This window comes from Pituophis catenifer, unplaced genomic scaffold (genome assembly GCF_029215685.1).
Source record: "Pituophis catenifer annectens isolate HBS135680 unplaced genomic scaffold, rPitCat1.0.hap2 SCAF_1, whole genome shotgun sequence".
NCBI classification, from domain to species: Eukaryota; Metazoa; Chordata; class Lepidosauria; order Squamata; family Colubridae; genus Pituophis; species Pituophis catenifer.
Genome location: NW_027256881.1, coordinates 238,637,281 through 238,925,638, shown reverse-complemented (window position 1 = coordinate 238,925,638; position 288,358 = coordinate 238,637,281). Strand labels below are relative to the sequence as shown.

The 288,358-nt window shown below is 39.3% G+C and overlaps 2 protein-coding genes across 2 annotated transcripts; one reads left to right on the top strand and one right to left on the bottom strand.

The window, feature by feature from the left end:
• The first annotated feature begins 157,179 nt into the window (after positions 1-157,179).
• On the top strand, positions 157,180-263,926 carry SYT7 (synaptotagmin 7). The gene is made up of 12 exons (XM_070934901.1): positions 157,180-157,350; positions 191,984-192,063; positions 196,431-196,562; positions 197,649-197,864; positions 206,038-206,406; positions 219,149-219,271; positions 227,257-227,392; positions 245,672-245,942; positions 249,024-249,193; positions 250,894-251,008; positions 253,140-253,339; positions 263,822-263,926. The coding sequence occupies exons 1-12, from the start codon at positions 157,180-157,182 to the stop codon at positions 263,924-263,926; spliced, it is 2,088 nt and encodes a 695-aa protein (XP_070791002.1).
• A 23,194-nt stretch (positions 263,927-287,120) lies between these two features.
• Positions 287,121-287,999, bottom strand: LRRC10B (leucine rich repeat containing 10B). The gene has a single exon (XM_070957321.1). It carries the CDS (start codon positions 287,997-287,999, stop codon positions 287,121-287,123), a length of 879 nt encoding a protein of 292 aa, XP_070813422.1.
• Between the last annotated feature and the right edge of the window lie 359 nt (positions 288,000-288,358).

Here is a 288,358-nt window from a genome sequence, read left to right as displayed (position 1 = left end):
TGAAGTCCCAGGGGCAGAATGCTTCCATGCCTGCTCTTCTTTTCTGGCCATGCAGGAATTGAAAACCTGAAAACAACCTTGCCCAGTGCAAAATATATGCAGAACTAAAGGTCAGAGATTAAGTTTAAGGATTCTTTTTTAGCAGCATCACTGCATTTGACTCAGCATCGATTCACACCAAAGTCTGCTCCTGGTCATTCAGGTTTTCCTTATTGCACCAGTTTATTTTAAGTGGGAAAATTAATCAGATGCCTTTCTCATTGTATTGTAGATCACGCGGAATTGTTTCAATAGAGACGCCCATGTTAGAATACACGCGCGTGTATCTAATTTATCATACAAGTTAAATAATTCTTCATTCTAGTTAGCCACTGACTGGTTCTACTTCAAGCCTGGTGTTTACCCAGAAAGAAAAACAAGATGCTTTGTCGTCAGGTGTGATAGGGCTCCATTTCTGCTGAAAGAGGAGCATAATCACAAATCAGGTTTACTGTATGCTCCTCTGCTGGATAAGGAGACTTCATAGCCATGACTAATAGAACAAATGTGATATTACATCTGTATGCAAAACTGTATTTCATTGACCTAAATGTAATTCCCTATGAAAATAGAAGGAGGCAGAAAAAGAAACAGATGCTTCCAAGCTTCAGCAAAATGTTGATAATGCTATTTGAACACCTCCCTGCTGCTAGCAGTACAAAATCCGGGATGGGGAGAGGAGGGGAAGTGTCATGAGTATAGACAAATGAAATCATGTCAAATTCTTTCCCAAACCAGGTGACTATCAAGGCAAATCTTGGAAACAGGCATTGAAATATTTATCACTTTCACTAATGATTTAATATTTTATCAGCATCTGTATTATTCTTGTAATCTGAATCTAAAATGTGTACTGACTGAAATTTCTGTTGGCTATTAATATGGCTTCTCTTACACCATTTAATCAACATTAACAACATTCCTATAATCAACATACAGAAGGCACAAGTATTATCTGAATCCTGTCTGCAAAAGTCTTAGTTACAACCCTAGCTTTCGGCAAGATATGCATCAAGACATATTCATCAAAAGTAAGCAGGATCTGGTTGGCATGGCTTGTGGTAGAAAGAAACAAGCCCATCAAAAAAACATAGTGGCTAAACAACATCAAAGCCATCACCAGTCAGAACATATAAATGTGGAGACAGCTGATCCCTAGAATCATCAAAAATCAGACATGACTGAACGGATATCATCATCGAGGGATAACTGCAGCCCCCTCTATTTATTACGCATGGGGAGTGGGAAACTTTCAGTTCTGATAATATGCTTTCATTTCTCCTTTATTTCTCTACCTCCTTCTGCTCCTTTGCTTGTTCATTTTTCTATTTCCTTCCACTCTCTGCTGCCTTCTTCTTCCCTCTTGCCTTTTATGATTTTAATTTTGGGTGCTATCCACTTTCCATTTAAAATTAATCGTGTACTTAGAAAGTTCTAAGCCCAAATACAGCAAATAGCTAAAACTGCAAGCATAAGTCACTGTGAATAATCCAATATCTAAGTCTCTCTCCTTTTCTTATGAATCCTAATCTTTATCTTATGTGAATCTAAGATTGGAAACAGCTGACAGTTTTTCTTTTGCCACATCACTTAGGACAGTTGATTGTTTGGAGCACCCTGCTGTCAATAAAGCTAAATATTGCAAGAGAGATGACTGTCGGTACTCTATCGTCTGCATGCAGAGTATAGGACTCCAGTATGAACACAGAATAAGCACTCTTCTTCCTCTTCTTCTACCTCTTCCTCCTTGCTGGCCTTTCTCTTACTCTTGGAGACTTAACCATTGAAGGTAATAGCACTTTCCATCTCAATATGTCTCTGGACAGTGGTTGAGTGATCTCGAGATAGGGGATATAGTCATCGAGCCCTTGTCATGGTCAGATCACTCGCTCCTTCGCCTTGACCTTCGAACCGCAGCACCCCGCCGCAGGGAGGCGGAACCGGTAAGATGGTACCGCCCCAGGCGCCTGATGGAACCTGATAGGTTCCAGATGGAGCTTGGGCCAATCCCGGAGGTTCTGGCTCACGCCTCATCTGGGGACCTAGTGGCCGCCTGGGATAGGGCGGCGGCTGGAGCCCTGGATCGAGTCGTGCCTTTGCGGCCTCTGACCCGGCGCCGATCTCACCTGGCTCCTTGGTTCACTGAGGAGCTGAGGGAGATGAAGCGCCGTAAAAGATGCCTAGAGAGCTGTTGGAGGGCTAGTCTTTCTGAATCTGACCGAACACTGGTAAGATCTCATATTAGGAGTTACCTAGTGGCGATAAAAGCAGCAAAGTGTACTCACTTTACTGCTCTTATTGCGTCATCAGATAATCGCCCGGCCACCCTGTTTAGGGTGACCCGCTCCCTGCTCCACCAGGAAGCGCGGGAGGACCCCTTGGAGGGAAGAGCCGAGGATTTTGTTCAGTATCTGTATGACAAAATCACTCAGATTCAGGCAGGTCTGGACTCCGACGGGATAGATCCAGCGAGGGTGACGGAGACAGGTCTTGAGACTGTTATCTGGGATGAGTTTGATCCTGTGACCCCAGATGACGTGGACAGGATTCTGGGTAGATTGAACGCGACCACATGTTTGTTGGACCCGTGTCCCTCCTGGTTAGTGCTGGCTTCCCGGGAGGTGACGCGAGGCTGGCTCCAGGGGATTATAAATGCTTCGTTGGGTGAGGGTGTCTTTCCCGCCGCCTTGAAAGAGGCGGTGGTAAGGCCTCTCCTCAAGAAGCCTTCCCTGGACCCGGCAGTATTGGCTAATTATCGTCCAGTCTCCAACCTTTGCTTCGTTGCGAAGGTTGTTGAGAGTGTGGTTGCGCGACAGCTACCCCAGTACCTGGATGAAGCGTCGTATCTAGATCCATTCCAGTCGGGCTTCAGGCCTGGGTACAGCACGGAAACGGCATTGGTCGCGTTGGTTGATGATCTCTGGAGGGCTCGGGACAGGGGTTGTTCCTCTGTCCTGGTCCTGTTAGACCTCTCAGCGGCTTTTGATACCATCGACCATGGTATCATGCTGCACCGGCTGGAAGGGTTGGGGGTGGGAGGCACCGTTTTACGGTGGTTCTCCTCCTTTCTTTCTGACCGGTCGCAGTCTGTGTTGACAGGGGGGCAGAGATCGACCCCGAGGCCCCTTATATGTGGGGTGCCGCAGGGATCGGTTCTCTCGCCCCTTCTGTTCAACATTTATGTAAAGCCGCTGGGCGAGATCATCCGTGGTTTCGGGGTGAAGTACCATCTGTACGCTGATGACACCCAGCTGTACATCTCCACCCCGGACCACCCCAACGATGCCCTTGAAGTGATGTCCCAGTGCCTGGAGGCCGTACGGATCTGGATGGGGAGAAACGGGCTCAGGCTCAACCCATCCAAGACCGAGTGGCTGTGGTTTCCGACGTCCCGATATAGTCAGCTGGTGCCATCGCTGGCTATTGGGGGCAAATCATTGGCCCCCACGGAAAGGGCTCGTAACTTGGGCGTCCTCCTGGACTCACGGCTGTCTTTAGAAGAGCACTTGACGGCCGTTACCAGAAGGATTTTTCATCAGGTTCGCCTGATTCTCCAGTTGCGTCCCTTTCTAGATCGGGACTCGTTACGCACAGTCACTCATGCCCTCGTCACCTCTCGTCTGGACTATTGTAATGCTCTCTACATGGGGCTCCCCTTGAGGTGCACCTGGAGGCTCCAACTGGCGCAGAGTGCGGCCGCGCGGGTGGTTATGGGAGCAACATGGAGCTCCCATGTAACACCTCTCCTGCGCGAGCTGCACTGGCTCCCGGTGGTCTTCCGGGTGCGCTTCAAGGTTCTGGTTACCACCTTTAAAGCGCTCCATGGCTTGGGACCTGGTTACTTACGGGACCGCCTACTACCATCATCAGCCTCCCACCGACCAGTACGCTCCCACAGAGAGGGGCTCCTCCAGGTGCCGTCGGCCAAACAATGTCGGCTGTCGGCCCCTAGGGGGAGAGCCTTCTCTGTGGGGGCACCGACAATCTGGAATGAGCTCCCCCCAGAGATACGGAGGATTCCGGATCTGCGCACCTTCCGCCGCGAGTTGAAGACGCTTTTATTTCATCAAGCTGGCCTCGCCTAAATCTTCTCCCTTTTAAGTGTAAATTCTAAATTTTAATGGATTTTAAAATATGGGTATTTTTAAATTATGGGTATTAATTCAGCCAAATTTATTTAATCCATTTTATTTGATTTTAAATTTTGTATATTTATGTGTTTTATTTCATGGCTGTGCACCGCCCTGAGTCCTTCGGGAGTAGGGCGGTATAGAAATTCAAGATAAATAAAATAAATAAATAAAATAAACAATATCACTGTTGAAATCTGAATGTCTCCATAAGCAATAGGTTGCCATTGCATTAATTCATGCTTGAAGAACACTTAACCAGAATGGTTAAGAAACCTGAAGAAACCTGATGACTTTTACAAGGCTGCCCTTGTCACACACACCCTTACTATTTCATTGAGGAAGAAGCCTATATAAACCATCTTCCCTGAAGAACTTCATAGGAAGATATTACAGAATTTGCAAATTGCAATACAATTGATGGCAAAACCTATTAACCTCTGCAGAAAAGAAGGGCATGTGAGAAGTAGGGAAAATCGGCCCACAGTGCTCTGTCTACACTTCTATTATACTGTAGTTTATAATATATGGTTTACTACCAGGCTTAGAACACGTGGTCCTCATTTAACAATCACTCATTTAGTGACCTCCCTGACCCACTGAGATACCTCATGCAATTGCTTCCCCGCCCCCCCCCCCACCCTATCCTGCTGTGCCAGGTCACTTACCTTGTGAAGATTTAGTGAGCAGTCTCCTCTCCAGCCTCTCTGCCATGCAAGATCATGGTGCCTGGAAGCTTCCAGTCTCTGGGCAAAATGTTGGCAAGCTGACGGGATGCTTTGAGGGAGTGAAATTGCACTGCAACAAAGCGTCCCATTGGCTTGCAAACATTTTGCATGGAGACTGGAAACTTCTGGGTGCCATGATCTTGTGGCACCCATCCGCTTTTGCAAAGAATGGCGGGTTGAAGTCACACGAGATCACGGCGCCCAGAACATTTCACTCTCAGTGTGCGAAAACCGTTTGCAAGCCAATTGGATGCTAGAAGCAAAATCGTCCCGCTCTCAAAGAAACTGTGGCAGAGAGAAGACAAGGTAAGTGAGTGCGGCGTGACAGGATAGGAGGGGGGGAAGCAATTGTGGGGAGGGAGGGAAGTAGGCAGGGTGAATGTTGCAGTGCCTCTGCGATCGTTCGTAAGAGTGAATGACTGCCTTGGTGCTGCAACATTTGTAATTTGGGGATTGTAAAGACTTGGGAGGATTATCACATAACTTGGAACGGTCACTAAGTGAACTGTTGTAACTCAAGGATTACCTGTATTCCTTTTTCCTGTGCAATGTGCATTGTTACCTTCGCACATGTAACCAGTTTATAGTGCACCCTCTCCCCTTAACACTGGACTATTCTTGGTCTTTGGTCAGAAATTTAACATGAAAGCATGCTACATATGGAGCCAATGTTATCATCATGAGGGGGTCATCTCAGATTGCAGGGACTGGGAGGTTAAAGTAATCTCCTCAATAAACCTCTTAAACATGCTGGCTCTTTCCTTCTGGCCCCTTCCCTGCTTGCCCCCAGGTCTTTTGGACAAGCCTAAAGAAAAGGGGCATGCATTGCCAAATTATCTCCCTTTTCTACACTACTACATTAATGGAGAGATTGAAATTATTTTAAGCTCTTTACTTATGATCCAGAATTGGGGAAAACTAGCTTGTGGAAGACCACTTATAAGAGAGGTCAAAGCAGGGGGGCGTGAAGTAGAAGAAAAAGTAGAACAATGAAAGGGCAAAGAAATCAAATGTGAAATTTCTTAACTTGGAACGGAGCACCCTGACATAAAAATTCATGGATCAACTGGCAGGGACCCTACATGATCCCTCTGGGATGTGGGCAAAGAGGTTGTGCAGAATCTTTGGGAAACTTTAGCTAGACAACTAGAGAAAATTGTGGAAGTACTTTTTTTTTTTTTTTACTGCTGAATGTTATAATGGCATCATGTAATAACTCCGAACAATGCCACTTTGTTCCAGTGTTTATCAATCTTAGCTATTTTAAGATATGGGGATTTCAACTCCCAGAATTCCCCCACACATCTTAAAATGGCTAAGGTTGAGAAACACCGTTCTTTATATTACTATTTACATTACGCCTTCTTGTTCACAGTCCATGAAATACGATACCAGTTATTAATCCATACTCAGAATTTTTTAGTTGCTGATACCCTGTTCTTCCTGCTGCTGCTTCATTGTCACTTGATTTGTAAGATATTGTTTTTAATTGTCATGTAGTTCTTCATTCTTGAGCAAATATTAAGTATGGTTTCTACATTAATGCCTTTTTTGCAGAACCAGTGTAGCCAAAATGAAGGAATAATAGCATACAGGCTTGCTTGAAGAAAATATCACACAGAGCCAGGATTCTAAAATAAAGGCAATGTTTTTGCCCTGAGTCTATAGGGGGTCTATAGGATAATGCCATAGTCTTTTGGGATAATGCCAAGTCTTTTGGGAGAAAAAGAGAGATAACCTGTGGCATGCTTTGCTCATCCGTTTTATAAATACTCCTATCTATTGAAATTGCCAAAAACAAAAAACAACAACAACTGCTATTGACGCAATTGCTTGAAGCATTATTGCAGCCATAACTTTTCCTTGAGCTACTTAAAGAATGAGTTTTCAAAATGAAAACACCAATTATTTTTTCTTTGAGAATAAGAACAGATCACGAACCTGGCATAGAAAAAGCTAGCCTGTTAACTTTTATGACTTTGCAAAAAGGCCCGAAACTGTTGGGGATGGGGAGACAGAAGCCCCAAAGCATCACAGGATCTGGGCTGCTGGAGGAAAAGGGAAAAATCCCAACATCTGGGAGATAAGGTGAAATGGGAATTATTTCCAGTGGGAAATCAAAAAATCCTTCAGGTCTAGAGAAAGTGCTAAGAAAAAAATATATCTTTCTCTGGGGCAGAAGCAGAGCTGATAAATTATAGAATTATGACCAGTTTAGCTTTCTAAGGCTTCCATAAGCTCCACCACTACACTGTAAAAAGGTGGCATTGATCTAAGCCTGGGACTTCCCTTATCCATGGAAGGGGCTTAAGTTTCATTGCAACCTCTAGAATTTACTGCAAGTCTCCAAACATGTTTTGATTAGTGTTATGTTACATTTTCTTCCCGTTTTAATTTGCTCCTTGTTTGTGATCTACAGTTTATTCTCAAACCAGAAGAAAGTTATGTTTTTGATATAAGAACTTTGAAGGAAACTTGGCCAGATAATGGATTTTTTTGAGTCATCTGATTGTGGCCCACACTCCCCTTGTTAATTATCACTCATTAAAAGTTGTCAGATGCTTCCTTCCTCTTTCTAGACTGTCCTTCTCTGCTTGCAGCCGTGTGTGTGTGTGTGTGTGTGTGTGTGTGTGTGTGTGTGTGAGAGAGAGAGAGAGAGAGAGAGAGAGAGAGAGAGGGAGAGGGAGAGGGAGAGAGAGAGAATTTTATGATATTGTTAAATACTGTAGGATTTAACAAACACATTTACCCGGAGTTTATTTACTTGGTACCTTGTATAAACTTGGAGGAGCACAAGGTATTAATGAAATAGTTTTGATCTTCCCTTTCAGAGTTCTGGAAGTTGTAGCCACGTATGTGGAGGGCCCCATGGAGAGGAAAGTAGATTACATCATATCAACTCACATGCTCCAATATGAAATGTTCTTAGCTACAAATCCTGCTTTATTATGCTTGTTCAGAAAACGCTTTCATTCTTAAATCTACAGGATCTCTCCTTTGACGTTGGCATGGTATAAACCACAAATGGAGATAGTGTGATTCAGGTTATGCTAGTCTCCTTTGAAGTCATGTGAACTGGGGCAATATAGTCACATCATTAGGAACTAAGGTAATCTAAGGTATATGGGTACTTTTGACACAGTTCACACAAGCAAGGCATGACCAGAAATCTTTTAGTGTAGAAGAGATACAACAAATTGCTTTATGCACAACTGTCCTTCCACTTGTAGATTCCCAATTTCACCACAGTACTTCAAACTGTTTTCGGGCATTTCATAATCAGATGGTGACAGTATCCAGATAGAAAGCAATAATGCTTTTATCCAAGTGGAGGCCAATATTCCTGAAGAAACTGTGGCACGTCATAGAATATGCTCTCATCATACTATCCTGAAGAATGATATCTGTCCCAGTGTTTAAGAAAAAAATGAGAATACAGGTAGCCACTCCACATTTTAAACAGAAACATGAATTTGAAAAATTATGATTTTCTTATACTCTAGTCCAGGAGTGTCAACTGCTGGATACATAATGCACTGGCCACGCCCACCCCGTTTTAGTGAAGGGGGAAAAAGTTGTGATATGTCACATGATGACATGTCATCATGAGTTTGACACCCCTGCTCTAGTCAATGAAACAACTCAAAGATTTTAAATCACAGTTGGGGCCTGCCTGGTTCCCATAACAACCTTAAATCAAATCACAGTTTCTTGAGTTTGGAAGTTAAATGGATCAATTTATTGATCTAACTATTGATCTTGCTATCAAAATCTCTCAGAAGCAAAACATTTGGATTGGTTCCTCTGGAGTACAGGTGAATTTAACTTTTTAAATGAAAAGTTAGCTCAAAAGCCCAAAGTACACCATGACTCATTCATGTCATTCATACACCAGCAACCTATGTTTCCAGTTGTATCTGAATTTTTAGTCTTAGATAGATTATGAAAGTGAATCCTATAACATGAATATAGCCTTCTGTTTTCAAGGTTGCTAAATACTCTAGACAGTGCTTAGAAAACAAAGCTCTTTGTGTTGCCTTAGAGAGAACTGAGACAACTGGGAAACAGACTCCCCTTTTCAATCTCCACCACCATTTCTGATGGACAAAAGAAAGATGTCAACCCTAACACATGCACAGACACACACAAATAGCTGATTGAAAACATTTTTAAAATTCAGTTTCATTTAAACTACATTTCATATTCAGTCCATGCACTCCAACACAGTATGAAAGTGAAAAGCCCTCTTATTTTTTTTTTTTTTTTGTGTGTGTGTATGCACTTATACACATATATGCATGTGTGTGTGTTTAAGAGACAGGAACAGCATACACTGAATGGCATTGGAGTGGCATTGTGTACAGGAACATCTATATAGAACATGGGCTACACCTTCCTAAGTCTAGATGAGAGATCCCACAGAAAGTTGTGGAAAATAAAAGAGCTAAGATCAGATGGGATTTCCAGATCCAGACAGACAGGCAGTCTAGCCAATCAACCAGACACTGTGGTAGTAGACAAAGACCAGAAGATAGTGGCAGTGATAAATGTAGCAGTGCCAAGTGTAACATCAGGAAGAAGGTGTATGAAAAACTGGAGAAGTACCAGGGCCTGAAGGAGGAATTGGAGAAGATGTGGAAAGTAAAGGCCAAAGTTGTCCCAGTAGTGGTAGGCACACTCAGGGCTGTGACTCCTAAGCTGGGAGAGTGGCTCCAACTGATCCCAGGAACAACATCAGAGCTCTCTGTCCAGAAGAGTGCATGCTGGGAACAGCTAAGATCCTACCAGAACCTTCAAACTCCCAGGCTTCTGGTAGAGGATCCGAGATTGAGGAAGACACAGACTGTCCATTAAGGTGAGAAGGGTGTGTGTGTGTGTGTGTGTGTGTGTGTGTGTGTGTGAGAGAGAGAGAGAGAGAGAGAGAGAGAGAGAGAGGGAGGGAGGGAGGGAGGGAGAGAGAGACAGAGAGAGAGAGAGAGAGAGAGACAGAGAGACAGAGAGACAGAGAGACGGAGAGAGAGACAGAGAGACAGAGAGACAGAGAGAGAGAGCACGCATTTCCTCCAATCCTGGTTGTCAACTTTAAAGCCCTTCATGACTTAGAACAAGGTTACTTGAGAAACCATCTTCTCCCAATTGTTTCTACCTGCCCAGTCCTGTCTGGCAGGATGGTCATGCTTTGGTTGCATCAGCCAAGAAATATAGGTTGGCAGGGTCCAGAAGGCATGGCATCTATGCCACAGTGTCTGCCCTCTGGAACATTTTCCCTCCAGAGATTAGGATGGCCCAATCCTATTGCCTTTTGGAAGGTCTTGAGGTCCTAGTTATATGCCCAGGCTTGGATCCCAAGTGTATGATGGGCCCCTTTTTCTGGTTATGTTTATCTTTACAGATTTTAATAATTCTTGACTATTATATGAATTACATTGTAATATGACTATCACTGTTTTTAATTTATGTTATGATTACTCACCACCCAGAGTCATTTGTTTGAGATGGACAGCCGTAGGTTGGTAGGTAGGTAGGTAGGTGGGAAGGAAGGAAGGAAGGAAGGAAGGAAGGAAGGAAGGAAGGAAGGAAGGAAGGAAGGAAGGAAGGAAGGAAGCTCTGTATGCTTTTCTGGACTGTGCCTACTGTGTGCCAAGACTTCCCACAGATCTTGGTGGAACTTATGCATATGTATTGTTTTGGAAATAGATATTCATAACTCAGTGAACGAAACTCTGACATAAAGGATCTCATCACAAATACAAAGATAGGAAATGCATAATTCAGGTAACACTAATTTTGACAAATGACAGTTTAATACAGTTTTGCACTTTGAAAGCTGACAACTGCACACATTCATTGAAATAAGTATTTCTACTCGGTGCTTGCCATTTGTATCACTGGTTATGCAAGTTAAATCTAATGAGGGACAGACAGTGGCTCTATGGTGAGAACATTCTTGGTACTGTATATGGCAAATTTTGGGTTCGGTCGCTAGCATAGGAATGAGAAATTTCTAGCTCTTTGGAGGCTAGAAAAGTACAGCGGTGCTTAAAAATTTGTGAACCCTTTTAAATTTTTCAATATTTCTGGATAAATGTGATTGGTTCCCAGACAAGTCCTAAAGATAAACAAAGAGAATGCAATTAAATGAACGAGTCAAAATCATCATACTTGTTTATTTATTTATTGAGGAAAATTATCCAAATACATATTTGTGTTTGGCAAAAGGATGTGAATCTTTGCTTTCAGTAAAGTGTGTCCTCTCTGGGCAGCAATAACTGCAACTAAATGTTGCCAATAACTTTTGACAAGCTCTTCTGTAAGAAGGAATGGGCTAGAATTCCTCCAAGCTAATATGCAGGATTGATTAGGACCCATTCTTGTGGACTTCCTTGTGTTCATATCAAACTCCATAGCCACCACCGTTCCTTCAAGGAACAATTCAAGGAGGATGACCTTGACAGAGTTTTGTTACAAAAGCAGCACAAGAAAAGCCATGTCTTGAGTCCAAAACAAACAGAAAATATGGATATGTGGCTCAAACCCCCTATTTAATTGACATAGATATAAGAAGGGGAAGAGTACAGCACAATCTGGTTTGCCAGATTCTATGATTATAGCCATTCCCAGTAAGTCATAGTTAGGAGTGGCTATAATTATCAACACCGACACCAAACAGCACCAGTTCGATGGGAACACAGAAATCATCTGTCACACGATCACCCGCCACACTCGTGAGTTCATCGAAGCCTGGCACTCCACAAGCAACTTCGTCATTAGATACATTGACCTACAATCAGCCTATGAACCCCTCAGAATCCAAATCAACCACACAGCCAACCAGAGACAGCACCGATCCTCAACCAACCCATGCAAGCCCTCCCAGCACTTCACCTCCCAATGACCCTCACCTGATGTAACCTCCCCATCGCAAGACCCATCACAAGACTCTCACTGGTGACTTACACCTGACCCATCACAAGACCCTGACCTGATGGGACCCTCACCTGAGGTGATCTCACCACCACAAGACCTACTGACTGCATGGAGCCCTTATAAACAGAAAAACACCGACACAGACATCCCCTAAATTTGCTGAAGATGTTACCTAGCCTAGTAATGAAACATTTGGAAACCAACCCACAAGCTCAGAGAATGAACCTTCACCCTCATCCTACACCCGAGCTACAGATATCTGCCACTATTGCAGTCACAGCTTTCTTGTGAAGTTGATTCCTACTCTGGTCTACTTGGTGAGGGCTGATAGTGCCATGATCCCCACATTCATCTTTCAGCAGGGACAGATTTTTTTTCATGTGGTTTGTCTTTTAGCTTAATTACTAAGAGCTATTTCACTTCTTTTAAATTTTATGATGCAGATGAGACACATTTACTTGGGAATAAGCTATAGCAGTGAGCTCTCTGTAACTATTTTAAGAAAAAACTAAAGCTCCTCTGTTTACTATGGAGTAACACTTAGGTTTCTCAATAGGTAGCATTAGCCAACACTGGGTCTCTGCATTTGTACTGTTTTATTTATTTATTTTTATTTTATATAAGCAAACCACATTCTTTGGTGAGGAATGAACCAAAACAGGTGTCAGGCAATGTCAACTTTCCAAGTAGACCAGACAGGAAGCAATGAAAAACTGAGTTAATTCTACTATACTGTAGAACTATATTAATAGAATCTTTATTTTTATTTACTAAAAATAAATTTAGATTTATTTATCTGTTAAATTTATATGCTGCCAGTGACATATGAATTTAATAAATAAAGAATCTTGCAAGTCTGAAAATACAAATCTCCCACCATCTCATTTTATAGTTTGATAAGATAGGATGGGTTCTTTCTAATTTTTTTTCTTTACAGATTGTTGAGTTGCAGTCCCCTCCCTTTTTTTATCTGATCATTCCATAGGCAGCATCTCTTCCCCTCATTTTTCAAGGTCATTCACACGTGCCATTACAGGCAGCTTCTTTCTTTCAGCATTAGGATAGAAAACCTAATAGATTGGCAGGTGCCCCTCACTGAAATGGAGTGGAAGAAAGTAGGTATTGGCAATTAGGCTTTAATCAAGTCTATCATTCTATTAAAGGAAAGGTGGGGGCAGGGGACAATGTTGTACTCCTCCAATCTTCCTCTAACTGTTGACTCCCCTAATGCTGGCTTTTAACACCCAGAATGCCATCATGAATAGCTGTGGCTGAAAATATTAGATAGGTGCAAATCGTTCAAAATGTGGTTGTGAGGATATTAATTGGGACTGAGCAGTCTGAACATGTATTACTCATGCCTTGCTACTTTCCACTGGTTCTGAGCTCAGATAAAAGTGCCAGTTTTGATCTTGAAAGCTCTTCACAGCTTTGGGAGAGGACACCAGAATTCTATTCCCAACTGATCTCTTTTCCAGATGCCTATTCATTTGCACTGAAGGTCATGGCCGACTGCAGGGAAAGAGACTCCCCATAAGTGGCCCCTTTCTATCTCCCCAAAATTTCATCTGACCTCTTATCTTCAGATCATTTCAGACCTAGGCAGTAAATCAATTTATTTTTCTTCCAGATCTTTTATTCATTGGTATATCACTTTCATGTTGACAGATGTCCTTTTGTTCTTCTATTCTGCTGGTAATTCTTTACCTTTTGGATTCTGCAGTATTTTTTAATATATATATATATATTATTCTTTTCAGGGCTTTCTGATGTTTTTATTCACTGCCCTGCATACCTGTTAAGGAACAAACTATAAATCAAATAAATCGGCTGTATGCTGTATGACCACTATGACGCTACACGCCCTTCATATAAGGAGAATATGGATGTATACACAATAGCAAAATGTGAAAGGATTGAAAAGTCTGCACTTCTCTAGGATTTTCACCCGCAGTTGGGTTAATTAAAGGTAATGTTCTGCTACCTGGTTGAAAGTGGTTAAGAGCTGCTGAGGAATTGTGAGATGATTGCCTGAAATGAAGAAACTACACTTTTTGGCATTTCTTTGCTGAGATTGCCTAAATTATTGCTTGCATTATGACAAGGCTTTTCCTATATTGCTATTGTGACAGCATTCTTAAGCAAGAAATGGTTTTTCTGCTGTGAGCTTCCCTGCCACCTTTCTGAATGTACTTATTTTGCAGAACAAGATCTAAATGGATCCTAGATGGAGCTCGTAGCAACTGTTTTCCACGAGAATTGGAAGAATTCCAAAGATTTTTTTTCTATCTATCTATCATCTATCTATCTATCTATCTATCTATCTATCTATCTATCTATCTATCTATCATCTATCTATCTATTTTTAAATACATGCATTTTTCCTTCCTATATGTTCTATTGGAAGTATTTTTCTGTGAACTAATACTATGTACTAATACTAATACTATTAAAATACTAATACATAGTGTTTTCTGTGAACAACACTATGTTGTGTGTCTGCATATCAGAGGATTTATCAGCAGAAAGCAGGCCTGGAAAATAGCTTCCATGCTTGGAGCACAATCCAGGAAATTTATAGAGAAATAAGGTTTATTATTTTTTGTTATTTTATGCAAAAAAATCTTAATTTTATTAGTTAATAACCCAAATGATTATACCATGTTTTGGGATAGAGGATAAGAGATATTATGACTGTGCAATGTTTCTGGTTCAGTTCTAAAAAAAGCTGCTTCAGATCCCATGAGGTCCCAAATATTAAAACTGAGCTCTTTTGTAAAACATTTATAAACTAGAATTAGCCATCAATGAATATATTGATTCAACATGATGGTGCAACTGTTTTGGTCCATGACATTTGATTATTGTGTGGTTTTATTGATCTAAGTGTTTAAAATTATGTTCACCATGGACATTTTAGTTATTTTCTATATATCTTATAAACCACCAAGCACTGTTTTTGACCATGTCAGAAAGCAAATATACAAGTATAGCACTACACAACTCTTCAGAACAGCTACATCTTTTCCCAGGATTGTGTAGCAGCTGCCCAAAGCTGGGAAAAGGAAAGTGGCTTTAAAGAGTTGTCAATAGGTACTACCTGTATGTTTCCCTCTTCAATGAAGCATCTTTTCTGAATTATTTCTCAAGCATTATGCAGTACTAAAAAGAACTGTTTATCCACTTCTATGTTCCAATTTCACAATATTAATAGTAGTGTGCAACATCTCTTCAGGAAAACATAAATCTAAAATGAATGCATACTTCTGAAATAGTAATAGGAAATGGAATCATTTGACAAAAGCTTTGGAGGTTGCCATGTATGAAGCCTTCTACATGGTATAAATATAAGAAAAGGTGGCAAAAATAAGCAGACAAATCAAAGCCACTTGATGAACCTGGAGAGAGAGAGGAGAAAGAGAACATAAATGAAATCATTATCATTTCTTTGGCATGAAGGGAGGATGTATATGGATAAAATAAATGTCATTGTTGAACCTGTAATTAGCATGGATTAGAGTCCAGCTGGTAGAGAAGAATGTAGAGATGCTGGGATAGCCATAGTAAGGACATCTCATAGTATTATCAGATGCTATATTCCATCCACAAAAGCCACCATATGATTTACATTGCTTTATCATTCCTATGTAACCTTTCTGGGTTTATATAACCCACAGCCTTCCTTAGTAATTCTTGTGGCCAGAGTCCAGTGATACTGTAGCTGAACATGATAATAAAAGATATTCTGTTGCATCTATCTCCAAATAGTTTGGTGGGCATTTTTCTCACAACAAAAAGACTGCATTTTAAGGCTATGTCTGAAATGTTCATTGAAAATTTCACATCAAAATACTTTGATATAAAACCTAGATTTAAAGGCAAGCCCCAAGAGCCTAAATTTATTTATAAGGTTCTATTTAAATGTTCTGCCCCTAATAGTCCTCAACTTACAATAGTTCATTTAGTGACCGAAGTTAAAATGGCACTTTAAAAAGTGATTTATGGCCATTTTTCACACTTACGAGCTTTGTAGCATCCCCATGATCATGTGATCAAAATTCAGACAGCAATAGCAATAGCACTTAGACTTATATACTGGTTCACAGTGCTTTTACAGCCCTCTCTAAGAGGTTTACAGAGTCAGCATATTGCCCCCAACAATCTGGGTCCTCATTTTACCCACTTCAGAAGGATGGAAGGCTTTAGCCATTGAGATTTGAACTGCCAAATTGCAGACAATTGGCAGTCAGCAGAAGTAGCCTGAAGTACTGCATTCTAACCACTGCGCCACCGCAGCTCAGATGCTTGGCAACTGGTCCATACTTATAACCATTGCTGTTTCCAAAGGTCATGTGACCACCTTTTGCAACCTTTTGATGAGCAAAATCAATGTGGAAGCCAGATTCACTTAACAACCATGTTACCAACTTACCAACTGCAGTGATTCATTTAACAACTGTGGCAAGAAAGGTCATAAAATGGGGCAAAATTCACTTAACAAATGTCTCAGTTAACATCAGAAATCTTGGGCTCAATTGTGATCGTAAGTCAAGGACTACCTATATAGAGCTCCTCTGCATGAATGGGTGGTATAATCAGCACCATGGAAAGCTCAGAGAATCCCAGTGGCTTCAACCAAATCTGAGACTGTACCAAACACTTTTCTAGCTTCCAGGACCACATCTTGAAGAATATAAGGTGCCTTAAAGATGGAGACCTCTTGCTTTGAGCTCTAATCTCCTCAATTCTGGTAAGAATAGAATGCAACCAGAATGTGCTTCTGGGTACCAAGCCCTCAGACAAGATGTGGGGAAGGTTCTGTGCAGAGTATGAACTCTGGATGCCTCACTGAAAACTATTCATTAGCTGGGCTGCAACGTAAGACTTGACTACGATTCTGAAGACTACGTTGTTCATGAGTGCCAGTATATTGATGAAATGGACTAGCCTTTTTAAAATTGCAGTCAGAAGCCAGGTCTCTGCTGAGAGAAAGGATCCTAATACCTGCCTCCAATGAAACTGAAGAAATGGCTTTGACTACCCCTTCTTATCAATGCTGGAGCCCAGTTTGTGAGACAAGACTCTGTATGAGGGCTTCTGCAGGTGGCTTTGAATAGAAGACTGCAATGCATGCTTCTTTGGCATTCTGTTTGAAGAAACCCAGGCTCGCATGTTGGAATTGTTGCGCAAAATTCACACTGGTGTCATAATTTAATAAATGCAGGGCAGCACACAATGTAATGCTTTATTTTCATACTTATAGTTGTCAGAAGAAGCAGCATAGTTGTATCTACTCTTTTCTGATTTTGTTTCTTTGCTCACTTTGCCATGTCACTCACAGAACTAGAAATGTCTTGGATGAGTGTTTCGGTATACTTATTCTTCAGTCTGTTCCCCCCCCCCACTTTTTTTTTTTTTTTGATACTACAAACTTCTCTTTGTTAAGTTTGATTCTAGCTTTCCCAATTTCTTTTGGCACCCTGTCTCTCCTGGAAGTAGGTAGTTTTCTAAAGGGGCTTTCTAAATCTAGACTTTAAGTGTATGGACCAACCTCCACAATTCCCCAGCATGTTGTATGGGGAATTCCGAGAACTGATGTCTACAGATCTTAAAAGTTGCCAAGGTTGAGAAACACTGATCTAAAAGATAAGAGACTTCTAGCTAGTTCCATTGCCACTTAATTTTTTCACATCAGACTGTCATCTTTGACTAGTTGTCTAGACTACCTCACCACACAAAAGATATTTGGATGATTGTTTCCTTCAGTACATTTGATCTGCTGGCTCTGGAATATCTACATGTGCCTCTGAGTCAGAGTGTGAAGTAAGCATTCAGCTGGGCTCTAACTTTGTTATAACTGCAACTACACAGTTGAGTGAAAGAAGCACTCAACTACATGAGTGCTTTTTCCAAAGAAAGCAGTACACTTCATTATTTGGCTATCACATGCAAGGTCTGAGTAGGACATATATGATCTGAAACCAAATCAATAGGCTTCCCAGGTAGAAGTCCAGCAGCCACCAGGTTGAGTGATTCCCACTCAGGTTAGGATTTATATCTACTGTATATACCACTTCTTGCTTTCACCCTCTTTTCATCTCTAAACATTTTCACCAGCCTGTACTGAGCAATGCTTTGATATCGGGATAATTGTTCAAAAGAAATCTGATCTATGTTGCATCTTATCTACAGGAGAGCTTGTCCCACTTGTGCAGGAGCTAATTATACAAAAGCAAGAAACATTTTGAATATGTAGAACTAAAGAAATGTCTTCTTTCCAGCCTTAATACAGTACATGGCAGGATTAACCTTGTTAACATTTCTTAGACCTAATGTACAGCAATTCATTTTTCTTAGCAGCTTCGCCCTATTAATTACTTCTGGTAACAGTGTGATCAATCAGAGCTACAGTTTCCTTCCTTTTCTGTTTCCAGCTGATAGGGGAAAATGTTTATCTGTCCCTAACCACATGACCTTTAACTTTCATTGTTCTGAATGGTCGCCTCTTTTTTTTATTATTCCAGTATTCATAAGGCTATCCTGTTTATACTGCGGAAGCTCCTATGGTTTTTAGCAGACTTTTCCCACCCTTAGGTCATCAAACATTAACCATCCTGAGATTGGATTAGGCAAGGAGCTTGTAAAAGGCTTCGGCCACCCGAACTGCAGTATTTTATCATCACACAGGGAGGTGACTGCAACATTATATATACAATGATCAGTGAGAAGCATGTGCTTCAGTCTGTGGTTGAAATTACATGTAGTGAGAAAGACTAGAACAATTAAGTTTTGGTCAATAGTTAAAATAATAATAATAATAATAATAATAATTTTATTTCTATACCGCCCTTCTCCCGAAGGACTCAGGGCGGTGTACAGCCTATTTAAAAACACAAACAAAACAATGATATAAAATTTAAAATAATTAAATAAATGGCTCAAATTTAAAACCCCAATAAATTTAAATACCCCAATTTAAAACTATTGTATTGATAGTCCGGCCTGGCGGAACAACAGGGTCTTCAATGCGCAGCGAAACACCCGGAGGTCAGATATCTTACGAATTTCCAGGGGCAGTTCATTCCACAGGGCTGGGGCTCCCACAGAGAAGGCCCTCCCCCTGGGCGTCGCCAGCCGACATAACTTGGCTGACGGCACCCTGAGGAGACCCTCTCTGTGGGAACGAACTGGTCGGTGGGAGGCTATTGGTGGCAGAAGACGGTCTCGGAGGTACCCGGGTCCTATGCCATGGAGCGCTTTAAAGGTGGTAACCAACACCTTGAATCGCACCCGGAAGACCACTGGGAGCCAGTGCAGCTCGCGCAGGAGGGGTGTCACATGGGCATAACGGGTTGCGCCCATAACCACCCGCGCGGCCGCATTCTGGACCAGCTGGAGCCTCCGAGTGCTCTTCAAGGGGAGCCCCATGTAGAGAGCATTACAATAGTCCAACCGGGAAGTAACAAGGGCATGAGTGACCGTGCGCAGGGCGTCCCGATCCAGAAAGGGCCGCAACTGGCGAATCAGGCGAACCTGATAAAAGGCCCCCCTGGCCACGGCCGTCATATGCTCTTCTAAAGACAGCCGTGCATCCAGGAGGACACCCAGATTGCGAGCCCTCTCCGTGGGGGGCAAAGATTCACCCCCAATAGTCAGCGATGGCACCTGCTGACTATATCGGGGCGCCGGGAGCCACAGCCACTCGGTCTTGGAGGGGTTGAGTCTGAGCCTGTTCCTCCCCATCCAGGCCCGCACGGCCTCCAGGCAGCGGGACATCACATCAAGGGCATCGTTGGGGTGGTCTGGGGTGGAGATGTACAGCTGGGTATCGTCAGCGTACAGATGACACTTCACTCCAAAACCACGGATGATCTCACCCAGCGGCTTCACATAAATGTTGAACAGGAGGGGCGAGAGGACCGACCCTTGCGGCACTCCCCATGCGAGACGCCTCGAGGTCGACCTCTGCCCCCCTGCCAACACGAACTGCGAGCGGTCGGAGAGGAAGGAGGAGAACCACCGCAGAACGGTGCCCCCTATTCCTAACCCCCTCAACCGCTGCAGCATGATACCATGGTCGATGGTATCAAAAGCCGCTGAGAGATCTAATAGGACTAGGACAGAGGAACAACCCCTGTCCCGAGCCCTCCAGAGATCATCCACCAACGCGACCAATGCCGTTTCTGTGCTGTACCCCTGCCTGAAGCCCGACTGGTACGGGTCTAGATAGATAGCTTCATCCAGGTGCCGGGGAAGTTGTCGTGCCACCACGCTCTCAACAACCTTCGCCACAAAACGAAGGTTGGAGACTGGACGATAGTTGGCTAATTCAGCCGGGTCCAGGGAAGGCTTCTTGAGGAGGGGCCTCACTACCGCCTCTTTCAAGGCAGCAGGAAAGGCACCCTCACCCAAAGAAGCACCTATAATCCCCTGGAGCCAGCCTCGTGTAACCTCCCGGAAGGCCAGTACCAACCAGGAGGGACACGGGTCCAATAAACACGTGGCGGCACTAATCTTACCCAGAACCCTGTCCACATCCTCGGGAGTCACAGGATCAAACTCCTCCCAGATAACATTCTCAAGGCCTGCCCCGGTCTCCTCCCGTGGACTCATCCAATCGGAGTCCAAGCCATCCCGAATCCGAGCGACTTTATCGTGCAGGAATTGCACAAAATCCTCAGCACGACCCTGCAAGGGATCTTCTCGCACTCCCCCCCGAAGAAGGGAGTGGGTCACCCTAAACAGGGCGGCTGGGCGGTTCTCTGCAGATGCGATAAGAGCGGAAAAATGGTTAGATTTTGCCGCTTTTATCGCCACTAGGTAGGTCTTGATATAGGACCTCACCTGTGTCCGGTCGGAATCGGATTGACTAGTCCTCCAAATGCTCTCTAGGCGTCTTTTCCGACGCTTCATCTCTCTCAGCTCCTCAGAGAACCAAGGAGCTAATTGAGATCGGCATCGGGTCAGAGGCCGCAAAGGCACGACGCGATCCAAAGCTCCGGCGGCCGCCCTTTCCCAGGCGGCCACCAGCTCTTCAGTCGAGTCGTGTGTTAGAGTCTCAGGAAACGGCCCAAGCTCCGTCAGGAACCTTTCGGGATCCATCAGGCGCCTGGGACGGAACCATCTGGTCGGTTCCGTCTCCCTGCGGTGGGGGCAGGCGGTAGGAAAGTCTAGTTGAAGGAGTGAATGATCTGTCCATGACAAGGGTTTAATATCTAGTTCCCCTCTACCAAGATCATTCAACCACTGACCAGAGATAAAAATCAGGTCCAGAGTGTGTCCCCCTATGTGAGTGGGGCCTTGAACTAACTGGGTCAGGTCCAAGGCCGTCATGGAAGCCATGAACTCCCGAGCCACCTCTGACGCCTCACCTGCGGATGGGAGGTTGAAATCCCCCATGACAATAAGTCTGGGGGTATCGACCGCCACCCCGGCAATGACATCGAGTAGCTCGGGCAGGGTCGCTGCCACGTGGCAGGGAGCCAGGTACGTAGTCAGCAAACCCATCTGCACCGCACGGCCCCACTTCACACAAAGGGACTCACATCCGGCTATCTGAGGAACAGTGGTCTCCCTCGGACAAAGACTCTCCCTAATGATCACCGCCACTCCCCCACCCCTCCCCTGGGCCCTTGGCTGATGAAATGCACGGAAACCTGGCGGGCACATCTCTACGAGGGGGACCCCCCCCTCTTGGCCCAACCAGGTCTCCGTAATACCTGCCAGGTCTGCACCCCCCTCCGAAATAAGATCACAGATGAGGGGAGAAAGGTTCCCACCAAAAACTTCCCTGTTTCCCTGCAGATAGCACCCTGTGCCAGGTGGGGAATATTTGTTATATTGAGGACAGGACAAGCTATTCATTTGCCTTCCTCATTTGAACAAAAGTGAATTCTCATAGCCTCAGGGGAAGCAAACAAAATCAATTGTTAGACAAACTACTCTTAAGTGCACTTGCTGGAAATATTTGTTCATTATTATTTTAAAAAAGTAGTGCATTTGCTGATAATCCAATGCAGTGTTTAACAATTTGTGTTACATTATAAAATGCCACATGTCTATGATTTGGGGGCACCTGCCATATGCAGCACAATGTAACCTGTTAATATTCCTTCATTCCTGTTACCTCTTGGTTGGCATATGGCAAACTTATTTGGGAGAGAAATACAAGCAGTTCATCTGGTTCCCAGTCAGTACAAAAATAAAATTTATTTGTAGAAAGGCAAACAAATGCTTATTCCAGATCAAACTGCAAACACAAGATGAAGAAATCAAAATCTTCTACTATTACACTTACTTCTTCAAAAAGAAGTAAATCGTATTCAAGTCATTTTTAAAAAGTGTATTTCAATTGATCTACTCAGTTTTCTCAAAGACCTTACCATATTGTAATTACAAATATTGTTATAATTACAATACATTATGAAATAATATATTGTATATTATTGTAATTATGTATAATATACTTTGGCATTTCCTTTTTACTTTATTTTTTCAAGCACCCCCCCCCCCAAAAAAAAAAATTGGGTTAATCAGGGAGATAGGAAATGCAACTTAGAAAGAAATAGCTTTGCCAAACTGTAGTAATGAAGACAAAGACTTGTAGCATCCCAGGACATTCTTTTTAAGAAAGCTATTCTAGCTATCAATTTCCAAAACAACTGGGTTTTTTAAATAATGGTCCTAGACTATCCAGACAAAGTGAATATCATCTGCGAAAAACAATATTATCTTTGTTTCCAAAGAGACAGATTTCTGTTACTGTTTCTGCAATAAGTTAAGAATTTAATGGTAATATCCAAAACACTAATTGCTACTTAATAATGATTTATGGCATAACTTCCATTGAGTAAAGTAGGATTTATTTGTTTGTTAATATGTACAGAATTGGATTGCAACACTATCCATAAAGTTGGGAGAAAATCCTAATGTAGTCAGGATTGAGCTATATAGGTACAACCTTATATTCAAGCTGTTTAGTTCACAACCTTATATTCAAGCTGCTTAGTTCAGTAGCATAACGTGCAGAGACTGCAGCCTAAAGGGACATCCAGTTATCATTCTGGTTGATCACATTTAATTTTAGTTATGTCCTTACTTACCTCCGGTACAATTTCATAGTGTCTCCTTCTCACTCTGATCTTTCCTACAAAGTAACTCATACAAACAGCCTCTGGGAAAGGGTATGGAGGTGAGGGGATTTTGAGATGGATACCGTGTTTCCCTGAAAATAAGACCTTGTCTTATATTTTTTGAACCTCAAAATAAGCACTTGGCCTTATTTTCAGGGAGGTCTTATTATTTTAGGGTGCATGGAGCAAGATGGGGCTCCTTTTGCCATCTTACCTGATTTCCAGCTCTGTGTTTAAATATTTTTGGGGAGGGCTTATTTTTTGGGGGAGGCTTATTTTAACGCATGCGCTCAAAAGCCCGATTGGGCTTATTATCAGGGGATGTCTTATTTTTGGGGAAACAGGGTAATGAAGCAGTTACTGTACATGGAAGAATTTAAAAAACAAAGAAACAGAAGGATATCTATGCTGAACCGGATCATAGAACTGTAGTGTGTGTGAATGACTTATTTTTCAAAAAAGATTCCAGCAGTGAAGAAAAATGTGTGCAAATCTGCAATTAAACACTTTAATATGATACAATCTTTCATATAAAAAACTATACACGTACAATATATAAAACTCTAGTGACAGCACACATGAAGTGACTAAGCAACAGCCCCTGGATGTCTCTATCAGCATTATTGATACTATTACGGTATGCACTTAATGTTTTTCAAAAGGGTATGTAGATTATGTCACTATTGTTCTCTTTTTAATAACCCTGTCAAGTGGACAGTGCAGATACTCCAGACTTTCATTTGGGAGGTAAGGAGGAGGAGGTTGATAGTTTTAAAAAAAATCACCCGATGTGTATTTTCACAAATAAACTCAAATTTGAATTTAATACAAGATATTTAAGGGAAGGTGAAATCTAAATCAAAGATTCTGAGGCTATAGAGTAAAATAAACTGCAGTTATAACTACATGAGCATGGAATTAAGGTCCAGCTAAATAAAGAATAATTCTTCCAAAATTCAGAATGAGTTTGAACTAAATTACTAAGGAAATACTAGAGTGGGGCCAGTTTTTAGGTGAGATTCCTCAGGCAAGAAATTTTATCCTTATCATGAAGTCTAGGGGATGATGCTTTTTCTTAATTTACTAAAGGCATAAAACAAAAGAAACCCTGAACTGGAGCATATTCTTGAACCTGCTGGTTATTTCCAGTGGATTCTGTCCACGCTGCGCAAAAGACCCGAATTAAAGCCATTAAAACCTCGAGAAGGATAGTAGATCATTCCGAGATCACTCGGGGCCTGAACGGAACAAGCAAAATGCTTGAGGGAGTCAGAACAGACTACAAACGTCCTCGTCGTAAAAAAAAAGAAAAGAAAAAGCAATGGGAACGAAAGAGCTACCTTTGCAGGTGCGAGGATGTAAAGTTCGTTAGGCACCTGCTCTTGAATTGGATGGTACTCGCTTTTGGGTCACCCCACCCAGTTTAGTAAGTTTTAGTACCACGCGGAGGATGAAAGAAAAAAAGGGGGGGCTTCCACCCATGCCAACTACTAGCTGGACAGATCCCTCTCCGAGCCGTCTTTTCTGTCTCGATGCTCTTTGCTTGGGGCTTTTTTAAAAGCACAGTACGCCTACAGGAGACCCTTTTTCAAGGCAGAGCCCCTTCTAAGGATGAAGTTCGCGATGCACTGGGCAACTCTTGGGATTTTTTTTTTTCAATTGCTGCTGTCGGCAGACTGGGGGCATTTAAACGCTCAGGTGCAAAGCCGCCAGGTTTAGCCGAAGAGTAAAACCGCCGCCCCCCGCCCCCCCGCCCCCTCGGGAGGACGAGCGAGCAATCCAAAGGAGCATCAAACTCTCGCGCTGCTCCGGGCCGCGTCTTTCCCTCGCTCTGCCTTGCAATTTCCTCTCCCACCAGCAGCGAGCAGCAACCGGACGCCTGCGAGAGGGAGGCTTGCGACGCGCGCGCGCGTGCTCTCTCACTCACTCACTCACACGCACACACACACACACACACACACACACACCCTCTCTCTCACATACACACACAGACATCGAGGGGAGGGGAAGGGAAGGGAAGGGCTCCGGAGGCTTGGTGTGTTCCTGGGTGGAGGAGGAGAATCAGTCAGCGAGCCCCAGCCTACAAGGCGCCTCCGTCTATCCATCCAGCCTCCTCATGCCGGTTCCCGCTCTTTCCCAGCCGTCCGCCGCCTGGGACGCCAACCTGTTTGTGGAGGTCACTCCGGGGCCGCTCGCAGCCTGTGGCTTCTCCCCTTCCTCGCTGCCGTGCAGCGCCTGGTGGGCTTGCCGCTGAGAAGACGGCTCGGAGCTTTACGCTAAGCGAGAAGCATCCCGCCTGGCCGCCACCTCGCACACCTACAGCGGAGGGATTTACTTCGTCTGGAGGAGCCCGAGGGGCTGGCCGCACGCCGGGGAAGAAAATGTTCCTCGACCCAGACGCAGCCAAAGGTAATAAGCGGCGCGCCTCGACCCCGCAGGACTAACTAGCCGCACGGCAGGGACCGCCCCCCCTCGCCTCCCGGGCACCGCCGAGCACTTGCCGCGGACGGTGCGGGCCGGGGGGAGCTGCCCCCTTTCTATGGGAAGGGAGAAGAGCGAGAGGGGAAGAGGGAGGCGGAGGTCGTGGTGCCGCTCCACGCACCTGAAGGAGGAGGAAGAGGATGACTCCCCGCGGCTGATTGGGCGGGGAGCCTGAGGAGGGGAGGGGAGGGCTCCGGCACTTCGCTAAGGAGGCGGCGAGAAGGGGTCGGCTCCGCGGCGTCTCGTAGCTGCGGCGGCGAGGCGAGGCGAGGCGGGGCGGGTGGTGGCGGGAAGCGAATTCGGCGGCGACCTGCTGGGAGGAGGTTGTGAGGGGTGCGCTGGGCGCAGGACTGGAGTCGACTGGCTCGGCGGGAACTTGGGGGTTGGGGAGAAGAGCAGGGCCGCCTAGGGAGGCGGAGCCCAGCCGGCTCCATAACTGCCTTGCCTTCCGGAGACTGGCAAGTGGAGCTGTTGCCGCCGCCGGAGTTTGGAACGGAGGGGGGGGAGAAAGAAAAAGAGGCCACCGAGCCCGCGCGTCGTTTCCCGATCTCCCTCTCCGTAGTTGGGCTCCCCGCCTATGCGGTCGGGCCCTGCTCCGGGTTGCCGTCCCGCCCGCCGCCCCCTTCCCTTGGCTTGCTTAGCTAGACTTTACGGAGTTTCTCCCGGCCCATAGCTTGGGGCAGAAGACTCTCTCCGGCCGCCGCCTCTTTTCTTAAGAATCCACCGCCCTTCGGAGCCGCGGCGGAGGAGGCGGCACTTGCTACTGTATTCCTGGGCTAAAGTATGACCCAGATCGTGGCCGCCTGCTTCCCAGCGCGAGTGCTTGACCCGAACAGCCTCGCCTCGCCTCGACTTTTCTCCTCCTGGTCCGAGACAGGCATCTGGTTAGCCGCAGCTCCTGTTTTTCCCCAGCGAACCTTTTTTTTTGTGTGTGTGTCCCTGAGATGCTCGAATGCTTGGTTTTCCAGGAATGTAGCGACCACCGCTGCCCTGCTGTGAGCAGGCAGTGCCGATGAGCTTAATTTGGTGGAATTGCAAACCGTACTTACATTTAATCCTACCTCACACACACACACACACGTGTTTTAATTTGGCAGTACTCCCTAATCATTATCTGCCTCTATATTCAAAGAGAAAGATTAAATCCCAATCAAAAGTGGCACCAAAAGTATGGAAAGTCCTGACTGTGTGCTGCTTCTGCTATCAATGTGTGTATAAAAATCCGCAACTAAAGGAGGTTTTGCCCATTAATAGGGTCATTAGTGGTTTCTTTATGGGGCCTTCAAAACAGAAAGGACTTGGGAAGGACTCCCCAGTGCTGAAATTTGGGATTTCTGACAACAGATCAGCCTGTGAAAAATCTAAGGGTATCTTGCAAGTTTATGTTTCTTCTGTAGGTGCAGACTACATATGATTTCACAGTGACTTACTGAACTGCCAAAAAAGTTTGTTTCTTTTCATGACATGGGTGCCCTTCCAGTGCCAGAGTGGTGTGATCAGTATATCAAATTGAAAAGAAGAGAGCTAGATCATGGGTCTGAATTATGAATTTCCTTGGGTTACAAGCATCTCAAAAGACACTGTTTATTAGAGGCTATCACTACACAGCCATCAATGAGAAGATACAAAGCCTGACCTCTTATTGTTACATTAGCACAAGAATGTCTGGGTGATGCTATGAATCCCTAGTGATGAAATCACTGGCCTGGTTTACATCAGTAGATTGTTGCAATGATAAGACAGGGGAAATACATACACTTATAGTGAGTTGATGGAATTACAAATGTATGGATAGATGAAACCTGTATATACCAAAGCTGTTTGAAAAAGCAACAACTTGATTAGGTGGACTGGATATTCTTGGCTTCCTGTCTGCTTCTATGTATTTGCCAGATGCATCAGATCTGGTCACTATTGGGAAACAATGAAGGTCTGATAGAACTTAAGTTTGTTCCAGCAAGGCTATTCTTATGCTGTCATTGAAAAAACTGTAATCCATAATCACCCTTGGCAATATCCTATGGCAACCATTAACACAAAATAATTATATTGTATATACTTCAATCTGAATGTTCCAGACTTGCTTTTACTTTTATTCAGGTGGAAGCAGAAAGAACACCCAGGAACCATCCTTTATAGTATTCATCATTAATAGCTAGTGTTATGTGTATAATTTTCTATTCAGAACAGCTGTTCTTTTCTTCCAAGTCTCAGCTCAGCCTTTGTAGGCCTCTAAATTCATTTTTTCCCTGTTCTTTTGGAAAATAGAGAAGTCAAAACTCTGTACTGAGCCAAGTCAGAAGGGAGTCTGCTGAAGAACAAAACATGGAGACGTATTTTCCATGTTCTTGCCAGTTTATTTTTCACAGTTGCACTACACAATTCAGAAAAGTAAGTTAAGTTAGTTTGCGTTGTCTCAAGTACTTTTTTGTCCGTGGTATCTTTCCATTTAAACAGGTTGTAGCACTTCAATAGCTAGGTTGGCAATTCATTTTCAAACCATTACAGTCATGAGGATCTCTTGTTCTGGGAAGAGAAGTGCAGAGAAAGTTTTAATGTTAAAGGTGTCATTTAGCATAATCCTGTTTCCCAGTTCCTTTAAAAAAAAAAAACCCTCATGTTGATGATCAGATTAAGTTGAATTGGCTCTTTGCACTCTGTTCCTCATATACATGGCCTGTAAGTATGTAAACCTTAACTCTCTCCTTCTTTTTATCAATGAAGGTCAGACTCTGTTCTCTAAAGTCTGCATACATCTTTCTCAGTAAAGATAATTATTCCAATATTAACTATAGCCAATAATTAGCATAGCGACTGTGGACAATCGCTATCTGTGCTCCACGGAATTCCATAGCATAGTGATGCTTGTTTATCTTGATGTATTCAAATCTTGTGGAAAACTGAAGTTGTCTCTACCACCTGTTTACCTGCAGATCCTCCCCACTTCTTAACTAATATCTTAATTAACCCATAGGTTTTTTTAAAGGTAATGTATGTGTATGCCATCTCTCTCAGAATTCAAAGTGTCCTCATACATACAGATTCTTTAAAAGTTGTAACATAAGAAAATCTTTGTTTTTTTAAATTGTAGTATTCCACAGAAATCGATGCACTCTATTAATCATATAGAAATCAATGCACTAGGAACATTGTGCCTTAATTAATGCCAACCACTTTTATTTTTAGTGTATTCTATTTTACTCTTTAATGTTATATAAACAATCTTAGGTTGAATGTTTTTAATGAGTCTAATTCTGGTTGATAGCTGAGTTCCAGAGCTCATTTTGTGTACAACAGTTCTAAGAATTTCTGCTCATAAATCTCATTGATTTCAGTGAAACTTTCTTCTAGAGAGACATACAAGTAAAGATGGAGTTTGTAATGCACTAGCACAGAAAGTGTATGGGAGGGAGAAAGGGGTTTGGTAGGGGAACAGAAAAAAACTTCATCCTTCTGTATGAATTATTTGCAATTTGGTACTCCAAATGTATTACACATTTCTGTTTGTGACCTTGGAAATCCATCAGGAATAGATAGGAATTAAGTTCAGACTATCTTCACAGCATATATCAATGATGATGAACCTATGGCACATGTGCCGGAAGTGGCACGCAGAGCCATATCTCCTTGCACATGAGCTGTTGCCTGTTGCTCTTCAGGGTTCTGGCGTGCCAGCCAGCTGGTCTTCACGCGTGTGGGAGCGCCGGAAACCGGTAGAGCAGCCGCCCAGCGCACATGCGCGCACCAGGAAAATGGTCTTCCAGCTTCCAGCATGCGCATGTGCACTGGCCAGCTGGTCTTCCTGGTGCACACATTCACACCAGGCGGCTGCTCTTCCGGTTTCCGGCACATGCGCGCACGCTTCCATTTTGGTACTTGATGCCGAAAAGATTCACCAACACTGTCATAGATGATCTAAAACAAAATAATGAATTTGAAAATCTTAACATTGTGATAGCTAAATTATACAATTAAGCCTGAAGAACTGGCATGGCCAACCATTCTAGCTTTAAGGACTGTGAGCTAGTGCATGAGTGTCAAACTCAAGTCATCAAGTCAAGTGATGTATCGTGACTTTTTTCCCCTTCACTAAACCGGGTGGGTGTGGTCAGTGCATGTCACATCCAGCCTGTGAGTTTGACACCCCTGAACTAGTGGGTTGGGGTAGAGGCTGAATGCATGTCTGTATCCAGTTGTAACTACTCTTTCTCCCCTTCTCTTTCTTTCTCCCACATAGATTGCTCCATTGTTATATAGAAATTACACACACTGTCATAAATGCATATAGTGCAACAGCTTCTCTCTTATAACAGACACACTCAGTTACTGGAAAGAAAGCAGAAAACAGGGCTGCCTCCTCCCACCTGTTTGCTGCTTATTGGTTTTGGGCTGTAGGTATAATCTGTTACACCAGGGATAAAATATAAGATAACTTGACCTATTCAGAAACAAATTCAGCAGGCATGTGGGAAAATAGAATGCAACTGCCACCATTAGGATATAGGTTGTAGGATGTCATACACAACTGCATTTTAGATTTGTAGACTAAAGAGTGATTAGTCTCTCCCGGTCTGATGACTCCAAATATGTTCAATTACAATTCTTATTCCAAAGCAAGAAATTGATCAGATTGATCAGTTAATGATTGATAACTGATTAAAAAAGTATCATTTTTCACCCTCCTTGTTATTTTGGATGGGAATAACTGATACTTTATTTCAACAATCACAGAATAAAATGTCAGGAGAGAGTCTTATTCAAAGATTGTGAATTTCTAGCTCAAAATAATTGTTTCTCCAAATTCGATTTGTCCTCATTTGATCTTCTTTGACACAGCAGATGGATGTCCTCTTGCTTGTGGTATGTGGCCATTGCATTGTCACACGTGAATACAGAACGCTAAATTCATTGGGGATAAAGACGTCTTATCTGGATTCTGTGGTAAAGGCTGAAATGACCACAACTGAGACTAGAAGTTTTGTTAAGCAGATTGGTTGTTCAGTTAATTGTGGCAATGTTATGACCTTGTTTGCCATGGTCAAGCAAATCACTGCAATTATTAGGTAAATCAAGTGGTCGTTAAATGAATCTGGTTTCCTGCTTAATGAAAGGTAGCTGGGAAGTTCGCAGATGGCATAATGTGACCCTTCAACAATTGTAAATACATGTTGGTTACCAAGCGCCTGAAGTTTGATCACATGACCATGCAGATGCTGTGAAGGTTGAAAGTACAAGGACCAGTTGTAGTTTTTTCAGTACTTTGTAACTTTGAACTTTGTAAATGAATGGTTTTAAGCCAAGGACTACCGGTATTATATTTGCATTTCTCAGAAAATGTTACACAAAAACGTCAGGTCTTTGTAGATGCCAAGGTTTTGTATTATTAATTTTAGCTTCACTTGTATGTCAATTGGAAATGTGGTTCAATTCACACTACTTCAGTATCTGCAAAAAATGTGGTGGCATGGAGTTTATTTGAAGCATTAGCAACAAGTATGGGAGAGCTCAGGTGCAGGCTACATGCAAATGAATTACAGAATTATCAGAAGGAGAGTTGTGGGAAGTGTGGGATTTAGGAAAGGAGGAGGAGACGACTGAGTTAGTAGTTTATATAAATATGTAAAGGGAGAGGGGAAGAAAGCAATAGGTGAAAAAAAACTGACCACAGAATTAACACATATGCAGAACATAAAAGTGGATAAGCAGGAGTAGAAGTGGGGAAGTAATTTACATGGAGAAAATGGAAGCTGGACATGGCCATCTCATTGAGTTTACATCCCCTTTTTTAGATTCTTGGCAGACTTGCTTTTGTGAAGAATAAATTGGAAGAACAGAAGATGCTAGGTGTGCTACTGAAACTTACTCATAAAGCTGCTTCAGATTTTCAACCTTTTGAAAAGTTTGAAGATGTATAATGGACAGTACCACAGTGGCACTGCTGTCACTGAGCTAGTAAAAGCAACAGACATTCCATAGAAAAGCCAACCAGTGACATAAAAGAATAAATAATCAAGATCTTAGATGTAATCATGCATAGCAAAAGGGAGATTGCATCTCACTTGCATTACTTAAGAAATTCATACCTGCAGTTTCTTCCCAAATCACCCTCTCTCTCTCTCTCTCCACCGCCCCCCCCCCAATTTTACTCTGAAGATTCTACCTGTTGCTCCTTGCAGCCTTAGCATTAGGGTGGCCACTTTTGGGTTACAGTTGTTCTACTCCCCCCCCCAATTCTCTCCAGAAATATAGCCATTGCTCCCTTCATTTGCATCATACATCTGAATACTTGGGGGGGAGCAGGGGCTAGTAGCCATTTAGCATATCTTCAATTTACATCCATGGTTGGATTCTGGTCACTAAGTGGTGTGACCAAGTGAATGTTGGTCACTGAGTGGTGCGGTTGTTAAGCAAATCATCACTGAACCTTATTTTATGATCATTTTTACAGCAGTTAAGCGAATAATGCACTCGTTAAGTGAATTACACAGTTGTTAGAAAAATCTGACTTCACCCATGATTTTGCTTGTTGGAAGTCAGCTGAGAAAGTCACAATCACACAACTGCAGGATGCTGCAACCATCGTAAATGTGAATTGACTACCAAGTGCCCAAATCCTGATAACATGATCATGGGGATGGTGTGATGGTTATAACTCTTGGGTCATAAGTCACTTTTTTCAGTGCCATCATAACTTCAAACTGTCATTAAGCACATAATTGGAAGTCGAATACCAGTATTGGTTTCAACCCCTTGCTAGCTATACTTTGTAAAAAGACTTTAGTCCTTATCTGGCCAGATGTTTACAAAATGAAAAGGCTGGATAGTTAGAAATTCACCTGATGTTTTCCCAGTCATACGGTAATGAACAAGAGGTGTTACTGGGAAAGATGTCATATGTGCATTAATATCTGTTGCCTATTGCCCCCATTTATAAGTCAAAAATAATTCCACCCCTCTTCCTGTGCATGATTGCCAAGAAATGTTCTCAATGGATGCATAAATTGTCATTAGGTCAACCATCAAATGTTGTCTGAAATGGCTTGAGCAAGGGCATGCCAAATTATGACAAAGTGGTCCAGAGACAAAAAGGTTTAAATTATCACTTTTGCCTTTACAGTAATGCTTTACACTAGGATCCAAAAAAACAGTTAGCTGTTGGCAAGATTGCTCCTTAGTATAGATTAATGAGTCCAGAATAAACATTCCTTTTAATTAAAATATTGCTTTTAAAAAAGCAGTCATATTGAGGAACCCAAATATCTGTTGGATGGTCACAAATAGTAAGTGTTGAAACAATCCTTGACCCCCTTGGGTGTGTTGCTACTTATTCATAGGCTGCCACCCATGTTGTCTTGTCTATTTTAGGAAAGACTGCCTGCTGCAAATTGTGTGACCAGTGCTGATTTGAATCGGTATGGGGGTATTTGCTCGGCTGACTCCAGAAGGAGACAAATTAGGGAGGGAGGGAAGGAGAGCAGTGTAACAACCCACTAGAGATTGCTGTGCGCAAAAGAGAGCGTGGGATTCCTGCCCCACCCCTGCCCGGCCCTCTCCCAAGATAAAGGCCACCTTATCAGAGTCGCTTTGCTATCCGTTTAGTTTCCTTTCATTTCATTAAGAGGGCACCTCATGTCCGACGATCCTCCCAGCCAAGACAAACGCACGCCTGCTCGCTCGCTCGCTTCAACCGAGGGCTGATCAACTCCGCCGGTATTGGACGGCGAGCCCCGCAGAGCGTGGCTGGTTCCCACTGTTTGCCCTTAAGGGCCCAAAGAGGCTTTCTGACCCGAGCTAATGTGGGGATATGGAATAACCAAGCGCCTCGAGGGTGCCCGAATCAACCCCCGCTCTTCCTTTTCCCGGAGGAGAAAGAGATCCGAGTCCTCTTGCAAAGCGTCGGAGGGAGAGTGGACAAGAAGGGGGCTTCGAGCCCGGCTGGTTCAAAATAGGCGGAAACACCGGGGTCTGGGGTGTGGGGAGGAAAATGTAGCTGACCGGCTTTGTATTGTAAGGAGCGGAGAGGGGTGTGTGGAAAGGTCGACGAGCAAGAGGAAGGGCTGGGCACGGCTCCCTACGGGCTTTCGGAAATGGTGCGCGGTTCCCGGGAGAGAAAAGGGTCTGCGTGCGCAGCGCATCTCCTCCTCGCTGCGGCTGGCTAGGCGCTTCTTCGAGCACGGCCAGACTTCTCCTGCGGGGCGGAGCCGGCACTGCAGCCGCGGTACCGTCTTTGCCTCGCTGAGTGGCACGCCCTCTGCCGCTCCCAGCCATAACTACCAAGGTGGCTCTTTTCACGCACATGGCTTCTCGGAATTGGCTCCTTTTTTGTTTCTATATGAAAATATTTGATATATATTTGATACACACACACACACATCCTTTTTAAAGCTAGTGGCACAGGATGCTTCTCCGAGATGCTTGTCTCAGGATCTTTATAGCGATCACACGGTGCTGAGCAAACACTCTCGGTTTTCTGTTATCCTTAAGCTGTGGGGCACGGACTATTCAGGGATAATCGCTAGAAGCTCGCATTCTTGGGACTCTAACAAGGGACGGAGGCCAAGAGTCCTTGGGGCGTAAGAAGAATGAAACTGTTGCTTTCACAGACCGCTCGCCTTTTCCTTCCAGTCTGTGGTCTAGATCCCGCCCCCTCGCTGTAAAATTCCTTTGATGCTGTCAGGTGTTAGCAGTCTCCCGGAATAGCTCTTGTCGTGCGTCCTGCCTGTGTCCTCCCCAGTCGAGCGGCAGGTGAGGCCAGGCAGCTAAAATTAAGCCCAGTTTGGGTTAGAAAATAGGAACACATTCTTGCTAAAGCGAATCTTCCATGGCGGAAAGATTTGGGGGTGCGGTGCAGACTTGAAATCAGAAGATGGTTTCTTCATCCGAAGGGGGTGGGAACGGGGGAAAAAAATACCCCTGGACTTACCTCTTAGCTCTTAACCTTCCAGAGAGAATCAGAGACTGACAGGGTGATAAAGATTGATGGAGATAATATAATTGCTGCCATCTTTCAAGTCCCCAAGGATCTGACTACTGTATCGGTGATGAATGTAACAGGAGCAGGGTTTAAAGGACAGGCAGTAAGGCTGCCATGGAGAAACTCTATTTAAAAAGGACAAGCAGAGTAAGAGGAAAAGTGCCTGTTTGAATGTAGAGAAAAGTGCCCCCCCCAGCTTCTCAATTAGTCCACAGATATTAAGGGAAACTTGTATAGAAAGAAGAAAGATGCTGGGCACTTTCCCCTGTTTTAATGAGAAGATAAAGGCTTGAGAGTGCAGGGGAAGTATTAATGATACTTGAAATTATTATTATTCCAAGACTATCTATCAAAATTGAACCACTCATGCTACCAATAGCTCTGTAAAAAGCATTATCAAAGGGAGAGGCAGAGAAAAGTAAACAGAATAAAATTAGGTTGCCTCTCTTTCAGCATTGACGAATGTGCATTTAAAATAACAGATTTCTGATTGGTTCCAAATTTACAACCACTTCTGTTTGAGTAGAATATCCATAAAGAATAGCCATTAGCTCACCATCAGGAAGAACTGTACTGTGTGGTCAGTAAATAGCATGCATAAGCAGAGCAAAATAATCAGCTGGTGAACAATTAGAGTGGGACATTAAAATCTTGCTTCTAGAATGCCCTTCCTATGATTGTGTTTGTGCAATGTTGTATATATGAAGAAAAGAAGGAACTTTGAATATATATCCTTTATCACAATCACTTTATCTCACTCAGATTCAGTCTTTCAAGGTTGTTTTGGCTAATAATGATGAAGCACAATTATATGTAGTTTGAACAAAATACAGTTCTGACCTTGAAGGTTTATTTATTTATTTACTCGTTCATTAGATTTTAATCCCTTTAAAAAAGTTCAGTTTCCTCTGCCATACCCAGAAATTGCTTTACAATGTCCATCAATTTCAAAAGCAGCTAATAAATCATAAGCGATTAAGAATATATAAACATAAAAGTTTTTTTTGTCTAATCCAGTTCTTCAGATTTCTGTAAGAGTGGGTAGGGTACCTTCTTCTGACATATAATATGTTCAATGATTATTGTGCATTTTTCCCCACATTGTATTTCTGGGAGAAACATGCAGCATTTGACCCTGCCACCCCAATTTATACCACTTCATACATTATAAGCCATGGTTCAGCTACATTTGTTGTATAGGTTACATTTTAACATGTATTCCACAATATGTAAAACATCACTGAAGAAGATGTGGACATTCAGAACAGCAAAACTTATAAGCTATTTGGTGTTATTTTCATTCTCCAAAGAACTCGTTTTCTGACAGTAGAAGTTTATGGTGCAAAAGCTAAAATGCAAGGCCAGTTCTGTTTTCATTGGGATTGTTCACGGCTGTTCTCTACTTTGGGAAGAAGTTGGTTTGCCAATCTGCTTTAAGATGGAATGCTTTAAATTATACCATTAGATATGATTTCCATCTCTTTTTTAGATGTGCAGAATAAGACACATTACTTCTTTCTATACATGATTTCTTGAAAGTAAGAGGTAGTGTACCCCAATATCCATTGAGTTGGAAAGATTTGGATCAAAGTGTCTTTTTAAAAATCCTTCCTTTAGCATAGTTTGCCACAATGACACTTGCACTTAGAAATTACGAATCTTAAAAGTGCAATAAAAAGGCGGGTGCTTCTGCTGCTCAATCTAAAATTGGATTATTATTAGTATTACGATTAGTATTACGATTCATCACATAGTCAGCCAGATGTTCAGACTGGATTTGGCATTTTTATCCACCTGTCGAGTCCTTCCCAAGGACCTGGGATAGGCAGATGTGGATGTTTTATGGTGTTACAAGTATCATCACAGGCTGTAAATTGTTCCTTCTGAGTAAAACTGGTTTTTTTTGCAATTGATTGATGGTGAATTTGTCAATGCCAGTGGTGTTCAAGTGGTGCTCCAGTTGTTTTAGGATTACACCCAAGGCACCTATTACTGTTGGTACTGTCTTTGCTTTTGCCACAGTCATTCCATTTCTGCTTGCAGTTCTCTGTATTTTGTTATCTTCTCCAGTTCTTTCTCTTCTTTTCTGCTCTCTCCTGGTACCGCCACATCCACCATCCAGACTTTTTTGTCTTTCTTATCAACAATTGTTATGTCTGGTGTCTTGTTATATGGCAGATGCTTGTCTGTTTGAATTGCAAAGTCTCAGAACACTTTAGCTTCTTCATTTTCTATGACTTTCTCTATTTTATGATCCCACCAGTTCTTGCTTTCAGGCAAATGGTATTTCTTTTAGATCAGAGGTGTCAAAACTTGATTTCATTGAGGGCCGCATCAGAATTGTATTTGACCTTGGGGTCCTGTGGTGGGTGTGGCCAGGGTAGGTATGGCCAGCTCAATGTCACCTGTAACGGGGGCACCTCTGGTGGCCCAAGCGCTCTGCCAGCGAAAACTGGTCCTGAGCTCCATTTTCAACTGTGACAGCTTCCTGCAACCCTCTGCCAGCTAAAATGGAGCTCGGGATGGCTGTCCGTGGCATCACTTCACAACATCACTTCACTGCACTGATTTGTGATGGAGATTCTGGCAACCTTGGTTTTCTTTGGTAAGCAAATCACCATGGGTTGTTAATTGAGGATTTCATGTGATCACCATTTGAGATATTCTCTGGCTTCCCCATTGACTTAGCTTGTATGAAGGCAACACAGAAAGTTGAAAGACTGTGAAGGTGCTGCTTTCAACATCAAATGTAACTACCACTTGCTCAGCACCATCATAAGTTTGAATAGTCACTGAAAGAGTGGTTGTTAAACGAAGGCCACCTGTACATAAAATGTTTCTCATATTCTAAATATGTTGTTAGTTTAAAGAAGGTGAAGAAGTTTCTGCATGGTGCAGTATCTCATAATCTTACACTCTCCAGACATTGTGGATTACAATTATTACAACTGTTGGCTGTCATAGACATTAATTTTGGATAAAGGAAATTATAGTTCAAAACATCTGAAAGGCTGAAGGTTGGTGAAGTTTGTCTTAGAGTTAACAGATTTGCCTTTCTGAGTCATCAGACTTTCTAGGAATTAAAGCAACTAAAAGAGGCTCCTGTCCGGACTGCTCATATCTATTTCATGATCTCCAACTTAAGTTATAGTGGTTCTTCATAAAATCAATCCCCACTTCACCAGTTCAAAGAGCAAAAGACAGTTCAAATACACATATATACACTACTATAAATTAAAAACAAATGCAGAGTTTTGATGGGCTAATTCAATTTAAAGTTTATTTGATCAAATCATCACATTGATGCAGATTTGTAAAATGAAGACGTGCAGTATTTTGTTTATCAAACTGAGACATCCATGTGCTTCTCCTGCCCTTCGGGGATCTCCTGCCTGTGCATAAAATCTCCTTGCTTCAAAAGAAAGCAGATGGTTGAGGTGGATCAGCCCAACCTCTAATGCTTCCCTTTGAACACTAAGGCAGGTTGTATTAACTGCTAGAACTTAAAGTGAAGTTTAAATTCTAGCAGTAGGCAATGCCTGCTTTGCACAGGCCTATGGAGCACCTCCTCATCTCATCCAATTCACCTTTATCCTGATTTATCTTATTCCTGTTTCTTCCTTTCTCTGCCTTCCTGAAAATTCTAATCTGTGATTAATGTATTTGGATTGCAATGAAGAGGATGGGCCCAGGTGAGATTGTCGCTCACAGTGCAGAATAAAAAGGATTTATAGGAGGGAAAGGTGACCTTGTATTAAGATAATCAAGTTTGGATGGAAATGGCCAATTGCATAACAGCAGATAAGGTAGGTCTTATCTAAGTCCAAGGAGTTGGTGGAACAGACATGGGGATTTTCATGCTCTTTTAAATATTCTTTTTTCTTTGCCCCGTTTTACAGATGTTTTTTTTCCTGTTACAAATATTTACATGACTAAAAGACTGCAGCATTTAACAGTAATGATTCTGTGGTAAGAATTATACATATATTTTCAAAAACCTGGAAATATTCACTAATGCTAATATAATACATATTTATACATGCAAAGGAATTTAATTACCAAAAATGTCATTCCAGTACAATAAATTGATTTTTTAAAAGAAAGAAAACTATAATTACAGAGGAATTGGTCCCTTGCATGTGGAAGCAATTTTTCCTCCCCTTGGAAGATCAATCTAACTTACAGTTAATAGATATATTTCTAATTGAAGTGAGTTAAAACTTAAAGAATGTAGTACTTATATTGTCATCAAGGATAACATTTCATGAGTGCTGTTCCTATGCCCTCAAGCATCTTGTCTCAGAAATTGTCAGGATTCCATTAGTAGCGATAAATTTCCAGGCCTGGAATGCAGAATATTTATAAGCAAGTATGGAAAAAGAAATAATAACCAATTTGCTGTTATACATTGTGAAACACACATAGAGAAAATATTATTTTTAAAGCCAGAGAAAATATAAATTCAGGATTTGGCTTTATATCAAACTACGTTATTTGTAACGATTTGAGTTACAGTAAAGATTTACTCCTCGTCATGTCATACTGATTTTCTGAGAAACTTTGGCCAAATTTATACCATTCTTGGGGAAGCCTCCCAGAAATAGAAGGAGAATGTATGTTAGAAATGTTACCATGTTTTTCATAGTCTAACCAGTAATTTGCAACCTCTATTTTGTAGAGTGTGTAAAACCAATCACTGGAACTACAGACAAAATTTAATACCCAAGACTCAAAGCAGTTATTAGAAAGTCTGGTCAAATGAATCTCCCTGGTCTTCTTAATATATGAGAAGGAATGTTTATGGAAATTCTCAGTCATCCAGGTCATGATTGTCCCAAAGGTGCTTTTTCAAAATGCAACTGGGCTTTCTTTGTTTTTCCTTGAAGATGTTTCACTTCCCATCCAAGAAGCTTCTTCAGTTCAGAACTGAAGAAGCTTCTTGGATGAGAAGGAAATTACAAGTATGTATTATAAAGATCTGACTGAAAAATAGCAATTAAAAGTATCTTCAGGCTAGCACTAAGGGAAAAGCAGAGAGACAAGGTATTGGTAGTTATTTGGAAGCAGTGTTCTTGATAACTCATGACTGAATATTGTAGATCTTTGATTTGATGTTGGCATTGTACTGGGACAATATTTGCACGATTTACATATGAATATGAATGACCTAAGAGAGATTGACTAATCTTTGTTCCGGGATATTGAGGCACATGAATGAATCAAGGAACGTATCTCCTTATAAAATTATCTGATTCATCCAATAGTTTCACATTTTTATATTACTTTATTTCAGAAGCACATCTTTGTAAGGTGGCTTACAAAATAAAAATCTAAACCCCCAAACAAGTTAAAATGCGACCATAACATCATAATACATATAGACAGCAAAACCTCTCAATAAGCCATATATATAACACACTCATGCACTTTAACTAAATAATGCACACTGCAATAAGATGAATTTAAGAGACTGATAATAGACCATAATGACATCAAACAAACCTCCATTAGAAGGCTGAGCAGTCCAAGACAAAGTGTCATCTTATTTATTTTTACCAATTCTTGTTCCATCATTAATGAGATACTATATTGTAGAGAGCCTCAGATCTCAAGAAGTTCAGATGTGAATATAAACTGGTGTTGTGTCATATCAAGTTTTAAAAGTGTAACTGACACCTTAAGTTGAACCCAGAACTGAATTTGTCATTATTTGAGCTATTTCACTGATTCCACACTAAATGTAATCACAGTCTTCTGACTGTGTTTCTGAAAACTATTGATGTTTTCAGATTGACTTCAATTGCAGCTTGATTTTAAGTGCCTTACAATAGTTCAATGTAGGTGTAACTGCAGTATGAATAGTCAGAACTAAGTTGATCTTTGAGAAAAAAATGATTCATTAACAAATTAATCAGTAGATAGATTTGATCAGAGGCATACTTTTCTACTATTGTAATTTACAATTATATAAGCCCAAATCGATTGAGGAACAACTCCAAGATGCAAATTTTTTCCCCTTCTAGAATAATGCAAATTTATTTAAAGCAGGATGAAGCATCTCTTTCAACAGTACCTCCATCCAACAGTATCCATCACAGATCTCCATCTTATTTCTGTACAATTTTGTTCATGCTTTACAAGGCATCCACATATTTCTTCATCTTGCAGGATTACCTTGGACTTCCATGTAATAAAACAATCCTGAAAATATATAAATGTAATAAAATTAATAATAACTCAAAGATGTTACCATGTGCTGATAAATGTTGAGATATCCTTGTGCAAGTTGTCACCTTTTCTTATTCTGTAATCCCCTTGATGCAATAATCCATACTGTGAACTATTCTAGTCTTCCTTTCAACAGAACTGTCTTCGGTGATCCCTTTGGCCTCTTTGCTTTAGATCTGACTGACTGTGAGTATACAACACTCACTCTCAGTTTTTGATGTTAACTGGGTAAAAAGCCTGAACTGATCATATTTAGTGTTAAATTTTTCCAGCAGCACACGACCTGGTTAAGATTCATGATCTCCTTTCCTTTGATGTTATTGGCATGGTTCCCTACAGTGCATGTAATTTCATATTAATTCATCACATCTCTGACTGGGTGGCAATAATGCCTTTTTAATAGGGGGCATGAATAATATAAAATTAATTCTCTGCTAGAAAATTTGCCATGAATCTTTGGTCAATGCTTAGAATAAGGATGAAACATGGAAAATAGAGCAGCCTTGATTCAGAACATTGTTTAAAACATAAGCATAATCTTACATCATTAGGAATTGGGGACGAGACTGGAGCATGAGTCCTATGAAACTGTTGGATGATTGCAGGATTGCATATTTTATGAAGCATGGTCATTCAATTCATACGAGACAAGCAAATTACAGAAGGAAGATACCTACTTTCTGTGGACACTTCAAACAGGAGCCATTATTTGTGCCAGTCAGATCAGACTGATGGCCTAAGGTGCTTGCTACCAAAGTAGAAAAATGGACACAAGAGGTGGTAAAGAACACAATGAGATAGAAAAGAAGTTTGGCTGTAATTGCATTTCCCCCTTAACTTAAGGTAGAATCTCCTAGTGTAGACAAAGGCACAGGGCTAATCAGATATTTGAATGAGTGCTTCCTTTTTCCCAGCCACATAAAAAAGACCCAGAAAGCATATTCTATTGCAGCTGTATACAAGCAATAGTTAATTTCTTTTAAAAAAAAAGAAAAAAAAGCTGGGCTTAACCTGTCTGAAAACCAGGTCTTTTATTCAGAAGGCTGCTTTCTAATCCACCAAATAGAAGACATGTCCATAATTGCTGATGAATGAAAGAAACACATCGGACATTTGGTCAGGAATATTTTTGATGTTATTATGGCATTAAAAACAAGCTTGGCAGCTCAGACTTGATTTCAAATATAAACTTATCTTCTGGATTAGGTTATCCTTGTTTAAGAAATCAAGAAGTATCTCTAATTGTTCTTCTCAGCTTCACATCTGCCCCTCTTCCCCTGCTACCCCTGTCTCTGTCACGATAAATGCATATAAATAATTGAAATCCTTGGAAGCAGAACGGAAAAGTGATTTTGAATGCTGCCAAGGTGTGAGGGCTAGTCCAAGGCAGCTGGCAGTTTCTGGCTGTTCCTATCACATAGAAACCATTTAGAGAGCTGTCCAGCAGGGCAAGGATTTCACTCAAAATTTTGCCCTAAAGGGATGGTGACGCAAGTTATATCTGAAGTGCTGTAGTCTGCTTCTGTACCTCCCTCCTCTCACGGTGAAATATGCAGACTATCTGGAAGCTGTTTTAAATGTTTAATGAGACCCCTGACCGAGCAAAGCTGGAGGAACCACAATCAGAGGACTAGTTTCTTCCTCATAGGTCACTGATTTTACACATAGCTCACTCTGTGGTGCTACCCAAAAGCCCTTTCCTCATGGGAATGATTGTATGCAGAAAAAAAGGGCATTAATATTTATAAAGCAAGCAAGCTGTACAACTGCTCTCAGGACTACAATTAAACTTTGACAATAGTAATAAGGAGCCTTGTGCCTTCTGCAGCTGTTGCTTGCCTTTGGTTCTGAGGAAGCAGACCTCACAGTCAATTGGGGAAGGGATATCCAGCCCACAGTCCACAATGATTGATGTAGAAGAGCTTAGCGTTTCATACATGCAGTCAGAGAAAAAAGGGCTATTACATAGGTCTGCAGAATGGGGAAAGCATAAAAACAAACAAACCCAGATAGGAGGTATTTAGCTAAACCCCTGACTCAGTGAAGATAGTTAGGGGCAGTCTGTAAGATTGGATCAGAGCTTTCTTGGTGGTGCTATTCTTGAGGAGATGAACTGGCATTTGGAAATAGAGATTGGGGTTCCGTGGTGTTCATTTAACCTGAGACTCCAGATATTAGGGGCTCAAACTCTAAAGACTCTTAACATTTTTAATTTTAGGTTCAGAACCAGTAATCAAAATGGGGACCGTTGATATTTAAATGCTGTTTATCCAAATTATGGCAGTTGCTCAAGGCCAGGATGATGACAGTCCTGCCCTCTGTAGTTCTACTTGCTTCTATGTGACATAGTTTACTGTTTTTGTTTTGCAGTTTTGCCTGCAAAACTGGGTGCTTTTAGATAGAAATATGCCAATTCTTTCTCCCTATAATACTGGATATTTGATGTATCAAGAAAATGGCCTTAAAAGAGAGGGTTTCTTTCTTCAAGCCATTCTAAGACACAGCAGTGTTCCAAGAATATTCCTTTAGAAATCCTAAGGACCCATTTCCTCAGGGATCCAGGACAAGAAAAAAAATACTCCTTCTAAATGGCATACAGTTAAGAATATTTCTTACGAAGGACAAATATATGTATATATATAATTTCATCTGACTCCCATGAATATATAATTCAAATTCAGATGTCTTTATTATAGTCTTTGGCCAGTCTTGAATACTATAATATAATCACTCACTAGTACTAAGATTGATTTTGGTCTGGGTGAAATCATGGTCTGGTGTTATTTAAGAGAGAGAGAGAACCAAATTCTTGTTTGGTGATCCTGCAAACCTTTTAAGACCTTTCATTCTGTACACTTGGGTAAAATTCCATGTTGAAATTATGACTGCTCTCATTACAATGCAATTTTACTGGGATTTAAAATTATTCCTAGAATTTTTCCCATATTTGTATTAGTATTCCCTGTTGGCATTAGATATCCTACAAGCACAAACGTTGAAGAGAGAGAGAGGGATGATCATGTAGATCCAGTGGGAAACAAAATCCAGAAATGATTAGAGGAAGATTTATTATTTAAGCTAATGGGCACCACCTGGGAAACTTTTAGAAGGTAAAGCCAAGTTTGGCCAACCATAAACGCATCCCAAGCAATTAAAGAGGATAGTATTATTTTTGGGAGCTGAACCAATGAAGCAAGCATTAGTTTGAAAATTATTTTAAATAACTGGTTTTTCAGATAAAAATGGGGATTGTCTGATTTGTGTTCAAAGCAGTGATGTATTAATTTGTATGCAAAGAATCTTTGGCCAATGCCATTCAAGTGATACCTATTTCTAAATTTTAAAATCTATTTCTTAGAGATGTTTGTAGCAAATCTTCTTTCCATCCCTAATTTTGACATTGTGCTTTGGAACTAAAACTTTACATGACATTATAAACTGACAGTGAATTGGGCACTGTAGCCTCTTTGGCTGTTAAGCTAGAGGTGATACTGCATTTCTTGCGAAGTCAGTAAAGGGCTGACTTTAGTAGCTTGGGTGTGGTGTTCCAGTTCATTTCCTGCATTCATATAAATATTTGCACTCAGTGGACCATTGAATGAAAGTAAACGATCCATTCATTTTGCATCAACCTCTAGAATTCTTATGAAACAGCAACAAATTAAACAGGCAGTGCTACCTGAATGGTTACCTTACTCTACTTCCAACTCCACATGTAAGAACTGAGGATGACAGATCACTAAGTATAGATTAATTACACATTAATGCACATTAATCATATTGCCATACTAAATCAAAGTGGTTTTCCCCCCCTTTGCTATAGCATGCTAATGACCGGGGGCGGGGGGGGGGGGGGAGAGAGGAGGTTAATTTGTGACTGGGAGCATGTGCCTTCATTGACAGGGTGGGTCACAGAGACAAAGACTAATCCTGTGGGGGTTTATCCTTTTTCACTGAAGACCAAGGTCAGAATATGACTGTTTAAAATGTATAAACTTCTTTGTTTACTTCTTTGCCAGGAATTTTTTAGTAACACATAGAAGTATTTAAAGTTACAAAAAAAAAAAAATGAAATTAAGATACAGTAGAGATAAATTAATATAATCACAGCAAACAAATATAATGATTTCAAACAGAAACCTTTGAAAGTCTCTAAGTTTCCATTCAGTCTAGGTGAAAAGGTAGGTTTGTTTCTGCAGTTTTCCAATGGATGTTACAACTTTAAGCTTAGGCTGCTTGAATTTGTCTTCCATCTTTCACACTTAATTAGCAAAGGACTGTGGAAATTATAACCTAAAACATCTGGAGGTGGGAATCACTGCTATTACAGGTAGTCCTTGACTTAAGATCACAATTGAGCCCAATGTTTCTGTTGTTAAGTGAGACATTTGTTAAGTGAGTTTTGCCCCATTTTACAATCTTTCATGCTTTCAGTTGTTAAGTGAATCACCGCATTTTATAAGCTGTAAATTAATGGTTTCCCCATTGACTTTGCTTGTGAGAAGGTCACAAAAGGCGATCACATGACCATGGGATACTGGAACAGTCATAAATATGAACCAGTTGCCACATGTCTGAATTTTGATGACATGACCATTGGGATGCTGCAAAGGCTGTAACTCTGAAAAACGTTCATAAATGTATGTATGTATGTATGTATGTATGTATGTATGTATGTATGTATGTATTTATTTATTTATTTATTTATTTATTTATTTATTTATTTATTTATTTATTCAATTTATATGCCGCCCCTCTCCGAAGACCCATGTTATCAAATACTTGATAAACTGGTAGTAAATCAGCACTCCTGTTGACTGAGGAGGGGCCCATTAACCAGGCTTCAGTCATTTCCTTGTCTGTTTTTGTGCCTGCTCGTCCAACAATCTTAATAGCTGCAAAATTGAATGTATGTCCTTGTTCATTGCACATTGATACTTTTGAACTTTGGTGTTCAACATTCAAGACTTCTAAGTATCCCATGGACAGCCAAGGAAACAAACATGATTTATCCAACCAACCAATCCAGAGTTCTCTCTCAAGGCAAAAATGACCAGGCTCAAATTATACTTCAGACATATTATGTCAAGATATAATGCTGGGAAAGGTGGAAGGAAAGACAAGAAGATGACTAGCAGCAAGATGGATGGACTCAGTTACAGTGGTAACACAAGTACTGTTGGAAGGCCTGAAGGACCAGGTTAAGGACATAATGTCATGGAGAAAATCTATCTATGTGATAAAACCATAACTGATAAAGTTAAAGAAAATCTGAAAACTTTACATTTCTTTATGTATTCTGAAGATTAGAGAGGCTGGTCAACATGAACTCTGTTGAGGGTAAAACTGCCCTCTGCAAAGTGGTGCAACGGACCAGACAGCGTTGCTTAGCAAAACACACAGATACTCACAGACTTGAACATTTAAAGAAAAATAAACAGTCTTTACTTGTAGTAAAAACAAACAAACAAACTTGGCTTCTCAAAACAAAGATAACACTTCTTCAAATAATCACAGTTCAACAAAAACATAGTTTGCTTACAATTCCAGTTCTCTTCAATTAACACAGACACAGTTCCTTTCAGCAGTTCAACCTTCTAATAGCAGGAGCAGAAGTGAATGAACTTCCTCCCTCTTTTATGTCTGCTTAGCACAGCCAATTAGTCATCTTGTAGCAGTTAAAGTTACAGAACATAGTTTTCTATATATTACCTACCCAACCGTAGGATAAGCATCCAACAAACTCCTTATGTCCTATATAATAAATAAACATTCATTTATCCCCACTACAAAGTACATGCATATTATGAGTTCTAAATGTACACTGCACGTAGGTCCTAAGGCAAAAGTGGATTAACTAGCTTGCAGCTACATCTTCTGGTTGAGTAAGCTTGTTTATTACAAGAACTTTAGCTAGCAGAGTGCCTAGCACAAAACTCTTCAGAGCTTTTGGATCCATGGTTGGGACCTCCTGAGCTTCTAAAAGGAATTAGTTTTTCAAAACATAATTAATGCCTTAAAGTGGTCTTCCCAACTTAATGTCCAAATAGGTTTCCCATATTTTTTCATTGAGCATTCCATACCCAAAGAGAAAAAACAATGTTATCAAAGAAACATATTTTCCTTTTCTTGAGATAGAACCATGGCCTCTTTAGACAAGCCCAAATTCTCTAGCAATTCTTTGTTGGACCTTTTAATTTTTATTGTTTCTGTGTATTCTTTTTGCCACAAGCTGTTTGCTTTCTCTTTTTCTTTTAAGATCCTCTAAATACATTTCCCCTTCCTGCAGTGCACCTATTTTCTTTGCCTTTTCCTTCTTTAGTTCTCCTCATATGGTGAAGCACAGAAATACCATAAAGAATTATTGAATGAAAAAGCAAGAAGTCATATCTTAGCTGTTTAATTAGCTTTCAGGCAAAAGTTCTCTAATCTTTATATAAAAATGAGAGCTTATATGAGGCCATTTCCCTGAAGTGATTCTACTTTGCCATATCACTTCTTTGCATATCACCTGCTTAACTGACTTATTGAATTAACCCAGTTACCCAGATGTGCAAAACACAGTGAACCATATACTAAATACATGGTTGGGTTTATATAGTATACAAAACCACCTGCAAATTAGCCTGCCAGCTTTAACTTAGTGTATTATTATGTGAACACAGCCAATATTTTTCATTGGGTTCACTTAATCTTTTGCTTGGAGCATCTTCTCAGGCACCTGTCAATGGACAATCAACTTTGCATGAGCAATGAATGCCAGATCTAGGTTAATGATTCCAATTCAGCCTTTGACCATAAGTGTTCAAAATAAAATAATTTTGATTATAATTTTCTTAGAATAATTACACATAGATAACGCAATTATCTATTATATGTATTTCAGCTCTGATTTATATCAGCATTTTGATGAGAGTGTTTTGGGGATGAGAAGCAGAGATTTTGCCATTATAGCTAGGGAGGCTTGATAAAAGGATTGTTTTATCCCTTTATTTAATGCTGTTAATCTCTTGCTTCAATGATGAAACAATAAATTCTGCTGACTAATTACATAAAGACATATTTTCATTTATCAGTTCTGAATTTACCACTTTCCATTTCCATTTGTTGTTAATCAACAGTTCTTTAGAAGGTGTTAAAAGCCCTTATTAGGAACAGAGAGTCACTTTGAGGTAATAGCTGTTGCTGAAGCTTTTTAAAGACCAAAGTCACATGCAGAGGGAAAGAAAAGAACAGCCAAGATAAGGAGAGACAGTTTTTGTAATTTTGTGTCTGAAGTTTAGTTGCTGGAATAAAATTCCTGGCAAAAGATGCATTGCATAGCTACTTGAAATTCCAGCAAGGTTAGATAGCATAATTTTTAAATTGTTTCTTGACCTGAGTCACGTTGCAACAAGTTTGCCTGACCGAAGAATACACACACAAAGAAATAAGAAGAAAAAATGAAGGAAATAGTAAATAGTAAAAGTGTCTGGATGCAGGTTATTATTTTTCTCTTGAGCATCTGGCAATAAAATATCAATATGATTGCCAAGAGCCAATCTTTTATTAGCTGGACATGTCTTATCATGCCATTACTCAATTCATTTTAGAGATCTTTCATAGTCTATTCTAGCTGAATCTCAGATAATTGTACTAAAATCGAATGCATCAGAACATTGCTGAATCTCAACATTGAAAATATAGGTCTACTGCAGGAAATGTCCCAAGGTTCAAAGATGAGATCTTCTCCCCAAATGAGAGTGAGATGGGGCAGGAGAAAATCAGCTTTAGTGTGTATAGAATGATGGGATAAAATCAGGTTTGCAGAAGATACTTCATGACACATAATTTAGGCCTAGAAGAAAAAATGCAAAAATTGTATTCACTATTTAAATGGCAACTCTCACCAGTTTATACAGGAAAACAATCTTCAGCACAAAATTAATTATGAGGATTCTAAGATTGCTGATAAAGCAAGAAAACGTAACATCAATTCAGTGTACTATTTTGTGCTAAAAATACAAGATAGTATATATGTGTCTGTATTCATGTGAAAACTACTTTGGGGGAGCTAATCCCCCAAAGGCATTTTACTACATTTTTCTTGTTGCTCTGGATTGCATATAAATTGATGATAAATTTCCCAGTTAATATTCATGAAGCCTAAGCCTGATAATGTCAAAATGAGTAGCTCAGTTATACCTTAATGGAAACAGCTAGGTGGGCATGCTCTTCTCTTCTGGTTGGGCAGGTACCATTTCTCAGATGGAAGTGTGAGAAACTAGTGCAAAAGCAGTAACTATGGAATGAAAATACATCTTTTCAATCAATCAGAATAGAGCTGGAAGAAAGGGACCTTCAAGTCTTCTAATCCAACCCCTTGCTCAAGCAGGAGACCCTATACAATTTGAGACAAGTGGCTGTCCATTCTCTGCTTAAAATCCTCCAGTGATGAAGCACCCACAACTTCTGAAGGCAAGGCGAGATGAAATTCAAAAATTTTCCCTACCGGTTCTGTGGGCATGGCTTGATGGGCATGGCAGGGGAAGGTTTCATATGGATTTCAAACATAACAAGATGCTGCTGGTTATTCTCTCCATTTTCCTTCAACTTTTCCTGCTATTAAGGACTTTCAAGGGAACTAGGCCTTCATATAATGTATAAAAAATATGATAGTTTACAGCTGGTCACTCATACCTCAAGTGAAAATTCTGGAGTGATTTCTATAATCCATTTGTTGCACTGGTGAAATCCAATTTTTTTTTACTACCAGTTCTGTGGGTGTGGCTTGGTGGGCGTGGCTTGGTAGGCATGGCAGGGGAAGGATACTGCAAAATCTCCATTCCCACCCCACTCGGGGGCCAGCCAGAGATGGTATCTGCCGGTTCTCCGAACTACTCAAAATTTCCACTACCGGTTCTCCGAACTGCTCAAAATTTCCACTACTGGTTCTCCAAACTGCTCAAAATTTCCACTATCGGTTCTCCAGAACCTGTCAGAATCTGCTGGGTTTCACCCCTGATTTGTTGGTTTCCCTAGTTATATTAATAGTAATCCTTAAAAGACTTCTGCAGCATTCATGTTCATGTACATTGATACGCTTTCTATCCTACTTCTTCCCATTCCAACTTTCACATTGATAAAATGTTTTAGGAAAAGACATTGAAAATTCTAAGCTTCATGAATACAGTCACATCATGGCAACTTGAATATCTTTTCCAAGGTTTTCATTGTACTCTCCCCAGTGCTAACCAATGGAGTTATTCTTGATCACTCTATGCTTTACTGTGGTACAAGGTCTTCATTGAGAATTCTGAAGTGATACTTGTTATTATTTTAGTTTTGTTTATATTTAATTTTTTCCCCATTTTTTCACTGTGATCCTTGATTTTCATTATTAGAACTTTCAGATCATTCACATTTTCAACTACTAGAGTAGTGTCATCAACACAGTGGAAGTACTAATGTTTTATCCTCAAACTTTAAAATGCTTCGCTTGGTGTATGTTCAGCATAGGGACTGAATAAATAAGGAGAGAGTATTTATTATTATTTATTTATTAATAAAATTTATACACTAGCCATCTCATTATCTAAGACTTTGAGTGGTTTACAAGTGAAAACACAGCAGGAAGTTTGTACCTTCAGACTTGCAAGATTACAATAAAGTAGAATTACTTCATCTAGTGGTGTTTCCTGTCTGGTTTGCCTGGGATATCTGACATCATTTTTCTTAGTATGCAAATATAACTTCCTGCCGACACTTTTAACTGCTTGATCCATTATCAAGGCAAGTCCTTTCTAAGTTTCTTTCTTTGACCATTAAGCCACTGAGGGCTCCTTCCCCCAATGCGTGGTTATTTCCTAGGCAGCATCTCTTTCCCCTCATTCCCCAAACTATCAAATTGAAAGTTGAAAATTTTGACACAACCTAAATTGTGTGGATACGCAATCCACACAATTTAGGTTGCGTCAAATTTTTCAACTTTCAATTTCCAAACATTAGGTGCTCAAAGGTTGTGACATGCATTGGGGATTGTAAAGATATTTTTGTTACTTTACTATAATCTAGATGTGCTTGGTAAGTAACTACATAAATAGCATAACTTTTAAACATTTTGTTTGTTTCATTCCATTCCATCTATTAGATATCCAAGCTGGTTTCTTCTGTCTCTTGGTCTTTCGCTTTACACATCCATCCTTAATAACTTGGTTGAGTATAATCAACAGTTCCTCTGACCCTCTCTCAATATGGTTCAAGGCTTCAAAGCAGTCACTGATACTCTTCTTGAAAGTTATGATTATATTAGCAAAAATGTGTTGTAGAAACTGGCTGGGTCTTCCACTTTATCTTGACTTAGAACTTACAAATGAGCAATTTGTGACTGGTATCCCAATTAGTTGCTGTACAAATCTGTGTTGTTATAATTGAGCTCTTCCATTTCCTTGTGCCAATAATATAATCAGTTTGATTTTATTGTGTGTTCCATCTGATGATATCCATGTACGTAGAAATCCTTTTGCCTGTTTGAAGAAGTATTGTCATAGAAGAAATAAGATTGGCAGAAATTGATTAGTCATTCCCCTGTTTCATTTCTGTTTTCTGGGCTATAGAATCCAACTATGCTTTCCTCCTTACTTTTTCCAATTTAGGTAATCTAGGCTCCAATCACTAGTAACACATCTTGCTTGTATATTCTGTTGACTTCAATGGCACTTGACCATGAAAGTCATCAACTTCCTTTTTGTCTGCGTCAATATTTAAGCAAAAACCTGAATAATTACCATGCTGAAGGGTTGTCTGCAAAATCTGATTAATATGATTTTTTAGTCACTGGCTGCATTATACATAAGTACTTTGTGCTATATCCTTTCCTTCCTGACATAGTTTTTCTTTTTTCTTTTTCTTTTTCTTTTTCTCTTTCTTTCTTTTTTTTTTTTTTGGTGTTCTGAGTAATATATAATATGATCTTCTGACTGAAACCAATCAGAAGTTTTTTGATATGATCTCTTATGGTGTTCTTGAATCGCCAACCTTCTTCAAGGAGCCTGAGTGGCGCAGCAGATTAATGCTACTGTTAAAGGTAGTATTCCAGCTGCCTGCAATTACTGCGAGTTCAATTCTCACCAGGCTCAAGGTTGACTCAGCCTTCTATCCTTTCTAAGGTAGGTAAAATGAGGACCCGATTTGTGGGGGCAATAAACTGACTTCATACAAAAGTATGAAGGCTATTGCTTAATGCCTTGTAAGCCACCCTGAGACTCCGGAGAAGGGCGGCATATAAATAAATAAATAAATAAAAGATAAGCAAGAAGAAAGATGATAAGTAGGTAGGTAGATAGATAGATAGATAGATAGATAGATAGATAGATAGATAGAAGGTAGTCCTCATTTAGTGCCAGGATTGGGACCGGCAACTCAGTTCTTAAATGGTGGTTGCTAAGTAAAACCACAGCTGTGCTTATGATCTTGCTTATGATCAGTTTTCCTTTGCTTTATAGACCTGTGAAGGTCCTAAAAGCAAGAATTGGTTATAAAGTTACTTTATGGTCGCCAAACAACGCAACTGCTAAACAGGGACTACCCGTATGTAACAATTAGGGCATAAGCTATATTTCTAATAACAAATTTCTAAAAATGAAATGGAGATTTTTTTTAAAAAACCCCTCTTTCCCTCACATATCTGAGGTATCTTTAACTACCATAATACTATGTCTTGTTAAAATGTTGAGCTCTGAGTTATTTGTGTTGATTTTCCCTATATAGTACAAAGGCAGCAGAATTTTTAAAGCAAGTTTTATTTTCTTGCTTTTGTGTTATCTAGGACATTCAGACAGGAACTGGGAGTGTTAGGAAGAGGGAAAATGTAAAGCTTTTAGGTCCTGAGGAAATAAAGCAGAGAATATTGGATAAAAACAACTAGAAACAGGCAATGTATTTTACTTCTCAAATATTTCTTTAATTATCATCATTGTAATCCTACTTACAGGTCTGCCTCTTTTTCTGTTACAAGAGTGCAATAACAGGCATTCCTTAATTGATACATATAATTGCTGCAGCATCCTATATTACAGATAGATAGATTGTGTAGCATTATAACTCAACGATTGGACTGCATAAGAACATTGCAGTTAAGAAAAAGTAGCTGGGTGGCCAGCAGAGAAGAAAGTTTAAACATCTATTCAACATAAGCTGTAGCTTTAGCTAAGGAGTGTCAAACTCAAGGATCTGGCCCACGGGGTGCTTAGAACTGGCCCATGGGACCACCTTGGAAACAGCGAAGGACTGGCCCTTAGTGCCTCTGCCAGCAAAAACAGTTTTCACGGGTAGAGCACTGCAGGAGGCCATTGCAGCCGAAAATGGAGTCTGGGAGGGCCATGTGCTGGAGACAATGAATTCTCCCAGCCCCACCTGGGCCACCACAGGTGCCTCCGACACAGGTGACATTGAGCTGGCCATGCCCACCCTGGCCCCACCCACCCCAGCCCCCCAATGTCAAACACAAGCCTGATGCGACCCTCCGTGGAATCAAGTTTGACATCCCTGATTTAGCTAGTCAGGTGGATTGAAGTCCAGGATATATTTTTGAGGTAAAATTACAGAATTGGGTATTTGTGAAAAGTGACCTTCTAACTATAGTTAAACATCCTTCATTGATGAGCACTACTTTTTAAGAATGAGAGTGGCCTAGGTGGAATTTTGCCTTGCAACAGCAGAAATCCAAGCAGAATTCTTGGCTGCATTTAGTTTTGTGATGAGATAGAATGAGACAAATCAATTTGTAGTTTTATCCATGGGTTGTGATTGGAAAAGCTTCCAATCACAACCCATAGTTGATTTAAAACTATGCTTTAAAGAATATCCCAGATGTTTCAAATAATGAAAAAACAGAAGCAGAGGAACTGTGAGTAAATTGTGGTGAAAGGTGAAAGGAACAGAGACTTTCCCCCTGTTCTTACATCAGCAAGTGTCAACAGAGACAGGTGCCAAGTCATTTACTGGCAGTAGTTATAAAACAACCCATGTTGCTACCTCTAGTAAGCATTTTACCCCACCAGGCTTAGTATCAGCTCCTAGTACCCTGTTTTCCCAAAAATAAGACCCAACTGGAAAATAAGGCCTAGCATGATTTTTCAGAATGCTCGTAATATAAGCCCTACCCTAAATATAAGCCCCAGTTAAGATCGTCAGCAGACAGAGCAGTGGTGGGTTTCTACTGGTTCGCCCCAGATTGGGCAAACTGGTAGAGGCGGCAGCAGGAAGCTCCGCCTACCTGCCTGGATGTCTCTGCCCATGCACAGAAGCTTCTGCACATGCGCAGAACTATTGCACACGCTCGAGCCCGCACACGTCCATGAGCGAACCGGTAATGATGGGATTTGAAACCCACTACTGAGACAGAGGCGTTTAATACTGTATTTCTCCCAAAATAAGATCTAACTGGAAAATAAGCCATAATGTGTTTTTTGGAGCAAAATTTAATATAAGACCCGGTCTTATTTTGCGGGAAACACAGTAGTACATTTAATCCTAATCTTGTTTCATATTGACTGTTTCTCTGGGTAAAGCTGTTCCACATAGGAACTGATTTATCAGATTATCACTGAACTGCTAAATATTTTTGGCATTTAATCTTGGAAAAAGACATTATACATATGCAACAGTTATATCTCAGGTAGAACTTGTAAATTGATTCCTGTGCAAACATTTAAATGAAAGAAAGAGGCTTCCACCCAGATCCATTTTGTGCTCCACCCTTATGGGATTTTGCAGCTCTATTCCAAGGCTTTAGCAAGGGTGAATGAAGCTCTCTTGGACAATATAGGTGTCTTCTATTCTTTATGTTTGTTCTTTATTGTATTATTTAAAAAAAAAACATATTATTTGTCAGTAACCCAGAGTTGTGTGGACCTGGGTGGCAATTTATCTTTTGAGTGAGTCCATGAAATTGCAGGATATGATTGAGTTGTAAGTGCCCCACCTGGATGTTGCACATAACAGTTAATTCGTTTTAGCTTCTGGACTTATTTATTTATTTATTTATTTATTTATTTATTTATTTAATTTGTATACCGCCCTTCTCCCAGAAGGGACTCAGGGCGGTGAACAGCCAAAATTAAAAAACATACAAATGCAAAAGTTAAGATAATTAAAAGAATTAAATCATTGTCTACCCAATTTAAAACCCCAAATCCATAAAATTTAAAATCCCAATTTAAAAACCATTTAGGCTAGGCCGGCTTGATGAAATAAAAACATCTTCAGGGCTTTACAGAAGGTCCGGAGGTCCGGGATCAATTGTATTCCAGGAGGTAGCTCATTCCACAGGGCGGGTGCCCCCACAGAGAAGGCTCGCCCCCTGGGGGCCGCCAGCCGACATTGCCTGACCGACGGCACCCCGAGGAGGCCCTCTCTGTGAGAGCGTATTGGCCGGTGGGAGGTTATCGGTAGCAGCAGGCGGTCTCGCAAATACCCTGGCCCTAAGCCATGGAGCGCTTTAAAGATGAGAACTTATATTTTGGGACTGGATGAGGCAATGGAGAATTATATTTTTATCCTTTTCATCACTTTACCTATATTGGAAGAAAACAATAGGAAAAATTATGGCAGCATAGATGGGCCACGATGTTCTTGATGGGTTGGTTATATGAATATACTAAACTTGGCAGAATCATCAGTAAGCCCTTTGGTGACACTGTAATTTATTCCACCTGCATACCTTTGACAGATTTGAATGATTGAATGAGTATTTCTGTAGTTTCTTTGAGGCTCTTTGGAGCACTTTACCTCCTGTGCATATTGCTCAGATGTTCAGTCTTAGGAAGAGCTTGTTTCCTGATGTAGTCCAATCACACACAATGTGCTTGTTTTAAAAATTAGCTATTACATCACCTTTAGGACTGAATCATGTTTTTTGTCCACTTATTGACAGGAAAAAGGTTCACCATTTGAATTTTGAACATTTGAAGTTTGTGGATAATTCTGGCATGAACACTTGGTTTGTGTAGAAAATTGCTTATACTAGAACAGTGGTTCTCAACCTTCCTAATGCCGTGACCCTTTAATACAGTTCCTCGTGTTGTGGTGACCCCCAACCAGGGGTGGGTTCTAAATTTTTTTACTACCGGTTCTGTGGGCGTGGCTTATTTTGTGGGCATGGCTTGGAGGTCATGTGACCGGGTGGGCGTGGCTAGCTGGTCATGTGACCGGGTGGCCATGGCTATGTGTATAGGGACTACTCAGAGGACTGAAAAAGGTCATTTCTGACAGGTCCTCACACTTTTGACTGGTCCTCACACTTATGACTGGTCATCATTTATGTCCATTGTAGCATTCTTAACAACTGTGTCATTCATTTCACAACTGCTTCTCTTCACCATGGTGACAAGATAGGGCAAAAACATAAAATGTGAGGACAGTCGTAAGTTTGAGGACTGGTCAAAAGTGCGAGGACCAGTCAGAAATAACTTTTTCAGCTCTCTGAGTAGTCCATATGCATAAAAGGATACAGCAATAGAGAGGGATGAAGGAAGGGAAGGGAAATTAGAGTAGGAGAGAGGGTAAGAGAGGGAGGAAGAGAGGAGGAGAAGGAGAAAGGAAGAGGAAGTAGGGAGGAGAAGAAGGGGGGGAGAAAGAGAAAGTAAGAAGGAAAGAAAAGAGAGGGGTGATAGGTTTGAGGAGAAAGATTGCTGTACAATAAAAAAGATGAAAGGAAAGAAAACCAACCCCAAACAAACATAAAGATATTAAGATAAAGAATGAATTGTTAAACTTTAAAGAATAAAAGAGAACAAATATGAATAAATAACAATAATTAGAAACACATATACAAACATACAATGTATTTTCTTTGAACAGAGTATTTGGCCTGTTCACAAATTTAAACAGTGTTTAGTCATTTCAATTAAATTTACAATTTCTATATTTCCTTTTTGCCATATTTATTCCTCATCTATTTTTGTAAAAAAACCCAATATTACCCTTCATCCTCATCTCTAATCTTAATCAAATTCAATTGTTCCCTTCTATTCTATATTATACCCCTTCACATTGTCATCTCTTTTTATATCCATCCTCACATTGGTTAATTATGTAATTATGTAATAGTTGTTTAATACAAATTCAGCATTTTAATATAAATCAATTAGTTATATAACTATCTTTTTTGTATATTAATCAATATGAACATGAATATTCCAATTATTTCCATGCAATCCAATTTCTTACAAATCAATTAATTATATTTACCAATAATAATAAACCAAATAATTTCCCCCACATATTCCTCCAAACCACAACTTAACCATTTCTGCTTTCAACACAATATACAATTAATAGTATCTCAATTATTACAATTCCCTAGGTAAATAGAGCTTTTTTTCTTTTGTGTTTTAAAATCTTGAACCTCCTTTTTTGCCCTAAATTTCCCATTGTTTGCAGTTCTGTACCTACCTTTTTTTGGTGAGGAAAAAGAAAAAGAAAGATCTCTCTGCCTCATTTTGTCACGTTGCAGCAAAGACCCTGCTTTACTTTCAGTTTTGTTTTTTTCAGCATAGGTAGGGGGGAAAAAATCTGCTCCAGAGTTTTTTGCAGCTAGCAACAGAGCCCTCTGCAAAACAGCTGAGAGCAAATCAGCTGAGAGTCAAGGCTGATCTAATCAACTTATGCTAATTAACCTATCCTGAAGCTGAAATGGGCTGTTTTTTCTATTTTTGCAGGCACTGGTCTACTCATTTATTTTCTTTTAACACTGATCAGCTGTAGGGCGGCCCTTTGAAGCCCGGCACAAGAATTTAAACAGTTTTTTTCCCTCTAGCCATCAGCTGGGACTCAGGAGGCAGCAATAGATTGGGAGTGGGCGGGGTAAGCGAACGGCCGGCGATCCAACAGAGGCAGAGTGTGAGGGTGAGTGAAGGCATGGGGGGGGGGGCGAGAGAGGGCTTTGGCGACCCCTGTGAAATGGCTGTTGACCCCCCTGGTTGAGAACCGCTGTATTAGAAGAATGGCAAGATCCTGCAACTTTAAAAATTAATAGTACCACTATTAATTTGCCACTTAGTTAACACAAAGCATGGTATAGCACTCATGTCAAAAACTCTGTTTATAGTAAATTTTTAAAAAGCTGATTGAAAAACCATATCCTTATCTACTTATCCAGAAAATCACAAGTGCTGAAGTGTGATTCAACTTCTCAGCTTCTATGGGCCTTTCCCCACTATCAAATTACCCTGTACTCCACCCACTTCCAAATAGACATAAAACTATTCTTGCATGAAACATACTGTTCCCATTGCCAATCCCTATCCTGTCCTTGTTGCTTCTATTCTTAGACAGTGCCAGTTACCTAATTTCTCTCCACTTTAATGAGTGAGAAAGCTTGTCAGATTTTAACAAATCTCAAGGTTGCCCTTGAACAATGTTAAACTAAGGAGAGAAATGCTATTTCAACACATGTAAAGCTAAGCGCCATTCATGGCTGTATCTGAATTCAAGTAGAAATTTCGCCCTCATTCTAACACTTTGAGGTATGTAAAATCTGTCAAAGCTGTCTTTATTCATGGGCTGGGAACAAGATCTTCTGCTGCATGGTCTCCACATCATGGAGACAAAGCAGCAGAAGAAAGAAGGTATTGTCAAACCATGTTTATGATATACTTAATTCCATGTGAGTCTAAATATAGAATGAAATTAGGGTACCCTATTTTTCTTTACTCCAAACAGCAGCATGTTGCAACATTGTAGAACATTCTTTGTTTTTGTTTTTTTTAATACAAGTAGATACATTTCTCTTCTGCCAACCTCGCAGTTCGAAAGCACGTAAAAAATGCAAGTAGAAAAATAGGGATCACCTTTGGTGGGAAGGTAACAGTGTTCCGTACTCCTTTGGTGTTTAGTTATGCCGGCCACATGACACGGAGACATCTTCGGACAGCACTGGCTCTTCAGCTTTGAAACGGAGATGAACACCGTCCCCTAGAGTCAGGAACGACTAGCACATATGTGTGAGGGGAACCTTTACCTTTACCTTTAGATATACTTCTAACCTTAGTGGTAAAACTATATCTCTCCAACAATACAATTATAAGCATATTTATTGAGATCAAAGCTGTTTCCAGTGATGTTTGTGTGAATTAGAAATGCAGATTCTTGCTTAAATATTTTTTGGTTCTTTGCAATAATGTTAATAAGGCTCCTTTTAATATATATATATATATATATATATATATATATATATATATATATATATATATATATATATATATATTATATATATATATATATATATATATATATATATATATATATATATATATATATATATATATATATATATTTAGAGAAGCAGAGATCAAAATGAGAGGCATAACATCATTACTGTTTAAGAATTACAGGTCCAGACTGAAAATTTAATCTTCAAAGGCTCTGTTTTTTAGATATATGCCTCTTTAAGTTATAATGAATGCTAAACCTGAATAGGGTAATGAATCACTCATTTAGTGATTGCCTCATTTAGCTACTGTTTGCAGTTAGAATCATGTTGAAAAGAAACTTTGTGACCAATCCTCACATTTACAACCTTCACAGGCAAAAGAAAGCTGAAATAAGATCATAAGCACAGTTGTGGTTTCACATAGTGACTGCTTCATTTAACAACTAGGTTGCTGGTCCCAATTTTGATCACTAAACAAGGACTACCATATATTATGGGCAATCCATTAAGTGCTGTAAAATCCTTCTATAAAACTAACGTTTTATAGAAAACATTAAGAAAAAGAAATTGTAGATGGGGATCCTGGTGATGTAATTGAATATACAACCATATTCTTTATGGTTTAACCTACAACCATAGGTTAACCATAAATTTGTAACCAAGCAAAATTATTGGTCTTCTCAAATTCCTATGCAATTTCAAAATTCTTTTCTTTTCTTGCTGACATTGCCTAAGCATCACCCTAAGTTATGCTGAACAAGTCATAATGGTTTGCAAACACAGTAATATTAAGCTATAAATGTTGGTTAATAAACCATGATACCTGGGTTCATATCACTTCAGGTTTTTAAGAAGAGATTGGACAGCCATTTGTCCAGAATAGTATAAGCCTCCTTATACTAAGGAGGTCTCCTGCTTGGCCAGGTGGTTGGACTAGAAAGCCTCCAAAGTCCCTTCCAACTCTGTTATTTTATATTCTATATACAGATAGTCCTCAACTTACAGCAGTTCATTTAGTGACTGTTCAAAATTACAACTTCACTGAAAAAAGTGACTTAAGACTGTTTTTCACATGACTGATGCAGCATCCCCATGATTACATGATCAAAATTCAGACGCTTGGCTACTGACTCATATTTATGATGGTTGCAGTTGTGCAGGGTCATGTAATCCCCTTTTGCGACCTTCTGATAATTAAATTTAATGGGGAAGCCAGTTTCACTTGACAACCATGTTACTAACTTAACACTGCAGTGATTCACTTAACAAGCGTGGCAAGAAAAACTATAAAGTGGGGCAAAACTCACTTAACAAATGTTTCACTTAGCAACAGAAATTTTGGGCTCAATTGTGGTTGTAAAATGAGGATTTCATATTAGGATTTCATATTTTATCTTAGTCATAGGTTGCTGAATAAACTACAGTCTGTGAGTTTATCCAGTGCAAAGTCATCAGTCACTATGCATATAGCTCACATTCTGTTAAGCAAAATCAGAGAAATCACCTGTGACTTGAAGTTGACAGAACATTTGCAGTGAGACTGGCTTCTTGATACAGTAAGTGGCAGCCAAAGGTAGAGGATGAGTATGGAAATTGTTTCCATTTGTTTCTTTCCTGCATGCAAATACAATAGGCTGTTACGTGGGCCAGTTATAGTACAAAATGGATGGTTGAAGGACATAGGAAGAGTGTCATTGGTCAGTCATGTGTTTCTGACTTATCATGAACTTCATGCTCCCCCTCTTCCCCTGCTGGTAGGGATATCATCCACTATATAAGCACATTTATGAGGGGTTCCCGAGTAACCCCTGGCACTGAGCTCTTCTTTGAAAATCCTTTGGTGATATTTAGCAAACTAAAAGTCACACAAGCAATGAAAGTTCTGTTTTCTGTGACATGCTTGTGTTGTATGGATGTGCACGGAACATAAAATGATATGGCCTGATAATCAAGAAATTCAAGAGCTGTCCTGATAGGGATTCAAATTGTTCTAATAAGCTTTACTTCTTTTTTTTTTGTCCTTAAGCAACACAGAAGCACAGCTTGGAGCTAGTGCAGCAATGTTGCTGTCGTTCTCTTAAGCTCTTTGTCCTTTGCAACATAAAGGACTCAGCAAGGAGGCAGTCAAGAGAGAAAGAGTCATAGGGACTTTTCATTGCAGCTGAGTTAAAGTGCTATTTCTCAGTCCCTGAGCTGGCAGAAAAATTATACCAATGTAACATTTGCCCCTATTGCCATGTCTCTTCTGCCGCAGGCACAGTGCCAGCAATTAGTGCTGTCTTTATTTACATATTAATGGCATGGATTCATGGATTCCACCAGCTTTGTTTCTCTCCACTTCTACCAAACATTACTAGCCAGTGGGAAAATATTCACCAGTCCCTCTCTTTAATGTGTGTTAGGATCAGGGTTGGGGGAAGAATTGAGCTTTGACAGATGGCTGTACTAGCAGCCAGACGGCATTTGGGCTTCATTTGAACATGACTGTTGTGCTCCAATAATGGAATGATAAACTGTATTCAAAAAGAGTCTGACATAGCTGAGTTCCACCAAGAAGCAGCAGAGAAAGTGGTCACCCTCTGTTCAGGCTGATTTGGGTGTCTGGTTTTAAAGAGTACAGGTAGCCCTCGATTTACAACTGTTTGTTTAGTGACCAAATTTACAACGGTGCTGAAAAAAGTGACTTATGATCATTTTTTACACTTACGGCCATTGCAGCATTCCTGTGGTCACATGATCAAAATTTTGATGCTTGGCAACTGGCAGGTATTTATAAAGGTTGCAGTGTCCCGGGATCATGTGATTATGTTTTGTGACCTTTTGATAAGCAAAATCAATGGGGAAGCCAGATTCACTTAACAACCATGTTACTAGCTTAACAATTCACTTAAAAACTGTGGCAAGAAAAGTCGTAAAATTCACTTAACTGTCTTACTAAGCAACAGAAACTTTGGGCTCAACTCAGAGGTGAAATGCTACCAGTTCGGGCTGGTTCACCGGAACCGTTAGTAACAAGTATGACTGGTTCACCGAACCGGTATTAAAAATTCTTTAAAAAGTAAAAAAAAAAGTTCCGAAGATGGTGTGGCACAGCTGATCATCTGAATTTTTTTTTATACTTTTTTAAAGCATTTCTTAACTACCCATTCAGGCAATAAGTAGTAAAAAATGCTTTACAAAAGTAAAAAAAAGGTTCCGACAATCAGCTGTGTCCCGCAATCCTCGGAACTTTTTTTTTTTAACTTTTTAAAGCATTTTTACTACCTATTGGGGGAAGTCTGTTTTTGCCAGGAGGCTTCCCTGAGGCCTGCTAGGCCAAAAATGGGGGATGGGGGGGGTGCTACGAAAGAAAGAAAGGGGGAGGGAAGAAAGAAAGAAAGAGAACAAAAGAAAGAAAAAGAAAGAAAGAGAGGAAGGGAGGGAAAAAGGAGAGGAAGGAAGGACCACAAACCTGGCACTAGACGCAGCTTCAGAAGATACCTTGAAAGAGCACAGCAATCAGTCCAGGGCTGGAAGGGACCTGGAGGTCATCTAATCCAACCCCCTGCTCCAGCAGGACATTGTTAAAGTGAGTTTCTGCCTTTTGACCTCCCGTCACATGACTACATAGCCATGCCCACCCAGTCACATGACCCCCCACCAAGCCACGCCCACCAAGCCCACAGAACTGGTAGGAAATTTTTTTAGATTTCACCACTGGCTCAACTGTGTTTGTAAATACCTGCAGGAATACCTGCAGAAAGTATGGGAGTAACTTAATTTGAAAGAACCAGGTTCTTTTACTGCCTGAAGCAAAATGGATCTAGAGGATAGTGCCCAGGCAGGGAATGAAGAGGAGGCAGTATACCCGCTCCAGTTTAAAGTGGACAATAGGTCTGGGTTTGCTAAAATTGAGTCCTGGGAATCACCTGAACTGTATCACTAAAACAGGTTTGGAGAAGCACATGAGATTGTGTCCAAAGCAAAATATATTTGGGATAAGGAGAAAGCCATGCTTTAAAGCAGGTGTCTGCAACCCGTGGCTCTGGAGCCGCATGTGGTTCTTTGACTCCTCGCCTGCATCTCTCTGCCGACCCAGTCACATGACCTGCTCTCCTCCCCGAGACACTGGCCCAACATTGCTGTGGCCAACGCCAACCTCGCTAACACGAGGGCTGGCAGGATGGGAATGGGATCCCGGAGGAGGGTATGACCGAAAGGGAGACAGGCCCGCAGGTGAGGAGTGAGCACGAGCTGCGGTGGTGGCTTCCCTGAAGATGACCCTCCTCCTCCTCACATGACCCCCTGGCCAACTGTTGTGGGGCTGGGAGGGTGCACACAGGTGAGAATACCCTCCTCAAGCAAGCAGCCAGGCTCAGCCAAAGCACAGTGAAGGTGCACAGAGTGGGCAGGTTGACTTGCTGACAGGCGAGCGTCTTTGGCGAGGGCTCTCTGGCTTTCCCTGAGCCTGATCCCCAGGCTGGGCTTGCAAGTTTTGGGGGTTTTCCACTGCCCTGAACTGCTTTACTCCTCCAGGTGAGCGGTGCTGCCGCTGGCGTTGATTGAAAAACATCCTCCAAGTGGTGAAAGTCCTCTATGCAAGATTTAAAGCCGCCTGGAAGACCAACGGCATTGCAAGGGTATTTCCGCTCGTGCATGCGGGTGTGCAAGAGAGAGAAAGAGAGAGAGATGAGAGAAAAAGGGAGAAAAAAAAAGAGAGAGAGAAATGAGAAAGTGATGGAGGGAGAGAAAGAGAAAAACAGGAATGGGAGGGAGCAAGGGAGAGAGAGAGACCCATTTCCCACAGAAAACACTGGGAGCCACCAAACCTGGGTAAGCATGGCTGGGGGGGGGAGTGTCATGGGACTGGGTGGGAGTGATGTTGAGTTGGCCACGCCCACCCAGGTTTTGTGGGTCCCTGTGTTTTCTGTGGGGAACGGGTCCAAATGGCTCTTTGAGTGTTTAAGATTGCAGACCCCTGCTTAAAGTTAAGTAACGGCATCTTAAATCTATCTCTGGTATGGGCTGGGGATCAGATGAAGGTATCAACATGGGGACATGTTAGGCATATTTGTGCTGCAGGTAGATATAAGTGAGGAAAGGCTCAGATTCAAGGTTCATTAGAATACAGGCCTGAAATAGATTGCTCTTTTATTAGCCTAGTGGAGGAGGAAATGCTATGTGTGTATTCTTTACACATCTTTTGGGAATTACTGTCTTGGCAGATTTCAGTGTTGGAATGAAAAAGTGGAAAGTTCAGTTGTCAGAGAGATAAATCATGACACTTATTGTGCAATGGGAACAATTTTCTTCGGAGAGACATAGGACAGGACCTGAACTTAGAGAGCTTATACTTATTTATCATTAATGTGCCAAGTGCTTGACATATTTATCTAATTTAGCATTAAAGCAACCCTGTGAGTTGGATGCTGTATTTCCATTTTACAGGTGGGAAATCAAGGCTGAAAAATAATTGCTTCCCTCAACACTAAGTTAAAATTCTAACTTAATTCTTCAAAGGTCACCAGTCTAGTTATTCTGTACTATTTTCTGCCATCAGTATTCTTGTATGGTAATGCACAAGGATTTTCTGAAGATGCACTGCTAGCACTGATAAAGCCTCAGACAGTGATTGACTCATTTGCCAGCTTATCAAAAGCCAAAACAAAGGCACCTCTTCCCAAACAGATCCATCCAAATTACCTGTGGTTACGTTTGTCTTCCCTATCTGCTTATCAAAGAGAGACTGGTGGTTAGAACGACATCTGGCAATGATCAGCTGATGCTCATATATTAATTTGAATTAAGAAGTGGATCTTTGGCAATTGCTTATGTCTTGGATTCTTCAGTTGCAAAAAAAAGGAAAAACATAATATTGGCATAGAATCTGCTGTCTCTGCTGGTGATCTCTATCCTACCACAGACATGATGCTGTCCTTATTTATAATTTACAGGGCACATCAAGGAAATAAATTTCTGTGCCGTTGTTTCTCTCTTCTCTCACAAAATATTACCAGCCAGTGAAAAACAAAACAAAACCCATTAGTCTTGATGACCATGGACTGGGATGGGAAAGGAGATGAGTTTTCATTTAGTAGATTTTTTTTACTGGTTTAATATTATTGTATTGCAGAAGAGGCCTATTCTAGAATCAATTGAGAGCCAAAGTCTTTTGTAACATTGGTTTAGTGCTGTCTAGATCAGCAATGTACTCATAAGGGGCAGAGAGAGTTGTACTGTGAAGCAGTAGAGAGGGTTGTCTCTTCCTGTTTTTACCATTTTAATGGTACCCTTCTACTCCCAGTTGCTCAAAGATTCAGTTTTTATCTTAAACTCGCATACTCAATTAATCTCCTCCTGCTGGTAGTTGTCTACTGTTTGCCTGGGGCTGTTCATGGTAGATGTCTTAGACGTCTAAGATGTCTACTTGGTTCTCTCATATATCCAGACCTCCCCTATTCCCAGGAAAAGGCTGCAGGTTGTGACAACCAGAGTAGGTGAGAGCACATTATCCCCAGAAGTGTAGAACAAGATTCTCTCTTCTCAGTTGTTTCTTCAGCTTTCTAATGAATTGGAAAGTACCAAAGCTTTAATGTTAGATGTTTGGAATTGGTCTAAGTCCACAAAGTGAGAACTGATTACATGAATATATTGATCTCTATTTCCCTGTTAGTTTCTCAACTAAAGTTTGACGATATTTCTTCTTGAATGTGGCTTACACATTTTGAAACAATGTTATCACACTTGGAAGTTGACCATTTACACCTTTGGAAGAAGATGGCATGAGTCTCTTAAAAGAAGTAATGTCCATTCATTGGTCATGGTTTTATACCTTCAGGGCCTCAAAATAAGATATTTGAGAATTCTTCATTGACAAAGCCAGTAGTAAGTACACATGACAGCAGTGTTTCCATAGAAAGAGCATCCTCCCGGAAGAACTAATTGCCTTCAATATTATTATTATTCTTACAGACAAAAATATGCCTTTAATATATTGCCTTCATTACATTGTGCACATATATTCTATAGATATTAGAGCAGGAATATTTTATGGAGCTCACTACTTCTCAGCCAACCTACCTCAGCAATTTTCTGCTGAGAAAAATTCCTGTGGATCTTGAACTCCCAGAAAAAAGGTGAAATAAAAAGATAGCAATAAACCAGGAAGTCAAGGTCTTTCGGGTATATAACTCCTGAATATATGAATTATTGTAAAAATATTCTGTACAATTTAGACAATACTGTACTTGGACAAATAAAATGGTATGATAAACATGCTGCTATCCTAACAATAGCAGTTTATGAAAGGGTACATTTTGAATTAAAATACACCATGTATAGCTTAGTATATTCCCTTTCTCGATTTAGAATGTGTGTCACTGTCAGCCACTACATAGTGACTACTGGCCCTCACAATCCAGTTTATAAGAATAAATTTGTAAATTAAACTACTGGAAATCCTATGAGAGAAAATTTTAGAAGAGTTGCGTTTATCTGACCAAAACCTTTGCTCTCTGTATATACCACTTTTAAATAACAGAATGGTACCTATCTAAAAAGAAAACTAATATGCTTTAAGGTATATGCATCAGTACATACGGCTATACCATTCAGTGACAAATACTTATTGTTACATTATATGTATACAGACAAGCCCCACCTGGCTCTTAGCTCACCAGTGATCTGCAGGAGCTAAAAACCCTGTGCTCTAATTAGTGTGTTTATTTTGGGTGTCTGTGTAAAGTCAACACTAAGCAACAAAGCGTCTAATGGCATGTAGATCCCAAAAGAAATCGCAGCTTTCTCTGCCTGGGATTAAAGCAAAAATCTGTTTGCAAAAGCTGTTAAAAATTCACATGTGTTTCTAATATGTATAGACTTTAAGCAATGGAGAGTTGGGTGGAAGAAATCCGATTACCAGCCTAGTCTCTGGGTTCCCCTTTTTTCATGCTTTTATTCCCTTTTCCTTGCTGTGCATATTACTGCAAATGCTGATGAATGTAACACAGAACTCTAAGGGCCCTAAACAAATGTTGGAGAGTTCCTAACAAGCCTCTCCTTAACCTTTGTGATTAGCCATTACATTGAAGGAAAAGCTAGAAAAGAGCATTGATTATATCTAGGTTTAGGAGAGAAGAAAGTCTAGACATTTCTGCCATAGATACAGTATGCAGTGTTCACCGGTTGTCCACTTACAGGGCTAAATGCTCAGTAAAATAGACCAAAAGGAGGAGAATTGGCCAAGATTATTTTGTTTACACCATTAGGTCAATATGAAATATAGTGATTGCAGTAGACCTAAATACTATTATTAGATCAGGAGAAGCAGAGTCCAAAGATAGAAAATCCTGAATGGACCACTATCCTGTTATGTTAGCTTCTGACTGCAGCATCTGCATGAATTTGACTGATTTTACAGGTTGGAAACCTAACAGAAATTTCAGGACTTTTGGCAAGACTGGGGTTTGGGGCATTGAAAAAAATATTGTGAAAAAAGACAACAGCAATTCCCTTCTATAACATCCTCAAAGAAATGTCATAAAGGTGGACACCAGAAGTTGAGGTTTACTTAAGGATTTATGTACTTTATTTGTACTGTAGGTTCTTAGTGATTGAATTATTATTTGCCATCAAATCAGTGTTGACTCTTAGTAACTACATAGATAATTTTTTCTATGATGATCTGTCCCTAACTTGTCACTTCAAGTCTTCCAGTGATGCACCTATCAACACTAAAACTGAATCCATCTACCTTATTGCTGGTCACTTTCTTCTTCCCTTTCCTCCCATTTAGAGTGTTCTCCACTAGATCTTCGTGTAATGTATCTGAAATATAATTTGCACCTGCTCGTTTGTGTCTTGAGAGTAAAAATCAATTTATGTAATCATCCATTTGTTTTTTTCCTGGCTGTCCATAGGATTCCTAGGAGTCTTCTTCAATCCCATTTTTTTAAAAAAAAAATTAATTCCAACTTTTGCTTCCATAATGTCACAGGAAATTTCATTGCTGGTGTTATTTTGATCTTCATAGATATAGAAACATCACAGCATATGAATATTTTCTCCAATGCCTTCATGGTTACTCTACCAAGTAGTGTATTTCTATACTGCTTGTTCCTTTACTGTTGATGATTGATCCTCAAACACAGAAGTCTACCACTTAAATATATTCATTGCCAACTCTTAGTTCTTAGAGGGATGCCCAAATTAAATACACATTAATTAAACATCAGTTTTTAATGCCCAAAAATTATGACATATTATTTTTTTGGTGAAATTTATTGATTTTGACCATTAAAAATGCCACGTCGTGCAGGGGTCCCCAACCCACAGTCCGTGGACCAGCACTGGGCCGCAGCATACCAGAAACTGGGCCGCACAAAGTGAAACCCCATCTGTGGGATGCAGGTAGCACATGAAACCACGCCCACTCCACAGAAAAACTTCTTTTCACAGAACCAGTCCCTGGTGCCCAAAAGGTTGGGGGCCGCTGACCTAGTTGTATCCAGAAAGTGTCCCTTTTGTGTTGAGGCATTTACCCTACAGAACAGCATTCTGCCAAAATCTGGATAGTCCCAACCAAATATGCCTTCCAAAAAATATTGAAGCATACTTCAATTTCTGAAGGACTTTGTTAATAGAGCTTGACGCATATGAGTTTAATTGGGATATATATTTTTAGGAGGACAGCCGCTTCAATTTTATGATATTGTGTGGTTTATGCTTTGTATTGTAAGCTGCCTAGAGAGACAAGATTGAAATTATAGACATAAATATTTTTAAAATAGATGAATGAAAACATTATTTTGGTTCCTACACTAGGGATCATCTGCTGTACCTTTATGAATCACCAGTCTCATTACCAGAGCACACATTGTGAAACATTGTCCTAGAAGTAAAAAGATTTTCCTTATGGTTTCATTATGTATGGGTTTTTTAACTATTCAAGGTCCATTGTTACATTATGAGATACATGCTGTTCTTTTTCTTTCACTTTCTATTGCTCTCTCCCCACCTTACTCTCTCCCTGTCATGGATTCAGTAATTGCTCCAGCTTATCTAACATGTGTTCCAAATCAGATCTATTCCTGACCTGACTTTTAAAACACAAGAATAGAAATATGCAGTGATAAAGCGTGACTTAATAAAGTTTTCTGTCACGGTTCAATATATGCTTCAGCTATGAACTCCTCCCACTATGCATCAGAAATGTTGTTACTTGAAGTGGGTGAAAAGTCATATTTTGATTTTTACAAGAGGACTAATTGCAGTACAGTCCATATAAACATATGCTTGTTAGTAATATAATTAACTTAAGAATTTTTTGTATCTTGTTTTTGAAATTCTGTTCCTCTTTTTCCATGGTGAATCTAGTAAATAAAATTATTCAATTTCAAGCTACAGACTTGTGAATTAATAATTTATTCACAATTTTGCTTCTGAGTTCTCTGGTTGTGATTTTTTCATTATCTTAAATATCTAATTAAATATATAATGATACATATACTGTGTACATAATATATGCAATATACATATACTAAATATGGTAATATTAAATTACATATTACATATACTAAATTATATATAAATATGGCAATAACTGCCATAGCTTTAGATCAAGTGTGGATAATTTGATATCCTCCAACTATTTCTGGATTCTGTATCTCTGATTGTCAGGGACTAAAAATTCCAAATATCTAGAAATAAACAAAAATATTTTTCCCTGTTTTGATTTATCAGTTAAGAAAATAGAGACAAGATTAGCTAGATACTTTATCAAAATCTTTCACTGACTTATAATTTATTTCAAACATATCTTTATTTTGTTCTATTTGGCTTTTGAATACTAACTATCCAACCCTCCCCCCCTTTCTCTATTGTCATAGAGAAATCCTTATCTAATAGGGTTAATTTTACAGCTGAGATATTACTAGTCAGATGTGATTAGAAGCCACCAAAATGAAGTGGTAATAATCTTTGGCAATTGCTTGGTGTTTTTGTTCCTGAATACCTCTCTATGGCTCGAAATGAAGGAGTTAGACCTTGGGGGGCCAGGGTGGGTGTGGCCAGTTCAACGTCACTCATGTCGGGGGCTCTTGTGGTGGCCTGAGCGCTCTGCCAGCGAAAATGGGCTGCCGAGCTCCATTTTTGGCTGTCACGGCCTCCTGCAACCCTCTGCCAGTGAAAACGGAGCAGGATGCAGGAGGCCGTGGCATCTGAAAGCTTGGGAGCCCGTTTTTGCTGGCAGAAGCACCGCAGGCTGTTTCCAGGACGGCCCTGCGGGCTAGATCTAAGTACCCCGCGGGCCAGATCCAGTCCCCAGACCTTGAGTTTGACATCCCTGAGTTAGACTGAAGTTTATTAAAAGAAGAAACTTTGGGATTGTGTGATTGTTTAGATGCTGAGTATTAGAATCATAAATATTTCTAATATAGGAAATAAATGGCTTATTTGTTTATTTTGGATATTTTAAAATAATGACAATAATAACTGCCATTCAAAATATTGTGTTATTGTACTACAGACAGTTTAGTAAAAGTTAAAGGGAAACTGAGTGAGAGTTGTCTAAAACTCTCAACTATAATAAGATTATGTGAAGGTCACTCAACTTAGATAAAATAAGAACTGTTTTTAATTTAGCATTAAGCATATGAAATCCATACATTTTGATTATATAATTATGGGATACAGTAATTGGCTGAAGTATCTTGTGGAAAATTTACATTTTTCTTGGTTTAATTGTTCCACTTTGGACTTCTTCCCTAATTTGTTGACAATCAATATAGGTAAGTGAGTCAATTATTAAATAAACTTTTCTATAAATTACTTGACATTAAAGAAACTTAACTGGCTTTGAAAATATTTGTACAATGGAGCTAGGAATCACTTTCTATCAGGGTGGATTTGATTTAAATCGAGTTGATTTAAATCACAATTTAAATCATGATTTAAATCGCTAGTAAAAAGTCTTGATTTAAATCGCTAGTAAAAAGGCTTGATTTAAATCAACTTGATTTAAATCATAATTTTTAAAGAGCAACTGTCATCTCTGCTACTCCTTTGACCCACTGTTGACTCACCGATAGTCCTAGTGTTGCAGAATATACAGCCTCATGCTACATAACTAAGCTCCATTTCATGCTGAATAAACTAAATTATTTATGTATCTTAAATAGAAAACTATCTTACGATAGATTTTTACCCCAAAAGTTTTTTATTAAAATAAATTCTATAAAAATCAAAAAATCCAATTTAAATAAAAAAAACCGATTTAAATAAAAAAAATCTGATTTTTTTGATTTTTTTTTTAAAAAATCATTGATTTTTATCCATCCTGCTTTCTATCCTTGCCCTTGCTATCTTTATCTTTTGAAGCTGCTTATCAGGTAACTTCACATCCCATTTTACTTTCCTTTGTTATTTCAACTTAAAAGCAAAATGAAGAGCTGACCACCAGTTCAAGGAAACTGAATTCATTTGTATGCTGTTACACACAGTTACGACTTCACCGAATGCAGGAAACAACTGAATTTGTAGATTACACCCATCCACAAACTATCAACAAGCAACAGATGAAGACATGGAAGGAAATCTGTTGAATTGCCTTAAGAAGACAGTCAGCTGACATATTTTCTAAGAAGCATTTGTTTTTTTCTTAATTTTTAAATGATTTTTTTTTAAATTAAAACTGGCCATAAAGAAATCTCAAAATGATAAAAAGAAGTAGCGTGTTGACAAAGAACAGGGCTGTCCAGATAAAAGGCAGATAATACAGACATTCAATTTCCAGATGCTGTATTTTCTATAACATATATTTTATTCTAAACTTTTATAATAAAAGAGGGAAGTGAAATTAAAATTCAGTGTAATTAGGGTAAAAGTTCTATGAGGATCATGGAGCAGGAAACAGAGTTTTAAAAATGTATTACATTTCATTGCAACAATAAAAAAACCAAAACCTACTGGTTCCTTCTTCGTGTCAACATTAGAGCAAATAAAATACCTGCTTCATAGCGTCACTTCATGATATGACTTCAATGCAATGTGGCATCCATCAGTACAGTAACTTGCAAGATCCAATCTGTGTCAGCCACAGGGATCAGAGGTTTAGTCTTTTGAGCTTTTGGACTCTTGCTAGAGCCCATCCTCAGAGAACTACAGAATGTGTGCTTTGAGCTATTCTATGCATATTATTTATGTGGTGCCTGCTAATGTATGGCTTTTTATTTGTTGATTGGGGTGTTGATGACTGACTATTAAATTGTTGGCTGTTATTTCCTTGTGCTGGCAAGTCCACAACTCCTATGTACCTGATAAACTGATGGTAAATCAGCACTCCTGTTGACTGAGGAGAGTTTCCCAGGCTTCAATCATTTCCCTGGCTATCTTTGTAACTGTTCTGGTCAACAATCTTAGTGATTGCGAAATTAAATGTATGTCCTTGTAACCTGCACCTAAGTATGGCTATTACAAATTGTGGTGGGTGTTAGCTAAATTATGTTTGTCTTCAGCAGTTATTATTCATCTTTTTTTAAAGCAATAATCCTTTGTTTGAAGAGCTAGTAAGTTACATAGATTTGACAGTATTGATAGATCATGATGATGTGTTTAAGAGTACTGTATTTGTGTCGTGGAATATTTAAAGAGGTTAGGAATCTCGGGAGTTATTTGAGTTTTCCTATAATCTCATTTTTTATGCCAGAATAGAATAGAATAAAAATTTTTATTGGCTAAGTGTGATTGGACACACAAGGAATTTGTCTTGGTGCATATGCTCTCAGTGTACATAAATGAAAAGATACGTTCATCAAGAATCATAAAGTACAACCCTTAATGATAGTCCTAGGGTACAAATAAGCAATCAAGAAACAATATCAATATAAATCATAAGGATACGACTGCAACAAAGTTACAGTCATACAGTCATAAGTGGGAGGAGATGGGTGATGGGAATGATGAGAAGATTAATAGTAGTGCAGACTTAGTAAATAGTTTGACAGTGTTGAGGGAATTATTTATTTAGCAGAGTGATGGCGTTTGGGAAAAAACTATTCTTGTGTCTAGTTGTGTCTGGTGTGCAGTGCTCTATAGCGTCGTTTTGAGGGTAGGAGTTGAAACAGTTTATGTCCAGGATGTGAGGGGTCTGTAAATATTTTCACAGCCCTCTTTTTGACTCATGCAGTATACAAGTCCTCAATGGAAGGCAGGTTGGTAGCAATTGTTTTTCTGTTAGTAATTACTATTAGTAATATAGTAAACCAGTGACTTCATATAAAAGTTAAATGGAATATTTTTAAAAGTCAAGGATCTTGAGTTTTCCTCCTCCCCACCAGAGATTGCTTCCAACCACTGCAGTTCCTCTACCCTCAACCTTATCCTATCCTCCAGTATTACTGTATAAGACACACCTATCTTTTTTGGTGAGGAAAAGAAGAAAAAGAAATCTCCCTCTGCCTCTGAGCAATTTTGCCTCGTTGCAGCAAACAGCCTGCTTTACTTTCATTTTCGTTTTCAGCATAGCTTGATTAGCATAAGGAAAAAAAAATCTGCTCCAGCAATTTACCTCTTTCCAGCAAGCAGTAGAGCCCTGCACAAAACAGCTGAGAGCAAATCAGCTGAGAGTCGGGAGGCGGATCTAATCAACTTGTGCTAATTAGGATGTGCTGAAGCTGAAACGAGCTGTTTTTTCTTGCTGTTTGCTTGCAAGGAGATAACTGCTGCGAGGCAGAGGCCAAAGGGTAGGGGCCAGTGGGTGGGTGGGGCTACATTCGGTGTATAAGACGCACCTAAATTTTCACCCCCTTTTAGGGGGGAAAAAGGTGTGTTTTATACTCCGAAAAATACGGTATATTCTGGGCTGAGATGAATTCTCTCTGTATAGGAGGGCAGAGCTCTATATACTCATCTGTAATTTAACAACATTTAAGGAGAATAGACACACTGGTACAAAGCTACCCATTGGTACATTGCCTACCCATTACAAATGAATGACTTGCTAAATTGTGGCATAGACAAGGCTTTTATTTCCTGTGCAGAGTAAGAAATTTAGTGATGTCCCCCTCCCCCGGGCCTCCCAATTCTGCTCAGCCATCTTGCCAGCTGTAGTTGAATGAAGAATTGAACCAGTCAGCATCTCAAGGGAGTTCAATCAATCCAGCAACATAATGTTGCCAACTCCATGTGGAGCCGAGTTGAAAATAGCAACACAAATAGCTTTAAAAAAAAAAAAAAGTAACTGAACCTATGTCTTTCAGGAACTTTCATAGACAGTTAAATGACTCAGAGTTAATGTCAGTGATGTAAGAAGGTTACTGTATCTCATTATGCCTGATTTTCTTCTTAAGAGTGTAAACTTAACATCTCTTGGCAAATAGTCCTGGTGAATGCCATGAAATGAATTCAATCACCTGAAGCACCAGTATTACTTCTTTTTTTTAACCACTCAAGTTTTCCCTGGGGGCCTCTTGACATCCGAACTCGACCAGGCTTCCTTGTACAGTTTATGAGAGATGACAGGATCACAGCCCAAGGTGATAAAGCTGCAAGCATAGGATACTGGGTTATCCAAGAAATTGAAATGGAAGTTACAACTGAAGTTTCTACATAAAGGCAGATATTACTTGCTTCTGTTCAATAAACGATTAACAACAAACAAAATCTCAGTTAGAAAGTGGCTTCTGGAGAAAGTGTTCATTTAGCCTTCACATTTTTAGCAACAGTACAGAAATTTTATCCTAGACTTAGGAACAGTGGCATAAATATAGTAATAGCTTGTTTATAAATAAACTAGAAGCCATAGCAACAAAAGGAAAATCTAACAAAATATACTACCATATGTATTGTAAGCCATACAAGGTAGCTTAGAAATACTACAAAGCAGAACAAAAAATATTCTATAGCAGTCCTTAACATAACATAAATATTTTCTGAAAACACACACACACACACATACACACACACACACACACACACACACATTCTCTATCTGTTCAGGTTCACCCTCTGGCAAAGGGAGATTTTTTTGGGAAAGACATTTATCCAAAAACCTGGACAGTTCCTGCAGTCATTGATATGACAATATTCATGACCTCCATGGGCTTGTCCCAAGCAGCAACTGGCTCAACACATATGGGTGGGGACAAATCAGATTTTAATTTTTCTTCAGAGAGGTCTCCATATCATCTGGAAATAGAGAATATTAGATTGCATTCTTTATTGTGGTCAGATGTGAAGATATTGTGGTCAGATGTGAAGGCTGCATAAACAGAGGGATAGAATCAAAATCACGTGAAGTGTTAATACTACTTTATAATGTCTTGGTAAGGCCACACTTGGAATACTGCATCCAGTTTTGGTCGCCACAATGTAAAAAAGATGTGGAGACTCTAGAAAGAGTGCAGAGAAGAGCAACAAAGATGATTAGAGGACTCAAGGATAAAACATATAAAGAACGGTTGTTGGAACTGGATATGTCTAATCTGATGAAAAGAAGGACTAGGGGTGACATGATTGGAGTGTTTCAATATCTCAGGGGTTGCCACAAAGAAGAGGGAGTCAAACTATTCTCCAAAGCACCTGAGGGCAGGACAAGAAACAATGGGTGGAAACTAATCAAGGAGAGAAACAACTTAGAACTAAGGAGAAATTTCCTGACAGTTAGAGCAATTAATCAGTAGAACAACTTTCCTCCAGAAGTTGTGAATGCTCCAACACTGGAAGTTTTTAAGAAGATATTGGATTTGTCTGAAGTGGTGTAGGGTTTCTTGCCTAAGGGGGTTGGACTAGAAGCCCTTCAAGGTACCTTCTAACTCTGTTATTCTGTTTTGTTAAGATAAAAATTAATTGAATAAATGCTTATAAGATCCTACATGTTTGAACACAAATTATCCTTCATTGGTAAAATTTAGAACAAGGACCAAACAGTCTCTGTGTTGGTATTCTCAAAGCAAGGAAAATGTAAATGGAACATGACATTCATTGACTACATTCAGTTTTTCAGAGTTTGGTTATCATTTATAGTCTTATGATAAGACTATACCTTTACCAGAGGATGCACCTAGAACCTTGTGTTTAGATTGCTGTAAGAAATAAATTGAAATCTTGCTTGCTTGTCTGTCTTACAACCTAGTACATAGGCTGTTAGTATTCTTATGTTATAGTTGAAGAACACCAACTTACACAAAAATAAACGAATGGCAATAGTGAGACTTAACCGTAGCCCTATCCAAGTGCAGGCCAAATCTTTAGAAACAGGAGTACCTCAGCCTTGTGGCCAGCTTTCAAGATTAACTGCCGATGTGGACAATCATGGAATATTTATTTCTCTTCTGTATAGTACATTAGGAAGATCACCCTAGCAATGCAGAGAAGATTTCATGATTGATATATTCGATTGCAACTGAAAATGTTTTTTTAAAAATGTATAAAATTTCTCATGACATTGGGAGTGAGAAAGTTACTGAGAAGCCTCTGACAAAAACACACACACACATATAAAAAGAGTTGGGCTCTTGAGGTAAAAAGAATGGCTAAAGATATAAGGAACAAGGTGTATTGGTGCCAGGCTGCAGCACAACCAGTGGTGCTGATGAAGGAAGCTCCGAGAGCACTAGATGAGGTAAATCAATTCCCTGGTGGTGATGAAAGCGGGCAGAAGTAAAAGACTAGTGTGTCCAATTAAAGAGTTAACTATGCTGCAGTCACCACCTGCCCTCCGTGTCCCCACGGTGAGAAAAGTACACAAATAATCTTGTTCTAATTATCCCTCTGGCAACCACACACACCAGCCAAAAGAAAAAAGTGTCTGTCATCTGTGGCCTTGTCCAGACTTGATTCCACATGGGAAAGAGGGAGGGAGAGCAGCACCAAAGTGTGTGCCTGCACCATTTGTTGGGCTGGTGTAAAACATTTATTTTTTGCGTCTTGCCTCTATTTACAAGCCCTATTCTGTTCTAGGAGGCGGAGAAATAGATGAATGAAAAAGTTAGCTACAGCGATAACTACAATCTTAAACTACCACTTAAGTTGCATGCCTGTGTTTATTCCCTTTGCGTGGCCTGTTGCTGGATTGCATTGTGTAGACTTTGATTGCTATGATATTCAGCCTCTCTACTTGTCCCAAGGTTTCATGCAGAAATTCAAGAGACCTACTAACCTACTACTTCAGACTGAGTGTGGAAATAGCATCTAAACCTTCTCTCTGCTTTATCTCATTTTTTGTCTGCTGTTTCTCTCATTTTTTCAGATGAATAGAATTATCCTAAATGCTGGAATTAGCTCTAGAAACTGCAAGGATAGCGTATACTGTTCATAATGTTACTCTATATTTTAAATGATATGCGTAAATTCTTTTACTCGTGGTAATAAAATTTTGCATCTATATGTGTCTGTTCCAGATTTTTTTACTATAAGGTTGATCATCTTGCTAGCGCGGGAAAAGATGATAGCCTTTCATCTGAAACAGAAATTGGAACAGGGAACCACACAAGTCAACTCATTCCTATCCAGAATGAGGGAATGGTGGGGAGGGGGAAGAAAGGAAGCAAGCCTACTTCACTAGGGCTGATTTATCACATTTTGAAATAAATTGATGCTTGTTACAGGTAGTCCTTGTTTAGTGACTGTTGAAAGTTATGACATTTAAACAAAAAAATTCTTTCATCGATTCTTACATTTATAAACATCGCAGCATCCTGCCGTCACACAATTACCATTTGCGTGCTTCACCTCTGGCTTGCGACATACAGACTTAATCGAGAAGAGGGAAGTAAAATTGTAAGTCACAGACATGTAATGTTTTGCTAATGGGGAAGTGAGGTCATAAGTCCACTGTGGTCATGTGATTTTCCGCTTAGCAATCACAGTGTTTGGCCATGGAATTGTTCGTCCCAATTGTGGTTGCTAAATATATCTTATATACTGCTGCCCCACCGCAATAAGATCATTAAGTACACTCTAAAGTTACTTTACTATTTGCGGCAATTCCCATTAATAGAAATAATATTTCTATACTATGTTTGTTTTATCATTTCCTTCTCAAAGCTTGGTGGATAATGTCTGTTACAATCCCTGCTACATCTTGTGTCTAGTTTGTACAAAAAAAATGGTACTTTCTGTCCATTGTTATAAATCAAATAAAAACAATACATTTGCTTGAAAATGTCACTGCCTGTATATTAACTTTTTTGCATATGTAATGGAGCTATAGTTGCACTACTGTACTATTTCAGAATATAGAAAGTTTAGAAGAGTTTTTTTTTAAATATAACAAATGGGCATGGTAATGAGTACTTTGCCATTGCCTCCTTATGACTGAGAGAAAATGACTCAAGATCAAAGATGCTTTGTGCACAAGTTGGGACTAGAACCCATGATCTCCCCATTTCTAGCCAGATGCCTTAACCACTACACCAAACTAGCTCTCAATGAGACTTCTATTGAATTTCTTTAAGTAGTTGTAACAAAAAACTCTTATTAAAATATTTAAAAATTGTATCCTTTCCCCTCCCCTAATATTGGAGATCCATGAATGTGCCCACTATTACTGTATTAACAGATCAGAAATTTTATCTGTGACTTCAGAAACAGATGGATAATGACACTGCAAAGACAAGGTGGTATATTAATCTGTTATTCTAATTCACATTAAAATAAGTAACTTTTAAAAATATGGTTCAGAAAAAATATTTCTGCACAAACCTTTTTAATGGTTATTGTGTTCCCATTTATGTGCTGAAAAGAAAATATGTAAGGTTAGCCTAGGAACAGCAATAAGAAAAAAAACAGACTTGTAACTCTTACAACCAAATCTTTTTATAGCTCAAGGCTTTCATAGGTGGCAGCACCATCTAACCTTAGAGGACCCTGAAAAAATTAAATGGGATACCAGACTGGTTTGTTCTTGGATGGATGACCTACAGGACATATGAGGCTATAAACTACACTGAAAAGTCAAAGACACTATAAAATCCCAAAGCTATTAGATAGATGCAGAATTAGAGGGGGGGGGAAACCTTTGCAAAGGTCAATAATGAACCAAAGTACATTGATGTGTTCATTAGACAAGCCACAGTGAAGTGCAATTGAATAGAGATTTTGGGCAATTGGACCTATCTATGGATGAAAATGTCCTTCTGCCGTTCCATGTCCTCATGATGATACCGTTACCTCATCCCCACCTAATACCTAAAATGGTCCTCAGTTGTCTGGGGTTAAAATAGAGATTTGCTATGTAAAGATGGAACAGGTCATCATAATTTTGCTAGGGGTACAATTTCACTGACCATTTGGGTAGCGCTGAAGCCAAGTAATCTCCAGAAGGTAGGATTAGTTTAGGACCTATAAGTCACTATAGGCTGTGACAAATACAAACTTCCCTCTGGTTCCTGGGCACTACCACCCGGGGACATTCGGACATTCTTTTTTTAGATAGCAGGAGAGTCCAAATTTTTCAAGTTAGGTTCTCGTCCATATGCATCTGGGCTCCAAGATGACCTAGATTAGTTGTACAGCAATTGATTAGTGATGGTGATGATGGAGGATATAAAGTAAAGCGAAATGGAAAGAGAGATCATGTTATCTTTGCCACTTCATGGCACAACCAGTTCACCACTTATGTTCATTACATTTCAACATAGGCTTACTGCTCATGTGTGAAAATAATTTAATGGATCATAAATTTAGGAGGGGGGATTGTGTGATGAATTGGGAAATTGTGTTCTCACTAAATTGTTCTCACTCATTTTCCTTGTTATGTGTTGGTGGGCTAGTTTTAGACTAGGGTTCACCATTCTTCTAACAATGGTTCACCATTCTTCTAAACATTCTTCTAAACAATTACATGTTTGAAGGTAACAGCTGGCAAATGGTGGAGGGCTATGTAGTGAAGCAGTATCTTCACCAGATAGCCTTGGCCTTATTATCAGGGGTCTTATTATTTTGGGGGTGCAGGAGGCCCTGGGTGACCTGTGTACTGACAGCCAGGAATCCGGCAGAGAAAGGCTCCCTTCACGCACCACCATCAAGGCCCTCCCCTCCCATAGTGTGTGTGTGTATAGAACGCGAGCAGCTCGAAGGCATCCAGCCGCACGAGTGCCTGTCCTCACCTCCCACTCACTCACCTCACCATGTTGATGTGGGCGAAGTCGGTGAGCACCAGGTCCTTGAGGAGCTCGTAGCCGATGCCGCCGGCGCCCACCACCAGCACCTGCACAGAAGCCACAGCCTGGGCCAGCTGTCCCTGCAGGGTCCATCTCCAGCCATCACCATAGAGTGGGAAGCACACTCCCAAAGTGGCCGCTGCCCTGGCTGGGGTTTGGAAGCCGCAGAGGCAAAGTTTGGGGGAGAGAAAGAAATACTTCTGCTGCTTCTGCTGCTTTCCTTGCATGCAGCCAAAAGCAGAGGTCCAGTTTACTCCCACAGGTCCAGTTTACTCTTTCCAGACGCCCAGCAGTGAGACGCTGGGCAGCCGTGCTGAGGGCAGCCCCAACAGACACAGCTTGGCCGGCCCAGCCATGGCCAACACTCCTCGCCCGCGACTGAGCTTGGCCGCAAGGGGCCGCTGGACCTCTGAGGCGGTGGTAGTGGCAGCAGCAACATCTGCAGTGCCTCAGCCATCCCCGCTGAGACCTGTGCCCAGCTGCAGGATGCGCCAGGCCTGCCGTTGTAGTCCTCCGCGATTGCCCGCTGCACATGGAGGCCTCTCTGCCGCTAGTGGCCACCCTGCCAAGGAAGCCCCGGGGCAGCGATGCTTGTGCTGTGGCTGCTGTGGAAGACACTTGGTAGCGCGGGCTATGCAGATGCAGCACGGGAGTGAGAGCGGCGGGCCGCCACCATGCTGCAGGAGCAGGTGCTTGAGGTCTACGGTTGGTGCCGTGGGCAGCGAAAAGGTCAGGGGGCGCAGGAGTTCTCAGGGATGTGGCTGCCTTGGGAGGGGTGAGGAGGTGAGGGACCTGTGTGTGTGTGTGTGTGTGAGAGAGAGAGGGGGGCTTATTTTCGGGGGAGGGCATATATTTAGGGTCACCCCAAAAATCAGGCTTGGCCTTATTTTCGGAACATGTCCTATTTTCAGGGAAACATGGTAACCCCAGGATGCCTTCTGGAAGTGTATGCAGAATAACAAGATTAGTCATTTCTTCGTATGTTGTTGCCTGTGGTGATTACAGTATGAATTCATATACTTAAAGTTAATTGCTATTTTGTGACAATATAAACATTGGTGCAGGAATTTGTATGCACAACTATGTGAGAGTCACTAGAGGTCCAGGCACTGACTCATTCTTAAATTGTAATGGAAGAAGGGGGGTGTCTTCATCCATCTGCAGACCACTTTGTGAGGTATGCTACATACGTGAATTAAACACTAGATTAGGCTACCAATCTATTTTGGAGCTAGGAATTCTCCAAAATTTTGAATTTCTTAGTAGGCTAGTAATGCAAAGGAACTCTGCTAGCTTCACTTATTTTCCCATAGGTAGGATTAGTTAAACAAAGAGCAAACTTTTCCAAACAGTCTACATACATAGTAGGGCTAATTTACACATGGTTGCAAAGTAATCCATATCAACATAACAGTTAAATTTTAACGATAATGGGGGGGGGGAAGGAATACTCACAGGATAGAGGAGAAAAGTAGTTAAGCACACAGTTCCAATAATAAACAAAACTGTATATCCCAAAATGTAGCTTTGAGATATATAATTTTTGTTATTTTAAAAGAATTATACTGTATTTCCCAAAAATAGGTGGGGCCAAAATCCAGCCTAGGGTTGATTTGCAGGGAGTTTGTTTATATATCTAATTTATATAGAGTTGGGGTTAAAAATCTATTATGCCAATATTTGTGAGAGTATTAAGCATTAATTATCCTGTCAGTTTTGTAAATTTGCAAAAGGGTGTTTAGAGTAAGCAAGAGAAAATAAGAAAAAAACAAGTGTTGCAGTGAAAAGAACTGTAACAAGCATCCAGTATGTTGTGAAGGTCCATGGCGGGGTATAATGGGGAGATTGTGTGGATTTAATGGGTCATGTAATTTATGCATGTGCATGAATGCAGGTTTGTAGTTGTTTGGAAAAGTAATCCTAAAGATAGGGAAGAAGAGGTAGAGCTTTGACTGTGGAACACTTCATTCAGTTTTTTCAAGATCAGACAAGGTAGGTTAGATGCCAAGGACAGTTAAAATAACCCTAATCACCCCTCTTAGTACTGTTTAAGTGGGATTATGATGAATCAGACATGCCTTTTGTGTGATACAGAGTCATCCCCTCCATGTTCTGATCTAGGCTTCCTTAGAAATTAAATTAATTAGAAATTAAACAGCACAAACTTAGTCCTGGCAAGCCTCTTTAATTCATATGGCTGTAAATTACTTTCATTTACAGTCCACAAGGCTTGATAAACAGTCTTTCAGAGGAAGGTTATCAACACCCACCTATCTCATGTGGAACGCTGCCAAAGTGCTAATTTCCAGATGCAGGGCAAGGCCAAACTTGGCACAGAGTCACAAACAGAATTTTCAAATCTTGAATCGGCCAGATGAACTAATTGCTTCCTGCAAAAGCTCACGTCCCATTCACTTTTCTTTTATGACTTATGGGAGGGGCCAATCATCTCCAAGCCTTACTCCCAAGTCAACCCTGTTTCCTTAATTGTTTCTGTCTCCTGGCAGCTCTGCGCATGTACACACTGGGAACAGGCTCCCGCTGTTCTTCTGCCTCACTGATGTTAGACTTCAGAGATTCCGGAGGCAGTAAAGAACTAGCAGATGGCCTTGGCCCCCTCTCTGTCTCCGACTCAGAGCCATTGTCCTAGCCTTCCCCAGACTCTAGGACTGGCCACGTTCCTCCCCAACCTCCTTACTGTCCAAATCTGCTGTCAGCTCTGCTGGCCGCTGGCGGGCCACAACACTCCAGGACAAGATTCCAACATGGAATGTTTTGTAGCAGAATAGAATTCTGTTATTTCCTACACCAACCTGGGGAGATATATCACCCCATATAACAGAATAATAGAATAACAGAGCTGTAAGGGACCTTGGAAGTCTTCTTGCCCAACCCCCTGCTCAGGCAGAAAACTCTATACCATTTCAGACAAAAGGTTGTCCAATCTCTTCTTAAAACCCTCCAGTGTTGGAGCACCCACAACTTCTAGAGGCAACTTCTGATTAATTGCTCAGTCAGGGAATTCCTCCTTAGTTCTAGGTTGCTTCCCTCCTTGATTAGTTTCCATCCATTGCTTCTTGTCCTGCCTTCAGGCGCTTTGGAGAATAGGTTGACTTGCTCTTCTTTATGGCAACCCCTGAGATATTGGAACACTGCTATCATGTCACCCCTAGTACTTCTTTTCATTAAACTAGACATACCCAATTCCAGCAACCGTCCTTTATATGTTTTAGCCTCCAGTCCCCTATTCCCCAGCCAAAATGGGAGGAAATGGGAGAATCCTTCAAAATACTAATTTGAATTTGGGAGAAGGGGAACCTAACAATAAAAAAATCTCCTTCTGCACCAGAGCACAAATGCCCAGGTGATAACCAGCTAGTTGCAGAGAGAGAGGGGGGGGGAGGTGGTGGGGGAGGGGAGAGGACAGGAGAGGAGAGAGATGCATTTTATGAGTATGCAAAATTAAATCAAATAGACAAGGAATAGATGGTCTGAAAATATAAATAAGTATGTGGGGAGTGAGACGGTTTATGGTGTGAGAGGAGAGGATTGATTGACCATTTCCCCATGCTATTTTCCTGAAAAATATGCAATTCATCTCCAGCTGGTATTTGCTCTTCCAAGCCAAGCATACAGATCTTCAAATGAGAATTGTGTGTTTTCATTTTATCTTTGGGGATGGTTTTATGTCATGCAGTTATTAATAGCATTATAATCATTTTCATTTAACAAAAATAAGCTTAAACCTTGAAAAATGACCTTTGCAAAATCAGCCTTGATATTGAATCTGAATGTAGTGTCCCATAGTCAAGACTACCAAACTTCTTTGCTAATCTATATAATTTCCCAATTATAGTGCTCTGGAACAAAAACAAGCTTGGAGGAACTATGCACTTTTAAATTCTGCCCCTGTTTATTTGTGTGATTTTAAGAACTGAATAACTGTGTATTTTAATTATATCATTTTATCGTGGCATGAAGCAAATTAGAGCCAGGCCTCTTGAACACTCGAGAGCAATCTCTTGGCCCACCAGTCACCCTGAGCAGCCACAAACTACATCATTCCATCTGTTCAAGCAGTCATTGGTGTTGAATCCAGGAGCTACTTTCTTTACCTTAAAATCTCACATGGCAAGAAAATATGATTAGCATCCTGTTCCACTGGGCTAGGATAAAGCATTTGGCTGGTGTGGTAATTCCTCTGGTTGGTATATTTACAAAATATTTGTTTGATTGTTCTCTTATCATCTTTGCTCATGGGTTGCTTGAGCAACAACAAATATTGAAACTGGAAACTTCTTAGGACAATAAAAGAATTTGTTTTTGTTTTTAAGGTATTCACTACGACAGAAGTGAGATTTATTACACAAAGAAAGTTGACTATATTACAGATGTTTGAAATTGTATGTTGGATCATGTTTTACTTTATTTTCCATAATGACTACTAGCTTAGCAATAAATGATGCCGATTAAGTTTGAATGCTCACTTGAAGCATTCTTAAACATAGAGAGATGGAAATTTAGATCTAATCTTCACAAGAGAGAACGTTCCCAATTTTTGTTTTTCAGTTGAATTGGTACAGGACCAATCTCATGCTGAATTATGGATGATAGGATTGTAGTCTACCCTGGAAGGCAGCAAGTTGAGGGAATTTGAACATTTTCTTTTCTTATCTTCCAACTAAACTCTTATAGTTCAATTTAATTTTGTCTAGAATCACATAATGTGTTGCTTCATGGGAGCACATTCATCTGTGTGATCACTAGCAGAAAGCATGCCTTTTTTTTTTTTGCCTTGTTCTTTACAGGTAGTTCTTGATTATGATGACAATTTTGACTGGAATTTCAGCTATAAGTTGTAGTCATAACTCGAGTTGTATGCAGTTTTATGATCATTTTAATATAGTCATTAAGCAAATCACTGTGGTTATTGACTTTGGTCATTAAGCAAATCCATCATTGTTAAATGAATTTGCTGTCATAAATGCAAATCCATTTTTTCAAAATGGGAATTTCTTTTACTAGAATTGCCCCCCCCCAAAAAAAAGGTTGCTTTCATCATGTGACTATAGGACACTGCAACCAGTCATAAATGTGGGAGGATCAAACTTTTTTTCAGCACCATTGTAACTTTGAATGGTCACTAAATGAATGCTCATAAAGAGGTCATAAATTGAGGATTACCTTGTATTTTAAAAATTTATGTTAAAGGTAGCTTTGCTGGATAAAAGAGAATTGATGAGTACTTCTGGATAGAAGTTACCAGGAACTGCCCATCATTTGTCTATAACACTACAGCAGACTTGGGTTGGTTGGTTGGTTGGTTGGTTGGTTGGTTGGTTGATTATGTGTCAGTGTCAACACTTACTGACTAGATGGATAGACCTTATCCAGGGTGATCTGTCCCCAGCCTGGCTTTTCAGATCTTTTAATGATGTCCCCATCACTGCTGTGATTGAATCCATCCACCTTGCAACTTATGTCTTCTTCTCCTCTTTCTCTCTACCTTTCCCATCATTATAGACTTCTCAAGAGAGATTAATCTTCACTTAATATATCCAAAGTATATATATCATTTGAGTCTAATCATTTGTGCCTTGAATGAGAATTCTGAACTGATTTATTCTGTGTTCCATTTGTTTGTTTTCTTGGCTGTGCATTCTCTTCTCAGGGAGTCTTCTCCAACACTGAAGTTCAAAAGCTCCAATGTTCTTTCTAGCCTGCTTCTTCAAAGTCCAATGTTCACATCCATAGAATGTCACTGGGAATACCATTGCCTGCAGGGTGCTGATCTTTGAAAGTAAAGATAAAGTATAGCATCTGAACAACTTTTCTAAGCCTTCTATTGCTACTTACAAAGTAATACTCGGCATTGTATTTCTTGAACATGTTTATTTTACTGACTCTTAAAGGTAAAACTTGACTCTTTATGAGTACATAATGATAATTACGGTATCTATGCCAAGTCCTACCCTATTACATTTATCAGTTAGCATATTATCTGTATTCTGTTGGGAAAAGCAACAATGGAGAGGATTTCAGCAAAGTTGGAGCTGTCTAAGTACCTTCTTTGTGGGAGCATAATAGAGAACAATTGTAGTTTATTTTTTCATTTATTATTTTTTCATTTTTTGTTGAATGTTAATGATTTGACAATAGATCCTATTTGGCACAGATCCTATAACACATATTTGTTCTGTTTATACAGGCTTAAATTTTGGGCTAAAGCTGCTATTACTTACAAAAAGTCTGTTAATGAGTATTGTCTGGTTATTGGTGATGTCTCCATTACTTTTTCCAAAATGGACATTCTTCTTACTGCTTCTTCCCTTTTCTCTGCCCAGGGGAAGGATGCTCTCATTGCCCAAGAATGCTTCTGATATCTCTTGACATTTTGAAAAGCAGAGAAGGAAGTGTCCTTGAATTTTAATCTCTTCCTTGTTACAACAATTATAAAATTGTCCTTCATCTAGATCCCATGGAGTCATGTGTGTTGCACCTGCACTCTCTTCATTTCTGTATCCCCATCAGTCATCCGTAAGGGTTTCATTGATAGGACCATTACTCAGTGCATCCAGTGGTCAAAATGTAATGAAGATGGAGTGAAGTTTCTGTCTTTCAATCATTCTTACTTCAAGAGTCTTTTTTTTAACCAGTTCCCAATAAACATGCTGCTGTTCCTAGGCATTTAGATTCAGCATAGGATTCTGAATATTAAGGGCATATCTGCACTGTACTCTTAAGCATTTCTATCCTGAGCGTATGCTGCTTTGATTAAAATGTCTTTAAGAAAATCTTTCTTGGACTACAGCAGGTTGGAAGATAGTCAATTTGAACAGCATCTTCTCATTGCCAATTTCACTGCAGCTGTGCCCTCCTGTTTTTGTTCCAGATATTGCCGAATTCCTGAGTGTAGGTCTCACTGGATATACATACCTTTATGTTTATGTGCATATGTATATGTATACAAAACATTAAATCAAATTTATATATACAAAATGAAAGCATAAAAATACATATGCATGCCGACACAACAGCTAACTTTAAATAAAATTCCTTTCATGCTGTCCTGTTGATCTTTCAGATTTTGTATAGTTATCTCCCCCACTCCAAAAAAAAAATGCTGTAATAGCACAAGTCCACTAAGGTACTATTTCATTATTTCTCCATTAATTTGAGTCAAGAGGGTTTGAGAGCTGAGGGAGAAACTCTTATTTCCTTGTGACTCAAAGATAATGAAACAGTGCACTGCTGGATTTATTTTAAAAAATCTAGGAAAAAATAGCTAATTCAGGGAAAGAAAAATAGGAATTTAGCAAATATTCTGTTGGGTTTCAAAGTCAACAACTTGGTCTTTACAAGGCAAGTGTTGTACAGCAGGGGTCACCAATACCTGATCCGTGGACTAGCATTGGGCCACGGCATGCCATAAACCAGGCCATGCAAACAAGGGAAGCTCCATCCGCGGGATGTAGGCAGCAAATGAAACCACACCCCCTCTAGTCCACGGAAAAAACTCTCTCCACGGAACCGGTCCCTGGTGCCCAAAACGCTGTTGTATAGTAACTATTACTCTATTATAGTATTCCTGATAAAGAATAGTAGACATTGCACACCATGATAACCATGCAATTCTGCCTCTCTATAGCAGCCAGTGATCTGATGGATTAGCCTGCAATGAAATAAGGTACCAAACTGAATAGCAGTATTCAAGGCAATATTAGGGAGAAATGAGTAGAAGTGTGAAAGGAGTAGACGTAATCCTCATTTAAGGACCACAATTGGGACGAGCAACTATCCTTAAGTCATTAAGGGAAATGTCACATGACTGAGCCAGACTTACAATATTAGTCGTTAAGCGAGACACCATGTAACCACAATTTATGATTTACTGACAACTTTTCCATTGGTTATGCTTGTCAGAAGCCAGCTATGAAACTCACCAGTGGAAATCACATGACTGTGAGATTCTGCAATGGCTACAAGTTTGAGAAACAGTTGTTAACCTGGTTTTTCAGTGAGATTGTACAGTTGCTAAACGAGGCAGTTGGTAAGGAAAGGCCATCTGTATATTAAAACCACAGCAGAAAAGTGCTCTCAGAAGAGACTGATCAGGTGGAGTGAATATGGAGCAATGTTCAAAAATGGTTGCTAGACTGTTCTGACAACGGGACAATTGGCAGTGCAAATAAGCTGTATTGATGAATTCATCATGTGTCATTCAACAAAGTAGGCAAAGGAGATTCAGTTCAGTGTTCAGGCACAAATATTGCCACCTAAAATATGTATGTCATTCTGTATATGTCACAAACATTATGAGTAATGGGGCAGATTTTGTAGTACAGTAGATGAGAAATAGAGGATTAAATTTCTCTTATCTACCTGACATCTTCTCTTCCACCATGTACTGGGAGAAAAAGGTAACGTTCTATTCATTGGGATAAGAATGACATTTTGTTTTGCTTTTGGTCAGATTTAATTTCTTTACCAGAGAAGCAAAAAGATGAACTGGATCCAGGGGTGAAATCCAGCAGGTTCTGATAGGTTCTGGAGATCTAGTAGCGGAAATTTTAAGTAGTTCAGAGAACCGATAGCAGAAATTTTTAGTTCGGAGAACTGGCAAATGCCACCTCTGGCTGGCCCCAGAGTGGGGTGGGAATGGAGATTTTGCAGTATCCTTCCCCTGGAGTAGGGTGGAAATGGAGATTTTGCAGTATCCTTCCCCTGCCACGCCACACCATGCCCACCAAGCGACGCCCACAGAACTGATAGTAAAAAAATTTGGATTTCACCACTGACTGAATCTATATATAGCCTTGGGTGGGGATGATGGTGATAAAAAATTAAGATGGGCACCATTTTTAAAATATGTGTCACACATGCAAATTACTAACAGACAAGGCTTCAGTTGCACAGCCATGTCCACCATTTTATCTTACGTTTTTTGATGCCTGCCTCCCACCTCACCCACAGTGATCTCTGGCCTTAGGCCAGCAGTCCCTCAACCTTTCTGGCATCAGGGACAGGTTTCATGGAAGACAGTTGTTCCATGGCCTGGAGTGGGGGGGGGAACAGTTTTGTATGCAACCTAAATCCTGCGTATGCGCAGTTGAAGCTTTGCTCACTTGCCCGCCGCTTGTACAGCTCGGTTCCTAATAGGCTGCAGGCTGATACCGATCCATGGTCCTGGAGTTGGGGACCCCTGCCTTAAGCTACTGTTATGATACTCAGTTTTCTTTAAAGGAGAGTAATTTTTATTTTGGGTTATATGCTATGCACTTCTGTTATAAGAAATATGGAAGCAAGAACAAAGGATGTTTAAGATTTCTGCCATATTAATCTTGCATGCCCGTCTCAACATTTTTCAGAATGACTTTTTTCTAGCTTCCTCATGCTTATGCAGCAGTTTTTACTCTCACCTAGTTAGGTGTAGCATGTAATTGGAGTAGCATAATAAATATTAAGACAGCTGGTTGACCACTGATCTCACCAACAACCAAGCTTTGTTGAAACCCTGAATGACTTTTGAAATATTATTTTCAACAAAACTAAGAAATGAAGCCCATTACTGTGGAGCTTTCCAGCCTGGTAAATGTACCCATTCTGTTCTCTGTTATGGACTCCTTTAAAATTCCCTGCTGATCTGAAAACACCAGCTTCATCACACCATGGGAGGTATTATCAATGAAGTCTTCCAGGGGGGAACATTTTTAAAATTATAAAGCTGGCTCAGTTTGATAAGAAGAGTAGGAGCTTTTGGATTGTAATGAGAAAAGAAATGAATCTGAGTTGTGTCTCGGCATGGAGGGGGGGTCACTGGGAAAAAGCCATTGTAAATGTTTGTAAATGCCTTCTTTCCTGGAACTTTCTTATGCAGAACCAGCCTTTCACAATCCAGTAAGTGCACTAGGATGGCTGTTTTTAATCCGGGAATTTCCTTTATACAGGTAGTCCTCAACCTATGACCATAACTGAGCCCAAAATTTCTTCTGCTAAGTGAGGCAGTTGTTAAATGAGTTTTGCCCCATTTTACAACTTTTCTTGCCACCATTGTTAAGTGAATTGCTGCACTTGTTAAATTAGTAACAGGATTATTAAGTGATTCTGGCTTCCTCATTGACTTTGCTTGTCAGAAGACTACAAAAGGGCAATTGAATGACCACAGGGACATTGCAACCGTCATAAATATGAATCAGTTGCCCAGCATCCACTTTTTGATCACGTGACCATGGGGATGCTACAGTGGTCGTAAAGTGTGACAATTCGGTCATAAGTCACTTTTTTCAGTGATGTTGTAACTTTGAATGGTCATTAAGTGAACTGTCGTAAGTCAAGGACTACCTGTACTGGACTGGGCTGCTTGTCTACCTTATCCAATATTGTTGGAAATGCCTGAGATCTTCCACAGTGAAAGAGATGCTCTACCACTCAGTTGTAATCCTTTCCCAGTATGTTTAGTGTCTGGGAAGATGGGTGTGTGTGTGGATGTTGAGTGCTGTCATTGCTGAGGGCCTGCTTTTATTCACAAAGGGCTCTTGTTTAAAAATAATATCAATGAAATAGAACATCAAGAGATCTTTCCCACCACTTTCCCTCAAACACACTGTGCTCTGGGGTCATTTAGATTCAGCTCAGGATTCTGAGCGTTAAAGGCTGAATTAATCATGTGCACTGCAAACTTGCACACGATTATTTCAAGAACATTTCACTGCATCTAATGGAACATATTTCCAGGTTTAATTTTAAGAAGCTAGCATTCATGGCTGTACCGATGAGATTAATTGTGCATATGCACGTTCAGATATATAGGAACATGCACATAGATGCTTGATATCATATCTACAAAGCAGGGTCTGTTTCAAATCTTGTTAGAAGCCATGATGGCTAAGTATTCTGGGAACTGCAGACACAGCACCTCTGGGTCTTCTGTATCAAAGATTATTGTGGTATTTGGATTGAGGTCTTCTTGAATACTGGCTGGGTAATGTGTGATATAAAATGACAGGCTAGTTGGTCTGTGGGGTAAATCAAGCTGGGCTCTTCTCAGTATTGAGAACTCAATTACCAATCTTTTCTTAGAAATCTGTGAAAGCAGCTTATTGTTCAATGTAGTTTACTGTGTTAATTTATTTACATAGGCATTTGAAATAGTGTGGAATAATGCTTTAACATGTTTCACTTCATTTTGTATACTGTATATACAACTGTTCTTGTGTTATTTTTATGACTGTTTTTCATTCAGCAATAGACCTGAAGCAAAACTTGCTGTTCTGCTGTTGGGTCACTTGAATTATAAAGTATAATCATGTGTCTGTCTACATAGTAGCACATATGTACAAAAACCATTGTTACTCTTATTGCTTTCATCAACTTCATTAATACATGAGTGGTAGTCAAACAGAAATATTTGGAGTTTTTAAAAAGATTTCTATACTGCTTTGTATCTCTTATTCTGATTCCTCCAAGCTCCTTTGAGGGTTTTTTTCCCCCTACTGGTGTGATATATATATATACACACACACATATGTGTGTATATATATATACACACACACATATACATATACATATACATATACATATACATATACATATACATATACATATACATATACATATACATATACATATACATATACATATAAAGAAAAAAAAGCCCAGAAACTAGTGAATTGTGATTTCACTGAACTAGGGCTGCATAATATCTTGGTTTACGTAGGTAGAACCTGGCTAAAGAGAAATACACATAAAACCTACAAAAAAGAAAGAAAAACATATATATATATATATATATATATATATATATATATATATATATATATATATATATATATATATAATGTGAACTGGTGACTGAAATGACAACAGAATGCTGATTAGCTATGAGAATTGTCCTAGTTACGCTTTGCAGCTGATACTGAGAGAATTCCTTCCATATGTATACTTTGTGTTTGTGAATAGCGCCTCCCTTCTGATCTTGGATTCTACAACAATAAGCTGAAGACCAGCCTTTGCCTTCAGGGGGTTAACAGTGGCTGCCAAATAATTCACATAGTAGCTTGAACACTTGAATGTATTACTGTAGTCTCCTGGTTTCTCTACGGCAAAGTGGCACACTGAGCCTTTCTTTTTTATCAGCATTAATCAGCTTGTTACAGGTCCTTGACAGAAGAACTAACAGCCATAGTTGAATAATTTTGACTTGCAAATAAGACAGCAGGTTATTTATTTATTTTTCTTTCAGTGCTTTTATAGACTTAGATGATGCTATGCTTTAGCTTTTAAGCACAATTAAAAGGTAATACTCAGTCCAGCATCTCCCTTCCCTTCCTGCTTCCAAACGAACAATCTGGACTTGCTGTGAAAGAGGCATCTGGATCTGGGATGGAAACAGTTATCTTCTATTACCTCTATTCACACAAATTTTGTACATTGGTATGATGCTTCAGAATATCTGCAAAGTATGTGTGAATCTGTAAAGCCTAATACATTGTAAACACTGGTCCAATAAAATATAATGTCTGCACTGTTTTTCTTATTCTGTGGACCAATAGAGCCACAACTGTATGTATAGAGAATGAGTTACAATCCAAATTATTAAATTTTGCAAATAGAGATGAGACTTAAAACAGATTCTGAACTAATAAAAATCAGCACTGAGTTGGATTCATTGGCCTTGAGGCTTATTCATGAATCATAGATGGGTTCTATATAGTTCTCCCAACTGTATCTTTATTCAAGTTGCTTTCATATAGAAAAATGCATCATATAAATCCAGTTTCAGAACTATAGTTGCAATTCTCCAATGTCATATCTCACAATAATATGTGCCTTTTTTTCCAAGTACCTCACTTTTGAAGCAAACTTGGCTAAATATGCAACCTACTTAATTTTTAGAACCATTGTGTTGTTGAATCTCTGGAAAAATTTAAATGCACTATATATTTTTTTGTAATATAGCATAAAATTTGCCAAGTAGCATTCTAATAAATTGCTGGCCTCCTCTCCCATGCCAGTAATTGAACAATCAACCAACCATTTTGTGAGAGTTCCTATAATACAAACTCAAAATTGCAAATATTCCAGTCAGTTCCCCAAATTTGGGGATTCTTGTTCTGCTGTTAAAATGTCCTATGTGTTCTTGAATGGAAGATGAGATCAGATATTATTTCTAAAAATAAACATTCTGCCCACTGGGACAGGCAATTTTTAAAACAGTTTTTTTTTTTTAAGAAACAACTGACTATACTTACATCCCTTTCTCATTGAAAGCTTGTGTCTCTGTCCTCTCTGTGTATTGATCCACTGCCTTTTTGAAATCTTATACTACTAAATAGGATAGCACAAAATGGGAGGCATTCTGGATGTAAAAACAAAATGAAACACTAATTTGGAAAGAGTTATCTTTTGAACACTTGAGTGTGTTTTTAAAAAAAGAGAGCAAGCATTTCTCCATAATTCTACCTTGAAGCAATTCTGCATCATATACCAAGCTCTGACAAATTTTGTCCCATGAGTAACATATTAATAAGCAGTTGCATTGCAAACATGCTCAAGATACTTCATTTTTCAGAGAGGAACCCAATTAGATTCTCATGTGCTGGGTCATTATTGGATAGGGACTCTATTATTTTTTCCCTGTAGGGAATGACTGTATCTACAGTTTTGGCTAGATACAACAGTATACTGTGGTTGCATTTCATCAACAAACAATATTCCTTTTAGAGTAGCTGTTTTGAGATCAAAGCCACACCCACCGGAATATCACACATTAAATAGAAGAGTTCAAATAAGTTATAAATCCAAAGAGTTATTTATTCATATGTGTATTTGTGATTTACCTATTCAGAATTACCTTCAAAGAAACTATCTTCATAAGAACATTAGTTGGGTCCTGCATATATAGAATATTTGTATAATTCATATCTAAAATAACATACACTTTTTGGGGTATTGCATTTCCTAGAGAAAAGACTTTGGTTACATTTGAAATAGCCTGAGATGAAAAATCAGATCAATACTATATTACATATTTTGCAGTTACATAATAAACTGGAAATTTATTACATATAGTCAACTGCCAAGCACACAAATTATCAAGTAATCAAGAAGCTAATAACTTGTTGAGGTTTTGACAAATCCCCCCCCCCAAGAATGCCCCAGATTTTCCAAAATCACCAAATCTTAGAAGATCTAAGACAAAATTGTTGATTTATTTTTGGCACTTTCAGCCTGTTTGTCTATCCATCCATCCATCCATCCATCCATCCATCCATCCATCCATCCAAACACTTTTTTATGAAGACATAATATCTAATTAATAGCGGTGGTAACTGGCTTCATTTCTTCAGTGTTAGTACTGGCATAGATGAGAAAAGGGCAGATTTAGATTCCTTGAAAGTAACTTCTCCCTTCCCTTATCAGAGATTATGGGGCTTCTAATTGACATATAATTTCTAAATATATCACCTTTACATGATACCCTGATCTGTTCAGTATAATAGCTGAACTGTCTTGACTATCAAATTAGCAGTTCTGTTCACAATGTATATATTAGACCCCAAGAGAAATAGGACAATCTGTGATCCAGGTCCCAGTGGGCTGGTCTTTCAAGTAAATATCTAAAATGGGCATTGAATTAACAGTTGAACAAAACATGAGCAATATCTTTGTTGACTAGGGCATCCATATGTACACATCCTCTCAGTATGACAAGTGATGAAAGTGTCCATATTTGACCATGAAACCCAACAACTCAAATCTTGTTCTAGAATAGGCCTTTCTTAAGAATTGCATCGAACTTATTGAGGGCTATTTTTCAAATTTGAAATTGTTTTGTTCTTGTTCAGCCAATTTAAATATAATTTTTTCTTTCTTTTTTTGCCAAATAGCTCCGATGTCTGCTTGGGTACTGATATCTAGGACTCTCTGTTTAAAAATTTTCTTTGCCTAGGAGGCTGTTGAGAGTAAACACTGGGTGGAAAACCCAAGCTGTGAAGTAAGTTAGATAAGTCGGCTTACCCAGGAGGTGGGCTGAGCCATATTTATTTGTTCTACTAAGCATGTTTTGGGTAATCTAGCCATTCAACCTACCATTGAATGGATCCTCTGCCAATATGTGTCCCTCCTGGTTGGTGCTGGCCTCCCGGGAGGTTACGCGAGGCTGGCTCCAGGGGATTATTAACGCTTCTTTGAGTGAGGGTGTCTTGCATTCCGCCTTGAAAGAGGCGGTGGTGAGGCCCCACCTCAAGAAGCCCTCTCTGGATCTGGCTGTTTTGGCTAACTGCCATCTAGTCTCCAACCTTCGCTTTGTGGCAAAGGTTGAGAGTGTGGTGGAGCGACAGCTTCCACAGTACCTGGATGAAGCTGTCTGTCTAGATCTGCTCCAGTCTGGCTTCAGGCCTGGGCACAGCATGGAAACAGCATTGGTCTCATTGGTGGATGATCTCTGGAGGGCTCGGGATAGGGGTTGTTCCTCTATCCTAGTCCTGTTAGATCTCTCAGCGGCTTTTGATACCATCGACCATGGTATCATGCTGCGCCGGTTGGAGGGGGTGGGGGCGGGGGGCACCGTTTTACGGTGGATTCTCCTCCTATCTCTCTGGCCGGTTGTAGTCGGTGTTGGCAGGGGGGCAGAGGTTGACCCCGAGGCGCCTTGCTTGTGGGGTGCCGCAGGGGTCGGTCCTCTCACCCCTCCTGTTCAACATTTATGTGAAGCTGCTAGGCGAGATCATCTGTGGTTTTGGAGTGGAGTTCCATCAGTATGCTGATGATACTCAGCTGTACATCTCCACCCCAGGCCATCCCAATGATGCCCTTGAAGTGATGTCCCAGTGCCTAGAGGCCGTGCGGGTCTGGATGGGGAGAAACAGACTCAGGCTCAACCCATCCAAGACCGAGTGGCTGTGGCTTCCGACATCCCGATATAGCCAGCTGGTGCCATTGCTGGCTATTGGGGGCGAGTTACCTGCCCCCACGGAGAGGGCTCGCAACTTGGGCATCCTCCTGGATGCATGGCTGTCTTTAGAAGAGCATATGACGGCCGTGGCCAGGGGGGCTTTTTATCAGGTTCGCCTGATTCGCCAGTTGCGTCCCTTTCTGGATCGGGACTCCTTACGCACGGTCACTCAGGCACTCGTCACCTCCCGCCTGGACTACTGTAATGCTCTCTACATGGGGTTCCCCTTGAGGAGCACTCGGAGGCTCCAACTGGTGCAGAATGCAGCTGCGCAGGGGATTATGGGAGCAATGGGGCGCTCCCATGTGACACCCCTCCTGCGCGAGCTGCATTGGCTTCCGGTGGTCTTCCGGGTGCGCCTCAAGGTGTTGGTCACCACCTTTAAAGCGCTCCATGGCTTAGGGCCTGGGTACTTACGGGACCGCCTCCCACCGGCTTGTACACTCCCACAGAGAGGGACTCCTCAGGGTGCCGTCAGCCAGACAATGTCAGCTGGCGACCCCCAGGGGGAGGCCCTTCTCTGTGGCAGCATCTGCCCTCTGGAACGACCTGCCCCCGGAGATACATAAGATACCAGATCTCCGTGCTTTTTGCCGTGCCCTTAAAACTTTTTTATTTCATGAAGCTGGGCTGGCGTAAACCCCCCCCCCTTAGATATTTTTAGATATGTTTAATTGTAAATTGATTTTAGTTGGGGTGTTTTAAATTTATTGGGCCAAAATTTGTTTAATTCTTTTAAACATTTTAAATTTTGTATATGATGTTTTTAGTCTTGGCTGTTCACAGCCCTGAGTCCAGTAGGAGAAGGGCGGTATAAAAATTTAATAAAATAAAATAAAATAAAATAAAATAAAAAAATAATAAAATAAAATAAAATAAAATAAAATAAAATAATAAAATAAAATAAAATAAAATAAAATAATAAAATAATAAAATAAAATAAAATAAAATAAAATAAAATAAAATAAAATAAAATAAAATAAAATAGAAAACTTTAATTATTGAGTGGCTACATATGCTGTGGATAACCTGTTCTGATGTGTTCTTGTCAGTTCCCAGGATGCTTCTTAAATAAAGAGTCTGAACTTGTTCAAGTGAGGTAGGTTTTGTAAGGCCCTACAATTTCACACCATAAGTCAGCACTGGGAATATTTTTGCTCTTAAATATTTTCAGTCACTGATAATTCACGTGTACCACTAGCATGCTAGAATCATGTAGTGTGAGGCTACAGATCCTTCTTAGTTATATGCATAAAAACGGAGAGTAACTTAACTGTTGAAACTGCAAAATCTAGAATGAGCCAATTCCCATTTTAGCTTGGGGTTCAGCATAATTCTTCTTCATCTTCATGCTAGTCTGGAAAATGTGAAATAAATTAGGCACAGTCAGTAATCATATGGAAAGTATCTTAACTTTCTGGATTTTTATTGATAGTAGAATTCATATTTCTGCTTTGATGCAGAATTTTTAGGTTGAAAAAAACCAAAGGAAACATTAGGTACACAAAATTTTCTTGGGGACAAAATAGAACAAGTATTGGTGCTTAAAGAATCATGTGCAAATTTGTGTATGAATCTCTGCTGGTAATTATATGTGTGGGGTGTCAAAATGGCTGCATCAGCAAGCCATCAGGCAGATTTATGCAAATAGTTATTCTTTTTCTGTCCATTTTTCCCCCCGTTACCTGCTTGCAAACAGAAGAGTGGAGGTGAATCTAAATATTTAAGATGTTGTTTAAGGCAGCATTTGGGAATGCAAAATACTTGACATCTAACTGGTTGTGAATTGCATATCGTACAATAGCAAGGAAGCTCTGTAGTAAGCTTTTGCAGAACTAGCAAAGCAGGAAATCCAGCGACTGATAAGAGCCAGTTAAAAACATATTTATATTCCTTCAAAACCAATCCTGATTTCTAAGTTTTCCTGCTGCTTTCTGCCATTCTTGTTCTCAAGCATTTTATTCATTTCATCTCTTTCCTCTGGTCTCTGGAAGGAGGCAGTGGCCTATTTGAGACCACTTGGGCATACTGTCTGTGTATCAGGCAGTGCCAGAGGGGCAGTGTATATGACAAAATAACAGGGAGGGAAGCTACACTAGCTATGGAACCTTTGCAGCCTACTGTTACAATGAATTTTTCCTTGATTGGATGGACATAGCACTCTGTCTCAAGCAAGCAACCTAAATCGTGTAACCAGCAACCACTAAATCTGGCACCCAGATATGCATTGACTTTTGCAGGCCCCAGAGCTTGCTGTTTCTCACACTTGTACTCTGATTCTGTCTGCTTGAGCAGATAAAAGAAATTTATTGAGAGAGCTGGAGAAAGAAGAAAGAAGGTTATAATCAAGTGCCTTATTTGTCATATGTTCTCCCCTGTAACAATAGATGCCCTCTCCCTAGCCTTCAGAACACATTTTTTTCTTCTCTTTTGTATGAGTTCTGGAACATACAGAAATAATCAGTTTCCATTACATTCGCAAAATAATTACTTCATCTATAACCCTTATATATCAAACATTGCTTTACAGGATTCCTAATATTCTGGCATTCTCTCAAAATTAGAGGCATTCCTCACTTCTTTTTCTGCCAGCGGAATGCAGACTTTTAAAAAGATCTTTAGTAATTGCAGAGAAAGAGAGAGAGAGGTTATTAATATTGTTATAGTGAAAACATTTGTTGTGCATTTGCAGCATGTGGTAGCACATAGGATCGATGTATTGACCCACCTTTCCCCTCCCTACACCTTAGCAGCTTCAGCATTCTGTAAAATCAGGACATTGCAGCAATGGTGAAATCTGAACCAGTTTACCACCGGTTCGCTGGCCACACATGCGCAGTATGCGCGCTTTGCACAGAAAACGGAGGCTTGGGAAGGTAAGAAGAACAGCAAGGGGGGGAAATTGCTGTGCCTCATGATTTGGATTCACTAGAAAGCAGGATTTCCTACTTTCTAGTGATTTTAAATTGCACAGCACAGCTGATCGTTGGAAATACTGGTTCAGAGGAGCTTTTTTTTTTACTACCAGTTCGCCGAAACCGGTATGAACCAGTAGCATTTCACCACTGCATTACAGCCATATGCAATAAATCTCCTCTTTCCTCTTCCCATAGAGCTTCCAATATTCTCACATTTCTACATGCTGTCATATCTCCATGGCAGGTTTCCGTATGGAGGTTTACTAGTATATCCTTATGGTCATTAAGCTTCTGTGTCCAGAGCTGTCCTTTTATATTTTTTATAACTGGTTTTCCCTAACCACTAACATTCATATAGTATTTTTTCAAGCCTTTGATCTGTTCATTCAATAACTGGACAGAGGTAGACAAATATCAGTATCTAGATTGGGGGAGTCAAAAATGCTAACAAATTGTCTTATTTATTTATTTTTTAAATTTGATTTATATGCCGCCCTTCTCCGGAGACTCAGGGCGGCTTACAATGCGTTAAGCAATAGCCTTCATACTTTTGTATATTTATACAAGTCAGCTTATTGCCCCCACAAACTGGGTCCTCATTTAACCTACCTTAGAAAGGATGGAAGGCTGAGTCGACCTTGAGCCTGGTAAGATTCGAACCTGCAGAAATTGCAGGCAGCTGTGTTAATAACAGGGTGCATTAAACCACTGTACTACCAAGGCTCTCCTTTTATGAAGGAGAGATAAAATTCAGCTTTGTTTTTTTCCTTTGGTTAATTCACAACTTGTTGGTAAGGAATTTGCAGGCAGGTTCCACAGCATTCCATTATTGCTTGGGTAGGGAAAGCATTGACTGGTTGTATTGATCTCCACAACCATTAGATTCACATAACTATATACATGTCCGTAATTATAGTTCTATAAATATCAGCATAGATCTATAATAGGTAAAGATAGCTTGGAAGTATTTTGAAGTCATTTACTGGTTCATTCTAAAGATTTGGAAAAATGGACGAGTTGGCGAACTGAAAAGCCATATAATACTTTTTAATAGAATTGGTCTGCATATTTAGCTTCTGCTCATTATTCATTCATGTGTGAATCAACTCTTGCAGGCAATCTGAACATTATTACAAACAACCTAAGCATGACTTCTTTGCTGCAGCCTGCACACTTTCTCAGTTTGCTTCTGTTCCTTTCCTCCTTGTGGTTCAATATTCCCTTCTTTGCTGTTTTCTTTTCTTTTGCTTTTTATCTTTCCCTAATGAGACAGAGAAAGATGCATAAGTGTAAAAGTGATGGAAGACTGAAATAGATATGCAGTGTCATAAAAGTTTGATGAATGGGAGGAAGGTACCTCCTCTGAATTGACAGCTACTCCTCCATACAAGCTCATTTTGGCCAAAAGCATGTCCGTTTTTGGAGAGTGAAGATCTTTACTGTGCTTTGCCATCACAGATCTAAATTCCAAACTTCATTTGCCTACTCAAGATCCCATCAGTGGCACTTTCAAGGCAGATAGTTCTGATATAAGAGGAGCAGAGGTTCTTGCACTAAAACCAAGGCTCCTGCTTGATTCTGTCAATTTTTCAGCTGCTTAGGTAGGTTACTTTAAGTCCAACTTTAAAACCTTAAAACACCAAGTAAAAAAATCACCCAGATGCCTCTTTCTGCACTCCTATACTCATTTGCAGCGCCCAGCTCTCATCTTCTAAAAGGCATAGGGAACAAGATAAGGTAAAGGTTTTCTTGTGGAATCATTGCTGTTTATAAAAATGTTCACATTTTGTGAATGAAAAGCCACTTTGCAGTAACACAGCAACAATTTTCTACTATACATTTTCTTTCGTGAAACTGATGTCAGGTATTTTATTCTGACATAGAGATGTGGTAGTAAAAAATTAGTAGCTTGCTTTTAAAGGGCCACCATCAGTGAGCTGTTGGACAGTATTACTTAGTCTGTTGTGTGGATCTTTGGGTGGTTTAGGGGTGGAGAATTGTGGTGGGTGGGAGTGTGTTTGGGGATTGTTATGTGTGTTGGACCTGGTCTTTGGGTGTTAAGTGAATTTTGTTGTATGGGTATACTGTGTATACATGTACATTGACAATAAAGTTATTTATTTTAGTTTTAGTTTTAAAGGCAAACCTGACTTTTTGGAATGCATACTTGCTCTCGGTATTCAGAGATGTTTAAAACTGAACTTTAGTATGGATGCCATTTTTTATGCTTCCCCAAAGTTCTATAATGCTGAGGGTTCCACAGATATCTAGCAGGGGTAAAATGCTACTGGTTCAGACCGGTTCGGGAGAACTGGTAGCAGAGATTGGGGCTGGTTCGCCGAACCGGTAGCAATTGGTGGCTAGCCACGCCCCCGAACCAGTCCATGGCCCGCAGCCCTGCCATTCTTCCCTGCCTTCCATGCGGCTTTTCCGTGGCCAGCTTGCGAAGGCAGGCAAGCGGAAGGCCACGTGGAAGGCAGGCAAGCATGGTAGGGCTGCGGGGAAGGGAGCTAACGCCTACTCCCTTTCCTGCAGCCCTGCCATGCTTGCCTGCCTTCCACACTGCCAAACTCATTGTTTGGAGTGTCAGCAATCTAAGGAAATGTCTTCCAACTCTTAAAGATTGACTTTAAGAGCGCCGAGAAGCCAATAGCAAAAGTAGCAGCAGCGGGGGTGACAGGTGTCTGTGTGTGTCCCTCTGCGGTCCTCCTCTCCTAGGTGACAGCCAGGGCTTCTCCACCTCTTCTTTTCCTCAGAGGGGCGGTGTCTGCCTCAAAGTCCTTGTGGAGGGACACACACACACACACACATACACACACACACACACTCCTGTCGCCCCTGCTGCCACTACTTTTGCTGTCAGCTTCTCAGCACTCTTAAAGTCAATCTTGAAGAGCTGGAAGATGTTTCCTTAGATCGCCGCCAAACTCATTGTTGGGAGCGTCAGCAATCTAAGGAAACATCTTCTTACACCTTCTCCTCCCCATTCCCCCCCTCGTTTTTCCATTTCTGTGCCTGGATTCCATTTCTTACACCTTCTCCTCCCCATCCCTCCCCCCCCCCCATTTTTCCATTTCTGTGCCTGGATTCTGCTTCTGCAAGAGAAGGCTCCAATGTTCGCTTGGGTGGTGGTGGGAAACTCAAAGTGTTGGGGGCTTCAGAAGGGCAGAATGTGCTTCAAAATATGCAGCTCCTGGTTCTAACAGTGAGTGATTTCAAGTTGCCCATGACCACCATGCCCATCAAGCCATGCCCACAGAACCGGTAGCAAACATTTTTACATTTCCCCCCTGATATCTAGTATCTACTGACTGAAGGTGGTTGTGTAATTGGAAACATTTCTATGTAGCATAAAGGAGTAATTCCCTAAATGTGGCAGAGAGTCCCTTAGGGAGATGCAAGCAAAGACAAGTACATTCAAATACTGCCATTGTCTAATGATTAAGCTATGAGACTAAATAAGTGCAAGTTGGATTTGCATTGGGGCCTTATCTGGTATGTGAAGCTGTCTGAGTCCTTACAAAGCAACTGTCTTCCTTTTCTATGCCAAAGGGTATATAGATTGTCCCTGGAGTAGGGTTTCTAAGCAAAAGAGCCTGGAAAAGCAAAATCCTCTGGACTGCAAAGAGCCATAGGAGGGTACTATTTCCTTCTGCTCAAACCCTTGAGTGGCTTGATATAAATGGGTTAAGTCTGAATAACATAGTACAAATTTACTGAGTGAACTTGTTCTGCCTTGCCAAACCGACAAGGTTCTTACAATGATAAAATAGAAGAGTTGTGTTTGGAACATGCAGACTGCTCTGAGTTGTGGGATAACAATGAAATTAAACATACATTTGAGATGATTTTTGCAGAACCCTATGCACAGAATTGTACAGGGTCTTCCATTTGGAACCCCCTGACATATTTACTCCTGCCTCCAATTACTTTTTTACACAATAGAAAAAGAGGAGGAAAAGGTAGAAAAATTCCCTGGGGCTTTCAATGTAGTGCTAGGAATTCCCAATGGCTACATGGCAGAGAGTACAGCTAAGAAGCACTATGCTCTTCTACCTCTTTCTGAAGGGACATACTGAAGGGGTCAATGGTTGAGTCATATTTTACATTGAGATGCTTACCTCCACCCTTGAAAATAGAGGTTAGACCAAATCTTTCCTAAACCAATAGAATAAGCATATGATAGGACTGGAATCCTAGAATTTTCAGCCAATGCCTTCAAGAGAAGATGGTTGGGTCTTTATTTTTCCAGACTGGTGACATGATTTTTGTACTGTTACTGTTGCTTTAAACTTTAAAGCCATCTTTCCCATTAGAACCCTGTGTGTGCATTAGAATAAGTACCTCATATTGAAATGAACTTGTTTTCAGAGAGACTGAAATGAACACAACAAATATTAAATCCTGTCTTTAGAATAAATGTCTACAGGCTCATTATTATGTCATACATAAGAAGGCTCCAGTCTATGAATGCAGAGATCTGTATCTAAAATCAAGGATGAGAAATGGTATAGAAGTAACTTTTTAAAACATATCATTATAATCTTTCTACTGGACCAAGCAATTAGTAAATCTTCATGGGTCCATCCTCCTAGATATGGCATCTAATTAAAATCATCCTAGAATTCTTGTGAGTGCTTTTGTAGTAATATTTTATGTTGCTATTTGAATATTGTTATGTATTGAGTTACCATTGATTATGTATTGAGTTACCATTGGTTACCATTATCAGTATTTATGATTTTGCTAGCCCAGCAACATGGATTTATCACTTCACAAACACAGTCCTACTTAATAATTATTAGTCCTTTGTTTTTTGAAAAGTGAGGCTCATTAACATCCTATTGTTGTTTAAAAGTAAATCATCTATAATCAGTAGGTCTTATTTTCTAATTAAGAGCATTTCTTTTAGGTAAACATTTTGCTTGCCTTTTATGACTCTAAGTCGATACAATTTTGCAGTGCATCTGGTTTGTGGCTAAAAGGGATTGAATTTTATTATTAGGGCAGGTAAAACTTTACTTAACAGTAAAGCAAAGCAAAGATTAGCATTACGGTTAATATGCATGCTTATTCAGGAAATACATGAACTTCAAAATTAGAAACTTGGTCCAGATACTTGATTTATTATAGTCCATTACATTTCCAGACAGTTCAGATTATTGATTATGGAAATTCACAGGCAGAAACTGAATATTTCTGACATGTATTACAAACGGGGGAAAGCCTTTTTTGAACAGCATGAGCTCATGCTGTTTGTGTTTGTGCTTTGTGCTATGCTGGTTATATGGAAATATAAGAAGCTGTCTTTTCCCATGTCATCTCCATTCATAGTACTCCAGCAACTGTGTAGTCTTTAAGTAGTATGATTTTTCTCTTTCTTCATACCTATTATTCACTTACATCACTTCATTCTTCCTGGCTATGCTGATATTTACATGCTTGCTTAATTATATAATGCCTGTCTATGTTTATTTCCTTATTTTATAATTTTTATTGAGGTTTTTGATTACAATAGTAAAAATTAATTCAAATTAGGAAAATAGAATAGTAAGAAAGAATAAAAAATGCAAGAAAAAAGAAAAAGAAATAATATGACAAAAAAGAAAAGCATGTGTATATATAACTTCCAACCTTCCAACCAATTGTCAAAGGATTTGATTTCTCTTCAGTTCTTCTTTATAGTATTACAAGGCTTTAACAAGCCTCTTTTGTAGATATTCCAGGTCATTCTCTTGATATGTCATTTGCATTTCCTATTTAATTTTTAAAACTGTCACTTTCCTTTGTATATACAATAAAGAGTCCTTTTCCAAATCATTCCCGTGGCCTGTCATTTGTAGTTCCACTTTTGGTATTTTCTCTGTCTTGACAGATAAAATTTCTTCCACATCTGTCATTGTCTCATTGACATCTTTTGGACATAATCTATCCATATAATCAGACATCATCATTGGCATTGCTGATATTATAGCTAGTAATTTCTGCCTTCATGTCAAGCCCCTCAAGAATGACATCAGGAGTTACTTCAGAGTAGTTTATTTATTGCTCTTGCTTATGGACAGAAATCCTGCCTGACTAAAGCACTTATCTATATAAATTAAAAGATATGGCCTGTAAATTACTGGAGAGGGTCTGCTTTCACCCTATTTTACATACCAAAGATTCCAAGCTATGTTGTCTCTTTACTCCCTTGGAATGAGCCCTTCCCTCCTGCAATTCTGGACTACATTTCAACACATTTCATTCTTCAAAGATTTTCTTTAATATTTACAATCTTAGATATTTTATATCACTTTGTAACTCCCAATTAAATGACAGTAAAAACTGGGCTATATTTTTGCCTTCCACTTAGAATCTTTAGTCCCTTCTAGTGTCCAGTTTCTAAAATCATAAAACCACTTATTTTTGTTATGAGCCAAGACAACCAAAATAACTCTGGAACCCACAATAACCTATTTATTTTTTGTAGTTGATTTCAAAATGTTATAATAAAAGTCAATGTTCCAAATTTGACTGGACCCTTAATGCATTTGTAACTTTCTTTGATCAAAATCTTATTTTGCTTTTTGCTGTTTATTTTAAGTTCTTTAATTTCTTAAGCTTGTAATTAATTTTTCTTTTGTTCAGAGTTGAAACTAAACTCACCTTCCAATTTTTTAAAATTATCATTCTGAAGGTCTCCAATAGCTTTAAGATGGTTAATAAGCAATTTCCAAAACTGATTAGAAGATAAGGCTTGAGAACTTAATGTCCTTTAAGAGGCTCAACCATGATTGTGAGCAAGAAGGCTAATTTCTTCATCTCCTGGTGCTGCAGACCACTGCTGCGGTTTCCTCACAAGGAATAGTCATCCAGAGTACATGTGGTTATTCTCCTGTCATTTCCTTATCTGGAGAGGTTCCGAAGAACTGGTCTATTCACCAGTTGTTTGGTCTTTGTCACAAACATCAGTTCCGCTTTTGCAGAGATGTCTCTACTTCACCATCTTACCTTAGAAATCTTCCTATATTGATGTCAGATACTTCTTAACTGTGGCTCTTTTTTAGTTCCTCTTGATAACATCTCCCCTAGGTACCAGTGGATTGTGTCTTTATCTTTATGCGCTAAAGCCCTGTGGAACAAAAGACCACGTATCCTGATCATTTGACAGCTGTGCCAAATAGGTTGCTGTACTTAATTATATTTCTATCTGGTTTCTGCAGGAAAACCTAGTCCAGTTTTTCACAGAATTGAAATACAGATAAGTGGTAGGTTTTGGTGCTAACACGTTCACAAACGAATTAGGCTAATTAATCTAGGATGATAGTAAAGGATAGAATTGAACCCATCTTTTCCCCTCACTATATGTTTATGTTTTTAATGTTATTAAGGTAAGAAACCAGAACAGTGCTTAATAGGAATTGACTCAATGAGGAGCTCTGGGAATTTGTATCTGTCATACTGTGAGTTGACTGTAGTGCCATAAAGATAATTCTGTAATACATCAAATTCCACTGAAACAAACTTGTGGAAAAGTTGAAATGATTAACTGTGTAATTTTTTTCAGGAAATAATCAATGAACAGCTTTCAACAGGAACTGAACATCCTGCTTCTGAGAGCAATAGAAGAAGGGCTACATGGCTGGCACACTGAATTGTTTCCCAAAAGCTTACAATCACAGAATCATTTCAAAAAGGCATTTCAATGAATTATTTAAGACTGAAATGGTTGAGTGCTACTATTCTACCTATGTCAGAGAATTGTGTCAGGAAAATTCTATATTGTAATTTTAAGTAATTATTTAGATTACATGTCCCACTAAGCTTTACTGAACAAACTCTAATTGGGTACAATTCATACAGACACATTGTATGCATCCATTATATGATTTATTTCACTTAGGCTTAGCATATTCTGTGACCCAGCCAAAAAATGGTAAGGGAGAAATAGTAAAGCATGGTCTAACTTGGAAAGAACCTCTTCATTGTATCTGGAAGTTACACTACAGTTCTATTGGATCATTGCCCTTTAATGATATTTAGTTAGCTATATTGTGATTCTACAGTAGAGTGAGAGACAAGGCTACAGGAGACTCAAAGGTCAACAAAGGAAAATAGAATTATGGTTTGGCACACAGTAGGCCAGATGTTTAGGATGGATTTGGCATTTTATCTAGCTATCAAGTCCTTCTCAAAGACCTGGAAGAGGCAGATTTTTTTTTTTTTTGTGATGCTATTAAAGATATCGTTGCAGGATATAAGCTGTTCCAAGTAAAGCTGCCTTTGCAATTGACTGATGGTGATTTTGTCAATGCCTCTTGTTGGGCTTGATCTGTAATTACTATTATTATTAATCAGTTCACAACAATATGAAGTCACAGATGAAGTTCTTTAGCTGGTATTGACCTTCATACATATCGAGTCCTTTCCAAGAACCTAGGATGTCATAATGTTTTGGTTAGTACATGTATGGATGTAAGCAATGTAGTCTTTTGCAACTGACAGATCGAAATTTTGTCAATGTGCAGATTTTCTAAGTACTGTCCATTATTACTACTGCTATTGCTTCAATGTATGCTTAATAGTTTTGCCCATGTGGCACAAAAGACAAAAAATATGACTTTGAAATGTATGGCATGATTGATGAGTGGCTGATATATGTCCTAGAATGTTAGAGAATAATAGTGTTCACAAAAAAAGATGCTAGAGAAGTACAATCTATTCAAGAATGATGGAAGAGGATTAGACTACAATTACATGCTTACTTGACCAGAAATCAGCAACCTGATGCTGTTTAAGTATTCAAATCAGCTCCTGGTGATATCATGGATGTATTCATGTAATTTCCTTGGTTACAACATGGGACTGGTTTGCCATTACCCTTTTCTGGTGTGTTTGTTTTTTAATCCTAATCTAGTTTACAAATCTGGAATTCCTTAGTAAATTGGTGAGTTTTCATATAAGTTACTGAATTGGGCTAAAAAAAAGATCAGAGAGATACTAAAAATGATGTTTCAATCAATGTTACGAACTCCTGTCTTCTTGTCCTCCATCTTATTATCACATCATGGGTTGCTATTCCTCATTACTATCCTCTTCCTCTCACATGCCTCAGTCTCCGTAATTACTTCTGTTTCTCAGGCTTTCTTTTTTTTGATTTGCATAAGGGAAGGGAAGGGAAGGCAAATAAAACATCAGCAGACCCCAGAAATGTAATCCAAGAGGCAATTTGCCTTTTGAAATGCCCTTTTCTATTTACGTTGTTTTCTGTTTTTGTGAAAGGGTGTGGCAGAATGCTGTTCAGCCTAGATAATAAGTACGCAAAATATTGTATGACTACAGCACCACACACACAGACAAATCCTTTCAGATTTAGCCATGACATTTTTGTTATTTTGCTGGCATTCATCCATGGAAATTTATTCACACACATACACACATACAGAGAGAGCGCGTGATTTACTCTACCATAAAACATTTTCTGCTTGAAGAGATTTATGTAAGTGGTAGAGCTTCTCATTTGTTGCAGAATGCCCTACAAAATATATGAGAACTCCCCAAAAGCAAACAGAAGCAAAAAATTTTGGTAAACCCAAAGTACCAGACTTCATACTTCAGCATTGTTTCTGCATGGACATGTTTTTTAAAAAATTTGTAATCCAATAAGGACAGTGGTAAGCTTTGTAAATACAATACCTTCAGTGTTATATAGTTGATGGAATGGGTATTCATAATTACAAGCTATCATTCCTAATACATCCCACTGTTCCCTTTGATGAATTTAGTCAGTAGGCTATTGTCCTTACTTCAATTGCTCATCAATTGGATATCTAAAATGATAGGTCCTATTACATCAAGGGAAAACTTCTCCTTTAGATAGCCATCTCACCTGCAATCCTCTGATTGAGGTATGGAATACAAGAAAAAAATGGTTCTCAGTTTCTGTAATTGTCAACTTTCCAGATAGTTTATATAGGAAACATGACCAGATGAGTTAATTCTACATTATTGTAAGGCTACAGAATCTTGCACCACCTCATACATTAGAGAGGTTCCTTTCTGAGTTTATTTCTCTGGCCATTAGGCAGCTGCGGGCTCCCTCTTCCCCATCTTCTCATTCTCTAGGTAGAATGTAGAACATGTTGTGAGCCCACAGAAGAGGGAATGGTGAAGGAAATGTTTTGGAAGGGATCCTCCTTAGTTTTCTGGAAAGTAAAAGGAAAGGAGTGGACAAATACTTTAATTTGCAAAATTCTTTTATTTAGCCTTTACAATAGAGCTAGTTTTCCTGGTTATGCTGCTTATCTGAACTACCTTGCAGGGCTTACAATCTCCCTGAAGAGACACAGACTTTGGGAACACTTTGGAGGTGAGATAACTATCAGCATAAACCATCACTCAGTTTGCTATTTACCTCTCGTATTAGAATGAACTTCAGTTGATAAAGAAATGAAAGGTATTATTATACCTGATATCCAGAGATTCTCAGCTTAGAATTTTTCCAGTTCATATTAGCAAGGCGTTTATATGCACTTATACATGGTCAGTACTAAGGCAACAGGAAGGTAAGTACATAAACTCCTCTTGTCAGGTCCCAAGAACCAAAAATGACACATGACGTTATTTCTGAATAGTTTCCTTTATTGTTCTTCACCTATAAACAGAATCTTGTCAGACTAAAGCAACCATTTGCATAACTATAGATATATTCTGGGAATGGCCAGGGAGGAGCCATTTTAACCTTCTTCCTCCCTACCAAAATTTCCAAGCTTTTCTGCTTCCTTGGCTACTGGAATGCAACCTCTTCCTCCTGGAAATCCAGACTATATTCCATTATACCTCTAGAGGTTAGAAAAGGTCCTCCTATCTTATTTCTGCTTCAGCTTCCCTTCTATTCCTGGGTTGCATTAGAACTAGGCAACTCTCTATTGTTTATTTTTCTTCTAATGAATACTCATCTGGAACCCATGGCACAGTTTGGGTGAGGAAATAAGAGTAGAAGAAGCAAGCCAGGGCCAATTAACCCAAATAACTCTGCAGCTCTATTAAGATATGATGCAGGAATTGGTTTCATATTGGTAGTACATTGTTGGCATCTGAGTACTTAGTTAACCCTGAGCATCAGTTTCTTCATGCATGCCTGCATTCCTGCACAAATACAACTCTGCTCTAGTTAGAGAGTAAAGCTAAGAGGTGGAGATTGACTGTGAGAAATTTGGGGGCAAGGAAGGCAAAAGTTGGATACGTGGCAATTCAGATTTGTAAAGTCTCACTTCTTGGATTTGAGAAATGAGAGTTTTTAATGCTGAGTACTTTTAATTTTCAAGTAGAAAGAAATCATGCGGAGCAGGACAATAAAGGAATGACAAATCACTGTTGTTCTGAGATTACAGTTAAGACTGAAAAGCCGCAGAGACCAAGATAGAGCAAAAGCACCACTGAAGAAAAGGATAGAGGGGAGGGAGGAAACATGTAAGTGAAACAAAGCTACAGAGAGCAGCATTATTCAACTCTGCTACACAACTTCACAGGGTGCTGCCCAAGACTCTTATACATTCCTTTCAGCCTCATGTGAGGCACTTTTGACACAACCCCAGTGCAGTGTCCAAGCTTCATGCCATATATTTTCCTCCTCCACATCTAGAGTAGCATAAGACAAGCATATTTTGTTGCCAGCAGAAAACTGGAGCCAAGCACATGGGCGTCAAATACAGGTTTTGAAAGTGCAGTGTAGGAGGGCATGTTTATGTTTCTTACTCTATGAGTGATTGTGTGTGGGTGTAATATATGTGAGTGTGAGGGAATGTTCATGTGTGCATGAGAGAAAAGAGGACATTAATGTACTGCTGAGAGAGAAAGAGAGAGGGGGAGATGAGGAAAAAAAGAGAGAGTGCAAGCAGATAGTATCACTTCGGATTCTATAGTTATCCGGGCATTAAAGCCCTGGGATTAGCCGGCTACCTCTACTCCACAAGCAGAATGGGTTTGTACTGGCAAATTTCTCCCTTAATCATTTAAATATTAAAAGTTGTTATGATAGATGAATTACCTGTTCTTATAATTTATAATTTATAATTTATAATTTATAATTTAGTTATTTCCCCCAGCAGAGCATCCTATGATAGTTTGACGTCGGCTGTTGCTAAAAGAGGTAACACATTCTCTTCATTCTCCTCCAGATTTTCAGTAAGGGACGGAGCAAACCACACTTTTTGAGAGCAAATGTATGCAAGCACTCTCTTCCACAAGTGATGAGAGACAGATACTGTACTCCCCCCCCCAAAAAAAAAAGCTTCTTTGCCATTTGCCTACTAATGCAAGACTCAAATAAGACACCTTAGATCAGAGGTCTTCAAACTTGGCAGCTTTAAGACTTGTGGACTTCAACTCCCAGAATTCTCCAGCCAGCACATAGCTGGCTGGAGAATTCTGGGAGTTGAAGTCCACAAGTCTTAAAGCTGCCAAGTTTGAAGACCTCTGCCTTAGATTCTCATTTCTCAATTCTCGGTTCTCAATCAGGACTGGGTCTGCTAATTATAAAGCAGTATTGCAGGTATCTGCCTCGTTTTTTCTTTCACCTCTTTTTAAATTTATGTCTTCTGCACTCCATACTTCATCATCATCTCAGCTGTAGGTAGGTTTTTTTTTTTTTCAGTTCCCACTATCAGTGAAATGGTAAGTCATCTCCTTATCATGCAGCTTGCTGGAAGATAGAAATGAGATATAACCACACTTGAGATTATTAGAGATCCCTCTGAATGCATTAGTTTGCATGAATGAGCTTAATAGGATTAATGAGCACAAAGGGGTTGTTAAGCTCTGATCTGAATCCTACTTGAAATATCTAAATTTACAACAGAAGAGAACATAGGCAACTCAGGATTGAACTGTGGAGTCCTTGGTACTCTCTGAGCTTGATTGTTTGTTTGCAGACATTTCATTACCTGAGTAGGTAACAGAAAATAATACTGTAATCAAGGAATTACCAAGGAGAAAACCACACCCCTATTAACACTGGCAAGGCAAGCTACTGTATATAAACAAGGAGCAAACCTCACTCCCTACTAGAAGTGATGTTATCTAGTCAGGTAGTGAAACCTCTGCAAGCAAACAACCAAGCTCAGAGAGCACCATCTATATTTCTCATAGAGGGCCAAATTGCCTGCAAATAAACAGCATAAAAGAGAGCATCTGAACTAGGGATGGGAATCTGAGTTTTGCTGATCTACAGCTCCTAGCACCCTCTGCTACACGCCAAAGTGAAGGAATCAAATTGGAGAGTTGAAGCTCATGTAATTGGACATCAGAAGAAGAGGTCTGTAACTGTATGGAGTGATAGCTGAAGGCTGAGATCTTTTCCAGAGCTTCCTGGGGATGTCCAGGTGTAGAATACAAAGATGATGCTGTGCCCTGAGCAATGGGCCTTCCTTCTTTTACATACTGTTCTCTTTTATGTGGGATATGTATGTTTTTTCAGCTTTGGTTATCTTATATAGATTTCTTTGGATTGTTATGTTTTTATTTATTTTCTAGGTTACAGAAATACACACACACACACTATACACACACACACACACACAAAAATTATGTCCATATTATGTTGCCATCAGATATCTATCTGTGATCTATATATTTAGGTAGTTGGAAAAGGGGAAAGTACTACATCATGCTTTTATATTATGGATATAAATATCATCCTATCTATCTATCTATCTATCTATCTATCTATCTATCTATCTATCTATCTAAAAGTGAAAACCACTCATGCTGTAATCATGAAATGTCCAGAACCATAAAGCCTACAAACTTGAAATTTGCCATGTATGTTCCTCTTGGCTTCTAGGTGCTCACTAAGAAAGGATTTTTCGAAATGATCATCAGAGCATTAGTATTTTCTATATTATGATTAACATGCTCTGATGCTAAGGAGTTCTACTCCCCTCCCCATCTGAAAAGAAATCTGTTCCAAATGCAAAACGCAAGCAGAGGAGAGGAGTTCCACTTTAAGTTTTACTTTCACAGCAGCAACCAGGGGATAGGATAGGGGAGGCTTCTGTGGGGCAAGACGGAGGGAGAGAAGGGGATAGGATAGGAGATGTTTCTGTGGGGCAAGGCTGAGGGAGAGAAGGGGAGAGGAGAAGCTGATCGTAATTACTCATTAATTTTCAAGCTGTAAGTGTTGATTTATCAAGCCCAATCACATAGTTTCATAGTAAAGCACAGGTATCCAGCTAGTATGTTATAGGAGACGAGTGCAGCAAGACACTTAAAATGTGTTCCTCCATGCTTAAAAATTATGTAAGAATAGACTATTGGTTCTTTGTGTAGCAAGAAGGAATAATTTAATGTTTACACTGAGATGGATGAGAAACAAAGTCTCAGCATGTGGTTCCAAATACCTGATGCTTTCTTTATATGTAATTTAATTCCAATGTATCCCTCTATTTGCATTGTAAGAGCTCTGATAAATATTTATGCAGCCATTTCAGTTAATTGATCAAATGGTAATCTATGCAAGAATTACTCATGTCAATTAGGATAGCATCACAGAAAGTATTCTTCTTCCTCCAATAGTAGCTGAGGGCAACAGTTTGCGCTGTACTCTAGAGAGGAATAATGCTAGCAAATAGTAAGGAAAGCTGTTCAGACAAGTCTGGATGGCTAAATGAGCTCTTTTAATTCACTGTAAAATTTGAAGGAGAGATCCAGAAAAAGCTCTGAAACACATTTTGTGTCCAGCCCTGCAAAGAAGTGGTCCATATGTGAAGCATCAAATATGGCATAGCTGTCATTCCTGATGCATTTTATATCACATGAAGCTTTCCATCCCCCTTTTAAATCAAACCCTAAGTGGTTTGCTAATATGTCACAAGAATGCATATTTCTTACTGCCTTTCTGGCTTGTGTTAAGTATGATCTGAAGTGCAGTAGCTATAAGCAATAGAGTTGCTTTTGCTTCGGTAATGATTATTTCAGTGCAGCCTAGCAAAAATTTTAATGAAGAAGCAGTAATGTACGGAATGAGCATATTATTTAGCTCTCCCTAGCATAATAGTACTTTACTTGAAAGTTGACATGGAAAGCATATCACTTAAATATAGGCTTATAATTCTGCTTCCGAAACAAAAGGCATCTTTCAACAGACAGTATTTTGTAGAGAATTGAGCCCATGTGGAGGGTTGCTTTCTCCATAAATGGGTTCATATGACAGATTGAACCAAATACGCTATTGCTAGCTTGTGCATGTGCTTGTGCATGCACCCATGTGCATCTTCATGTGTCATGCAAGTCTGGCTAATCTGATTTGATTAATAAATGATCCAGTATATTTTGTGAATCCAGTAATTGGATTAATTCAATAACTAAGTTAAAAGGTGAGCATATGAACATATGCATTGGATAGCACAGTCAAGGTGGATGGCTTGGTTGGGGTGGCAGAGAAGAATCCCATCCACTGGAGACAACTTTCAACAGTGTCTGAATTCATTGCTTACAACTAGACAAATTTACTAGGAGATCTTCATGCACAATGTTTAGAATAAGCATCGGTGATTATTTTAATGCATGATTGTTTCTGCTCTCACTCATAATGGGTTGGGGATATAGTAAAGTATAGAAGATTACTATGGAACTGACTTAAGTTTTTCTACTCTTCTGCAAATAGGAAAATTTGACAAATGGATGGAAAGTAAAACAAATTACCAATGTCCCCATCTCCCGGTTGACATATTTCAGTTTTCAAATCTGAGTGAATATTCCATGTAACAGGCAATCTAGCCACCAATTTCTATATACCCAAGAGCATTAATGGTGATCATGGAGCTGTTAATGATTATGTGTCAGTTCAGCTACTGTGCAATAATAATGGGATTGATTGATTGTATATTATCAAGTCAATATTGATTCCTAGTAACGATTTAGGTAGACCTTATTCAGAATGATATATCCCCTTAGATCTTCCATTGTTATATCTATCACTGCCATAATTGAATCCATCCACCTTGATTGTCCTCTTCTCTTTCCTTCTACCTTTCCCAGCATGATTGACTCCACAGAGAGATATTGCACAATGTGTCCCAAATATGATAGTTTTGAGACTGGTTATTTTTTGCCTCAAGTGAGAAGTCCAGATTGCTTTGTTCTAAAATTCATTTATTTATTAATAGGTTCAAGACATTATCTGGAGTTCTTTCCTACATCAAAGTTCAAAAGCATCAACACTTGTCTATAAGTGCTGTTTCAAAGTCCAACTTTTAGTTTCATAATAATAATGAGAACCTCTATATAATCATCAAAAATTCAGAAGAAAAAATAAATCTGATAATAAAATGGCATGTGCTAGATTATTAAATGCTATACTAAATTTAGGAGATGTCTAGTATAGCTGACAATCCTTTCAGTGCCTTGATCTTCATCAGTTTTTTATTATTTATTTCAATTTACAGATGGATGGATAAATAAAGATAGACAGGCAGATAGATAGCAATAGCATTAGCAATAGTATTTAGACTTATATACCACTTCACAGTGCTTTACAGCCCTCTCTAAGAAGTTTACAGAGTCAGCCTATTGCCCCCAACAATCTGGGTCCTCATTTTACCCATCTCGGAAGGATGGAAGGGAAGAAGTAGTGTGTAGTACTGCATTCTAACCACTGCACCACCACAGCTCTTATAAGATCTAGTGGTCTTATAAGATCACTTAGTGATCACTTTGGCAAGACCGTACAATATTATATGATAAAGTGCTTTTTTCCAACAAAGAATTTTTAAGTTCTCATCTTTAGTCTACAGTAATTTTCCAAGTATTTTTTCCTGCTTCTGTTCTAACTACACTTATTTCCATATATGTTAAATATAAGATACATGATAAACTCAATTTCATTTTATTTTAGTTTTCCTGTAGATTTGGTCTTCCATGCAAAGGACAGGCATCACCTGCAAATAGTTTGGTAGCTTAATTTCCTAATTCAGCAGGGGACAGATGGTTTGCAGTTGTTTCATAACTTTTTTCATTCTTTCATTTTTTGGATTTCTTTTGATGTTGGCTCTCAAAGAGTGAAATAGTTTCTATTTTCTTAATTAATTCATTCATTATTAACTAGATTTACAAGGCCACTAAACTCAAACAACGTAGCTTTGGGGTGGCCTACATCAATAAGAACAAAAGCCAAACAATAAACCAAAAAGTGCACACACATTATTAAAATATATACAATACATAAATAAAAAATGGTGACCAGACATCATTAAATAACAAAAAAAGGGGGGACTCCACTTAACTGGCCCCTAATGACTGGAGCAAAAACCAGATTTTAAAAGCTTTCCTAAAGATCAGCAGAGCTGGAGCCTGTTATATATCAGAAGGAGATCATTCCAGAGATCAGGAGTAACCAAAGATGTTCTGTGTCCCATGAGATGTCAAGATTTAAAAGTAGGAATCTAGAGTATGCCCTCTCTGTAAGACCATGTGGGATGGGCAGATATTATTAGGAGAAGTGTTACCTCGAGTCCTTTTCCATGTATGGCTTTAAAGGTGAGAATCACCACCTTGAATTACACCTGGAAGTTTGTTGGAAACCAGTGCAGATTATGAAGTAGCAGTGTTATGTGGGCATATTGAGGTGTACCCATACCTACCCATACAACTGCATTCTGGACCAACTGAAACTTTATAGACAGAATAACAGAATTGTTTGTTTGTTTATTATAGGATTAATCTGTAATCTTAGAGAATTTGTTTGTTAGAACACAGGCTTTGATGGGTAAAAGTCTTTTAAATGTTACGGTAAGCCAAAACACTGTGCATGGGTTTTTTCCATGTACTTTGCACCTTTCTGAATTATGGCTTTGTAAGTATGAAAGCGTGAGTATATGATTGTTTAAGCATTATTCTAGTTATGTGGGAAATCACACATGGAAAATTAGCCTCTACGTGGTACAGAGAATGTTTAAAGAACCCTGAAGCCATAAGAATATGGAAGGCAAAGTCTTTTGGCTTGTTGTCTCTCTGGGTCACGCTCTTCTTAATCAGACATAATCCTTCATTTGAGATTGCTGCTCAGCTACCTCTCTGCAATCAAAAGATCTTATGAGACTCAATTCTTTCATACACACACACACACACACACACACACACCATACATATGCCAGAATATATTTAAGAAATTGAACCTTATGAGTTAGTCCCATTTCATCTGTTACCTAGAATTCTTACTGGCATAGCTATTGCTTGTGTGACAGTTCCTTTTTGAGGTTTTCTACTTTTAGCATTTGATGAATTTCCAAAAAATCAACTTTTTGAGATGACTTTTCCCTAGCATGTTCTTTTGGCAGAGGAGGTGTCCCACCCTGCTACTAAAAATACATTGGGGGTGGAATGGCTGGGTGGAATCTTTTCTAATGCATCTCAGTAGCAATATAATATAATATATAATATAAAATAGCTGCTGCATTGGAGCAAAACATTTGTCTCACTTTCACTGCAAAGGCAGCATAGCTTGAGTGTCATCAAAAAGAAGGTTCTGAATACTTACTGTTAGGTTAAGGTTAATGTGAATTTACAGGGTGCTGGGGAGCTGGTGCCCTTCCAGATGTTGAATTAATGATGAAAGACCTAGAGTTTGTCCTTCAATAATGTACACCATTTACTCATCAGCCATCTTTGCAGATCCCTGTAGACCATGTGGTACATACACTGAGCCAGATGCCCAAATGCCTACAGAATGGATGTATGAGAAATCTAACACAGAAGACACACAAGCAAACAAAGAAATTCTTAGTCAATCTGAATTAGGGCCACTTTTGAGTTGAAAATGTGCCAATCCACCTGTTCCTCAGACCAAAAAAACCATAGGGTGTTTCTGAGGAAAATATTATTGGGTTCAACTCCATGGATACAAATTAGGACTGCAAAGTTGAAATATATGTGATATATTTTTACAGAAAGTATACATTGTATGCAGGTGATTCAGATCTCTGGGAAAATATTTGCTTAATGCTGTGGTTATATTATTTGCACAGTTATGCAAAACGTGTTGTATGTTATAACCTTGACTAAGCTATATTTGGCAAATGTATTCTATGCATAATGTAATTGAAGAATAAAGATCCTTCAATTATTGATTTATATGTTTACTTTGAATGTAACATTTACAAATGGATTTTTTTATTGATTTAAATCAATAATTGAAGAATCTTAATTATCAAATTAGAAATAAATAAATTGGGGTCAACATAACTTTTGTCTGATTCTGTAGCTGTTTTTATATAAAGTACCTTCTTTCCTCAAAAGAAATCTAGGGAAACTCTATTAAACATTCAGAACTGTGCAAAAAGTGCTTTTGAGATTACAGCTACTTTATAAGCAATATGTGTTTCATCCCTGTTCTACATTTGGATGTTCCTAGTTCATTTATCTCGTATCATTCATGCTGCTGTACGCAATATGTAGACAAAGAGACACATACTTTGTGTTAAAAGAGACTGAATTAGAAAGAAAGAAAGAACAATGTTATTGTACAGTAGGAGAAGAAAAATATCTAAACCATCAGTCCAACTGACTCAGAAAAAAAGCTTATGTATTTGGGGTGGGGGGAATGGCAGTACAGGATATTTTATTCTTATTCACCTTTAAGAATTCAAATAAATAGCAATGATAAAATAAAATAACTTTTATTTAAACAATGGATAAGTGAGCTAATAGGTTTTACAGGAGACATTCCTATCAATGGGATTGAATAAAATTAAAATCTTACAGTAACACAATTTAATTTTACAGAAAAGAATCCTATATGATGACCTTTGTAATATATTTGCTTGCTAGTAAAAATAATTATACCAGTATTCCCCAATTAGATAATGAGGATGGAGGGAACCATAAAGATTTGTGATATAGTGTGTAGAAAAAAATCAATTTAAATTTCTTTATAAATGGCTGTCCAGTCTCTTGTTAAAAACTTCCAGAGACAGACAACTTATGGAACCCACAACTTCCATAGATGGGCTGTTCCACTGTGATACAGGTCTTATGATCAGAAAGTTTACCTTATATTTAAATGAAATCTAGGTAGCTGCAATTTATACCCATTATATCTGGTTCTAATTTCTGTAGTAATGGAAAATAGTTCCTGATCATCTTCCATATGGGATCCTTTTACGTACCTGTGTGCTTATACTGTATCTTTCCTCTGTCTTCCTCTCTCCTGACTGATTATCCCAGGTTCCTTCAGCTTATTTTCTCAGTGCACATCTTCAAGTTGCCGTTCTGTATTCTCTTTGTCATTCTCCTGAAATCTGTTCTAACTTGTCAATAGCCTTCTGGATATGAAGTGCCCAGATAATACCCAGGGGAATAAGAACTTTATATATCTTTGATATGGTGCCTTGTATAATGCAGCCTATTGGCATCTGTCTCACACTGTTGGCTCATCATCAGTTCTGATGTCCAGGTCATGAATAAAAACGTTCCCAAGAGAGATGCCTATAGGGATCCCACTGGCTACTGCTCTCCTGCTCAATATAGCACCATTAATGCTTACTCTGTGAATCTACCATTCAAATTGTATTTAATTGTTTGTCAATGAAACCATGTAATATTATCTGGAAATGACATTGGAAGACAGGGGGAAGATGCTGCCCAGGGAATGGTCATATAAGAGAGGCCATAGCCCTCAGCTGCCTAATGGAGCTGTCTCCAACCTTTGCAGCTTGGCATCCCAGCTGGGGAGGAGAGAGAAACCAGGCCAGGCAAGCTCAAGTTGCACAAGCAGAGGATCAGGACACACGCGCATGCACTGCAAGTTGAGCTACACATGCATGCTTGTGTGCACTGCCCCACCACTTGTATGAGTTGGGCTGGGCTCTCGCATGTGCCAGCCCACTGCTTGTGTGAGTCATGGTTGTAAATAGGCCATGGCCTGATAGTAGGCCGCGGCCTGGGGATTGGGGGGCCCTGTCATAATGGATGAAGAAAGAGGCTCAGAAGGGAACATACCCCCATAAATTCTCAGAATATAAAGCAGATAGTGAGGGAACGTACTTTCAGACTTGCAAGATTCTGTCAATATAGCCTTCAATAAAGTTGAACTCATCTGGTCATGTTTCCTATCTGGTCTTCCTGGGAAGGCTGAAAGAACGTCATGTAGAAATCTGTCAAATGCTTTGCTGAGATTATGTTCCTTTTGTCCACTATTTACTTTGTCAAAGAAGATGCAATTTAGCAATCATAGCATTACCAATGAGAAATTTACATAGGCCTGATTTATTCTCTGTTCCAATATCTTGATATTGATAATACTTATTGATTGATAATTCTGGGATTGTCTTTATCCATTCTTGAAGAATGGGACCACATTGTATTATCCCACTTATCCAGAATTCCTCACAGATAATATTGTCACTTCTGAATGAATTAGATTTCAGTCTCAAACAATTCCTACTCAAAATGGTTGTTCTGACTAGCTGGAAATTATGGGAGCTAATGTTTAACTTATCTATGAGGAGTGTGTGTCTTACTTATGCCACGCACTCTTTAGGTAATACTTAACAGAGATTCTGTGGGTAATAAATTGGAGGGACTGAGCATGGTTTCTGGCAGTTTTCATTTTTTTTATCTCTATTTTCTAGCTTTATTCTAGATTAAGATTCCACGATGACTGCAGAGAATTCAGCATGTATGTATACTAGTGGCCCTGATGTTTAGTGAAACTGCTGAATCACTATTACATAAATAGCTATTTTCCTCCGTGCATCACTGTTTAATCATGACGTGATCATCCAATGAAAGCAGTTTGCAAGGAAAAGAATGGAAGCTTTTGAAGCTACAGAATGTATTGAAGTTGACAAAAATCTAGTGTTTTAATAGTAATGGACAGAGAGGAGAAACTGACACTTCTTTGCTGGTCAGCGAAGAACTTTGGTAATTGTTCCAATATCACCTTGGCATTTTGCTGAAAATGAATTTTGTCAGATCTCATTGTTTTCATGAAAGAAAAAGCTGTAATTCAGGACCAAGGACAGAACTCAGTTTTCTGCTATTTCCCAATTAACAGGACCACTGGGTTCTTAGTCCTGACGGTCTTTGATCAGCACCATGGAGAGAGACAGATGATTCTTGTCTCCTTCTGCTGGCTCTGCCATGCAGGTTAGACGAATTTTTCTGAATTACCGGGTTTATAGCATCTTATTTAATTTCAGGTTATAAATATTTAAAATTGAGGGATGGTCCAAATTCTTTACAGGCAACTGTTGCTAAGTGTGTTCTACCCAAAGGCTCATTATTTTTGATCTGGTCAAGAGACCACACACACAGAGATTTACATATACTAATATATGTATCCATTTCTTTAGGAAGACAAATGAGAAGCTTCTGTATCTGAAGCATCTATCATCATAATAGCCTATGGTACAATTATTACAATGAGCTGGTCCATTGCATTTGTCTGCAAGACAGTTATTTCCATCACTGCACCTTTTGTTTTTTAAGGAAAGAAAGCATCTGTTGAAACACACCTTAGAGCCCACTGGCAATGACACTGAAGGAGTTGAGTACTTAATCAGGCTTTTTTCTCTCTCTCTCCTCTGCTTCATTATCTTATCTGAGAAATCATGTATTTCCCACCATACCAACATATGATTCTATATTCCAGTCTTCCACAATCTGGTATCTTCCAGATATATTAGAACTGCAACCCACAGAATTGCCAGAAACCATGCTGAATGGAAACCCTGGAAATTGTGCTATAATATCACATCACGGGAAAGCTGCTGTTTTTTTTTTTTGTTGTTGTTGTTTTTTTGTTGTTGTTCAATTATTATTTCTCCTATAGCCCTGCAAACAATGTCTGGACTTAGGATAACATAGAGTTGTATTTGTATTTGTTCCACTCCCATCTTTTTTTCCTTGAAGAGTTGTCTATATTGCTAAAAGAAATCAGCCCCAGAAAAACATTTTCCCCCTGTATTCCTACATTCTGGAATGCAGTTGCATCCATTCTCCTCCAAAGATGAATCTTAATACTGTTTTTTTAAATTAAGGATTACTTTTTTCTCTGATTCTCCCTATTTATGGCCTCCATTTAGTGACTTTGATACACATTACTTTTCAATTATACACGGCATATATTTTGCCTCTGATTTATACCAGTTCACAAAAGTGGCCATTTTCTTATCTATTGAGAAGCTAGTAATGAAGGGATGAATTATGGCAGACTGGGATAGTCAGCAGAGAGTCAAGTCAAAAGCAATTCTCTAAATTAGAAACTGATATTAGTAAATGCAGTTTGAGATGATTAGGGAGGAAGGAAAGGCATTGTATCAGAATGATTTAACATAATATTGGATTTGGTAATAAGACTAATGGTTTGGAAATGCTGTGAAGGAGTTGAGAAGAAGGACTATGAAAAGAAGCTATCCTGTGCCTCATAATTCAGAAAATGCAGTCCAGGAGCACAAAGCATGGGCCTTTATTCTGCACTACCTGACAATTGGTGCCCATGCTCCAATACCTCAAATGCTTTTCTAGAAAAATCAGTATGCTCCCATAGTGTAGAGCTTCATTTTAGTCAATGTATAATCCTGGATCATTGGGAAAGAACGAAAAGGAGGGGGTTGAGAATGTGTAGGGCCATATGCAGCTGGATACGACCTGTTCTCATGTAGTTGGTGATTAGGGTAGGGGATATAATTTTCAGTCTCCTTTGAGTCCTTGAATCCATTTTTTAAAAAAACATGGGAGCTGGGCTTTGAAGACACATTGATTTCATTTTTATTCTATTTGTGCGCGTGATGTGTGTTTATAATATATAAGCCTAGTGGAGGAGAGACTTTGCTTCATCGGGGCAGAATGGGGCAGCCTTCCTTAAACTGATACTATCCAAATGTTTCAAATATCCATTCTCAGCTTAGTACTGGGAGTTGATACCCAAAAGATTTATAAAGCCTGATTTATAAATTCTAGCCTTATAAAACCCAGGAGAACTTTCAAGAGAATCCAGAGATGAAAGGATGGAACACTGTCAGTTCTATGCATAGTTCTCCCCATGCCTCAGTACAGAGGCAGTGGCTTTTAACTTGGATAACAAGAAAGCAGAATAGAAGTCTATATATGGATTGCCTGAATCGTAAACTGAGTTTGCTTTCAATTGTATCACAGAGCCTGAATTTCATTGAAATCACTTTTATGTCTTTCCTTAATTGGTTATAATGACTATAATAGAATAATCAGGGGGGAAAAGAACAAAAATTCCTTTAGAAGCAGAAAAATCTGTACAGATGCCCCATCATGATGGGATATTTTTACATCTCTTTTTTTAAAAAATACATGAAATAGTGAAGGTGCAAGATAAGCAACGAGGCATGCAAACAATGTTTGCCTTTTTATTTGAGCAGTTTAAACAATAAAAAAATGGGGAAATAATTGAGGAGCCAAAATCTGGGAGCACAAATTAAATTTTACCAAATTCAAAGCTAAGGACCAATAGATTCTGAAAAATTTGTCTTGTATTATTCCACATATCATAGGTTGTTCATTGTATACTTTCTAGAATCTGGACCTGTTTTCATATTAATGAGGAATAGAATTGGATGAATCTAAACATATTTACATGTATCTAGTATAGTAACCATTTGAAGAGTCATCTCCCATTTAGCTTTTCTGATATTCATCAGTCAGGTGGGGCCAAGTAGACTCTTACAGATCTGATCTCTTTAGCCCCCCCTTTGGATTATTTCATTCTGCATTTCAGTTCAGTGCACTACTACTTGCCATCATGTCACGTACTGCTGAAAAGTTATACTTAATGGCGATCAGGACAAGACAAGTCATTGCTTCTACTTAGAAGCTTTCTTTCCAAAGAAACAAGGGAAGGAGAGAGACTCCATCCCCTTTTTCATCCCCATACTCTCTAATTTTCTCTCTTCAGTCCTCATGCTAAAGGTTACCTGGGGAGCACTGGTGCAGCTGACACTGAGCCAATGGCACCATAAGGAGCCTGAGTCTCTTTTTGGTTTCCATAATTTGAGTTATAGTTCAAAATATCTGTCAGATTTATTCCTTCTCTCTTTCCTTTCCCTTAGAAAAATGCAAAAATGTATAATTTTAAAAACCCATTTTGGAACATTTTGCTTTTAGTGAAAACCACCCCCTCACAAGGACATACGCACATGTGCATGTATCTACACAAGCCCTACCCAAAACTGCTCCAGGCAGAGAACATTACAACTGCCTCTTTCTACCGTTGTTCACTCCACTGCCTGCCTTATGGAACAATAGCAAGAACTGCTTTCAGCATCTGTCATCCAGATGGAAGGCTCCAGTTCTAAACTACCAAGCCGTCACATCCAGAAATAGCACCCAACCATGTGTGTGGAAAATGCTCTTCTGAGCTTTGGCCTTAGAAGTATAATGGGAGAGAGGAGTTGGCAAGAATCTAGTGACAGTAGAAATTGCTGGACGCTTGACTGGGTACTGGTGGCAAGTCTGGAATGTACACCTTTAAAAAAGAAAGCTGTCCCCAATAGAATAAATGAAGTGCTTCCTACGAATTGAAAGTGGAATCTGCTGGATAGGTGATTTCTGAAAGAGAACGTGAAGCTGGTTGACACTAACCCCCAGCAAGATATTGTTACAGTTTGTCCAAAGGCAGTTTGTCCAAAGACATAGTGCAATATAAAAAATGCAAATAATTTTTCTGCGGATCACCAAAATTTTCTCGCAGTCCAGTGGTGGGTTTCAAAATCTTTTACTACCAGTTGTGTGGGTGTGGCTTGGTGGGCTTGGCATGGCTTAGTGGGTGTGGCAGGGGAAGGATACTGTAAAATCTCCATTCCCACTCCATTCCGGGGGAGGTTTACTGCAAAATCCCCATTTTCTCCCAATCAGCCTGGACTTGGGAGGCATGTGATTTTATTTGATTGTTGTAAGCACTTCTGGTGAGTTGAGCAGCTATATAAAATTTGATAAATAATTAAATATATATTTGTAATATGTGCTTGGAATTGTGAGCTGCCCAGGGTTGTTTGCCAAGACGGGTGGCTATAGAAATCAAAGACATACATACATACATACATACATACATACATACATACATACATGCATATATAGTACAGCCTACCAATCTCTAAGGAGGAAAACACATTGTACATACCTCTTTCACATGGTACGCTTACACGATTGTAAGACAGGGTTGTACAAGTTATGTGTCTTCAGACTGTTGAACTACAACTCTTAGCATTCATCACCCTTTTACGTGTTAATTGGGAATTGTTGGAAGATGTGGTTGAGCAACATTTTGAGGGATACATGTTTCTCATTCCTGCCTTTTATCTGAACTTAATGATCCTATAAAACACTCTCTCCCACCCAGCTTGTTCTTTGCATTCATCCTGAGAAAGAATGTTGAAAGGGTCTACACTTCATTATTAAAAGGAATGGGAACCTGAGACCCCCACCATCACACACACACACATTATTGAATACCCCAATATACCTAAACCCTTTTTTAAAAAATTTAAAACCAAGATTGTTTAAACTGAAAATAGTTCTGGGCTCAAAATCATCCAGTATAAATTTATTGTAAGAATGTGAATCTGTCTGTTCTACAATCATTGTGCCATTGTTTTTACTTCCCTTCGGTCTCCATTCCTGGAACATTATTTGAAGTAACTTTTTTAATTATGTTGCTTTACATAGTAAAAAATGTTGTATGTCCACATGCATGAGTTCTCATGTTTTCTTAGGATAACAGCAATGTAACACATATTCTGCCATTTTCAGAAACATTTTTAAAACCATTTTTAAAAGATGCATAACTTCTCCACAGCAGCCCTCTGCCTCATGAATATCCTTCTCCCTGGGAGCCCTCTGGCAGCCATGCTTCTAGTGACTGGGACACCTCGGAAAGCTATCTCTATCCCCAAGTGCAAAGAAGGTTGAAGCTGGAACTGAGTGTTGTTATTGCTGCTGCTTTTGGAGTTTTTTTAAACATGTTTTTATTGTTGTTGCTATGAAGTGACCAGAGTTACAATATGTAAGATGAGAGACATATTATTTTTGCAAATAAACAAACATAAACTAAGTACATAGCAATAGCACTTAGACTTATATATCACTTCACAGTACTTTACAACCCTCTCTAAGCAGTTTACAGAGTCAGCATATTGTCCCCAACAGTCTGGGTCCTCATTTTACTGACTGTGGAAAAATAGAAGGCTGATTCAACCTTAAGCCAGTGAGAATCGAACTGCAGAACTGCTGGCAATCAGCAGAATTAGCCTGCAATACTGCATTCTAACTACTGCACCATAATCTATCCTTTAAATGTTTCTTGAGAGGACTTGGTTTTAGAGATTGGTATACAAGGAACAGCAATGCTGCTGCTTCTATTTTAACTCCTCTTTGATCTACTTGGCTAAAAATATTTTAAGAAATTTAATGAAAAGCATAAATAACATCTACAATAAAAACCCTGTCTGGGTCTCTTTAAACAACTCACACACATACATTAAAAAATTATTTTGATACCTAGATGATCACCATATATACTCAAACACCATTCTGAAGCATCAATGAGGCAGATTTCTCTCTTGAAGTCCTTTTCACTCCTGGATCTTTTCTGAAAACAAAATGGCCCCCACTCGAAAGTTATTGTTTTGCTTCAGCATCTCAACAAAAGCAATAAAGCATTTGTGGCCTAGTAATTACTGTGTTCTGCTCTAGAGCCATGGTATGATTATCATTAGGATTTTCTCAAAGCTCTTTGAGAGACCTGATCCCTCAGAAGCTTGTTTGGACATATGGTGATATATTATTAATTGTCAAAGATAAATGGTTTAGCAAAAATCCTAGGAAAGAGGAGGACAGCTATAGACAACTTTTCATGTCTTGGCCAAGTATCATTGGAGGGTTTTTGAATGTGATAATATTCCAAGGGTGACATTTCATCCTCAGTAGCAACATATTTACCAAATGAACTGTCATAATTTTCAAATTGTCTCCTTGATAGCATTGTCAGTGCACAGCCTCTTCCCACCTCTACCTTAACAATGATATTAACCCACTTCTTCACAAACCATCTAATTAAGAATCATCAAACTATGTTATTGTCCAGTAAATAAAGGAATCTAAAATCCAGATCAGACAAATCCCAATCTCCTGGTAGATCTTATAGTTGACAATAGATTAGAACACTGTTTCTCAACAACGGCAACGAAGCTCAGACTTCAACTCCCAGAATTCCCTAGCCAAAATGGCTAGTTGGAGAATTCTGGAAGTGCTCACATTTTAAAGTTACTAGGGTTGGGAAATACTGGGTTGGAATCATAGAATCATGCAGTAAGACCTTCCAGAAGGCAGTAGCTACCCTCAGTTCTGACACAGGCAATGGATTTCTTTCTAAATATCTGCTGAAAAATCTGTGTCCTTGAATTCTAGGATACTTCCAGTTCCCAATCAAGATTTTGCAGCTAGTTTTGGAAGCAAATTGGCAGCCAATGCAGCTCCTAGAGGAGAGGTGATACATCTGCACACCTGGGTCTGCACAAAACCATGTGGGCCACTACATTTTGAACCAACTGAAGCTTCTGGGTGCTTTTCAAGGGCAGCCTCATATAGAGCAATGTAAAGTGTTAAATAGGTATTTATAAGAACCTCTAGTAATAGGACCTGCAATTAAATTGCACTCTGGTCATTAGAAAGTGAAAAGGCTACAAACATTGACTGAATCTCCAGAAGTAAGGCACACAATAGAAACATATATCTGTGCAGGTTCTATCCAAACTATGCCAGCAAATATTATTCATATTATATATGAATATTATATCCCACAATCTACTCTAAAATATCCTAAAAGAAAATCATAGATAATTTCAGCTTCTATGCAATTTTATTAGAAGCTTATACGTTCACTGCAGTCTTCTGCTTATAATTTTTTGCCTGCAAATTATATCTGGAAGACTACAATAGATTCCATTACATTTTTCATGGGTACATGTATTGTGGTTTGTAGTGGTATAAAACATAGTGGAGTTCTATTATTTCATTACTATCTGAAGATGAATACTCCAGACTCCAAACTCATAAGATTTTCTCATTTGCATCAATATTAGTCAAGCCAAGAGGGGCTTATTTTATATCAGATGTGCTGCAGCAGAATGCTCTCCAGAATATTTTACAGGGCTGTTTTCTAATGAATGCATAAGGGCTTTAAAAGAATCACATGTCTCTTCCATTCAAAGCACTCCATTCATGTTTCTGATGTCCTGCAAGAAGGATTGGATACAAAAGTTCAACCTGTGTCAATTTCCCCAATTTCAGTTGGGGAACATTTTCTGGTCCTAAGGCTCCTATATTATCAGTGACTCGGATCAGATTTAAGCTCAAGGCACTGTTATTACAGCTGTCAATATTACAGTCTTGTTTTATTGTCTTGCAGTAGGAACACAAAATAATTATTCTTGTTTTGGGACTAGACTGGATGAGGGAGAATAAACCTTCTACACCAGCTACTTATTTGTCTCTAACCATGATGATCAAGGCAGTCGGCTTATTAGATAAATTGCAAATTCTATGTAGGAATCTTGGATTAAGCCCTGAGAAATAGATGAAGCAAACAATAGCCCTATAAGCAAAGAAGTAAACATGTTAACATTTCTAAAGCCTACAACCATTGTTCTCATTCTCAAAGAACATGACAGAAAATCTTTTGCAAATACTGAACCTGCAGTCCTAATTTTATAACTATGAAATATTTAATGTTCTCATATTTGTAGTTTTCCACAAGGAACTTACTGCACCAATTCACCTTTTGATATGCTAGGAAAAACATTCAAGCCATCTCATAGCATACTGAATACCCATCTACTATTCTTGGGGGAAGTTTCTAATCTTTAAGTAACAATTTTTATTCAGTGATAGCAGCTGCCATTGCTAATGCTGCGCAGACTCACATTAATGTCTACCCTTTTTGTGAATTTCATTGAAATGTTTTGTCTCCATAATGCCTACAAATGAATTAAATATTAAATCTGTTTAATATTTATACTGCCATAGTGTATGAGCGCGGCACTTTACAATGGGAAGAATCATTTGCCAGAATCTGGAGCAACCAACTGTTAAGAATAAATGTAGATATTGTTTTTTCTTTAATCAAGGAAGTCAATTTAACCATCTCTGCAAATTCCATTCTCTTATCAATCATCCTTACATTGTGGGCAGTGTGGAATCTTTCCATTTTTGAACATATAATAATTTTACTATAGTTGTTATATACATAAAAAATTTCCATGACTTTTTTTTCCCTAGCTGTCTATTTGTTCCAAAATAGACAGCTAGAAAAATAGCCTTTGGTTCTAATTTAAAATTAAATTATATACCACTATGGGGTGGAATATAAGTCTAAGTGCTATTGCAGTTGCTATAATTCTGTTATCAGATATTCTCTAAATTTCATTTTACATTTTGACTTGAAAAAGTTCTAGTAGATAACACCAACTATTTATATTTGCTTAGAATTTCTCACCTATAAAATTCTTTTGATATTAAAAGCCACAAAGGTGTTTTGGGGGGCACAACCTAGTTTTTGTTCCGTATTGTCAAAATGATACATCAGACATATTATTGTTAAAATCCACATTAACCTTAGCTTTATTGTACCATAAATACCATCCAAATATCAGATTATATCCTTTTAACTCTTAATAGCCTTCTATTTCACAGCAATACCTACTTTTTCATCTAAACTAAACAGCGGTGGCAAAGTATAACTTCAAATCCTCCTCTTTCCTTTGCATCTTGTAATGTCTTATATTTAACTCATAGTTTTTCCATCATGCTAATATAGATATATCCTTCTGCCACTATTTAAATAGTACAGTACATCAGTTGTCAAAACAGGTATTGTCTGAAACAAATACAACATTCTGTGTAAAGCATTCATTTTAATCACAGAGATTCTCCCAAGAATGACAGTTGTATTTCATCCCATCTTAATTTACCTTTTTAAATTTCATTCCATGTCTTAACATACTTATTTTGAAATAACATACAGATTATATTTGTCACAGGAGTACCCAAATGTTTTATCTTTTTCTCAGTCCTAAAGTCCATTTCATTCATCAATTCTATTTGATCTTGTATTTCTATATTCTTACTAACATCTTTGTCTTCTATTCATTGATCTCGAAACCTACTAATCCACTAAATTTACTTTACTTTTGGTTTATTCATTAATTATTCAATTAATTGAATTACTAATGAGCATAATAAATCATAAGTTAACAAATTAATAGCTTTTGCAGATGATTTGGTGTTAGTTCTGAAAGACTCTTTAAAGGGAATTTTGAATCCTGGTCTTCAGTCTTTAATTAAGAAATTCCCATTTCCTGGCTACAATATAATCAATTGCAATTGAGATGGAAAGAGGACCAAAAAACTGGTATTATGTTGCATGAGGAAGAGTTGGTTAGACATATAAAAGAGAAAGGTCCAATGCATATCAAAAGGCTATATAATGTTTTGTTAGAAAGGGATTCAGAAACTGAATTGGTTAAAGATTGCATGATTAAATGGGCACAGAATTTTGCAGAACCAGTAATGTTGGAAACATGGGAGAAAATATGGGTTCAGAATGTTAAATTTACGCAATCGCAGAATTTGAGGGAAAATTTTTATAAGATGTTTTACAGATGGCATTTAGATCCCAAGAAATTATCCTGTATGTATCCTAATGTTCAGCCAAAATGTTGGAGATGTGATTGTTTAGATGCTACATATTATCATGTTTGGTGGAATTGTAAGAAAGTTAAGGCTTTTTGGATAAAAATATGGTGGGTTATGCAGAATATTTTGAAGAAAAAAATTCCATTTTCTCCACAATTGTTTTTATTGGGTATAGTAAAGGGTTTTACACAGGATGAAATTAAGTTGATATTGTACATGATAACTGCAGCGAGATTATTGATAGGTAAATATTGGAAAAATGAAGCTTTACCCACTATCGAAGAATGGACTTTGAAGATGGCCAGTTTTGCCGAGATGGCGAAGATTTCAGCATATTTAAAAGATCGCTCACAAGAGACTTATGAATGGGAATGGAAAAAATGGATAGATTATGTGCAGAACAAATATCAAGTTAGAAAGTACCAAATAGTTTTTCATTGAAAGTATTATATAAAAATAGAAATGTATGAAAACTGTGAAGACAAAAAAAAATTTTTTTAAGGGGGTCTGAGGGGTTCAAGTTTTATAAAAAGGGGATTTTGATGGGATTATATTTTGTGGAAGTCAGGGGGGAGGGTTAGGGGGGGTTTGGGGGGGTTAGGGTGGGGCGTGGGGGGGTGGGATGGGGGGGAAAATGGGGTGAAAATGTAATTGTAAAACTTTTGCAATAAAAAAAAAAAAGAAATTCCCATTTCAAAATGTTTAGTATTTGGCTTTTATGAGATACTATAATTATAGATTGGCCCCTAACATATTATCTTCTCCTTCATCTGAAATCCTTTAGGACACTGTTAAATACACCATTGGCCTTCTCTTCTTCAGTATTTTGATATGGAAATAACCAAACAAATTCTGTTACAAATATTTTCCAACACAGAATATTTGGACTGCTAGGGTTTAAAAGTACATTATCATATTTTCACATTCTGCAATTTATCTAAGTCTCATAATAATATGGTATTTAACTTACTTATCATTACATTTCATCACCCAGTCTGCCAGATACTTGAACTAGATTCAGCATATTTACCAGTAGTGGGTTTCAATTTAGTTTGCTACTGGTTCGCTCGTGCGCTCACGCTCACGCTCGCGCAGCACTTCTGCGCATGCGCAGAAGCGTCTGGGCGGGTGGGCAGAGCCTCCCACTGCCACCGCTACCAGTTCGCTTGATCCGTGGCGAACAAGTAGCAACTCACCACTGATATTTACCCACCTGTCAAGGACCTGGAATAAGAAAATATCGTTTGATGGTGTTGTTGCATCATGCAGCATTTTGATCAAGCAGTTTGGTCTAGTGATCAAGGTTCCAGGCCAGAAAGCAGGAGACTGTGAATTCAAATCCCATATTGGGAATGAAAGCTAGCTAGGTGACTTTGGGCCAGTCCCTCTCTCTCAGCCCAACCCACATCACAGGATTGTTATGGGGAAAATAGGAGGAGGAAGCTGTGTTGGCTATGTTTGCCATCTTGAGTTATTTGTAAAAATAATAAAGGTGGGATACCAATAATAAATAAAAAATAAATGTAGGATGCACCCAAGGCATCTATCCTTGTTGGTATTATTTTCTTTCTTTTGCCACAATAGTTTTACTTCTATTGGCCGGTCTTTGTATTTTGTGATTTTCTCCAGTGTTTTGTTTTCTATTCTGCTGTCTCCAGATACTGCTATATCTACTATCCAAATATTTTTGTCTTTCTTATAATTGTTAAGTCTACAGTATTATGTGGCAAGTGTTTGTATGTTGAAATTCTAAAGTTTCAGAGCACTTCAGATTCTTCGTTTTCTATTTTTGTGGCAGTTCTTACTGCCAGGCAGATATTCCAATGGAATATTGTTGCTATTTTGTCATGCTGCAGTGTGTAGTCAGTCTGTGTGATCTTCTTGCAGCAGCTAAGCAGTGGTTCATTGTTTCGTCAGCTTCTTTGCAGAGGCAGCATATGCTATGTGTTTCTGTTTTCTCAATTCTAGCTTTGTATGCATTTGTTCTTATGCTTGGTCTTGTGCTGCCAGAATTCTGTCTCTTTCTTCCATTTTTGTTGCTCTTAGCTATTGCCCGGTCTTGGTGTCTGCTTTGCCTGCTACTTTTTAAATGTACTGTGTGGCCATGTACTTCTTTGCCATAGTGTGTCTCTTCTATTCTTCACTTGGTCTTTCTTGTAGGCAAGTTTGGTATCTCTGATATTCAGTAAGCCTTCATGGTATACTAGCTTCAGTGAATCTTCTTCATTGTCATATATTCTTCCAATGCCCTTTTTGCTTCTACAATTGTGTGATGTACCTGCAATATTGCATGTTCACCTATTTTCCTTGATAAGTAAAATTTGTCAAATCGCTGCATGGATGAAGGGTATAATTCATTGTCATTATTTTTCTGGTCTTCTTATCCAGGACTTTTAATACTGCTTGAGTTCAGTTCGCTATTCCAGATATTTAGCTAATGACTGGAATTACTCAGGCATTAATCCCCTTGATCGTATTTCTCCACTGAGTTTGGACTTTAAGCTCTTCTTCACTCTCATGTTATATTCACTTCTAACTTTTTCTAGACTTCAGTGTACTTGCTGTTGTCAGTTTAAAGGATGCCCAGGTATTGTACTGTATATAATCATCGTCTTCATCCAGATTCTTGAGGTCATTTCCATAGAGGATCTTGATTCCTTCAGTTTTCACTCTTTTTCCTTTGTTGATGTCGAGAGTGGCACATTTGTCCAGCCCATTGCAATGGCTGTATTAACAGTGTTGAGCAGCTATTCTATTTCAAATGGTGTTTTTCCATACAGTTTCAAATTGTCCATGTAACAGAGCCTGGCAGATGTTTTTGATATTTGATAGCCATGGCTCAATGTTTTCAGTATTGTTAACAGAGGAATCAGTGCAATGACAAGCAGTAGTGGTGATAGTGAGACTCCTTGAAAGATTTCTCTTTTGATATTAACCTCTCACAGTCTGTCACCATTGACCAGCAATCATGTCCTCCATCAGGCCATCAATCTTTGCACAAAGCTTTGGTGTTTCTATTGACTCCTTGTTATTTCTAGGCACTTCATTATCCAATCATGTGGCAGGGAGAGGAATGCCTTCTTGCCACCAATCCAAGCTAAATTCAGTTTGATCTTCCTTCTCTTGTAGTTTTCCAAAAACATCTTATTAATTAGGAGCTGATCTTTTGTTCTTCTATTGTTTGGGCAGTTTCACCTCCTTGCAGTATGTTCTTAAACTGCTTGGCAATCAATGGATGCAAACCACTCAGATGTTTCAGCCAAAAACCATTCGGCTCATTTTCATCAGGTGCTGACCAATTCTTGATATTCTTTGTCCTTTTCTCTACCATTTCTGCTATTACTACAAATTCTTTCATTTTAACTTCTTTTTTTTTTCTTATTCTCCTGCACCCAGAACTGCACTGTTTCTTTGTCAAGAATTGTTACCTGCTTACCAACAACATTTAATGTTGATGTAATCCAATAGCATCTATTATTATCATTATTTTGCCACAGCAAAAGTTGTGGCTGTTAGTAGTGAATTGTATTTAGTCAGGTATATTTCTTTGTATTTTTCTTGTACTGATGTCTTGCTCAGTTTCTCTTTTTTTCCAGAGTTCATTTCTTTCCTTCTGCCTAACCTTAATTGTTTGGCCAGCAGCAAAATTTGCCATCTCATTGCTCATACCTTTCCTGAACTATTAATAAATATCCTTGACATTGTTCTTCAATTTGTGCAAGAGATGCACGTGCATATATACACAGTTCATTAAGTGAGGCATATTTAGAAATGACAGAAAGGAGTTGAATCATGCCATAGTATTATAGTTTATTACGTCAGCAGCAGCCACTTACATGTTTTAAATGTCAATTAAAAGGGCTGCATATTGTGCCAATATGCCATATTCCCACATTTTACTGTTTTCACTCCCCAGTCCATTCACTTTGAGGACAGTTTGCAATTGTTGTCACATCTGATCATTTCAGCATGGGAAAATCAGGCATGGGACACCATGAGCCAATCAATGCTCTTTCAACTGACCAATAACGGAGTACTAAAACTACCAAGCAGTCAATTCCTCACCCTCTGAGCCATGGCAGTGTTCTGACCCAGATCCCCAAACACCACAAACCCTCTGACATGAATTCAAAAGATTCCTTTAATAGGAGTGCCGGCAGGCCCAGCAAAAAGTTTCTCTTGCATGGCCAGAAGATGAATAGTTGTCTGCCAAACCTATTCATCTCCACCCCCTGCCTTTTATCCCCAGAGCTAGGGTGGGGCCTTGTTGGCAGCACTGGAGGCACTGGACATGTGAGGCACTGTTCCTTCTCTTCATCAGCCACCTCCAGACCTGGGGGCTGTTGACTCTCCATCTGAAGGCTGACGGACAGCCCAGGCGCCGTGTTCTGACCTTGTTCAGGCTTCCTGAGAAAGCATAAATCACAATATTGGTCCCAAAAAACCTCTTTTATTGAGATGTCTGTGAATTATGGTCATTCACAGCCCGTTATGATTCAGTCTGTGAAGATTCCGACAGATGTCTGCCCGAGTTGACACAGTCTTTCAGGGTAATGTTGACAAGCACCCACCTTTATCTTCCTTGAAATGCTTTCAGAGACCTAATTGTCAATTGGTTTTGCAAGGCCAAACAGAGCACAGAGTCAAACCGAGTTCTCAGAGCTTGCATTGACTATATGAACTAATTGCTTCCTGCAAAGGCTCACATCCGTTTGCTCTTCTTTTATGTCTTATGGGAGGGGCCAATCATCTCCAAGCCTTACTCCTGAGTCTCCCTTTTTTTCTTAATTGTTCTTGCCTTCTGGCAGCTCTGCGCATGCGCACACTGGAAACAGGCTCACACTGTTCTTCTGCCTCGCTGATGTCAGATTCCAGAGGCTCTAGAGGCAGCACATAATTACCAGATGGCCCTGGCCCCCTCTCTGCCTCCAACGCAGAGCCCTCATCTGAGCCTTCCCCAGACTCCAGGACTGGCCCATGTTCCTCCCCAACCTCCTCACTATCCGAATCTGCTGCCAGCTCTGCTGGCCGCTGGCAGGCCACAACACTCCACCTCTATCTGTCTCTCTGCCAGCTCCATTCCCTCTTCTCCCTTGGAGCTCTTGGGTTGTCCTGATGCCGACAGTGACTCCCATGCCTCTTCCTCCTCTGATTCAACTACTGGAGGGGCCAGTGGCCGACAGGCCACAACAGACAGTTCTTGGAATAGCAAAAGTCTCCTCATCCCCATTCCACACAAAAATGGGAAAAATACTCCTATCCTACAAATTGTACACTGCTCAAAAAAATAAAGGGAACACAAGCAGAAGACATCTGAGATCTGAATGAATGAAATAGCCTTATTAAATACTTTGTTCGTTATACAGTAGTTTTGTGTTCCCTTTAGTTGTTTGAGCAGTGTATAAACTACTGTATGTAAAGAACAAAGTATTTAATAAGGCTATTTCATTCATTCAGATCTCGGATGTCTTCTGCTTGTGTTCCCTTTATTTTTTTGAGCAGTGTATATACAAGTAATCTTTGACTTAGAACATTTCATTCAGTGACTGTTCAAAGTTACAATGGCACTAAAAAGAGTGACTCACGGCCGTTTTTCACATAACCATTGCAGCGTCCACACAGTCACGTGATCAAAATTGGGATCCTTGGCAATTGGCTCAGATTTGTGAGGGTTGCAGTGTTTCAAGGTGATGTGGCACCTTCTGACAAACAAAGTCAACGGGGAAGCCAGATTCACTTAACAATTGTGGCAAAAAAGGTAGTAAAATAGGGCAAAATTCATTTAACAGTTTAATAACTGTTTTACTTAACAACAGAAATTTGGGGCTCAATTGTCATAAATTGAGGACTACTTGTAAAACAAATAAACAAAGTTATGGGGGCAATAAGCTGACTTTGTATAAATATACAAAAGAATGAAGGCTATTGCTTAGTGAATTGTAAGCCGCCCTGAGTCTCCGGAGAAGGGAGGCATATAAATCAAATTTTTTTAAAAAAATCAAGTATTCTTGTATATGGATTATAAAGTTAACTAAAAGGACTGTGTTCAGATTCACTAATGAAGTTGCCCCTGGCATCTACTAAAGAAATCAGAAGAGAATAAGTGTAAAGCAGGATTTCCTGGTGAATGAGAAACTGGAATGTTCCAAGGTCTTAGGGAGCTCCAAGATTTGAAATTGCAAATGAATTTTTCTTCAGTATAAATATTTTGTAGATAAATCCAATGAAAATTGATTCTACTATTCAAGCAGGACAATCTTATGAGAAGACAGCCAATTAACATCAATACCAGTCACTGCAAATACTGTGAATTCTTTCCATGGAATTCCTAGTGCATTTCTGATCCTTGGGGTGTAGATTTTATCATCTATAATCATCTACTTTTTTAAAAAAAGTATCTGGAGTTTGTTATTGGTTTCCAACAGTGCTACCAACATGGAATTATGCTGAGGCAGCTTTCACTCATGTGAGGGTTCCCAAGATCTGTGAACTTCAATTCCCACAATAGCTAACTAATATAGCCATGTTGGGGCTTCTATATGAATTGATGTCCAAAATTGGAAGATGCTCAGTTCGCAAAAAGCTATTCTGAGGAATTATGAGAAATATAAATAATGTCTGTCTAGAATACGTCAACAAAGTGCACAATTGCAGTAAGCTTATTAAAAGTCCCACACTGGCATCCAAGTGGATTTATGCCAAGGATTATTAACTTCATTGATTTGTCCCAACTGTGACTTGGCTAACTCTCTCCTATGACTGCACAGGAAAACATTGGTAATAGCAGTTCAGCTGCCTTTCAGAGAAACTTGTCCTCCATTATTTATCTTTCCTTGAGGAAGTCCTGCTACATTTCTAAGTCAACCACAGAATAAAGTTTGACAACCACTGCACCAGGTATTCACAGTAACATGGTTTGTGTCTGTGTGTATGCTTTTTATAGTGTTTTTCAGTTGTAAGCAAAATTAGGCACTACTATGCATGTAACAGGGCAGGAATCTGTTCCGAAAAGCTTATAATTTAAGAAGAGATGAAGGGGAAATCACAATTGTGTTGCTGATGGGAGTCTCAGGAAATGGTGATTGCCTGTGATTACACTGAATTTAAATCCCTTGGGTATGTTAACTACATGTTCTCATTTTTATCTTATGATATTGTGTTACGAGTGTATATAAAACCTTTAAAAAGTGCATATTCTGTTCATGTATTTCATTTGGTACTGGAGTAGGGAGATGTGATCCAATTATGGATATGTGTTAGGCCTATTTCAACCAAAAGTTCTTGCAAAAACTATGAATCAGATGTTTTAGCTATTTAAATAATTTATTCTCACTACTTTTTCAGTCAGATGCAGAACATACCCTGCTGCTTTTATACAATGGAAGACCAAACCCTTTAACAAGTCAAGCAAATCCAGGGTAGCTGGAGCACCAAACTGATTCATTTTAAACAAGCCAATGAAAGTTTTTATAAATAAGATTACCAGTTGACCTTTTTACAGGAGAAATCCTATACTCTAATGAGGGAGAAAGGCTGATGCTATGTAGAACACACAGCATAGGTAATTCAAAATTAAAATCAACAGATCAATTCAGGAAATACTACTGGCCACAGAGCAGACACTAAGCCATGGTGGTATTGCAGGCTAATTTTGCTGACTGCCGACTGCCAGCAGTTTGAGTCTCACTGGCTCAAGGTTGACTCAGCCTTCCATTCTTCTGAAGTCAGTAAAATGAGGACTCAGATTGGTGGAGGCAATATGTTGACAGAGAGAACTATAAAGCACTGTGAAGCAGTATATAAGTCTAAGTGTTATTGTTATTGCTATATCTATGTCCATACACAACACATATAGAAAGAGACGCAATGAATGTGATTCAACAACTAGAGATCTTAAGTGCACACATTCTGTATCATCACATGGTCCCTCCTGGTTGGTACTGGCCTCCCGGGAGGTCACACGAAGCTGGCTCCAGGGGATTATAAATGCTTCTCTGAGTGAGGGTGCCTTTTCCCCCACCTTGAAAGAGGCGGTGGTGAGGCCCCTCCTCAAGAAGCCATCCCTGGATCCGGTTGAATTAGCTAACTATCGTCCGGTCTCCAATCATTTTGTGGAAAAGATTGTTCAGAGTGTGGTGGCACGACAGCTTCCCCGGTACCTGGATGAAGCTATCTATCTGGACCCGTACCAGTCGGGTTTCAGGCAGGGTTACAGCACTGCAATGGCATTGGTCGCATTGGTGGATGATCTCTGGAGGGCTTGGGACAGGGGTTGTTCCTCTGTCCTGGTCCTATTAGATCTCTCAGCGGCTTTTGATACCATCGACCATGGTATCATGCTGCAGTGGTTGAGGGGGTTAGGAATAGGGGGCACCGTGCTGCGGTGGTTCTCCTCCTTCCTCTCCGACCACTCGCAGTTTGTGTTGGCAGGGGGGCAGAGGTCGACCTCGTGGCACCTCGCTTGGGGAGTGCCGCAAGGGTCGGTCCTCTCGCCCCTTCTGTTCAACATTTATGTGAAGCCGCTGGGCAAGATCATCCGTGGTTTCGGGGTGAGAGTCCATCAGTACACTGATGATACTCAGCTGTACATCTCCAACTGGTCCAGAATGCAGTCGCGCGGGTGGTTATGGGTGCAACTCATTGTGCCCACGTGACACCTCTCCTGCACGAGCTGCACTGGTTCCCAGTGGTCTTCCAGGTGCGATTCAAGGTGTTGGTTACCATCTTTAAAGCGCTCCATGGCGTAGGACCCGGGTACCTTCGAGACCGACTTCTGTGACCAGTAGCCTCCCACCGGCCAGTTCGCTCCCACAGAGAGGGGCTCCTCAGGGTGCCATCGGCCAAGGTAGGTCGGCTGGCAACACCCAGTGGGAGGGCCTTCTCTGTGGGAGCGCCTGCCCTATGGAATGAACTGCCCCTGGAATTGCGCAAGATCTCCTACCTCCGTGTATTTCGCTGTGCCCTCAAGACCCTGCTGTTCTGCCAGGCCAGGCTATCAAAGTAAATGATATTAAATTGGGTGTTTTAAATTTCTGGGTTTTAATTTAGGCTGAAATTATTTAATAATTTTAATTATTTTTTAATTGATATCCGTATATTTTTGTGTTTTAATAGGTGTATACCGCCCTGAGTCCTTCGGGGGAAGGGCAGTATAGAAATAAAATTATTATTATTATTATTATTATTATTATTATTATTATTATTATTATTATTATTATTATTGTTATCACATAAGCAACAATGCCAACTATGCCCATTTTATTAGCCTTAATGAACCATGGCCTTGCTATTACTAATTTCCAAGCATTTCAGGCAATGTGCAAATCCGTTTCCTTGAAAATTATCTGTATTGCTTACAAAATAGTTTTGGAGCCTAGCACACTAAAGAAAAGAGAATTGTTTTCAATGTACTTGAGGATCACACGTCTCCTGGAACTTGGTTATTTAAACTATCCCCATGGAAAATTATCTCTTGCCAAGCACTCATAAACACAAGCTGGCAACAGTTACCTGCAGTGGCTCACTTCCTTGGGCATATAAAGGATTGGAGCAAGTAGAGTCCCATTCAATTTTTGGAAAAGAAGGAAGGATGGAAGGAAGAAAGAAAAACAAGTGGGAGTGATGGGTGTGAGTGTGGATGTATTAAAACCAATATTGTAAGCATAGTAACTTTCTGACATGGGTGCATTCTGGAAGGAAAATCTATCTTTCTGGGATTGTGAGCTAATAACTCAGGTAGGGAGAGAAATGGGTAGTGAGGGATGGTACATGTAGCTTTGCAATGCAAAGCCAGCATCATTGTCAATGAATCAACTGCACACAAATGCGCAAAAGACTGGACTTGAATTGTGATATTGTGACCATATTCCTGCCCTTTTTGTAACAAACACTTTCCAATTCAAGTGGTTCAAAGAATAGCAGGATTACAGGAAAAATATTCTCCTCTGATACCTTCTGTTACCTGTAATAGGTCATTATTGGGTGTGAGCATTTGGCTTTCTTATTCACTATTCAGGTTCCTTTTCAAAATTCCAGCTACAACTATGTGCACACATGCATATGTAAATATCCATCAGCTTTTGAAGATAACCAATGTTATACAGATCTCAGCAAAGGAATAAAAAATGCACTCTGTTCCAAGCAGTTTTCACATTCTTTTTCCTTATGTCTACTCTCCATTCATTCTCTTGGGAGGTGAATTTATCTTCTGCTACTTTTTCATTCTTTCTGCACTTGTACCAGGGGTGAAATGCTCCCGGTTAGGACTGGCTCGGGCGATGGTAGAGATGGTAGCGATGGTAGCGATGGCGAAGGTAGCGATGGCGGCGGGCAGTTTGGAGAACCGGTAGCAAAAATCCCTGCCCCGCCCCCCGTGCCCAGCTGAGCCACACGATCATCAGAGGCCTTTTTTCTTTTAAATGCCTCTGACGAGCCAAGCTCTGATGATCCCAGTTGAGTTGCCTGCTAATCAGGCAACTCAGCTGGGATCATCGGAGCCATTTAAAAGAAAAAAAGTTTTTTCTTTTAAATGGCTCTGATGATCCCAGCTCTGACGATCCCAGCTGGGATCGTCAGAGCCTTTTGAAAGCATTTTTACATGGTTTTATATGTAAAAAATGGTTTAAAAGTAAAAAAAAAAAATTGGCCACGCCCAGCCAATCACATTACCCCCCCACCAAGCCACGCCCACAGAACCGGTAATAACAAATTTTAGATTTCACCACTGACTTGTACCATATTTATTTATTAAATCTACAGGCTGCCCTAGTCTTTACAACTTGGGCAGCTGTTTTATAGGATACAACAGTAAAAAACAATAAAAACATGAATTTTATAATCCACAAGAAAATCTGGAGAAAATTCACACAGCTTAAATAATAAAAATATCCCACAAGGTGTCTACCATCATTCTGAGCTAATAATATCATGCCCAAAACCAGTGGATGACTCAATATCTATGATATAGATATTAAACAGGAAGGGCAAGAAAGCCTGAGACACGACTAATACTATGGGTCTCTGGTTTGAACTCTGTCCCCTCCATCAAAACCCATTGGATTTGACGACTGCGAAAGGAGGAGAACCTACCAGAGCACTCCTAATCCTAATAGGCACACCAAAAGGATACCATGATCTTAAAAGCCACTGAGAGATCAAGTAGGACATCTCACTACCCTTGTCCTGGTTCCATTAAAAGTCATCAACAACAATGACGTATACACAACCAATTGTAATATTTCCATTCATTTCTTTTACTCTTTTTTTCTTCCATGCCCATTTTTCCTGTGGATGTTTTGACACAAGTACATCTGAAGAAATAAGCACGATCTTTCCATCCAATAATTTCACAAGGCTCGTGGGGGGAAAAAACACAGAAATGTTATACAATGTATTTAATTATTTATTTTATTTGTTCAACTTGTATGCCGCCTTTCTCCGAAGACTCAGGGGAGTCTCTTAAAACAGGTCTGCTCTAAAAACAATTGTCCAAATCAGAGACTCATCATTCTTACTGACTTTTCCATTCTCTTTCTGTTTTCAAAACTCTACATTATTGATAGGCAGCACGAACCCTCTTAATGGTCCCAAATTTTGAACAGGGCATATTGTTATGTATTGATACTTTTCAGCGGGAGTTTCAAACCTGCCTAAGTTTCTGATTGGTTGACAGCCTCTCCGGAATTGTATATAAGGAGGGCTGCAGCCCCTGAGTTTTTGCTGAAGTCTCACTGTATATTAAAGAGCTGTTGTCACTTGCCTGCTTGTGCCTCTCGTTATTCCCGAACCACTTCATTGGCGACGAAGGTGGGATTGAGGCCACAAGAGGTGAACCAGTGAGACCACGAGCTTCAGCTAGGCAACGAGGCGAACTACAGGAGGCATACCGAACATGTCTGCCTACGTTCCGCCCAAGCCTTTTGATCTGGCCCGCGAAAAATGGGTCTCGTACCTAACAAGGTTTGAGTGCTCGCTCGAAGCCAGCGACATGCAGGGACTCTCTGCTAATCGGAAGAGAGCCCTCTTCCTAAGCCACTGTGGATCGGACGTGTTCGAGATGGCAGAGTCACTTTGTGAGCCAACGCCAGTCCAGACCGTTTCCTGGGACACCCTGATGGCAACTCTCCAGGCTCACTATGCTCCCGTGCCCTCTAAGTTCGTGCAACGATACCAACTCAGACAGCGTGTACAACGAGAGGGAGAGCCGGTCAGCGCTTACATGGCAAGCCTGCGTAAAGCCGCAAAACACTGCGACTATAGGGACTTGGACGATGCGTTGCTGGAGCAACTAATCTGTGGTGTTCGTGACATAAGGCTACAAAGGCATCTGCTCGCCAAGCCTGATTTAACGCTTGCTGGAGCCCTAGACGAAGCCAGGGCTCATGAAGCTTCTATAAAAGCCGCAGAAACACTACAGCGTCCGCTGACCAGCAAGGACAGCCCCAAGTCTGCACCAGTGCACAGGGAAAACGCCGGATCCAGCTCGGAGTCCGAGTCAGATGAGGACGTCTTCTGCATAGAGCACCAAAGGAAAGACGCAGGCAGCCCCCGGCACAACTGCCCCAGCTGCGGCGGGCATCATGATACACTGTCCTGCAAATACAGAGAGGCTATTTGCAGGCGTTGCGAGAAAAAAGGGCACTTGGCGCGAGTCTGTAGAGCCATTCTGCCCAGAAAACACCAACCACGTGAGCGCCGCAGCCAACCAGAACCAACGCGCCAGAAGCATCCAATGAGAGAAGAAGGCGCGAGGAAACGGCGCGAATTTGAACCGCGAGACGGCCGCAGCATACACATCGACCAGGCCAGCACGGCGATCGAGGACAAAGTCAGCACGGTGGTCGAGATCAACGGCAAGCCATGCTCGATGGAGATCGACACCGGATCAGCTCTCTCCATAATGTCATGGGCAACCCTGAAAACCATCCTGCCGTCGTTCCGAAAGGACCAGCTATCTAAGCAGAGACTGCGCATCCTAGACTACCAGGGAAACCGAGTCCCCCTCGAAGGTGTAGGCACGTTCTGAGTCACCTACGGAGACTTCGAAAAAGACCTGCCGCTAACCATCGTCACAAAGCAACTGCCTAGCCTTCTGGGCATGGGGTGGTTCCAAGCCCTTGGCATGGGTTTCCCCGGCGTCCACCGAATGTCCGAGCCGTCACTGAAGGACAGCCTCCTGAACGAGTTCCAGGACGTCTTCAAGGACACATTGGGCAAGTATGTGGGGACCCCTATCTCCCTAAATTTAGACCCCAACGTAGCCCAAATAAGACTTAAAGCCAGACGGGTGCCTTTCGCATTTTAACCAAAAATCGATGCAGAACTGGACAAATTAATTAAACAAGGGGTGTTGGTCCCCGTTGACCATGCGAAATGGGAGACCCCCATAGTGACCCCAGTAAAATCTGACGGCTCAATCAGAATTTGCGCCGACTACAAGTGCACGATCAACAAGGCTTTGCAGCCGAGCGCCTATCCGGTGCAGATCGTGCATCATCTACTACACTCTCTGGGGCCTGGCAAAATTTTTGCCAAATTAGACCTAGCTCAGGCCTACCAACAATTGCCAGTCGACGACGCCACGGCAGAGGCGCAGACAATTGTAACTCATAGGGGTGCATTCAAATGCACCAGGCTCCAGTTTGGGGTGAGCGTCACACCCGGCCTATTTCAAAGCACCATGGAGCGCCTCTTGCAAGGGCTTCCGGGGGTGGTGCCCTATTTTGACGACGTTTTAATCAGCGCTCAGGATGAACGTCAACTAGAGGACAGAGTGAGGAACGTCCTTTCCAGATTTAGGGAAGCGGGACTTAAATTAAAGAAAAATAAGTGCATGATCGCTGTCCCCTCCGTCGAATTTTTGGGGTACAGGGTGGATGGCACAGGCATCCACCCCACCGAAAGCAAAGTGAGAGCTATCAAAAACGCACCAGCCCCCAAAACCAAAGCGGAGCTCCAAGCCTTCCTTGGACTGCTCAATTTCTATTCTATGTTTTTAAAGGACAAGGCTACAGTCGCAGATCCCCTACACAAACTCTTAGGGAAAAATGTACCATGGGTTTGGGGAAAAGCACAGTCAGCCGCTTTTGAGGCTGTAAAGAGACTTCTATCTGAAGACAGTTTCCTAATCCAATACAACGCAGCGCTACCGCTTGTATTGGTTTGTGACGCCTCCCCCGTAGGAGTTGGTGCCGTCCTAGGCCATAGACTACCAAACGGCCTAGAGGCGCCCATTGCGTTTTACTCTCGCACCCTGTCAAGCGCAGAGCGGAACTATAGTCAGTTGGACAGAGAGGCTCTGGCTGCAATTGCGGGGGTTAAAAAGTTCCATGAATACCTCTATGGCCGTCAATTCGAACTTGTGACTGACCACCGGTCCTTGCTGGGACTTTTGGCCGGTGACAAGCCCACCCCCGCTGCCCTGTCCCCACAGTTGACCAGGTGGGCCATTTTCCTATCGGCCTATTCATACCAGCTTGTCCATCGACCCGGATGGACCTTGGGCCACGCGGACGCCCTCAGCCACTGCCCCCTCCCCGATCTGCTGGTCAACCCCACACCGGAGACCTCCGTTCTGCTGATCGACGCTATGACTTTGGAACCTATCTCCTCTTGCGAGGTGGCGAAAGCCTCTGCTAGGGACCCTGTAATTCGTACTGTGATGGGTTGGGTCCTTAAGGGGTGGCCGGTCAAGGCGGTTGGTGGGGAGTACCAGGGTTATGTTAACAAACGTAACGAATTATTTATGCAAGGGGGTTGCTTGATGTGGGGTGATAGGGTGGTAATACCAACAAAACTGAGAATGAGGGTCTTGGAGTTACTGCACGAGGGGCACCCAGGGATTGTCCGAATGAAAAGTTTAGCCCGCAGTTACGTTTGGTGGCCCAACATGGACCAAGTCATATCCGAGTGGGTGGGGAAATGCAGACCCTGTCAGGAGTCTCACCCCGATCCCCCGATAGCGCCCATCCGAGAGTGGGAGAAACCAAAAGGGCCATGGGGGAGGATCCATATTGACTTTGCCAGCCCCTTCCATGGGCAAACATTTTTAATTGTAGTCGATGCCTTTTCGAAATGGCTCAAAATAATACTCATGCCCTCAACCACAGCCGAAGCAGTCATCAAAGTCCTTCGCAAACTATTTGCCACCCATGGCCTACCGGATATTCTGGTATCTGACAATGGCCCTCAATTCACAGCAACCCTGTTTGAGGGCTACCTGGCCGGACTGGGCATTCGCCATGCCCTATCGGCCCCGTTCCATCCGGCTTCTAATGGCTTGGCTGAACGCTTTGTAAGAACGGCCAAAGAAGCATTGTCCAGGCTAGATAACAGGGACTGGCAGGCCAGGATAGACCAATTTCTAGCCGTCCAGCATGCCACACCATGCACGGCCACAGGGAGAAGCCCAGCCGAACTCCTCATGGGCAGGAAGCTTCAGTGCGTGTTAGACAGGCTTCACCCCAATTACACACATGAGAGTTTTAAGGGAGAGACCACCGGACTAAGGCAGTTCCAGGTTGGGTCCCCGGTGTTCGCTCGCAATTATGCTAGCAGACCTCTATGGGTTGCAGGAACCATAGTGGGCATAACGGGCCCAAAATCATACACAGTGGACGTGGGAGTAGACAGACTCTGGAAACGCCATATAGACCAACTTAGGAAAAGAATAGTCAGCGAGGCAAACATCAATTTAGACATCTCCGAACCTAACTACAACAACTTTCCCAAAACAGCTAACTCAAGCCCGGGTTCGAGAGAATACTTAGCTGACAAGCCCTGGTTCCAGCACTGCCCCAGCGAGTCACCACTCCCAGCCGGGGATAACCACGCCCCGGACAAAATCCAGGAGGTTCCATTGGCGGAGTCGGAAGAGACAGAAAGTCCCTCCGACCAGCTCGACGCCCCACCAAATACTGAACTGCGCAGGTCAACTAGAACGAGAACTCGGCCAGGGCACCTGCGAGATTTTGTGTGTACTTATGTAAATATTTGAATGTTAGTGCCTTCTGGGAAGGGAGGGGTGTTATGTATTGATACTTTTCAGCGGGAGTTTCAAACCTGCCTAAGTTTCTGATTGGTTGACAGCCTCTCCGGAATTGTATATAAGGAGGGCTGCAGCCCCTGAGTTTTTGCTGAAGTCTCACTGTATATTAAAGAGCTGTTGTCACTTGCCTGCTTGTGCCTCTCGTTATTCCCGAACCACTTCACATATGTAAGCTTTTTATTCTACCAATTGGATTGTTATTAATTTGCCTTCATTTGGGAGCATGGACTAATGGAAATATTCCATATCCTATTAAGTCAGGGCAGGTAAATGAAACTCGACCTGAATTCTACATTATACATTTCTTTACATTATTAAGACAGGAGGATATGTGAAATAAACAACCTGCTGAAGACATTTAAAACAGAATTTAAAAATAACCAAGTGTATTATTTGAAATAATTCTATAATAATAACATACTTTCCTTCCCTTTGTTTGATCTGATTTCTTACATTAATATGATCTAAATCTAGATCTCTCCAGTCCTAATCTGGCAATTTAACCATATAGACTCAAAATACAGAGGGCTTTTGTATACCAAGTCCACCCTCGGGTTTTTCTAACTTTGTATTCTAGTTTAAATAGACTGGCAGTGGGTTGGGTTGTTTTTATTTTTTGCCTTTATTTAATGAAGAGAAAAAACTAAAACAATAGTAAAAGGGAAGGGAAGGAAGGAAAAATGCATGAGAACAACAAAATTATGTATCTGAAATTTTACACTATGGTCGCAGGAATAGATGACCATTTTCACTAGAATTGTCTATATATAATGTAAGTCTTTAAGAAAATGCATACAGTTACAAGTAACATCAGATCTTCAATCCACTGAGGAATTGGGTCTATAAATTTATCTTTCCACTGTTAAAGGATTAGTCTCTTAGCAATAAGAATGGCACGGAGAATCCAATTCCATTGTCCTGCTGTGAATTTCAATGTAATAGTTCAAAAGAATATGGACACTGAAAATACTAAACCTTGTCTCAAACTCAAATTAATACATGTAATTGCTTTCTAAAGTTATTATGTTCCAAGAAGAACCGACTGACAGTTTTAGAAGCATGTTACATTCTGCTTGGAGAAAGAAAAAATTGAACTTGGGGAATTGTGTATTCAAAACATGGGCTTCCTCCTTCATCTTCTGCTCTGCCATCCTTCCCTATGTTACTATTTATGCATAATACTGTAAAACATTTTTTAAAAGTTTAAAAAATAACATTTTTGCAGCACATTGTCACTGTCGAAAAAGTTGACTAATGGCAGACAGATTTGCCAAGAAGTCAAATTTATCTTCTGATTTATTTAATCACAATATTGATGAATATTTATAATACAGAAATACCTAGTGCATTTCTGTATCTATAACTATATGCTTTTTCTATAGAATTAAAATGTTTTCATTCTCTCCCCTTCCCTTCTCAATTTTTATATCACGTTGTTATTTCAATTCAGTATTTTAAGCCTTGGGCTACACACTTAAGCACCCTAGCTTCTCAAAAGAAGCATTAAAGCCTGCATATTTTTCCTAATCACTAGTCTAAATAATTTGTTGTGAGACTGTGAGGCAGCTCGGATTTAATAGCTTCCTCTGCTTTCAACCTACCCTAGAAATAAATGTCACAAGTCTGCAATTGTCAGTAATGCCAAAAGTATATTTTCTTCAGAGAAGCACATAAGTACAAGTTACTGTCCAGCACACCTGTGGAAAAGTAGCTATTCTTCATGACATATTGTGTCTTTCGGTTAGTGGCCCTGATACGTTGCTCCTGAAAGCCTTCCAAACTCCAGGAAAAATACCATTTGGCCCCAGTGATTTATGAGGGGCACAAAGCTGATAACTGAGGAAGCAGTTCCATTCACAGTTGCCAAGAGAAATGACCAGATGGGAGACAGTTGTCCAGCTTTTCCTGGAAGCAGGAGTAAGTGTCTAAAATGTATGTGTGCAGAACTTGATAAAATTCCAGTTGACACTTCTGAGACACTTGGCTGAAGAAAGAAAGATGACAACTCCCTCCTAAGCCTTATTGTGGCACTGTGATTATTCACATTAGAATTTAAAAAGAAAAAAAAAACCTTCTCACTTGCAGGAGGCAGGCTTGTTAGAGCTGGCTTTCATGCACGTACAAGTTGAAGAAATTCAGAGTAGTGGGTATTTGGTCTTTTTGAATAAAATCAGGTCACATCTTTAAAATATATACATATAAAAATAGCCTTGGAAACAGGCAAACGAGCCTGTAGCTCTCCCCCCCTCCCCCATTAGAAACTGGTTTCCTGACCTAGAATAAATTATACCATGTCTTTGGGCTGCAAATGTTGATAAGCCAATTCAGTGAAAGAAAAGTAAGTTTACAAATTTAAGCCCAAGAATATGCAAAAATGATTGCAGCATCAAAAATTACCAGGGTGCATTATAGTTACCTCTAATCTTGGATAATTCCTCAGTTGATTGATTGCACGCATATATTTCAAATGGCTTATTACATAGCCTAATACTAAAAGGGGGGGAGTTACAAAGCTATTATACAATTCATAAGTAGGAAAGTAAATGTGATCTGATTTCAGACAGTTTCAAGACAAAATACTGTGGCAGTTGTGTCTTCCAAAATTTGGGCAACAAACTAATGTGTTGCTTGGAGGTTAGTAGTATGATAGATAGGATTTTGTTAGAGTACAGATGCCCCATCTTAATAACTAGCCATGGGACTTTTCACTTGCCATAGGCATGTCCACGAAACTGAATGTTTTGAAATACAATTTCTAATTATTTCCAAAAGTGCAGCACATGTGCCCCGTACTGACTTCTACCAATTTTAGCTTTCATTAGAATAACTCTGGACAGAAAAAACAACAAAAAAGGACTAATGTATGTTGTTTATTACTTCATGGATATTTATTCCTGGATAAGTTGGGTAGTTTTATTGAATAAGTCCTATAAACGTAGTAGGAGTTACTTCTGAATAAACATAAACTTGACCTGGTACATCTTTGGATTAAAAATAATCAAATCCCTGTTGTCTATTTGTGTTGAGATATGAAATCAAGATTTCAAAACATTGAGAACAACAGCAACAATGCTTTTGTTTTGGAGGGTCCACCTCTCACTGCTCCCAGGAACCTTCATGACCCCATGATAAATGCTTCTTGACTTTTAGGTGTCCCCCATTTAGCCCCATAGAATTAAATTTTGGGGGGGGGGAACAAGGGAAGGGTTTTCAACAACGGTACCAATTGCTGCAAGTTTGTTATAACTCCTGGGTTAAAAACTGCCTTGCTGATTTTCTTGTACTTGTTTATAAAGCCATGTTCAGTTAGTTAATACAGTAACAATATTTCCACTTGAATGATTGTAGTGAACTTACCCTGGATCTAAACCAGCATGAATTTGACCTTAAAGGCAAGCAAATTTAGCATTCCTTGCTCACTTTTCTGCGGCTGCAGATTTAATTAGACTGATAGTTTCCTTCAAGAACCTAAAAAAATCTGATCTGTTAAGCATCATTCAAGCAAATTGCACACATCCTTTGAGTTATCCGTATTGCTGTGTATCACATTTAGGCATAGGTATTTTCTTCTTCCAGCAATACAACCTTTACGTGCAGCTGTGTGTAGTCTATGCTGGGATGAATTGACTTATGTATAGTCTCCAAGGCATACATAGATATCAGAAGAGACAAGTAGGACAGAATTTTTCCTTAAAAATGTAAATTACATAGAAGAGGAAGAATTGGTGAGTGCTTTTTCTCAGCTTGGACTTGACACCTGGAATCTGCCCAAATCCCTTTTCTGCATGATGACTAATAATGATAGATGAGCCCTGGTCTCTGTTGCACCCCACCCTAGTTAGTAAACAGTGTTGTGGGTTTCAGTATATCTCCTGCATTGTCTTCTTTGAATATATTAATTCTTTATTTATCTATTTCAAAGAGGATGAAAAAAGTAGTTGTTTAAGAATGCAGAGAAGCAATAGGTATTTTTTTTTATAGGAGAAGAGCAGGCAACGCTGGGGAACAGCGTCAAAGGCTTCATCCTGGAACTGAGCGGGTGTGATCAGCCCAAGGTTACCCAGCTGGTTTTGTGCCTAAAGTGGGACTGAAACCCATGGTCTGCTGGTTTCTGGCATGATAGCAATAGCACTTAGCACTAAAACCTTGGTCTGCTGATTTCTGGCATGATAGCAATAGCACTTAGACTTAGAGCCCTCTCTAAGTGGCTTACAAAGTCATCATATTGCCTCCAACTATCTGGGTCCTCATTTTACCGACCTCAGAAGGATGGAAGGATGGGTCAGGGGCTGGGTCAGACTCAAACTCCTCGCAGTGAGTTAGCCTGCAATACTGCATTCTAACTACTGTGCCACCAAGTCTCCTTAACCACTACAGAAAACTGGCTCTCTAAATTCAATACTAAGTATACTATAAAATAAAATCAGGCTGCCTGATCAGGTCGTCATTAAATCCCTCCTGCTCTTCCTTCCTCAGTTCCTTACAGTAATTCTCTCAGATCTAATCTTATGCTACAATTTCAAAAGGTAACAGAAATTGCTTTAGGTAATGATACCCTTAAGTGGTTTTCTCCTGATCAGCACCTGAGAAAGAAGATTTTCATCATATTAAACAACGCAGCGCCTCCTTAAGAAACAACAGAATCACTTACTTCTTCCGAATTCTTCACGGATGATGTGAGGAATACACAATATGAAATTCATAATAAATTACTGAGTCTGCTACCAGAGGAGATGATGCTTAGCTAACATGAATATCTTTTAATAGGATTTGGATAAATTTATAGAGGAAAAGCTACTCATCATGATGATATATGTTACCTCAAGGATCAAAACCTCTGAATGAAAACCAGTTACTGGGTGGGGGGGGGGGAGGGATCAAGAAGAGATTATTTCCTCCTATTTCTCAGCTTCCCAGAGGCATTGAGTGCTGTGAGAAATAGGATACTACAGTAGACAATTCTTTGGTCTGGTCTCTAAGTACATTTTTCCTCCTCTTCTGTTACTGTATGCATGCATGAGTGCTCTTTGCCAGGAACCTTTCTGTGACATAAAACCCCTCCTTGTGTTTAATTCTGAATACATTTATTTTACTACAGATATACATAGATCATGTTAGGGTGGTTTCTTTGCCTTGTGCTTAGTGTTTTGTAACAACCGAGACATTGTGGTTTGCAAAAATAATGGTTTATGACTTAACTAGGGTGTGTGAACCATGCTTCAGCTTTTAATTGCAGTTACATATCTTCCATTCCAGAAATGACCAACCTTAGTGGTTCTTTTGTATTAGAAGTCATTTCCAGAGGTTTGGTCCATATATAAGAAGTATAATAGTTGTTTGTCCTTGATAGCCCTACAGAAATTCAATTATGTTTGGCTTATAAAGCAACTTAAGTAGGTGAAGAATTGGTAGAAGGATTAGCTGGAGCTATCACACCGATATATTAAGCTTAATAATTGATAATTACAATTATTAGCTCAACTTTAAGGCATAATGAGCGTCACTAGCAAATACTACTTAGGTAAATGAAAATGATGCTCCCCTCCCTCAAATACTTTGATTACACACACAAGGCAAACAGACCTGATTTGTACCTCTCACTGACTGTTTGATTTTAGCTTAAAGCACATTTTATGAACTCAGGCAATTGTAAAATATTTAATAAACAATTATCAAATTGTAGCTTAGTTCCTAACTTGATCTGAGACATAAACACATACATAAAATAGGAACTATAACAATGTTAAGGAATAATAAAAATAGAGTGCTACCATCAATAGAAAGGGGTCCATATTTAATTCCAGGCATTTCAAGTTAGGGAAGTAATAGAAGCTTTTGGCCTGTGTTACAAAATGGATGGGCATCTTAAGCTGTGTGGTTAGCAGCAATATGAACCTAACAGTGATTCATAAGTAAAAAGGTACTTTTTTCCTATACTATATAAGGAAAATATGACTTATCAGGCAAGGCACATACTAATGCGCAATATTTTATTATGTATTACCTTTAATTTCAATCAAATTTCTGTTATTGTACAATACCTTTTATGCTGGCTAACCTATCAACCCAAGTAATTTAACAAAAAGCTTCGTGTTAATATTGTGATAGTTTTAATCTAATGAACAGTTGTATGTATGCAGTATCTGGCTTTTGTTTTGCATTTCTTTCATTTGCTGTGTGCCTGATGTTTTTACAACTGATAGATAATAGGAAGCTTTTAGAAATCCAGGCTCTTTGGTAAACAAAAGAGGATTCATTCCCTAAAGATTTCAGAGAGGAGTGTCTAAAGGCCATTATTTATTGTGCAATAAATGCTCAATCGTTTGGGAAATCCAGATGTTATTTCCAAATGCAGCCCAGCTGCTACACATGTGGGGAAATTATCTTGTTATTGAATTAAGATTGCATCATTTTATTTCTGAGATTCTTGAAATGTATATTAGGGACCTGGCAGTGGTCCAGAAATGGGCAGCTGAAGTAACGGAAAGGTTGGAACAATTGTGTACAAGGAAATATTTCAATGTTTTGCCATTTTAGTTTGGAAAAAAAAAGAGTAAGAGCAAAACATATACATAATGTATAGTAGCATAGTGTGGGAGAAGCTGTAGAGAAATGCAAATCTAATCCTGACAAAGGTACTCCTCAGGAACTATTAAAGACATAAAAGACAACTCAGACCTGGGAAAGAGGAAGGCGTGAGAAAGAAACTTAACATAAGTGAAGGCTTTGATTCTGATTGGCATAAGAGAAAGCAGAAGGAAGACTGTTGTTATCTCCTCCTACAACAGACCTCTACAACTCAGGGTGGAAAGAGCCACATTGATAAATTAAAAATAATTGCAAGCCATAAAGGAATAGTTATTGCACTGAATTGTTTGGTGACTAGCAGCCTTGTGACAGTGAGGAAGCTGACTATGTCAAGCAGGTATTGAAGTCTTTCCAGGCAGTGATGGCAAATCATTCCTGGCGGTGGCAGCAATGGATTTATTGAATTTTCAAAAAGCACCTGGCTTCACAAGGCTGCTTGGCAGGCTGCATGTTGTTGTACAGGCCTGTCCTACAACAATAAAGTAGCATTCTTGTGGTCCTTGTAATGTCTGTTTCCTGACCTAGCCCATCTGAAAGGGCTGACAGAAGCCGAGGAAGAAATCGATCTCTTTCCCTCCATTTTAAAAGTGGGATCATCTACAGAAGCTGGATTTGGTAGGATAGATGCATCTTCTTCACACAGCATAGCGTTAAACCATTAAGTTTCTCGTGATTGTCATAAATTTAGATTGCTTTAAGGGAGAGTGGACAAATTCTTTATGGAGGATACAGCTACTAGCCATGATGGTTACTGGGAAGGCAGTATGTTGTGGACTAGCAGGGAGAGAGGTCTGTTGTCCTCACGCCTTACTTACAGGCAATTAAATTCGTGTGACAGATCCAAGCCTAACACCAATCACTTATACCAGTGAAATGTGCCCATGGGAATTGTCCTAATCAGTGATAAAACAAAAGGTGAACAGAGTTAAAGAGGAGTCTGAAGAATGAGAAAGAACTTCTTGCATTTCTTTCTTGTATTGTTTTATACCTGAGCAAACTAGCTTGAATTTTAATAAGCACCTGTCTCCAAGATTTTCCTATTTGCCTGGAGTTTCTCCACAGGTTAATGATATGATTTGGAAATACCTTTTGCTACTAGATGTGCATTTCTATTGCAGTTAATTGGGCCTCTTCATACTCATATCAGCAAAATATGTTGGAACACTCAGTTTGTTCTGCTTATAATGTTCATTATTTTTCAGAATTCCCCCCATCTCAATTCTTTTTTTTTAAATCCTCAAGCTATCATAATTCTTCCATTCCAGCCCATATAAAGTGATTGCAATATCTGTCTGTTTCTGATGCCTTTTCATACATTTCTTTATTCTCCATAATATTTAAATCATTACATAGGAATCAAAAACTGTACCCAATACCCCCACGGTTTCAGAGACACAATTCTTTTGTTATCACAAGGGCAGAAAAGTTGCTGAAAATAATGACTACCATATTCATTCTGTTCCATGCCATTTTTATTAATATGGCAAGAGTTCCATAGGATCATCTGCTTAGAGTTCACTGGTTTGAAGTGCTACAGAAATGAAATAAATATTAGATTATTTCCCACAGCAAGATTTAGCATCAATTAAAGATGCAGTTAACAATCTGATTATAGATTCACACTGATCCAAGCTTGGATAGATTATTAAAAAACAAGAGCTGAAGCTATTTTTCAGGTTAGTCATGACAAAATAGAGAATGAAATGATACAACACCCCCACCCCATAAAAATACCATATTTGAAATTTCAGAAATGGGTGAGGTGAAAACATTAAGAAGTGATAGAGTGAACAACATGGAGATAATGAATCAATATAGCCCCTATAGTCTGTGCTTCTGTGAAATTAATAAATAGACCTCTTCCTTTATTAGCGTACAACCAATACAATTTACAAAAGAAAAGTTTTTAAAAATGTGATGCTATTGCAAAATTTCCTGTGGCTTCATTTAGTTTATTTATATTGGGAAGAGTTGCTGTATCAGGATGTGCTTTCAATTTGATGGTAGTTTTAATGGATCTAGGGGCCAGCAGGCTAGGGGGTGTCTCTAAATATAATAAAAGCCATGTATTTTTCTGAGAGCCAAGGGAAGGGGGAAAGATCTGTTTGTCTGTCATCAGTCTTGGCTGCTTGTTTGGGGAGCTATTTTTGCTTAGTTGCATGGTTCTGCTTTCATTCATGGTTCCTCTATCTTTTCACTCAGTTTGTTTGCTGGTTTGTTTGCTGGCACCAGGAATCCATAGAAAGAGAGTGGGAGGGTGGCAGTCCTGATTGGCTTGTATGGCTCATTTGTAATAGTCATGCCTCTTCTTTCTCCAGAAGCTGCGCTATATCTTCATGGGCAATCTTCTATCATCAACCCAGATAATTAAATATTCTGTTTATTAGTGCAAGATCCTAGAGTAAACAAGAAGAGTGAGCATTATATTTGCTTATTGATATAGCCACCCCACTAATCTATGCAGCCACACTGTACCATTTCTTATTACCTATGCTCGGATTAGCCTTCTGCTTTTATTTCCATCTCCCGTGTTGTAATGAAAGAAATCCATTGGATTTTTCATGATAGCACTTCACCCTCTTACACAAGAGGTTACTGCTTATTTAAGCCTCAGTGCTACATCTTCTCAGCAAGTATTACCTTGAATTTATTGAATTCTAGCGTCTTCTGTTGATTTATTGCTTGGTTGCTCTAAATTTTCCCTAGTTGTTTATACCAGAAAAATAATAATGAAATAAATGTTGAATTATAGTCTATTAAAGAAAACGTTACACAATACATGCTTTGTCTGACTACTTATCTGTTTTCTTCCATTTATCTTCCTCTGCTAAATGTGGGCTGAGTCATGATATCTTGTATAACTATGTACATTTGATGGAATGCATGTTTAAGTGGGGGCGTATATGTGGAATTAAAGTTGTGCTAAGGCTAGCTATCAAAAACATCTGACCCATATATATCTTGTGGAGGTAGCCAAATCATCTACTTACCTTAGCTAGCTCTAAACAACTGGGACCCTTCCATATGAATTGCAATTAAAGTAGCTCTGGTTTTAATATTGTCATACTTTTCTAGATCAAGGTCACTATTTTAGAATATGAATTTATTCTCTTGAGCTCTAATTAGAACCTGTGCTATTTAAATTCTAGATCACACATGGACAACCCACAACCTAGCAGGATACTTTCTCTGGCCTGTGACTTAGGGATGTTTTTCTCTACTACCCACTTTATCAGCAATGAAAAACAGATTTATCTCTTTACTATTATCTAGAAAAAAAAACAACAGCCCTTGTTCAGGATCCTTTGCTCCAATGTTTATAAAATATTGGAATAAAAACAGCAAAGTAGCATGAATCCAGGGAGTAAAATTGTAGGTTTAAATCCCATCCCCCCCCCAACCTTTACTTTTATTTTCCTTTATTTTTAATTTAGAGAGGAGCAGTTCCTCTCTACTTTTTTTTTTAAAGCAATGTTCTTTTGCTGCTATAATTGTTCTATAGAAAGGCATGCAGCTGGAGTGCCATGAAATCAAAGCATACTAATGATAATCTATGGTTGGTTCTGGGTGCTGCATTGCAATAAGGCTTGCCCTGTCCATGTTAGGGACATGTGCTGAATCTCTCCATTATCAGCCAAAGCAGCAGTTTCAATCCCTGGTTTGATCTCCGCAGTCTGAGATCTTGCTTGGCAAAGGAACTGCCAAGAATTCATTGCTGTTTTTTCTTCTTACACTCCTTCACCAAGGTGAAATTAGAACAAAGTATTAAAAAAATATTGATTGAACCAGTTGTTTTAGTTTAGTTTAACAGAAAATAGTACTAAGTACTAAGCCCAATAGAAATCCTAACAAAATACAAAAAGACCTTGAGAAGTAGGGATCTGAGGCACTTGACACATATGTAGAGAAGAAACTGTTCATCAGTTCTGCTGGCTAGCAGACCTTCCATTTTGTAAGGATTGCTGAGAGATGTGGACAAAAGCAAGTAAAAAAATTTTGAAGGACAATGAGGCGATGTGATGAGAAATTATTCTTCAGGTTAACGTGGCTAACTTTGGGCTTTCTCTTCTCAGGGACACCTTCCCGTGATGTCCTCCTGGTTTCAGTCATCATCACCATTAGCCTTAGTGTCACCATTGTCCTGTGTGGAATTTGCCAGTGGTGTCAGCGCAAACTGGTAAGTTGTAGTTACATATGATCAGCTACACAAAGGAGGAAGCCCCAGAGAGGTAGGAAAAGACGCGGTTGTGTTTCCTTGGCAAACCATTTGTTTAAAGGCATGGAGATCCCACAGAAATTATGAAATAAGCTATAAAAGGTATGAGAAGTTCCTTCTGTGGAAGGGGGGGGGACTAAAGGAGGAGTTCAATTGCAAATACCAGTAATAGCAAGATGATGATCATGGGATATAATGCCACCAATTACAATGGGGCTGCATTTTTATTTTAATGGCACTAATTTAAGATCAAGAGCTTCAGGAAAAAGAGTTGAAACCAAATACTAGATTGGAAAGAAGGCAGAGTTGGAAAGAGGCAAACAGATGAACATCACAGGGATATCTGTCCTTTAAAGATAGAACAATGTGAGATTAAAAGATCAGAGTCCTTGCAGGACATTGTGCTCTTTCATCTTGCCACCCAAATTAATGTGCATATTGACTAAGACGATGTTATTTGGGAAAATGAACCAGAATGCACTTATCTTCATATTTTACAGTAAAAATGCAGCAATAATAAATAATTATTTGTTGGGGTTCTCTCTTTTCATGATATGCTAACACCTGCTGCTTAAAATAGTAATCTTATTCAACACAAGTGGATGATGCTGGAAAAAAAGCATGAATTGAGGTTGTGGAAGAAATCAGACCTGGGCATCTGATGGCGTCCTCCCTTTCGCTAATATAGCTGAAGACAAAGGGAGAAGATGCACATGCTAAGCCAAGAATAATGAAAGGAGGTGTCTCTCCTTAATGCTTCTTTTATGTCAAATGCAGTGACAGTATCCAAGGCTGAGAGGTGTATATAAGGACATCGTGGAATTTTAAGCTGTTTAATACGTTCCCTTGAAAAATTGTACTCAGTCCAAGGCTATATGACAGGGTGGGGTGGGAGAGGGATAACTCCTTTATTGTAAAAGGGGAATTCAGGGAAAGGGGAAAAAGAAATGAGCTAATTGGGGCTTTTCTGCTCTGTAGCCTTAAGCCGCTTAACTCCCATGTGTAAATTGGCTGGATAAAGCTCTCCATTATTTCTGCTTGTTGGAAGCTAGTTGTGAAGCATGATCACATGATTGTGGGACACTGCAACAGTCATAGATATGCGCCAGGGTTGCAAAGTGTCTGAATGGCAGTTTTGTGACCCCAAGATGCTGCAACAGTCATAGATGCAAGGACTAATCAGGAAGCTGTTGCTTTCTTCAACCATCATAACTTCAAATGGCTGCTAAGTGAGGCAGTCAGTAAGCAAAATCTATAGTAGAAAGTAGCAGGAAGGTTCTCAACAGTTCATTAGTCAAACAACCCGAGATAAAAGAATAACATCAATCTCACTGTTCTGTGGCAGAAGAAAGATTCCACTGCTAAATAATCAAGTATTTGGTATTTTGTTTAATCCAAATTTGGGAGCTAGATGGAGAAAATTTAATTTAGTCTTGAAGACATCCTCCTGCCCCTTTGTTTGAAAGTGTCCTTTCTAGGCAATGTCTTATAATGGTATTTTACATAATCTGTAGACAGTTCACGTCTCTTTTGTCAAAGTTGCTTATCGGTTGACTCTTTTGTTTTCATGCACACCAGCCACAATCTTTTGCACCTCTATGCATATCATTTTCTTTGCAGCAGATAGCCTCATTATTGCCGTTGTGAGTGCTACTTAAAATACATAGGAGTCACAATGGAAGCACAGATGTAAAATACAGACTGCCCCTTCAGGTGCCTGTAAGCCTCATAAGGCCAGATTCTCAGAGCAACTCCAGAAATGCTGGCAGATGGCCATTTTCAGTGCAACAGAATGGGAGGCATATTAAATGCCTAAGAGATAACTATATTAACAGTAATTGATCTAATTTCTTTTAAATTAAATCTAATTTAATTTTTTTCCCCTTAACATAACCATTTCCTTCTCCTGATCTAACTCTTTTTGGGAGAAGGCTGCTGTCAAGTTTTTCGAGACCTGGGTCTTGGTCTTAAACAGACTGTACTATATGTTGAATTGATGGTCTGATGCTGAAGGCATGTTTAGTAGCAGATATCATACATCCACTCTATTTAGCGTTAATTATATACAGTATTTTTTTTCCTTAATGCTATCTTTAAATGTAGCATTTGTCAATAGTTACAGAATTCTCCAGCAAAATTCTCTGTTATGGCTTTGTGACCTTTTAAAAAGGCATTAGAAACTGTCTCAATATATTACTTCAAGAAAGAGGCGTTAGTAGATAATTCCCCCCACTTTTACTTGTATTTTATTTGCTATGCTTCATTTTCATTAGAAATTTATTATTATTATTTTTTATGTAACCATTTCACTGACCTAAGATTGTTAAAAGAGTCAGGAAAATTGGAAATGCATGTCTAACCTCATTTATGTTTAATTAAAAAGAAGGAAGGGAACAGAATTATCCCAGTATAAGAAGACTGTAAAATCTCTTTCTCTTTTTCATTAAATTTAGAATGAATTGCCTGCTAGGCCATTACTTAATGTGCCCTTGTCCACAAGTGCTATAATGTGGCACATTTCTCACATTTGTATTGACCTCTGCTCAAGGTGCTCCTGGATGGATGCAACCTCCATGTGGGATACACTAGGTCACTCAATGAGGTTACTAAGCCTTTTCTTGAATGTTTATTACATCACTCTTCTCCTGCAAGGTATCCCTCAGTCAAGTTAGGTTGTAACTCCTAGAATTCCATTCTGCAAGCTGTTCATGATGGCTAGAAATTATAATGGCAATATTTACAGTTCTTCCAAATACTGTAAAGCTTTCTGGCGGCTGGCAAATCTTTAAATTCCAGGATAAAAATTATCAGTACAAGCAAGGGTGCTGCTATTTCATTAACAAAGGGGTCTCCAGTCATAGATGGGGGAAGAGATGAAAGTTGTTATGCGATAGTCCAGAAAAATACTTTTTCTTTCTTGGTATTCTTCAAGAACCAAGGCAGAGAAGTGTGATTAGGTAACAATGCAGGCAGCCCACTCTCACTCAGCACTTTCTGCCCCTACCAGACATCTCTTTACATAGGTTTGAACTACCACCCTTGTGATACCTGCATTCCTTCCTTTATCCTTGCAAATATGACCAGACTGCCATGAGCAGATGCTCCCACAGAATTTATCTTCACATTGTCTCAGCATTTAGATCAGGGGTGTCAAACTCAAGGCCTGCAAGCCAGATCCAGCCCATGGAGTGCTTAGATCTTGCCCACGGGCCCGTCCTGGAAACAGCGAAGTATTGGCCCATTTTCACTGGCAGAGGGCTGCAAGACATCGAGCTGGTCACGCCCACCCTGGCCATGCTCACTCGCCCCCCCCAGGGTCAAACACAACCCTGATGCAGCCCTCAATGAAATTGAATTTGATACCTCTGATTTAGATGGTTATACTTAAGTTGTTCTGGCACCCACATGCCCCTCACCAATTTAACAGTGGACTCCCTCAAACTCCCATGTTCTTGAACAAAGACAAAGGGGGAAAAAGGAATAAGAGACTCAAATAATGAGAAGAGCAAGAATTTATATATTTTCAGAGATCTGTATTTGCAAATAACTTTGCAGATGCTGATGTTTCGGAGATGCATGTTTAGTGTTACAGATGAAGATTGGAAAAGCAAAATCATAGTAATTCAGATGCAGTGTTGTGCAATTGTTTAATAGTAATCTGAATGTTTCTACAATTTCAAAATCTTCACCTAACTCCAGTATTTGCAATCTAAGTAAACCTTCGATTAGATATTGTGATCCAGCGTGCACAAGATTTGCTCAGTATGCTACCTCACAGAGCAGCAGAAAGGTAATATGGTATGTGGCTTCTCAGCACCTTATGTCTTATAACCCAATAAAAGCTACAGAAATACTTAGCATAAACTTTATGACTTTACTTCATTAGATTTTTGAAGTATTACACCACGTCAAGGCCCCCCCTCCCCCACATACACATGGCAATGGGAAATGGAATTCAGGAAGCATAGTTAAAAATTAAACCTATGTAGTATTATTGAGCTCCATCTTTAAGCAGTGTTGATGACAACAAAAATATCCTATTTCTCAGAAGACATAAGAAAGAGCCAAGTGTTCATATTAAACCAATTTATTCAATTCAGAGTAGACAATACCCAACCCTCAACTGACTCTCCATTTTATAATAGCTCAGATTTTTATAATTATCTATTTTATAATAGATTTTTTAGAGAAATATCTGTGCAACTTGGGTTATGTTGTGGTAACTGCATCGTGGATGCTTATCACCTTGACTACAATATCTACTTGACTACAATATCTACTCATTATAATGTTCTACTTCAATATGTTTCCTTAACTGTCTTTTTCAAAGTTAGCAGTTAGTTATATTTTATTCAACTGAATAAGCTTTGAAAAATGCATAAGATTTTCCCAGGCTCCGGGCAATCAAGGCAGCTGACCAAGATTCCAACTGTGTAGAGGAGCCAGATGGTATTTGGTTTCCAGCATTTGTAATGGCTTTAAATGGGTGTGTATTGTTAGCTCTAATTATGTTCAGAAAAGAATATTGTTTAGAAATAGATAATTTAATTTTTGCCGAGAAGTTTCTCTTGCTATTTGTGACACTTAATAAATGAGTAGGTTTACCATGCAATCCTAAAATTGGTGAAGGTATTTATCTCTCCCTCATTTATCAGTTTCTTCCTGACCAGCTGAAGGTTGACTCAACCTACCATCCTTCCAAGGTCGGTAAAATGAGGACCCAGATTGTTGGGAGCAATATGTTAACATTGTATACCACCCAGAGAGTGCTGTAAAGCAGAGTTCCCCAACCTTTCCACCTTTGCAGACTGGCAGGGGAGGAGAGGGGATGGTTCTGTGTGAGTGGCAGGCACAAGCATATGCGCAGATCCATTTGTGCGAGTGGCAGGTGCCTATCTCTCATGCAAATGGAGCGCACGCATGCTTGCCTGCTGCTCGCACAATAGGGGATGTGCATGCACACGTGCTCACCCACCACTTCCACAGGCTGGTTCCAATTGGCTGACAACCCATTAGCGGGCCACAGCCCGGGAGTTAGGGACCCCTGCTGTAAAGCACTATGAAGTAGTCTTAGTGCTAGTGCTATTTTTTCTCTGGAAAAATATATGTCCTCTATGCAGGATGAATTACTCCAACAAAAGGAAGGTTCTAGGCTAAATTAGGTAGGATCCAGTGGTGAAATGTAAAATTTGTTACTACCGGTTCTGTAGGCGTGGCTTGGTGAGGGGTAATGTGACTGGGTGGCGTGGCCAACTTTTTTTTTCTTTAAAAACTATTTTTTCTACAACCTCTTCAGCCAAAGAGATTGTAAAAAAATGCTTTTAAAAGCCTCTGATGATCACGTGGCTCAGCTGGGATCATCAGCTGGGCCCAGCTGAGCTGTGCGATCATCAGAGGCTTTTTTTTTACTTTTAAAAGCATTTTTTCAGCCGAAGAAGTTGAAGAAAAAATGCTTTTAAAAATAAAAAAAATGATGATAAAAAAACTGATGATTGCGTGGCTCAGCTGGGCATGGGGGGGGGGGCAGAGATTTTTGCTACCGGTTCTCCAAACCACCCACTGCCATCGCTACCAGATTGGGCAATCCGGTTTTAACCGGGAGCATTTCACCCCTGGTAGGATCCAATATATGTGTTTAGCCCTATATGTGTGCAGTCATATAGAAGACTAAGTATGGAAGACCAAAAATAGCACCTAAGAGTGAGATGGTAAATTTTCCTCCAACCTCCAGATTAAAACAAAACAGGAAACCTATATCCAGATGACTAATCTCATCATCTCCCAGCATTCAAACCCATGGAAAACCACTGTTTTGCTATCTCCTCACAAGGAGCAGCCATCTAGAATCCATGTGGCTGATCTCCTATCCTCTTGTTTTTATTATTAAATTTATATGCCACCCATCTTGCCATCAAGTGACTCAAGTTGCTTACAAGAAGTTAAAAATCATAATATAACACATTCAAACAAATATTACCATTAAAATTAACAATAATTTTAAGGAAGGAGAAATACCCTCTACAGCAGGGTAGAGATAGAATCTTTTCTTAATCTACTCATTGCCTACAGTATGGAATGCTCCCATAGGGACCCCAGGTCAATTAGCAGAGCTGGGTTTTAAGGCTCTTCCAAAAGGGCAGAAGAGTGGATCTCACCTTCAGGAGCACAATGTTCTAGAGCAGGGGTGTCAAACTCAAGGCCCAGGAGCCAGAGCCAGCCCGCGGGATGCTTAGATCTGACCTGCGGGGCCACCCTAGAAATAGCAAAGGACTGACCCACGGTGCCTTTTGCCAGCAAAAATGGTGCTTGGGAGGGCTGCGTGCAGCCCTCCCAGGCTCCATTTTCAGCCACAAAGGCCTCCTCCTACCCTCTACCAGCAAAAACAGGGGGCAGTAGAAGGCCATTGCAGCTGAAAATGGAGCTCGGGAGCCCGTTTTTGCTAGCAGAGTGCTCAGGCCACCACAGATTCCCCTGACACAAGTGATGTCAAGCTAGCCATGCCCACCCCAGCCCCCAAGGTCAAATACAACTCTGATGCAGCCCTCAATGAAATTGAGTTTGACATTCCTGTTCTAGAGGGTGAGAGCCATGCAGAAAAGGCTCTTCTCCTGGACCCCACCACCCAGAATTCCTTGACAGATGGGGTCGGCAGGGTAAGATGGCTCCTCAGGTATGTGGAGAAGTTCCAAGGAACTGGTCTACATACTGACTCCATATTTTTTTCCATGGTTGTTGGCTTCATTTTCACAGAGCCATTTTCAGTTTGCCATACATCTGCTGGAAGCCTCAGAAAAGTACTTATTTCCATAAAAAGAGAGATGGGAAGGTTTGTGGGGAGTCAGACGTAATGAATCAAAAACTCATCATTCACTTCTCCTGTTGGTATGGTCACAATTGTGATGTTATCAGCAATATTGATTCCCTTTACAGAAGGTATTTCACGCTAACGATACTGCACTGTGCATTAATGTAATCTAATACCACAAAATATGGCTGATGTGAAATATGGGTTGAAAAAAACTTCTGAGATAAATCAGGTCAGCAATTTCAATGTTTAATCATGACCATTTTAATATTTATATGAAATGATAGAGAGCAGTTGGACTAAGTGCAACATATTTTTTTAGAAGTCTTGCATTTTCTCTTGAGGAGAAGGAGAACGAAATAATGTTGGCTAAAATTAACTCAGATGCAGTTTTGCCAAAGCTTTTTGTGTCATAAAAATTGTATAAATGGGAAGATTTTCAACAGATGCAGCATCTTCTATGGTAGGGAAACAAGTTTCAGTATTTTCAAGCAAGTTCCTATAAAATTCTGTCTTCTGGAAAGTATCATTCATCTAGAATGGAGATGAAAGGATATGGCCTTAAGCATCCTTATTAGTAAGCAAAAAAATATTTCATTCATGAATGAAAAAATATTTCATTCAACAAGACCTAGTTCTATTTAGATATGATCAGGATTAAATGGCAGCTGAGTTGGACCAGAACTAACACTCTCCTGATTTCTAACCTAATGCTTTAATCACTAGCATACTCCTTGATTTATGACCATTTGCTTAACAATGGTGCAAATTAGCAACAGCCTTGAAAAGGTGCTTTCCACTTTGTAAAGCACTTCTGACCTTTGCTAAGTATTGCATTGCCTCCCCCCCCCCTCAATAATCATGTGATTGCAATCTGGATGCCTGGTAACCTGTTCACACATATAATCTGTTGTCAAGCATCCCACAATCATGTGATCATTGTTTGCAATCTTCTCTGCCAAAAGTCAGTGGGGAAGTGGGCAGGGAAGGTTACAAGCTGCTGCTGCCGCCTGCTGAGCGGACTGCCCCTTGTCTCTGTAGCTGGATGAAAGAGCTGCCTGCTGAAGAATTTGGCAATCCAAGCAGGTACCAAAGTTGAAATCCTTCAGCAGGCAGCTCTTTCAGCCATCTCACAGAGACAAAAAGGAGCTGAAATCCGAGCAGGCTTTTCAGCTCCTGAACGGAGAGACAGCATGGTGAGGTAAAGAGTGCAGGGAACCTCAGGGCAATGAGGAAGGCCATGGAAAGCCCAGCACAGGCTGCATGCAAGTATCTTTCCACTCAGGAGCTGAAAACTCTGCTTGTGTTTTGGCAGGGAGAATTTGCAGCTCCTGAACAGAGAGCAACGCTCGCACATGGCCTGCCCTGGACCTGCCAGTATTTCCTTTCCCCTGAGCTACCCCACACTTATCTGGGACTCCATCCATTTAATGACCTGCAAGATCATTTAATAACTGCAACCAGGCATACCATATTGTAGTTGTTGAGCAAAGCAGTCACATGACACTTACCATATTTTTCGGACTATAAGACGCACCTAAAATTACAGGAGGAAAACAAGAAAAAAATAGTTTTTGGCCTCCGTGCATCCAATTGTTGCCCTCCCAGGCCCCCAGAAGCACTCTACAGTGTTCCGCATGGCCCATTTTCATAAAAAATGGGCCCGTTTTTAGGCTCCGAAGCCCTCTATGCATCATGTTTTTGCCGTCTCGGGCCCCCAAAAGCATTCTGCAGTGCTCCACACAGCCCGTTTTCACCAAAAATGGGGCCATGTTCGGCCTGCAGAGTGCTAGGGAAGGCGAAAATGTGATGCGCTGAGTGCTTGGGAGCCGAAAACTGGGCCCATTTTTGGTGAAAACAGGCCATGCAGAGCACTGCAGAGCCCTTCTGGGAGCCTGGGAGGGTGAAAATGCGATGCACAGAGGGCTTGGGAGCCCAAAGTCCGTTTTTGCCAAAAATGGGCCCATTTTTGATGAAGAACAGAGAGCAGAGCACTGCAGAGTACTTGTGGGAACCGTGGAGGGCGAAAATGCCACGCACGGAGGGTTTGGGAGGCCCAAAACACCCATATTCCGTCTATAAGACGCACCTAAATTTTCATCTACTTTTTGGGGGGAAGGTCTGTCTTATACTCCAAAAAATACAGTAATGACTGCTTCACTCAACATCCAAGTTTCCAATCCCAATTTTAGCCATTAGTCGAGGATTACCTGTACATCAAACTGGCTTTCAAAGAAAGCTATTGTATACGTAAAAAGAAATCCATGTAATGTCTCTGCTTTCTGTTCTGTTGCTGCTTTCTCATATAGCCTGTAATCCCCATGTATCTGGTATGGTGCCAGAAGAGCATTCCTAATGGCTCAAAGGCTATTGAAAGGTGAAAATAAAAGTTGCAGGCTGAAGACAAAATGAAAAAAAGCACTGTGAAAAAAAGAGACAACTAAAAAGCTTAAAATATTTTGAAAGCTATAGTGTTTCCATAACAATACTGAAGCACCCACTTTCATAAATCACCTTGTATTTGGGGGGGAAATGCCTTATATTTTTAAATTTTTATTTTCATGTTTTTATTTTATTTTATTGAACATTGTATGCTATGGGCAAAGCAAGAAAGCTAGATGGCAATATATCTGATAGATAGATAGATAGATAGATAGATAGATAGATAGATAGATAGATAGATAGATAGATAGGAATGCATACACAGTCACATACATAACAGGAGTTAGTTTGGTGTGATAGTTAATTCATAAGGCTGGAAATCAGGAGACTGAGTTCTAGTCCATTTTAGGCATAAAGCCAGCTAGGTGACTTTGGGCCAATTATTCTCTCTTAACCCTAGGAAGGAGGAGGCGAGGGCAAACCATTTCTGAAAAGCTTTGTCAAGAAAAATTCAAGGACTCATCCAGACAATAGCCAGGAGTCAGCATTGACTTGAAGGCAAGCATTTTTGCAATCTTTTATGATGCAGGCAAACCACGTTTCAGAGAATTCAAAAGGCATTTAGTAAGGAATCATCCTGCTGTATTCATAACATTTTATAGGGAATCAAGATAACGTGGTCTTCCTTTTTTTTTAAAAAAAATCCATCTTTCCCACTACTTCCATCATTTTTCTATCCAGACAAAATAATAATTGTACAATTGCCGCTTTCTTAGGAATTTGCCGTTTGGAAGTGCCTAGCAACAAGAAATAAGCAACAAATACAATTAAAAAATAAGTCATTCAAATATTGAACAAATGGCAAGATGTATCAAATACATTCCTCCCTTGAGATGCATCTGATCTAGGGACATGATTTTGCATCCTACTGTCTCTATTTCTGTAAAGGAAAAATGAAAAATGAGTCAAAGGTGTTTCAAGAATAAAGATTAAGAATAGAAGTCCAGGGTGGGTGGTGAATCTTGCATCTTAATTCTTTGGCATTTCAATGTGGAAAAAAGAGAGGGAAGGGTAGAGTTGTGTTAATGAAGTAATAAAAGAGTTCCTTGCAAAATCCAGGCTTTGTGATAGAGAATATAATCCTGGCCTTCTGGCAGAGTAAAAGTTTGGTAATGGGGAACTTCAATTCAACTGTGATTGAATGAAGATGTAACAACCAATGAACAACTCTTGCTGAATGAGTTATTTTCATTGTTGGTTTCTGTAGCTTGTTAGAAGATATGTTACTTGAATGTTTTAGTGGAAGTGCTTGTTGGTAAAAATAATCTACGTGCAAGTAAAAATCTGCCTGGCTGGGATGAAGGAATCATTTAGTATTGTGTTACTATTAATAAATTGTGCCATTCTCCCCCTTGTACTATAAAATATTGTAATAGAATATTACTTTTACACTTTCTAAAATGCTTTTAAGTAATTCAATTTGGGCCAATCACTCTCTCTCAACTCAACCTACTTCACAGGGTTGTTGCTGTGAGGAAAATACCAGGAGGAAGGAGTATTAGGTATATTTGCCACCTTGAGTTATTTATAAAAATAATAAAGGTGGGATAATAAATAAAATATTTAAAGTTCATTACATTCATTTTTTCTAATGTACTGTGTTGATCATGACAGTACCCAAAACTAAATGTATGTGGCTTTCCTTTCATTCCAGCCATTTCATTCCCTTCTTAGGAATTTATGCACAGACACTGGACATTCCCAGATCTTTCCTATTCAGACTACAGACTATTCAAGGGCTAAAAATAGTCTGCAGCTTTTTTCCCCCTCTTAAAAAAAAAGTAAGAGCTGAAAAGGCTCAGTGCTGCTTCCTGTACCTGCCCTGTCCATGCTATCCAAGCCAAGCTGGCTCATTTTTCCTTGAACTTAACCTTCATGCAACTGATCTGGGAATTCAGAACTGGGTCAGCTACTTCACAGGTGGCTTTATTTCTTTCCTTTTATCAATACCAAAATGCACAAATAAAGATAAAGGTTTTTTTTCAAGTTTTCTTTTCCTCAGCAGGGGAGCAAGGTGTAATGCAGTAGAAAGAATAAAGCTGATGGATGCTTACTTTAAAGGAGACTCTCTATCCCAGGGCAGACATTAGCAGCATCCCAGCTGCCTTGCTCATCCCTCTGTTACTGTTACTTTACATGCTGAGATGTAAGTCATATTTTGCCCTGACTCTGACTTACTATCAGGATTGTAACCAGCTTCTATCCAGACTTTGTCTCATTCCTTCCTAAGGAGAACCAAGGGCAACTTCCTGGTTCAATCTGCTTGTTTGGCCCATGACGCAAGAGAGAGCTTGCTTGTCTATGTAATACAATCATGCATTAAGCAGTGATATTGCAGCATTAATAAGTAAAGATCCTCACTTGGCAGCCAAATTAATAAAAGCAACTGACAGTGAGTGAGCAAGATGAATTAAAGGTCTCACAGATGAGAAAAGAAATGGAGAGAACATTATCTAGTTCAGTTCCATTCCAATGACAGAAAATGGCACCAAACCCCAAATAAATTGTTGAAAAATTTTTCACACCAATAGAAAAGACGAAGTCACTCTTTTGCTTTGACCAGCTGGAAACGATAACAATGAGAGGCTAAGGAAAACCAGACACTTGCTGATTAAAAATGACAGGTATAAAAGTTGTGAGGTAGCCATCTTCCCCAGAATTGATTTGTGTGGCTTCATTTCTGGTATTGGCAAATCACCTGTAGTTCTTTTGCTGTCTCCCATTGGTTTCCTGGCATGTTTGTTTGTGTACAAGAAATTTATTTCTTTATATATTAATTGCCTTTCGGTCCTGGATGTCCAATCTTGGCAACTTTAAGACTTCATGCTGGCTGAGGAATTCTGGGAATTGAAGTCCACAAGTCTTAAAGTTGCCAAGGTTGGACAATCCTGTTTTAAGACTATCTTTTCCCAGAGAGCTTCAAGCATTGTATATGGTTCTTTCCTTTTTTTTTATTTTAAAAACAAACTTTATTCAATATAAAAAGATAAAAGATTGTACAAAACGTTCTTAACTCTAAAAAAGAAAGTACAATTTTAAATTACATATATACTAAAACTAACAAATAGGATTATCTATCTGTATTTGAACATGTAAATACATATATACTTATTTCTTAATGACGGTGTAAATTTGTTACCCTTAAATTCTTACTATATTTGACTTTAGTTTTTTTTCCATCGATTGATCCATTCATACCATCTGTCCCATATTTTGTAATACTGTGAGTCTTCCTTGTTGTTTAATTTTAAAGTTAATCTATCCATTTCTGCACATATGAATACTTTTTGGATTATTTGTTGTTCTGTTGGCAACTGTTCTAATTTCCAGGATTGGGCTAGGGTTAATCTAACCGCCATAATTATATGTAATGTGATGTATTTTATTTCTTTTCTACTACTTTTTTTAAATATGCCTAATAAAAAAAATTCAGGTTTTAGGTCAATCTCTTCTTCTGTTATTTCTGTTATCCATATTCTAATTTTCATCCAAATTTTTTTAATTTTTGGGCAAAGCCACCAAAGATGATAAAAGGTTCCCAGTGATTTTCTGCATTTCCAATATATCGGATTACAATTTGGGTACATTTTTGCCAATCTAGCAGGGGCTAGGTACCACCTATACCACATCTTATAGTGGTTCTCTTTATAAGTTGTTGCCTTTGTTATTCTACAATTATTTTCCCATATCATTTCCCACTCTTCTAATTGTATACTTCTTCCAATATTCCTAGCCCAAGCTATCATTTGGCCTGTGACTATGTTTTCTGCCAGGCCGAACTCTAGTAGGTATTTATAGATCTTTGAAATTAATTTTCCCTCTTTAGTTTCTAATAATTTATCTAATTGGTTGGATTTTATATCAACTCCTCCTTCTTCACTGTCTTTTTTATATCTCGTTTGTATTAGTAAATATGGCCATCAGTCTATTTCTATACCCTGGTCCCTGAGCTCTTAGCGAGATTTGAGTCTCCCATTAATATCCAGAATTTCTTTGTATCTTATTATTTTTTGAGTAGCTGGTGTGTTGGGGTACATTGTATTGGGGTGCATTGTTGCCTCTAATATAGATATCCAGCCTGGGACTTTCATATAGTGCTTACGTTTAATTTCCAACCAGGTGTCAATTAGTGAATTTCTTATTATATGGTTTTTAAAATGTTTGTATGTTTTGTTTCCAATGTTCCACAAGTAAGCATGCCAGCCTTTTAATAAATCGTGACCTTCCAATTTCAATACTCTTTGGTTGTCCAAATTAACCCAATCCTTAATCCATATTAGACTTGCCGCTCTATAATATTTTTCCCAGGCTGGTAGGCTAAAGCCTCCTCTGGTTTTATCGTCTTGTGTATTTTTAAATTTATCCTCGATTTTTTCCCCTCCCATATAAATTTTGCGATTAATTTATTCAAATTTGTAAAAAAAAATATTCTAATTTAACAGGAATAGTTTGAAACAAGTAGAGGAGCCTTGGGAGTATATTCATCTTTATCGCCGCGATTCTTCCTAGTAGCGATAGTTTAAGTTTCCCCCATCTCTTTAGGTCTTTTTTAATTTGTTGTATTAGTTCTCCATAATTGTTATCCTTAATTGCTATATTTCTAGTTGTCAAATTTATACCTAAATATTTTATCTTTTTAACTACTTGCAATCCCGATTGTTGTTCCAGTTCTTCTATTTGTTTTATTGTTAGATTTTTGGTTAGTATTTTAGTCTTGTTTTTATTAATTTTTAACCCTGCTACCCTGCCGAATTTCTCTATTTCCTCCATCAATTTTAATTGTGTTTCTAATGGGTCTTCTGTGAAGAATACAAGGTCATCAGCAAAGGCTTGGACCTTGTATTCTTCTCCTTTTACTTTAAGTCCTTTTATATTTTTATTTAGTCTAATTCTCCTAAGCAAATTCTCCAGGGTTAAAATAAAAAGCAGGGGTGAGAGTGGGCACCCTTGTCTTACTCCTTTACTTATTTCAAAGAAATCTGTTAATTCCCCATTAACTAATAGTCTTGCCTTCTGACTTGTGTATATTGTAGATATTATCTTTTCAAATTTCTCTCCGAATTTCATATTTTTTATTTGTTGTGTCATGAATTTCCAATTGACCCAATCGAATGCTTTTTGTGCATCCAGAAAAACAAGTGCTGCTTGCTTCTCTGGATGCACCTCATAGTATTCTATTATATTAATCACCATTCTTAAATTATTTTTAATTTGTCTTGTCGGCAAGAATCCATTCTGATCTGGATGTATTCTATTATTTAATATTATTTTTAATCTATTCGCCATTAAATTCATAAAAATTTTATAGTTGGTATTTAATAGGGAAATTGGCCTATAATTACTAATTTGTGTTGTATCTGTCCCTTCTTTGTAGATTAATGAAATATGTGCTTCTTTCCAAGATTCTTTCCAAGATTTGCTTCTTTTAGTGCCTCACTGTAAACCTCTAACAATATTCCATTTAATGATGTTCCTAATCCTTTGTATAGTTCTATTGGTAGCCCATCTGTTCCCGGGGTTTTATTATTTTTTTGTTTCCTAATAGTTTCCTGTAATTCTTCCATCATAATCTCCCTATTTGGCATCTTTTTTTCCTCTTCCCTTATCACGGGCATTTCCTCCTTTTTTAAATATTGCTCTATTTCTTCTACTTCCACCTTTTCTTGCTTATATAGGTTTTGAAAGAATTGAATTGCTATTTCTTTCTTTTTTTCTGGGCTCTGATGCAGCTTACCTTCATTGTCCTGGAGTTGATGAATTATTCATTTTTCCCTTTCTTTTCTTAATTTATAAGCCATCCACCTCCCCGGTTTATTTGCCTGTTCAAATTGATTTTGTCTTATAAATTTTAATGCATTGACATATTTTTCTTGTTCAAGTATGTTCAATTTGTGTTTAGCAGCCGTCCAATTAACTCTTATCTGTTCATCCCCCGGTCTGTCCTGTAATTTCTCTTTGCAATTTTTAATCTCACTATAAATTTTGTTATATTCCTTTTCCCTCCCCTTTTTTCTTTTGCTATTATAGGTAGTGTTATTCCTCTGATGTAGGCTTTTGTTGTGTCCCACAAATTTTGTAAAGATGTCTGGCTTTTATTATTATCCTTGAAGAACCATTTCAGTTCTTCTTCTATTCTTTCAATATATTCTTTTTCTTTCATTACTTGTGTATTCATCATCCATCTGCTTTTCCCCATTCTCCATCCTCTCCATTCTATTATTAATGGGTTATGATCGGCCCAATCATTTGTCCCTATTTCTACTGATTGAATCTCCTGTATTAAAGTCTTTAAAGTATTAAAGTATATGGTTCTTTCCATTGCAGCTTCCCCTCACTCCCTTTACCTATGTGATTCTTTCAAGCTCTGTTGAGAGATATTAAGAGATCCAAGGTCTCTGAGAGAATTTCAGTGTTGAGTAGGAATTGGAACATGGATCTCCCTCAGTTTACACTGGAATTGTAATCAGTTAGATAAGTGGGGTTCTACTGTGGACTAGATGTCCCTAAAGACATGGGGATAGCATTGTAGCAGAGATAGGTGGCCAGATGGTGAATTTTATCTGGAACAGACAAAGAGACATCATGCAGTCATCCATTTGTCTTCTGGACAGCTGCTCCTCATGAAGAAACTACCACAACTGAGGGTTTTGCAGTCAATTCATGAGTTGAGCAGCTAGAGACCAAGGAATTTCATTCAAGCTCATAGCCTGAATGCAGCCTATATGGACTCAATGTTTGCAAAAACCTTACTTTTTTAGCCATTATTGGATGTAATCAATTTATACTTAGAGAGAGATTTTCTGAGTGGTAGGATAAAATAAATCCACTTGGTGGGTCAACATTTTTTCTGGATTAAAGAAGGAAGGGGAAAAAGGCTTTAGGGGATTTAAATTTTCAGCAAAAAGCTAACAAAAATGGGATGTCAGAAAGTTTAAAATGGATAAAGGAGTCAGTAAGTTTGGAAGATTCAATTTTGGTGAAAAGGCATTTGAAAATATTGGAATTAAACAGATAAATAGATTTGAATTTTGTGGGAATGTTATCTGCTTAGCATTCAAGGGATAGACAGTTGCTTCGGTTATACAAAATAAAACTGACCAATTGTCTATGTCCTTAATACTAAAATAATGTTTATTTATAAATTAAAAGTAAAGATAATATTAACCAGATTGTGATTGTGACTATAAATACAGACTTTTTAAATTCATGATTTATGGATTATCAGTGCTTAACATGGAATATAAATGGAGTAAATGCTGCTCGAAACAAAGAACAATGTTATTTAAAAAAAATAAAAAGATATAATTTGCTTACAAAAACACTTATTAGAAAAAAGATATAAAGTATTTGACTTACAAAAAATTTGGTGAAGAATTTCTCTCAGCAAATCTAAAATCTAAAAACGAAAAGGAGAAAAGAAATGAAATTATTTTATGTACAAGCTCCCCAATTATAACCAGAAATTTATATAGACTCATGAGCAGGGTAGATATGTTGGGATAGAAGTTAATTTGTATAGGGTTAAGATTCTGATATTGGGACTTTATACTTCAAATGAGGATAAAACAATAATAAAACTAATGATCTTTTCTTATGAAAATTGGTGTTTAATGGGAAGTTGGAATAGAGTAATCTTCCCACAAATGAAAGAACTTTTGAGAAAAAATATTAAAATTACACAAGGTAATATTTTATTTGATGGACAGTTTGACTCTTTAAACTTTAAACTCTTTAAACATTAGAGCATGGTGATGCATGGAGAAATAAAATGACAATTTAGGGGAGTAGACTATTTTTCTGAAAGACAGCTCTTTTTCAAGAATAAATGTGATTTGGATTTCAAAGAATTTGACTACTAAGGTTCATAGAGATACTACCAAAGATCTTTTCAGATCATAATCCAGTGAGTTTGGTTTTTAAAGGAAATCCAGTTTTTCCACAGAGAGGTTAAATGAAATGTTTCTACATAAAGAAGCAATAGTGGAAGACCGTAAAAACGAATCTTACAAAGTTTCTTTCAAAATAATATTAACAAATGTAAGAAAGGTTTAGGACACAAGGAAAGCTTTCATGAGAGGTTACTTTATACAACTTTGTAGTGAACTCAAAAAGAAGAGGCTAGAGAAAACAAGCTATTTTGAATGAAATAAAAAAGAACCAGAAATTAAAAAGTTTCCAGAGAAGATAAATATTTATCAATAAATTAAGCTTCTAGAGTGACAATTACTTATGGTAACATTAAGAGAAATAGAGACAAAAATGAATTATTTAAACAAAAGAACTGAATTTGCAAATAAACCAGGGAAATGGTTGGTATCCTAATTACACAAAGAAAAAGAAAAAACAGGGAGATACTGTAATAACAGATAATGTGGTTATTCAAAAGTATTTTGTCAATATTATTCCAATTTACCTAAGGAACAAGAAACGTCCCCGAAGAAAATAGATTAATATTTAAAGAAATATTATTTATCAAGGATTACAGAGAAATAGAAACAGATTATGAATGAAGCTACAATAATATGGGAAGTTTGTGAAACCCCCCAAAAAAGTCAAAAAAAGGAAAAGTCCATGGACCAGATGTTATTGGCTTCTTGCTATAAATGCATTGAGGATGAACCTTTACAGCTTTACAAGAATAAAACAAACTCTATTTTACTTAGGCTTTCATGCCTAAGGCAAATTGTTTATGATTGAGAGAATGGCTGAAAATGATTTTCAAAAAATGGGGATTCATGAGGATCAATTTGACTTTTTACCTAAAAAAACAGTTAAAGGATAATACAAGAAATGTTTTGGATACTTTGGAATACTTGTAGCAATATAATGAAAAACAAGCTACACTGATTTTTCTTAAACGTAGAGAAGGCCTTTGACAGTTTGACAGGGGCTTCCTGTTTAAAGCCTTGGAAGAAGTGAATTTTCAAGACAATTTTTTTTAAAGGTAAGATTGATCCACTCTTCATGGAAAGCACAAATAATTCTCAATGGAGATTTAACAAAATCCTAAGAAATATAAAAAAAAAAAAAGGAGACAATAGGAATGCCCATTGTTTCCTCTCTTGTTTATATTAATTTTTTAAATATTTAATAGAGATAAAAGATAAATTGAGAGAATTGTAGGAGTAAATATTACAAAATAAACTTACAAGATTTATTTTAAGGGCATTTGCTGATAACTTGTTGATTCTGAGGGATCCTGTGGGAAATGGAAACATTAACAGGAAGATTAAAAGAATTTTGTACACTAGCAGGTTTTAAGATTAACCATCAGAAGACAACGTTAGCAAAAAATATAAACATAAAGGATCAAGCAGAATTGATGAAGCAAACTGGTTTTAAGATTCAAAAAAAAAATTAAAATATCTGAGATTAAAAACTGTGATAAATTCTGTGATAAAAACTTCATCAGCTGTGCCTAGAATCTCAAAGGTGTTTTTTCAAAAGGCAACTGGATTATTTTTTTCCTTGAGGAAGAAGAACAAAACGTTCTATTTCTCATCCAAGAAACTATACCTATCCTTTCATTCCCCCCACCTCCGCCATCACAGCTGATGAAGTTTCTTGCGCGAGAAATGAAACATTTTGTTCTTCTTCCTCAAGGAAAAAATAGTCCAGTTGCCTTTTGAAAAAAATACCTTGGAGACAGCTATGACCTGGATGACTGAGAATTTCCAGAATGCCTAGAATGATGTTTTTGTTTCAGACAATACTAGTTTTTTGGCAACTGATGCACCATTTAAACAATGGCAAAATAATATATCAAAGTTTGTATGGCAAAAAAAAACACAAGTTAAATAAATGGTATTACAAGATGAAAAAAAGTAGAGATTGTTGTACCTGATTTGAAATTGTACTTTGCATGTTGCTGTTTGATTCGGATGAAAAGTGGATGTTGCTGAAAAATAGAAGACTTTTGGAGTTAGAAGTGCATGACCTGAGATTTGAGTGGCATGGATATTTGTGGTACAATAAAGTTAAAGTTAATGTGTATTTTAAAAATCACTATTATATGCCGTACAGAGAATATGGAATAGATACTAATCGAGCTTGTGCTCAGAAACACATTTGTGGCTTTCGACAGAAGAAGCATTTTATAGGTAAAAAATAAGAAGCAAAATACCATATTTTTCAGAGTATAAGACACACTTCCCACCCCAAAAAAAGAGGGTGAAAATTTGGGCGCATCTTATACACCGAATGTAGCCCCGCCCACCTACCAGCCCCCACCCGTCGGTCTCTGTGCGTCCTCTCAAACGGAGAGCCTCTCAAACAGCCTCCAAAAGGTCCATTTGAGAGGTTTCATTTGCATCCTCCAAAAGGTCTGTTTGCAAAGGAGCTTCTCTTTGGAAAGGCAGCCTCTCAAACGGAGCTTTCGGAGGGTGAAAAAGCGAGGTGCAGAGACCACAATGGCAACCCAGAACAGTTGCAGCCTTGTCAGATCAGTTCCACACTTCCCCTGCTGTACTCACTGGAGCTCCCTGTGATGATCAGCTGCATTTATGAAGCTGGGTATCTGCCCCAGTGAGGCACACGCATGCTCACAACCAGCGAACCTGTTGCTAAAGTTCATCTCTGGGAACAGCTGATTGGGTGTATTCCGGGAGGCGATCTACCCACCAAACAGCTGCTCATGCTGAATCAAGCTAATGTGCTGAAACTGACCAGGCTGTTTGCTAAGGACGCTAGCCAGATGAATACCGATGGATGCAGAGGCAGATTTTTTTTTCTTATTTTCCTCCTCCAAAACTAAGGTGCGTCTTATACTCCGAAAAATACGATAATTGTTTAAGATATCATGAAATACCAGAATTCTGTCAAAGGTAATAAAAAATGAAATCAAGAGAACAGTGGATGGCAGAGGGACATAATTGTCAATGCTTATCCTATTTACAGTTATCAGAAAATTCCAAATAGACAAAATTTATGGTAATGAATATTCTAAGACTGATTTTAAAACAGAATTGTTGACAAACGATGAAGAAGTGATTGCTAAAATGTATAAACATTTATCAAAATTTGAAACAGAAGAACAAATGAAAGACCGTATTATAAATAGGGCAAAATTTGGTTATATAGGGAAACTACTGTATATGGCTGAAAAGATTGAAATTAACATGTTATATAATCTGAAGGAGGTATTTTATCAAATGATGCACCATTGGTATATGACGCCAGAAAAATCATCTAGAAAGTATAAAGGTACTTCAAATCTATATTGGAAATGTGAACAGCAAGAAGGGTCATTTTACCATGCTTAGTGGGCATGCAAAAAAGCTAGAAAATTTTGGGTTCAAATGCATGTACTAATTCGGAGAATTTTAAATTTAGCATTCAACTGAAACCAGAAGTTTTCTGATGATGGATAAACATTTCGAAAAACATTGTGGCATTGATGCATGATAATATCAAGTGAGATTATTGTACACCCAAAGATGAAAAGATTTGGCAATATCTACAATGGAGAAATAGTTAATTGAGATAATATAACTTGATGAGATGGCCAAATTGACCTGTTTGGTTAGAAAAAGAGACAATATGGACATTTTGCAAAAAACAGAAAAAAATGAACATGAACTATGGTTCTGATAATTGGACAGAATATATTATAGAAAGAGTCACAATGTAATTTTGGAGAAAGATAAATCTACAGTTGTTTTTGTGACAGCTGTAAAGAGATTCAGGCTACTTCTTTTTTCTTTTTCTTCTCTTTTTTCTTTTTGAACTTTCTCTTTCATTTCTTCCTTTTTCTTTTCTTCCTCTTGCTTGATTTTAATTTACTTTTATTTTTAAATCTATCAGTATAATTATATTTTAAAAAGATGATTAGCTGACCAGATCCAGCTGATTTGTTGACCTATAGCAGCATGAGACAGATTTTGCCTGCACTAGGGCAGTAGGTAACTTGCATTAAATATAAATACATTTTGATCTTGTGGAGAGGAGCAAGTAAAGGAGAGAGAGGGTTGCCCCTGGAGGCCATCTTTTTCTTTGGATCTTCAGGGCTGCCACATTTAATGCTGTGGGAAACTGGGAGGGGGGATTGCATGGAGTTGGGGAGATATCTAGCCATAATAACATTCTTTTCTCTGAGAATCAAGGACACTTTGCCTGCACCTCGAGTGGCCTGACTGAGAGGCATCTCCAGTTGGGACAGTGCATTGATTGGACCATGTGATGGACATGTGGGTGCAGGGGGAAGGGTCTTGGACATTCTTTTGGGTGGGGAAAACCTGGAAGCTTTCAGATTCGGGTTTTCCCAGATGTGCCAATATGACATCTCTAATAAAATGGAACTTTGAGGAACTTCTAGCCTCGGAGTCCTGTTTTGTTGGGAGTGTTACTTGGAACCCTGACAATTCCGTTAGGAGTTATCCAAGAATGTTCATTCTCTCTCTCTCCCTCTCCCTCTCTGTCTCTCTCTGCCTCCCTCCCCGTGTGCATGAATTCACTCTCTTTACACATAAAAATACTTTTGAATTCTCATAGGCCTATGTATGTGACTTTGCCAATAATGGAGGTTATTGCTGGTGCACTTTTTCCCTCAGATTTGTGCTATTAAAGGGAAGACGGTATTGTGGGGAAAATGCCCACTTAAATTAGGAACTCCAAAATGTTTGGAGATATAGACAACAAACTGTACTTTATTGGTATGCGCAAATAACAGTGACACTGGGTTCCTTGCCAAAGAAAGAATCACAGAAGAGTCCCTAAGTCTACAAGGTTATAGGTAATATTCCCTGAAATGGTACAAAAGTAGTGGTAAATTGTAACACAACCTTTACTGCAGGCAGGGAAGAATGGCTGATGAGGATCTTCCTTCAGGGCAAGTAAGGGATGAAAAAAACTTCAACAGAAAAGGTATAAATATATATATTGTCCCCCACATCCCCAGCTGTACTTTAGACCATATGTATGTCACTGAGAAGTTTCTAGATAATTGAAAGTCTGCAAGTTTATTGCAGGAAGGGATCAGGACAGGCACCTGCATTAGGAAGTTTAAATGGGCCACCTAACTTATGCTTCTAATAAGATATGTAATATGGCAGACTGTTTCATCAGTAAGTGAGAATGAATTGTAAGAGGTCATAAAATTTGTGGCTCCCATCTTCCTCTTAATAAAATGCTTTTACTTTAGGTTCGCAGCAAATTAGTTAAAATAACTTTTTAAAGTGTTTAATCTTTGTTTAACAAATAGTGAAAGGCGATGAAGTTGAAATACAGGTAGTCATTGACATATAACCAAAATGGAGCCTGCCCATTATGGTTGTAAGTCATCATAGTCGTAAAACATGCTGGTCACATGACTGACCCAATTTTATCACTTTGTTTTGCAGCAGTTATTAAACAAACAGGGTAGCCATAAATACAAATGCAACAGTCATTAAGTGAACCGATTGTTCGCTGCAGTGCATTTTTGCCAAAAACCAGAAGTGCTTGTTTTGAGGGTGTTTTCTCCACCTTCCTAACTTTTTAACTTTTAATATTGTAACCCCTACCTTTTACATCTTGTTTTTGACTTTGTCCTTATTTATGCTTTTATTCTGCAATATGTTTTTTATTGTAAGCTGTCCAGAGTCATTTAGCTGAGATGGGTGGTATAGAAATAAGATGAATGGATGGATGGATGGATGGATGGATGGATGGATGGATGGATGGATGGATGAAACTGGAAGTCTAGAAACTGTTTTAAAATGTTTTGCATTTCACCTCAGAGTAATTTTTTAGTCCACCTGTGAGAGAAGGAGATCATATTCAATCTGCTACGTAGACAAGAGTCTCCTATTCCCTTGTCTACATTAACGGTCACAGCTCTTTCAAAGCCCAGAAGGATTTTTTTTTCCAAAGCCAGCAGCTGACATCTCTCCTGTCTATGGGGTCAGGAAAATTGGGAAAAGAAGATAAGTTGTGAATACCTTGGTCCATTGATATGCACATATGATAGGGTGTTGATAGCACAGAATTTCAATGGGCAGTTACGTTCTCCCGTCAGGTTAAATTTAGAAGCATAATAGAAGGTGAAATTCTCACCTTATGGCAAAATGCAGATAAAATATAAGCACCCTGTCCTTAATCAGAATCTATCTTCCTCCTGTTCTAGCTTCAGCATTACAATTTTTGGAGGAGACAGAGATTAGAGGAGCCTGCTGTTCCCAACAAGGTTTCTGTCTTCAGAATTGACAGTCATTGTTTTATCTATGAACTAAAACAGAGGACTTTTTTTCCCCTCTCTGTCTCTATACGGCAGACCAGATTTTAATCCAATGCATGTCCTGAGACCAACTGGACTCATTTGACAAGGACATTTGCTGGCACAGAGCAGAAGCATTTAGGAAAGAAATGAATTATGCACAGGGAGGAGCAGGTGAGCATCTTTATCTACTACCATTTAGAGAAATAAGAAGCAGCAACAGATGGCATGTGATGGGATAAGCTTCCCCTCACCTTTGTCCAACTGTATGAATTGTTCTTTGCTGGAGAGCATTGTGGGATTCCCATATCCCATAGTTTTGAATACTCTCATATAAATCATTTCAAATCATTGTCTGGCTGGTGATGTCCCGGCTGATTGGGTTTTACCGCTATTAGTGACTAACCAAGGGTTTTCTGCTTGAAAATTGCTATGTATATCCCATATTAAGAGGCTATGCCTTTGACTTTGTGAATCATGCTGCCCTGACAGAGTATATCTCTGCGTTACTGACCTAGTTGGAGAGAATCTGCAAGACATCATGATTTTTGCAAGCAGTTTGTCTCTATTTATATTTTGAATCAGCATATCTAAAAGAGACTGAGTCAGCCTGGCTGATCAAAGAGTTTCTTTGTCTTCTATTGCTTTCCTCAGGATTCTTCCAGGTCTCCTATGGAGCTGATTTGATTACACAAGGCATATAGCTGTTGTTGCAAGACATGTCTTGTTTCTGGAGCCCATCATTGCAACTTCTTCTGAAATTTGTTCTCTGTTCACCTTTCTGATTCAGTCCCCTGGTCCCCTAATCTGGTCTTTTGTAAACCCCTCCCCCAACATGTACGTAGCTCAATATAAACCCTGCAATATTATTGCTGTATGCAGTTAAACATCTTATTGGGGATATGTTCTGAATGTAAGGATATTGTATGTTCTCAATACTAGTGAGATTCTTTCTGCTAATAATATATTGTCTGTGGTTTGAATGGTAAAGAATAATATAAATGCTCCTTGTGCCATACTATGACTTTAGGAGATACGGGCTGTGTTTCAGAAACTGATTGTACCTCCCCCAGTATTTAAAAATAAGACTTCCTCTTCCTGTCATACTATCTTGCACCTTAAGTACTTAAATTCTTGCCTTTATTTCTTCTTAATGTTTTGAGTTACACAAAGAGATTCATGATTTTTTTTAAAACCTACTAAAATAAATCAGTCTTAATCACTCTTAGCTCTGGCATTAACAATGTTTATCACTGTTTCCAATTCTGGTAACAGTGGTAGAAATAGAATGATCTATATACAGTTGTACTATAAAATAGTTATATTAGCTTAAATGACTCATAAGAACTTCTAATAATTGGTAAGAAGTTCCATATTTATGAAGATATTTAAGGCCCCTATGTTCCAGTTTCCTTTAGAAAACCAGTTAGGGAAAAGAGTATTATTTATAGATCAAATCAAATCAATCAAATCAAATCAAATCAAACCTTTATTGTCAATTCACAACATGTGTACAATAAAATTGAATGAGCCTCCCTTGGTGCAGCCCCCTCCCCAAACACAAAATACATCTTAATAACTCAATAAATGAAAGAAATAGAATTCCTAAACCCAAATAAGTAATAACTAACGCACATTCCCATATATCTATATGTATGTAACATTATATTATATTATATCGGTATGAACGTGTTGCACGTTGCACTGGCCCTGCAGGTCTATCATATTAAACCTAATTGTGGTGTTACGTTGCGTTGAGAAGTCTGACAGCCCATGGATAAAAGCTATTTTTCAGCCTGTTTGTTGGGCTGGGTATGTTTCTATATCTCCTGCCCGATGGTAGGAGAGTAAAGAAGTGCTGACCAGGATGTGAATCATCCCTGAGGATTTTCCTCACTCTTCTGAGGCAGCGGGTCCTGATGATTTCATCCAGTGGTGTCAGGCGACAGCCCATAATTTTTTCTGCTGTGCTCATTACCCTCTGTAATGCCTTTCTGTCCATGGCTGTCAAGCCAGCAAACCATACCATAACACACTATGTAAGGACGCTTTCTGTCGTAGACCGGTAAAAGGAAGTCATCAGTCGTTGTTCCACCTGATTTTTCTGCAAGACCCTAAGGAAATGGAGTCTCTGTTGAGCCTTCCTGACCACCTGGATCATTTTATTTTTCCAGGTGAGATCTTGGCTAAGGTGGACTCCCAGAAATTTGAAAGAGGAGACCCTCTTCACACAGCCCCCCTTGATGTAGAGTGGGGCAGGTTCCTCTCTCTGCCTCCAGAAGTCTAACACCATCTCCTTTGTCTTGCTGGTGTTTAGATGAAAGTTGTTTCCTGAGCACCATGTAGATAACTTCTGGACTTCTTCTCTGTATGCTAATTCGTCTCCTCCTGTAATAAGACCCAATACAATGGTATCTTCTGCAAACTTTATTATCACGTTAGATGTGTATATGTTCTTTGTTGCCATAGTCAAAACCTTGACTTGCTCAAAGTAATGGTTTGAATTCTTCAATGAGACCAACATAACATTCAACCAGGGGTGAAATGCTCCCGGTTTGGACCGGATCACCGATCCAGTAGCAATGGCGGCAGGTGGTTTGGAAAACTGGTAGCAAAAATCCCTTTCCCCCGCCCCATGCCCAGCTGAGATGCGCGATCATCAGAGGCTTTTTTTTTACTTTTAAAAGCATTTTTTTCTACAACCTCTTCGGATGAAAAAATACTTCAGCCGAAGAGGTTGCAGAAAAAAATGCTTTTAAAAGCCTCTGACGATCCCAGCTGAATTGCCTGATCATCAGAGGCTTTTAAAAGCATTTTTTTCTGCAACCTCTTAAGGTTGTAGAAAAAATGCTTTTAAAAGTAAAAAAACAAAGTTGGCCACGCCCACCCAGTCACATTACCCCCACCACCAAGCCATGCCCACAGAACCGGTAATAATAAATTTTACATTTCACCACTGCCCCAGACTTAACAGTTGTTGATAAGAAAAAGAAAAACATCTGGATAGTAGGTATTGCATTACCTGGAGACAGCAGAATGAAAGAGAAGGACTGGAGAAGATAACAAAATACAAAGACCTGTAAATAGAAATAGAAGAAATATGGCAAAAGAAGGCATCTGTAGTCCAAATAGTCATAGATGCCTTGAGTTCAATTTCAAATTAACTGGAGCACCACTTGAACACAATCAGCATTGACAAATTCAGCATTAGTCAATTGTAAAAGGCAACTTTACTTGGAACAGCTCATATCCTGCAACAATATCTGTTAACACGATCAAACATCCACATCCCAGGCCCCTGGGAAGGACTCAATAGGCAGACAAAAATGCCAAATCCAGTCCAAACATCTGGCTGACCCTGCAACGGGCTATAATAATAAAAGGAAGATTTAAAAATGGCTATTATTCCTCAGTAGTATTATGTGAAGGATCTGGGGTTCTGAACCTGAATGTGAGAAGTGTAATTACCTAACTTGGCTCAAATCTCCTTCTGCAACAGGGCCCTTGAGAAATAATCTAACCTTGCTGCTCAAGAAATTGTGCTACAATCAGGAGATTAAAGGAGCACAATAGGGCAGCCATATTCATTTGCTTTTGTTCAGTTTTTTCAAGGTTTTTTTGTACTCGGTGTACAACAAATAATAAGAACAAAATTGCTTTAGACAGCAGCAAAAATATATCCAGCCACTGAAGCATGAGTGACCCTTCAATAATAGTTCTCAGATGTGGATTCATTGTGGCTGGCTCATGTTTCACATTAAGCTATGGTTTGTTTAACTTTGTTTATTGAACATAGTAGGCAAGATTCATAGGAACAGTCAGACCAAACTGAGCAAATCATATGATTTTTGAACATGTGATATGTGACTCCAGCTTTCATGTTTATAAAGCACATTTCTATTTATACATTTATGATTTGCTGCTGCACACAGTGTTAGAGCACTAATAAATCACAACCACCATACAAAATGTGAAGTATCTCTTAACAAAATAGCTATCTTCATATACCAAAATATCTTTCCAGAATTGGTTTTTTTTTTTTTCTGGTTATACAAGATTTTGCCAAATTCAAGCATTTTGCCTAAAGGAGCAATTCTAGTCTTGCTCAGCTGACATTTGAGATGTTAAGATATAGGCTTGCTTAATAGCAAAAATTAGCTATTATGGGAGTGACAAAAAATAAAAATTATTCCTGAACAATGGTTTAATTATGTAAGTTCAGACTGTAAGAGTTTCAAAGAAGCTTTCATTGTTGCAACAATGAAAATTCCTTTGAAATAAAAATAGCAGTTTGAGAGAGCTGATTTTTTTTTTAAAAAAAAGCCTAATAGGGAGAGAAAGCGCCTCCTCTAAACCCCAAAATTCATAAGATTGTTGAGGTACCATCATGGTTGCTGTTGCAGACAAAAATGTATCTAATTTTTTTCACACACGTAAGTTTGATAAAGTCATACATTGTATTAAAGACTATCTTAACTCACGCTTTCCAAATTATTATACTAATTGGAATGCAACTCTCACTATTTCCAGCAATTCTTACTGTTAAATTATAATACATTTTTTAAAAATAATATGGGCTCATAATGGGATTAGTAATCTTAACTATTACTTAATAGTTGGCTAAAATTACTAATCCACTATAAACCCATATTATTTCTAAAAATATATAATTTTAAAAACCTTTGACATTTACTTTCTCCATTTACCTAGAAAGGCTGAAGGTAGTCCTCAGTTAATGATGGTAACTGGGTCTGTTTTTAGGCAATGCCGTCGTAAAGCACAACATCATGTGACACCCCCCCCCCCACACCACCACTTAGCAATGGGAATTCCAGCACTCCCAATTGTTAAGTAAGTCACAGAGATCATGAAGTGACCACATAGCTGGAACTTCTCCAGGGGAACTGCCTCCATCGTGTTCCTTCAGGATTTTCCATGGCTGCTCCCATCACTGCTGTAATTGAGTTCATCCACTTTGCTGGCGGTTGTACTCTTCTTCTCTTTTCTTTCAGTTGAAATTGAAGAGATACAGAATTCACACTAATACTTACATCTTTCTTACATTCTCCCTTAATTCCACAGTAGATGTTACTGTGCCCCTACTGCCTTATGATTTACTGACAGGACTCTTCTTGTTCAGTTGTAAACTCCTTAGTTTGCTTTAAGTCAATGTTGACTCCTGGTAATCACCTGGATGGGTCCCTGCCGTTTTCAGAGCGAATTTTAAGAAGTGGTTGGCCATTGCCTGCTTCCTAGGGCTAAGAAAGAAAGAACAATTGGTCCAAGGTCACCCAAAATTGGTTTTGTTCCTAAGGTGAGGATAAGCACCAGGTGCCAAACTGCTTTCTATCTCAGGTATGCCATATCTTTATAGTACATGGGATAAGTGAGCCAAGGTAAGCCGAGGTGGCGCAGTGGTTAGAGTGCAGTACTGAAGCTACTTCAGCTGACTGCTAGTTCAGCGGATCAGCAGATCAAATCTCACCGGCTCAAGGTTGACTCAGCCTTCCATCCTTCCGAGGTGGGTAAAATGAGGACCCAGATTGTTGGGGGCAATATGCTATTTAGTATACTGTCTTTGGTGTAAGCCGCCCAGAGTCCTCGGAAAGTAGGCGGCATAGAAATATGACAAACAAACAAACAAACAAACAAACAAACAAATAAATAAATAAAGTGCCAGTGCCTGTCTTTTATTTATTTAGTATGAACTCCATTCACTTTATGTCCTCCGGAACCCCCAAATCACTAACACCCCCCTTTCAGTATTTTTTGCCTTAAATGGTTCCTCTCCCTTCATCACTCCCAAAGATCTCTGTTCTTTCCCCCCCCCCTTCCTTAGGCAACCTGAAGCAACCTTTCTCATATTTTCTATTAAAACCTCTGCTAAAAATTTTCTTCCAGTCAAATTTAAGAGACTATTACTTGAACTCACTATAAATGCAATCTTTCATATGATTTTCTGGGACTTTCCTTTCCTGATACCTCTCTATCTGTTACATTGATAATGTCTTCTCATTTTTTCCTTCTCAATTTTTTTTTTTAAAAAAGCTTTTACCTCTCTTTTATCAATGCTGCTACTTATACAGTCTATATCCGTGATGGCGAACCTATGGCACACAGAGCCCTCTCTGCGGGCACTCCAGCCGTCCCCCCAGCCCAGCTCCACCGCGCATGCGCGCACATCTCCTGCCAGCCAGCTGGTCTTCGGGTGCTGTGCATGCGTGGGGGGTGGGGCGCATGCAGAGGCGCTTGTGCGCATGCACGGGGGGTGGGGTGCATGCATGGGGGTTGCAGGTTGGGGCAGGAGGCTTTCCAGGCCCAAAACAGAGTGGGGGGGCATGTGAGGGCCCCCCATGCCCCATTTTGGGCCTGGAAAGCCTCCTGCACCAACCTGGAAGCCAAAACAGGGCGCATTGCATTTTGGGGGTTTGGGCATGGGTGCATGCATTCGCGTGCATGCGCGCTTTGGGCATTCGGCACCAAAAGGGTTAACTATCACTGGTCTACATGATGGCACATCTACCTCCTCCTCCCCCCTTTTTAACTACACTTAAGCTAAAACCTCTGTTTATTATTTTTAAACTAATAATCAAAATCAAGTTTTCAACACCCATCTTTTCTCCTTCAGTATGATTAATCTTTCCTCTTGCACTTCTTTTCACCTTCAGTATGATTAATCTCCCTCTCTTGCCACTCCCTCCTATTAGAATCCCTGGGGCTTTTCTAGGTAGGCAAAAGTACCTATTGTTCATATTCAAAAAGAGTATTACCTGCAGAATTAAAACAAAATATAAGTGGGGCCACATTATCATCATTAATTTGCCAATTGGCTATATCTGTTTAAGTTCCATATCACAGAAACATGTACAATGTGCTGAGTCTCATACTGGAGAACCACTGTTTTCATAGCTGTCTAATATTTGCTAATGTGCTTAAAAATCTCAGAATTAGGCAATTCACAGAATAGTTTTTTATACAGTGTCAGCGCTGACAAAACATTTAGAATAGAATAGAATAGAATAGAATAGAATAGAATAGAATAGAATAGAATAGAATAGAATAGAATAGAATAGAATAGAATAGAATAGAATAGAATAGAATAGAATTCTTTATTGGCCAAGTGTGATTGGATACACAAGGAATTTGTCATAAATCAGAAAAGCTCAGGAATATTGGAAAAGCTCAGGAGGATCTTCAGCCAACACAACATACCTGCACACTTCAAACCCAAGAATATGCTAAGGCAGAAGCTTGTCCACCTCAGGGATAAAACACCCAGATACAAACTGAGCAACAATACAGATTTCATTCCCAACTGTGTTGTTCAAATCCCTGGAGAGCTTCAACCAAGTTCATAACTTTTCAGAGCCTGACATCTTGGAAGATTCACTTTTTACATAGAGACTTATAAATTACACCACACCTCTAAACCATTCTTTTTAATCACAAAGTGGTGGTGTAGTTCTTACCCTAAAAATAGCACATAAAAAGAAAAAACTTGCCTCTTCTCTTCCCGGCTCCAGAATGCAAAAATATATTCTGCATAGGTAGGCACACGGGTAAGTAGGACACTCATTGTATGGAAAAGGTTATTACGAGGGTCTTATATTTTAATGTTATGAATTTGATTTGTTGATTGTATTTTTTTTTTAAGTTATAAGTCACAGAGGGGAATTGTATTCTTGTGGTTTGAGAGATCTATAGGCCCTATAGAAAAATTCAGAGAGCTAGTTTGGTCTAGTGGTTAAGATAGAAGGTAAAAAGTGGGAGACTGTGAGTTCTAGTCTGGCCTTATCCATAAAAGCAAGCTGGGTGACCTTGGGCCAGTCACTTTCTCTCAACCCAACTCATCTCACAGAGTTGTTGTATGAAAAATAGGAGAAGGAAGGTGTGTTGGATATGTTCGCCACCTTGAATTATTTGCAAAAATAACCGAGGTGGGATACAAATCCAAATACAAAAATAGATTAAGCTACATGCTATGCAATAACCACAGTATAACATTTTGCTTTGGAGTCCAGTGATTCTCAAGACTTTCTCCAAATTTAAAAGAAACATAATCTAACCACCTATCCTTACCAGCCTGATACTTCTCCAATTGTTTTATACTTCCAACAAGTATATTCTGCTCCATATTGTAGTCCTTTGCAACCGTTTCAAATTTGGATTTGCTATATACATAGCTATCTGCTATCAGATTAGCATCCTTTCTTATTATATTTTTTTAGTAAAATTGTTTATTAGGACTTTTGAAAATAAGATTAAAAACTAACTAATATAGAGTGCAGAAAAGAGGGAAAGGAGAAAAGAAAAGAAAAATGCAAAAAGAAAGAGTGAAGCAAAATAGAGCTTCTGATTTTCTCTGCAGCAAATATAAGTACAAGTACAAAATTATATTCCACTCTATGGGTACAAAAAAAAAGCTCTTTGTCTATTATCTATTTTTTTCAAATCATCAACTCACTTAACCAATGTCGTGGTTAGCAACAGAAATTTGGGGTTCAATTATGGTCGTAAATCAAGGATTACCTGTACAACCTGATATCCTGGTCTATCTGGAGCAAGGATAATGAAATATGGGACTTATTTTTACAAAATAGAAAGGTTTAAAAAAGATAGCTATTTAAAAGTATTAAAACATGTACATACTGGAATAATAATTACTTTAAATAACTATATATTGAATTGTAACTATTCACTGCAAAAATAATATACTATATATCCTTTTTTTCCTTTTTTTTTGAGCATTTTCTATGTGTGTTTTTATTTAATTGACAATGTATGTATTTTTATGGGTTTTTTAAAATTTGTCTTTTGTCATTAATTTAAACAGCAATAAAAAAATTTAAAAAATCTTTGCTGCAAAGGAAATCTCTCTTTATCTGCAGATTAATTACTTCCAAAGGTGTTTTTAAAATGTGAATAGCTAGACTCTTTGTCCACAAAGGGTACATTAATTATTGTGAGCATAGATGGAATCCAATAATGTCCAGCTGTTCAACTCCCATAACAACTGCAAAAACTTTCATTTCTGCAGTTTACTCATGAGGACTGTGGGTTATCTCACAGTCTCTCTTTGACCCAGAGAGATTTCACCGGTCAGCAACTACCCTCAAGCCAGAATTCTTGCCCATAACAACTCTCAGCTCCTCTGGAGATGTTATAGTCCACCATAACCCTCACTGGAAGCTTCATCCTTTCATGTTATAAGTATTGCTGTTTGATATCAAACCTCCTAGCCAAAGAAGGAGGATGTTTTGAGTTTGATGCCTGATATGCCTTAAGATAAAGTGAAGTATATTACTCATTTTGCAGCAGAGAACATGCACAAAGAGTAGCATAGAATTGCTTTCCCTCTACACCTGTGCTTTCATCTGCTAATGGTTTCCTAATTAGCAATAATTGTCTCTTATCTGCCCCTAGAATCATGAAGCACACTGAACCTGCCATTAGAAATCACAACCAAGTGGTCTTGTAATCAAGACCTAATTAAGAAGAAAATGCAGACTTCATTATCTTATGGCATGTGTTTTGTTACTGCAAACGTAATTAATTAGAGTTCAATTAATCCAAAAATGGCTTGTTCTTTCCCTACTGTGGGTGTGATGGTAGGGAAAAGTTTGGTCTTTGGAGACTTCCCTTTCTTCTGTAGCATGTGGAATCCCTCACTGTGAATAGGATTCAGTCTAGTTTCCAGAAGACCAGCAGAGGGAACTGTGACAGGTGAACTCCTGCAGGCTTCTGTCTTAGTTTAGAAGCAATCAAAATAAAGGAAAAAAGAGAAACCGTGTTTCATTCAGTGTGTAACTCAGAAAGTTTTAGTACATACTAGAAGATTAATGTTAGTCCTTCAAAGTAGGCCAGGTCAGTAAACAGTCATCCTATGAACTACTGGAACTCTACTTCATTGTTATGAGCTATATCAACAGCATTTTGAAATCTTGAGATTCCCTTCCCTTCCCTTCCTCATATACAAAAAAGACTCAAGGCAAGGCAGTCTTGAGTTTCTTCCTAAATGGAGGTTGTGGGCACCTGGATGGGGGATCTGGGACTTTGTCTTCTTTGACTCTGAATGGGGTGGCACTGCCCCAGATGGATCTGCAATCCAGGGGGTTCTCCTGGACTTGTGACTCCTGCTCTAAGAGCAGGTGGCAGTTATGGCTAGGAGAGCCTTTGCACAACTTTGGGTTGTGTGCCAATTGCGGCCTTTCTTGGGTCAGGATTCCCTGAGCGCAGTCGTTCAGGTATATGTAGGGGTGAAATGCTACCGGTTTACCCAAACCGGTAGCAAAAAAGGCTACTGGTTTGCCGAACCGGTAGTAAAAAATGAAAAAAAAAAAAAAAGTTCAGATGATCAGCTGAGCGATGCGTGATCATCAGAACTTTTTTTTAAAAAAAATTTTACTACCGGTTCTCCGGAACTGGTAGTTAAAAATGCTTTAAAAAGTAAAAAAAAAAAAAAGTTCCGACAATCGTGCGTCGCTCAGCTGATTGTCAGAACTTTTTTTTTTTTTTTTTTTACTTTTTAGGCATTTTTTTACTACCGGTTCGGGTGAATAGGTAGTAAAAAATGCTTTTAAAAAGTAAAAAAAAAGAGGCTCCAACGATCACAGCTGTGGCGCACAATCGTCAGAGCCTTTTTTTAAAAAAACTTTTTTAAAGCATTTTTTTACTACCTATTCGCCCAAGCCGGTAGTAAAAAAAATGCATTTAAAAGAAAAAAAAAAGGCTCTGACAATCATAGCTGTGGTGCACGATCGTCTGAGCTTCTTTTTTTAACCTTTTAAATGCATTTTTTTACAACTCAGGTGAGCCGGTCGTAAAAAAATGCTTTAAAAAAGTTTTTTAAAAGCCTCTGATGATCGTGCGCCACAGCTGATCACACACATACCCCGCACACTGTTCTATTTACCTTCCCAAGCCTCCTTTTGGTGTACACTGTACGCGCGCATGCGCGGGCCCACACCTCACATTTGGTGCGTGGTGCGCACTACGCTTGCACAGCCAGCAAACCAGTAGTAATCCTGTTCAAATTTCACCACTGGGTTTATGGTAGAATTTTCTTCCCTTAAAGAATGCTTTTTTAGAGGTCACTCCCAAATTACTCTTTTCAAGTAAATATTTATTTTCTACATCTCTTTTTCATTTCATTTTAGGGCAAGCGTTATAAAAACTCTTTGGAGACTGTGGGAACTCCAGATTCCAGCCGATGCCGGAGTGAAAAGAAAGCCATTAAGTAAGTCCCAGTAGGAACTATTGGAGTGAATGGGTTTGAGGTGTTTGAGTTGGTGATTGCATAAAGCTACATCACAAGGATAGGTTTAATATTATACCTTCAAGCTACCTTGTATCTGAAAACAAGGCATTTCCAGTCATTTTGATTCCAGTGGTCCAAAAATCACATTCCTATCTGCTCCACAACCTTATTATACCAAATATACTGTACATGCAGCTATACTCCTTATACTCTTGCACATTATTCATATTGTTCACTTTGGATTAATTGTTCCTCTCTTTCCATAAAGCCCACATTGTTCTTTGACCCCCTTATCAGATAACTTTCTTTCATTATTCAGCATACTAATATTTTTCCTTGTATTAGCTTAGCATATTGACTTACCTAGATAGTGGCCTTCTTTCCTTTATAATATCCTATATCTCATTATTTTAGGGTTATTGCGTACCTCATGATTTCAAAATCTATTTAATTCTTGTTATCCATCTGCCTTCCATCCTGCCCCAGGTCCATTCCATGTACAATTATTATCTGTTCCATTAACACTTCCCCATATCATAATCTCCTATCTTCTTTTTTTAAACATAGTCCAATTTAAGGAGCCACAAAAAGGGAGACCTTCCTATTAACTGTTAGCACATGAACAATCAGCTGAACATAAATTACCCCAACAGTGTTTCCTGCTATTGTAAAACATGTCTTGTAGGCACCATTTCAAAACTGTTCATTTGTATATAAAAGCTAACACATGCAAATGTTGTAAAATTGTTTTCTCTTTTGCATGTTTTATCAAACAATTTGTAAATGGTTAACCTTTTTCATCTAGACACATCCTTCTTTTTCAGATGGTATCTTCTTCCCCAATTATTAACAGATGGCAAGCTTTCTAAGAAATGCCCAATGTTATTTAATGTGTAAGCCATTCTCACTTGTTACATTCTGGTCAGTTGAAAAGATTAATGTTTCTTCCATCTTTTGACAAATGATAAATTCTCTACCTGGAAAAGCAGTCAATTGATGTTTTCAGTTTATGGTCCTCCACATCTTAATAGACTACAACTCCAAGCAGTACTGGGAACATGGCTGATAAAGAAGGGTGCTAAAAATTGTAGTTGAGCAACATTTGAACCATATGTTCCCATTCCTGCAATAGGACTTAATCTCATGGCCAGCTGTAATGTCAAAGTTAGCATCCAGAGGAATAGAGAAGATTATTATGCAACCATAGATGTTTATATGGAAGCCTCTGTAATAAGCGGTTTAGATGTACAGATTTAGTTACACAGAAAAGAAACAAACCTATCCTTTAGACCTTGCATATGAAAACAAAATAAGGACACGTTAATAGTAACTAATCTTCTTCTGGCATATGATGCTATTGTACCAAACAGTGGGATATTAGAAACCCTTATGGTTATCTCAGTTATTTCCTTGATAGAGCAATATAATTCTACACATAGCTCATCTGACAATGGATTATCATTCACCCAATTATTTTACTTCATATTGCAAGGATATTTTAAAGTGAGTTAATTTTTTATGATCATTGCACATAGCAACAGGTCACAGTGAAATAATATTTCTCTGTCATGGTCCCATAATTTGAATTTTTTATATCTAAGCTCCCTTGCAATGGAACTGAATATAATCTCATCTTCAGGAATTGTTAAAAATGTTACACTCTGGAAAGCATGATTAAGTAATAATTTCCATAAAATAGCTGTTTCACCTTCTGATATAATCACACAAGCTTTCCCTTGGTTCTTCTCTGACATCTGCCTATGGGATTCCCAAATCTAATTTTCTACACTAAAGAATGCTGTAGAGTTTTGAGATTTGCTTGATGACGTTCAATGGAAAAGCTGGATGAAGGAACCTTGGTTATTGGCCCTGGAGATATGGTGATTTGGTAAAAGAAGTGTTACCTTAAAAAGTATGGACACCAGCAATTCTGCCTGTACATCTTCAGATGGGTTGATAAAATCAGTTGATAAAATTTCTGTCCCTCTGTGTGCATTCATGTTTGTGCATGCCTTTATATGTAATTGTGCATATATATATATATTTATAATTGTGTATAATATATAGCTATTTATGTGGTTGTGTGTGTGAAAAATATGTATATATGTATGTTGAAGATATGTGCTCATATATACAGTTGTTTGTTAATTCCTGGATGCATGGTCTCATCAGTAGTTTATGGTTCTAGGTGACACTATTAGCCAGTCCCTCAGCTAAATCAGACCAATGGATGCCATACTCGAAGGTCATTATAAATATGTGAACCTGATAGTTATTTCCCTTATGCTTTTGATCTCTGTAACTTATCTGGAGGTCACGGATAATTATGCTGAGGGTAGAACAAGACCATTACAAACAATAGCCCTAAAACCTTTCTTCCTAGGGACCTGCCAGTAAATAGTTACAAAGGTGAATAGAAACACTCTTTTTAACAACACTCTGCAGCTGCAAAATGTTCACATCTTAGCTCCATATTGAAAGGTTCTACAAAAACTCTGGCCCAAAAGCACTTGCACACGATGAAGGGAACGGGCAGGCAGGCAGGCATAATGGAGAGGTTGGTTTCTCTACTTTTTTGCAACACTTTTCATTCCCCGCCCCCCCCCCCGCCCCCCATTCTTGGTATCTTGTGGGTGGACCTTGAGTTCTTTGATGAACTCAGCCGTCCTTTATAGCAAGCTTTTCATCTTCCCTCTATACATGTCTGAAGAAGCCATCAAAAGGCTTTTAATTCCTGCAAATGGCAAGGACACTAGGTGAGTGGTAAGAGAAGTGGATGCAAGCAGATAGCCTGCAAAGAGCCTTTGATGTCTCTAATGAATTTGTTAGACAACCACTTGACTTCAAAAGCTATTGTGAAATCTCATATGTTGTGACTCAATTGCCATTGGAGGCACTCTTAAATTCAGAAGGAGATGGTTGGTTAGGCTCTAGCTGTTTACAGAATGGGTGATATAACCTACTTAGTAAGCACTGTGAGCCCACAAATTCCAGCCTGAGGGAGATCACCCTCCTTCCGCAGAAGGAGATCTTCTGCTCCTTCTGCACAGCTGAGCAGAAGATCTACACAAGGAAATGCCACGTCCCCCAGGCTGTGTAGGCCTCTTCTTCAGGACAAGGACCTAAAGTTTTATCACTTCCCATGTTCCAAAGCTGTAATGACAAGGACAGGAAGAACATTCCAAGCCAGCCTCTTGCTTCAATTAAGATTTCTTTTTCCTGTTCAAGGGACCACTATTGCTACTCCCCATTCCTTCAGAAACAATTTGAAGCCAACCCACAGTTGTGTTTGTGCTTATCACCTGAAAATGGCCAAGAGCAACACTGAAGGTTCTGAACTTATTTGAAGGTTATTAGAGATATGAGCCAGGAGAATGGTTAAGGAAAGAGAATAGAAGAATGGCAATAGAAGAATGGAGTCAATGCAAAGCTGTAGCAGTCCAGGTAAAAAAAAAAATACTAGCTTGATCTGCAATTTCAGGTACATGCAAATGACCTGGATCTGGAATACAACTATTATCATAAATCAATTAGGTTCAGAACAGATTCAACTGCTGCAAAGCCCATTTGTGGAAGTGATCCTAGATTCAGTATGACAATTGAGCATTGACTAAGATTTCTCCATAACCTTGATGCTGTTTTTCCACCATCACACTGTTATACATCTGATGAAAAAAATCTAAATAACTACTAAAGATAATTTTCTTTTGGAAATTATCTCATGGGCTTTGCCAATTAACTTATTCTCAAGGATCTTTGCTAATTGGGCAAAGAGGTGCTTTTCTCCAGTTTGATGCACAAATTCTGCACAGGAAACCGGAAAAGATTCATTCTCTGCACAACAGCAATAGTTCTAGCTAACGTTCCCACTATTTTATAAAAAGTTATTGTCCAAGATACTACTTTGTTTTCCACACTACCCACTTTGGATGGAAAAAAATACAGAAAGGCAAAAATCCTGTCCCCCCAAAAGGAAGAGTACAGGTAAGAGACAAGGTAGAATCCTGAGGAAACAGTCTTAGAATCATTTAACAGAGGTTTCTTTAACACGAATCCCTCTCTCTCTTTCTCGTTCTCCCTTACCATCAGCTCTGGAGATGCCTGCTCCTATCTTTTTTCAGCTTTGCCTTACCTATATATCATCTGAGTGTGTATGTGTGTTTGTGTGGACACATGGGTGTAAGGCACAGAGCTTTACCTTCCACAGGAGGAGAAGTCAACACTAACCTTGCTGTCTCTCATTTGGGTTATTTTTTTTTTCTCCTTCCTCCCCTTGCAGGAATTTAGATTCTCTCTCTTGTATTTCCCTTTGTTTTTTTTTTCTCCCCTCTCACCGGCTGATCTAGTGATCTAGACAGAGACTTTTGGAATAACAATGACAACACAGTGCAGCAGAAATGGAGTTCCTACCCTCCCAAGGAGTTTATACTAAACATATCACCTTACGCCCCATATGGTGATCCACGACTTTCCCTCAAGTGAGTCTCTCTTTAACTGATTTGATCATACATAGTGAGTATATGCACACCTCTTTCCCACTTACCCCTCCCTGCTTTCCTCTTCCCCCTCCTCTTCTTCCCCTCCCCTGCACTCTACTCCCTCCCCATGGACATATGGCCATGGAGACGAGCAACCCCTCCTCCCTTCTCTTTCTATCCTGCTCTTTCAGTGGTTCACAACTACTGGTTGGTACCCTTGGAATATCAGACTTGTGTTTCCATTACTCCAGGAACTCTCCTATTACCTGGGGCTCAAATTTTGGTCCCAGTGAAATGGAAAAATATTGTGCTGGTAGGTTTGTTGAAACCAGATTAAATAATTGACTCATTAAAATTTGAAGTAGTCAATCATACAGCCGATTTAAAAGGTGGGTTTGGACCTAACAAATCCATTATGATTTCAGCCAACTGAAAGGGTTGGCACTGGATAGCAACTTAAACCCTTAAATCCATTTCAAAAGCCATTGCATTCCTTTTACTTAAGGTCTTAGCCCAGGCTTTTCCCCTGCTAGGCTTATATGGTGCTTCCAGTGGTTTGAGAACCATGCCTAGCAACTCACTGAGAAAGGTTAGCACCTTCCCTCCCTGTACCCTGGTTCCTTTGGCTCTCCTCTCCCTCACCCACCCACTCCTTTTCTGCAGCACAGGATGGGGTTGCCCGTTTTGGTCACCCTCTCAACGTATTCTCTGCATCTGCACTGTGTGGTGGTGGTGATGGTAGTGGTAAGCTCTCTCACTAACATTGCTTTTTTTTTCTCCCTTCGCCTGCACAGTGCCTCTCCTAACGATCTTATCCATTGTTCAACCCTTCGTTGTCTATGGAATTAACTTTGGCTGCAATCATAACTTCACAAGCCAGGGCTGCCTGCTGCCTTTGACTGGGACAAAGGCTCTCATTGGCCCTTTCTTTTGCAGTGCTGATCTCTCTCTTTCTCTCTGTCTGTCTGTCTGTCCCTTGTCTGTCTCTCTTTTCTCGTTCTCTCTCTCTTTCTGTCTGTTCTCCTCTTCTTCATGTGACCTCCTTCTCATTGCCACCTGCCACCTCTCTTTCCTGACATACCATAGTGGCTCATTGCTGTCAGGTGCAAAGTTGGCTGCCTCAGCCACAGCTGGGTTGGCAGGAGAGCGAGAAGGATGCCACGGAGAGAGGCAGCAGCTCCGAGAGGACGGCATGAAGAGCAGCGTGTCTGCCCACAGCGAGCCCAGCATTGGGAAGGCGGGGAGAGGCCGATGGCAAATGGTGCAGAGCCACCTAGCAGCAGGGAAGCTCAGCTTATCCAAGTGAGTGAGAGTGCATCCCAGGCCTGGCATGACCTGTCCTGCTGGCCCCAGAGGCATTGCAGCTAGGAGCATGGAAGATAAACATGTCCAAATCCCATAATGATCTTTCTACTGAAGCCCAGACAAGCACTGAAAAATATAAGGGCTGTCATAATGACACTATAACAGAATGATCATAGTGTGGTGGGGATAAATAAATCTTGAGGCAGGTGGTTGTGTTCTTCCAAAAAAAAAGGTGGTTAAAGGCTTGAGAGAAGAGCTTTTTGACTTTTTAATGCTTTGAGATAGATTGCACATATATAAGCATATAAAAGCTGGTCTCTGGTTGGGTCAATCTAAAAGTCTTTCGATAGACAGCAGCTTTTTCATCAACAGCTATATTGCTGGGTCCTTTAGAATAAATATACTGTGAACCACAACATAATTCTAGAGTATACTCTTTGGTCATATGATTTATTCCCATCCTTCTGCAGTCACAAAATCATTCAGTACCTTGAACAAAAAAAAAAAAGGGTTCATGTAATCCATCAATTTCTAAATCTAGCTTGAATCCAGCTTTCATTGTTTACTCTTTTGCAAGAGAATCACATTGCAATATCTCAAAACTGGTGAGCTGTTGTAGAAGAGAAGGAACAACTGACTAGTAAAGCACTTTTTGTATCAGATATTCCCTAAGGAACTCCCTCTAAGGAATTTATCTGTGAAATCTATTATCGCATTATGTTCTTAGTCACAGACCAAAGACTGATGACCTGGAATAGAGATTGTACATTTGATGTTAGATAAATTTCTTGTAACTAAACTGGGGAAAAATTGAGGGACTGGAAAATATCTCAGTTATCCATAATTTATTGCATTTGCTTCCTTATTTTCATCACTTTTTAAAAAAGCGTCTGACAAGGAAGAAAGAAACAATGGAAGCGGAGTCTGATTAAATTCTAGTGTTAAATATAAACTTAAACCCTAATGGCCAACCTTCTCTTAGTAAGGATTCTTTTATGGAATCATTAAGATAACTTGTATTTACCAGACATCTGGTTGACCACTGATGGTCAACATCTTACAATTTTAGTATTGCCAGACTCTACTCCTCTTATTGCCTTTGTGGTTCACGCGCTTTGACTAAGTAAAGGAAGACAAGAGCAACAGCCTCCACTTACTCTATGTGTGACAATACGGATTGGGTCCAAGAAGAAAGATCAAGCTAGTAGAAAGGAGAACTGGCAGAAATAAAGGTCTTGCTAGAGAGGGATGGCCACTCCAGAATCTTTTCCTCAGAACCTCCTAAAAACCTGAAGTGCAAATTATTAATAGTTATACATGGAGAAAGTTGCACATGATGAAAGAGCTTTGGTATATCTTGTGCTACATAGTTCCCACCCCTGAGGCAAAGACACATTTTGGGGCAAAGGCAGTTTCCATATCAGCATGTGCTGCTTTGATGGAAACAGCATACAAATCTCATGCTGTACGAAGTAATAGGATAATGATTTTATCATGGATATTTCTAGGCTGCCAATCGTTATTTTCAAAATGATTATATTTCATTAGCCCACTGAGAATGAAATGTGCTTTGCTAAATCAGTATTAAGGGCTTGTAAGCTTGGAGACATCAGAGCTGACAAAGCTGCCATTGACACCATAGCCAAGCTCATCTTGCTGCTTCTATGACTTACACAATTACATTATGGCTCTTCTCAGGATCCATGGAGTCCAACACATTTGTCAGTGACCCAGTAAATCTTGCTCTACTGTCTGTCCTCCCCACCAGACCCATTATCAGACTAATGTCTCTAAGTTCCAGTTTCAGCAAAAGGTTCCTCAAGCTGGATCTTTTTCATTTCCAACAATTTGGAAACTTTCTTTTAAGAGTTTTTAAGCATATGTGACAACTCTTTGATAGAGTTCATGGACTTCAGCATGGTCAATATAGGATCTCTGTGGTTTCCTCTCAAAGCAGTGATCTGCTTAACTTACACAACATGTGCCCTGGGATCATTTTGGAATTGTAAGGAACCAGCATCCCTTGGGCAGCTCTTCTAATCTCTAGGTCTTCCAAGATATAGCTTTATATATGTTAATGAATACAGAAATGTTTGAGGGAAGTTGTTTTGTAATGCTGTTTCCCACTCTATTCTCAACTGCAAGATCATGGTATCTAAACAGAGTAATATCATCAGAAATACATGTCCCTATCAGAAGTAGCTTGGATTGATTAGATTAAGTTGGAAGATTTCTTATTCCTGTGATAGAATATTTTATCATCCCCATAACGGGAAGCAAAGATTTGTCCTAAGAGATATATGTACCCACAGAATCATTCACTCTGAAGACTACCAGTACCATCAATTGCTGGTCTTACAGCTACCCAGAATGTACATGTAGCTCAGTTTACTTTCTTAGACTGTGTCTTTTAAAACCATTGGATCTGTGATACCTTCCAGGACTATTTCAAAGCAAAAAAAAACCCAGGTTCCCTCTATTCTGTCACCATTTATTATCATGCCAAAAATGTAAATGAATATTTGGGGAAGAGAGTATTTATCCAAGGTGTAAATGAATACATAAGCAGTATATTCATATTTTCCAGACATTTAGTCCCAGATGTAGAGGGTTTTTGATCATATAGCATTTTCTGTGGAGTAAATCAACCTGATATATATAGATATATATATCCCTCCTAATGAAGACTCTTGTCTCGGTGTCTGGCATGTGCGTTTTTGTGACTGAGTGCTACTGTGCTTTGTCTGTCTGGCTGAGATATAGCCCTTCTGTCTGTCTGCTTGCACAGTGGCCTTGTGATAGAAACTGGATGGGAGCCATCAGAAGTATCTGTTATATATGTCAGAGGGCCGGGTGTGGCAGGTACAGACCTTAGAGCACTGGGGCTTCTTCCTACCCATCATTACCTTGATAGAAATGCATGTGTTCTGCTTACTCCCAGCTCAGGGGAGCCAATTTTAGTTTCCTATGACTGAGAGGCAGAACTAATTTAGGATTTAATAAAAAAGAAAAAAAACAGAAATGAGGTCACTATATGTGGAGCAAACAGGGAGGAGAAAGGCTGATTTCTGCCTTTGCCAAGCAGGAGTAGGTTAAGCTAGAGGCAGCCAGTACATAAGCAGAAGTACTTAAAACCTGGACCAAAGTAGGAAATGGAGAGAGACATAACTCATTTCTTACAAAGATTTTCACAGTTCTTCTTTCTTTCTTTCTCTGCCTCTATCTATCTATCTATCTATCTATCTATCTATCTATCTATCTATCTTCACATCTTCACCCTATAAAAAGTCAACCATTATTTTGTTATGATTTCCCTAAGCAATTCTGCTGATTTGAGTAAAGATGGTTTCAGGCCAGGGTCAACAGCAGGCAAAATATGCTACCGTGTTTCCCCGAAAATAAGGCCCTGTCTTATATTTTTTTTGAACCCTGAAATAAGCAGTTGGCCTTATTGCCATGCGCTCAAAAGCCCAATTGGGCTTATTATTGGACCTGGATACCTTCAAGACCATCTTCTGCCACCAGTAGCCTCCCACCGGCCAGTCCGCTCCCACAGAGAGGGTCTCCTTAGAGTGCCATCGGCCAAATTATGTTGGCTGGCGACACCCAGGGGGAGGGCCTTCTCTGTGGGAGCCCCTGCCCTTTGGAATGAGCTGCCCCCAGAAATTCGTAAAATCTCTGATCTCCGTGTATTTCGCTGTGCCCTGAAAACCTTGTTGTTCCGCCAGGCTGGGCTATCAAGGTAAAGATTTTAATTGGGTTTTTAAAAATGGGATTTTAAATTTGGGGTTTTAAATTGAGCCTATCATTTAATAATTTTAATTATTTTTAAATTTTGTCTGTCTTTGTGCTTTTAATCAGGCTGTACACCGCCCTGAGTCCTTCGGGAGAAGGGCGGTATAGAAATAAAATAAATAAATAAATAAATATCAGAGGATGTCTTATTTTGGGGAAAACAGGGTAGATCCCAACTGCTATGAGATCTTAGTTTCTGAATATTCTTAGTTATACTTAAGAACTGGTTTGGCTTTATTTTATACACAAGTGACATATGACTATTTTGTGACTACTCACCCCGTCTGGCTGCTCTAGAAAAAAACATTAGGAGCAATAAGACTGGTGGGTGATCAGCTGACTGTGCTCCTCTCTGCTTTCACATGTTCATCTTCCTGTATAAGTGATTGGCTGCCTTTGTGATATACTCAGACAAATGGCTAGCCATGCCTTTCAGGGAATACTGTACCCAAAAGTATCTTTCCTAATCAGAATAATTTCACCAGTTTGCTTATTCAACCACTCCGTCGTATTCTGCTGCTTTACATTTGGTCGTGCATTTTCCATACTTCTTTTTGGCCTGTTCAAAAGTCCAGTTTTCAGTTTACTTGCAAGCATGGTTGTTTATAAATAGAGTTCAAATATTATCCTGTTTCCCCCAAAATAAGACATCCCCTGATAATAAAACTAATCGGGCTTTTGAGCACATGGCAGTAAGGCCAAGCGCTTATTTTAGGGTTCAAAAAAAAATATAAGACAGGGTCTTATTTTCGGGGAAACACAGTATTATTTTTTTAAAGACGCTAAATGGAAACATATTCTACCAAAACAAATATTCTGTGTTTCAAATAAACGATGCAGATGAATGGTCCTTGCAATCTGCCATTGATCTCGATATTGGAGCTTTTTTTGGGAGGGGGGGATGTAGTATTTGAGGCAAGAATAGATGTATAAGATAGCTTTGTATATAGACCTTCCCATATTCAGCCCTGCAGGTAGGGCTGGAGGAAGAAACCTGTCTTGAGTCCCAGGCAAATCAATGGAGATGATGAAGTTATTTGATATGAGGTGACATCCTCACCCCATCCACCCCCACCATTCTTCCGATATTTCAATAATTTAAAACTTGCACAGCATATTTAATTCCTAGCAAAATATGCAAGGGCAGCCGCATAGTAAATGAACAGCCTTGATCTTGAATTCTTTATAATCCCTGCATGTTTCCTTCTGCGTTGTCTTATGTCATTATGATCAACCATGCCTGTTTTTCTCTTGTTGTTGGCTGTATGGGTAGCTATGTTGTGCACTGTGTTACTCAATGGCTTGTCCTGTGTGGTTAGTTGTGACAGCTTTCTGTACTTATTGTATTGCCTTTCAAGCTATACGTTCTGTCCTGTGCTTCACTGTCCACAGGCTACAAATCATACCTACACGAGTTCACTCACATCTACAGGTGTGTGGCCATCTTATATTTTTCCCTCCTATCCCTCCTGGTTTTTTTCCCAACTAGGCGACTAACTACACGTTATGTGCAGATGCATCTATTAGAGTCAATCAATCAATCTTTTACAGGTAGTCCTCAACTTACGACTACAATTGAGCCCAACATTTCTGTTGTTAAGTGATACATTTGTTAGGTGAATTTCGATCCATTTTATGACCTTTCTTGCCTCAATTGTTAAGTGAATCACTGCAGTTGATAAGTTAGTAGCCCAGTTGTTAAGTGAACCTGACTTGTCCATTGACTTTGCTTGTCAGAAGGTCACAAAAGGGGATCACATAACCTTGGAACATAGCAATGGTCATAAATATGAAGTAGTTGCCAAGTATCTGAATTTTGATCATGTGATGCTGCAAAGAGCGTAGCTTTGAAAAACCATCATAAGTCACTTTTTTCAGTTCCGTTGTAATTTTGAACGGTCATTAAATGAACTGTTGTAAGTTGAGGACTACCTGTATTACAGTCACAGATCAGAATTAAAAATTAAAACATTAAAATAAATAGAACAAAGCAAAATATAATACTATATTACAGTTAATGGTGAGATCATCAATGGGCAGCCAAAGTCTGCTCAATTTTACAGATAATATAGTAGAATTAAAGAAGCTGTATCCTACACTGATCCGATAATAATAAAAGAGATCAGAATTCTCAGATATTTTACCAGGTAAGGAATTATGATTCCATGAATCCTCATAGAGAGTACAATATAACAGGACATGAGTTGTGGTTTCAATCACCCCTTTTCCATAGGGCCACAATCTCAGATCATATGGGACATTTTTGTATTGGTCCTCCAGAACTGCTATGAAGAGAGCATTACAACATGCTAGAGTTAGTGCACTCTGAAATTTAGAGACTGTTGTATAGGTAGCTGGCTTATGAGTTGGGAGGGACTGACTGCTCAAGAAAATGTTCATACATAGAGCAGACACCTATTAGAAGGGTCTCAGTACCATTTTAGTTTCATGACTTTAGAAAAGTCTCTTTCGAAAATACAGTTGACAACGCATACAGGTTATTTTAAGTATTTTAAGATGGGTGTGCCATTTCTTCATTATATTTGCCTCACCAAGAGGCTCATCCAGGTTCCTTGTGTTTTTAAAAGGCAGACCTTTTACACTCCCCCTGCTTTTGGACTCCCAGCTTCCTTTTCTGAAATGGTAATTCTTACTCAGACAAATACCCCTGGGCCTCTCTCACACTCTCTATAGAGATATGTGTGTATATCACGTGTAGTTAGACTCCTAATGGCCACTCCAAGCATTACATTTTTCAAAAAAGACCTGCATCTTAAGAGATTTGCTTAAAAAATGTATATCATGTAGGTGCACTCATTGAGAAGCTGTTCTTGGCTGCAAATATTCTTCACTGAGTATATGCTCAATATTGCACGAAAATGTATAACTTTGTGAGATGCAAAATGACCTCCAAATCAAATCCACTAAGGGCCATAATGGGGGGAAAAAGGCTGCAATTTGTCTGAATCCATAGAGATAGCCCTATGATCAAAAACTGTAAATGTCATCCAGTCAGGTAGAGCCACACCAGAAAACAGTAGCACTGTTTTTCAGACGAGACAATGGGCTATTTACTATCAAGAGTTACGAGGAAAGCTTAAGCTCAGATTTTTCTGCCTTATGATGTGCTCCTGAGTTGCTGTAGGAGGATGAGCAAGATGTGATGGCAAGAAACCTGTGGTGTTAAGCTCTGGTCCTTGCCAAACAGTCAAGAAGTAAACAAAGTCCATTTCAAAGAGAGCTAGGGCAAAATCAATTAGTTAAATCTTCTCTTCATTAACTCCTCTGCTAAAATGAAACACCTATAGATACATACTCATAGTTCTACAGAACCATTTCCTTGGCTTCTTTTTCCCTAGCTGACCAAAATTAAGCTCAGATGGGAGCAGGGGGATAGTAGCCATGGAAGAGTGTCATTCATAAATAGGAAACAAATGGTGAAACTCCTGCTAACACATCTTGTCTTCCTTTAATTCTAGCAACTCTTTGGCAATGACAGAAGCTTGAAGAAACAGACATGCTAGCAGCAAAGCTACTTCTTCCCTCACACTGTTGCCTCAGTTTCCTTGCTCAAAAAGGAGATAGGACAGTGTTCAGGAACAGCAAACATTAAACCCAACACTCCTGTAATAATAATAATAAAAAAAACCTTGCCTTAGTTGTAGGGATGTCACTGTTTCCTGGGGCTTTCCAACAAGCTGTAGAATGTGTGTTTCTGGTTATCAGGCAGTTCTCAAAAGCATATAAAGCTGACAGTAAAGAGGATAGACACCATTTTTACATGTAATTACCTAAGAATATTATGATGTGCTCTGGAGGACAATGCTACACCTACTCAAGAGAAAGATGGGGCTGCAACTTCACTTGGGGTGGGGGAAACAGAGCAGGGTTTGTGACAGTTCTGAAAATCGCCACCATTTCAAGGAACAGCTTCAGAGGGAGCCAATAGGGAAAGCAATTGTGGAAAGTGTCACATGTCACAAGCAACCCAGCACAGGCACCAGAGAATTTGCCTTCAGAAAGCAGTCTAATTAGTTTTGAAATGAGGATTGGCGTTCTGACTCTCCTTACAAGCTTGGGAGAAGGAAAAAGAGAAGTGGCTTGTGAGCACTCTCATGCTGAACCCCAAGATTGGAAAGGATCTTGTGATCATGGAAGGGTACAAAATGGCCACAAGGCAGGAGACCTACGCTGCCAAAGATTCAGAATTAGAGGCACAGCTCCCGAGGACAGTCTGTCGCTTCCAACCATGCCTGGCTGAGAGAATGCTGTGCTGGGGCATCTTCTCTTTAACACTCTGCTTTTCCTTCCTCCAATTTTGCCCCTTTACCTTCTTCTCCTTTTTCTCCTTTTCCTTGCCCTCCACCTCCGTAAGTTTTGAGGATTCCACCATGTCCACAGCCACTACCCTTGAGTATATCCCCACCTCAGCAGGAGACCCGAAATGCCAGCGCCCGCGCACCCTCTTGCGCCAGCAGAGCCTCCAACAGCCACTCAGCCAGCATCAGAACCCCAGCCACAGCCAGCCCACCACCAGCCAGAGCCTGGGTCACCTGCAGTCCCACACCAGCTCCACCTCAGCCACTGGCAACCCTCGGGGCTGTCGGAGTGGGCAGTCACGGCAAGGGACCTCCGCTGGCTCCAAGCAGAGGACAGCTGGTGGCCGTAGCCGCTCCAACCCTGGGAGCTGGGATCATATGGTGGGGCAGATTCGGAACCGAGGCTTGGATATGAAATCTTTCCTGTAAGTTTCTTTGCTCTTTTCACTTTCTTTCTGTGTGACTTGCATTTGTTTATTGTTCAGTTTGGTGAACGTTCACTTGATAACTGCGCTGCAGTTAGCTTCAAGCTGATTGCAGACAAGCCAATAATTTGCCTGCCTTATTAGTCTGTCCTTTGTTGAGAAGCAACTTCTTTCTTTAAACTCCTCAGAACTGGCAACATGATGTGGAAGAGTCAGTTCTCTCAGTACAGAAAAGACACTTCCTAATTCCAGAGAAGGAGGTTTTTCTTACTCTTACCTATTGCAACCATTCTAGTCCTTATGCAGTTTCATTTCTTAACCTTTCTAAAATGCTCAGTGAAAATCTTCAGACGTTTTTCACTTAAAACAGCCACAGATAAAGACTTTGTTGTCCTCTCAGAAAACAAGAACAGCGTAAAGTGTTTAGAATATGGAGAACAAGGTCTCAGAATAAGGGTCAAATTAGACAATCTTCTAATTTATTCTCTGTCCGGGTAATGTAATTTTCTGCATCATTTGAGCAACACGGGGGAGGGTGGGGGTGGCAGCAGAATTGTATAATTGTATCACATCCTCAAGTTTTCAGAAGCTAATTGGGGGCTTCAGGGGCTAGAAGAAAGAAGAAGCCACAGCCACAAGTCTGCCAGTAGCCTGTGGAGTGCAGTTTGATCACCTCTGCTGATAAAGGACAGAGCCATGCCACTGACTCTTGAGGGATTTGAACTGCCTCTTCTCCCTAGAATAACTTTGCCTTGAGTGGGAAGAAGAAAACTAAGGGCTAAAGGAAAAATCTCTTTTGTGCACTGACTTTACAGGAGAGCTGGCAAATGTCTCTGAAAGGGGTGCTTCGCTGCCTCCTTCTCCTTCGCAAAGAGTCTTGGTTTTCTTATTCATGACATCCTGCCTGTCCTTCTTGCTGTGAGCTGTAAAAGAAGATTTGTCAGAGCAGTTTGAAGTGTGCGTTATTTTTAATCTGTTTTCAATACTTTCCCTGTTGATGACAGTTTCTAAATTCCAAGCCCGGAGAAATAATCCGAAGCTTTGCTCTTCCCTTATCAAGAGGTGTGACAAAGTCCATTATTTTCTTTGGAATGGGGTACTATCCTTTACGTTTGGTTTGCCTGTACAATACTCTTTCTATCATCTTTTGATCTAAATGGGACATAGCAAAGCGAGGTTGTGGAGTATGTAAATACTACAAAGTACATAGACATGTCTGTACTTGTCTTGTGTGTTTCCACACCTGGAAAATCTGTAAGTTGTATTTTATATTCCAGTAGCTGAATACTACATTCATATTTACATCTAGCTGCACATCACTGACAATACAAACACAAACACATCTATATAATACTAGCACTAATATATTCTGCTTTCTTTCACTGATAGTCAGGAATAGTTGAGATCAAAGATTCACATATACATAGAGATAATTGGTTTAGCCAACAAATACATTGTTTAGTGAACCTTACCTCATAATTATGTTTCAAGGTGCATAAAATTAAAGCAGCATAACAGGTCCAAACTTGTTAAAAATCTTTCAGTAAATCAGCTTTATAAACACTGTTGCAAGAAATGATGTAAAATTGTGTCTGTAGTGTTAGGAAAACAGAGCCATCATAGAGCCATCTTGTAAATGTATTATATAGGAATAGTGTTAATTACTAATAATTGCTGTTGTCTTTAGATATGCATATATTCCCAAATAGAGCTAAAAGACAGTGATGAGGTACCCTTGATAGTATAATGTCTATCAGACTTTGTTGCAAATAAACATAATGATTATAAGAATGGTAGCAGGATTGAAAGGTAAATTACAATATGAAAAATCAGAGGCAATTAATGTATTTAGTGAGAAGAAGATTAAGAAGAAGGAAAAATATTATTTAGAAGAAAAATAGAAGAGAGAATTACTCACAGAAATCAAAGAAAGTAATGTGCAAAGGCTTTTCATTTTAGAAAATATTTTGGCAAAATATTGGTAGAATACTTCAATATTTTAACTTTAACATCAGCATTTGAGCAATGTAACATTGGTAGTAATATCTGATGTTCTGAAGTTTTCAGGGAACAGCTTGACAAATATTTTTCAGGGCAGGATCTTATCCAAGTTGGTGTTTAATGACATTCCTTCTAGCTTTTTTTAAATTAATTATTACATTTAAAATATTCCTTAAGTGCTTTATTAGTGCAACAGAGATAGCAGCTATTCTTCATAGATGCTTTCTGTAAAAGATAGATTTTTGTTGGAACAGGAGACAACAATCGCTTGCTTTTTCCCCCAGGCTAGATTTTTCCATTTATTTACCAAAGAAAAAAGTAGCTGGATGGATTGATCTGTCCAGCTTGAATTGGGAATAGACATTTTGAAGAGAGATTGAACTCAGTTGCATAAATGAGGCTGCACTGAAATACTTTTGTCAAAGATTTCCAATAGTGGGGTCCAATATTTAATTGATTTATATAGCAGTGTTTCCAGTCTTCAGCCGAAACATGCACATTACAATGATTTATCAATACAACAATGTCATGATACCCATATATACAACATAATCAATTTTAGGCAAGCCACTCAATATGTTTTCTTTGGCCTGGTTTTTATCGATGCTCACCTTAAACAGTTTTTCATCATTGGAGCTAGGGAGAATTTTTTTTCTATCCATGCTAATTAAATGGTAGGCAGTTATTTTTATTTTTTTAATTTATTTATCACATTTGGAACCTCCTGTCTCCCTCACAGAGGGACTCCAATAGTGACAGTGATGGTAGTGGTGCTTTCAAAATTATATATTTATCCAAAAAAAAAAAGCTCAGAGTGGTTTACAAAGAAATTCTAAAAAATAAAGATACAGAATATCATAAAATGCAGCATTCAAATAATAAGACTATGATGAAATCCAGAAGAGTCAAAGAGAATAAAAGATAAGGAAGAAGTGTCCAAAAATGACTTTAAAGAGGGCAAGGAAAGTAAAATGTGTTTGTCTGCTACCGAAAGAGCATGATAGATAGTGCCAGACGGGGCCTTTAAGAACTGTGGAACAAATTCATTTATTCATTTTTGTTTCTCTTGTCTTACAGATAGAGATAGTGATATATAGAGAGAGACATAGAGATAAAATTTTACAGAGCCAGTGTTTTTACTTCCTAACCAATCAGCTCAACATCTAAAAACCATCAGAGAAAAGCCTACAATCATTTAAGGCAGCAATTTTGAGAATTCCAGCTGAATAGCCTGAGCAACTCTTCCCCTCCAATTAATGAGGAAGTGCCAAAAAAAGAAAGCATGGTTCCCTCCCCATTCTTGTTTCCTTCCATGGTTGTCTTGGGGAGCTTTATTTAAAAGGCTCAACTACACTACATAAATTAATGGCCAAATGGCCCTCTGTTCTATTTTGAGACTCCAAAGAAATGGTGGAATGGCCCTACAAAGGCTTTGCTGCATTGAGAGAGGTAAAGCCTGAGAGATGGACAATAGGAATCTGTCTATCTTGCCCAAGCATCTCAAATTGCCTAAGAGAAGTGACGAGGCCAAAGCCCTATGTAGAAAGTGCCTCTAGCTTTCTCTTCATTTACATGGTTCCTGGTTTATAGATGAATTTCATTTGAGCTCTGGGGGATTGTGGTCCTCTCTGCACAACATCATTTGCTTATTGATTGGGGAAAAAGCTTCCACTAAATAAGAACAAGCTACTTAGTCCAATTGATGTTCCTTCTCAAGAAGCTACAGCTTTTAAATACTCTCACTCTCCTAGCCCAAACAGTAGAAAAGCCAATACCTTTAGGTTTATATTTAAAAAGAAATCTGGGTTTCCTTGTATCCAGTGTTGATGCATTTATCCTTTCCAGGCCCAAAGGAGGCTGAAATAATAAGGCCTTAATGTCTGAAGTCAGCAGGCAAATTATTCGTTCTGACAAAGATCACATCTGCACCTTTTAAAAAGAGTCTATATGTTACAAATTTAGAATGAAGATTAAAAACCTCATTTGAGTCAATGACACTCGGGCACGGTTTTTGTTTGTTTGTTTGCAACAGTAAGGAGATGTTTTGCCACTGTTACTGTCAAGGATGTTTTTCAGCCATTCAATCTAGCCAACGACTGGGATTCCCTAAAATCTCCCAACAAGGACTAACCAGACCTAAGTGCTGCTCTCTGGTGAACCCTGTACAGAATAGACCAACAATCAAAGTTTTAAATCCAAAGTACCTCTGCATCCAACCCTAAAAATAGTACACCAGTTATAAAATCTGTGGTATAAACAAAACTTTTCAATATAAACGGACAAGAGAAAGGCTAATTAATCCATTCTTTCACAAAGATCTCACAAATGTCAAAAATGAATCTCAAGCAGTTCCATAGACCCACCCCTTCCCTTGCTTTGGGTGTTTTTTTTCCCCTCTTAAAAAAAAACTGGCCCTAAACATTAGCCAATCTCTCATTTTTCTCTTTAGAAAGCTGATTAGTTATAAAAACTTATTTCACTAAAATTAGCAAGGAAATTGAGAGTACCCAGAAACAGAATAATCTTTATAATAATTTAATGAACGTTTTGTAGAAAACTGATACTTAAACACCAGTAAAAGAATGGATCTCAGTTAATGACAAACACTTAATCTTGTTATCAGACATAGAAGTGGGCAGGGACACTCGTGATCTCCCTCTGATCAGTACCTATCAAACATATAATGCAGCCTAGGAGGACATTAGGCCATTTAGCTATTGGCCATTCTTGATCTGAATGTACATATTGTACATTTTAATATATGATGGTATTAATAAATAGTTCCAGCTAGATGAGCAAATTGAATCTCTTTGGAGAATCTCTTTCCTTGCCATTTTTATGCTAATTTTTATGCAGGTGCAGGACATCTGGGGAAAGATTAACAAGAGTCATAAAATGTCAGAATAGTTTTCCCTCTTCATTGTTACATGTTTCCCCTTAAGTTGAGTGAGGTTCTTTTTCTAAATTCAGTATTTTACAATAAATCTTGCCAACTGGCTTACTTTGAATTGGAAAAGGTGGTGTACTCATAGAATGAGATCAGCAAATGAATTGCTATTCTGAATGTGCCACACCTCACCTGAAGGATGTGCAACTGAAGAATATCATTGTCACATGAATGTTGTCACCTGATAGGTGGAAATCACAGCATGGTGGCTGGCAAAGAACAGGGTTTAAGTCAGTGGTGAAATCCAAATATTTTTACTACCGGTTCTGTGGGTGTGGCTTGGTGGGCGTGGCAGGGGAAGGATACTGCAAAATCTCCATTCCCACCCCACTCCAGGGAAAGGATACTGCAAAATCTCCATTCCCACCCCACTCCAGGGAAAGGATACTGCAAAATCTCCATTCCCACCCCACTCCTGGGGGAAGGATATTGCAAAATCTCCATTCCCACACCACTCTGGGGCCAGTCAGAGGTATTTGCCGGTTCTCCGAACTACTCAAAATTTCCGCTACCGGTTCTCCAGAACCTGTCAGAACTTGCTGGATTTCACCCCTGGTTTAAGTTATTGATAACAAATATTTCCTTGGTCTTCACAGCTCTTGCTATTGTCAGTGAATACTTAGTAGGCTTTATTCTAAAGCCAAGAAACAGTGAGCAGTTTGCTAAATCAATGGTTTTTTTAGTGGAATACAAATCCTGATGAGATTTGCCTTTGTATTTCCATTTGCATTCTTTCCCCTCTGTATTTACAAGATACGTCCATACCCCAGATGCTGTTACCTCCAAGACCCATCTTTCCTAATCAACCCAGCCAAATATGAAAAGATAAGAAGTGCAGACTAACAGCCTTTAAGAAGCCATGTATCACTCACTCCAATTGAGAAGACCAAATATTTAAAAATCCCATAGTGTAAATATATAAGGGAATATGTAGGCCAGGGGTGTCAAACACACGGCCCGCAGACCGGACGTGGTTGGATCCGGCCCACGGGGCCGTCCTGGAAAATGTAAGGGGCTGGCCCGAGTCACTTCAGCCCGGTCTGCCCAATGCGAAGAGGAAACATCGGGCCAGTGTGGCTTCGGCCTGGTCTACCCAATGCGAAGAGGAAACTTCAGTCCAGCATGGCTTTGGCCCAGTCTACCCAATGTGAAGAGGAAACATTGGTCCAGCATGGCTTCAGCCCAGTCTACCCAATGTGAAGAGGAAACATGCCAGGAGTTTGGGGAGTGGTGTCAACTGGCCACATCCAGCCAGTTGGCTATGCCCAGTGAATGGCATCAAGTTGGCCATGCCCACCCAGTTGGCCACATCCGCCTGGCCTCCTGAGGTCAACCACAGCCCTGATGCGGCCCCCAATGAAATTGAGTTTGACACCCCTGATGTAGGGAGAAGGATTCAAGTCCTGCGGAAAGTTTTCAAACTCCAAAACTGTAATCCTTCATTGTCTTTCAGGAGTCTATATCACATGGTATTTCTGAATGTATAATTCATTTGAAACAAAATGCAGTCTGTTCCCATGTGGTAGTAAATGTAGTAATTAGTAACTGAGAAAAACAGACACTGAGAACTAAATGAAGTTCACATGATTTACATGACATGGTTTAGATTCACATACAATGAATAGCGAACTTGCTATCTCTCTGCTGCCAACCTTTTCAGCTTTCGTAAATGGATGCAGAATCAAGCAGTAAATGCTTAAAAATCAGTTTTCCTTTAATTTTGGTAGCCTGTTATGCAGCTAACAATAGTTAGCAACTAACATCTTTTATTTAATAAGTTTCTTAGTATAATTTTTTAAAAACAGCAGTTAAGACAGTTTAGAGCAGGGGTGTCAAACTCGATTTCATTGACAGCTGCATCTGGGTTATGTTTGACTTTGGGGGGCTGAGTGGGCATGGCCTAGGTGGATGTGGCCAGTTTGACATCACTCATGTCGGGGATGTCTGTGGCGGCCCGGGTGCTCTGCCAGTAAAAACAGGCTCCCAAGCTCCGTTTTTGGCTGCAACAGCCTCCTGCAACCATCTGCCAGCGAAAATGGTGCTTGGGGGGCCGCATGAGGCCCTCCCAAGCTTCATTTTCGCTGGCAGAAGCACTGCGGGCCAGTTCTTCACTATTTCCAGGGCGACCCTGCGGGCCAGATCTAAGCACCTGGATCTGGGCCCTGGGCTTTGAGTTTGACACCCCTCATTTAGAGGTTTAAAACACAAGGCAGGATAAACAAAAACAAATCCATGGAATAAAGCCATTCAGTAGAAAAGCCTTCAGGGTCAATCAACGAAAACTGACTCACTTCCCAATGTTTTTTTTTTAATTAACATATGATCCAAACTTACTATGAAAGTTTATTAAGGAATGCATCACATAATAAGGTTCCACAAAAAAATACACTGTACAGTTCAATGCTGAAAACTGAACATACCTAGAAGATCCACCATTGCACATCTTAAAGATGGTCTAAATTCCTAGACATTTTGCTTGGGGTCATAACCATGATGGTTAACACTGCATTATTATCCATAATATCTGTACAGAATTAGTTCAAATCAGCCATAGTATTAGAAATATATAATAAGGCATTAATTTTCAAACATTGACAATACTATTTTCAGCTGGCTTTTGAGTTAGTAGGAACAGTAGAATAAACCTTGACAAGGGAAATAAGACTTATTCTAAATGTTAGAATAGAATAGGGTCTAAAGTAAAATGCTTTCAAATCTGGACAGTAAGCTGTAAGCAACAAACCTTTAGTTTTAGTGATTGCAGAATGAGATGACTTCATAGAACGAATAAATCAAACCTGACATTCTTATTACAGAAATCTGTAAAACAGACTCATAGATCAGTTTATACATTGTATGTAGCAGACGCCATCTGAAAATTTGAGTTGTGCTGAATGTGATTAATCCCTATACTCTCTCCACCTGTTGCTCAACCAGTGCAGAATTTTAGATGCCCTTGGTCATGAATTCATCAGGCACAATTAAAAGTTCATTCATGAATACCAAAGAATCCTCTATTCTGACAGAACTTGGGTGGAAAAACTGATATCTTTTCCATTCCCTGTGGTGAAATGTATAAACAGAAACCTAAGAATAGATCTGAGTATGTCATGCCAGTAATGTTTGTACAATAAAACAACAATTCATAAAACTATTGTTTTCGGAGAGGATGATCTTTGAGGCAATGTCTACATGACTAGACTTTCTCTTTCTCCCAACTTCTCAACCCATCAATTCTACAGAGCAAATATTGTGGTTGTGAAAGTGAGTGTGTGTCCTATGTCTCAATTTCTATCCCATTAATCTAATGCCTTCTCAGTGTGATGGACCCTAATTAACACGGTTGCTGAAAATTATGAGCGCTGAGGTCTAAGATATCTAAGAAAGTCTTCTTAGGAAAGACTGATCTACTGTATTCTCTATAACTATTTTGTATCATTATTATGAAAATGGCTGTAATTGAAATAAATGAAATGAAGCTAAAGGTTAGATCATAACTGCAAGGAAAAGATGTATTTAAGCTAAGTTAGTGCTTGGGTTCCTAAGGGAAGTTGATGTTAGGAATGAAATAAATCAAGATGTAATTAAGATCCAGGGGTACACATTATGGTCAGTTCATACTGCCAAACCTGTTTCCATGTGATAGCTACCATCTGTGCAACTTTGCTCTTTGTTTTTTGGCCAATATGGGAACAGAATGCTGGATTGGGTAGGTTTTGGTCCAAACCAGTCCAACACTCCTCTAAAATTTATTCAAAGTGATAAAAACCAAAATGTTTGCAAAGAGCTTCAGAAGCGTCTCTGACAACTGGGTGTATGGTTAGCCAAATGGCAAATGTTTAACTTCATTGAGGCAAAACCCTGTAGATTCACCTATATACTAACAGAGTCTGAGTACTCTTGTCATCAGGAAAAAGAAATTGAGGTCATTAATAGTGGAAAGCCCCATGAAAATGTTAATTCAGTGTAAGGTGTCTATGAAAAATATAGATTCTATGTTAGAAATCATTAGAGAAGGGCTTGAAAATAAAAGTGCCAATATTGCAATGCTTTTGTACAACTCTATGGTGTGCCCACATTTGGAATACTGTATACATTTCTGATTGCCCCATCTGTTAAAATAAATAACAAAGCAGAGACTTAATGCTCCTTTGTGAACCCTCACACACACAGAGACAGTCTCAAGACAAAAAAAAATACTTCCCATTTTGAAGGATTCAGGAGCCAAAAATGGCTAAACCTAGCATGGCACTCATCTTCTCCTTTAAAATCATCAAACTTTTTTAATAACTCTTTATTTCAAAGAGCATTCCTATCATTATTTGTTATAGTCCCTATAACAGTTATGTTTGGAAGCAAGACAAGCTCCTCAAATTAAGCTCCTGGTTTTTCAAACTCAGGGGATGCAGAAGATATGCAGAGCCATATATATTTGTGAATTAAAATAATCATTAATTAAAACAATGTGACTGGGCTTGTGATATGACATATTTTTAACTGCAGTTGTGGAACAGTGAGGCACAGAGAAACTAAGAGTCTGTGAGTCTGTGATTGTTTTTAGCTATTATTGAAAGTGAGAACAAGCACTTTAGCCTTTGTATCACTTTGGATTCTGAAGTACATAGAAGGCCCCTGAAGACAGAGCAAGCTGTCCCTTACATGTTATTCCATTAATGTGTGAATTATAATTATTCTGAAAGACAAGTGTAGAGTTAAGGTGCCTTTCCTGTCTCCTGAACTACTCTCTCCTTGCTTCCTTCTATGTGGATGTAAGATACAGAAGCATTTTATAGAACAGCCCGAGAAAGTCTCAAAAATGTGGGGAAGGTTGAGAGGAGTTAGGACAGCATAAATGTCTATATATAAAATATATATAGAAATATTTCCTTTTCTGATAGACAACTAACATTGGCAGAGATGTTCTTCTAGATATTATGAACTATCTCAGTCATCCAGCTGCAGACTCTTCTTCTTATTTCATTAATTTTTAAAATGGCTGCCAGACTGAACTCTCCTGAATGTATATCTCATCAAACATATGGTAAATCAGTCTAAGAATCAAAACAAAAATGTGCCCCCAATCTTGCTTTAGCATTTCAGAAAATGGGTTGCTTTACCTCTAGCTATTTTGGGAATTGCCTGCTTCATCTCTGATCCAAACAAAGCTCCTTTCAGAATTTCTAGGCTTCGTATGTCTTCCTACCAAATGACAGAAGAGAAATAAACCACTTTTTAAAGTTTTTACTGAAATTTTAAATAGATTAATACTATTTGAAGAGTTTCCCTCCCCCCCCCAAAAAAAACATGAGTTATACAATCATTTCTGAGAAATGTACGGTGGCTTTTGCAAATGTGGCTTCTCATTCTGAGGAGATGATGCTTGCCAAACTTTGGGAAAGTAAAAATTACACTCCCTAACCTACTTATAATGAGGGTTCAAGCTTTATTATGGCAATATTCAATATTGCTACATATTAGAAAGTTATTCTTGGATCAAACCCACAAAAACATATTTCCTGCTCCAGCAAGCTCAGAATTTGGGACGCATCCAGAAGATGAATATAAACCTCCACCTTTTCCCCCTTCTTGAGGTAGGCTAGAGTCATAAGCAGAAGCACCCTTCTTATGACATGGGATTCCACTGCAAAATTTTAGTGTAAGTCACAAATATCCATTCTCAGCAATACACCTGTATGAAATTGGGCTGGAGAGAATTTGTAGCTGATTTTGGTAGCATTTTCCTGATGATGTTGTGGTCTGGTTCATAATCTCAGCCTGTGCAAAATTTATTGATGTTACAAAACATCGGTTCATTTTTACTGTGCTTATTGTCTATGAAACTTTCTATTAAATAAAACACATAACAGGAGCCTTATTACTCAAAACTAAATTTCCCAGACAGGCCTGTGTGTCTGATCCAGAATAAGGAGAGGATGTAAAAGAAATGATGAATAAAATATATTTTTAAAATAGCCAATTTATTGCATAATGTGTCACAAACAAGTACTTTAGCATTACTTCTAATTTTATTGCCATAGATTATTTTTCTCACTATTGAAGTTTCTATGGAAATCCTTGATTATTTACAGGACAAACAGACCAATATGACACTCACAGGTTTAGACTTTGCTCTGGGTTATATTTTAAGCTGGCCACAAGATTTGAGCCAAACCAGAGCAAGATCCTGCTGATTAAAGATCCTGCTTCTATGTCAATTCATATCCAAAACTGCATCATTATCTGTTTATTAAACATCTTTGAAACTCAGATAAAGAGGAAAGAACAAAGGATGATGGCCAGTTGTAATGTATTTTAATACCCCATGACATTTAGCCTGTCATAATTGCTCCCTTTTCTAGTTCCATGTCCTTTCACAGATGTTTATTTGGTCTCTGGTACATTGCCACTCAGACAGCTTCAGATTTTATCACAGAATTCCTACTCAGAGCCTCTTATTTCCAGAATTGTTTGACCCATTCTGAATTCAGCTATTGTATGTGGAAGGTCTCACAAGGAGTGACAAACAGGATAGTCTGGATGACAGCAAGCAGACACCTCATATTTGATATATGAATAACACCGAAACTGCAGTCACAGCATTGTTTTTTGATGCACCACTGTTTTTTGCACCTTGGGGTAATAACACAGCTGCTGGCCAACAAAAAGCCAAAACATTCTTGTTCAGAACAAAAATGCCTGGAGTTCTCTAAAACTTAGAAATCAGCTTTAAAATCACATTGGACACAAATTTACAAGGCCTATATATCAAAATGGAAAATCTCTGTTTTTTGTTTGGGATTTCAGATGGCCATAACATCCTTTACTGTGATTTTTTATTTGACCATGATAAGATTAAATATATGCAAGGATTTGAGTAATATTCTCCACTGCAAAAGATGGAAAAATATGAAATCCTAGCCCCGAATAATAAAACAGTTTTAATTGCAGCAATAATTGCCAATGTACTTCATTGTTATTGACCCCAGAGCAGTTCCAATAACTACATTCCAATGACTTCACCTAATTTCCAGCTATTATTTATTTATCTGTCAATTTTTTATAGCCACCCATCTCACGAGAAGTGACTCTGGGTGGCACACAATAATCATTGTTGATAATGCCAAAATATCTAGTGCTTCTTAATAACTGTGTAGCAAGCTACAATTTTGTAAAATATACTGCAACATGTGCAGTTATTTATGCAACACAATTGTTTCAAACTGCCATCAGCAATTAGTGGTATCCAAATCCATTTTCATCTGTGGTACCTTACTGAATGGCTTGCACCAGTAATTCTCTCGATCCAAATTACTTCATCAGATTATTGGGGAGATAAAAACATGAGGAAGAAAATATCATAAATATTATTTGAGCACAGAATATAAATCTATTAAGTAAAAATAATCAATGAACCAATGATTCTGGAAATAGATCAAGTTTGTTATCTGTGCCAAAGAATGGCCGATGTAGCAAGATGCTTTTCTCTTGAAAATTTGCTTCTTAGCCTCTGTCTTACGCAACTCCCTTTTAATAAATTCTTTTGTATCTTCTAACCTCTGTTAATTCTTGCTCTGAATCTTGTCAAAGAACATTGAGAATTTAATGTGTATTGTGGGAACAATAGTTACATATTATAGTCTCCTTTTCATTGTAGTTTTATAATATTGGTGTTCTTTCTAGTTTCTTGTCTTATGCTTTGTTCTTTTTTCTCTTTCCTGTCTGCCTCTTTTACCTGCATCCTGCTCACTGAATCTGGGGCCTCTTCACTCCCCTGGATGGATCACCTCTGGACAGGGAAGGCCGTATGGTGGTGCTATCACTTGTTTTGGGGCTCTCAGAACAGGACGACTTTGCCAATATACCTGATCTACAAACTACTGGGAACCAGCAGAACCAGAATTCTCAGGGGGACAAGAGGTATGAGTAGGAGACAGAGGCTTTCAGCTGCAAGAACCAGCAAGAGGAAAGAGAGCCTTCCATCCTAGCCCAACGAAAAAATGGAAGGCTGGTTCTGGAAATAGAAATTCTCAACTGAGCCACTCTAAGACATCCTGCTGGCATCCTTGTTCCCCTGCTGGTTGCTGAGTTTCTCTAGGAAAATCACTGGAATCTCGTGGCTATTTTTTCCCCCCAAATGCATACTTTGTATTTACAGTAACTCACATAAATCCTAGTACATTTCTCCAATTTCATATAGTCCTTTCACTTCTATCCCTGAAAATATATGAACACAGAGTATATGTCTCACTACAAGAATTTATCTATCTATCTATCTTTCACTAGCGCGCGCACACACACACATACACACACACACACACAAACTGAAGAAGAAAAGAAAGTCTCAGTTCCTGGGTTTAAGACTAGGCTTGAGACAAATCCATTTCATGTGATGATTGCATGTACTGTAAATTCAGAAATAGAGTGGAATTTTGTGTATCCTTGACTGAAAACTACATTTCTACTGAATGTCCTAGGAATTGCTTCCAAATATATTTATAAGAATAAATAGAACAGTATTTTTTGTCTATTACTTACCAAGATTTAACCAAAAAGGACATGAGTTGATTTTACTTCATAAAATTAGTTCAGGGTCAGCAGGTTTGTTGTAAAAATAGAGAGGACATAATATTCAAATGCTATAAATGTCTGAAAAAGAACAATAGGTTTGAAGAATAAAGAGATAAGCTGATATTTATTGCCTGTCAACAGCCATGACCTGTTATCAGGATGAAATTTCTTGAAAATGAACCTAGATTTTAAGGGGACAGGAAGTTTTCCTCAGTCATAATGGTGAGAATTCTTGGTGGAGAATTCTTCTCAGTAACCTGCCCAACTAAAATATAATGTTTACAGATGTGGCAAAGAAAATGTTTTTTTTTAAAGATAGTCTTGCTGGAGTAAACTATAGAGGAACTTAAACCATCTTCATAATGAATTACCATCATAATGAAGCCCATTAGATAGATAAATTCTAGGCCCAAATTAAGGAACAACATTGTTATAGTTAGAATGGCCTTTATTTGGCTCTTGGATGACCTAAAGTAAACTACCTAGTAGTAAATGTATTGCCACTCCATGTTAAGCTATAAATAGTCTCTCATTCCTTGTTTTTCCTCTTCCCTACCTTCCGCTCAGTCAGTTAAAGAGATTTACTAAGATATAATTGTTTAACTCACAGAAGGAGCTAAACGATAGGGAGTCCAAGAAGAACTGCCTAGCTAGCTAGAGGCAGGGTCCTCAATAGTTCTCACATGGGTGTGAAATGGTGTGAAGGAGCAGATTTCACAAAATCAGTGAATTAATTTATTGGCATCATTTCTCACTTACCAGCTATTTTTACCTGTGTTGAGGCACTGTTTCATTAAGTATTTTCCCACTTCCCATTTAATGGTCCAGGTGCATGCTTCATATGGCTTTTTTCAATGTATAATGTAAGTAGTAGTAGGTGAACTATCTCTCAAATCATTGCAGTGCTCTAGGAAAGGAAATAACCTGCATTGGCTCATGTTCATTCCATAATGCATCTCTACTTGGTAAGCTTAACTTAGTGAAAGTATTCTTTGTTGTGCAATTAATAAGCAATAGCCAATGAAGGATATCTTTCTAGAACTGGTTATGAAGACCAGTTCCAGTTTTATAAGATCGGCTTGTGCAAGACATTCCAAGTTTAGAAATCTTAATAATTTACTTAATTGTAGAACTTTGGGCCCACATTCATTCACAAATCATATTTGTGTGTTTTTTGTATTTATAAAACAAAGCAAAAAGAAAGCCACTACAGTGGGCCCTAATCAGATCAGGCCAGTGGGGGGAAGATACCATCCTCCCCAACCTTTCTCTTATTGTTTGATGAAAAGTCTTCCTTTCTGCAAGCTAAAGGGAAGCTAACGGCTTATCTCTTAGACAAATAGCAACTTCAGAAGGCCAGTTTTCCTTTAAGAAAAGAAGGTCCTTCTATTCACTGCATAATCAATCAGGTATCTCTGCAAGTCCATATTTTAGTATTTATTCCTTTGTTAAAACTCAAAAAAAAAGAAAGAACTTACGATAGCTTCAACATGCACCCATTTATTTAATTATTACTGTTATTTAAGCATTCAACAACAGTAAAAAGAAATCAGTATAAGACCATATAATAAAGCAAAATGTTTTTTTAAAAAATCCACAATGCAAAATAACAGCATAGCTCTAGGGCCATTTAATAATTTCTATATCATTGTGTAATTTGAAAGCTGGGTTAAGGATGGCTAATAAATAAATTAATCTATCTTGCCATAATTATGGGTTAAATATTTAGATATATTCCACTAATACAGTTGCTTCACTGTATTCCAGTGTACACACTTTGTATTTTGTGTGAATTCATCTTTAGCAGGATGAATGTCAGGCAGGTACAGTAGACTTTTTATAAAAGTGCTCTAGATATGCCTTGGTAGGATCTTGCATGATCTATATTTAAAAAAAGTAAAGCTAGTGTTTTCAGTTTCATCTGGAAAATATTCACATTGTCAGATTAAATGCAAACGTTACCAGAGCAAACATTTCCATCTGGAAATTTTGGGATAGATCAGGACAAGAAGAGTATGTGTCTTCTAAATCAAAGATGCAGAGATCTTGTAACATTGATGTAAGAGAGGATTAGAAGCCATACCCTGACATACCTTAGGGCTGTGATCACGAACCTATGACACATATGCCAGAGGTGGCATGTAGAGCCCTCTCTGCTGGCACGTGCGCCGTCACCCAGGTCAGATCTCCGTGGCGTTTCTTTCCTGAGCTTCTGTTTCCTTGCAAACGACAAAACAGAAGCTCACAAAAGAAAAAGATCTTACCTCTTGCTGCGCTGCTGGTGTTGGGATACCCCGCTTCCAGCCAGCCAGCTGGTCTTCGGGTCTCTGCTGTGCATGCATGCATGTCTGCGCATGCACATTTGTGCACACCTTTCAGTTTGGGCATGTGCACCGTGCAGTTTGGGCACTCAGTATCTAAAAGGTTCGCCAGCACTGCCTTAGGGGTTTCAGATATTTGAAGTAAATCCCATACAATGGGAAACAAATTTCATACAATTAGTTATCTGAATCAAAAATCATTTGGTTACTCTTTTCCTTTGACCTTGGTTTCCTGTGAGATCTTTTCATAACTAGTACCATGTATGCAATAAACCTTCTGGCCAAACTCGGCCCACATTGTCCTGAGAATACCCTCAGCAATGATCAAAATTAGGCCATGCTAATTATGTCAGTCCTTTACCCATGTCCCCCTTCCCTCTAGATCAGTGGTGTCAAACTCGATATCATTGAGGACTGCATCAGGATTATGTTTAACCTCGGGGGGCCATGGGGGCCATGGCCAGCATAATATAACTCATGTCGGGGGCACCTGTGGTGGCCCGAGTGCTCTGCCAGTGAAAACTGGCTTCTGGTCCCTGTTTTCAGCCACAATGGCCTCCTGCAGTGCTCTGCCAGCAAAAATGGAGCTCCTCCAAGCTCCGTTTTCACTGGCAGAGGGCTGCAGGAGGCTGTCACGGCCGAAAACCGAGCCTGGGACAGCCACGCTCAGCCCTCCCGAGTTCTGTTTTCGCTGGCAGAGGCACCACAGGCCGGTTCTTCATGTTTCCAGGGCGGTCCCACGGGCCAGATCTAAGCACCCTGTGGGCCGGATCTGGCCTGAGGGCCTTGCGTTTGACACCCCTGCTCTAGATACTGATGTGTAGAAGAGACTAATGTAATTGGCCCAGCAAACTGCAGCCTTCTGCGATGGAGCTCTTGTGGACTGGACAAATATTACCAGCCATGATAATATTGGAATTGGATGCCAGTTTCAAGCCCTTGGTTCTCTTTCCTGCCTGTTTCATGGAAACATGTCTCTACTTGTTCCCTTGCCAGCTGTGTTCAGTTTGTTCTTTGCTTCCCTACACACACCATGCTGTTTTCACTCCTCTGTGCTCCTTCCCCTGCGTCTCTCTTCACTTTTGTGCCTTGCATCCCTTCCTCTTCTCTGTCTGCTTGGCCCTTGGAATGCTGATCTTGCCCAGTGGTTGCAACAAGCCTTGTGATGCAGTCTGGGGGGTGGGGGTGCCTGCTGGGAGGGTTCTGGTTGCACTCCAGCCACATCTGACTTCAGCCTCTCTCCACTGATCTTGTTTGCAGTGAGCCTATGAATTTCTCATGCCCTCTGTGTGTGTGTCTCTCTCCCCCCCCCCCCACCCCCTCTCTATAATATCTCCTTCTGGCACTTTCTCTTTTTCTTTCTAGTCTTTCTACTGTTGCTGCCTGATCTTTCCTCCATTGTCAGCTTTGGCAACTCCAGTCCAGTGCCTTGTCCTGTGGGTGTGCTGTTTCTCCCTTACTAATGTTTGTGAGTGAGTGAGTGAGTGAGTGAGTGAGTGTGTGTGTGTGTGTGTTTCTCTGTCTTACCCACTTCTTTCACTCTATTTCTGTTCTATCAGGAGGCACCATACAGATCCTGTAATAGAAGACCTTCTTCCTTTTAAGCCTTTTTGTGTCTCTTTGCTTTTCTTATGACTGCAGCATTCATGAACTCCCAGACAGCTTTGCAGCTGATTCAGTATAGTGTGGTTGCGAAAATAACTTCGGATTTGTCATAACTTCTGACAACTGATCTCACACATATGCTTACACTTTCTCTAATATTACACACCCGTACACACACTTATTTTTAACCTTTTTTTTTCTTCAGCTATTTCAGTCTCTTTTATCTGTGTGTGCATGTGCTAGTCTCTATTCCAGGTATACACCAGCAGCATGTCTAGTTCTTTGCATGTGTCCAGTCTGTCTCGGAGTATAACCTTTCTAGCTGAAATTTCCCACGGCTTGGTCTGTCCTGCATATGTCTAACAAGCTTGAACCTGCCCCTGTATGTTATTTGTTTATTGCTCTATTTCTTGATAGCAGTATTTTTGATTCTGGAAGGATGAGTGTGTGAGAGATACATCTGCATGTTTGGATACCTACAGATGTGCATGTGATAAGCCATTGCAACAGTTCATTGGTGCATCTGACACTTTGTGTTACATCGAAAGAGATTCATATCTCATCATGGTCTTGGAAGTTTTCTCCCTTAGCATCTGTCTGATATTATTTGTCTGTCACCGAACACTTTGTCTGTATATGTTTCTTCGGTTCTTTTTATGTCTCTGATTGACAACTTCAGTGAGTCTCTTCTGCTGACAAGATTTAAGCCTGGCATTGTGGTTGAAAACAGCCAGCTTTAGGCTTACTGCTCTACAAGCCTTTCTCTGCGTTGGGAGATCTGCTCTTTTTGGAGCTCCTTGTGTAACATGCAGGAAGAGCCCCCAGCATGTATTCTTATAACTAAGATTGCATGCATGGCTTCTATTTTGGAAGGCCCCAGTAGGAAGTGGTAGGAAAGGCTCGGCCGGACACCACTGAAAGTTGCATCCCATCAGAGCAAATGCAATTGCCTTAGACGGAAAAATAACCCCATCATCCTCAAGGCATTCATTTGTTCTGGATGATTTTTTAAGAATTTTGCCCTGAATGGACAAACAAAACCTACCACCCCAGGCCATTCTTGGGCACATTCAGCCCTGTGGGTAGTTATTTCTTGATTATGCTAGATATATTGATTTTCACATGTTAGAGTAATAAAAGCCATTGCTTTTCAAAAATCTCCTTCTGATGTTTTTTAATTATCAACTGTGACTTCAGAAATTGAAAGTGGCATTCCTATTTTCCTCCCAGCACCAGTCACTAGGCTTTATGATGGGTAACCTTTTATGCCTTGGTTAACATTCAGGGCCCAGGACTTCCTATGCCACTATGGGAATAGACTTGCTCTACTTCTGGCAACCAACACAGAGGTATTTCTTTAACATTTTGTTCCTTCCAATCGTGGGGGTTAGTGAAGAGAAATACTACCATTCTGTGATGCACTTTCCCTGTCTCTGAGGAAACATATAGAGCATCACAAATGATACACAGTAATAACTGTGGATTATGGGAGTGTATAAATATTTTAAAAATATAACACTCTTCCATAAAATCCACACAAGGGGCCTCAAAAGAGCAGGTTTCTGGCCAAGTAACACATACTGCAAGTCCCTCCAAATGAAAATTTAACACTTCAAACAAAGGACATCTACCCTAGATTTGTTCAGTGTTCAGTATTTTCCTCACACTCACAAAAATTGGAGTGGAAGAGGGCAGGTTTTCTAGCTTTCTACCTTTAAACGTAAAATGTATTTAAACTCAAGAGGAATATTATTTATTTAACTGGGCACTAAATACTGCATTTGTTCTTCAACTTATCCAAAAAAAGTGTTCCATAAATTCTATTCCATGTCTTTGTATATCATATGTGAATCCCGATATGTCTTTGTTAAATGTCCAGCCTCTGGAAATTGTAACCAGCTCTCTCATTCTGCATCCATTGTCCCAAATAGTTTTTCAGACAATAAGATATTTATATCTCTCCCCCTATAGATGCCCTTTTCACATCCTAATGCCCACCAGTTCCTCTCGTTTTTTCCTATCTCACATCTCTATCCTAAAATCCAAACTTTCTCATGCCAGATGTAATAACATCCCTGACTAACTGAAAACATTAGATTCTTTTAAGTTTGCTAAGGCTTGTCAGGAGGAGAGGACCACTGATTAAAATAAAAGCCAATGAGAAACATATTTCATGTTTGAATCCCCTGGTAGGAAGAAGAAGGAGGCTAGGTTTTAAGTATGCTTTAGTGAATCTATAATTCAGACTAGGTGTGTTGGACATGTGGAATAAGTCATGTTATATGGAGATCCACACTGAATGTTTTATTAACAGGTGAAATAAGTTCTTATCTGTACCATAGGTGTTACTTCTCAGCTCGACTTGAGAGTCCATAGCTATGCTGTTGTAGAGACACAAAGGAAGTCGGGGCTTGCCAAGATGCTTTTGGTTAGCAATTTCCCTCTCTGCTGCAAAAGAAGTAAGCTGGAAGGCAGTTGCTACATATGCTATCATTGATACAGCTCAGTGGGGCATAATCAGTGGATAATAAGATAATACTGCAACAGCTTGATTCATCTGGCAAAATGAGGCTACAGTGGAGAGGTTTAACTCAGGTTGTGTCATGTTTTGGAGTAGAGATATGATCTGTCACAGACAATCTATCCTAGCTTTTTGACTCTGCTCCTTTTTTAAGGCCTTATGAGATATCCCTTTGTCACCCAGCACTCAGGTTCCCTAGGTGCTCTGAGTACACTGGCTGAGACCATCTGGCTGTACGTCATCTCAGAAATTGCCTGTCAAGGAAAGTAAACAAAAGCACTTCTCTCTTTGACAGAGGGAATTTTGTGTTTGGAGAAGGTTAATGGCCTGTGAGGTAGGAAGGGAATTGGCAGCAAGCTCCACAGCAAATCCAACCAGCATTCATGATTTGGCATGAGATAATGAGAGCCAATGTGGTGTAGTGGTTAAAGTGCTGGACTAGCATTAAAGAAATCCAGATTCAAGTTCACCAGGAAACATCACAAGTTGACTTAGAGCCAGTTCTTTCGTTCAGCCTAAAATCTGACCAGAGTTTTTGGTATGGTGATAAATTGAAAAACTACTTTGAGCTTCTGGAGAAAAAGCAGAATAGAAGTCTGAAAACAATATGTTGTTTTTATCATCCTTCTCATTAGTAATCATTACCAGAAAATACTGAGCAATACCACTTAACAGTATATATCAGAAAAAAAATGGGCCACAAATGAAAGAGATCATGATAAATTCAAAACTATATACCAGTTGTTTAAATGATAATACTGCATAATTTTTGTTACTTTTCTACTGTTGAATGGATCTACCATAATATATGCTCTTTCTCCCTATTACAAATATTGAGTTTTTATTATATTCAAAACATATGTAAAGATTTCCCTTCTCTCCCACAGATTACCCTCTGGAGGGAAAGTTGTCAACACAACACCAGTGCCAGGTCAGACCCAACATGAGGACACTGATCACAAAACAGAGCCCCGTTCATCTGTCTCAGACCTTGTAAATTCCCTTACTAGTGAGATGTTGATGGTAAGTGTTGATAGTTTTCCCCTGGTTTTATAATATCTGTTGATGCATGACTTGGAGAAAGGAAAGGCCTCTGTATCCCTTTACCTCTTTTTCCTCAAACTATGTCCACCCCACAGCAAATGGTGCCTGTCACCATCAAATTAAACATGGAATATTTTCAAAATCCAAAGGAAAGGCCAGAATGTTTGAAGATCACCAGATCTTGAGATTTCAGTGAGCTCATATGAAATCTTATGAAATTGTGCAATTCATGCAAAACTTGCCAGAGAAACTCACAATGAGACTACCAAAATCTTGAGAGATGTAACCTTCCAACAACATTTGAAGCAACTTTGCAAAGGTTGGTCATTACACAAGCTAGCACAACATTGACATGGACCTGAAAAGGATGTTCAACTGTTTTAAATGCTAGCTGTACATTCTCCCCATGAAAAGAACTACATAAACTATATATATTGTGTCAGCTATAAACTCATCTTTGAAAATCTGACTCTTTCCCCTATTTCCACTGTAGCATCTTTATTCCTTGTCTTTTTTCATCTCCTCATTGAGCCTTTCCCCATTGTACTAACCATGGCACAGATATCCCCATCTAATTTTCTGCTTTCATTTGAGGCAGCCTTAATTTATTCCTCAGTTTCTGTATTGCTAAAAGAGTGTTCCCCTGTTAATCAGGCAACAGTTTTGGCACTTTACTGTGGGTCACTGTACTGCACTTCATTGACCATTTTAATGTTTTTTCCTCCTCCCTATTGTTACATTTTGTAGCAGGATTGCTAAAGTAAATTCAAAAATACAAAAGGTAAACAGTGAAACAAACAATAAAGCATCATAAAGAATACACTTCAAAAACACTAAACAGAAACAGAAAAAACTCCAAAATTAAAGAACCCACAGGGAAAAAATTAAAATCTATACACACACGTGTGCACACACTGTAGTGTGCAGCTATTGTAGTCATTAGCTATTCTTTTCAATATAAGTTCAAAAAATTCTGTTCCAGAGAGTTGGCTGAGTGAGGATGTACAAGCTTATTTTCCCTCTTGCTTCACTGTTGCGATACCCCCAACACCATCATTGATCAATTGCTAAGGGTTTGGCCTTTGGTTAAAAAATGTCTTGATTTAGCGGAAGAGACATACATGGGAGTGTTGGGTGAAACAGTACAAGAGGCCCCTACCCTTTCCTCTGCCCAGATCTCACCTATATCACCTGTCATTACTGTTGAACATGACTTTAATACTCTGAAATGATGACAAACATGTGTGTATTAGTAACCCAAATAACAGGCTCAAACAGACAAAGGATGCACATTGCCGAATAGAACAGAATAGTTCCTTTCCATGCAGACCTCTGGGACACTTGTCACCCAGGTTTGGTTTGAATTTTGATGGCTGGCTAAATCCACCAATCTAGCCATCTGTCAAAACTGTCCAATCTCATCCCATGTTAAGGATAAGGTTGGATGGAATTTTCCCCTCCTACAAGTAAAGTTTAGTAAGAGGAAAGGGCAACAGGAGAATCTGCCAGTCCTTTAGCATGTCCAGCATGCAGTAAATGAAGACACCACCTTTTGCCAGTCACAAGCCTAGAGCAAAGTAGGATTGGCTACAGGGGCAGCAGTTGTTATGCTGCTGATATACTTTTCTGCTGGGTGAATAATATTTTAAATGAGCCATGAGGAAGAGCCCATTAACTTGGTCCTGTTTGCTAGGAATTGATTAACAAGCTAGTCTAAACAGAGCACAGCAGGCAAAGAACTGGCTTCTGGAGCCATTAAATGACCCATCCAATGATTTAATGGAGTTGCTGGAAGAGGAAAGGGAGCCCAAGGCTACAAACTTAGACCCTTATATCATGATCAACAGGCAACGTTCACTTATGTCATTCCTCTTAATAAATCCAACAGAATGCAAGACAGATGCACTTGACCTATAGCAAGCTTAAACCAAGTAATATTTGTATGAGGACTGTAATATGTTAAACAATATATTAATATGTTACTAAGCTGCTTTAAATACCTTTTGTTTATCACATTGATCCTTTTGAGATCTCCTTCCCTTCCTCCCCCCCCCTCTCCCCCCCCCCACCGCCTCTCTCACATACACCAGCTTTTTAAAAAGTTATTATTGTATGGTTTTATCTCTTCTTATGCATACTGTTTTGTTAGACTAAAAATTGAAAGATCCAATTCTGTGTTTAGTTTGTACTTTGGTTTGCAGTGAAGAAAAAAAGCTAACAGAGAAGTTCTATACTGGAACTTCTATTATACTATTATAGCTGGGAGGGGGGGTGTTGCATCACCTCTTTTAATGGAACTTGAAGCACATCAGTACAGAAAAGGTATACTGTCAGATCATTGCAGAGCAGCCTTTCCCACCTTGGTGTCCTTCTGGGAAATTGAAAGTGATGGAAGTTGTAGTACTGTAGTACTCATTTTGGAGATAGTAGCCTCAAACTCGCAATTTGAATAGAGGGATATACAGTATGCTAGAGGCTTGCATTTCATATCCTTAGTTCATTGTTTCTTTTCTTACAAAGCATGTCAGGGTAGCCATTAATAGTGTTCCTTATTGTTGGGTTTTACTAGGAACTTGGAATGGGTTTTTTTTTTCCCCTTCCGGGTCTAAGCAGGCAGGATTGGATATATTTTGTTGGTGTAGCCACTAATGCTGCAGTAGCACATTTATTGACTGATTGGTGAAATGTGAATTTATGCCCAAATTTCCAATATTCAAATTGGTTTAGAGAAATTAAAAATACGGTGAAGCAGAATTACTACAATGAAAAGCGGTCGTTAAAATTATTAGCAACTAAAAGTTCGATGGAAAGATGTATTTTAACATCTTAAATACTGGGAAAGCAGGAGGCAAATGCACTTCCCTATGAAGCTAATTCCATAACTTGGGAGACACGTAGCCTCAACAGCAGAATGGGGGCATCCTTCATATGTGGAAGATCTGTGATTGTTCCTCACAGAGGCACTTGATAGAGGTTTATAAGCTGAGGAGAAAGTGGAAAGTTAATAATTGTCAACAGATACAACCTCCCATCCAAGTTCACACAGGATTTGATTAATGGATTTCTCTACCACAAATTGTGACAATGTTTGAAGAGGACTTTAGGCAAATGTTTGGAAGGCAAGGCCATTAGTGATTACTGGGATTCCTATATACCATCTCCTGAGTCAGAGGTAATAATACCCTGGAGACTATCAACGATTGGTTTTTCAATTTCCTGGAGACGTCTCTTTGGATATTATAGAAAACAAGATAGTTTACTCTGGTTATTTATTTATTTTTAATTCTAGAAGCTTTCTTTTTGGAGAGGCTGACATTCTATTTATGATCAAATCAGAAAATGACATTAATCTATATTTTCTTCATTATAGGAAGATGCAAATACTTTAAAATTGACACATTTATAGTATAACAACTATATTACTTATATGTTGATTGACATGTCATTTCCTTAATTATACCATTCCTGAAACATGAATCAATGGGTACGTAGGTGTCAATTGCACACGGGGGAGGGGGGAAAGACATACAAATGGAACAGATCAAACCATGAATTATAATGTGATCTTTTTTTAAAATTTAAAACATAGAATATCAGAGTTGGAAGAGACCTTGGAGGTCTTCTAGTCCAACCCCCTGTTCAAGCATTCAGACAAATGGCTGTCCAGTCTCTTCTTAAAAACCATCATTTAAAAGTGATGGAAGACCCACAACTTCCGAAGGCAAGCTATTCCACTGATTGATTGCTCTCACTGTCAAGAATTTTCTCCTTAGTTCTAGATTGCTTCTGTTCTTGATTAGTTCCCATCCATTGCTTCTTGTCTTGCCTTCTGGTGCTTTGGAAAATAATTTGACCACATCTTCTTTGTGGCAGCCCCTCAAATACTGAAACACTGCTGTCATGTCACTTCTAGTCTAGAGGTTTCACTAGACTAGACATATCCAATTTCTGCAACCATTCTTCATATGCTTTAGCCTTCAGCCCTCTAATCATCTTTGTTGCTCTTCTCTGCACTCTTTCTAGAGTCTCACATCTTTTTTATATCGTGGTGACCAAAACTGGATGTAGTAATCCAAGTGTGGTCTTAACAAGCCCTTATAAAGTGGTACTAGAACATCATTGCATTGGCTTTATTGGCGGCTGCAGCATGCTGCTGGCCCATATTTAAGTGATTGTCCACTAGGACAGTGGTCCCAAGTTTTCCAGCATGGTGGTCCAGCACAAGGGGGGGGAGGACATGATTTTGTGTCAGTGGCAGGCATGCACATGTGCATAGCTCCATCTGGCACATATGTCCGCCACTCACACGAGTGGAGCTTTGCACATGGTCACACTCATCCGCCACTTGTCGTATCTAGATCCGTTCCAGTCGGGCTTCAGGCCTGGGTACAGCACGGAAACGGCATTGGTCGCGTTGGTTGATGATCTCTGGAGGGCTCGGGACAGGGGTTGTTCCTCTGTCCTGGTCCTATTAGACCTCTCAGCGGCTTTTGATACCATCGACCATGGTATCATGCTGCACCGGCTAGAGGAGTTAGGGGTGGGGGGCACTGTCCTACGGTGGTTCTCCTCCTTTCTCTCTGACCGGTCGCAGTCTGTGTTGACAGGGGGGCAGAGGTCGACCCCGAGGCCCCTTGTATGTGGGGTGCCACAAGGGTCGGTCCTCTCGCCCCTTCTGTTCAACATTTATGTGAAGCCGCTGGGTGAGATCATCCGTGGTTTCGGGGTGAAGTACCACCAGTACGCTGACGATACTCAGCTGTACATCTCCACCCCGGACCACCCCAATGATGCCCTTGAAGTGATGTCCCGGTGCCTGGAGGCCGTGCGGATCTGGATGGGGAGGAACAGGCTCAGGCTCAACCCATCCAAGACCGAGTGGCTGTGGTTTCCGACATCCCGATATAGTCAGTTGGCGCCATCACTGACTATTGGGGGCGAGTCATTGCCCCCCACGGAGAGGGCTCGCAACTTGGGTGTCCTCCTGGACTCACGGCTGTCTTTAGAAGAGCATATGACGGCCGTGGCCAGGGGGACTTTTTATCAGGTCCGCCTGATTCGCCAGTTGCGTCCCTTTCTGGATTGGGACTCGTTAAATACGGTCACTCATGCTCTTGTTACTTCCCGCTTGGACTACTGCAATGCTCTCTACATGGGGCTCCCCTTGAGGAGCACCCGGAGGCTCCAGCTGGTCCAGAATGCGGCCGCGCGGGTGGTTATGGGAGCGACGTGGCGCTCCCATGTGACCCCCCTCCTGCGCGAGCTGCACTGGCTCCCGGTGGTCTTCCGGGTGCGCTTCAAGGTTTTGGTTACCACCTTTAGAGCGCTCCATGGCATCGGACCGGGGTATCTACGAGACCGCCTTCTGCTACCAATAGCCTCTCACCGACCAGTACGCTCCCATAGAGAGGGGCTCCTCAGGGTGCCGTCGGCCAAACAGTGTCGACTGGCGGCCCCCAGGGGGAGAGCCTTCTCTGTGGGGGCACCTACCATCTGGAACAAGCTCCCCCCAGAGATACGGAAGATCCCGGACCTGCGCAAGTTTCGCCGTGCTCTCAAAACTTTTCTATTTCAGCAAGCTGGCCTGGCCTAACTCCCCTCTTTTAAATTCTTAAATTTTAAATTTTTGAATTCGTGATTTTATAAATTGGGTGTTTTAATCTGTGTTTCGGCCGAAATATTTAATAATTTTAAGGGATTTTTAATATTTGTATTGTCTGTATTTTATCTTGGCTGTTCACCGCCCTGAGTCCTTCGGGAGTAGGGTGGTATAGAAATTTGATTAATAAATAAATAAATAAATAAACTTGTGCAGCCTGGTTCTGAACAGGCAGCGGCTCGGTAGTGGGCTGTGGCCAGGGGGTTGAGGACCCTTACACTAGGACACAGAGCATAGAATATTTATTTATATAACATATTTAGACAACAGCCATCTCCATCATAAAGCAATTCTAAATGGTGAGAATGTTACACATATGATCTGGGATTGGAAATGAGACCTTACCTGATATAGCGAATTTCTAATATAAAGCTGATCTACAGTTTCAGAATGATCACATGCCAATTATTTTGTGAATGATCTCACCAATGGTTAAACAAAGTGAAATTGGTTGGCTGGTGATATACATCCATTTGTGAAACAGCTTTGAGAATCAAGTGAATCCACAAGAGTTACAAATGCAATGGAGGTCAATTACACAAAGTCATAGACTGTGACTATCTTTTTATTGCTTCTATTGCTTTTCCTCAATTAGAATTGAGAAGTTGTGGAAAATTTCTCTCGTGAGAGTTACCAGCTGACACCTCCGACAGTTTTTAATCAGGCTGAAGAAATAGCTACATTTCCCTCACATAAAACATAGGCAATGCATAGCATGTGCTCCCCTCTTGCGGTGGAATTGAGAAGAGCAGCCGTGGAAGAGAGGTAACCTTAGAGGGGAGAAGTGAAAAGTGACTTAGTGACATTGGATTAAATATTTGTATTCTGAAGAATTGTATCATAACACGGAGAGCAACGTGGTCGGTGATGGTGATCTCTATTCATTTCAAACCAGAAAGGTCCTTGGTGATCTCTGAGCTTGGTTGGTTTCTTGCAGGTGTTTCAATACCCAAACTAGGTAACATCATCAGTGCAAAGCATCATAATGTTAAACCTTTAAGAAAAAGATTTAAAGCACTTTTGAAAAGTAACAGTAACAGAGTTGGAAGGGACCTTGGGGGTCATCTAGTCCAACCCCCTGCTTACGCAGGAGACCTGTAGTAGGGATTTGAACCGCCAAACTGCCGACCTTTCTGATCAACAAGCTCAGTGTCTTAGCCACTGAGCCACCTAGTGATCACATCAGAATGAAGGTTTAGCCATTACTTTGTGAAACTGCACAAGAACTATAATGTATAGTATGAGTTGAAAAACCTTCTAAAGGCCCCTTTTAGAGAGGCGAAATATAAATTATTGAGAAAGAAGATTTGGAGAAATAACTCTTTTTTTTATTATGTTTTGTTGTTTTAAAATCTATTTCGCACTACTTCTAACAACATCGGTAAGGACTGAGTACACAAGAACTGAAATTCAATTTTAGAAATGTTTATATTAGGGATCGGTGCACCATAATGCATTTATTAGTGAAAAAGTTATACAACGCAGAGCAAATGGCAGACAAAATTGCATTTATTGAAATAAATGGATAACAGAAATACGTTCACGTTAAAAAACCGCAAAGCTGAAGCTTTTCAAACTACCTTCAGACAAGCAAAATATTGCCATGAAAAAGTATGTAGATCTACCTCATTTTACTGCCATTAGAAACTTACAAGATGCTATTTAATGGTCTCCTATACATTTCAACAGGCTCCCTAAATAGCTTTCTCTTGCATTAGTCGGTTTCTAAGAGCTTTGACATATCTTTTTATAAAGTAGCCTGAGTGAAATATCTTACTCCTAAAGCATCCTCCCACAAGCTGCTGTTCTTGTTAGTAGTTTCCTCTCCTTGTCTTCTGCCTATCTATGTTTCATCTTGAAGCTTTGTATTATTCAGGTCGCTGTAAATAGTAATGTCCATGTTTCTGCTATCAGGAGTATACAAAGGAAATGGAGCAGAATGCAACTGCTGGAGGGTAGAATGTGGCTTGGACTAAATAGCCCTGGCCATTTTCATTTTCAAGTGGATTACAGAAGAGGCATTGTTCTACTAAAGTCAGTCTTCCTCAAGTAGTAAAGAACACTACTCAGAGAGGTGGTAAAACACAAATATTTCTTATTTAGTTTTGCTTGCTTGCATTTGATTCTTCTAAAAATCTATTTTACAAACCAAATGTTCATCTTCTAGAGCTAGGATGCCCTGTGCAAATTCCTATGTACCATGATGTAAATTAAGCAAATTTAATCCTGTTTCCTCCATAGTGAAATGTAGCTTCTTCTGTTCAACCGCCATTATGCCAAAATAGTAGCATTGAAAAGAGACGTTGTATCTTTGATGGCTGGATGGGGCTATGGAAGTACTGTAGGTCACTAATGTGGAAGTAGACTAAGTCAGGAACTTCAAAGAGATGCATTAGCCTGTTCCTTGTTCTGCCTCTCACAATCCATTACTCTTCAAGAGTTTTCTTGCAAGAAACATTCCCATGGACAGTTGACTTTTTTTTTAAGTAAGCTGGATAGATGCCAGAAAAGGGTGGGTAGATTTTAATCAAGTCTATATTAAGTGGCATTCTTTAAAGGGGAAGTTTCAAATCATGCAGGCTGGTTTTATCAGATAGGACATAGTGTTAGGTTGCAGTGGCAAATATAGCAGGCTTTTAAAGTTTTCAAGCAAGTACAAATAAGCAGATGTTTAGAAGCCCAAGAGCTTGGGGATACATAAAAGCTAAGGGATCCATCTATATCACAACACAGAAATAATTTTAATTAAGTACATAGGATTTATATTTCCAAAACCAGAATTCACAAATGCTTGTCTTTTTATGCACCTTTCCCAGAGGCATGGTACTTTTTATTTATTCAGTAGTTTTAAATAAACAATTATTTTATACATAACTTTCCAAGTGCATTACTGATTGATAAACATAAACATTCCTTGCTGGGAGTGAAGATGCCACTAAATTCCATTTATTGCTGTTCTCCAATGTACAACTGGGACTGAGTGTACTTTGGCAAATCGCAGCATTTTGATATAGAAGAAATCACCAAGGTTATCTGTTACATCCCTATCCAATGGGGCTTACTTCTGCACAGAAACATGTTACAATAAAATTAATGTGTAGTTCTGTAATAAAGAAGTTGCACACCTCCTTTTCATTAGTCCGTGTGGTTTCAGTAAGGTTTACGTGCCTTTTAAAAACTCTTGTTCCTCCAGATTTACAGCCTATTAACGGGGCTGATAAAAAAAAGCTGTGAAGAACAAGGGCCTTTAGGGTAGCTATATTTCTTGCTTTCCAAAGGCTGTTCATTTTTTTTTAAGGATTGTCAGAAGAGCATCCTCTGCCTGAATAGCTATAGACCTGTCTAGTCCAAGTTCAGTTAGTGATCAATAACCGGGTTGCCCATCAGTGGAGATTATCAGGTGAGAGTTCGCCTCACTATGGAGAGACATGGGTCTGTTTTATTAGTAGGTAAATGTTTATCTATGTCTATAAATTGACAAGTCCATGATTTTTGCAAAGTTGCATCCCTTCCTCCTTCCCTCCCTCTTTCTTTCCTTCCTTCCTTCCTCCCTCCCTCCCTCCCTCCCTCCCTCCCTCCCTCCCTCTCTCTCTCTCTCTCTCTCTCTCTCTCTCTCTCTCTCTCTCTCTCTCTTATATAAATATCCTAACCCTACTCCTAGGTTTTCATATCTCCTAAATTCTTCACTCATTTTCTCCCCGAATCACAACATTTCTATACTTTACATTACATTTACATTATATTCATTCCAGCCCAACCTCCTCCTCGCCCCTTGTGTAACTTGTATTACAACATTGCAAATCATGACCTTTTAAAATGCCCTGAATATTTCAGATATAATAAGGTAATGAATAAGGAGATTGTATCTCACTGGGGATCTGAATAATTTTGGGCTGTTTTGCATCTTAGGCCTAAAAACTATGCATCCCCATTTAATTTGAATTGTCCCATTTTGTAAGATGGGTTGCCATATAAATATTATCCATAAATCAATAAAAAAAATTAACTGTCCAGTTGCTCAGACAATCCTACCCATGGTTGTCAATAGTAGTTGTAAAGATTTTACATCCCCAAGAACGATTTGCTAGATGAAAAAAAAGACTGACTTGTTTTCAGCTACTAGGTTATGAGCAGTTAAATAACATAAACTGGGACTCAGTTTAGAGATCTCACTACAGTAACTGCCAAGGAATGTACAAGCTAGTTCATTATTTGAAGCCAAAGCTTCAAAGCTATCACCCAGATTTCAATAAGTATGGGCAGGCTGTGAAAGTAACAACAAAAGAAAAGAAATCTTGAATGCTACATCCCCTCCAATCTAAAGCTGTGTGAGTGCCATCAAATCAACCACAACTATCACAAGGTAAAGTATTTTGAAGTCAAAATCACAGATGCCAGGTTGCAGGAGGAATCAGAGGATGAAGCACAAATAAATCTAGTTGAAAGGTTAAAGCTAGTAACTTCAAGAATCTGAATTTTCAAGTGAAGTGGAAACACTATTTAAGTCTGATTTAAGCCTATTTAAGCTTAAATCATTAAATTAAATTAAATTTTATTAAATTTTTAGCTCAGTGGCTAAGACACTGAGCTTGTTGATCGAAAGGTCGGCAGTTCAGCAGTTTGAATCCCTAGTACTGCGTAATGGGGTGAGCTCCCGTTACTTGTCCCAGCTTCTGCCAACCTAGCAGTTCAAAAGCACATAAAAATGCAAGTAGAAAACATAGGGACCACCTTTGGTGGGAAGGTAACAGCGTTCCGTACACCTTTGGCGTTTAGTCATGCCGGCCACATGACTACGGAGACATCTTCAGACAGAGCTGGCTCTTCGGCTTTGAAACGGAGATGTACACCGCCCCCTAGAATCGGGAACGACTACCACATATGTGCGAGGGGAACCTTTACCTAAGCCTGATCAGGCTAATTAGCCTTCTGTGCTACAAACTATTTATTAGCATCAGTTTTGCTGACTAAGTGAAATAGCACTTCTGCCATGGACAGACAATGTAACAGGTTCTAGTCATCTTCTGTCTCCGATGATTCCATGACAAAGTGTGCCTATGCTGCCATATTATTTTTTTAGAAGGTTACTTGGAAAACATGAGAAGCAGGCTTTCAGGAAGATTTATTTATTTGGTTCTCGCAACACTCCTGAAGCAAGACTATGGCTCAGAGCCAGGACCCCAACCCCATTCCAACTGACAAGCTCCTTGGACAAAACCAAAACCATGGTCAAAAAATCCAAGATAAACTGTTTTTTCATTTCTACTAAGTGGGACATGTCAGAGTTCAACTCTGTCCTGTCAACACCTCATGAGATTTATCTTTAGAGTAAGCACAAAAAAATAACTCAAATAGCCTAGGAGCAAGATTTGGTAAAAATGCATAGCAGAAAAGGTTCACTAAAAGAATAGAAGGGAGAAAAGTTTCTGCAGAATTTTAAAAAAATGCCTAGAATAGCTTCACTTAAAATGGTGGATACTATTTTTCAAAATGAAAGGGATTTCCACATTAGGGGAAGGCATGAAATGTAAGAATCCAACAGAGAGTATTATTGCAACCCTTGGCTGCATTTTATCTATTTATAACTGTATGAGAAAGTCTATAGCAGTAATGGCTACCCTTTTTGCCATCGCGTGTCAAAAGCGGGGGGAGCGCAGGGGGGTCTTGCATGCGTGTGCCCACATCTATAATTCAATGCCCCCCTGTGCCCTGCCCCCCACGCATGTGCACGCGACCCCCCTGTGCTCCCCCTGCTTTTGGCACACAATGGCATGGTGGGCCCAGTAGGCCCGTTTTTCACCCTCCCCAGGCTCCAGACACTTTCTTGGAGCCTGGGGAGGGTGAAAATGGCTTTCCCCCCCCCCAAGAGGCCCTCCGGAGACTGGAAATGGCTCGTTTCCCGACTTCCGGTGGGCCTAGAAGGCCCAAAAATCAGCTGGCCGGCATGCACGTGTGCGCGCTGGAGCTGAGGTAGCGCAACGCTCACATGCCCACAGGTATGGCTCCACATGCCACCTGTGGCACACGTACCATAGGTTTGCCATCATGGGTCTATAGGAACTACATAACTCTTTTACATCCCAAATGATATATAGAAAAAAATAATCTAAATAACTGCTATGGTCTCATATCTTCCCAGTATGTATATTGTGTTCTGCTACTTATTTGTGTAAGGGTTTGTCTATGTCTCCATCCCAGAAACAATGTGGCAACTCATGAAGCACTAATGGGGGGAAATGCTAACATTGATAATGATTTCATGAGTCACCAGCTATTTAATTATGTCCCTAGAGAATTTTTGTCAAGGACATGACTTAATTCCTCTAGGTCCAATGTTTCTGAATAGCTGCCATTGTGTTTCATATGAAGTGGTTCAAAACCTGTATGTCACTCCAGAATCTACAGTAGGAAGCACTTTTGAGATAATTCAGTTGAAGACATCCAACCCAAGAGAGTGTTTTAGTTACATCCATATATATTGTAGAAATAGGTGTGAATGAGCTATCAGAGAAGCCTTATTATAGCTGCCCCATATTAAAAAGTTATTACACCTTTAAGCTTATTATTACATTTGATTGAGGGTAAACCCTAAACAAGGCTCCATACCTGTGAGTTTACCATGTACATCATGTGTAGAGAACCTCTAGCCAATATATTGTATGTAATCCAGCCCTAGATGTTTCTGAATTCAAATCAAACTATTAATGATGTATCTACCAACATTTGTTGTACAAATTCTTTATAATTCAATAAGGAAATCTTGAAATAACAATTACTCAATACCTTTATTAGTTTCTGAAATACAGTTCAAAATAATTATACTATAGTCTGATAAATAACAAACATCAATACAATATTACATTCTTGAATTTGATGATAGAAAGTCAATGTTATTTTAAAAAATAATCAAGCCTAAAAAAATTCTGGTGCCACTTGAATAAAATTTGTGTTCTCTTTGAGTTAGATATCTCAAATGCCAAAGGTCTACTAAAATCTTACATATAGATCTTAATTGTTCCCCTACTAATGACTGAGGGTTTTTTTGTATATCTATTTCTATCTAGCTCAGGATCCAATATTTCATTAAACATTTCCTCCTGTTATCACTTTATCATAATTGCACCCATTGAAGTGTCAAAAACCTTGATAAAAAGTGAAAGGAGAGTCTAAATTAGTTATATAACAATATTATATAACAATATTACAGTTGTTGCTATTTTAGCACATGAAATTAAATAACACCATTTATATCAGTAATATGTTGTATATCACTTGAAAATCCTGTTCAAACCAAAATAGTCACATCTTTCTGCCATCGAAGTATCTGTGAAATAAACTTGTCCCAACTAATCCTTCATTAATAGAGAGATACTGTTTCATTAGATGAGTCTTCTGTAAATAAGCAATACCTATACTTAATTATTGTAAATATGCTAAAATTACATTTTTTTTATCATAGATTCCTATAGCTCATAATGTAAAATACTAAGTTCATCCATTAATTTTATTTTTGGCCCACTTATTAATATTTTCCCAAAACCAAATTATTTTATAACCTGTGCCATTTAACAAATCTCTAATAATGAACTTTATTTAAATATTTATCATATTTTCTAATATTGCTTACAGACATAGAATCATGGGAACTCAAATTGATATTCATATAGCCTTGTTTTATACATATGGAGAATCTTTACTTAAAGAAAAAAATGTGATGATGTGTAAAAAAACAGAATTGCTAAAAAGTAACATTCTTATAAAAAATGGAAAGAACCCTAAACAAACAAACAAACAAACAAACAAACAAATAAATAAATAAATAAATAAATAGAAAGAAAGAAAGAAATGCATGACTTCTTAGTGAGATAGCACTATAGTTCATCTCTCTTATTACAAATAAATATACAGAACAGTTTGCAAACCAATCATTTAAACTCAGATACTAAGTATGAAGATAAAGATTAAAATTGGCAATACGCCCAGACTCATTATCATCAAATTAATAAGAGGACAGGGGAAAAAAAACTTTAAAAGTTCTCAAATGAGGATACCCCCCCTCCCCATTGCTCCTTGGGCAAACTCACACTTCTCTATTAGCAATTGCTATAAAATGAAACACAATAAGACTTATCCATCAGCAGATTTCAGTTATAAGATAAAAGCCTTCGCATTCAGTGTTACCAAATCTGTGAATCTGATCTTGATTATTAATGCAGAATGTAGCGGAAAAGCTCATGAAATATTATAGTTGTGGCACTCTAGTGAGACTTTGAGCTTTTATAAAAAACCTTCTTTTCCCTGAAAATTCCTTAGTAAAATCAGGATTGATTGATACGTTACTGACTTTTAAGCCATTAGCTGCTCCTGCTTCTCTTGTCTGATGGTTTCCTAGGCAGCATCTCTCCCCTCTTTCCTCAGGGTCATCCATGTATTCCATTGAATGTATATATACCAAAAGATATAAACCAGTTAGCAATGTGTAAGATAAATAAAACATACAGAGAGGTTTTTTCAGCTATCAATAAATGGGAGTCATTAAACCTTACTCTTTGAGGAAAGGTGAATGCTCTCAGATTATTCCCAGATTAATCAATGTCCAAGTGTATAAGCAGGCTTGTGCTGTTTGAATCAGGTATCCATGATTTGAAATCAAATCCCTTTGCAAAATTGAATCAAATGATCACCTCCATCATTTCTGTCTCCAAGTTCAAAAATGCCAGTGATGCCTGTTTCTGCTTTGCTGACAACTTTTGGACTGAAATCACCCAGTATGTAAACAATGATTTTTGGGGATACTTTTCCTTATTTTCAATACTAGCATAGAAATTCTCTATTTCAAGTTCCATTGCATCTATTACTGGGGCCTAGACTTGGACAATTGTGATTTTGAGGTGCTTGACATAACTTGAATGGTTATTATTCAAATATTTATTGTCAAGAAGCTTTCCATTATTTGGACAAGTTTCTTCCTTGTGATAAATGCCATTTCGTTCATTGTCCTGGTATAATGTCCCAAGTAATAGAGCGCGAATTCATCAGACTGGGAATAGAATAGAATAGAATAGAATAGAATAGAATAGAATAGAATAGAATAGAATAGAATAGAATAGAATAGAATAGAATAGAATAGAATAGAATAGAATGGCAGAGTTGGAAGGCATCTTCGAGATCTTCTATTCCAACCCCCTGCCCAGGCAGGAAACCCTAAACAACTTCAGACAAATGGTTGTCCAACATCTTAAAAATTTCCAGTGTTGGAGTATACACAACTTCTGCAGGCAAGTTGTTCCACTTATTAATTGTTCTAACTGTCAGGAAATTTCTCCTTAGTTCTAAGTTGCTTCTCTCCTTGATTAGTTTCCATCCATTGCTTCTTGTTCTACCCTCAGGTGCTTTGAAGAATAGTTTGACTCCTTCTTTGTGACAACCCCTGAGATACTGGAACACTGCTATCATGTCTCCCCTAGTCCTTCTCTTCATTAAACTAGACATACCCAGTTCCTGCAACCGTTTTTCATGTTTTAGCCTCCAGTCCCCTAATCATTCTTTGTTGCTCTTCTCTGCACTCTTTCTAGAGTCTCCACATCTTTTTTACATCGTGGCAACCAAAACTGAATGCAATATTCCAAGTGTGGCCTTACCAAGGCATTATAAAGTGGTATTAACACTACATTGTCTATTCAGTGTAGCTCAGTGATGCCAAGAAGGTTGATTTTCAACCTGGCTATCTCCTGTTTGATTATGTCCAATTTACCCTGCCTTATTCCTTGGACATTCCGTGTTGCTTTCTGGAGTGTCTTGGTGCTGCAGAGTCCCTTGTTTTCATCAGGGGCTGCATCAGGATTCCTGCTAGATTTGGTCGAGGCACATCATTAATGCCTTGATCACTTACTGTGGGCCCTTGCTCTTTCCCAATATTTGTTGGGTACCTTCTGCCCTAAGGATTCTACCATATCTGATTCATTTGAGAGCTTTTCCATAAAATTTTCTTTGCAAAGTTTTTTGCAAATTAAGTTGCAGGCCTTTCTCAACCCTGTCCATTTATCCAGGCTTTGGGACCAGCATGCAAGGGTATGGCTTTAAAAAATAAATGTCCTTATTTGGCAGGGGAAGCTGCTGTTACAATCCAGTGACTTTTAAAATGAGTATTTTATCTGCTCCCACTTAAGTATCTATTTATGTATGTAATGATAAATAACTCCAGGAAAAAAGAAGCACGGACTTCTTTTTTTAACATCCCTTCAAATGTCTTCCCTCTTCCTTTTTTTTTTTTTTTTTACCTTCAGTTCAACATTGATTTTTGGTGACTGCCTGGGCAAATCCCTGTAGTTTTCTTTAAAAGTTGTTTTTGGGAGGGGGGAGTGGTTTGCCTTTGCCTGCTTCCTAAGGCTGAGAGAGGGTGACTAGCCTAAGGTCTCCCAGCTGGCTTCATGTCTAAGGCAGAACTAGCACTCACACTTTCCTAGTTTTTAATTTGATGCCTAAGCCATTAACACCCAACTGGCTGTCTCCCTGTTCCTTCTCTGAAATTAAAAAGAAGAGGGGTGAAGTATTGCTAAACAGTTTCTAGAGTTTTAAAGCCACCTTAATGCTTTCCTTGGCTTCCCAAGAAGGAAGAGGTCATGATGCTAAATTAGAGTATGTGTAATTAAATTAACACATAATTAACTTAACTACTAGTATAAAAAGAGTGAGGATGAATGGAATATAGAAATCAGTATAAGGAAAATGGATTATAGAATGTTTCATGGGTGATACAGAAGTTAGAATACTGAGTGAAAATTGACCATCGTGCTACAGCTGTTGCAAATTAGTCAAGGGCTGTATCCAGTACATCGTCTACTCTTTATTTTGTGGAATCAATTTCAGTAATGCAGTAGCGTAGGATGTTTTATCTGTAGTAATCCTTTGCAAATTACCTTTGTCCATACAATTTGAATCATTCTGTCTTCGACAGATGACAGAAAAGTTCTTCCACAAGACCAAAATGGGAATATTTCCTTAGTGCAGAAAATTACATGAGGCCTGAATGTAATGAAAAAATTAAATACTAATAATGTCTCAATTAACATTAACAATAATGCAGCAAGCATATGAACAGGAATAAGAAATATGGGTTGAGTTGAGCAGAATTGCTAGAGAACTAAAACTCACAGGCCTTTCAAGAACAGAGTCAGCAGCCTTGAAGGTAAGAAGAGATTTGGGTGTCTTAAGATCTGTAATATGAGTAAATAGAGCCAGCAACAATATTCTGGTTGGCAGACAAATATTGTTCCTGTCCCTTTTCATACCTTCCTTTAATTTTTCCCTTTTTTTAATTAAAGTTGTAGTTTAAGGGATGCCAGCTGAGGGTGTACATCTTAATTTTTCTATTATTTTCAATTTTTTAAATAGAGGGTACCATCTGCAAGAAAATAGTACTTACTGCAAACTAACTGTTTTTAGAATCAGAGCAGCTGAAGCAAACGCCATTGTATCTCTGATAGTATCATGATTCAAGTGAATTTGAATATGAAATGCATACGTTCAGAATATTTCCTCTGAACAGGGTTCATCAGTGGGTTTATGTATTTTATTTATTGATATTTTAACCATAGGGAATGTAAAAGCAGTTGCCAAGCATGGAATCTCAACAGGTAGGGAAAAGATAATCTTAGCTCTTCGAGTCACTGAAACTAATGCACAAATGGGCAGCTAAAGTCCAAGTTCTAAAAATATTTGTCTGCACCAGTGAATAATAAGCAGGAGAAATAGCACCACCATCTGTTTGTGTGTTATGAGAGAGAGCTATGCTACACATTCCTTTTTTGGCAATTCATGCACCATGGGAAATTGAAGGAAAAAAATTCTATAGAAGCTCTCGCAAATAAATAAAATCAAACTGAAAGTGCTGCAGATAAACAGAAAGCCCTTCCTGTTCTTGATCCAGCCTCTGGAGCTTACAGTGAAGTCATGAATGATATGGGAGGTGAAAAGTGAGACATTTCACAAGGAGGCTGGAACAGGAGCTGCTGACAGTGGGACAAACTCTTTCTGAGCTTTTCAACTTCACACCCTACTAATGAGTACCCACGTTACAGTGTTCTTAATAGAATTTTTCCTGTCCCCGAGGCTCACTCCCAGTTAAGTCAGTGATTAAATAGAGCTCATGTTAACAGTATCTCCTTTCTGTTTTTATTTCCCAACGCTCTTTCCCTTTCAACACTGCTTATACTTGGAGGGAGGGGTTTTTTTTTAGTGTTGTTTCTCACCTAAGGACATCAGACAGCTTGGAAATGTCTCAGACTCTCAGAATCAAAGAGCTTCTCTTTTCAGAATAATTGACTAAGAGAAAGCTAGGAGGAAGCTGACTGTAAAAGAAAATGTTCTCTTGGAGTAATAAAATATAAAGCATAACATTATCATTACCTTATTAAAGGTAATAAGCCATGAGAAATATGCTCTTATCAATTGCTCCTGTTTAACCTAGCTCTTCTCTATTAGCTAGTAGAGCAAATACCTTTGAGGGTTCTTGTGTTAAAACATAATTGGATACAGAAGATAAACATCGCCTACTAGACCCTCACAGCTATGTCTTTCTGTTTTCTCTTGCACTATAGCTTTCCCCTGGATCTGAGGATGATGAGGGACATGACAGCTCCAGCCGAGAGAATCTGGGCCGCATCCAATTTAGTGTTGGCTATAATTTCCAGGAATCTACTCTCACTGTCAAAATATTGAAAGCTCAGGAGCTGCCAGCCAAGGATTTCAGTGGCACAAGTGACCCTTTTGTCAAAATCTATCTCCTGCCAGATAAAAAGCATAAACTGGAGACCAAGGTGAAAAGGAAGAACTTAAATCCACATTGGAATGAGACCTTTCTTTTTGAAGGTAGGTAAGAAGGTCTAAGTTCTGGATTCTAATTACTGAAGTCAAGGTTTTGCTGAATAAATCATAGTTCGGTTTTCAACCTGTCAAGTATATGGTAGTGGTCTTCATTTCCTGAACTTAAAGACTAGCAACATAGTTGAAAGAAAACTGCTGACAGGAAGAAAACCTGTCTATGAATAGAAATAGACAGTGTGTCAGAAGAGGACTGATTAATTGTGGTAATCCTTTTGTCCTAGAAAGAATGTTTCAAGGTTGAACATTTGGGGAGCCACTCTTGTCCAAATGGGACAGAAAGAAAGAGTGAATGATGTTCATCACCCTTCTTCGGGGGGTTTTTTTTTCATCAGACTAGTGTAAATATTTCTGAAGAACACAAACATGATAGCAATAGCTCTTACACTTATATACCACTTCACAGTCCTCTCTAAGCAGTTTACAGAGTCGGAGTATTGCCCACAAAAATCTGGGTCCTCATTTTATCAACCTTGGAAGGATGGAACGCTGAGTCAACCTTGAGCTGGTGAGATCTGAACTGCTGAACTGCTGGCAAATGTAAAACTGCCGAACTGCTGGCAACTGTCAGTCAGCAGAAATAGCCTGCAATATTGCATTCTAACCACATCACCATGGCTCTTATGATTGAAGGCTTTAGAGCAGGGGTGTCAAATCGCATTGTCACAGTGGCATCACGTGACATATCGGGACTTTTCTCCCCTTTGCTAAACTGGGTATGGGCGTGGCCAGTGCATGATTCATCCGGCCTGAGGGCCATGAGTTTGACAGCCCTGCTTTAGAGTGTACACAACCAATGTTTCTCCTAATGACCACCTCCTTATATCTTCACTAATATTAGAGTTCTAGCATGGGAGAGGTGAAACCATAAATATGTTCACTGAAGAAAAGAAAAACAGAAGCACTGCCATGGTGGATCAGACCACTGGCCCATCTTTTCCAGTAGTCCATTCTCACAGTAATCAACCAATCGCACAAGGAAGCCCACTAGTCTCCCAGCAGAAGGTCTTTAGAGACAGTCACATTACCATCAAAACCTAACAGCCATTGATTCCATGACTTCCCTGAAGTGGTCCAACCCTTTGTTGAAGACAGCCAAGCTGGTAACCAGCACTCACATCTCTTAGTAACAAATTCCAAAACTGCATTGCTAGTCCCAATTTCCATTTCAGGAGAGAGAGAGTGTTGTCTGCCAGTCACAAAAACATTATAGCAGTTAGTGTAAAGAGGAACTGTAATGCTGCCAAACTCTCATTCCCTTGTTGTTATTAAAAGCCTATGACTACCATTGATGATGAAAAAATAGCATGCAAGCAATTTTGCAATCAGGTGCTTTTTCCAGTAACATTATAACTATGGCTGTATGTTGCTGTAGTGGAGGAAAAGAAATGGTAAATCTAAACAATGCCTACAAGTTGGCACCAAGACAAAATACTGAAGATTTTTGGTGAGCAGATGACTGGGTAGAAGAGATGGTTTTGGAGCACCAAAAATCAGACTTCACTCTAGCTCCCTTTGCCTTGCCTGCTAAGCATTTGGGAATATTTTCAAGGATTTGCAAGTAATTCGAATGCTGCATAGCTCAAGTAAATGCCATCAATATTTTAAAATAGAATCATTACGATAATGTGTAATTGACTAGCTGAAAGGAGAAAAAAAAACTCTGAACAGTTGTTGTGAAAGAAGGCTTCTGAAACAATCAAGTTACCCTTCCCTTTTAAGAGCCCATGAACAGAATTGTATTAGCTGAAGCCTAGAGGCCAGGAGACAAGAAAAGGTAAGTCTTCCCACCTGTGAAAAAACAGACTGTTAATAAACTGTTCAGAGTTTATTGAGGTAAAATGAAAGACTGCTTTTTTATTACTTCAAACACATGATTGTTGAACTGGATATTATCTCAGCTACCAAACATAGATGAAGGTGAGGGAGCATGAAGCTCCAGACCTGAGTTTAAAGTAATGCAATATCCCAGTAGGGAGATTCTGTGTGAGATTGTTCTCATTCTCCCAATATAATAGGGATACCATTTTTGTGCCATATAACTGTAAAGAATTCAGTATTGACGTGGTCTATGACAAAAGGGTTTTTTTTTTTACATCACAACAAAAAACCATAACTATTGACCACTCCTAATGAAGACTGAAGTAAAAAAGCTTCTTTAATATTTTAAATATGGAAATGTGCATGTACTGAGGGCATAAGCCTTCAATTGTTGTACATATAATAGCATCTGAGTATTACGGGAATTGTAATCCAATGTACTGAAGGATGTCGAGTTGAGGAATACTACATTCTCTATCAAGTCATCCCATGGTTTACCTATTTCATCTGGTCAGTTTGTGTTACCTTCTGTCTCCTTTACTTTAGCCAATTGTCTTAACTCCTGCCAAGTTAGATCATGCCCTTATTCCATTATATTTAGTACCATTCTCCAGGGAAACAGCAGTGTATTGCATTAACATCGAAAGAACAAAATTCTTCACTTGTAATCTAAGTGCAAATTATGGATGAAGACCAGGATTTGTCCTGGCTCTTAGAACAGTCAGTCAGTTCTCTGAAGCATCAAGTTGGATTAATAAAACTTTATTGCTACTCATTAATCTAGAAGATGAGAGCCAGTTTGGTGTAGTGGTTAAAACAGCAGTCTAGAATCCAAGAGACACGCATTCTAGTCCTGCGTTAGGCACAAAGCCAGCTAGGTGACCTTGGGACAGTCACTGTCTCTTAGCCTTAAGAAAAAGGCAAACCATTTCCAGAAAATTGCAAAGACTAGTCCAGGCATACTCCAGAGACAAGATGGACTTGAAGTCACAGGACAAAAAAAAGTCTAAAAGACTAAAAAGTTATCCAAAGCTACAAGATTATCTGTAAGTATAGTTGCTGTTATCTTTATTTTGATTTGATATATTACTATGGAAAAGACCACCGTGTAGAAGGGAATGACTGTCTTCAGATGAAGCCATTTTTACATTTCAAATTCTTGTTACTCTGCTTTAACTATATTTCATCTCTCGTTTTCTTTATTTCTCTCTGTCTCTTTCTCACCTGCTGCTCCTTTGCTTTCATCAGGTTTTCCATATGAGAAAGTGGTTCAGCGGGTGCTGTATCTACAGGTCTTGGATTATGATCGGTTTAGTCGTAATGATCCAATTGGGGAAGTTTCCATTCCTCTCAACAAAGTGGACTTGACTCAGATGCAGACATTCTGGAAGGATCTAAAGCCCTGCAGTGATGGCAGTGTAAGATACTAGCTTTGCTTTGTAACTTTGCACATTTTTCCTAGCATGGCAAGAGGAGATCAAGGTTTTAAAGTACTATTGATGAGATCCTTCCTGCTTTTCTTTATAATGCCTTAAATAAGGGCATAAAACCTTAATACCTACAAGATGTCAAGTATGGTTATAGATACCATGCAAGGCAGATACAGTCAGTGAGAGAAGCCTAACACCCACCTTTAATGCTTCTGAATGTAATTACTTGCCAGCAGCACAAAACACATATGAAGTTTGCTGGTTACATTCACTGAATTATTAATATTATTATTATTTAGGTTATGATGAGAACAAGACAGAAGAGAAGTAAACATATATACACAGTCCACATAATTATAAGTAAAACTTCTAGGGGGGGGGGGGGTACGGCAGTGGCTTTATAACTGGATGTCCAATTAAGCTATCCAGGCAATTGCCTCTCGAGTTGCTTCATGCAAATCTTCTAGGGAACCAGAGAACACACGTCATTGGCAATCTTGCACAATATAATTAATAGTTTGCACATCAGCACCCACAATCACCACAAAGGGAATCTTTCTTGCTGGATGGTATTGCTACAATGAAGAAACTATATCTGAAAGAAAAGGCATCCCGTTATTTTTTTTTAAAAAAAGACAATAATAAATGCTCCTAACAAGCATTCCTTTTTTTTCCAATTTACTCAATCCAAGAGCAAAATGATTAATCTTGCCTCGCTTTTGAATTCTCATGCTTATTTATACTATCCTATTATAATCCAAACTGGCATTCCAGAACACAGCTACCAGCCGTAAGTATTGTTGGTCTTGATTATGAATACAAATAATTATTTCAGCCAATGCCAGGGAAATATTTTTACCATTTAGCACAAAGGTACAAAAATAGCAGCTCAGGAGCTGCAAATGTCTTACCAACATGCTTTTGTGCCCCTGTAGATTCTTTTATAAGTGCCTTTGATCCAATTTCTGCAGTGCAGAAGGGCTAAAGGGACAAAAAAGTCCCTTAAGATTAGCAGATAGAGATAGTCAGCAGTATACAGTCACTTAACAACCATTTGAAGTTACGTCAGACCTCCCCGGGGGTACTTACAACCAAGTTCTGAACTTCCAGTGCCCCTCCCCCCCACAGTCACATGAATGCATTCTGTGCACTCAGCAACCAGACTACATTTATGACCATTTGCAATATCCTATAGTCATGTGACCACATTTTTGCCCAAAACTGGCATTTACGTCCAGTTTTCCACAAAACCAGTCAAATGGTTTGCTTAATGATCACAGCATTCACTTAACAACCCCGATATTCATTTAACAGTTGCAAAATCACTACCAAAAGATTGTAAAATCCCTTTGGTTGTGTGGGTGACCCCCTTAATGACTGTCGCAATTTACGATCCATTATGATCACAAGTCGAGGACTACCTAGTCAAAACACTTGTTTCAACCCTTGCTTTGCTCACTGTAGGAATGCAATCTCCATTATGCCACACAAAGCAGGCTGTGGCTGTTGACCTGATGAAATTTATGATGGAAAACATGTGAAGCTGTATTCTGTATAGAATGAACGGACCAACTCTTGAGGGATGCTCAGAAAACTTCAGTTCTGAACATGGTGAACCTTTAGAAGGGGCATCAATGATGTCCAACATCAGACAAGATTTCCTCATTTCTGTTCATTCTTCTTTCTAGGGAAGCCGAGGAGAACTCCTTCTGTCCCTTTGCTACAATCCTTCTGCTAACTCCATTACTGTGAATATTATCAAAGCTCGGAATCTTAAAGCCATGGATATTGGGGGAACATCAGGTATCGAGTTCCAGAACAGTAGCAAATAACCCCAAGTCAAAAGTCATCCACAAATTAACCTTTTCCTCAGAAGCCTGGGCACTTGTATTTGTGGTAAATCTGGTAGAAAACTGTGAAATATCAGAATATCTTTGATGGTCAGACCTTTTTCCTCCAGCTGTGGTGCAAGAATTGTGTGTTATTTATGTTTTACATCAACGGCTGACAGAGATGGTGCCATCTTAGCTCATCCAGTAAGGAGAAAATGTATAAGGGATTTTTCCTTTACCATGTGTAAGGGAAAAAATACTAACCATTACCATGGCAGTATTCCATTTACAAGGACAAAGGTCGTCCTAAAACAACAGGTGCCACATAGCTGAAGAGTCCTTTGAAGGTCTGAAAAGACAACATCAACTTTAGTTTAGTTTCTATAATTTAAAGTGAAAAATAGGTCCAGGGCATTATCCGATGTGTCCTCCTTACTGAAACTTCAATTAGGTTATGTCTTATTACTGTATCATGGTGAAACTACTAGGGAAGTCCGTGCATAGTATTTTTACTTTTATGAGGGGAAAAGTAGATATAAACCTTTCAGAACATTCAATGGGAACAACAAAGAACTTTCCCCATGATATATGCATCAGCTCCATCTTTGCAGGATTTTTGTTGGCTCATGGATGAAAGGATACATTCAAAAGTATTTCTTTTCATTTCTAATAATTGTCAACCTACCACAAGAAATATTGTAAGAGAACAGAAAAGTAGTTTCCAATTTTTCTGTCCACTTGTGGGAGGAAGCTTTCTTTCCTAAATTCCTCTAAGGTGGCTAAAGGAATCATAGGAATTTTGGACAAAATCTTTCACTGCGGGAATCAGCAACTTAACCAGCCATATATTGAACGTATGACTCAAAAACTACCTTATGTTGCTGAAATTTGGTGGCAAAATGGTCAAATTTCAGCAGGGTGGTTTTGTTTGGTTGGTTTTTATAGATTAAAAAGTGTGTGTGTGTGTGTGTCCCTAATATTTGGAACAAGCATTTGGAACAATAGCATGACTCATTCTGCATCATTTTAGAATACTGCCTGTAAATGGGAAATGTCAAAATTAATGAATTATTTAAATAAATAGGCTGGAAAAAATGTCCATGTATATCAGAGGTAAGTAACCTTTTGAGCTTCAAGAATTCAGTGTGACATTGAGTGGTGGGTTGATGGCTGCACATCCCCATGCATAAACGAAGTTGACCAAGTGGGGGAAATGGACAAGGCTGTCTTTGGCTTTCCAGTCTACAGAAGAATGGTTAAAAGCCACAGGTGAGCTGACAATTGCCTACATCTAGCTTGAAACAACTTACAATATTGTAATATTGAGAGGGACGTGGTGGCTCAGGGGCTAAGATGCTGAGCTTGTAAATCGAAAGGTTGGCAGTTCAGCGGTTTGAATCCCTAGTGCTGCGTAACAGGGTGAGCTCCCATTACTTGTCCCAGCTTCTGCCAACCTAGCAGTTCGAAAGCACGTAAAAAATGCAAGTAGAAAACTAGGGACCACCTTTGGTGGGAAGGTAACAGCGTTCCATGCGCCTTTGGTGTTTAGTCATGCCAGTCACATGACCACGGAGACGTCTTCAGACAGCGCTGGCTCTTCGGCTTTGAAACAGAGATGAGCATCGCCCCCTAGAGCCAGGAACAACTAGCACATATGTGCGAGGGGAACCTTTACCTTTATGCTGCTATGCAGCATCTCATATTTGATTTTTTTTAAATGGTACAAAGTATTCACAAACTTGAACATAGCTCTCTTTTTTTGCAACTGTAATGTATCTTTTCTGGGATTGTATGGGCACCCTTGGCAATGGCAGGACTGCTTTAAGGAACTATAAAAATACTACATTCATGCCCCCACAGGCTCCAAATGGACTAACACCAATTCATTTTTCTCTGTAGAACTTAAATTTACAATTGGACCTTTTACTATAAATAAAATGGAACCTTGTACTTTCAAATTTTGTTTAAGTGCATCATACTGTAAGAAACAAATGATTTTTAGCAGGTTCAGTAAGGGTGATAAGTACTGGCATGTTCCCTCTACAACTCACAGTGTTTCCTCAGTTAAATCCTGGCAATCATGTCCATTTTCCTTGCATCAGATCCCTATGTGAAGGTGTGGCTGATGTACAAAGATAAGCGGGTGGAAAAGAAGAAGACAGTGGTAATGAAGCGATGCCTGAACCCAGTGTTCAATGAATCCTTCATGTTCGACATCCCCACAGAGAAGCTGAGGGAGACCACCATAATCATTACGGTCATGGATAAGGACAAGCTGAGCCGAAATGATGTCATTGGAAAGGTAGGTCATCCCTTTGGCTGACGATAAGCTCCTTGCTTATCAGAATTTAGGGTTTGCGTTCCTCCTCAAATACTCATGGTTTCCTGTCAGAAATACTATTAGTGCTTTAGTTTTCTTGCAGCTTTATATCAACTAAATCCCTCCACGTGTATTTGATCAGATATATTTTATTAAAACCCCTTTTATGATAAATGTAAGCAAAACAATTTCAAATCACTGGGAAAGAGCAACTTTGCAAAAAGAAAATTTGCTCCCACAGCTAAATAGCAATGGTAGAAGGTAACAAGAAGAGATGAGACAATCTATAGGAACAGAGGATGAAAACTAATTATAATGATAATGGAAGATACAAGTTCCATATAGTAGTTAGGATTAAAAGATTATGCCAAAAGCAGAAAAGGGTGAATTATAATTGAAATTTCATGGCTGGACTTTTAACAGTATATTTGACAGTGCTTCAGGTGGAAAGAACAGAGTTTTGACTCCCAAAGGCTTCCAGCTCCCATTTTGACCCTTACTTTCTCTCCAAAACATTCAGTTGTAGTTTAATATTCAGAGCAATCCTAACTCCCTTGAGCAGCCATTTCAGGAAAGAACAGACGGGGTAGATAGTCCATTAGGATTGTTCTGCCTACCACTTTAGTCCTAAGTATATTTCTATTGTTCCTAGCAATAGAAACCAGCAGAAGACCGAGGAATAATTCATGGCTTGGTCAGGAGCAATACAAGACAGATTTGGATCCAATTGTTTGTCCTCTTAGAAAGCCCTGAGTCTTTTTTTCCACCACACCAATCTGAAGAGTAGGTAACTAAATTATCTCTCCATTACAAACAATTGAAGTGGGATGTGATAAAAAGAAAGCAAATTTACTCTACTATAGCCAGACATTGCTCCTGCCTTCCTGGCACAAGTAGTGCTTACAGCTTGTCCCACTTTAAATTCTATGTCTCAAATGTCTACAAGAATAGAACAGTAAGAGATTTGTACTAAATATATCTTGATTTGCCTCAAAATATTCCTGCAGTCCTCATCCTTCTGGAGTAGAGAAAATTTGCTTAGGATAAACTTGAATCTGAGTCTCTAGCAAAAATCTTAAATTAACAGTTAACTGGATATAGAGCTTTGGGCATTCTATGTGCAAACAATGTGTGTGCTGCCAACAACTTAATTTAATTGTTAGAGATATCACAGCTGGGCATTGAGATAAAATTAAGAACAAATCGGAACCAACATATTAGCACAATTCCTTGGCATGTCCAGCACTTTCTGTTACAACTTAGTTTAGCATTCTGATTTGAATCTGCACAGTGATTCTAATAAATAGTGTTATATTGTGACTTCTGCTTTAAATCAATTTGTGGAAAATATTAGTCAAATAGATCCATCCAAAGCTTATAATTTGTAGTATGGGATAGTAGAATAATGCGAGCTAGATGCTTGGCAACATAATCACAAAATTATATGTCATGCTTCCTTACCCAATGCCATTTTGTACTATTTTTTTTTTCAACAGGGTCAATTATACTGTGGCATTTTGCAATTCAATGATATATTGTATAACAATTTAGCTTAATGAATTTCAGGAAATGTTAAATGCAGATTTGTTATAGCCGGAGAACTGACTTCTTGTTTTAAAATGCAAGCTTATATACAGCACTTTAAATAAATTAATTAGCTTTAAATGTGATTTACATTAAATATATATCATTCTGTTCTCATTAGTGAATAATAATAAATTGACATCCTAATCTTGATGTTTGATTTGTGCCACAGAGTGAAAGTTATTCCATAATATGGCATGATATTAAAACAAGTGGCGTGTATATCAAATTAAATCAACATAACATGAATTCAACATCAATAAGATGCCAATTTAAGCATAACAAAATTGTATAGTAATGCAAGCTTGATCTGGTTCTTGAGAAATTATTAACTTTGCTCAAGACCCCAGAAGTCTCTTTAGCGAAGTCCAATTTACTGAGGAAGGGAAGCAGACACAGAATACCCATTCTTGACGTTCATGAATTGTTTCTGTATGGAATTTCAGTAGAAAACCAGCTACTGTCAGACCAGACCAGGAAATCAACTCCACATGAAGGCTAAAACAACTTTTATTGCAATCGACAATAATAACAGAATCTTACAAATCTGATTATGCTATATCACCACCTACTACTACTACTACTACTACTACTACTACTACTACTACTACTAGTTTAGTGAATTAAGAAAGTGTCTGCCTGATCCATTTCCAAATATTATGTCATTTCTCTAGGCTTAAAAAAAATGTTTCAGCAGCTTTGGCCTGAGTGATAGTTCCTGTATATCTCGGACAGGGTCTTTAGATACCCCCAGATTATCTCATAGAACCTCTTTAGATGACCTCAGTAAATCTGGAAGTTCATAGACTGCCTGGACCAATGCTGTTTCAGGCTTGGAAAATAATGACCGTGCTCTGTGTTAATTTTCTGCAGGGTGGTCCTTTAAGTAAAGACCTCTTAACATCTTCCCAAATATTTGCAAAGGTATTTGGGGAAATGTAGGGAAAGGAAGGGTTTCATTCAGGTTCTGATTAGAAAGGGAGAGATTCTGAACAAAGTTAAAGCTAAGTTTCAGTTACAAAACCCACGGTCACTAAATGGAATAAAACATCAAGATCAACTAAAAGCAAAACTTACGCAATTTGAGTATTAGAATAGCTCAGCTGCTTCAACCTCTGCTGAAACTATGTGATAATAATGAGTGACTGAATAATTACTATTGTCAACCTCCAGTCAAGTTATGAAATCACATGGCTTTGAGTGAGAGTCAGAAAGCTACATTAGAGATTCTGGAAGACAGATCTTGGCTGTCATTGTGGGGGAGAAGATGACACACAAATCCTCCATGCATCAGTATAGAAACCCAGTTGATAAAAATAACTGAATCTACCACAGGGATTAACACTTCTTAGCTTTGCCATGTAAACTAATTCTGACACCTCCAACACATTTGCAGAAGAGAAGAGAAATAAAGGCTGGATGGTAGCTGGTGTGGGTGAAAAATTCCAGCCAACAGGACAACACTTTAACTTCATACTGAAGATGTGAAACCCGGGGCAGTTACATGGGAGTAAAAACTGGAGATATATCTCTGGGTTCTGTTGTGTCTGCAGCAATGATGCCAAAATGATAATGGTTATGTCACCATGCCAATGTTATCATTATATATTTATAGCCTGACTTTTAATTCAAATACATATGTTGTAGCATTTGTCTGACAAATTTGTCTCACATATTTAATTCTTGCTATCACCCATCCAGAAATTCATATTTCTTAATGTAGTGTCTTTTCCCCCATGTGCCCATCATTTACAAGCAAAATGGTATGATACTATGGGAGATGGAGTTATAGTCCACAACATTGGGAAACCACCAGTTTAGGAAATACTGATCTGTAGAAACTTCATGTTCTTCAATGGGCCCATAGTGATTAATAACAGAAATAGAATCATAGGACTGGAAGGGACCTTGAAAGGTTTCTAATCCAACTCCCTGCCCAAGGAAGGAGTCCTTATTCTATTCCAGATAAATGGTTGTCCAATCTTTTCTTAAGAACCTCCAGCAATAGAGCACCCACAACTATGGGGGCAAGCTATTTCATTGACTAATTGTTCTCACTGTTAAGAAATTTCTCCTTTGTTCCAGGTTGGGTGTCTCTCTAACAAGCTTCCACCCATTGCTTCTTATCCTGCCCTTAGGTTCTTTGGAGAATAAATCAACCCCCTCTTCCCCATGACAGCTGTTCAAGTATTGGCTATCGAAGATGGCTATCATGTCACTCCTAAGTCTTCTCCTCATTAGGGTAATGAAGGTTCCCTTAGACATTCCTCATACAGTTTAGCCTCCAAACACCTTATCAACTTTGTTGCTCTTCTCTGCACTCTTTCTAGGGCCTCATCATCTTTTTTGTATCATGGTAATCAGAACTGTATGCAGTATTCCAAGTGTGATCTTATTAGTATGATATAGAGCAGTACTATCACTTCTTGTGATTGCGATGCTATCCCTTTGTTGATGCAACCTAGAACTGCATTGGATTTTTTGGCAGCTGCAGCACACTGCTAGTTCATACTTAAGTGGTGGTCTACTACCTAGATCCCTCTTACAATTACTACTGTTGAGCGAGGTACTGCCTATTCTGTAACTGTGCTGTGCTTTTTCCTGCCTACGTGCAGAACTTCACTTTTCTCAACACTGAACTGCATTTGTTGGATAGGACCCAATACTCAAGTCTGTCAAGATCCTTCTGAATCATGAGTCTATCTTCCAAAGTGTTAGCAATTCCACCCCCCACCCAGCTTGGTGTAGTCTGTGAACTTGATGAGCGCCCCTTCAATCCCCTCATCTAGGTCATTTATGAATATGTTGAAGAGCACTGCTCCTAAGGCAGAACCTTGAGGTACCCCACTATATACTTCCGTACAGTTGAAATTCCACTGAGCACCACACACTGACATTCATATATTTATATTTTATATCATTCATATATTCCTACGTATTCAATAATACATTGGGATTTTATTAGGAAATATGCTTCTTTAAACGTCAGACCCGCTGGCTATTTAACTTATTTGATCTATGAGCAGGGATGTTCAGTTTTCTATGACCAAGCCCAAGTAACTCTATCTAGCTATTTCTTTGTATGTTGAATGTCTTCATTTTTCAACTGTGCAGACCAATCTTCTCAAGATACTACATGCAGCTGTCTCATGAAGGGAAGAATGCATCTTTATGTCTTTTTCTTGAAGACTGGCAGCTGCTTCGCATGACTACTCTATTTTGTTGGGAAATTCACATTCAGCCTTTCTTTTCCTTTCCTCTCAGATGAAATCCCACAATTCTGAACAGTCAGCATACAACTGGAAATATAATCAGCTGTGACTCAACTGCACCTGATCAGTACACCTTCTGTGTTTATCTTGTCTTCTATAATTTTAGTATTCCTTTCCCAGAAAAGTATGCAAAACCAAGAATGTAATAGAAAGAAAATGTCTTATATTTTTTATCCAATGGTAGAAACGAAGTAGGAAACAATATGGTTTAGTAGATTATGATGATTATTAACACAGTCAGCCAGATGTTTAGATTAGATTTGGCATTATTGTTCATCACACAGTTGGCCAGATGTTCAGACTGATTTGGCATTTTTGTCTAACTACCAAGTCCTTCCCAAGGACCTGGGATAGGCAGATGTAGATGTTTGATGGTGTTACAGATATCATTACAGAATGTAAGCTGTTCTGAGGTGTTATGTGACACCTTTCTGTTTAAACCTTTCTGTTTAAATTTTAAAATCCCAGAGCACTTTAGCTTCTTTATTCTTTATTATTTTCTCTATTTTATGGTTCCACTGGTTCTTGCTTGCAGGCAAATGGTATTTCTTGCAAGTCTTCTAATGCATCATTGTTGCTACTTTGTCATGCCACTACTTCTGGTCAGTCTGAGTGATCTTCTTGCAGCAGCTAACTAGGAGCAGCTAACTGTTCCTTCAGCTTCTTTGCAGAGGTGGTGGCCCTGCTCTCTGTTGCTGTCTTCTGAATTCTGGCTTTGTACGCATTTGTTCTTAAGACTTGATCATTATTATTATTATTATTATTATTATTATTATTATTATTATTATTATTATTATTATTTATTAAAGAAATGTATATAGCCACACAGCTCATGCCTAAATGACTACAGGTGGCTTACAAAATTTAAAAACCTTACCACATGATTAAACCCTTTTTTAAAAAACACCCCCTCCCCCCCTCCCCCAATGGCAGTAACAACACAATTAAATCAGGCACTTGATTGGCTGCATCTCTAAAAACCGTGTTTTTAGAACCTTTTGGAAAAACAACAGGTTAGGAGCCAACCATACCTCAGGGGAATAATTTTCCACCGAGAAGGGCCTTTTTCATGGTTCTACCATATGGCAATCCCTTTGATGGGACCTAGAATTCTCTCTAGGTAAAGAATTCCAAATAATGCATATCACCAAACAAAATGCTCTTCCCTGACTTCTAGGAAAGCACAATGCAGAATATTGTGGAATTTAAATGTAAAATAAAAGTCTTTTTTTCCCAATAGGTATAATCCCAGAAAAAATAAATACAGTAAATAAATAAGAAACTTTAATAAGATACATGTTCACAGCAGCAGGAATACATTTAGTCTAATACTGGAAGAAAGATACAATTCTGACAATATCTGATTGGGAACTTAACTTGAGAGCATGCAACAATGGCAAAATTAATAGTATATATTCACATCAGAAGTTTAACCAATTTTAAGAATGGCAAGTATAAACACATACTGTATAGTCTGGCTTTTAAGGGGTCCAAATGCTTATAAATATTGTAAATTAGCAAAAGCACAAAAGAGGGAAGTTAGAAGCCAAATGGTCTTTTTTTCTCTTCCTCTTTTCCTCTGTATTTTAATTGTTATCAAATTTGCTTTGTTCATTTTTCCCCCTCTTTTCCCTTCAACATGCAGAGATAATATTAAATAACAATACAATAGAGACCTTAATGCTAAGTAATCAGCTCAAGACAGAAATTTATTGTACTCTACAACAAATACTGTGATACAATCTGGAGGAGCTTTTTAATGGTGTATTCAGTTTTGGATGAAAAAGCTAAATAATCTTATGCTAATTAACACTGACATTTTATATCATAATATTGATATAATGCATCTCTCTTTTTTTAAAAAATGGTTTAAGCTAACTAAACAGTATTGAAATAATATAATGTATTGTTCAAGTTTTACAACAGTATAGATTTTACACAATTTTTAAAAATGAAAAAAGTTGTTCCTGTTACTATGTTTTGAAATGTAGGAGCCTATGAAAACAACAATTTTGGTCATATGCGAAAGAACCATTTGTATTGGATTCTGTGGGGTTGCTTTCAGCATATTTCTATTTTGTATATCCAGATGAATTAATGCTTTAGCTAACATTGCCATCATAAAATATAGAAAACCAGTCTAAATAACCCTCTGATCATATCTTAAACCGGGTTTACATAACTGAGCTGCAGTCCTGTGCATCACAACAAATGGCATTCTGACTACATTTAGTTTATTATGTAAAACAACCAAACAAAAGATCTTCAACTAGTTGAAATATAATCTTTGCTTAAAAATAAACCACCACAAAAAAGAAACCTTACCCTTTAAATTGCTTGTGTGAAATAATAAACTTATTAAGCGTAAAGAAAAACAGAATCCAGGCTTTCTTTGCCTACTTCTCTCACTCTTCAACTTCTTTTATACTGATTTGTCAGAAACAAGCCTCAGTATCCCCTCTTGCACATTTGAGAAGATGGAATATCCATCAGTTAGTGTGAGGGCCCTCTCAGACATTGCCCTGTTGCAGGAAAATTAACTCCATCTCTCCAGAGCTCCATTCTTCTGTGTTCCAATTCTCTATACCATAGGACAGAACCCTCCTACTCCAAGAGGAATTCTTACTATAGATAAGCCTCTTGACCTCACTGATATTTACGTTTCTACATTATACACAACTTCCATCCCAATGGCATAGAATGAGCCATGGTTCTATTTTAATCACGTAGCTGGGCATATGCAGCTGACCTTGGAGAAAATGTGAAAGAACCATTTGGGCAGTGTTTAGGGTGGGGGCTGAGGAAGACAGCACCTGTTAAAGGGCAGGTTGAACAGACAAGAGACAGAATGGAGAAAAACAACTCAAAACATCTCTGTCTTGATTTTGTTTAGTATATGATGGGATAGAGAGAGAAACTTGGACATGTTTTCAAGATTCTGTAGTTCTAGCCTACATCCATAGGCTAGAATTACAGAATCATTCCTAGAATTAGCATTCCTAGAATCCCTGCAGGGTCTTGTTTATTGACTTGTCCTACCTTGACAGGCTGATATTCTGCCTCCTTGGGAATAAAAGATCCCTTTAAGCAAAATAAGCACATGGTTAGGGCACCAAGGGAAGGAGGACACCACCGAGTTGTTCCTCCTATCTCTAGTGCTACACCTAACTTCAATAAAAAAATTTGTAATAGTCCTTGGCTGAAATGTCCAACTTTATTTTATTTTATTTATTCAATTTCTATAGCTGCCCAACTTAACCAAGTGACTCTGGGCAGCTTACAATTCTAAAATTATAAAACAATTAAAACAATTTTAAAAACAATAAAAATAATATTGTTTACATTGTTTAAAAAAAGTTTTCTTTATCATGGCGAATGACTAAAATTTAAAGGGTTGGCATGAGAATTTTGCTTCCATCAAGGGTCACCATTGTTGGGCTCTGCTTAGGCCATCAGTTGGCCCTAATGCAACCCTGCAATACCTCTGCAATACTGATTGGGAAGAAGCTCTAATTTTAATGTCCAAGTTCTTTTTGCTTTCCTCTCTATAGTATTTTTTTCTTATCTGATTTTAAGTAATAGAAGTCTGCCAATCCAAGATAGGATGCCCTTGCAACATTTAAGCAAATTGATGACAGCCAGATAACAGGAAATCAGGAAGGGGAAAGGGGGCCACAAGAAATCTTGATGAGTGCCCCAAATCAGAAAAGCAACAAAGTTTGCTTCGTGCCAGTTCCCTGTGAATAGCACACACTCACAGAGAAGTAAACTGTCCATCCCAGTAACATCTTCTTAATAATGTCAAATAGTCAGGACAGCCTGCTGTAGTCCTGTTTTTTTTTATTTATTTTTTATTTATTTTATTTGATTTCTATACCGCCCTACTCCCGAAGGACTCAGGGCGGTGCACAGCCAAACAATAAAATACATACATACAAAATTTAAAAGTGGAATTAAAATCAAATTAAATAGTTTTGGCCCAGACAAATTAAAACCCCAATCAATTTAAAACCAATTTTAAAATTTGAATATATAAAATACTAAAAAATATTAAAAATTAAAAATTCTTTTATATAAGACGGAGAAAATTAGGCCACGCCCGCCTGGTGAAATAAAAAGGTCTTTAAAACACGGCGGAAGGTGCGCAGATCCGGAATCCTCCGTATCTCCGAGGGGAGTTCGTTCCAGGTAGTAGGTGCCCCCACAGAGAAGGCTCTCCCCCTGGGGGCTGCCAGTCAGCATTGTTTGGCCAACGGCACCCGGAGGAGCCCCTCTCTATGGGAGCATACTGGCTGGTGGGAGGCTATTGGTGGTAGTAGGCGGTCCCACAAGTACCCAGGTACTGAGCCATGGAGCGCTTTAAAGGTGGTAACCAAAACCTTGAAACGTACCCGGAAGATCACCAGGAGCCAGTGAGGTTTGTGCAGGAGGGGTGTTACAGGGAACGCCATGTCGCTCCCATTACCACCCGTGCGGCCGCACTCTGCGCCAGTTGGAGCCTCCGGGTGCTCCTCAAGGGGAGCCCCATGTAGAGAGTATTACAATAGTCCAGGCGGGAGGTGACGAGGGCATGAGTGACTGTGCGTAAGGAGTCCTGATCCAGAAAGGGACGCAACTGGCGAATCAGGCGAACCTGATGAAAAATCCTCCCGGTCACGGCCATCAAGTGCTCTTCTAAAGACAGCCGTGAATCCAGGAGGACGCCCAAGTTGCGCGCCCTCTCCGTGGGGGCCAATGATTCGCCCCCAATAGTCAGTGATGGCACCAACTGACTATATCGGGACGTCGGAAACCACAGCCACTCGGTCTTGGATGGGTTGAGCCTGAGCCTATTCCTCCCCATCCAGATCCGCACGGCCTCCAGGCACCGGGACATCACTTCAAGGGCATCGTTGGGGTGGTCTGGGGTGGAGATGTACAGCTGGGTGTCGTCAGCATACTGGTGGTACTTCACCCCGAAACCACGGATGATCTCGCCCAGCGGCTTCACATAAATGTTGAACAGGAGGGCGGCACCCCGCATATGAAGGGCCTCGGGGTCAACCTCTGCCCCCCTGTCAACATAGACTGTGACCGGTCAGAGAGAAAGGAGGAGAACCACTGCAACACAGTGCCTCCCACCCCTAACTCTTCCAACTGGTGCAGCATGATACCATGGTCGATGGTATCAAAAGCCACTGAGAGATCTAACAGGACCAGGACAGAGGAGCACCCCTTCTGTTTTAATGCCATTGTGAAATCAGACAGCTTGAATAATTAGAAGCCTGATCATCTGAAAGTGCCCTTAGCCTGGGAGAGCACACTGTGCAATGGAGAAGTAGTTTCTCTCAACAGCTACCTCATTTCTTGTCAAAATGAGTGTCCCCAACCCCCCCTTGTTTTATGCCCAAGCAAAGAAACAATAGATTTAGCCACTTCTGTCTCATCTACTCAGGGCTAGCAATTTCATAGCAGGCAATTATGCAAGCACTAAGATATGTGCTAAAGCTGACCTGTTTGGGAGGAGGAGGTGCACAGAGCGGTAACTCAGGGAAGAGGTGGGGATAAGAATGAATAGTGTGGCTTTTGACCAGTCCTGTCGTCTAATTTGTTTCCCTGCCCCCATTAGATCTACCTATCGTGGAAGAGTGGACCAGGCGAAGTAAAGCACTGGAAGGATATGATTTCACACCCTCGCCAGGCGGTGGCACAGTGGCATCAGTTGAAGGCTTGAGAGGCAGAAGCCAAGGACTCGCTCTGGGGTTCGGTGCACCAAGTCAGCATTTATTGGCTACACTCTCATGACAACTTTATGCACAGCGGCTGCACTGAGGTGTCCTCGTGAGAGAAAAGCTTGGGGATGGATGAACAGAGGCTAAGAGAGTAAACCTGAAATATGTACTTTAAAAAAAAAAAAAAACCTCTGGGTGTGGGAAAGTGATGTCAGTGCCCCTTATGCTGGTTCAGCAGCACATACTACTATGAGGAGCATTGTTACCACCCAACCTCCTGCTTTAGCCTGTCCTTCAGACTCCGTGCTTAGCAAGAACAAGCAAGAGAAAGAGATGGAACAGAGAAGAGCCGCTCTCCAGGGGCTTCAGCCTAGAGAAGTGAAGCCCTGGTTTGTTTGAGCATGCAGTGTGGCACGGACTTTGAAATAATGGGAGGAGAGGAATCTGTGATCGCCATACAAGACTGCCTATGCGTTCTTCCAGCCAAAGGCCCATTAGAATGGTAGCCTGCCCTGCCATGAGAAAGCTAGCCCTCATCTGTGGGTGCACAGACTTGAGAGGGGGAATGGCAAGATCACTTGCTCTGTTTCAGTGGAGATGGCTTCATTATAATTCAATACAACTTGTAAGAGTAATAATATAAATAACAAGGATGGCTAGACCTTTATCCTAGCCAGGCCTCTCAGCAAAGCAGAGAGGAGCCATGATGCTCCCATAGCCCTCTGGGTGCATTTTGTCTGTGTGTGAGAGAGAGTGAGAGAGAAGGAGTGAAGGAGGGAGACTGATTGTGAGTAACTGAATGTGTGTGTGTGTGTGTGTGTGTGTGTGTGTTGTAACTAGGTATGAAGAGCATTTATGTGTCCCTTGTGTTTTCTTTCCCTCAGCCCCAGAGAAATTGTTTTTCTAAGAGAATGGATTGTCAGCCTCGCAGGGATCAACAAGAATTTATGCCATGTGAGAAAGGAAAGCAGTTGATTTCCAGGCTTGGAGTCAAAGGGAAAAGAGAACAGTGAGAGGCAAAAAAGCTATTTTGATGGCCCACAGATCTAGAAGCCTTGAAGTACATGTCACAAACTAACGTTTCTTAGAGAGAAACTAATGTTTATTTATTCCTTTGAGTTTGATCTATTAATGGTGAAGAGACATGTTAAATTCTGCTGAATTTTCTCTGGCAAGCAGATCAAACTGATCCCTCACAACTTGTTCCATCCAATCAGCCATAAGAAGTCTACCTATTTCAACCTGCACTGGCACCATCTTTCTTCTCCATCTTGGTGTCCAAGGCTGGTATTTGCCCAGACCAGAGTCTTGCCACTGGAACAAGCGTGCAGCAATACTATTAACCAGTCAGTTTTCCACTAATTGTAAAATAGATTGCCTCGTAATGAACACCTCATTAACAACTTACATCACTCATGAGTGTATGACTTTTTAGAGAAATGTACACCTCCACTAAGTACATCTCAGGATATTATTTTATATACTAAAATTACCCCTGCTTGCTAATCAGAGGCCCTAGGTGTCCTTTAGTTACTTAGATCTTGACTTGTGTTTTTTCCCCCCCAGATTCTAGAACATCTTATGGTCTCCTAATATTTTCTCCTGATATCATTATCATTTTTCCAGGTAGTCAGCATAAAAAGTTATAAGACAAATGTGTTGAAGCAGGGATAGAGGTACTCTGAAAATGAATCACTGTAGCTAATTTCTGGTTAATCCACTCAACATAGAATGTATTAAAATCAACACTTTCACCATCACAAATTTAGCATATCCTGCGTGTAATAATTAAACAAAAGTGAGCCTAGCTACAGTCCACAACTACTTTATACATGTTTGACAGCTTCCCTACTTTCCACCCCATATTAGGAAAGCTCAGTTTTTTTTAAAAAAGGATTGTCTAAAAATTGTTCATCATAAAGCATCCAGTGCTAACACTGCAATCCACCCCACCTCACCCCAACTCCTGATGAGTGCAGTGCAGTGCAGTGGGGACTGAGCAGCATTGTGATTTTTAACTGCATATTCACATAACTGATGTGTTGTGTTCAAAACTTAAGCTGCTATAGAAAATGGATGCCTTGATATATGTGCAAAACAGTTTTGTGGTCAAAGATGGCACTTGTTGAACATTTTTTAGCATCCATTAAACTATACTTGGATGACAATTAATTTCTGCTTTAATATGTCACAGACAAGATTGCATGAATCACTTCTGAAATAACATTTCCAGATTACTGCCAGGTGCTCTATCAAATGACAAGATGCTTCCACTCAAGACTTTTACCATGCAGTGTCACACTACTTAACCTGCAGAATTCCATGGAAGATCCAGATTATTATGTCTCCTTTGTCTCTTTTCCATGTGTTTCTCCTCCCCCCCCCCACTCCCCCCCACCCAGTTCTTTCAGGCTTTTTGTTATCATAGGAAATCTACTAAGAAGATAAAGAAATAGAATACCATAGCTCCAAAAGTAGAGCTAGGAACTCTCTTTTCAGTTTGCAATGATACGGCTGGAAGGAAACTCAAAATCATCATGCACTCATTTACTTGAGTAATAATTCTACTTCTGGTTTATCCCTTATTAATGGTCACTTTCTCTTAAACGTTACATGAGAGGAAATTATATGATCTTCCAAAGCAGTCTTCTCACTTATCTATATTCTTTGGAGTTTTCCAATGGTCACCTAAAATCTCCTCCATTGTTTAAAGCCATGATTCAGATCTTTCTCTCTAGCACAACAAACAAAAACAAAGCTGTTTTGTTATGAGTCAGTGCTTCAAATGAAATACGATAGTTATCATAAGAATTCTTGAATTATTTACTTAGGATCAACTATTACAAGATCCTCTTTCCTATCTTTATTGAGTTAAGGATGCAAAAAGTGCAGTCTGGGGTCATATGCCCTCTATGTACATCTCTTTTCTGGTCCAAGAACCCAGATTGGGAAAAAACAAAACTTGATCTTCTTTTGCATTGGGGGGGGAGGCTTAAGGAACAAAATGGACACCTTAAGCTTTGCAGATACCCAAGGCATTAACTTCAAGTAATAGTTTCTGCCCACTTTTGGCATACAACTCTATCCCTCAGTATAGCTCTTGAACCAACAGAAGTAGCACACCACTATCTCTAGACAGAGACAGACTAGTTGGTTCAGGATATTCAAATGGTGCTTTTGGCTTCTCATTCTTTTCCTCCATCGAACTATTATTTACTAGAATTTGAAAAGCATCCCTATAATGAAACCTATTTGAGAAACCTGCCTTAAAATGTCCATGGTTGGTCCCTACCCAAGGCAAGCAGCTGCAACTGGTAGATCTGCAGCATCAATAAAAAGCAGTAAGTTTTATCATACCTTTTGCTATTATGATAGTGTTAGTTGATATTTGTTCCCTACGATGCTTCTTAAGCCATCTCTGCACACAAGAGCAGTTACCTCTGCTGCAAGAAAGGATTCTGAATGCATGTTTTTCTGCAGGAACCCCAGGCAATAATGACTTCAAATGGGGGAGATTCAAGGCTTAGGGTCTCTATTGATTACATTTCCCTCAGACATTACCTTTATCACGGAATCTTCATTTGCTTCCCCTATAACACAATTTTAACAAATACACCCCTGGTCCCCTATGAGAGAAGATGGGCTTGTGGGTATTTTTAATTCACCACATTCCTTATCTGAAAATGATGCCAAGTCTTGAGATAATACATGTGACTATCGCTGACAGCAACATAGATAAAAACAATAAGTTTTAAAGCCTTCTGCTCTTCTATGAGCAATGGGAGATGAGATGTAGATAAATCTAGGAAAATGGAAGGGAGCATAATATTTGTTAGGTGGCACCAATGTTCTATTTTGATTTTTCTGAACGATTTTATTAGAACCAGAGGGCAGATTGCTAGCTCATATTAATCCATTTCTCCTGAGGACAGAAATGGCCAAACTGACAGGAAAGGTAGCACTGTTACAGACTCGGATAGACACCAAAACTGACAGAATTAGTTAAACATGATGTGCAAATGACAAGATCATTTTGCCAATGCTATCAAATTCTAAGGAAAACAAACATTTATCAATGATAACAGAAGGGATGGTAGTAGAAGGAGGATGTTCAGCTTGGTGACACCTGCACTAAGTACCGAAGTCAATGGATATCAGGATTCTGGCAACTTCTAGACTTTTCTAGATTTAATGCCAGAGACATAGACTAAACCCAAAATTGTGGTTTTGGAAAAGAATGGATGTTGGTTTAATATAAAATGGCTAGGTCTTCATTAACTCATTAATTTTGGTTGAAAGGCTAGGAATTGTTTTAAAGCTGCCAGCTTGGCTGGTTGGACTAAATTAGGGAAATCATGGGGATCAATCGATACTAATTTTGATGCCACGATGACTGCCTCTGAAGGCTACCTTCCTTGTACAATTGGTGGTCTGATCCAGAAAGGCCCTGCTTACATTCTTCTGTTGTTTCCCGGCCAATAATTTGCACAATCTTACTGCAATTTCATAATACCTGCTTCTTCTCCACAATGTTGTCCATCACCTCTTTTCTACACCTCTGTCCACCTTCTCGCCCTGTTCTTCACTTAAACTACCTTATGTCCTTTTAAGTCCTCTCCTCGCATTCCTCTCACTTCACACACAAAATTTATTCAGCTGTTTCCCTTCCCAAAAAAATACAAAGTTTATAACCAACCGCATTGCAGCACCTTGCTTCTTTGAAGTCTCTTCAGATAAGTTTTGTATAGAAAAAGATTATCAATAGTTTATAGTAGAGCATTTAATAACTCTCTCCAGTCTTGGCCATTGATCATGAGGACACACGAGCCAGCCTTTCACATGTCCTAGTGTTTAGTTTCTTCCATCAGATGGCTAATCCATGGATCTGTTTTGTCAAGGTGTTTGAGCAGGCTGACTTTTACAATGTGCATAATGTTTGTGATGGAGTTATAGGTATGTATTTTGTAGACTTAGTCAGTGTGTTACTGAATTTTCCCCATGTATGTTGTACAGATGCTTGAATTGTATTTCTGGCAGGCATATTTTTATACATATATCAAGACATTGCTAAGAATAATAAAGGCATGCAGAAATAAGAGAAAGACTCAAAATAACCAGAGAAGGTTTTAGACAAATCAGGAACCAGGAAAATTTGAATTGTAAAGTGAGTTTCCACCCTATGGCTTTTTTGAGGGCATGCTCTTAGCTGGGCCAGGAATTTAAAATCAAAGACCCCGTTTTTATATATTTATTATTCTGTTATTGGGGGAGCAGTGATAGTAAGGCATCAACTGGCATTTGTTTAATATATCTTGCTAGAGAAAGAGAGCATTGAAATGGACACGGCTTTATTTTTCTATTTTTCTGCCTCACCTGTATAGCTGTCATGCAATCAGATGCAAAAACAAAATGTTGGATACTGAAACAACAAAAAGAATTTTTATATCAAAAAAGGAACTGGAACATAGCTAACTTCCTATTGCAGTATTTTTTTTTCAATCCTGTTTCCAGTACTTTTTTCCTCAGCTTCTTCCTGACTTCAAAGTAAAATCTTTGTCACTGAGCTACTTTTTAAATTAATTATATGTTCATCATAGTTGGTCAATTTTGCCCAATATAACTTTAATTCCATCTTGCTCCTTTACAATTCATAAAAATATATTGGATGAGCTTCAAAACTCCATCAGTTGACCATATCAGGCTATTTAATGCAAGCAAAAAAGATAATCTAAATATAAGCCATTGACTGAAGCACTAAAAAGCTTCAGTTTGGAACAAAGCTATGTTCCAGTATATGTTTACAAAAAAAATTATTCTAACTTCAGATATCATTTGGAAGGTGCTTTTAATGGAAGTTGCCAGGATTGCTACAGACAGACAGAAATTGCAAAGTTTTAATTAATTTGCTAGATTTATCCATAAGAGACTGAAGTCATCTGTTCTTCTTTGTAGCTGCCTCATTACAATTCACTCAACAGCATTTCCACAAAAGGAAATATTAGCTGGATCTAAAGAGATCCTTTGAAGAAGGTTACCACAAGCTTCTTTTTTTTTTTTAAGGCTGCAGGTGTCACCAATCTTTGCATGGAAGCACTGATCATCTCCCAGATCCTGGTCCCTCTTGCCCACCTGTTCTGATCTAGGCTTCCTTAAGTATCAAGAAGCAGAGTCTTTTATTTACACGACTGTGAATTGTGTTCATTCACAGTCAGCACAGCTTTGCAAACAGTCTTTCAGGGGCATATTTATTAACACACCTTATCTCACTGGGAGAGCTGCCAGATAACTAGTTTCCAACCGCAGACAAGGCAAAACTTGGCACAGAGTCTTTTAAAGTCACGAACAGAACTTTCCACTTTGGCAACAACCGACTGAACGAATTGTTTCCTGCAAAAGCCCCCTCCACGTTCGCTCCTCTTTTGTTTCCTATGGGAGGGGCCAATCACCTCCAAGGTGTGGCTTTCCTCCCAAGTCAACTCTGCTTTCTTAGTTTTTCTTGTCTTCTGGCAGCTCTGTGCATGAGCACACTGGGAACAGGCTCCAACTCTTCTTCTGACTCACTGCTGTCTAGCTCCCTCTCTGCCTCTGACGCAGAGCCCTCTCCTGAGCTTTCCCTAGCCCCCAGGGCTGGCCCAAGTTCCTTCCCAACCTCCTCCCTGTCCGACTCTGCTGCCAGCTCCGCAGGCCACAACATCACCAAAGGAGGTAATCCAATCCGCAGATGAAACATAAAATTTTAAACCACACTCTGTCCATTTCTTCAGAGGTCATATACAGTCCTGGACTGTAGATTTGCAGTTTGTATGTCACTGCAAGCTCCAAGCAACATAACATTTATCATGACATTACAGCTTTTCATTTTAGATTCTCCACTACTTTCCACAATGGAAAGTCTAAGGAGTAATGGAAACGGGACACCCACAAGTGGGAAGGTTAGATAGACTCCATTAGTGGAAATAGACTCACCCAATGACCATGAGAGCACATACAGATATATGCTTTCCCAAATCAACAAAGCCAACAATTTTGGCTTGCTCCAAGCTAGTACTTTGTTCCCATCATTTTGGACGTAATGATATTCTTAAATAAATTGAGAGAAATATATGTCAGTTCTGCACAACTTGTAAGCCACCACGAAGGCAGAATTTGCTGATTATGTGGCAGCTTCTCAAATACTGTATTTGAGGGCCTTTAGAAGCCAAGTCTGAGATTAATCAAGCACTTTATTAGCTGTCAAACATTAACAAAATAAAAGGCTGTGGTGGGCCCCGTAGCTTGAAAGTAAACTTTAAAATAGCTGGTACACTATTGACAGACTCATCTGTACATGTGGAGCATTTCCACCTAAATCCCTCAGCCAGTTTGAAAGCAGCTCCAGACTTCAGTGAACCCCACAACCTCAGTCCTGCTAGGTAGTCATAGTGAGGAATTCCCCATTCAACAGTATGAAAAATTCTATCTTCAGCAAATGACTATTGAAGAGTAAGGAAATGGTATGAAATTATAACAAGAATTATGTAAAGAAGCTCACCTTCCAGCGTGGGCATAAACTTTCCATATCTCATAAATCATCTCAGCATCATAAATCATTTGTTCATAGGCTTGCATTTTTAAAAAATGGGGGTGGAGTGGCTTAACGGGGAATTGAGGGTCATACAAATATAAAGAAGAAATGTATGTGTATATATATATACATGTATATATGTTTCTCTCTGTGTGTATGTATGTGTGTGTTTGCATGGGTTGGTGGAGTTTGGCAGGACACTGGGTCTTCTTTCTATTTCTGCCATGGAGACAATTGAGGGGGAGGGGAGGTTATCAAGCTTCTCATTACCTCAGTTTGTCCATCTGTACAATGGGAATAATGTTTCTACATCTCACAGGGGATGATGATGATGATGTGAGGCTTCCATTATCAAGGCTCTGAGTGTGTTAAATAAAAACCTCACTGCTCAAAATCCCTTCACTTCTTAACAAGGCTTTAATGGGTAGGAAGTTTCTTTAGTTTGTGTAAATTATCTCCAGCTGGTTCCCAAATGCTAGAATAGCCTTTGATTAAAGGTGCTACTACTATCAACATGCAAAGTATTATGATCACTTTTGACAAACTGAGCATCTGCTCCAGCCAGCCTCCCTACGGAATATCTTTATCCCTCACCTGCCACCACTAATCACTCCTCCTCCCAAATAGAAGTGGTTTTTTTTCGTACAATTGAAATTTTAAGAGTTGTGTTTATTTTTAACTTGAGCTCTTAGCTGTATCTTGTTCGGGTATTTCTTCAATGTGATGATATCCATCTAGCATAGTATGTGCAAACAGAAAAAAAAATTGAAAAAAAAATATATGAGTACATTGTAGCTGAGTTTGTTACTAGCAAGGAGGGTGGCCATCCAGCTAGGCTCTTTTGCTACCTTCTTTCTATTGTGTTTGGAGATGTTAAAATTCATGAAGCAGATGTGCTTTATAATTAAAAAAAAAACTGATGAAACACACAAAAAACGGGGAGCGGGGAAAATCTAACGTTACTGTTATTGCTATAACTACTAATCCAGTGACTTGAAAAGCACTGATAACTACAAGGTAGGATCGTTTCCTTTGCAGAACCCTATTTTTGGAGAACCAGGCCCCTTGTTTTGTAGAGAGGCCCCTGATCCAAACAATAAAGGAGAGAAAACCAAGCATCCTTGCATTTGTTCTTCTGTCTCAGAAAAAAAAAAGAGGAAAATAACATCATGTTAGCTGTGGCTAAAAAATAACCATGGTCATTGCACAAAGTTTCAGTTCCACTTGGCACATCACAACCTTTCACTGGACCATCCTGGGCAGTTGACTCTGTTTCCACTCCATTACATTTCACCATGATGTTTAGTATCATCCCTAACTCTGCGGTCTTTGAGGGGGACAGGGAAAAAGACCTGTGGGGCCCTCGGATGCCTTGAGCATGCTTAGAATTAAAGCCAGGAGTGTAGGATGGTGCTTTGCTTTGCAGAATGCCAATTTCCTTTCCTTTTAGAATATTTCTTTAAATTGAGCCCAACAGGAAGTTTTAATTGCTAAGTTCAAAGAAAGTGCTATGGGTCCTGCACTGGAAATTTATATGCTGCCCATTGCACTCTTCAAAGCAACTCTTTTGTACCAGGATAGATTAAAGTAATGTGATGAATATTTGTGGTGCTTTCAGTTAACCATACATTTTATTCCCCAGGATTTACAATTTCTGAAGTACAAAAAGGGGTTTTCTGGCTTCAGTCTTAATTTTCCCTCATTTTTATAGTACTGGTACTAATTGTCTCGATTCTGCCACCCCTGTAGCATTGACATATCCAAACAAAGTTTAGCCTCACAGCATGCTGGTTAGAGCTATGAATGTTTGGAAAACATATTGGATGAGCTGATACGTATGCGTGAATTGTTCCTCTAGAGCAGTGATGGCTAACCTTTTTGCCATCGCGTGCCAGGAGAGGGGGGGTGGGAGAGGGTCACGCACGCACGTGCCCACGCGCATGTGTGCGCAACCCCTCCCCCCCCACTCCTGGCACATGATGGCCTGGTAGGCCCGTTTTTCTTTCTTACCTGGTTCCAGATCCTCTCTGTGTATCTGGGAATGGCGAAAACAGCCTTTCCCACTCCCTTGGAGGCCCTACGGAGGCTGAAAAAGCCCATTTCCCAACTCCCGGTGGGACAGGAAGTGACATTTTTTGCTGTCCCCAGCCTCCAGAACCTCTCTAGGATCTCTAGGAGTCTCTAGGAGCCTCTCTAGGAGTCTCTGGAGGCTGGGGACAGGAAAAAACGTCACTTCCTGTCCCACCGGGAGTGGGGAAAGGGGCCCTTTGAGCCTCCGTAGGGCCTCCAAGGAAGTGGGGAAGGCTGTTTTCACCATTCCCAGATACACAGAGAGGATCTGGAGCCAGGTAAGAAAAAAAACGGGCCTTCCCCACCCCCCCACCCTCCCCAGGCCCTCCAGAGGCAGGAAACAGTCTGTTTCCCTACTTCTGGTGGGCCCAGAAGGCCCGAAAATCAGCTGGCCCGTGCGTGCATACGCCCCAGAGCTGAGCTGGCATGCCCACTAATATGGCTCCGCGTGCCACCTGTGGCACGCGTGCCATAGGTTTGCCATCACGGGTCTAAGCCATCCACATAGCAGATACACATAAGGCTGTCCCGGGGCAGCTCAACAGGAAGTTTTAATTTTTCTCATCTAATCCAAATCTATCAAAAGTAAGACATTAACCCAAAACCCAAAGGAGTTCTACCACATATGCAAATGTTAGATCTAAGGTGTGGAGCCAACTTTTCTGGATAATGACACATTGTTTCCCTTTCCTTGTGAGTTCAGTTGCAAAACAGTGCATCCGATATTAAGATTTGTAAAGAACCTCTCTGAGAAATTAGGCAGACTGAAGGGACCATTAGCTCACTTTCTAGTGTTGCATCAGCAAAAATCTGTGTCACGATGTCAACAGCGGCTGAATTTTTCTGGGGAAAATGGTCTTAAACACAAAGCCTTCTAATGGCCCGTGAGGGAAAAAGGACAAAAACACGCATGCTTTATGGTTTGCTAACGGAACATACAAATCAGTCCATTAAAAAGCAAGAGGGACACCCTACGCTGACTATATGTAAAACCATTTAGTAAGATGACAAATAAGAGTGATTTCTTAAGGATTTGCAGAGTATACATCCGAGCCAGAATTAATGTGCTCTGTCAGTCTCCATGAGAAAAAGTTGACCTGAGCAAACCACACAAAAGCGAAAAGGTAAGGTGCAATGGAAAGGAAGCAGCAAGCAGAAAACAGGCCCAGTTAGATTGCTGCTGCTTATAGCATAGAAAATTTTCATGGAGCCACCTCACACAGAGCTGGAAATTCAAAGGGGTAACCCTACTGATAATTTAGAATACAAAAGCACTGCTAATAAGCACTGAGGGGTGGACAGTGAAAATATAGGTTATACATGGCATTGGACCCTTCCTGATTTTTTATTCTTGTTCCAAGAACTGCAAAATCAAGCCAATAGAGACCAAAGCACCAAGAAATACGTTTTAGCAATGTTTATGTTTCAGAATGTGTGAATACATAACCGTACTGCTTGAATGATTCTAGATCATCATGTATATTATATTTCTCCTCTGTATATAACAAGATGGTAAGCATTATGATGGGGGTGGAGAAAGATAGATGGTGATTGAAAATTGTAAACTAGAAAATAATAACCGAAGTAGACTGCCCATCAGTGAAAAGCAAAGTTTTATTTAGCGGAACATATTATTTCCCAGTCACTCAAAAACATACTTTATAAAGACAACTTTGCATTGGTAGTTAAATAGCTTTTTCAGTTGCAGATCACAGAAGATGTAAAAAATGCTAAATAAACAAGAGAAAGAAGGACTTTTCAACACCAGCTCGCATGGTGGCAATACCCCTTCCCCACATGCCCTCAAATGATGCCTCAAACAGAAGCATCAACTAGAGTAAAATTTTAATGTGAGCCTGGAAAAGGAAATCCATTTTGCCAATAATTCAGCTACCAAAAAAAAGGTTACTTTACTAGATTTAAACCTATACAAATCTCTTAGAATAGGGCCAGGCATTTTTTAAAAAAAATTGCGGAGTGGACTATAGGTAGTCCTCAACTTGCGACCACAATTGAGACTATAGAATTTCTACTGCTAAGCAAGTCACTTCTTAAGTGAGTTGCACCTGATTTTGTGACTTTTTTTGCCACGGTTGTTAAGCAAATCACTTTGGTTGTTAAGTGAATCACAGAGTTGTTAAATAAATCTGGCTTCCCCCATTGCTTGTTGGAAACTGACTGGGAAGGTCACAAATAGTGATCACATGGCCCAGGGACACTGCAACCTTCATAAATAGATGCCAGTTGCCAAGAACAGGAATTTTGATCACATGATCATGGGGATACTGCCATGGTTCTAAGTACAAGAATCAGTTGCAAGTCTCTTGTCAGGGCCTTTGTAATTCTGAACGGTCACTAAATGAATGATTGTTCAGTCAAGGACTACCTGTCCAGGTCACTGGGCAGTGAAAAAAAGCAGGCAAAGCTTTCCCTACTTGCATTGCAATACAAACCTTTCCCGGAAATACCTTTTCATTTGCTCTATATCCCAAGGATGCTGCCTTCAACTCATCCTCAGCTCATGAAGCATGACAACCTGAACTCATGGTTAGCTGTATCAGTGTTTTCCACTTACACACAGCAACTAATGGTGGCTTAAAAATAAGAACAATCTGCTGTACATGCTGACTCATTCTGTCTGCAGTGCAGTCGGGTGACTGGGGTGGGGAGGCAAGGGATGAGCCTGTCCCTAGTGATCACTTTAGCAGTCACTAAACAAGGACTGATTGGGGACATGAGGCTACTACATGAGAAAAAAACCCAGATCGTTTGGTAGTTGCTGAGGTAGCCCTGTTCTCCCACAGTGTTCTGCATCCCCCTTCAAAAATCTCCTGTCCCCCAAGCTTGCTTTGAGATTGAAAAACTGATAATTGGGTTAAGGTGCAGCCACCCATCTCTATCCTGAACTCGTATATCAACTGCATAGCCTGCTTGTTTTAGGGATATCCCCCCCCCAAGAGAGTGCTAAATACCGTGTCAAATTATACCTGCTGAACAGGTAATTATCAAGCTAGGGAAACTGCCTCAAAAAAATGGAAAGCATCCACCATTTTTCTCTCAAAGGTGCTTTTTCAAAAGGCGACTGGTTTTTTTTTCCTTGAGGAAGAAGACTTCTCGCTTCTTGTCCAAGAAGTTTCATCGGTTCTGGAGGGATGGGGTAGGGATCTACGGAAGAATTAATTCTGACAGGATGGGTGGGGTGGGGTTGGAAGGATTGTATTTCTTTGCAGTCATCTCATCTTGGCACTCTCCCTGAGAGCTTTTGAGGCCGCTTGGGGACCGCCATTTTTCCAGAAAAAAATAACCGCCGTAGGGCACAGAAAGGAAATGATTGAAGTGTAGAATATCCATTGGACTTAATGTGCTCTGGACAGGACAAAGTAAAATAGCAAGTCCTCCACATTGCATTCAGTTTTTGGCAACTTTGTGGAGCTGTCCAAGCAGTTTTTTTGGCAACAGAAAAAAAATGGCAATTGCCTTCTTCTGGGTTGCTTTTTGACTTCATGATTAGCCTACACCCTTGGTGTTCCCTGGAGGACTCCCATCCTCGTGCTATCCAGATCCTACCTCACTAGGTTTCCTAGGTGCAGAAGAGTATGGAGATAGATTTCAGAACCATTAAGTAAATGTCAACTTAGCCCTGAAAAGGAAAAAAAGATGAGGAAAATACTCCTGATAATGCAGCTTTGGGGGTTTTTGGTAGAAAAGAGGACAGAGAGACATTCTGATGGACTTTTAAAATTATGTTATTATACCCCACGACAATAAAATAAAGTGCCACTAGTTCTTGCAGTTTCCTAACTTGACCTACCTTGAATATCAGCCTGGAAAATGACAATTAGGTACCACTGTCTGCTGGTTTCTAACTCACAAGTGACTTTAAACAGCAGCCTATTTGCTATTTTCATTATACTTAACATGATTGGTGAAGGGAAGCCTAGTAGTCCCTATGCAATGAAAAACTTTTAAAGGATTTCAATATGCTCATTCCAATGCTGAATGCATCGATACATCAGATATGAGTAGAAAATATAAACAAATAATAATTCTACCAGTCTAAGGAATTCAATAACATATCTATCATCTCCTTGCATCTTTCCTGGGCTTTCTTGTGCCTTCTTTTTATGATAGTGGATGGTCTTTCAGAGTTGGGATTATTATCTATAGTAGCTTATGTTTAAAAATGATATTTAAAAATGAATATCTGTGTGGAATTAACTATGGCATGAATTTCCCAGCTGGTTCATCACATTTCACTTTATGAATCCATTGCTACCTCTAGTCACTGATCAAGTTAGACCACAGCTAATGTAGCCCAAGCTACAATTCTATACTAAAGGTACAGTCCACAATAAATAATAAAAAAAAAAACCCACCAAACCTTGTTTCCCACACTTATTCCTGTTCCCACATTTATAATATGTGTGTCTCTTGGCCATGTTCTAAACACGAAGTCTAGTGTACTATACTCTTCCTTCCGTCAATTTATTCTCCATGGCACCTGAGAGCAGGACAAGAAGCAATTGGTGGAAGCTCATCAGAGCGAGATTCAAGTTGGAAATAAGGAGGAATTTTCTGTCAGTGAGAACAATTAATCAATGAAACTGCTTGCCTCCCAGCATAATGTGGCTCAGTCAGATACTGCACAAAACTAGGATGTAAAAATAAAAGTGTAAATAAGTATTATCATTATTTCTTCAGGTATGGATAGATGGCCATTCCACACACACACACAAAATCATCAAGGAAAGAGTCTGCAAAATACAATTTTTTAAGATAAGCACTGCAATGTTTAATTATAGTAAAAGGCAATGCAGCCCCTAACTATCCTGATGTTATTTCTTTCAGTTTCCTAATAAGCTTTTTGTTTCCAGACCTCTTTCTGATACCTGTTCTGCTGCTACCGGTAGTATTTTTGAGTTCTAGCGCTGCTTAGCTGTATTCCAGCAAGGAGGATCTTTAAAGTTATAGAACCCATTCTGCAGCTTTCCCACCTTTCCATTGGAGCTGAGAAATGGGAAATCATTATTTTTTTTTCCAGGCCTAGGTATCATTGTATAAAAGCAAATTTGCTAACCTTCTAAATGGTAACCATTTGTGCACAAAGCCAACCATATCTCTGGATATGTAAATATGTAATGGATATTACACCAGGTTCATGAACTTGTGAACATGGAGCAAAACTGATACAATTCAACCTGTGTATGAATGCAGTGCTGGGAATATCTTACAAAGAGGCCTTTACGGTATGTAGTATTTTAGGTTTGCAATGACATTTGGCTTGATTCACAGAAAGACTATGGGAGATGATGGAGTGATATGCCACTTACTCTGGTAGTTGCTCCCATAACACCACTTTTTTGCAGGCCAGGCTCAATAATCCAAGCAGTGCAACTGATCAGATTCCAACCCAACGGGGGTTGAGGCAGCTTGCATTGTGCATCTCCACTTGTGTAACATCTATATTAACTTGATGATTTACAAGGTTCACACCTTATATTGGTCAGTAACTATAGACAGGCTTCTAAATGCTGGTAAGATGGCATTTTTTTCAATGTTTCTCATTCTATTTTTTATCATGTTGAGGCAAGAGCCGCCATAAATCCTAAAAAATGAAGGTTATTTCTTTTCAGATTTGTGAGCCACAGACATAAATGGTAGCATAATATATATAGAATATTGAATAGGTCAAGACCTTGAAATATGTCAGGATCACCTACTATGCTTTGAGCATTTAGAGTACATCAATAAAAATCTGAAATAAAAATAGCACAAAAAGGCACCAGGCCTACCTAGCCTCAGCTTCTTTCCTACTAAGGGTGATCTTTAGATATTACAGGTAGTTCTCATTTAGTAACCACAATTGGAACCAGCAGCTCCATCATTAAGCACCACAGTCACTAAGCAGAAAATCATGTGACCATGATAGATCACTTCCCATTAAGTCATTAAATGAAACATCATGTGATCATGACTTAGACTGTAATGGTCATAAATATGCGCCAACCGCAAGGGGCCAAATGGCAATCATATGACCATTGGATGCTATAAGACTCATAAATGCAGGGATTAGTCACAAAGCTGGTATTTTTACACAATCATAATTTTGGTTGCTAAACGAGGCAATTTAGCAAGGAATATTTGAAACTAATGTATTGTTTCAAATGTTATTATATGGGTCTCAAATCTGTATAAGACCTGTTGGCCACTAGCTAAATTTTTTATGACCTGCATTTAGGGTGCCCAAGTATCTTCCAAAGGTCTCCCTGGATCTGGAATTAGGCTCATTTCTATCAAGTCTCTTGCTTGGATACAAACAAATGGATTTTATTTAATTTTTTGATCCATGGTGTCTTTAATATTTCTTAATGAATTGAAGTCTTCCTGGAAAAAAACCTGAAGAAATTATGTGTAACTGGGTTTTTTATTCCATTCTTGATTCAATCTCTAAACTGCTATCAGAAAAGAGGTATTTGATACTGATCTCTAGAAAAAATTGAACATCGTTCTTTCCATTTTTAAAATAGGAAATATTAGAAATGTAACATCTGATAGCTACTTTTCCATTGTTTAATAACTACTTACTTTTCAAAGTACTATTAAAAATATTAACACTACATTCTTTCTCTTATTTGATTAAAGATTAGGTAGCATATGTTTTGTAGCTGATCACAGATTGTAATAAAGTATTACCTACCACAGAGCTATAACTGTGTGGGTAAAAAGGCTGGCTGGTATCAGGATTCTACTGAAGCCATATAGGAAATCCTATTCATATCAAACCACAAAGGTAAATGCAAAAAGGACAAACCAGCCCTTAACAGATCTAATACGAGAAGAAGGACCTCTCTCTCTAAGAAACAAGGGACAACCTGGAAGGCAGAAAACACCATTTTAAAAAGGATAACATTATTTAGAAACAGAGATATTGAGAGATAACAGGGCAAGCAGAATAACAAGAACAATGAATTGTGGTGGAATGAGATCTATTGAAATCCCAAAGTAGATCTTTACTGGGCTGATATTGTATTTGAGCTGCACCGTATTTAAAATCACATTAGCATCAAACACAGTTCCAACATCTCATGAGTAGAGATGAGTCTCATGAGTCTCTGCTGCCAGAACAATGCCACTTAGATAGGAGAGAAAAGATCTCCATCAGGATTCTCACCTGTGATGGGATGTCTAACAGACCTGGGAAGACCAAGAAGAGAGCACTGCCATTTTAGGAGGGAGCAGGGCTGTTGCAGAAATGATTCCAGGGTCCAGAGGAAGAGAATGTGAGAAAGAGTCTTACTTATAATTACTCCTTATTTATACTAGATATAAATCAAGCTGGATAATTGCTTTGGCAGGTTTTCTGTTACTGTACCTTACTAGCAATAAATATCTTTCAAAAATATCCTGGTGGGTTGCCTCCCTCAAGTGCTTGACATCATCATCTCAAATATTGTGAAGGAAATGCAGGCACCTAAACATAGAAACAATGTAAGCATAATTATAAGAATCACTTGTTACATAAGACTGGAGGAAAGCATGCCCACTTATTGGATAAAAAAAGATAGAACATCTTTTAGTGAAATCTGGGAAGTTCAAAACCAGGAAGTGCTGCTTTTTCATTTTTCCACTGAAGAATGGGTAGTTGTGAGAATAGGGCTATCAAGAATGGGTAGCTGAGAATAGGGCTATCAAAACTTGGTTGCAAAAAATCCAGACAACTACCGGATGGCAATAAAAAAAAAATTTTTTTTTTTATCTGCATTTATTTAGTCATCTGGATTTTTACAGCTTAGATCTGGTCAATCTAGTTTGTGACCTTCACTATTGATTTGAATATTAGGTTTGCTGGAGAAGTAATTGCAAAATCCTATGAATTCTGTAGTTCCTGAAACTTTGATATAATTAAACTGGCTTCAGTGACCAGGAACCCCCAGGCAGTGCTGAAGGTTGCAGGATAAATTTTAAAAATGTGTTTCATATTTACAAATACGTTTGTAAAAATGTATTCTTGTATAACAAAGTGACTAAGGAAGCAATGCATAAGTGCATCTTCTTCCCAAATATTCTATTGTTTCAAAGGATGGAGTTATCCTGCTCAAGACTACCCTTTGTTATTCCTGTAGTTATTCCTATAGTTATTCCTATAGTTATTCCTGTAGTTATTCCTATAGTTATTCCTGTACTATTCATCTGAGAATAGTCACAAGCCACATATTTTATAAAGAATATAAAACAATATTATCTGAATCTAAAATAATCTACACAGGCATGCTCTGTGACAGATTGCAAAAGCATTGGGCTTACTCTATAGCAATTTTGTTGTCATTCAAAGAACATTGATAAAGCTGTCTCAAATGTTCAAAACACTCTATTTAAATAGATTTCATTGGACCAGAGCCAGTTTAAATTAGCTGCATTTGAAACACATGGAGGATTGTTATATAATTGCCAACTTATATTACTCGTTTCAACATAAATACCACTAATTTTTGAGTTAGATCCTAAGCATATGCCATTTTCATTTGTTTTGTTAATTACAGGAATATGTCAAGTCATACATCAAAAGCAAAGTGTTTGCCCTATGAACTATGTAATAGAGAATGGCAGATGCCATTAACTTGTGTCGCTTCCAACTTATTTCACAGCAAATTGGGCTTCTTTAAGAAAAAGTGGAAGGATACCAAGATTTTTAACTGCACCTGTAAGTTCATTGTGATAAAGAGGTGACTGTAAGGCGGTAATATTTTTTAAAATCTATTTTGCATCTGCCTTCCTTCAAAAAAGAAATGGAACCCTAGGTGGTCATTGTTATGTCAGTAAGAGAATAAAACATAGGATACACACAAGGAGGTAGTAGGAAGGAACTAACTGAAATGAATTTAAGTCTCTGGAGCTAGATGGATTACAACCTGGAGTCTGAAGGAATTAGCACAGGTAATAGCAGAACCATTCTAGATGTTTCAGAACACGTGGAGAATTGATGGGTTCCCAGAACACTGGATCAAATGTCATTCTCGTTTCCAAAAAAAGAAATGAGAGTGTGGGAAGCTCTAGATGTTAGACATCTCTATTGGATAAGGTCCTTAGATTATTAAGCAGCATTTTTATGAGCACTTGAATAGAAATGCTACAATTACCCCAGCATGGGTTTGTCAAAAGACAAATCATGACAAACTAACCTTGTATCATTCTTTGTTATCTGCTTAGCAGCTCAGTGGAATAGTGTAGATCAGGTGTTTCTTAACCTCAGCAATAGCAAGATGTGTGATTTACCAACCAGCACTGAGAAACACTGATGAAGACATAGCATATTCATCAAAAACTTTGCTAAAGTACCAAGGGTAGGGAAAATATACAGCAAAGGTAAAAGATACCTGATATAGAACTAGTACATATGAAAGATATAGATGTGCATGTCAATTGTAAGTTATATATGACCTAGCAATGTGTAACAAGCAATGTGATCTACTTGCACATTCAAGTGATATCTGATTTTAGATGTGACCGTCAGTGATTGCATTCTCTAGCCTAATTATTTAAGTAAAACTTCTTCTGGTAAATGTGTATTTTCCAGCAAAAAGATTAATAACCCAAATTAGTAAGTGTTGGGATTGTTTAAAGGCATCCTCTTAAGTTTACTCATTTATCAAAGTGAAGCAGCAAATACACTGAAATGAATTTACCTTCAACCCGGATCACCCTTTCCCTGAACATTTGCCAGTTCTGAATTAAAATCCTGCTAAGGCAGAATTAATCAATTCTAGCTCATTTTTAATGATCAGGAAAATATGAATGAAGTTCGTAATTGTAAGGTTTTGTTATTATAACAGTTTTATGTCTCCAACTAAGCTATTTGAAGATTTATTTATTTATCATGTTGAAGAACTGCTCATCTTCCTCACAGCGGGAATCAGAGTGGTGTACAATAAAAAAACCAATATAAAAAAACCATGTGTAAAATTTAAAAGAATTGATATTCTTCTTCCACTTTCTTTTAATGGTGAACTCAGATGCTGTTGCCAGTCCACTACAACCCAATGTTCTCTATGTTGTCTTCCTATCTTCTGCAGGTCTAAGTAGTAGCATTTTAAATCAGAAAATGACGATAAAATTAAGTAACACTGATTTTTTTCCAATGAATAAAACACCACCGCATCTTTCAAGATAAATTTATTTTTATTTTAAATAAAAGCTTCTTCTAGTAGTTGTAGCCACTAATTATTTCCTGTTCATTGTGGTCAGAGTGTTACTGATTTTAGCTTTTTTATTAGTCAACCCTAATTTCTAACAGGAATATAATTTTCTTTTAATTATTTTCCTTTTAAATTTTTAAGTTAAAAGTAACATGATTGCATAATATTTTTTCAAGGAAACCAAAAACCAACAGCTTAAAGCTCCATCCTGTTGGGAAAGGCAATTAATTAAGAGATAGTTAGGATGCTATGAACAGATCACAATTAGAGACTGATGCTACACCTGGGAAGCTTCTAATTAAAGTTAGAAATGATTCTTTGTTAATCAGAATCTCATTGGAAGTATCACAGAAGGATTTTTGCTAGTCAATCTTCTATTAATTGCCATAAGAAACAATATTTAATTCTACTTCTAGCTAACTGCAGAGAACCAGTTCTTTAGTATTACTAAAGAGCCCTGGGTCACAGCCACTTGAAATAAGAAAACGTGCTTAGAGATTACTGTGGCTCTCACAACCTTTCCTGGGGCTACAGTTGGACAATTATTGTATAATTTGTAGTATATTGCACAGTAGGCCACCTGCTCTACTCCGGCAGGATGCTGGTTGCTGCAAAGATCCCTCTCCAACCTCTGTCAAGGCTTGAAAATTCCCTGTCCTAATGACAAAATGCATTTGCCTGAAGTGCAATAAAACCTCAGTTTGATGCTAACCCAAGGCTTAGCTACTCAAGGCAAATGTTAAGATGTATGAATTCGTTTAGCAGATGAATACAACTTTAACACTGGTAACTGAATAGCACCTGAGGGTAGCAAACTAGCATAGGAATGAAGAACAAGCCAAGTTGTACAAATGTTTTTCAACAAAGGGAATGGCAGAGGAACAGCTGTTCCTCCTACCAGTATCAATCATCTGAGGCCTCACTCTGTCTCTGACAGGGACAGCCCTGATTGTGTTTTTCAAAGATGATGACACAATTCCACCCATTCCTCATAATTACATTATATCATCAGCATACTCAATATTTTTCTACCACGGAACCTGCCAATTTAGTTTTCCATGGCTTAAGTATTTGCATTCTCTACTGCATTTTTCAGTTGCTAACCAACCCACCACTTTTTCAGTGTTTGCCAAGGAAGCAGAACTTTGCCAAATGTGAAGCCTTCTTAATGCTGAAAGACACGTGTTATGAACCGTCACCAGTTTGTAGCCAGCATGTTTTTCAATTCCTCTGGCATGCTAAATAACATTCTAGAAAGGAAACATTCATGGAAGATTAAAACCAATCCAGCAAAACTTTTTGGCCTATGAGGCCCTGCTTCTTAAATATTGAGGAAAAAGTTGTCATTAATTATCTGAATGTTTTCAAGTTCTTATGGTTAATACACAGCTAGAGAGTTGGTTACAGCCATGATGAAAATCCACTTAAAAGTGAGAAATGAATTCTTTCTCACTTTTGAATTCTTGTAATGAATACAGAGACAATTACTGTACGGAACCTCTTAGGAGAGGAAAACACCAGTTTGGTAAATACTGACCTAGTTCAGGTGGCAACCTATGTCATGCCAAATCTATTGTCTGCTTTGACAAAATGTTCCAACAGTTCAACTATTGAACTAATATTTCAAACATATGGCATCACTTACTGCAGTAAACACTGCGATGCTAAAAATGGATATGGAAGCCAACAAAAATTGCTACTGTGTAGTTCAATTATGACAGCACCATGTGGCTATGAGGCAGAAGCTGCATATGAATGACTTAGGTGTGTGACTGAACATCCATGGTATGAGATTTCTCACACAAAAAAAGCACAGTGATTAGGTGGTTAGCCTAACAAGGGTGTGAAAACATGCCATGTAAATGGTTGCAACCAATTAAAAAGGAAAAAAAGGTGAAGCTGATAATTGCACTCAGTATCACTGTACAACACTGAAAGGAAAGTCTTTCTTCTTTTTTCTGTCAGAAAAAGACAACAGTGAGAATGAAGGGGGAGATATAGATTTTCATATATATTAATGAAAAATTAATGAAAAATAAACTATAATAAGACAAAATATAGCATAAATGTTCATTATATGGCTAAAATTAATCCAAGAAAAAGACTTTTAACTTTGTTGATGCTGGCTACCATATTGTGCCAGCAGAGATATTGAAATTGAGGCTGAGCAAAGTGCTATCAGTCCAGAGAAAGACTGAACATAATTGACAAAGAAATATGTTCTCAAAAGGGAGGCAGGGAAGGACAGCAGCAGATAACTACGGAAGCAAGGAAATCAGAAAGGGGAAGTAAAGACATCTCAGAAGCAGGAAAACAGAGAAAAGTGCATGATCAGACATAGCAAAAGCAGGATTTCTAAAATATGTAACAAGGATGCCTGAGAAACATGATTCCATTCACCAGGTACTGTAATTTCGTTTACAACTCTCTTTAAAACAGCCATACCTCGCACCTTTGGTCTCCTGCTTTTGTAGCAATCTCCCTGAGAATGTGTGCCCTTCCCTCCTTCTCTTCTCTAACGGGCTTTTATTGCTTAGATTTAATACAAATCTAGCCCGAAGGACCCAGGAGAATGAACCTGTCACACTCCCATACAAGAAAAAGTCCTGTGGCTGCCTCTCTCTTCGGTTCTAGATCCATGCAAATCTGCAGTGGCCAAGGTCATATCCGTTTTGCTTCTGTGCCCCTTTAAGGGAATAGAAAGTCCAGGAAAGCAACAGAGTAATGCATGACCCTTTTTCCTGCTGTACAAAGAATAGAAGCAAAGCTTTTCCAGGACAAATAGCTCTATGCACAAACAAGGATTTCACCTGAGCTTCTTCTCAAACCTAACAGCTGAAGAATAGGTTTCCCTCCAAATCTAATTCCAGTTATTGGAATGAAATTTTGATGATGCAAGTTAATTATTATGGGGATGGATTGGAGAATAAACCAAAAAAAATGGCTTTATCCTGTCTTGCTTTTGAGATTCACTTTACAATGCTAGACAAATAGAATGTCAATCTGAAATTCTGTTTCCGTCAACCATATGTGGTCATTATAGATACTTCAAATTAGGGAGTTGTGCCCTAGGATTAGACAGAACACAAAATTACCCATAGAGCACTACAGACATTTTGGCAGAGGCTGCCCATGATTCCATTCAGAATAACAAGACAACAAGCTTTCTGATGAATAGGTGATCAATGTTCTTTACAAGGGACTATCAACTACTTTAGTCATCTGCTACCCACAATCCTGCCTCTGACTGCAACTCCTGAGACAAGGGGGAGTGCCCAGCTCTTAATTTTCTGCAAGCCAGTTGCAGATTTGAAAACCTATCCGTACCTCCTAGATTTCTTTAGCAGCAATCATGCCATTACTAATATTTCATGTCTCCTCAGGAGAGCATTCCAGAGCAGAAAAGCTGCCCTCCTCCTCCAATACAGTGGAATCATTTTTCATATTGGGTTGTAGAACTTCAGATTCATTCTCTTCCTGCTCTTCTGCTTTCTGCTGTCGAAGAGCCTGGAGACGTTCCTCCCTCGCCTCCATGAATTCCTGTGCTCCCTCACCCACTACAAAGACAGTGTCAGCCACACAGGGCGGTGCTTCAACTGGATTATGGTCATAGGAGAAAAGTCGTAGCCTCCGCAGGTGACTCAAGTCAGGGAATTCAGTCAGCTTGTTACGGTCAACATCAAGAATATGAAGCTGACTCATGCGAAGCAAAGGTTTTGGAAACTCCTCAAAACGGTTTCCATACAACCAAAGTCCTCGAAGACCCTTCATGCGTGGCAGGCCACTTGGTAAGGTTTTGAGGCGGTTGTCTCCCATTTGCAAGGATTGCAGTTCGGGCATCTGGAGGAGAACCTGGGGAAAGTGGTACAAATAATTGCTCTCAATCCACAAGCAACGGAGAGTCTTGAGCTGACAGAATTCCGCAGGGAGGCCAAAGAGGCGGTTGCTGCCCAGATAGAGACGAGTCAAGTGGGGAAGGCGGCACAAGGTTTCAGGCACTTCCTCCAGCTTGTTAAAGTCCAGGGCCAGGATGCGCAGCTCTTGCAGCCCCCCAATCTCGTCAGGCAGCTGTGTGATCCCTGTGCCACTGATGTAGAGCTTTTGCAGAGTGCTCAGGGCACACACCGGCGTGGGCAGCTTCCTCAGGTGGCGCCCAGAGAGCTCTAGCATCTGATCCCCTCCACTCAGCTGTTCTTCAGCCACTGATGGCAGCCGCTCCTCCCTGCCTGAGGAACCACCACTGCCCATCCTCAGAGACAAGGGAAGGTGTGAGCAGGATGAACGCCACCACCTCCACCGGGAATCCTCCAAGGCATGGCAACCCGCTAAGCTCCACCAGCCCTTGAGACTGGGTTCCTCCTGGAAGGATTCTCCGGTGGAAGATGAGCCTTGCCAGGCCGGCTCCTCTTTCAAATCCCTTTCCTGTACCGGAAGACTGGGGTCCTCCAATCAGCTGGACTCCGAGATGTGGCTCTTGGACTCGCCATCTGTGACCCCCGAGCCGGAGGGGCGCGGAGGGCGTTCCCGCCGGGCATCGGATGGATTAAGCTCCAAGAGCCCGGTTGCCTGTCCGCCTCCGAGGACCAGCCCATCCTTTCACCTCGAAG

Coding starts and splice junctions, on each gene's coding strand:
- SYT7 (XM_070934901.1), top strand. CDS start 157,180: ATGAGGCGATGTGATGAGAAATTATTCTTCAGGTTAACGTGGCTAACT. Junction 157,351..191,983: donor AGTGGTGTCAGCGCAAACTG/GTAAGTTGTAGT, acceptor ATTTCATTTTAG/GGCAAGCGTTATAAAAACTC. Junction 196,563..197,648: donor GATCCACGACTTTCCCTCAA/GTGAGTCTCTCT, acceptor GACATACCATAG/TGGCTCATTGCTGTCAGGTG.
- LRRC10B (XM_070957321.1), bottom strand. CDS start 287,999: ATGGGCAGTGGTGGTTCCTCAGGCAGGGAGGAGCGGCTGCCATCAGTG.